This window comes from Pan troglodytes, chromosome 21 (assembly GCF_028858775.2).
Source record: "Pan troglodytes isolate AG18354 chromosome 21, NHGRI_mPanTro3-v2.0_pri, whole genome shotgun sequence".
Classification (NCBI taxonomy): Eukaryota; Metazoa; Chordata; class Mammalia; order Primates; family Hominidae; genus Pan; species Pan troglodytes.
Window position 1 is genome coordinate 31,928,948 of NC_072419.2, and position 209,277 is coordinate 32,138,224.

Below are 209,277 nucleotides of genomic sequence, written 5' to 3' on the forward strand. Positions count from 1 at the left end.
CTGCATTCGTGATAGTGATAAACAGTTTACTATTTGATCATATAGCCTCCAGTGGAATGCTGAGTTGATCATGATCCCTTTGGCCTTTTTGGCTCCCAACATCTCTCCCTTTGTGTTTATGTATTAATTGAAAGAATGTAAGGCCAGGCTGGGCATCTCTCATTCTCTGATTGGCAGTCCATCCGATTTTACAGACTATGAGCAGAAGACAGAGACAAAACAGCATGATTCCAAGAACTACATATAAATTGTTAATGTGGTGCTTTAGATAGGTCCAAGGGTTGAGGCTTGCCAGGCGTTGCTGGAATTTGGTCCAGTCTTCTAAAGCAGGCTGAAATTTTTGAGTTTGCTTATTTAAATCAAGAATTTTGTTTTGTAATTCACCAATATCAAAGGTGATGTTGGATGTGAACGCTCCCTGTAAATGGGCTTTCACAAGGTCCCATGGATAGTCACTTTGGTTATATTCTAAGTTGTTTACACAAATATGAGTGTGGTTAAAATGACAATGCAATTGATGCTGCAACTGCAAGCTCTGTACTTTTTCTCCTAACCAAAGGACCGTGGATTTTAACATTGCCACTTCAGTTTGTAACTCAGTGTTAATTTTATTCTGAAGTAGCCACGGTTGGTCAGCTGTGCGCGTCCAGTTCTCCAGGTACTGAGCTGTTTGAATAGAATTATGCAAAGCTACAGAGGACATCACAACAGAAGTTATTAGTGTGACTAAGGAAACAATAGCAAAAATTATGCCTAAGTCTCTACAGACACGATGCGTAAGCTGAGTTAGAAGAAGTTTCACAAAATGCAAAGCAGGTGTGGCAGCCCAAGGTTCGGACAGATTAACAGGAATCCATAGCCCAGGGATGTGACCCAGAATCATGAAGGTAGAAATACTATGTGTTTGCAATGTGCTGTGATTAATGCAGTGATAAAACTGGCAAGATTTACAGGTCAATTGGGTATTGTTTACCTGGAGCTGGTTCTTCTTAGCTGCCAAAAAGACATAAGAATTAAAAACAGAAACTGTAAATTGAGTGGTGATATTCTTTACAAATGCAACATTAAGATTGTGTTGCTTACTATTGCTATTATTGGATAGTATTCCAGTCCAGATGTTGCCATTCATAAATGGGAGTGCTGCCTTCCATATAGTCTCTTGAATTGGTCCTTTCCTCCCTAGATAATGCCACTGAGGAAGAGGTGGGCTAAAGCCTGCTCCATGCCAAGCAATCTGGGCGGCAGACTGGGATTGGATCCCAGTACTGTATAAAGAAGAAGCATTAAAAGCTTGCCACCAATGCCAGTGAAGTTTGTGCCATGATTTCTGATTTTCATCTTTTCGATCTAATTGACCTTTAGGTTCCCAATCCACAATGTCTCCCGTTAACATAGATTGTTTTCTAGCCAGTGGACCAAGACACTGGGTCCATGGAGGTGGGTAGGAACTACTGAATGGAATCCATTCCGTATATTCAGCACAACTAGGGCGATTGGGCCGGGAAAGGTTGGTTAGCACACCAGTTACATTAATAGAACCAAGACTTAATAAGTGCATAATTTTTCCATAATGATTCAACCATGTTTGAGCTTGAATTGTAAGACAGCTATGGCTGAGCGATGTCTTTGTGTTGATTCACAAAGGAAGTCCTTCCAGTGGAGCGGTATAATTAATGACATTATTCTGAGAGTCTAACTGTTCTATGTCAGGGGGAGTTAGGGGTCCTGGAGCCCAGTCTCCTTGATCATGATAAATCTCAGGAGGAGTGTCACTCCAAAGTATAGGTTGTACTGCTGGGAGATTGAGAACGTACGTGCAATGTTTTTGCCTCTGCACAGCGAAAACATACCGCACGGGACACTATGGCTAACATGGCCAAGAACATGGAATCAGGGGTTTTTGCCTGTCACTGATGCTCCAGTAGTTTCTCAGCTTCCCGCGTGGTTTTCTTGAGTTCTCCCCAGGTTGTGGGGGTTGATGTCATCATCACTCTGCTCGGCCTTCTCTCCATCTTTGGAGTCAGGCTCAGCTGGCTCATGGCTCTTATCGGAGGGGCCGGGCCCATGGTTGGCCACCCTGGGTTCCTCCAGTCTCCTATTCCATGGTCGCGTGCACCTTGAGGGCACCCACACAGTTTGTCCATCTCCTGTAAAAACACAAGTATACCCTCTTCTCCATGTCAGTAAATCCACCGGACCTTTCCATTTTCCTTCTTCCAGGGGTTTCCATAACACTTTCGGATAAACTTTCCTCTTTTCCTCTAACACTGGCCAATGTCTTTCTGCTGGAGTCTTACCATGCGTACCAGGAGTCAAAAAATTTAAATAAGGCTAAATGTAGTTTTGATTGAGGTGGTAGTTGGCCTCCTATACCCCCTTTTTGTATTTTCAACATGCATTGTAATGTTTGATGTGCCTGCTCTATAATGCCTTGTCCTCTAGGATTATAAGGAATTCCCATTTTATGGGTTACAGCCCAAAGCTGTAAGAAATTTTGAAAAGCATGACTAGTATAAGTGGGTTCACTGTCAGTTTTTAATTGCTTAGGTATCCCCATGTGAGCAAATGATGACAATGTCACTGTACATGACCAGCTGTCTCACATTTGGCATGTAGCATGCAGCATATGAGAATAAGTGTCTATAGTTACATGAACATAGCTAAGCTTACCAAAGGTTGCTATGTGTGTAATATCCATTGGCCAAATATCATTTGGAGCCAAACCTCGTGGGTTAGAGCCTTCTACAGGTGTGGCTCTAGGGACATGCTGGCAAGTAGGACGGGCTTGTATTATAGCCCTAGTTTGGCTGCGAGATAAAGGTAACATGCGAGTAAGGGCGGCAGTATTTTGGTGCAGAAGCATGTGAGACACTTGAGCTTGCTGAAACACAGAACCAATCAGCTTGTCTGCTTTCTCATTACCTAGAGATAGTGGCCCAGGAAGTTGTGTGTGAGAGCGAATATGAGAAATATGAAAAGGAGCTTCGGGAGAGCAAATAGCTTGTTGAAGTCTTACAAATAAGTTAAGCCGGCTGGGCGTGGTGGCTCACGCCTCTAATCTCAGCATTTTGGGAGGCCGAGGTGGGAGGATCACAAGGTCAGGAGTTGGAGACCAGCCTGGCCAATATGGTGAAACCCTTCTCTACTAAAAATACAAAAAAATTAGCCGGGCGTGGTGGTGGAGGCTGAGGCAGGAGAATTGCTTGAACCCGGAAGGCGGAGGTTGCAGTGAGCCAAGATCATGCCACTGCACTCCACCCTGGGCAACAGAGCAAGACTCTGTCTCAAAAATGAAAGAAAAGAAAAGTGAAAAGGGAAGGGAAAGGGGAAGGGGGAAGGGGGAGGGGAAGGGAGAGGGAAAGGGGGAGGGGAGGGGAGGGGAGGGGAAGGGAAGGGAAGGGAAGGGAAGAGAAGCGAAGCAGTTCTGGGTCTAGTGTACTTTTAATTGTAGCAGTTCCTATGCAACTGGCTACATTTACAACATAAGCTGAATCACAGACAATGTTGATAGGATCTGAGCTGTGAGCTGTAAAACCTGAATGACTGCAATTAGCTCTGAGTGTTGAGCTGAAACCCCAGAGGTCATTATTGAGTATGTTTTGGTCCATAGACAGCAGCACAACCTTTGGAAGAGCCATCAGTAAAATAAGTCTGTCCACCTGGAATAGGCTTGTGATGAGTAATCACAGGAAGAATGAAAGAATGGATTTTATAAAACTGTAAAATTTTGTCTGAGAGGTAGTGGTTATCTATAGCACCCATGAAGTCTGCAAAAGCAGTTTGCCAGGCAGTCAACATTTCCCAAGCTTCGGCTTGTTGCTGGGAGTCTAAAGGAACAATAATTTTGTCGGGGTCATATCCCGTAAGCAGTTTTGACCTATGCCTGCCCATAGTCACAATTTGTGTAATTAAAGAAAAATAAACTTGCAAGGTTTTGACTGTTTGATTAGGTAAAAAGAGCTATTCTATTATTGTTACAGACTTGTCTATGAACTGTCCCAAAAGTCCTGTTGGAGAGTGGGGGGTAGGAAGAATAAACAAAAGCAAGGGTTTTTGCAGTTGTAGCCTTGAGGCATGTCTCTGCTGTAACCTTTGCTCTACAAGCCATAATTCAGCTTCTGCCTCTTTAGTTAATTGCTGCAGGGAATTTAAAGAAGAATCTCCTTGCAGGGTTTGGTAAAGATGTGTAAGTTGATAGGTAACAATACCTAACATTGGCCATAGCAAATTAATATCTCCTAATAATTGCTGAACATCCTTTAAAGTTTGTAACCTGTCTTTATGGAGAACTACTTCCTGAGGCCGTACACTTCTCTCTAACAATAGTTCCTAAGTACTGGAATGGGGAAGTTGTTTGTACCATTTGTGGAGCTATTTGGAGATTCCATTTAGTCAAAGCCTGCTTTGTTTCTCTGAATAACTGATGTAGGATTTGATCTGTAGGAGCAGCCAAAAGAGTATCATCCATAAAATGAATGATGCAAGCAGTAGGAAACGTATTCGGAGGCTCTAATGCCTGCCCTATGAAAGGCTGACATAGCATAGGACTGTTAAGCATGCCTTGGGGTAAAACTCTCCATTGATAACGAGAAACAGATTCTCTTTGATTAATAGAAGGCACAGAGAAGGTAAACCGAGGCTCGTCCTTGCCGTGTAAGGGCATAGTAAAGAAACAATCCTTAAGATCTATTGCTGCAAGAGGCCTGTCTCTTGGAATAGCCACTGGAGATGGTAAACCTTTTTGTAAGGCACCCATCAGTTTTATATGTGCATTAATAGCTCTTAAATCATGTAGCAGTCGCCATCTTCTGGACTTTTTTGTAATAACAAACACTGGAGAATTCTAGGGGCTGACTCCTCTCTGAGTCCGGCATCCCATTGTTCTTTCACTAGCTGCTGAAGTTGTGTCAGCTTCTCCTGAGATAGGGACCATTGATCTACCCATATGGGTTTGTCACTGAGCCATTCTAATGGTAAGGCAGTGGGTGGAGGAGAAATATCAATGACCCCCATCAGAAATCCTGATGTCCTAGCCCTTTTCTGTTTTTCCAGTTACTGATATCGGGTTAGGATTTCCTTGAAATTTTCCTAAACCTTTTCCCCTCTGATATCCCGTGTTCTTCAACATTTTAAATCCTGGGTTATCGAAGTTTTCATTTGTAAGTCTCATATCCCATGCTGTAAGTAAGTCTCGACCCCATAAATTGATAGCTATATTTGCAACATAAGGCTGAAAAGTACATGACTGTCCATCTGGACCAAGACAAGACAAAATCTCAGGGCTCTGTTGAACACTTTGAGCTGTGCCTACTCCCACTAGGGACATAGAAGTTAATTGCAAGGGCCAGGATGGGGGCCAGTTGTCTTTAGAAATTAGTGATACATCAGCTCCTGTATCCATAAGCCCATAAAATTTCTTTCCTTTAATTTGTACTACACAGGCAGGTCTATTAGAGGCTATGGGTTGGGATACATAGATTTCCCATGTAGTTGTGCTCCCAAACCCTTTATTTCCTTGTTTCTCCTTTCGTGGAGAAGGGTGTAATTTGCAGGGAATAAGCAATAATTAGCAATATATTCTCCCGGTTCAAAAACCCAAAGATCTTGTGACATTAAAACTACTTGAATTTCTCCTTCATAATCAGAGTCAATCCCTCCTGGGACTATAGTGATGCCTTGCAAGTTAAGATGGCTTTTGCCTAAAATTAGTCCCATGTATCCTGTTGGTAAAGGTCCCCAAATACCAGTGGGAACTTTGATAGGTTTGTCTCCCCCTACTAACGTGATTCTTTCTCTGGCGGGTAGATCTAATCCTGCACTTTGTGGTGTTCCTTGGGTGAGGGAATCAATGTGCCTCTGGGAACTCATCCCTGAAATGGGGTTGAAGTCTGGGCTGGGAATGCCCTCATTGTTTGTGGGGTCCGGGTCCAGGCCCCGTCTCATTTCCTGGCATGGGGGTCCCATTCTGATGAAATTTTGAGCGACACTGATTAGCCCAGTGATTTCCTTTGTTACAGCAAGGACAAAGTCCTGGCATTTTTTCCGCTGGGTGGGGCACTGTATTGTAAGGTCCTTTCTGTCCTGAGATCTGGCTGCATTCCTTTTTAAAATGTCCAGTTTCTCGACAATCATAACATTTTCCCATTTTAGGGTTTGACCCTTGGCTCCTTTTAGATTTGTCAACTGCTAAATTAGCCATTGCTTGCGCTAACATTTCAGAGTGATGAAGCTCAGTTCCCACGTCCTGACAAGCTCTGAGAAAATTTCCCAAGTTTTTTGTACACCTCACCGGTGCCAGTGCATGTTTATAATCCATGTTTGCATTCTCAAAAGCTAGAGTTAAGATGAACATTTCTGCAGCTGTGGTATGAGGAATTTGACGCTTCACTGCTTCTTGCAGTCTTGCAAGAAAATGTGCATAGGGTGGCCAGGTGCAGTGGCTCACGCCTGTAATCCCAGCACTTTGGGAGGCCGAGACGGTCAGATCACAAGGTCAGGAGATAGAGACCATCCTGGCTAACACGGTGAAACCCCATCTCTACTAAAAATACAAAAAATTAGCCAAGTGTGGTGGCGGGTGCCTGTAGTCCCAGCTACTCCGGAGGCTGAGGCAGGAGAATGGCATGAACCCGGGAGGTGGAGCTTGCAGTGAGCCGAGATTGCACCACTGCACTCCAGCCTGGGCAACAGAGCAAGACTCTGTCTCAAAAAAAAAAAAAAAAGGAAAAAAGAAAATGTGCATAGGGCTCTTGCAACCCTTGCCTGATATGTAAAAAGGATTGTACTGGGACTCCGTCTTCAGGAATTGTGGCCCAGGCACCTTTAGCGGCCTGTGTTCACTGCTGATAAGCAGCGTCTGGGAGTGCCGTTTGATGTTCCAGGTCTGAATAAGGGCCATTACTTAATAGCGTATCCTCTGTAATGTCTCCATGTCCAGCAACATGATTCTGTCTAGCCTGGTCTGCACACATTTCTTGCTAATTTAAATTCCATGTCAGATATGTGCTAGCGGACAAGCAAGCTTGCACCAAGTGTTTTACATCAAAGCGTAAAAGACTCATAGCACCAAACACGGATTCTAGCAATCCTAAGGTAAATGGGCTCTGTAGGCCATTATTTACCACACTTGCTTTTAATTCCTTTAACAACTTAAACTCTAGTGGAGTGTGTTCATGAATAACCTGCTGTGGATTATTTGGATGAGACCTTACAAAAATAGGAAAAGCACAGGGTTCTAAGGGCTCTCCAGCTATGGCAGCAGAGTGTAAAAATCTTTGTATTGGGGTCTCTATTTCTGCTACTGAAGGAGGCAGTACAGATGTTTCTGCAACTGGAGGAGGCAGTATAGGCCAATTTTTATCCTCCTCCGTTTTTTATTTTCAATTGGAGCTGTGGGTGGGACAACAGATTCTTTCAGATTTTTAGATTCAGCCTGCTGCCCCACAGAATAATAAGGAGATAATGGCAGAAGTACAGTACAAATTAAACTCCAAGTGGAAAAAACAGAAGAATCAACTTTAGGACTTTTTTGATGAGTCTGTTTTAATCCTTCTCCTGCTTTAGCCCAATTTTCCACATCAAGAGTGCCTGCCTGGTGGCTGGGCGCAGTGGCTCATGCCTGTAATCCCAGCACTTTGGGAGGCCGAGGCAGGCGGATCATGAGGTCAGGAGATCGAGACCATCCTGGCCAACATGGTGAAACCCCGTCTCTACTAAAATACAAAAAATTAGCCAGGTGTGGTGGTGCACGCCTGTAGTCCCAGCTACTGGGAGGCCGAGGCAGTGGAATCGCTTGAACCCAGGCAGCAGAGATTGCAGTGAGCCGAGATCACGCCACTGCACTCCAGCCTGGCAACAAAGCAAGATTCTGTCTCAAAAAAAAAAAAAAAAAAAAAAAAAAAAAAAAAAAAAAAGAGTGCCTACCTGTAGAAACCATGGATTTTGTGTAATACCTTTTGTGGCTTCTGCAGGAGGTTAGTTAGTGCCTGTGAATTAACCTGAGCTCCAGATTGTCTCAACCGAACTTTAAGCAACTGCACATAATGTTTTTCTTTAATAGACAAATTCTGCCCCTGTTACCCTGAATTCAGAAAACTTCCCATTCCCAGTACTTCTTTAAAGCACTGCTCCCAGTACCTCTTTAGGGCACTGACCTTATATCCGCTACCGGCAGACTCATCCTGGGATCCCTGTTCACCTTGTCAATTTCAGTTCCTCTGCTCCAGCAGACCTTCTTCTTCATGTCCTTGAAGTCCCTGTTTGGGCGCCACTTTGTAGAGTACCTGATTCTGTCGCTGATCGGGGGTGCCACCTGTAACCTGCATGAACCTAGGGGGACTGAACAAAGTGGGGGGTGAATGCGAGAATAAAAGACAAGAGACAAAAGAGTATATTTGAAAGAAGGGGTCAAGGGGCACCTTGCCTCTAGTGGACAAGGGCCCTGAGCTTTACACAGCCCTCCATATTTATTAGGCAAAACAGATAGTGATAAATGGGGGGGGTGATTGTCGGGTAATTGTCAGTCGGCCGTTTGGTTCACAGCAGGCTTGCGAGACTGCATCCTTTGAACAATAGGCACTAGATTTCTCCGTAGATAACTTCAAGGAGCCCGGCACCAGGGAGTGAGGCCCTCAGCAAACCTTTTGGTGGCAGGCACAGTGTGAGTTTGCTCACATCCTGCATTCTTGATAAACAGTTTGCTGTTTGATAATATAGCCTCCAGTGGAATGCTGAGTTGGTCACAATCCCTTTGGCCTTTTCAGCTCCCAACATCTGACCTGACGCTGGCCTCTCCTATCATCAACCTGCTCCAGCATCACTGCCTCTTTGCTCATCCTCAGCCGACCTTCCTGGGGCCTTTGCAGCTTGATTCCTCTGCCTGGAATTCCCTGCCTTCCCTAAGGCCCATAACCACTTGGGTTATTTTCTCCCCGTTCAGGTCTGTGCCTTCTCTGAACACTTGAACTCAAAACCCTGACTCTTTCACCTTCACTCTATTCATCTTCTTTGGGTTATTCTTAGTGCTTTATCACCAATATATTTCTTATCAGTGTATCTGTGTATTGCCGTTTTCCCACACTGGAATGTAGACTCTGTAGAAAGGACTTTGTTTACTGCTTTATTTTCAGTATCTAGGTCAATGCCAGGCTAATACTAGTGTAAACCAAAAATAAAATCCCAAACCCTCCATCCCCTGCTGACTGGATGGACCCCTTCTGGGTCAAGGGGACCCCAGGGAAACCTGAAAAAAAACAAAAATGGAATTATCGGCTATGACAAGAAGCAAGATGGGACGCACCTTGTTGTACCCCCTCCCTTTTGGAGTATAGGTGCAACTGGCCAGCATTAACATTAAAATAAAGATCCTAAGACTCACAAACACACTCTTAGTGGCAATAAGGTCCAAACTCCAACCTGACTGATGTAGCATCACATGACAGATAGCAGACTCTGAAGGAAATCAAGGTGTTTTACCCCAAAATATATTTCTTTGAAATATTTTGAAATGGCCCTGGAAAGCCATCTTTTGTGTGGGGAATTTGCATCTATAAAGAATCTCCGTTAATGCAGCCAGGTCTTTCCTGAATCTAGGAGAGGTTAAACAAGAGTTTAACACACCTTTTAAGATCTGAAAAGAGACATTTACCATCAATTCTTTCAGAAGGCTGCTGCCTATGAGGCTTCACCCACATAACAAGAAACTTGGTCTCCACAACCTCCCCCTTAACTCAATAATTTCCTTCTATTGACAGTCTTTAGACAAAACTTGACTCAACCAATTGCTAATCAGAAAATCTGTAAGCTCCCTGCTTCAAGATATCCCACCTTTTTAGGCTGAACAAAAGTACACCTTCCATGTGTTGATTTATGATTTTACCTATAATTCCTGTCTCCCTAAAATACATAAAACCAACCCGTAACCTGTAACTGCACTGCCTCAGGCATGCTTTCTCAGGACCTCTTGAGGCTGTTCCTGGGCCATGGTCACTCATTGGCTCAGAATAAATCTCTTTAAATATTTTAGAGTTTGGTTTTAACTTCAACACTAGGCATTTCATAAATATTTGCAGAAGGTATGACTGAATCATCTTAACACCTTAGAGGTGGTTCCACTGTTCTCATTCTACTGTTAAGGAAGTGAGTCTTGGGGTCATTAATGAACTTTGCCTCTGTGCTGAAATTAAAAAGGCCTATGGCTGAGGAGGGTAGCACATGCTGGTCTTTGATTCAGTCCTGCAGCATAGTCCAATCTAGAGTTGTGTATTTGGGAAAAACACCTAGATAAACTATTCCTTGCTGTAGAGATGAAAATGTAATTGCCCAAGGGATTCTCCTTGTCCGCTGCCCAGACAGAGCTGATTTATCAAGACAGGGGAGTTGCAATAGAGAAAGAGTTTTTTGGTTTTGTTTGTTTGTTTGTTTGTTTTTTGAGACAGAGTCTTGCTCTGTCGCTCAGGCTGGAGCTCAATGGCACAATCTCAGCTCATTGCAACCTCCGCCTCCAGTGTTCAAGTGATTCTCCTGCCTCAGCCTCCCAAGTAGCTGGGATTACAGGCATATGCCACCAGGCGCAGCTAATTTTTTTTTTTTTTTTTTTTTTTTTGAGACAGAGTCTCACTCTGTCACCCAGGCTGGAGTGCAGTGGTGAGATCTCGGCCCACTGCAACCTCCACCTCCCAGGTTCAAGCAATTCTCCTTCCTCAGCCTCCCGAGTAGCTAGGATTACAGGCATGTGCCACCATGTTCAGCTAATTTTTTTGTATTTTTAGTAGAGACGGGGTTTTGCTGTGTTGGCCAGGCTGGTTTTGAACTTCTGACCTCAGGTGATCCATCCACCTTGGCCTCCCAAAGTGCTGGGATTACAGGTGTGAGCCACCATGCCCGGACAGGCTAATTTTTGTATTTTTAGTAGAGATGGGGTTTCACCATGTTGGCCAGGCTGGTCTCGAACTCCTGACCTCAGGTGATCCACCCGCCTCAGTCTCCCAGTGTGCTGGGATTACAGGCATGAGCCACTGGGCCTGGCTGAGAAAGAGTTTAATTCACGCAGACCCAGCTGTACAGGAGACTGGAGTTTTATTATCGCTCAAATCAGTCTCCTAGAAAACTCCAAGATAGGGATTTTAAAGGATAATTTAGTGGGTAGGGGGTCACAAAGTGAGGGGTGCTGATTGGTTGGATGAGAGATAAAATCATAGAGAGTCAAAGCTGTCCTCTTGGGCTGAGTCAGTTCTTGGGTGGGGACCACAAGACCAGATGAGCCAGTTTATCGATCTGGGTGGTGCCAGCTGATCCCATCAAGTGCAGGGTCTACAAAATATCTCAAGCACTGGTCTTAGGTTTTATAATAGTGCTGCTATCCCTAGGAGCACTTGGGGAGGTTTTAGAATCTTGTAGCCTCCCGCTGCGAGACTCGTAAATTTCTAGTCTTGTGGCTACTCTGTTACTCCTGCAAAGGCAATCTAGTCCCCAGACAAGAAGAGTTTCGCTTTGGTAAAGGGCTAAGTATTTGTTTCAAAATTAAACTATAAACTAAGTTTCTCCCCAAGTTAATTCGCCCTAAGCCCAGGAATGCACAAGGATGGCTTGGCGGTTAGAAGCAAGATGGAGCCAGTTAGGTCAGATCTCTTTCACTGTAATAATTTTCTCTATTATAATTTTTTCAAAGGCGGTTTCAAAAAGGCAATGTTTGCTGGGCGCGGTGGCTCACGCTGTAATTCCAGCACTTTGGGAGGCCCAGGCGGACGGATCCCTTGAGCTCAAGAGTTGTAGACCAGACTGGCCAACATGGTGAAACCTTGTCTCTACTTAAAATACAAAATAGCCAGGTGTGGTGGCCTGAGCCTGTAGTCCCAGCTACTCTGAGGGCTGAGGGGGGAAAATCACCTCAGCCCGGGAAGTGGAGGCTGCAGTGAGCTGAGATGGCGCCACTGCACTCCACCTGGGTAACGGGAGTTAAGACCCTGTCTCCAAAAAAAAAAAAAAAGGCAATGTCATTATTCAACATAAGCCTGAGTAGGCCATTCCCATGCCCATTCCTTAGATGACATATCTACTGTATATTTGCAAAAGATCAACATAGTTTCTAGGGTTAGCTAGAATTAATCCAAGATTGCGCCGGTTGCGGTGGCTCATGCCTGTAATCCCAGCACTTTGGGAGGCCGAGGGGGGCGGATCACGAGGTCAGGAGATCGAGACCGTCCTGGCTAACACGGTGAAACCCCGTCTCTACTTAAAAAATTCAAAAAATTAGCCGGGCGTGGTGGCGGGCACCTGTAGTCTCAGCTACTCGGGAGGCTGAGGCAGGAGAATGGCGTGAACCCGGGAGGCGGAGCTTGCAGTGAGCCGAGTTCGCGCCACTGCACTCCAGCCTGGGCGACAGAGCGAGACTCCGTCTCAAAAAAAAAAAATCCAAGATTGCTTGTTAGAAATTAACATTGCTTTTTGAAAAATTGCCTAATAAAACAATTCTTTAGCATTGATTCCCATCTTCTATATGCTTAAGAAATATTCCATAACCATCTAGCCAAGAAAAATTCCTAGTGAATTCGTATTAATCTAGGGCAGATATTACAAATATTTTTAAAAGACTATTTTAAAATCAAAGGGTGGTACTGTGGTGTTGGAAATGGAAAGCCTAAATAACAGTCTAATCACTCTGGAGCTGTGTGACCTTGGGCAAGTTACCTAACTTCTGTTTCCTTATTAATCCCAGGTCTTAAAACACTTCAGAGATAATTGTGGGAATGAAATACACACTGCAGTCCCTACCAGCACTAGGTACCCAATAAAAGATAGTTTCATTTTAATATCAAACAGAAAACCCGCACTGCAAAACTGAAACCCTTGCGTCCTACCAATGCACACCAAGTTTTTGGGCCTTTCCTCTTAACCTCAAAATGCTCCTTTCTTGAACCTAAACGAGAATGAATGAATCAAAAGGAAAATGAGAAGGAAGCTGCGGGGCGTGCATTTATTTCCAGCTCTGCTGCCCGTAGAGTCCCCCGGCCCACTGCCTGAGAACTCGAAAAGCCGTCTCTGCTCAGCCGAGGGGTTCTCCCATCTCCGGGGCGGGGACCTCACCTTGGAAAGACCCCTCCCACTCCGCCCCTCTTGGAATGCGGCTGAGCGGTGGATGTCCCTTTTCGGGCGCCGTAAGCGCGTTCCTATTGGCTAGCTTTGTTCGGCGCCAAAGCGCGGAGCGGAGGCCGAGGCGAGAGCCTGGCGCTGTAGGACTAGAACGAAAGGAGTGAGGCGCCGAGAGCGCAGATACCATTTTGGCGTGAGAGCTGGTGGTTGGCAAGGCCGCGGGAGTGGGAAGCGTCCGCCATGTTCTGCGAAAAAGCCATGGAACTGATCCGCGAGCTGCATCGCGCGCCCGAAGGGCAACTGCCTGCCTTCAACGTGAGGGGCGGGTAGACTTGGACGGGGCATGCCGGCGTTGGGCCCTGGGCTCTGGGGCGGGGCGGCTCCCCGTCAGGGTTTACTTTCGCACCTTGTTCCCTCCGAGCTCCGGAAAACTTGGGAAGCAGCAAAACAAAATTCAGGAGGAAAGAGAAAGCATTCATGCTTACGCTACCCAGCGATTTGGTGAATTTCCTCATCTGAGCACATTTTAGCAGTTTTCCTTGGACAGATTTGTTCCGGTCCCTTAAAACATTTACAGGTTGCCAGATAATTTAGCATTTCTTGCTCACTCAGGCATCTAATTGTGGTCAGTAAAAGTTAGGCCTCTGGAATCTGGCTGAGATTCTGGTTCTGTAGTGTGACTTTGGGGCAGTTACTCAAGCTTTCTGTGCTCTCAGTTTTCTCATACGCAAAAATGGGGATGGTGACAATAACAGTACCCAACGCGTGATGTAGTGGACGCAAAATGAGTGGCACGTGTAAGGGTCTCTGCATATGCCTCACATACAGTAAGGGCTGAGTCAGTGTTAGCTATTAATATTACTTTTCTCCTGCTGCTGCTGTTACTATTAATATTATGATTATTTGTATTTTTCTATCACTGCTACCCCAGGGAGAGTGCTAAGCACTTCATGTACATTATCTTTTGTCTTTCTAATAACCCTTTGAGGGCCCGGTGCCATGGCTCCTGCCTGTAATCCCGGCACTTTGGGAGGCTGAGGCGGGAGGATCGCTTGATCCTGCCACTGCATTCCAGCCTGAGTGACAGAGGGAGACCCTGTCCCAAACAAAACAAAAATAACTTTTTGATGTTTAAACTATTGTTTTCTACTTTTTTCAGCTATATATGCATAGGATTGGGGAGATTTAAGTATATTGCCTAAGGTGACACAGCAAGAAAGCTAGGATTTGAACCCTGGCACTCTGGCTCCAGAGCCTGCACTCTAAATTGTATATTTCACTTATGTCATAGAGCAGGCATTATGTGGATGACAGGACACATTCTGCTGGAAGAGGGGCACAAAAACAGATAATATAATTCACCACGCTAAGTGATACTAAGGAGGTATAGCAAGGAGCACGAAGGAGAAACACCAGTATGAGCTGGGGTAGAGGAGGTGACATATGAGCCTTTCCATCCTCAAGGATGAGGTTACTGATCTGAGAAGGAAGCGAGGCATCCCAGCCAAAGGATGCTGCAGCACACAGTCACGTGGTCACACTGGAGAGGGTGACCAATAGGGCCTGTGGGGAGGCTAGGAAGGTGGCTCACAGCCTACATGAATTTGTTGTTCACTCATAAGGCATGCTGGGAGCTGGTAGAGGGTTTTAGACAAGGAAGTGATAGGGTAATTTTTGTGTTTTGAAGATAACTGCAGCAGCAATATGGGGAATGGATTGAAGAGAGGAAAGAATGGGACAGGGAGATGGCTACTGGGTGGCTGATAGAGCAGGTGAGAGGTGTGTGGTCTGAACTGTGTCAGGTCAGTGGCACTGAGATCAGTGTTTGGGTTTTAGAGACATGAAGCAAACATGACTTGTAGCTATTAGAGCAGGGGCAGAGATGGGGTCCATAATGAATGAGAGGGAGGAATTGGGATCTTGGAGGATCCTTAGGAAACTGGGTAAACAACATCAGAGTTCAGGAGATAGAGTGTGTTGGGAAAGGTAATGAGTTTTGTTTTGAACACTAAAGAGCACCTAGCCAGACAATTAGATTGTCTTACAAATGAAGAAACTGAGCCAACACAAATTATGGGTCAAGTTAAGGAACTCGTCTGAATTTACAGCATATTGGAGGCAGAGCTTCAACTTGAATACAGGTTTTCCAGTTTCTAGTCAATTGTTTTTTCAACTTCAGAGCAGTTACCTCATTTAAAAAGTTAGGCAGCAGTCTGCAGCTTAGTAGAGATGCTGGAATGCAGAAGTGTGTAAATGCTAAAATGTGGCCTGAGAACTAGGAACTTTAGAGGTCATTGTACATATCAGGACACAGGCCTAGAGAACAGAGAGACTGTGCAAACAGGTGCGGCCAAGCTGGATTTTGGACCTGACTCTGACACTTAGTTTAGCTCTCTGTTTTACTCAAATTTTAAGTTAAGTGTTGGGTTATCACTTTGTGGGGCTAGGGGCTGGTCTTAGAAGTTGTAGAATCAGGCCAGGCGTGGTGGCTCACGCCTGTAATCCCCCCACTTTGGGAGGCCGAGGCGGGCGGATTACAGGGTCCTGAGATTGAGACCATCCTGGCTAACATGGTGAAACCCCGTATCTACTAAAAATACAAAAAATTAGCCAGGCGTGGTGGGATGTGCCTGTAGTCCCAGCTACTCGGAAGGCTGAGGCAGGAGAATGGCTTGAACCTGGGAGGCGGAGGTTGCAGTGAGCCAAGATCGGGTCACTGCACTCCAGCCTGGGCGACAGAGAGAGACTCCGCCTCAAAAAAAAAAAGAAGTTGTAGAATCACTCTCTTGTAGGTCTTAATTTGGTGGAGCACCTTTTGTCTCACTAGTGCCTTCCACTGACAAACCCACCTGATACTCAAGGTGATCCAGCAGCCTGGAACACTCAGTCAGCCTGCAGAGGCTGGCCTCCGACTCAGCGGCACAGAGGAAGGCTGACAGTGGATCTGAGAGGCCCAAGGACCACACAGGCTTTTCTTTTTTTTATTGTTTTGAGATGGAGTTTGGCTCCTGTGGCCCAGGCTGGAGTGCAATGGTGTGATCTCGGCTCACTGCAACCTCCGCCTTCTGGGTTAAGCAATTCTCCTGCCTCAGCTTCCCTAGTAGCTGGGATTACAGGCGCCCGCCACCAGCCCAGATAATTTTATGTATTTTTAGTAGAGATGGGGTTTCACTATTTTGGCCAGGCTGGTCTCGAACTCCTGACCTCAGGCGATCCACCCACCTCAGCCTCCCAAAGTGCTGGGATTATAGGCGTGAGCCACCATGCCCGGCTCAACACACAGGCTTTTCTTCTGGAATCACTCATGGTTAAGAGCTGTGTTCAGCAAACAGAAAAGTGATTACACCCTTTCTATATGCAGAATTGATGCTTTTTTAAAAAAGTACATTTTTAAGAAAATTAGGCCAAGCATGGTGGCTCATGCCTGTAATCCCAGCCACCACTTTGGGAGGTCAAGGTGGAAGGAACGCTTGAGCCCAGGAGTTCGAGACTAGCCTGGGCAATATAGTGAGACCCCATTTTTACAAAAAATAGAATTAGCCGGGTGTGGTGGCACACACCTGTAGTCCCAGCAACTTAGGAGGCTGAGGTGAGAGGATTGCATGGCTCCAGGAAGTTGAAACTGCAGTGAACTGTGGTCACGCTATTACACTCCAGCCTGGGTGACAGACTGAATCCCTGTCTCAAAAAGGAAAAGGTAAGAAAATTACCTTGGGCTCAGGTAGAAGTCATGCTTGCATTTTTCATCAGGAATTACATCTTTTGAGCAGAGTTGAGTAGTTGATTTTGGAATTGTGCCATTTGTATATGCCACAACATTTTTGACAACACATATATTTTGGCCCTAAAAATAGACTGTGAAAAAGAGATGGGATTGCTTCTCTTTCGATTGTTGGCAGATCTATTGGGCAACATTTAATCATTTCGGGCTGGACACGGTGGCTCCTGCCTGTACTCCCAGCACTTTGGGAGACCATGGCAGGCGGATCACTTGAGGTCAGGAGTTTGAGAGCAGTGTGGCCAACATGGCGAAACCCTGTCTCTACCAAAAAAAAAGATTACAAAAATTAGCCAGACTTGGTGGCTTACACCTGTAATCCTAGCACTTTGGGAGGCTGAGGTGGGTGGATTGCCTGAGGTCAGGAGTTCGAGACCAGCCTGGTGAACATGGTGAAACCCTGTCTCTACTAAAAATACAAAAATTAGCTGGATGTGGTGGGCACCTGTAATCCCAGCTACTTGAGAGGCTAAGGCAGGAGAATCATTGCTTGGACCCGGGAGACGGAGGTTGCAGTGAGCCAAGATTGCACTATTGTACTCCAGCCTGGGTGACAAGAACAAAACTCCGTCTCAAAAAAAAAAAAAAAAATTAGCCGGGCATTGGTGGTGCACACCTGTAGTCCCAGCTACTCGAGAGGCTGGGGCAGGAGAATCACTTAAACCTGGGAGGCAGAGGTTGCAGTGAGCTGAGATCGCACTACTGCACTCCAGCCTGGGCCACAGAGTGAGACTTCATCTCAACAACAACGAAAAAATTCAGAATTCTAATGTTTTATTTTTCCAAGGGAAAATTTGCCCCAAACTGGATACTAGAAAAACTCCTATGGCCGGTTTTTGCAGTGCAAACCAAAAACACTATTCCTTTTTCTTTCTTTTGGTATTAACCTTTTAAGATCACTTTTAAGCTGGGCCCGGTGGCTCATCCCTGTAATCCCAGCACTTTGGGAGGCTGAGGCGGGTGGATCACCTGAGGTCAGGAGTTCAAGACCAGCCTGGCCAATATAGTGAAACCTCGTCTCTACTAAAAATACAAAAAATTAGCCAGGCGTGGTGGTGGGCGCCTGTAATCCCAGCTACTCGGGAGGCTGAGACAGGAGAATTGCTTGAACCCAGGAGGCAGAGGTTGCAGTGAGCCGAGATCGCACCATTGCACTCCAGCCCAGGCGACACTGTGAGACTCCATCTAAAAGACCATTTTTTAGTAAATTATGAATTATTTACGTATTTTTCTTTATACCTCATGCTTCAGTAGGACGATTGATATCTTTGTTCGTCAATTTTATTGATGTATAATTTACATACAACGTGTATTTTAATAGATTTTTGAATTTTGACTAATATGTACATCTTTATAACCAGCACCCTGATCAAGATTTCTGTAATTATCAAAATATCTCATATACCCCATAAATATACATACCTACTGTGTACCCACAAAAATAAAAAAATTAAAAAAGATTTCTGTAACTTTGTCCCCCTTTTGTAGCTACCTCCCACCCGTAGCCTTAGGCAACCATGAATTTGCTTTCTCTGACTACAGATGATATTATTCTTTTTGGCAAACTTTTCCTGTGAAGGGCCAGAGGGAATCATTTCATGTAAACTCTTGTGTCAGGCATCTCTTGCTCAGTATAACGTATTTCAGATTATCCTCATTGTTGTGTATGTTGTCAGTAGTTCATTCTTTTTTTTTTTTTTTTGAGACGAAGTTTCGCTCTTGTTGCCCAGGCTGGAGTGCAATGGCATGATCTTGGCTCATTGCAACCCGGGTTCAAGCGATTTCCCCTGCCTCAGCCTCCCGAATAGCTGGGATTACAGCCTGCCACCACGCCTGGCTAATTTTTGTATATTTAGGAGAGACGGGGTTTCACCATGTTGACCAGGCTGGTTTTGAACTTCTGACCTCAGGTGATCCACCCGCCTCAGCCTTCCAAAGCGCTGGGATTACAGGCATGAGCCACCACCCTTGGCCCATTCTTTTTATTATATTAGATTTTTCAGATAAGTGGAAGGTTTATCCATCTATCATTTGATGGACGTTTGGGTGGTTTCTACATTTTTATTGTTATGAATAATGCTGCAAAAAACATGTGTTTTCTGTTTTCTTGAGTATATATATACACCTAGGAGTAAAATTACTGAGTCATATGGTAATTCTGTGTGTAGCTTTTGAGGAACTGTCAAGTTTTTGCCCACGGGGCTATACCGTTTTACATTCCCACCAGCAATGTACGAGGGTTCCAGTTTCTCCGCATCTCACCAACACTTGTTATAACCATGCTAGTGGGGTGTGAAAGGACTATTGCTTTTTGCTAAAGTATATAAATGAAAGATACAGTTCAGTATTGATAGCATATTGCCACAGAATTGGTGGGGAAATCAGTGGATTTCAATATCGGTTTATATGTTCTAGGAGGATGGACTCAGACAAGTTCTGGAGGAGATGAAAGCTTTGTATGAACAAAACCAGTCTGATGTGTAAGTTTCATAAGATGATATTCTAAAACAATTCAATAATTAAGATGTTGAAATTTGCCGGGCGCGGTGGCTCACGCCTGTAATCCCAGCACTTTGGGAGGCTGAGGCGGGCGGATTACGAGGTCAGGAGTTTGAGATCAGCTTGGCCAACATGGTGAAACCTTGTCTCTACTAAAAATACAAAAATTAACCGGGTGTGGTAGTGGGCGCCTGTAATCCCAGCTACTCAGGAGGCTGAGGCAGGAGAACTATTTGTACTCGGGAGGTGGAGGTTGCAGTGAGCTGAGATTGCACCACTTCACTCCAGCCTGGCGATATGGCAAGACTCTGTCTCCAAAAAAAAAAAAAAGATGTTGAAATCAGATAACCTTGCATTAGTTTTGGGATGCGATTTTTAAAAATTATCTGTAAAATTATCTGCTCTAGCTGTACAAATTAGCAAAAGTCTGAAGAAATTTGTGCTGATCACTGCTTAATAAATATCTGTTGTTTGGCTGATAAGAGTTGAAAGGAATTAGAGTGGACCTAAAATAAATGACATACCCTAAAATAAAAAGTAAAAATAGGCTGGACACGGTGGCTCATGGCTATAAATCCCCGTGCTTTGGGAGGCCAAGGCAAAAGGATCAGTTGAGGCCAGGAGCCTGGACATATAGCAGGACTCTGTCTCTATTAAAAAAAATAAAAATTAGCTGGGTGTGGTGGCACACACCTAGAGTCTTAGCTCCTCAGCAGGGTAAGGTGAGAGACTTGCTTGAGTGCAGGGGTTTGAGGCTGCAGTGAGCTATGATCACGTTACTGCACCCTAGCCTGGGCGACAGAAGGAGATCTCCATCTTTAAAAATAATAAATAAAAATAAAAACCTAACAAAGTGAAATACATGGTTCCCACTGTTTATATTTTTATCAACAGTTGCCTTAGTGAGTTTGTTAAAGGAAGAATAGGCAGTTTATTAAATGGATATAAATAGGAGCAGCAGTGATTTCTGATAGTTTGAGTGGAGTTCTCTGAGAACTAGCTATAAAAGGCTTCAGTGTAGTAGGTCCAGAGAGGTGACTAGATTTATTGACTCTTTAGAACTGAGCATGGTAGCTGGCACAGTGGAGAATTTGGGCTGTATGACAAACTTCGTATGTTCCTGTGCAACACCAAAGGGAGTCAAGTACTGGATCAAATTTGAAGTATTCAAGGTCTCAACTTAGAAGTCTGTCTGTGACATGAGGTTTCCTCTTTGGGCTTGTTCGCTACAGTGTTTTTATCAGTTACTTGAATATAGAAATCAGTGTTGTGGCTGGTAAGATTTGTGAGGCACATAAAATGATAGGAGCATTTCCAACTCCTGTGTATAAGGAGAGATACAGAAAAATCTTTACAGGTGGACTGAGGAAGTGAACCTCAACAGATTTGCAGTAAATATAAGGCAGATTTAAAGTCCTAAACTCAAGTCCCTAAGCCATTCATTGATTTACTCAAATATGTACTAAACAAATATGTATCAATAAGTGGCTGTGCTATTTCAGTGGTAAACAACAGTCAAGATGGCTTTCCCGGGCTGGGCACAGTGTGGCTCATGCCTGTAGTCCCAGCACTTTGGGAGGCCGAGGTGGGTGGATCATCTGAGGTCAGGAGCTCGAGACCAGCCTGACCAACATGGTGAAACCCTGTCTCTACGAAAAATACAAAATTAGCCATGCGTGGTGGCGCATGCCTGTAATCCCAGCTACTCGGGAGGTTGAGGCAGGAGAATCACTTGAACCTGGGAGGCGGAGGTTGTGGTGAGTCGAGATTGTGTCATTGCACTCCAGCTTGGGCAACAATAGCGAAACTCCATCTCAAAAAAAAAAAAAAAAAGATGCCTGTCCCTGGCGCTCACTGTCTAGTGCAGAAGACAGACATGAAATATAGATACGCCAAATTGGGATTCATGCTATGAAGGAAATCAGAAGAGTGCAAGGAGAAAGAAAAATGAATAGAAGGTCTAGCTTAAATTGAGGAATCAGGGAACTTCTCTCCAAGGAGGAGACATTTCAGCTGAGGCCTGCAGGAGATGCAAGTCTTAGGGAGGCAGTGACTGTGGGCATAGAACATTCTAGGTGGAGGGAACAGCATATGCAAAAGCCCCTGAATCATGGAAGAGAATGGGGCACTCAAGAAACTGACACTTAAAGAAGACCTGTGTGGCTGGAGTTTGGCAAGTGGCAAAGGGTGACACCAGATGAGGTGTAAGTGTGGACAGGTGGTGGTGTGTTTGTGTCTTAAAAGATAATGCTGGTTGCTGTGTGGAGGGGCTGAGAGGTGGGGGAAGCTGGTCACCAGGTTACTAGAGAGGTGACCCAGACTTGGTAGAAAGTGAGAAGGTTATAAATGTTTTGGAGGAGACCCTATAGGCCTTGGTTCAGTAAGGGAATGATTTTCTTGTATTCTCTGTGTTTATGCCATTCGCAAATTCATGATCCAAAATTCTTTATTCCACCTTCTAGTTTCATCAGACTTTCATAGGGTGGCAGAAGTATATAGAACAGCCCTAGAAGACATGACAGGATGGGACATGTATTTTGCCTGTATTATCAGGGCCTAGCACAGTGCCTGGCATAGAGGCAGGCACTACATGAATGAATTCTTTTTATATGCATATGGTTGCTTAAAAACTCCAAAGTAGATTCTTATTCATTCAGAAGTTACGTGTACTTTTTATAGGGTAAAACCAAAATTTTCAGTGTGAAAAATACTGAAGTATAGTACGTACACGTATTTGGAGATCAACAGATATTTGTAAGATGAGTAAAAGACCATTTTGACTCCATTTTACCTCACTTTATTATAATGAGGATTTGGAAGCTCCACTGGAAGGGAGGTACTATGTAGAATAACGACATGACGTAAGACCATAACCTCATGTCCATCATGTTAGCTTTGTCTCTTATCTCAGCGTGATAATGGAATCCTGAAAAGTGAATAAACACAGTGTCTTTTAGAAAGAATAGAGATTAATCAGTGTGCAAAAATGCAAAGTACCAAATGCCTAAACAAAATGTATCTGGTAGCATGATCTTAGGCAAGTTGTTTAGGTTTTGGCTTTTTAACATATTAATAAAAGCTCTGATGTACAAATAGTTATTATTTGCTTAGGTTAACTGACAATCACAAATGGATTAAAAACAAGCATGTAACTCAGTTGTTAGTTGGCTTTGAAAATTTTACTTATCCTGAAAAGTACATATTTTTTTTCTTTTTAAATGCTCCTATCAGGAATGAAGCAAAGTCAGGTGGACGAAGTGATTTGATACCAACTATCAAATTTCGACACTGTTCTCTGTTAAGAAATCGACGCTGCACTGTAGCATACCTGTAAGCTTCTCATTTTTTGCTTGGGGTGGCAGGATTTTCTGTGTGGCTTCCCAGTTGACCATCTCAAATGGGTAACATGAAATCTTAGATCTCTCTCTCTTTGTAAGCATTCTAAATTTTTCCTCTGTGTTTTCATTTTTTAAATTTTTTATTATGAAAAATCACAACACTTTTAAAAGTAGGGAGAATAATACTATAATGAACCCCAGTGGAGCTATCATATGGTTTTAACAATTTTTATTATTTTGCCATATTTTCTTCATCGTGTTTCACTTGTTGGTGCCACACTATTTAAGTGCATCATGGTCTTTCACTACTGAATATGGTAGTGTTCTTACTATTTTTTCTTTGTCTTAGAAATAAGGACCTTTGGCCAGGCACAGTGGCTCATGCCTATAATCCCAGCAATTTTGGAGGCCAAGGCGGGTGGATCACCTGGGATCAGGAGTTCGAGACCAGCCTGGCCAACATGGTGAAACCCCGTCTCTACTAAAAATACAAAAATTAGCTGGGAGTGGTAGCGGGTGCCTAATCTCAGCTACTTGGGAGGCTGAGGCAGGAGAATTGCTTGAATCCGGGAGCCAGAGGTTGTAGTGAGCGGAGATCGTGCCATTGCACTCCAGGCTGGGTGACAAGAGCAAAACTCTGTCTCAAACAAAAAAAGAGGGGGGAAAGAAAGAAATAAGGACCTTAGGGACCTTTTTCCCAGGACTACTGTGCTGCTGTCACACGTGGAGGAGTGGACAGTGCCTTCAGGTCAACCCTCAGACTGTGTTCATGTTCCTCTTGTTTTCCCTAAGATGTCTGTTTAGAGCTGGTGTGTTTGCATCAGGGGCCAAATGAAGTCCACACGTGATCCCCCGTTTATTCTTATGCCACCCAATACCTTCTTGATGTCCTAGGTATGACCGCTTGCTTCGGATCAGAGCACTCAGATGGGAATATGGTAGCGTCTTGCCAAATGCATTACGATTTCACATGGCTGCTGAAGAAGTGAGTTAGCATTGTTCAAGTTTATAAATTTTGAAAATGCTAAAGTTCTGGCATTGTTCTATAATAGTGTTTATTGGTATTCCTCTTTTTGTGTTTAATGTCTGTTTTTCCCCAATTTTTGGCTGGTATTTAGTATATAATGTGAGGGGAACTATGTGGTGAGGAGTAATTCTAAATGATATGTGGAAAATTCTATTATTACTTAACAAAATAGAGTCCCATGATGTTACTTATTAGTGATCCATCAGTGGGATTAAAAAACTGGCATTATTATTTGGTGATATTCCATAAAATGTTTACATGTGTATATATACTTTCCTAATCAAAATTCATATTTGCCTAGTCACTGAGGCAAAGAACTAGCCCATTATTTAAGGACATAGGATTGGAGTCAGGTGGGCTTAGGTTCAAATCCTGGCTCTCTGCTGTCTAATATTGAGCAAGTCACTTGACCTGTTTCCGTGCCTAAATTTGCTTGTTACAGGATGAAGATCATATTACCTATCTATTACAGGTTGCAATGACTTCTGACACTAACTACCTGCAGTTATTGTCAACTAAGGAAGCTCACACAAGCTTTGATGTCCAGAGTGTTTATTGGGGCTTCATTACATAGACATGACTGATTAAATTGCTGGCCCTGTGATTGAGCTCATTCTTCATCCCTCTTCCCCTCCCTGGAGGTCAGACTGACATCAGGAGGGCCAAAGGCCCAATACTTTAATCACATGGTTGGTCTTTCTGGGGTAGCCAGTCCCAACTCTGAGTCATCTTGTTAGCACAGACTATGTAGGGGTTCACCACGAGTCACCTGAGTAGCACATACTCTCAGGGCACATCATAAATAACAAGACACTCCTATTACTTGAGAAAGTACAAGAATTTAGAAGCTACCTCCCAGGAATGAGGGAGAGAGGCCCACCAAATTCTTTATTCTACAACAGTGTTATTACAAGGCCTATCACAGGGTTACTTCAGGTGGTCCATGTGGAGCACAGCATAGGATGGCACTCAATAAATGTTAACAGTTACTACATTACAGTTGCATAGCACAGAGCTTAAGAAAGAAAATATTCAGTGCAGCAAACCACCATGGCACATGTATACCTATGTAACAAACCTGCACGTTCAGCACATGTATCCCAGAACTTAAAGTAAAAAAAAAAACAAATATTCAATGTGTTTGCCATTAGATTCTGCACATTTTTGAAAGTGATCTATTTGTTGTCATAGCTTCATTTTCATTCTGTTCATTTTCTGCATAAATAAATGAGTAATCTCTACCTCAGATTTACCAGTAACTATGAAATTGGTAACATGTTAGTACCTCACTTTATGCTCTTTGTGTTCAAATCTACTTATATTAATTGAACTTTGGGGTACTTACTGTGTATTATGGTGAGATGAACAGAACACTATGTTTCTCTAATGACAGTAGCTTTAATGATTTTTCTCATACAATATTTTAGATTAATTTTTTTGTGTATTTTTTTGAGATGGAATCTCGCTCTGTTGCCCAGGCTGGAGTACAGTGGTGCATTCTCTGCTCACTGCAACTTCCGCCTCCTGGCTTCAAGCAATTCTCCTGCCTCAGCCTGCCAAGTAGCTGTTATTACAGGTGCGTGCCTCCATGCCTGGCTAATTTTTGTATTTTAGTAGAGACGGGGTTTCACTATGTTGGCCAGGCTGGTCTTGAACTCCTGACCTTGTGATCTGCCCCTCTTGGCCTCCCAAAGTGCTGGGATTACAGGTGTGAGCCACAGCGCCTGGCGATTAATATGTTTCTTACAATTTTGTAAATGATTACAAGCTGCATTTATTCAAGCACATCAATTAGATTTCATATTGGGCATTGTTTCTGTAAGGGTGGCACTTTTCTGTGATTACTGAGTTCCCAAAGTCAGTTTCTATTTTAATGAAATATAACAATGTTAACAGCAAATAAAGTTTTTTTTTTTTTTTTTGAGATGGAGTCTTGCTCTGTTGCCCCGGCTGGAGTGCAGTGGCACGATCTTGGCTCACTGAAACCTCTGCCTCCCGGATTCAAGCGATTCTCCTGCCTCAGCCTCCCGAGTAACTGGGATTACAGGTGCCCACCACTACACCCAGCTAATTTTTGTATTTTTAGTAGAGACGGGGTTTCACTGTATTGGCCAGGCTGGTCCTGAACTCCTGACCTCATGATCTGCCCACCTCAGCCTCCCAAAGTGCTGTGATTACAAGTGTGAGCCACGGTGCCCGGCCTTATATAAAATAATATTAATGGGTCTAGAGATTAAGTTGTTTGAGAATAGTGAAACCTGAGATAGTTTCTTGGAAGAGTTTGTGAATTACTGCAAAACTGGCAAATGACTTCCTTCTACCCCAGTGACCTCATCTATAAAAAGGAATATACCAGCCTGGCCAACATGGTGAAACCCTGTTTCTACTAAAAATACAAAAATTAGCTGGGTGTGGTGGTGTGCACCTGTAATCCCAGCTACTCAGGGAGGCTGAGGGCAGGACAATTGCTTGAGCCTGGGAGGTGGAGGTTGCGATGAGCTGAGATCGCACCACCGCACTCTGGTCTGGGAGAGAGAGTGAGACCCCGTCTCAAAAAAAAAAAAAAAAAAAAGGAAAAAAGAAAAAGAATAAAAGGAATATACATGGTCTCGTTCTCTTAGTAGTGATGTTTTGGAAACACTGAAGGATGAGAAGAGATTAATACAGATAAACTCTGTAGTAGACCACAGACATCTCTGCTTGAGCAATTGCATCGTGGCAACTGCATCAGCCATTTTGGACCAGTAACAAAGAATATTTCCAGGTATCCCTGACAGCTTATAGGAGCCTATGAGGTCTGAATGTCATCATAGGTGTCTGTATTACCCAAGGATAGTGCTTCAATGGGTGACTGAAGCACATGGGCTTGAGTCTGCCACCTAAATTCAGATCCCTGCCTTGTTAACTCTGAGCCCTTTGGTAAATTATCTAATCTCTCAAAGCTTCAGTCCTTCATGAATAAAAAGAAAATAATAATAGTAGTTACATCATGGGGCAATGACAGAGAAAATAATGCATATTAAAATTTTAGCAAATTCCTGGTATATAGTAAGCACTTTATTACTGGGAATGATGATTTCAATATTGTTGACTCAGGGTAGCAATAAAAGTAAAAGCAGAGCTAAAATAAGGTTACTAACATGAAACAGATGATCATGTGTTAATGTTTAGGGAAAACACCATTGAAAGAATATGAAAGCACACTGATGATAAGTAAAAATCTTACTATCTGATTTCAAAGTAGTAACATCTTTTGTTTTCAAAATAGCAACATCTTTTATGTTTTTAAAATAGTAACATCTTTTGTTTTCAAAGTAGTAACATCTTTTATGTTTTTAAAATAGTAACATCTTTTGTTTTTTGATTTCCTAAGTTTCTGTTTAGAATCTTTAAGCCACTAACATGAGAGATAGTGAAAAAAGGTATTTTTTTCTTTCCTATTAATATTTTTCCATAAGGAAAACTAAAAAATTTGTGACTATATCAGTATGTTCTTTTGTGGAAGTAACGTGCTTATTCTACATTGCCCTTTTATCTGTGAATGAGACTGAATGAGGGTAACACCCTCATTGTCAAAACAGCTTCTGATTTTTCTTCCACTTCATCTTCTCTTTGGGGTCTGTTACACTCTTCTCAGTGGAGACAAAGTAGAAAAGACCACAGTGGAAACACCCATGTTTGACTCATTTGGCAAGATCTCTCTCAGAGAACTTTTCTTCATACTTATCAATATAAAATGTCATTTTTTTAAATCCTTTATATTATAAAAAACAATGCAGTTTTTACCACCTTGGCATACATACCTTTTAAATCTTTTAAAATCACTTAATTTAACCATTTGCATTGTGAAATCTAACATAAAAACAGACACATGCAAACACATCTGAAAAGGTGCAGAAAACGAAGATGTACAGCCCAATGATGTGTCACTGAGGAATTCCCATGTATCCATCACCCTGTTCAAGAAAGAACATTGCTCTGGAACCTTTGTGTCCCTCCTCCCAGTGATCACTACCCTCCTGACTTTTGTGCAGACTAATCACTTCCTTATTTTTAAAAATCTTATTGCTCTGGATGCAGTGGCTCACACCCGCAATCCCAGCACTTTGAGAGGCCGCGGTGGATGGATTGCCTGAGCTCACGAGTTTGAGACCAGCCTGAGCAACAGGGTGAAACCCTATCTCTACCAAAAAAAGAAAAAAAAAAAACCAAAAACTTAGTTAAGTGTGGTGGCATGCGCCTGTGCTCCCAGCTACTCAGAAGGCTGAGGTGGGAGGATCACTTGAGCTTGGGAGGTAGAGGTTGTAGTAAGCTGAGATTGCGCCACTGCACTCCAGCCTGGGTGACAGAGTGAGACCCTGTCTTGAACAAAACAGCAACAAAAAAACTTGCCATTTACCACCTAAGCATGCATTTCTAAACACTATAATTTAGTGTTGCCCATTTTTTGAACTTTATATAGATTCATGCAGTATCCTTTAATGATTGATGACTTTCACTAAATGTAATATTTTTGAGATTCTAATCTGTTGATATATTAGCAAGAGCTCATTCCTTGTTTTTTATTTTTTTTAGACAGAGTTTTTTGCTCTTGTTGCCCAGGCTGGAGTGCAGTGGCGTGATCTTGGCTGACCGCAACTCCCGCCTCCCGGGTTCAAGCGATTCTCTTGCCTCAGCCTCCCAAGTATCTGGGATTACAGGCATGCACCACCACGCCTGGCTAATTTTTTGTATTTTTAGCAGAGACGGGTTTCTCCATGTTGGTCAGGCTGGTCTTGAACTCCCGACCTCAGGTGGTCCACCTGCCCTGGCCTCCCAAAGTGCTGGGATTACAGGTGTGAGCCACCATGCCTGGCCGAGCTTATTCCTTTTTAATGCTGAATAGTATTTCCGTTTTTTTTTTTGTTTTTTTTGAGAGACAGTTTGACTCTGTCGCCCAGGCTGGAGTGCAGTGGCACAGCTCGGCTCACTGCAACCTCCGCCTCCCTGGTTCAAGCGATCCTCCTGCTTCAGCCTCTGGAGTAGCTGGGACTACAGGTGTGTGCCACCATGCCCGGCTAATTTTTGTATTATTAGTGGAGGTGGGGTTTCACCATGTTCACCAGGCTGGTCTTGAACTCCTGGCCTCAAGAGATATGCCCACCTTGGTCTCCCAAAGCTGGGATTACAGGCGTGAGCCACCATGCCTGGCCTACCCAGAGGTTATTAAGATATTTTTCTTTTCTTTTTTTTTTTTTTTTTTTTTTGAGACGGCATCTCGCTCTGTCGCCCAGCCTGGAGTGCAGTGGCGCAATCTTGGCTCACTGCAAGCTCCACCTCCCGGGTTCAAGCCATTCTCCTGCCTCAGCCTCCCAAGATATTTTTCTTCTCTCTTTTTTTTTTTTTTTTTGAGACGGAGTCTCGCTCTGTTGCCCCCAGGCTGGAGTGCAGTGGCATGATCTCAGCTCACTGCAAGCTCTACCTCCCGGGTTCATGCCATTCTCCTTCCTCAGCCTCCCGAGTAGCTGGGACTACAGGCGCCCGCCACCACGCCTGGCTAATTTTTTTGTATTTTTAGTAGAGACGGGGTTTCGCCATGTTAGCCAGGATGGTCTCAATCTCCTGACCTCATGATCCACCCGCCTCGGCCTCTCAAAGTTCTGGGATTACAGGCGTGAGCCACCGCGCCCGGCCTTTTTTCTATGTAATCTTTTAGGAGCTATATTTTACCTTTTACAAAGAGATCTACAGTATTGGGATTAAGTTTTGTGTATACTACAGGAGGCATGCTTCATTTTGAATATAGATATTGAGATGACCCAGCACCATGTATTGAACAGATCTGCCTCTCCCATCACTGTGTGCATGGTGCCACCTTTGTCATACATTGAGTGTCAGTATTCCTGTGGATTTTGAATGGGAGGACTTTTTCTTCTGTTATGCTAGTCTATCTGTTCTTATACCAATTCCACTGTTGTAATTACTGTAACTATATAGTATAGTTGGAGCAAGTTCCCATCTTGTTCTTTTTTGAGAGCATTTCAACTATTAGCCCTTTGCACTTCCATGTAAATTTTAGACTCAGTTTGTCAGGTTCCATTTTAAAGAAAGTTAAGATTTTGATTGAGATTGAATTGAATCTATAGATTGTTGATGTTATTACAATATTGGATCATCCAATCTGTGAATGTGGTATTATTTAGGTCTTTCATTGTTTTCAACATTTTTTTAAAAATAGCAGATTTACTGAGATATGATTCATACACTGTGAAGTTTACCATCTTAAATTGTACAATGCAGTGGTTTTTAGTATATTCAGAGTTGTTGTGCATCCAATACCACATTCTTATTTGAGAATATTTTCATCACCCTACAAAGAAGCCCTGTCCCCTTTATAGTTACTCTATATTTTCTTCCCTCCTCCCAGCTCCTGGAAATCCCGAATCTACTTTCTGTCTCTATAGATTTACCTATTACAGGTTTTTCATATGAGTAGAATCATGCAATATGTGGCCTTTTGTCTTTCATGTGGTAATGGCAATACGTTTCAGAACTTCATTGTTACTTATGGTTAAATAATGTTCCATCATATGGGCACATATCCATTCATCAGTTGGTGGACATTTGGGTTTTCTTAACAATGTTTTATAGTTTTCAGAAATAGCATCAATGCAGAGTTTGAAGATATAATTCTGAAATGGCGTCTTTTTCATGGTTCTGTTTCTGGTCAAAGATTCCTAAGGTTTATTATTAAGTATGCTGAAATGTAAGCTCTCTGAGAACAGAGATTTTTGTTCACTTTATTGAATGATTCATCGTAAGTACCCAGACCAATGCCTATATCATAGGAGGCAATTAATATTTTAGCATAAATGAATGAATGGTCACAATAGTGATTTGTGTTGGGATGTGTACTGTTTTCGAATGGATGATATTCAGTGTGTGCAAGTTTTCTTAGAATTTTGTCAAATGATCATCTCTATGTTTGCAGATGGAGTGGTTTAATAATTATAAAAGATCTCTTGCTACTTATATGAGGTCACTGGGAGGAGATGAAGGTTTGGACATTACACAGGATATGAAACCACCAAAAAGCCTATATATTGAAGTATGTATATCTTTTTAAAATGCATTTTTCTTTAATGTGTAAATTGTGCTACCTTTGAAGAAGAGAGGAGTATATGAATATGTGTTAGCTTCTATTAAAATAGAAAAGAAGCATAGACCAAATCAAACAAGCTACCTGTAGGAGGATGACAGAATACGGTGGAACAGCTATAATTTTCTGAATATACCTGTTTTAATAGTTTTGAGTATGGAACCCTATAAATGTTTTAGCTATTACTAAAACAAAGTTAAATCAAAATGGAAAATCAGTCCCTAAATTTTGAAAGTAAAATGAAACAAATGTCAAAACAAAGTTAAATCACAATGGAAAATCAGTCCCTAAATTTTGGAAGTAAAATGAAACAAATGTCAAAACAAAGTTAAATCAAAATGGAAAATCAATCCTAAATTTTGAAAGTAAAAAAACAAATGTCTTTCAAGTTGGTGGATTAGTCAAAACAAGAGGTATTTTTGTTTCATTTTGTTTATTTTTTTCTATTTTTTAAATAATAAAATAAATATAAAATCTGCCATCTTAGCTATTTTTAAATGTACATTTAAGTGGTATTAAATATTGTTTAACATTCCATATTGTTTTGCAACTTTCATATTGTTTTGCAGCTGTCACCACCATTCCATATCCAGATTTTTTTCATCTTATAAAACTGAAACTCTACCCATTAAACAATAACTTCTCAATACCCCTGCCTCCCATCCCCCAGCAACCACCATTCTACTGTCTGTCTCTATGATTTTGACTACTGTAACTACCTCATGTGAGTGGAATCATATAGTATTTGTCTTTTTGTTTTCTTTTGTTCTCATTAGAGAATAATTTCTGAGAAGCTACAAATGACAAGTTATTTGTCTTTTTGTGACTGGCTTATTTCACTTAGCATAATATCTTCAGGGTGCATTTCTGTGGTATCTGTGGTAAGAATTTGTGTCAGAATTTCCGGCCAGGCACGGTGGCTCACGCTTGTAATCCTAGCGCTTTGGGAGGCCGAGGAGGGAGGATCACCTGAGGTCGGGAGTTCGAGACTAGCCTGACCAACATGGAGAAACCCCGTCTCTACTAAAAATACAAAATTAGCCAGGCACATGCCTGTAATACCAGCTACTTGGGAGGCTGAGGCAGGATAATCGCTAGAACCTGGGAGAAGGAGGTTGCGGTGAGCTGAGATCGCGCCATTGCACAATTTTTTTTTTCTTTTTTTTGAGATGGAGTTTCACTCTTGTTGCTGAGGCTGGAGTGCAGTGGTGCGATCTCGGCTCACTGCAACCTCCGCCTCCCGGGTTCAAGTGATTCTCCGGCCTCAGCTTCCCAAATAGCTGGGATTACAGGCATGTGCCACCACCCCTGGCTAATTTTGTATCTTTAGTAGAGACTGGGTTTCTCCATGTTGGTCAGGCTGGTCTCGAACTCCCGACCTCAGGTGATCCTCCCTCCTCGGCCTCCCAAAGTGCTGCGATTACAGGTGTGAGCCACTGCGCCTGGCTCAGAATTTCCTTCCTTTTTAAGGATGAGTAATATTCCTTTTTCTGGCTATACCACATTTTGCTTATCCATTTATCCATCAATGGACACTGGGTTGCTTCTTTATTTTAGCTATCATTTTATGATTAATGCTGCTATGAACGTGGATATATAAATCTCTTTGAGACCCTGCTTTTAATTTTGGGGGGCATATATCCAGAGTGGAATTACTAGATCATATGGTAATACTATGTTTGAGGAATTGTCATACTGCTTTCCACAGCAGCCATACCATTTTACATTCCAACATTACACAAGGGTTCCATTTTCTCAACATCCTCACCAACACTAAATATTTTGGGGTTATTTTGTTTTGTTTTTGAGACAGAGTTTCGCTCTTGTCACCCAGGCTGGATGCAGTGGCGCGATCTTGGCTCAACCTGCAACCTCCACCTCCCAGGTTCACCTCAACTGCAACCTCCATCTCCCAGGTTCAAGTGATTCTCCTGCCTCAGCCTCCCAAGTAGCTGGGATTACAGGTGCCCACCACCACACCTGGCTAATTTTTGTATTTTTAGTAGAGACAGGGTTTCACCATTTTGGCCAGGCTGGTCTTGAACTCCTGACCTCAGGTGATCCTCTCGCCTCAGCCTCCCAAAGGCATGAGTCACCATGCCTGGCCTTGTTCTGTTTTTTAATCATAGCCATCCTAAAGGATGTAAAACGTGGTTTTGACTTTTATTTCCCTAATGATTAGTGATGTTGAGCATCTTTTCATATGCTTATTAGCTATTCCCGTGCCTTCTTTGGAGAAATATTTATTCAAATAATTGGCCCCCTTTATGGGGCCCATTTTCAAATAGGATTTTGTTGTTGTGGAGATTTAGAAATCCTTTATGTATTCAGTATGTTAATTTGTTATCAGATATATGATTTGCAAATATTTTCTCCCATTCTCTGGGTTGCCTTTTTATGCTGTTGATAGTGTCTTTTTTTTTTCTTTTTTTTTTCTGTTTTCTTCCTTCAGTATCATGTTGATATTTTAAAATTTTCATGCAGCCCAGTTCGTCATTTTTTTTTTTTGAGATGGAATTTTGCTCTTGTTGCCCAGGCTAGAATGCAGTGGTGTGATCTCGGCTCACTGCAACCCCTGCTTCCTGGGTTCAAGCGATTCTCCTGCCTCAGCCTCCTGAGTAGCTGGGATTACAGGCATGCACCACCACACCCAGCTAATTTTTTGTATTGTTAGCAGAGATAGGGTTTCATCATGTTGGCCAGGCTGGTCTTGAAATCCTGACTTCAGATGATCCACCCACCTTGGCCTCCCAAAGTGCAGGGATTACAGGCGTGAGCCACCGCACCCGGCCAATTTTTTTTGTTTTGTTGGTTGTGCCTTAGGAGTCATATCCCAGAAATCATTGCTAAATACAATGTCATAAAACTTTTGACCTGTATTTTCTTCTAAGTGTTATGTTGTTTTACATTTGCATTTCGGTCTTTGATCCATTTCAAGTTAATTTTTGTATGGTGTCAGGTGATGGTCCAACTTTATTTTTTTGCATGTGGAAATCTAGCTTTCCAAGCATAATTTCTTTTTTTTTTTTTTTTTTTTTGAGACGGAGTCTCGGTCTGTCGCCCAGGCTGGAGTGCAGTGGCACAATCTCGGCTCACTGCAAGCTCCGCCTCCCAGGTTCACGCCATTCTCCTGCCTCAGCCTCCCGAGTAGCTGGGACCACAGGCGCCCACCACGACGCCCAGCTAATTTTTTGTATTTTTTAGTAGAGACGGGGTTTCACCGTGTTAGCCAGGATGGTCTCGATCTCCTGACCTTGTGATCCGCCCACCTCGGCCTCCCAAAGTGCTGGGATTACAGGTGTGAGCTACCGCGCCCGGCCTCCAAGCATAATTTCTTAATAAGACTGCCCTTTCCCCATTGTGAATGGTTTTGACACTCTTGTCAAAAATCATTTGACTATGTAGGCAAGGGTTTATTTTTTATCTCTTTATCCTATTCCATTGTTCTGTACATCTGTTGTAAAAAAAGTTTTTTTAATATATATATACATCTGTCTTTATGCCAGAACTGTAGTATTTTGATTATTGTAGCTCTGCAGTAAGTTTAAATTAGGGATTTTGGGTCCTCCACTTTCATTCCTCTTTTTTTTTTTTTTTTTTTTGAAACGAAGTCTTGCTCTGTTGCCCAGGCTGGAGTACAGTGGTGCGATCTTGGCTCACTGCAACCTCCACCTCTTGGGTTCAAATGATTCTCCTTTCTCAGCCTCCCAAGTAGCTGAGACTAAAGGCGCCTACCACCATGCCCGGCTAATTTTTTATAGTTTTAGTAGAGACGGGGTTTCACCATGTTGGCTAGGCTGGTCTCGAACTCCTGACCTCAGGTGATCCGCCCACCTCGGCCTCCCAGAGTGCTGGATTACAGGCATGAGCCACCACGCCCGGCCCCATTCCTCTTTTTAAAGGTTGTTTTCACTATTTGAGATTTTATATGGATTGTGGGATGGGTTTTTCTGTTTCTCCAAAAGACACTTTTGGGATTATAGTAGGGATTGTGTAGGTCACTTTGGGTGCATTGACATCTTAATATTAAATCTTCCAATCCATGAACATGGGATGTGTTTCCAATTGTTGATGTCATCTTTAATTTTCTTCAGCAGTGTTTTTTAGTTTTCATTGTTCAAATCTTTCACCTCTTTCGTTAATTTAATTTCTATATATTTTATTCTTTTCACACTGATAAACTGAATTATTTTCATAATTTTTATTTTCAGATTGTTCATTGTTAGTGTATAGAAATGCAACTGATTTTTGTGTGTTGACTTTGCATTCTGTTACTGTGCTGAATTCATTTATTAGTTCTAAAAGTTTTTTGTGGAATCATTAAAATTTTCTACATGTGAGATCATATCATCTGCAAACAGATAATTTTAGTTTTTCCTTTTTAATTTAGAATCCTATTTCTTTTTCTTGTCTAATTACTCTGACTGTAACATCCAGTTTTATGTTGAATAGAAGTGGCAAAAGCAGAAATCTTTGCCTTCTTAGTGAACTTAGAGGAAAAGCTTTCAGTCTTTCTTTTTCTTTTTGAGACAGAGTCTTGCTCTGTTGCCCAGGTTGGAGTGCAGTGGCACGATCTCAGCTCACTTCAATGTCCGTCTCCTAGGTTCAAGCGATTCTCCTGCCACAGCCTCCTAAGTAGCTAGGACTACAGGCACATGCCATCACGCCCAGGTAATTTTTGTATTTTTATTAGAGACAGGGTTTTACCATAGAGGCCAGGCTGGTTTTGAACTCCTGACCTCATCATCCACCCGCCTTGGCCTCCCAAAGTGCTGGGATTATAGGCGTAAGCCACCGTGCCTGGCCAGCTTTCAGTCTTTCACCATTGAATATGATGTTTGCTGTGGAGTTTCCATATATGGCTTTTATTATGTTGATGTATAGTTATCTTCTGTTCCTAGTTTGTTGAGTATTTTTATGAAAGGAAGTTGAATTTTGTCAAATGCTTTTTCTGTATCAATTGAAATGATCATGTTTTTTTCCCTTCATTCTGTTAATGACTTATATTGATTGATTTTCATATCTTGAACTGTCCTTGCATTCCAAAAATAAATCTCAATTGATTTATGATGAACTCTTTTACTATGCTGCTGAATTTGATCTGATACTATTGTGGTGATAATTTTTTTTATTTTTATTTTTCAAGATGGAGTTTCGGTCTGGTTGCCCAGGCTGGAGTGCAATGGCACGATCTTGACTCACCGCAACCTCTGCCTCCTGGGTTCAAGCGATTCTCCTGCCTCAGCCTCCCAAGTAGCTGGGATTACAGGCATGCGCCACCACACCCGGCTAATTTTGTATTTTTAGTAGAGATGGGGTTTCTCCATGTTGGTCAGGCTGGTCTCGAACTCCCGACCTCAGGTGATCCTCCCGCCTTGGCCTCCCAAAGTGCTGGGATTACAGGCATGAGCCACCATGCCTGGCCTGTGTTGAGAATTTTTGCATCAGTGTTCATAAGGGACATTGGTCTGTAGTTTTCTTGGAGTATCTTTTCTGGCTTTGGTATTAGGGTAATGCTGGCCTCATAAAATGAGTTAGGGAGGTGTTCCCTCCTTTTATATTTTTTAGAAAAGTTTGAGAAGGATTGGTGTTCTTGAAATGTTTGATAGAGTTACCCAGTGAAGCCATCAGGTCTAGGGTTTTCTTTATTGAGAGATTTTTGATTAGTGATTGAGTCCCCTTACTAGCTATAGGTCTATTCCAATTTACTAGTTCTTCATCATTCAGTCTTTGTAGGTTTGTGTTTCTGGGAATTTGTCCATTTCATCTAGGTTTTCCAATTTGTTGGTGTACAATTGTTCGTAGGACTCTTAGAACTCTTTTTATTTCTGTAGGATTGGTAGTAATGTCCTCACTTTCATTTTTGATTTTAGTAATTTGAGCCTTCTTTTATTCTTAGTCTGTCTAGCTAAAGGTTTGTAAATTTTGTTGACCTTTTAAAATAACCAAATTTTAGTTTTATTGGTTTTCTCTATTGTGTTTCTGTTCTTTATTTTATTAATGTCTGCTCTAATCATTATTTCCTCCTTCTAGCTTTAGGTTTAGCTTGCTTTTCTTTTTCTGGTTCCTTAAGGTGTAAAGTTAGGTGGTTGGTTTGAAATTTGTCTTCTTTCGTTTTTGTTTTTGTTTCTTTTTTCTTTTTCTTTTTCTTTTTTCTCTTTTCTTTTTTTTTTTTGAGACAGGATCTCACTCTGTTACCCAGGCTGTAGTGCAGTGTCACAATCTCAGCTCACTTCATCCTCCGCCTCCAGGGTTCAAGCAATTCCCATGCCTCAGCCTCCCGAGTAGCTGGGACTATAGGGGTGCGCCACCACGCCCGGCTAATTTTTGTATTTTTTGCTAGAGACAGGATTTTACTGTATTGTCCAGGCTGGTCTTGAACTCCTTACCTCAAGTGATACCCACCTTGGCCTCACAAAGTACTGGGATTACAGGTGTGAGCCACCATGTCTGGCCTTGTTTTTGTTTTTGAGACAGAGTCTTACTGTATTTTCCAGGCTGGAGTGCAGTGGTGCGATCTTGGCTTACTGCAACCTCCATTTCCTGGGTTCAAGCGATCCTTCCACCACAGCCTCCCAAGTAGAGTACCTGGGACTACAGGCATGTGCCTCCATGCCCAGCTAATTTTTGTATTTTTAGTAGAGACAGGGTTTCACCATGTTGGCCAGGCTGGTCTTGAACTCCTCACCTCAAATGATCTGCTGCCTCAGCCTCCCAAAGTGCCGGAATTGCAGGCGTGAGCCACCACGCCTGGCCATGAAATCTGTCTTATTTTTTAATGTAGGTGTTTATGTTTGTAACTATAAATTTCTCAGTACTGCTTTTGCTGCATTCCATACATTTTGATGTGTTATGTTTTTGTTTTTTCACCTTTAAGTATTTTCAAAATTTCCTTTCTTTTTTTTTTTTTTTTGAGACGGAGTCTCACTCTGTTGCCCAGGCAGTGGCACAATCTCGGCTCACTGCAACCTCCACCTCCCGAGTTCAAAGGATTCTCCTACCTTAGCCTCCCAAGTGGCTGGGATTATAGGAGTGCACCACCACACCCGGCTAATTTTTTTCTTTTCTTTTTTTTTTTTTTTTTTTTGAGACAGAGTCTCGCTCTGTTGTCCAGGATGGAGTGCAGTGGTGCGATCTTGGCTCACTACAACCTCCACCTCCCGAGTTCAAGCGATTCTCCTGCCTCAGCCTCCCGAGTAGCTGGGATTACAGGCACGTGCCACCATGCCTGGCTAATTTTTGTATTTTTAGTAGAGATGGGATTTCGCCATGTTGGCCAGGCTGGTCTGGAATTCCTGACCTCAGGTGATCTGCCCACCTCGGCCTCCCAAAGTGCTGGGATTACAGGCGTGAGCCACCACACCTGGCAGATGAATTGTTATTAGATGTGTCTATACTTGTTATATCTTCTTGTATGTATTATATATTTATCATATATTATGTTATATAGTATATGTTTATTATATATTAACTTATATAATAACATTATATATTAATATATATTCTATAATATATAATATTCTTTTTTGTCTCTGGTAAGCTTTTTAAATTTAAAGTCCATTATAGCTAATATTAGTACAGCCACCCTGGTTCTCTTTTGGCAGGTATTCCCATAGAATATCTTTCTACCCTTTCACTTTCAATCTATTAATGTTTGTGTCTTTGGGTCTATAGTGAGTCTCTTGTAGACAACATGTGATTGGATCCTTTTGTTTAATCCATTCTGCTAATCTCTGTCTTTTGCTTAAAGAGTTTAATCCGTCCCCTTTAACATAATTACTGATAAGGAAGGACTTCTGTCATTTTGCTGTTTTTCTATATGCCTTATAACTTTTTTTTCTTGCAATGGACTGGGGAATAATAACTTTTTTGTCTCTCATTTCCTTCATTATTGCCTTCTTCAGTATTTAGTTGATTTTTTGAAACATTTAGATTTCTTTCTCATTTCCTCATTACCCCCTACAGATACCAAGGTCCATGGATGCTCAAGTCCCTTATATAAAGTAGTATGGTATTTGAATAGTACCTAGGTACATGCTGTTATATACTTTAAATCATCTCTAGATTATTTACAATACCTTATACAATACAAATGCCATAGATATAGTTGTTATACCATATCATTTTTAGGGAATAACAATAAGGAAAAAAAGTCTGTACATGTTCAGTACAGACACAACCATCCATTTGTTTACAAAAATTTTTGATTTGCAGATACGGAACCTACAGACACAGAGGACCAACTATATTCTATAGCTGTTTTCCTTGTGGTTAGTGATAGCTAGTACATTTAATATCTTAAAATTATAACACTTTAATTTCAACTTATAGCAGCTTGACTTCAGTAACATACCAAAATTCTGATCCTTCAAATCAAAAGCTTCATCCTTATTTCTTTCTATTGTTGATGTCACAAAACTACATCTTTATATGTTGTGAGCCCCAAAACATAAATAAATCTTTTAAATGCATTAGTTTCTTAAATTGTGTAGAAAACAAAATGTAGGGTTGCAAAGTTACAATAATACTAGCTTTTAGACTAATCAATGTTTTTTTAAATGTGTTAGTCACTGAAATCATGTTAAAAACAAAAAATAGGGGCTGGGGGTGGTGGCTCTTATGCCTGTAATCCTAGCACTTTGGGAGTCCGAGGTGGGTGGATTGCCTGAGCTCAGAAATTTGAGACCAGCCTGGGCAACATGGCGAAACCCCATCTCTACTAAAAATAAAAAAAATTAGCCGGTGTGGTGGCACGAGCTTGTAGTTTCAGCTACTCAGGAGGCTGAGGCAGGAGAATCACTTGAACCAGGAGGTGGGGATTGCAGTGAACTGAGATCGCACCATTGCACTCCAGCCTGGGCAACAGAATGAGTCTCCACACCTCCCCGCCGCCCAGAAAAAAAAAACCCAACGAAAAATAGAGTTATAAAATGTTACAATATTGCTAGGTTTTAGAATTTTCCATGTATTCACTGTCTTAGTCCATTTGAGCAGCTAAAACAAAATACCTGAGACTAGGTAATTTCTAATGAACAGTAATTTTTTTTCTTTTCTTTTTTTTTTTAAAGAGATAAGGTCTTGCTCTGTTTGTCATCCAGGCTGGGGTGTGGTGGTACAATCATAGTTCACTACAGCCTTGAACGCCTGGCTCAATCAATCCTCCTGCCTCGGCCTGCTAAGTAGCTATGACTACAGGCGTGCACTACCGTGCCTGGCTAATGTTTACATTTTTTGTAGAGATGTGACATTGCTATGTTGCCAAGGGTAGTCTTGAACTCCTAGCCTCAAGCAGTGCTCCTGCCTCAGCCTCTCAGTGTTGGGATTATAGGCTTGAGCCACTGTGCCCAGCCAGCCTGTCTCAATTAATTCTGGAGGCCTGGAGGTCCAAGATCAAAGTGCCAGCAGATTCATTTGTCTTCTGTGGGCTACACTCTGCTTCCAATATGGCGCCTTGAATGCTGCATCCTCTGGAGGGATGAAATGCAGTGTCCTTGCATGGCAGAAGGTGGAAGGACAAAAAGGACCAAACTCCTTCCATCAAGTCATTTTATAATGGCATAAATCCATTTATGAAGGCAGAGCCCTTATGCCCTGACCACCTCACCAAAGTCCCCACCTCCCAACACTGTTGAATTGAGGATTCAGTTTCTACCACATTGATTTTTGGGGATGCATTCAGACATAGCATTTACCTATATTGAGATCTTTATTTCTTCACATGGGTTCAAGTTACTGTCTTGTGATAGTTACCATATATAGGATTCTTGGTTGGTGATGTTGTTCTTTTAGTACTTTGAATATATTGGCCCACTGCCTTCTAGCCTCCAAAGTTTGTAATAAGAAATTTGGTGAAAATCTTATTGAGGATCCCAGGTATGTGATGACTTACTTATCTTTTGCTGCTTTCTTTTTGAATTGTTTAGAGACAGGGTCTCACTGTGTCAAGCAGGATAAACTGCAGTGGCACAATCATAGCTCACTGTAATCTCAAACTCCTGGGCTGAAGCAATCCACCTCAGCCTCCCAAGTGGCTAGGACTAGTGGCGCATACTTCCAAGCCTGGCTAATTTTTAAAGTTTTTGGGGCCAGGTGTGGTGGCTCACGCCTGTAATCCCAGCACTTTTGGAGGCCGAGGCAGGCAGATCACAAGGTCAGGAGTTTGAGACCAGCCTGAGCAAAACGATGAAACCCCATCTCTACTAAAAATACAAAAATTAGCCGGGTGTGGTGGCGCACGCCTGTAATCCTAGCTACTCGGAAGGCTGAGGGAGGAGAATTGCTTGAACCCGGGAGGCAGAGGTTGCAGTGAGCTGAGATCACACCACTGCACTCCAGCATGGGCAACAGAGTGAGATTCCGTCTCAAAAAAAAAAAAAAAAAAAAAAACTTTTTGTAGAGTTAAACTTTTTTTTTTTTTTTTTTGAGACGGAGTCTCACACTGTCACCCAGGCTGGAGTGCAGTGGTGCAATCTCAGCTCACTGCATCCTCCACCTCCCGGGTTCACGCCACTCTCCTGCCTCAGCCTCTCAAGTAGCTGGGATTACAGGCACCTGCCACCATGCCCAGCTAATTTTTTTTTTTTTTTTTGTATTTTTAGTAGAGATGGGGTTTCACCATGTTAGCCAGGATGGTCTCGATCTCCTGACCTCGTGATCTCACCTTGGCCTCCCAAAGTCCTGGGATTACAGGCGTGAGCCACCGTGCCCGGCCGAATTAAACTTTTTGTAGATACGGGGTCTCCCTATGTTGCCTAGGCTGGTCTCAACCTCTTAGCTTCAAGTGATGCTCCCACCTTGGCCTCCCAAAATGCTGAGATTATAGGTGTGAGCCACCCTGCGCAGCCCTCTCTTGCTGCTTTCAAGATTCTTTGTCTTTTGAAAGTTTGATTATAATGTGTCTCATTGCGAGTCTCTTTGAGATCATCTCGTAGTTTGTTGAGCTTCTTTGATGTTTATATTTATGTCTTTTATCAAATTTAAGGAGTTTTCAGTTACTATTTCTTCAAAAATTCTCTCTGCCCCTTTGTCTTTCTCTTCTTGGTTTGCTTGATGGTGCCCTTCAGGTCTCTCAGGCTCTGTCCTTTTCTTCGGTCTTTTTTTATTTTTGTTCTTCAGACTTAGTCATTTCTGTTATCCTGTCTTTAGGTTTGCTTGTTCTTCTGCCTGCTCCAATCCATCTTTGAATCCCTCAAGTGAATTTTTCATTTTGGTTTTTATAGTTCTCAGCTCCGGAATATCTTTTTGGTCTTTTTAGGTTTTCTATTTCTCTGTTATTTCCATTTTGTTCATACATTGTTTCCATAACCTTCTCCCCATCTTCCTGTAGTTCTTAGAGCATCTTTAAAACTCTTGTTGTAAAGTCTTTGTGTAATAGATCTACCATCAAGTCTTTTTCAGGGACCATTTCTTATTTTTCTTTTTCCTTTGAATGGACCATACTTTTATGTTTCTTTGTATGCCTTGTGATTTGATTGTTTTTGCTGAAAACCAGACATTTCAATCTAATAATGTTATAACTCTATAAATCAGATTCTCCCCTTTCCCCCAGGGTTTGCTGGTTTTGTTACTGTTTTTGTTTTTTTGGTTGTTGTAAGCTGTCGCTGTGCTTAGAATCAACCTGAGGTATAACCTTAAGGTTTTCTCAAATCTTTATTGAACCTGTGCCTTTCCTTGGTCACTTTCTAATTTTTCCTGTATACACAGTTGCTTTTCACTGCTCTAGTCTTTAATGTCTGGCTCCTGAAAGGGGGAAAAAAGAAAAATGAATGGAGGTGGGAAAACGGTGCTAGCCCTTTAAATCCCCTGGAATTCACTTCAGTGGAATGTGGGAGGGGCTTGCAGCCTTTGAGAAGGTGTGACAAAAATGTCTGCCAGCCTCATCATTTGCACCTCTGTGATCAGAAACAGCAATCAGCAGTGAGGAGCAGGGTGCTTTTTGCACACTCTGCACCAGCAACCTGTGTACAAGCTACTCCAAGAACACATGCACTGTGGCCTGCCACAAAGCTAGGAACAGGGGATGGTTAGCTGCTGCTATGCTAAGAGGCAAAATGGACAGTAAATTGCAGTGAATGTTTGTCAAAGCTCCAACCTCAAGCCTTCAGTAGACTCCAGAGTTCCAAAATACTGACGTCAGACAGAGTCTGCCCGTGCAGTTGTTGTGGAGGTAGGCAGACAGATTCCTGATGTTTCCTACTCCACCATTTTACCTGAATCCAGGAGTTATTTACATTACTTTAAAACACATAAATTGTATATTCCTGGTACATATGTTCTGAGGACAAAAGAATTACAAAGAGTTCTTAACCTGTTTTTACTAATCATATTATTAGTAATAATTTTGTTACTGTTATTTTGAAACAGTTTTCATATTGAAGAATAGAGCAAAAGGGTAATTGACATTACCAACAGTTTTCAGAATAAGAGAAAAGGGGCCGGGCACAGTGGCTTACGCTTGTAATCCCAGCACTTTGGGAGGCCGAGGCAGGTGGATCACCTGAGGTCAGGAGTTTGAGACCAGCCTGGCCAACATGGTGAAACCCCATCTCTACTAAAAATACAAAATTTAGCCAGGCGTGGTGGCAGGCGCCCGTAATCCCAGCTACTCAGGAATTTGAGGCAAGAGAATCGCTTGAACCCAGGAGAAGGAGGTTGCAGTGAGCTGAGATTGTGGCATTGCACTCCAGCCTGGGCAACAAGAGTAAAACTCCGTCTCAAAAAAAAAAAAAAAGAGAGAGAGAGAAAAGAGATTCAAAGTTGAAAAATTTAAGGGAAAAGCCTATATTCCTAAATTTGAGTTTGAAGTATCAGCATGGACTCATGAATCGTCCCTTCTTTAAAAATCAAAAAGTAGGGGTCAGGTGTGGTGGCTCGCGCCTGTAATCCCAGCACTTTGGGAGGCCGAGGTGGGCAGATCACCTGAGGTCGGGAGTTCGAGACCAGCCTGACCAATATGGAAAAACCCCATCTGTACTAAAAATACAAAATTAGCCAGGCTTGGTGGTACATGCCTGTAATCCCAGCTACACAGGAGGCTGAGGCAGGAGAATTGCTTGAACCCAGGAGGTAGAGGTTGCGGTGAGCCAAGATCGTGCCATTGCACTCCAGCCTGGACAACAAGAGTGGAACTCCATCTCAAAAAAAAAAAAAAAAAGTATTGATTAGCTCTGCCTACTGAAAAGGCCTAGAAACAATGACCAAGCCAGTTAGCCATGAGTGTCCAGATTCTATACCTAAATGCCATTTCCCACTAAAGTAAACCAGGACTCCTTGCACAAAAATAGCTGATTCTAGGTTCTGAATTAAAAATGTACGAACTGAGCATGAAACATCTCGTCTTCCCAGAAAGGAAGGAAGGTGTCAAGGACTAAGTGGGGACTGCTGGAAGGATGTGGGGGCTAATTTGAAGGAGCTCTTGCTAACCAAAAAATTGACAATTTTAGCATCAACATGACTAATAACTGCGGTGAATTGGATCACATCAATTCCGTTAGAAGCATGAATGCATAATGACACCAAAGAACAACACATTTTTTTTTTTTTTTTTTTTTTTGAGGCAGTATCTGGGTCTGTTGTTCAGGCTGCAGTACAGTGGTACAATCTCGGCTCATTTGTTATTTAGGACCTGGAATCAGCTATTTTAGTGCAAGGAGTCCTGGTTTACTAAAACCTCCACCTCCCAGGCTCAAGCCATCCTCCCACCTCAGCTTCCACAGTAGCTGTGACTACAGGTGCTCACAACCACACCCAGCTAATTTTTGTATTTTTTGTACCGATGGTATTTCACCATGTTGCCCAGGCTCGTCTTGAACTCCTAAGCTCAAGCAATCCTCTTGCCTCTCCCTCCCAAAGTGCTGGGAATACAGGCATGAGCCACTGTGCCTGGCCAACAAAAATTTTAAAAAATAAAACATTTTTGAGGTTTCCTTGGAGAATGTGAGGGATCCAACTCATTTGAAAGGTGGCAAGTTAGAGAATGGAATCAAAGCATCCATTGTGTTTACTATACAAACTCTATCTGAAGGTAGCCCAATAGTTTACAAAGGAAATTTCTTTTTATAGAAGAATTCCAGCTAACAAATGTAGCAGGAATATAAGAATTAGATTAATGCTTGTAACCCTTTATTTACTAAAACCTTTCAGTAGATAATGGAGATCTTTATAATGCATGAGTATGGATGACACTTGGGCCCACTGATTAATCTCAATATCCAAAAAGAGACAGCCAGGCACTTTGTGTTTTATGGGGTCTTGTAACAGAAAGTACATAACACCATTTGCCACAAAATCACCTTATCTGATGTAGACCTAACTTCCATTTTATAGGAAACTCAGGGACAAAGGAACAATGTTAAATGACCCCAAAGAAATCCACAACAAAATCTTGATTGTGAAAAGTTGTACTGACCCTGTGCAGTGACTCACGTCTGTAATCCCAACACTTTGGGAGGCCAAGGCAGGAGTATTGCTTGAGACCAGGTGTTCAAGCCTGCAGTGACAAACTACTCACCCAATTTTTTCAACAAATAAAATACCAAGAGGAAGGAAAAAATAAAGAGGAAGTGAAACCTATAGATTAAAAGAGACTTACAAGACATTTAAAAAAAAAGTAATGTGTGGCTTTGTTGGATTCTGATTTCAACATGGAAACCTTAAAAAAAATTCATGAGACAAGTGGGAAATTTGGATACTAACTAGATAGTTCATGATACTAAAAATTATTAATTAAGGCTGGGCACAGTGGCTCATGCCTGTAATCCTAGCACTTTGGGAGGCTGCAGGTGGATCATTTGAGGTCAGGATTTGAGAGCAGCCTGGCCAACATGGTGAAACCCCGTCTCTACTAAAAATACAAAGAAATTAGTTGGGCGTGGTGGCTCCCTCCTGTAATCCCAGCTACTAGGGAGGCTGAGGCAGGAGAATTGCTTGAACCTGGGAAGCGGAGGTTCCAGTGAGCCAAGATCACACCACTGCACTCTAGCCTGGGTGACAGAGTGAGACTCTGTCTCAAAAAAAAAAAAAAAAAAATGCCAATACTATCTCATCTTAATAATTTTTATTTATTTATTTGAGATGGAGTCTCATTCTGTCACCCAGTCTGGAGTGCACTGGTGTGATCTCGCTCACTGCAGCCTCAGCCTCCTGAGTAGCTGGGATTACAGGCACGTACCACCACACCCAGCTAAATTTTGTATTTTTGGTAGAGGCGGGGTTTCACCATGTTGACCAGGCTGGTCTTAAATTCCTGACTTCAGGTGATCCACCTGCCTCAGCCTCCCAAAATGCTGGGATTATAGGCATGACCTGCCATGTACAGTCAGTATTGGGATTTTAAAAATTATCTGGTTTTATAGAAGTAGACAATAGAATATTTACAGATAAGGTGAAATGATGTCTAAGATTTGCTTCAGAATAACCCACAAATGGGTGAGGGGAACAAACTTGGCCATGTGTTGATGTCAGTTGATGGGGACATGGAGTAGTCTTTTTACTTTTGAATGTGTTTGAGATTTCCCAAAATGAAAGTTTATTTAGAGAAGCAAATGCGGCCAGGCGTGGTGGCTCATGCCTGTAATCCCAGCACTTTGGGAAGCGGGGACAGGCAGATCACTTGAGGTCAGGAGTTTGAAACCAGCCTGGCCAACATGGTGAAACCCCATCTCTACTAAAAATACAAAAATTAGTTGGGTATGGTGGTGAGCGCCTGTAATCCCAGCTACCCAGGAGGCTGAGGCAGGAGAACCGCTTGAGCCTGGGAGGCAGAGGTTGTAGTGGGTGGAGATCACACCACTGCACTCTGGCCTGGGCAACAGAGCAAGACTCCGTCTCAAAAAAAAAAAAAGAAAAAAGAAAAAACAGCAAATGCAAAGGACTCGGGGGATTTTTCTGGAGTGGTATTTCTTATATTTAATTAAAATACTTTGGGTGTCTTGGTAAGGTTCCGGAGGGATGGTAGGACATGATAAAATTATCTGGAAAAAGGGAAGACATAGTCGTTGCTGGCGTTGACTCTCCTGGCAACAATAGCAGTTCATCACTAGTACTCGTGAGAGTAAACTTCAGTCTGAATTATCCTAGAAGAGGAAAAGTGCCCCCTTACTTCCTGTGGCAGCACTTAGTGCTGTAGCAGGTCTATAACCTGTACCTGGGAACACCTTTGTAGTTGCAGAGGTAGATATCAGAATGCTACCACTCCTGAATCCTGTCACGTGAGGTGGCATCTGCTCCTCCATGGTGTACTTGTAAGTATTCCTGGGAAATTATCTGAATTTTGAATGGGATTGGAAGAATTGCTTCCAAAAACGAATACTGCAGACTTACCTGTGTCCCATTCTCAGATACTGATATTTTATGGGAGGGATCTATAAGAAGCAGGTTGGAGCAGATCTAAAACATTCCTTGTGGATAGATATTTCACCTGCTTAATTTTTCAGGATTTCAGAGGGGAAGGAGACAACATCGTTGTCTCGCTGCATCGCCTTGCTGTCAGCGCTGACATTTACTAGCAGAGATTTTGCGGTTCTTCTTCCTCCCTGTCAAAACTGGAAACCTGGAACTATTAGAATACCACAATAGTAGTACTAGGCCTAAGTACACAGAGAGGAAACAAACAAAGTCCTTATTGTCTGTGTATTTGTGTAATGCTGATTTATTTTTTGGTCACTGCATATTAAAAACTAATTTTGATAAAACATCTCTCATTTTTTCTTTCAGGTCCGATGTCTAAAAGACTATGGAGAATTTGAAGTTGATGATGGCACTTCAGTCCTATTAAAAAAAAATAGCCAGGTATTTCTTATCTTCAGATTCTTTACTTTAAATCTTATGAGTGTTGAATGGTGGAAAAGTTGGAATAGCAAAATAAATATCAACTTTTGATGATCGTTTATATATTAGGCATTATCTTTAGTATAATATACCCTGTTCTGTACTTTTTCTGAATATTAAGACTGGAAGCAAATGTTGCATATAATAAAAGATTAATTAATTTAGTAGGATATTGCTTATATTTAAAACTAGGTGTTTTCTAGGGGAATTACCATAATCAGCCTTATTCTGGGTAAGTGATAGATTATTATCTGGAGGCTATTGAACTGTTGGATTTAGCTCCTTTGTTCATATAATTTATTCTAAAAGTTCCTAAGCAGTTTTTTTAGCTTACACTTTGCCTTATAAATCCTAGTTCTTTAGCAAGCAAATAGTGATACAGATTTTTCTATTTTCAAAAAAAGAATTTTCAAGTATTTGGTATATAAACATAACAATTTAATAGAGGAAGATTAAAATTGTAAAGTTGTAACTTAAGCTAAATTTGTCCTTATAAGGAATCTTTATCTATCTATCTATCTATCTATCTATCTATCTTTAAAGAAAATAGAGATGGGGCCTTGCTATGTTGACCATGCTAGCCTCGAACTCTCCTGGGCTCAAGCAATCCACCTTCCTTAGTATCCTAAAGTGCGAGGATTACAGGTGTGAACCATGCCTTAAGTAATCTCAGTATATTAATTATTTCCCTAGAAATCTTCATATTCACATTAGATGAATTCACGTTAACTATATTATTATTATTATTTTTTTTTTTTTGAGACGGAGTCTTGCTCTGTTCCCCAGGCTGGAGTGCAGTGGCGGGATCTCCGCTCATTGCAACCTCTGCCTCCTGGGCTCAAGTGATCCCCCACCTCAGCCTCCCCAAGTAGCTGGACCACCGGCACACGCCACTACACCCAGTTAATTTTTGTAATTTTTATAGAGACGGAGTTTCACCAGTTGGCCAGGCTGGTCTTGAACTCCTGAGCTCAAGCAATCCACCCACCTCAGCCTCCCAAAGTGCTGGGATTACAGGCTTAAGCCACTGGGCCCGGCCACTAAATTTTTTATCCTATCCCAATTTTCTGAAGTCGTGAGGAGGAAAAATGACCTAATAAAAGCTGTTCTCTTTCTTTCCTTGCCTGCTGTCTTGGGGTCAGCCATTTAGGATCTGTTGACCCTAAGGATTTGGTGTTCACTTTGTTCATGCCAGGGAGCAAAAGAATGTTTCAGGTCATGTGGTTCTTGAGCTTATTTCCCTAACAGGGTGAGTTGATCTCTTATTTTACTAATACCCTTGGATCTTTAAAACTATTTTACTAATAGTTGACTAAAATTATTTTACTAATACCCTTGGAGCTTCTAAAACAAAGGTTGAATATTTTTAAAAAAGATTTTGAGGGTTCCCTAAAGTCTTCAGTTGTTAAGGCAACAATTTCTGTCCCAAGTATTCTCTTAGGACACTAATGAATTTAAAGCAGATAATGAATTAATGCTCTGATAAGCAGCTATATTTCTGGAGGGCCCAGGAGGAAGCTCTGGTTCACAAGAACAAGAAAAAAACCATCCTCATAAAGCAAGATATGCGAAATGTCCCTTCATCCCAAATGCTGTCCTGTGGTTGAATTTCTTTCTTTCTTTTTTTTTTTTTTGAGACAAAGTCTCGCTCTTGTCCCCCAGGCTGGAGTACAGTGGCACGATCTTGGCTCACTGCAACCTCTGCCTCCCATGTTCAAGCTTTTCTTCTGCCTCAGCCTCTCAAATAGCTGGGATTACAGGCGCCTGCCACCACGCCTGGCTAATTTTTGTATATTTTTTAGTAGAGGCGGCGTTTCACCATGTTGGCCAGGCTGGTTTCAAATTCCTGACCTTAGGTGATCCGCCCACCTCAGCCTCCCAAAGTGCTGGGATTACAGGTGTGAGCCACCGCACCTGGCCTGGTGGTTGAATTGTTTTAACTCTGTTTCTCAGCTGTGACCCTACCCTCAATTATAAAAATGGAGGCATTAAAAAGAAACAATATCAGCCACAGTTGATGGTTGGTATTAGGGGCTTCTAATGTTCAACCACATCTGAACTTTCTGTAGAATCTGTGGTGTAGATCATTCACATACTCTAAAATATTAGTAGGAAACATTATCTATATATATATATGGTTTTTTTCGAGATGGACTCTCGCTCTGTCAGCCAGGCTGGAGTGCAGTGGCGTGATCTTGGCTCACTGCAACCTCCGCCTCCTGGGTTCAAGCGATTCTCCTGCCTCAGCCTCCCGAGTAGCTGGGATTGCAGGCGCGTGTCACCATGCCTGGCTAATTTTTGTATTTTTCTTAGTAGAGGCGGGGTTTCACCATGTTGATCAGGCTGGTCTCAAACTCCTGACCTCATGATCCACCTGCCTTGGCCTCCCAAAGTGCTGGGATTACAGGCGTGAGCCACTGCGCCTGGCTGGGAAACATTTTCTAATATACATTCTTTTATATTTGTCACTATGGCAAGCACTGTTTCTTTTTATCCAGAAATCAATACTCTCCATCTGTTTAATACCAGCATTATTATGGACATTAAATGAACAACTCAGTTATTTTGTTTTTGTTGTGTTTTTTTACATTTTTCTTGGCTCATGTATCTTCAAGATTGGTTTAGAAGAATTTGGTCATGGGTCTCTTGCCAGGCCTTTGAGTTTGTGAGGCAGGACCTTCAGGTGCACATGGCTACTGAGGTTACATTTTGCTTCCTTGAGATCTTCCTTTGAGATTTCTTTGACCACCTATGAATTGGAAAGCCTTCCTGCCTTGCTTCCTTAACCTCCCTCCTCCAGGGCAGTCAGTGTTTTCTGTAAGTCCTGGTATTTGAGAGGGAAGGAGACATCTTTCCACCTGCCCCTGGTTCCCTCAGAGCAAGAGCGATGTCCTCTTAGGAAGACACAGGACAAGCAATACCTGGGTACCGGCATCTTTCCACGTACCATGTGAATAGCACCCACGCGGTGGGTCATGAATACTTTTCAACCTTGAGAAATACAGGAGGAAAGTTGTCACTTGTTATTAGAAGAATGTTCAGACTCTGAAATCCAAGAACAGGTTTTATGGAGAAATGAGCGTTTCATGGGTCTTCTTGATAGGCTGTTGAGCCAGTGATAATCCAAATCGCACCTATCTGGATTTCTCTGTGCATAAATTTAAAAAATATAAACACTAAGTACAATACCTACTAGAATTCAGAAGTCTTAGTTGAATTGAACTTAAGCAAACTGGATTCATTTGTAAAAGTCAGAATTCCATACAGCTCTAAATGGAATCAATTTCAATGGATTAAAACAGCAAATATAGTTTAACCTTTTTTTTTTGAGATGGAGTTTTGCTCTTGTTGCCCAGGCTGGAGTGCAATGGCACAATCTCTGCTGACCCCCAGGTTCAAGTGATTCTCCCGCCTCAGCCTCCTGTGTAGCTGGGATTACAGGCATGCGCCACCACGCCTGGCTAATTTTTTTTTTTTTTTTTTTGTGACAGAGTCTCGCTCTGTTGCCCAAGCTAGAGTGCAGTGGCACGGTCTCGGCTCACTGCAAGCTCTGCCTCCCGGGTTCACACCATTCTCCTGCCTCAGCCTCCTGAGTAGCTGGGACTACAGGCGCCCGCCACCACGCCTGGCTAATTTTTTTGCATTTTTAGTAGAGACGGGGTTTCACCGTGTTAGCCAGGATGGTCTTGATCTCCTGACCTCGTGATCCACCCGCCTCGGCCTCCCAAAGTGCTGGGATTATAGGCGTGATCCACCGCCCCTGGGCCAACTTTGTATTTTTTAGTAGAGACGCGGTTTCTCCATGTGGGTCAGGCTGGTCTTGAACCCCCGACCTCAGGTGATCCGCCTACCTTGGTGTCCCAAAGTGTTGGGATTACAGGCATGAGCCACCATACCCAGCCCCTTAAGTTTAACTTTCAGCTACTTACTTGTTGGAGTTTGAAAACTAATCAGTGCTACTTTTTAATGATACAAGAAATAATTTCAAATTCTTTCCCAATCATTTATTTTACTCTTTCTCCATCCCTTCTTGTCCCCTCAGCACTTTTTACCTCGATGGAAATGTGAGCAGCTGATCAGACAAGGAGTCCTGGAGCACATCCTGTCATGACCATGCACCGAGGCACTTCCAGGCTTCACTCAACTCATGGACTCCTCTGTACTCACTCTCTCCACCCTCCCTTCACCTCCCTCTTTGATTTTAGAAGCTATAGACATTGTTTAAGATAACTAAGAATACTTGGCTAAGAAGTATAATTTGCTAACTATTAAGGACTTTCTTTTTTTAATGTTTTACACTATTCTTCCTACTCCTTTTTGGTTTTGGTTTTGTTTTGTAGAGACAGTGTCTCACTATGTTGCCCAAGCTGGTCTCAAACTCCTGGCCTCAAGCAGTCCTCCCACCTTAGCTTCTCAAAGTGTTGAGATCACAGGCGTGAGCCACTGCACCCGGCCCCTACTCCTTTTTCTAATAAGCTGTATCTGTAATCACAGCATTCCTACAGTTGTTACAGTGTGTTGTTTAAATGAAAGTAAACATGGTTACATTTGAATCTCTTAAATAATCAGTCACTTGGCTGGACAGGAAGAAGGTAGATCCTGTGTGTCTTGTTTTCTGGTCATGTGTATTGTACAAGCTAGAGAGCTGAATTTCTGAGATACACATTTTCAAATCACATGCAAGTGAAGATGATGATCTGTAGAAATTTTCAGTGTATGTAATGTTTAATGACATACTAATTTATCACCTGGCTATTTGGGAAGGAAGGACACACATGGATTTTGCACATTTCCACCATGGTGGCTGGTGTGGCTTGTGGCTGTGGGGTGATCACCAGTATCACCACTTTGGAAGGGGACAGTGAAATTGGGGCTAGAGAAGGAACTTTGTACAGTTTTCCCTGAGATTCAGATTGACTGAAAAGTCACATGAAGAGTTGATTGTCTTTTAATGGTATGTTTTAAACAGCTGACATTTTAAATTTTGATGAAATCCAGTTTATTCGTTTGTTCTTTTATGCTTTGGGTGTTGCATCCGAGAAATCTTTTCCCATCCCAAGGTCACAATTTTTTTTCCTTTTTACTTCTAGAAATGTTATAATTTTAAGCTTTATACTTTGGTCTATGACCTGTTTTTTTGTTTTCTTTTTTCGTTTGTTTCTTTGTTTTGAGATGGAGTCTTGTTCTGTCACCCAGGCTGGGGTGCAGTGGCGTGATCTTGGCTCACTGCAATCTCTATCCCCTGGGTTCAAGTGATGCTCTTGTCTCAGCCTCCCAAGTAGCTGGGATTACAGGCGCAGGCCGCCACGCCCGGCTAATTTTTGTATTTTTAGTAGAGACAGGGTTTTACCATGTTGGCCAGGCTGGTTTCAAACTCCTGACCTCAAGTGACCCACCTTGGCCTCCCAAAGTTTTGGGATTACAAGTGTGGGCCACCGCGCCCAGCCTATGATCCATTTTGAATGAATTTTTTATATGGTGCAAGGTGTCAATCCACCTTCACTTTTTCTTGGGAATATAGATATCCAGCTGTTTCACTACCATTTCTTGAAAGGACTGCCCTTTGCTCTATCACCTTTGCATTTTTGTTAAAAAGTAGTTGTCAATGTATATGTGGGTTTATTTCAGGACTCTGTTTTGTTCCATTGACCTGTTTTTCTCTCCTGAATGCCAATACCATATTTGTATGTAGTGTATGTAATTTTCTAATAATTCTTGAAACAGATAGTATTAATGCATCATGTTTTTGCTGTTGTTTGTATTTTTTGTAGAGATGGGGTTTCACCATGTTGGTCAGGCTGTGTTGAACTCTGAGCTAAAGCAATCCACTCGCCTCGTCCTCCCCATGTGCTGGGATTACAGGCGTGAGCCTTGGTGCTGGCCCAGTGTACCACATTTCTTTTTGAGATTTGTTTTGGCTATGTTAAGTCCTTTGCTTTTGATGTGAAATTTGGGAACAGGCAGGGTGTGGTGGCTTATGCCTGTAATCCTAGAACTTTGGGAGGCCTAGATGGGTGGATCACTTGAGCTCAGGAGTTCCAGACCAGCCCGGGCCTATGGCAAAACTCCGTCTCTACAAAAAATACAAAAAATTAGCCAGGTGTGGTGGTGCATGCCTGTAGTCCCAGCTACATGGCAGGCTGAGGTGGGAGGATCACTTGAGCCCCGGAGGTCAAGGCTGCAGTGAGCTGAGATCACACCACTGTACTCCAGCCTGGGTGACAAAGTGAGACTCTATCTCAAAAAGAAATTAGGATCAACTTGTCAATTTCTACAACAACAACAACAACAACAAAAACCCCTGTTGGGCACCTTGATTGAGATTGCATTGAATTTATATAAAACTGTTGGGAGAATTGACATCTTAATAATATTGAGTCTTCTGGCCTATAAACAAGGTCTGTCTTCCTAGGTATTAATGTTTTGTCTTCTATTTCTCTTAATAATCTTTTGTAGTTTTCAGTGTACAGGTCTACCATGTCAGCATTTCATAGTTTTGATGCTAAATGGTATTTTAAAATTTCAAATTCTAACTGCTTGTTGCTAGTAAATAGAAGTACAATTGATGTTGAACTTGTATCCTTCAGCCTTGCTAAACGGAGTTCTCATGGTGTTTTTGTAGATTACATCAACAGTCATGTGTTCTATGAATAAAGAGTTTTACTCCTTCCTTTCTAATCTGAATGCCTTTTATTTCTTTTTCTTGCCTGATGGCATTGGTTAGAACTTCCAGTAGAGTACTAAATATATGTGGTCAGAGAAGACACCCCTATCTTGTTCCTGATCTAAGAAGGAAAACAGTCTTTCACTATTATGATGTTAGCTCTTAAGTTGTTTGTAGATGCCCTTTATTGGGGTAGGAAGTTCCCTCCTATTCCTAGTGATATGGTTTGGCTGTGTCCCTACCCAAATCTCAACTTGAATTGTAATAATTCCCATGTGTCAAGGGCAGGGCCAGGTGAAATAATTGAATCAAGGGGGTAGTTTTCCCCATACTTTTCTGGTGTTAGTCAATAAGTCTCACGAGATCTGATGGTTTTATAAATGGGAGTTCCCCTGGACATGCTCTTTTGCCTGCCACCATGTAAGACATGACTTTGGTCCCTATCCATTTGCCTTATGCTGTGATTGTGAGGCCTCCCCAGCCATGTGGAACTGTCAATTAAATCTCTTTGCTTTATAAATTACCCACTCTCCAGTATGTCTTTATTAGCAGCATAAGAAGACTAATACACCTAGTGTACTGAGAATTTTTTTAAAAGTCAGAAATGGATGCTGGATTTTGTCATATCTTTTTTCTGCATCTGTTGAGATGGTTTTGTCTTTTAGTTTGTTAGTCTGGTGAATTACAGTGGTTGATTGATCGATTGAGTTTTCAATGTTAAACCTACCTTGGATTCCTGGCATAAACCACACCTGGTCATGATATATTCTCCTTTTTGTAAGATTTTATTTGAAATTTTTTTGTAGAATTTTTGCATCAGTGTGCATGAGAAATATTGGTCTGTGGTGTTCTTGGGAAAATAATCCCTCCTATTCAGTTTTTTGGAAGAGTTTTCTAAATAGAAAAAAAAACTGTTCTGTCACTTAACAACAACACAGAAGACTGTGACCAAATGCATGGGGGTTTTCCCCACATACCAAGCTCTGCAGTGGACAGCAGGTGTGTCTACTTCTACTTCAGTTCCGACACTACCTGGAGATAGCGTCAGATCCCACAGGGTCAGGGCTCAGTCCAAGACTGCCCTCCCTTGAGACACCAGCCACAAGTGTGGGCCTCTGAGATTCTGACCAACTAGCTTCAAGTTGGAGTTCCCATGCCCCCCTCTTTGGATTCAATTAATTTGCTTGAGCAGCTCACAGAACTCAGAAACACTTAAGCTTACTGGTTTATTATAAAGGATATGGTAAAATACGCAGATGAAAGGACCCAAATGGAAGCGATGCATAGGGTAAGGTATGGGGAAAGGATATGGAGCTTCGATGCTCACCACCCTCCAGCAGCCTCCATATGTTCAGCAATCCGGAAGCTCTCCACACCCTGTCCTTTTGGGCCTTTTATAGAAATCTCATTAGTTAGGCATGATCGACAACCAAGCAGAGAGACGATTGGACTAAGAGGGTATGATCTAATGCTCATAGTCTGAGTGGCGCCATTCAGCCAGGCCCGTCTGCTCAGGTTCTTAGCCTCTGCTGCATTTCTTCTTTCAGAGTATGGGGCAGTGCCCCTTCTGATCACAGAGAATTTCTTTATGGCCAGCTCCAAGAAAGAAAGGCGGGAAAAGGAGCAGGTGAAAGGAGGGCAGAAGGGCAGAAAGAGATTGTCTTCTGAGGCCTAAAATGCCCAAGCATTACAACAGACTGCAACGAAGGCCATGGGAGTTACGGACAAGGAGCCATGGACGAAATCAATATATCTATCATACGTTTTATATACTTGGTATTATTTATTTCTTAAATGTTTATAGAGTTCATATTTAAGCCATCTAGGCCCGAAGTTTCTTTGTGGGAAGCTTAACCACAGTTTTGGCTTAATAAATACATGGCTATTTTGGTTATCCATTTTTTTTCTCGAATGAGCTTTGGCAATTTATGTATTCTCCATTTTATCTAAGTTACCAAATTTATTTATATAAAGTTGTTCATGGGCTGGGCACGGTGGCTCACGCCTGCAATCCCAGCACTTTGGGAGGCCAAGTCAGAAGGATCGCTTGAGCTCAGGAGTTTGAGACCAGCCCGGGCAACATAGTGAGACGTCAGGAAAAAAAAAAAAATTGCCAGGTGTGGTGCTGTGCACCTGTAGTCTCAGCTACTCAGGAGGCTGAGGCGGGAATTGGAGGCTGCAGTGAGCTATAATCATGCCACTGCACTCCAGCCTGGGCAACAGTGAGACCCTGTCTCAAAAAATAAAAATGTTCTTCATAATATTGCCCTATGATGCTTGTATATCTGTAGCCTATAGTGGTATCACCTGTAGTGATATCACTTCTCATTTTTGATATTAGTTTTTCTTTTCTTTTATTCTGACTGGACTAGAAGTTTATCAGTTTTACTAATCTTCTGAAAGAACATGTCTTTGGTTTACTTTCTCTATTCTTTGTTTTCTATTTCAAGGGTCAACAAATGTTTTCTGTGTATTAGGCTTTGTGGGCCACATGACCTGTTAACAGCCGCTCCGTGCTGCTGCTGGAGCACGAAGCAGGCGTAGGGAATCTGTGGACCTAGGGAATCTGTAACTGAGTGTGGCCGTGCCAACCAAACTTAACACAGCAGCTCTAGCCTGCAGCATGGCACGGCCAATCTTTTCCGTTCCTTGGTTTCTGCTGTGATCATCATCATTTTCTTTTCTTTTGACTTTGGGTTTAATTTGCTCTTCTTTGTCTAATTATTTAAGGTAGAAGCTCAAGTCGTTGATTTGAGACCTTTCTTCTAACCTGGGTGTTTGGTGCTGAGACTTTTCCCCTAAGTAATGCTTTCACTCTACCCCACAAATTTTGATATATTGTGTTTTCATTTCCATTCAATCCAGGATATTTCCCAATTTCCCCTCTTATCTCTTCTTTGCCTCATGCGTTATTCAGCAGTATGTTGTTCAGTTTCCAAATATTGGGGGATATATATATATATTTTTTCAGGGCACATGTAATTATTTATTTATTTCACTTTACCTCATTTTTTATTTTTATTTTTTTATTATACTTTAAGTTCTAGGGTACATGTGCACAATGTGCAGTTTTGTTACATATGCATCCATGTGCCACGTTGGTGTGCTGCACCCATTAACTCATCATTTACATTAGGTATAGCTCCTAATGCTATCCCCCCCCCCCCCACCCCAGGACAGGCCCCGGTGTGTGATGTTCCCCTTCCTGTGTCCAAGTGTTCTCATTTTTCAATTCCCACCTATGAGTGAGAACATGCGGTGTTTGGTTTTCTGTCCTTGTGACAGTTTGCTGAGAATGATGGTTTCCAGCTTCGTATTGGGGGATAGATTTCTAATTTAATTCCATTGTGGTCACAGTACATACATTGTATGGCTTGAATCTTCGTAATTTTTTGAGATTTGTTGGCCCAGGATATGGTCTGTCTTGGTAAGTGTTTGGCTGCATTTGCTTCTGCTGGTGTCGTGTGGTGGGTTCTAGATGTCAGTAGATTGATAATATTGTTCAGGTCTCCTGGTTACTCCAATCACGTTACTCCAGTCTCAGACAGAAGCCCAAAGTGAATGAAGAAGTGTACTCCTCAATGAGTTTTGACAAATGCATACACCCATGTAACATAAACTGTATTAGGACTTACATATTAATAACTGGTAGAACTAGTCCCCATACATTGCTCTTCTTTCTTCAGAGTTTTCCTAATTGTTTTGTTTGCTTATTTAGTTGTATTTAAAAACTTTAGAATGTCTTGTCCAATTCTGGGGTTGATTGGGGCATGTAACGTCTGTATTTCTATTGGGATTAATTACATTTATCAGTAAACTTTGAAGAACCAGTCAACTTCATGTTGCCGAATCTTCCAAAGAACCGACCTTTCCATCTGTTCCAGGCTTTGTTATCTTTCCACGGTGCTGTGACATTTTTCTCCTGCAGAAAGGAGAAGACATGCCAGCTTTGGGATGGCAGCTGCCCTGGGAAGAGGGAGGAGGCTGAGAACAGAACAGGCTCCCGCCCTCCACAGTGCTGTGGCAGGATATTATTCTTACTAGATATGTTGACGGGCACATGGGTGTTTCTTATATAACTATTTTCCTGTATGTTTGAAATATTTTATAGTTTAAAAAATTAAAAACAAACTTAGAAGTCAATTTTAATAGAAAAGAATTTATTGCAAATACAGTGACTTTTTATATTACAGTAGTACATTCCAATCAGCCATATGGCCATAATTTGCATACATTTCAAATATAAAACTATACTTTTTTTTTTTTACATATAGTACAATTTCCAGTGTGACGACATTTCAATGGGAAAAAGATTGTGCATTTGCAATAAACACCATCATCCCTGAGTCCACAGATAAGGTCCCCGGAGAAGGGGCTTCCCCTCCTTTCTCGCTGGGTTGACGTTCCCAGTGAGTGAAGCCTTTTCTGGAATGTGTGTACGCACCCTCCACCAAGAGTTCTAATAACCTAAGCTTAAAGCAGAACAGTGAAATGGCAAAACTGTACAGAGCCCTGACTTTACATTTCAATCCGGCAGCCAGGGTCGGAAGCACCACATGGAAAGTGCTGTCCGTAACTGCTCACTTACCTGCTCCTTGCTGACAGCTCCCAGGATCTGGCTCCAGCGAGTGGCAAAACTGGGAATTTTGCCAAGGGAAATTACTCAGGACCGCTAATGAAAACGCCGGCTTCTGCAACATGCATATTCCCCCAGCCCCCACCTCCATCTTGCCCAGGGCAGACCATTCATTAACTATCTGCGGGGTGAACAAAGAATCCCAGTCCTCAGATGTCCCAGGACTCATGGCTCATGACCCACGGAATCTAAGGCAGCACAGTGGCTTAATTTAAAAGATGTGCTTTCGAATGAATCCTAGAAAATAATCCGTCTTTACACAGAGAGGGCTGCGGGGGCAATCCTACTGACGAGTTTGTTGAGAGCGCGAACTTTTTCTTCCAAGAGGCGGCTTTGTTTCTCGGCGCCTCGCTGCTTCTCCTCGGTGGCCTGAAGTGCTCTCACCAGGTGGGCGTTCTCCACGTACAGCTCCTTCAGCAGCAGGTCGGACTTCGTGTTCTTTTCAAACTAGAGAGGGAAGGAAGCCATGCTTTGCATGAGGCCGGTGGAGAAACGCTACAGATCAGCCTGCTCTCTTTTATCCTCCCAGGTTTATGCAAACCACAGTTTTGGGCTCTTAGAAATCTGACCCAAGGCCGGGGGCAGTGGTTCACGCCTGTAATCCCAGCACTTTGGGAGGCTGAGGTGGGCAGATCCCAAGGTCAGGAGATCGAGACCATCCTGACGAACACGGTGAAACCCCATCTCTACTAAAAAATACAAAAAATTTAGCTGGGCGTGGTGGCGGGCGCCTGTAGTCCCAGCTACCCGGGAGGCTGAGGCAGGAGAATGGTGTGAACCCAGGAGATGGAGCTTGCAGTGAGCAGAGATCGCACCACTACACTCCATCCAGCCTGGGCGACAGAGCAAGACTCTGTCTCCAAAAAAAAAAGAAATCTGACACAAATACTGGATTATAATGACAAGTTTTGTTACCCTGGCATGAGAGGAAATTGAGAATCTGCTGGGCTATGTGATGGAGAAAACTTGAGGCAGCTTTGTGCTGTGAAACAAGGACTTCAGGCAAAAGTGGCCAGTCCTCAAAAGGCCCTGGGACGGTCAGAGTGTGGAACAGGTTCATCTGCGTATGCTCTACTGGCTGTGATGTCAGCAAGGCCATGAGCCAAGGGAAGCAGGGGAGGGAGCAGGCACAGGACAGGCAGTACTGAGGCCCCGGGCTGTGGCCTGTGCTCAGGGCCAGGGCAGGTGTGCAGGAGCCACAGGATTGAACCAGAAGTCAGGTGTTGCTGGCGAGAAGGGCAACTGAGGACTGTGGGTGTGTGCCAGGGAGAAAGGGTGAGAGGGACTGGGGGCACCAGTAGGGGAGGAAGCTGGGCAAGGACGGGTGGCCCCAGGGAGGGACTAGGAACCTTCCACAAATGCCTTGTCTAGCTTGGGCTGAGCTCAGGATCCCTCATGTAGACCAAACCATACTGGATCACGATGGAGCAAAAATACTTCTCCAGGTTTTCATATTTCTCTTAATCCTAACACTGAATGTGGTCCGTGGCGTCCACCCACACCCTGTGCCATCAGCCCTCGGGGCACAGCACTGCTGCACGTCAGTTCCCACCTGCTGAGTTGGACTTCGAACATCTACAGACCAGGTGAGTTATGGTGCCTCATTTTTGGTCTTTGCTCCTTATAGTAGCCCAAGTGACTTTTTCCCTAGTATGGTTTCTTTTAAAAGATAGATCCTGTCATGCTTTTACTTAAAATCTCCCTATGCCTTCTAACTGCCATTATGATAAAACCCAAACCCCTGACCTTGGCTTCTAGGATACACACGACAGGCACTGCCTACCTGAGCCCTACCAGTTCACACCAGCCATGGCGTCCTCCTCCATGGCTGTCCGCTGCCTGGAATGCACCCTCCTCGGAGTCCCCCAGACACGAGGAGATGTGTGCATCTCCCACCCAGTGAGCCTTCCAAATGCCACCTGGCCTCTGCTGGGGACACAGCTGGACGTTCCTGTGCTGGTCACTGGGCATCTGACCAAATGCTGGCTCTTCAAAGTGGCCTTGACCACCCCACCGGCTCCTTCCACCTCTATTCTCTCATTTTCAGAGCACTCATCATGGCCCGAGGTCATGTATGCTCTATGGAAGCATCTGCCTCTGTCTCCAGAGGGTTAGGTCTGGGATGCAGGCTCAGCCCTGCTCATCTCAGGTCTACCTGGGAAAGCTTAGACCAGAGGTGCTTGGGGATGCCTGAATGACTACATGAACAAATGAACGGATGAGTCCTTTCTGAGTGTATGTGAACACCCAAAGGACAGATCTTAAAACCATTCCCGGAGGAAAATAAATGAATGTGCACCTGCAGTGTAGGGTATACATTTAGTTCCCTGGAATTCTGTGACAAGACAGCCTTTTCCTGTATTAGCTACCTGCACACCCATAAAAGTGGAGAGTGTTCAGAAGAGGACGTGAACACGAAAGCAGCAGCGCCCATCACTCACCTGCTCCTTCAGCTTATCCACTTTCTCTTGGAGGAGCATTTCCATATTCTTCAGAATCATCTCCGCCTCTTCCACCCGCTCTTCTGTGGCTTTCAGCTGTTTCTCATGTTCTTCCTGCCATAAAAGAAGGTTGCAGGTGGCCGGGCGTGGTGGCTCACGCCTGTAATCCCAGCTACTTGGGAGGCTGAGGCAGGAGAATCACTTGAACCCAGGAGGTGGAGGTTGCAGTGGCACTCCAGCCTAGGTGACAGAGCGAGACTCAGTCTCAAAAAAAAAAAAAAAAAATTAGCTGGGCGTGGTAGTGTGCACCTGTAGTCCCAGCTACTCGGGAGGCTGAGGCAGGAGAATCACTTGAACCCAAGAGGCAGAGGTTGCTGTGAGCCGAAATAGCACCACTGCATTCCAGCCTGGTGAGAGAGTGAGACTCCATCTCAAAAAAAAAAAAAAAAAAAAAAAAAAAGCCAGGTGCAGTGGTTCACAACTGTAATCCTAGCACTTTGGGAGTCTGAGGCGGGCGGATTACCTGAGCTCAGGAGTTCGAGACCAGCCTGGGCAGCACGGTGAAACCCTATTTCTACTAAAATACAAAAAATCAGCCGGGCATGGTAGCGGGCGCCTGTAGTCCCAGCTACTCGGGAGGCTGAGGCAGAATAATTGCTTGAACCCAGGAGACGGAGGTTGCAGTGAGCCAAGATCGTGCCACTGCACTCCAGTCTGGGTGACAGAGCAAGACTCCGTCTCAAAAAAAACACAAAAAACAAAAACAAAAAGGTTACAGGCAATATTTTACATTTTAAAAAGAAATCAGCTCAAGGCTATTTATTTTAAAATGGAAATTAGTGGCCTAGCGAGGTGGTTTACACCTGTAATCCCAGCACTTTGGGAGGCCAAGGCGGATAGATCACCTGAGGTCAGGAGTTCAGGACCAGCCTGGCCAGCATGGTGAAATCCTGTCTCTACCAAAAATACAAAAAATTAACCAGGCATGGTGGCAGGCACCTGTAGTCCCAGCTACTCAGGAGGCTGAGGCAGGAGAATTGCTTGAACCCAGGAGGTGGAGGCTGCAGTGAGCCGAGATCGCACCATTGCACTCCAGCCTGGGTGACAGAGTAAGACTCTGTCTCAAAAATAAATAAATAAATAAAATGGAAATCAGCTCAAATGTACACATCTGACAGTGACTGTGGGTAACCTTTCATCTGTCCAGAGCAAGGGTTTAAAAATGTTCTGGCCCAGGGCCGGGCGCAGTGGCTCACGCCTATAATCCCAGCACTTTGGGAGACCGAGGTGGGCGGATCATGAGGTCAGGAGATCAAGACCATCCTGGCCAACACGGTGAAACCCCATCTCTACTAAAATACAAAAAATTAGCTGGGCATGGTGATGCGTGCCTGTAGTCCCAGCTACTCAGGAGGCTGAGGGAGGGGAATTGCTTGAACACAGGAGGCGAAGGTTGCAGTAAGCCAAGATTACGCCACTGCACTCCAGCCTGGCAACAGAGTCAGACTCTGTCTCAAAAAACAAAACAAAACAAAACAAAAATATGTTCTGGCCCAAACCACACAGCTTTCCTTTCTCTTTGCAGTTCAGGGAGAATCAGCAGACTCATTTGTCCTCAGAGAACTGGTCCTAAGATTTTAACCATAAATAACTCCAAAGTGAGCTTCCCTCGCTGTGTTAGTGTATTCTTCTAGGGGGATTCTCCTTAACTTTGTTTTGTCAATAATGTAGCATCACTTAACTTTAGCTTGACCCCTTTGTGTGATGTTACAAGGTTGTTCTTCGTTAGAACTTACACTTTACAAACATCAAATGTTACCCACTTTTCAAGTCGTGCGCCGATTCCTTTCTCATGAGGGTGTCCCCTGCCCTCTGGTTCCTGATCTCTCCTGAAGTCTGTCCCTGATGAACTATGAACTATGTTGGGAATTTCAGGAGTGAGTTATTCTCTCAGACTTTTGAATTAAACTCCTGCATAGGGCACAGCTGTGCTGGGGACCCTTCAAGTGCTTTAAAGTCGCCAACCCATTGATGCCTCCCAATAAGCCTTTTAGGTGGACACTACTGCTAGCAGGACTTTACAGATGAGGAAACTGAGGCACAGAGAGGTTCACTTGCCCAAGGTCACTCAGCTGGGAGGTAGTGGGCGGGATCCCACCCTCCACAGTCTGTGCTCCGAGCTACTGTCTCCCATCTCCCACCACCTGCACGGCCCACGGCACCTGCCGGGCCCAGTCTGTCACCCTCTGCTCTCTGCCCTCGGCCTCCGGTCCCTGTTCCCCTGGAACATGCCAAGTACCCCCTACCCCAGGGCCTCTGCTGCTCCCCTGCCACATGGCGCCACCGCTCCTTCACCCCATTCAGGTCTCACCATCTCAGGGGCCACCTGTGAGGCCTTGTCTGGCCACCCTGTTTAAAACCACACTGCCCCTCTCCCTACAGCCTTCCTTACCATCTGACATGCTACATACGTGACTCATGTATTCACACTTGTGCAGCTTCTGGGTAACTGAGGACCGGTGGGCCCGCCTCACCCTCCTCCTCATCTCGTCAGCCATCTCTCGCTGCATCCCCACTCACCCGCTGTGCATCCAGGCACCTCCTGGCCTGCTCTCCCTGAAGGCTGAGCAGGCGCTGCAGCTCGGCCACACGGTCCTGGGGCACCAGCCGGCCCATCTGCTCCTGCAGCTGCCGGACCTCCTGCAAGTGCTGGGCCTGGGCCTGCCTCAGCCTCAGGTGAGCTCCCTGCACCTGCATGGGGAAGGGGAGCCAGCTCTGGTGGGGCTGCTGAGACGCGGCACAGAGGAGCACCCTCTCCAACCAAGGACACCCCCACCTGCAAGGGCAAGGAAAGCATGTGCTCCCGAGTATGCAGCAGCACCTGAATATTTAGAAGGAGCCCATTTCTTTGGAATTCGGACAGCCAGGCTGCTGTCAGCCAGCGCTTCCATACAGTGCTAGAGTGCAGAAAACATGTCCATCACCCTCAAAATGGTGACGCTGACCTCCTGTCAGACCCAGATTCTGCTGCATCCAGTGTTAGCTTCCAGTGAACCTCGCTGGGGCCTGATTCTTTTCAAACAACGACCCACGCCAGTTCTCCTTTCAGCGGAGACCTCACTCTGCAACAGGGCTACACTGGCCACAGACTACCCAGACAACACGGACTGCTGAAGGGAAGGTGGGGCCAGGGCTGGAATTCCTGGCAGCGCCTGGTTTCCTGGATGGCACTGTCTGCTGGAGGTGGGCTGAGCTGTTACAGTAAACTGTGCACCACTATGCCAGCCCCTTTAACGAAGCAGCTCAAAGCAAGATCCAAATACAATTTACATCCAGTTGACTGGAGGCTTCACCAGGATTTCTTTGGCACCCTATAAGAACTGGCCACGCCACCCCTTACTCACCTGAGACCCCAAGACGGAGTAGGAATCACGCACGCTCCATCGGGGTCATGTTTGGGCCGGGCCTGACATCACCACATGGTGGAGGAAGAGGGAAGGCAACGCCCTGCGCCCGCACTGCCAGGCCCGGCTTCCCTTCAGTAGTCCCTGCACTGACTCAGCCGAGCTGGGGGCCTGTCTTGGGGGGGCCAGGTCATCACTGTAAAGCTCACCCTTCTTCAGGACGGGGGTCACCCCAGAGAGACACACCTGCACTCCACATTTTCCAGGCCCTGGAAGGCAGCTTATGGTTTGAGACAGAAAAGGAGGGAAGAACCAGTTCTAAATAGCATCTCCACCAAATGCAGCCTTCTCCCGAAGGCTCGTCTCAGATGGTCACTCTGGCTGCTGCCCCCCAGGCCTGCGGGACTCCCACGCGTCAAGCACATCTACCCACCCAGGAAGGCTCTGGCCCGGCACCCCAACTCCCTGGGCTCTGATGCTTGCAGGTCCTTGGACTGCACCACCCCTCACAGCCATCCTGGGACCGAACCCCCACTAATTAAGCCGCTCCACAGCATGGCCAGGGTCCAGCCCAAGGGGGATCTCTGCCCATGGTGGGCAGCCTGTAAACATCTACTGAATGGAGAGCCATCCAGTCCTCTTCATCTCCTTCCTTGGCAACGCGAGACGGGCCACATCTACAGACCTTGACAGTCACAGGGACAGGGAAAGACGTCCCCAGGGGAGCACTGGAAACAAGGACATTTGTGTTCTGGGTGCTGGAGTGAGGCAGAGCGGCAGACGCGGGGGCATCATCTCCCATCCTGAGTGCAGCCACCCTTCCTGTCCTTCCCGTGGAGAGGGCCCTGTGAGTCCCCATCCCTTTGCCCTCTGAGCTCCCCTGGGAGACCCTCCGCCCTCTGAGCTCCTCTACGAGGCCCCATCCCTCTTGTCTGCTCTGGCCTCTGGGGCCTTCCTCCTGAACCACACATGGGCATGACAGTGACTGCCCTAGCTTCCCTCCCACATGGAAACGGCAAACACATCAGCTTCAGGCCCAGCCTCTCGTGGCCACTCTTAGGGAGCCCCATCTGCCTTTTCCAGAGTGTCCTGAGCTACCCTGGAAGCCCCCAGCTTCCTGATGCTGACTGGAAGCCACGTGCTTTGGGGGAGCGTCTTCCTCTAAATCACGAGGAAGAAGGGGTGACCCACATGGCTGCAAGGACAGACTTGGTGAGGTGCTTCCCAACTGAGAGGCTGGTGGCAGGCGTGGCCCCAGGGGTGTGGAATGCTCTCCCTTGGCCCCAGCGATGCCTCCCAGCGCCAGGTGCTGAGGAAGTGCTGGCCTTTTCAGGTGGCCTTACTCCTCACCTCAAAGGACTCGAACTGGCCCAGGCAATTTTCCAGGGTTCCTTTTAGACTCAAAAGTAGAGAAGGGTGCCCCAAATAGGCAGAGCACCTCTGGAAAACTGACAGCCTGTAGCTGCAAGGCCAAGAGCCTATGGGAGCCCCAACAGCGCCTCAGAAAGCTCTGGGGTCCATGCCCAGCTGACCCCTCTGTGCCTCAGGACGTCTAGGGGGTGCCTCTGCACAGGGCGCCAGGGCCAGCGCCGGGGGGTACCAGGTGCAGAGGCTCAGCCGAGCCTCACAGGCAGGTGGGGAGAGACCCTTTCCCACAGCCCCCTTTCCTCTCTGTAGCCAAGCTTCCAAGTGTGCCCCGCACCTGTGTCCACATTGGGCACTCGCCCTCTGGGCACCTTTGGCCGTTACACACCTGCTCTTCTCCTCTCCCTTGAGCCACCCCCTCCACAAGCATCCCGAGCCGGCTCCCCTCCCTGAGGCCCCTGCTCGGCTGCCCCTGCACACACCTGTCTGTCCTGGACCACGAGCCCCTGCCACCATAGCCCAGCCTCCTGTGTCTGCACCTCCCGCGCCTCTCATCTGCGGGGCCAGCAGATGTGGCACCTGGAGGCGTGTGCAGAGGCCAGTGTCATGCATGCCCATGAGTGCCCATGTCACCCCACTCCCAGGGCTGGAGCCTGCTGCCTTGGTTCTGACGACACAGTCCCCAGGCTTGCCTCTGGCTCCTCCATTCTGTGGAGGGCTGACCCACAGGCATGGTGCCCGCACTCCTTCCCTCGGGAGTAAACAGTCACTACTCTTCACGGGGCTTGCTGACAGTCAAACCAACCCTGCACTGGGAGCAGCTTTGGTCCTGGCCCGGTAAGCACCTGGACAGCTGTGCCCAGCAGCGCAACTACTTCTCTGGGCTGGAGGAGGCCTGGCAACACCGTTGGCACTGCGGTGATGCTGCTCCCGGGTGGGACTGGACCCAGTGCCTCCAGCCATCGCTCACACCCACCTGGTCTTGACTTTCCTCAAGGGTCTGGGTCAGCTCTGACCATGGCAGCTGCAGGCTCTGATGTTCCTGATTCAGGCATTCAAGTTCAACTCTAAGTTTTTGGATTTGGTCACTCTGTTTTTAAAAAATCAATTGCACAAGTCAAGAAGTATCTGAAGAGTCTGGTATGTAATTCGTGCAGAAACCTCAGAAAATTACAGAAAAGAAAAAAAGTACAAAATTTAAATCCCTGTGAACCCACCAACCAAGGCCGGCCCTGTGTCCTGCAGTCACTCCCCGGCCCCTCCTCTACACACACGCATCTCCCTGGTGAGACAGTGTCAGGTGCGCCACGCACTGCAGGAAGTGCCTTCTCCTCACTGCAGCGGGAGCGTTTCCTGGGGCATTAGTTATGATTTGAAAACATGGTTTTCAGTGGCTGTGCTGTGATCCAGTAACTCCCTCAGCTTCTGTTGGTGACTTGGCCGATTTCAGTTCTGCTTTGCTATCATAAACAGCACAGCAAGGAAAATGCTGCAGCTGCATCCTTCCACAAGGCTCTCGGGAACATCCCCATCGGAATCGTGAAGTCAAGGCATGTGGACTTTCTTCAGCCTCTAAGTGTGTATTTTGCCAAACTGCCCTCGGGGAACTTTGTACCAATTCACTCCTCTGTCAGCAGCACATAAAGCTATTCTGCTATTTTCTTTAGATACTGGGATTTGCCAACACAGCACAGTCCACCTACTTCTCCAAGGCATGCTTGGGAAGTCCCTCACTTCCCTCCAGGCTCCTCAGCGCGTGTCCTGACCTATTTGCAGCCGCCTCCCCACCCTGCAGCTCCCAGCCTCCAGGGGAGCCCGGGTGGAGCTGCCTGCGGCTGAGGCCACCCACCTGCTGCTGCCCGCTGCACACCACCTCCTCCAGGCTCTGTGTTAACATCTGAATGGTCACACGATGCTCCTCGTTTTGGGCCTGGTGGGTAGAAGCCTCCTGTCCCAGTTGAAGAACCCTGACATTGAGCTGGGATAATTGATCCTTGTAGTTCTGATTCTGGGGGAAAAAGTTTTTAAATACATAAGAAAAAAATGTTTTTAATTTTCATTTTATATATACATTTGCCCATCATTGGCTATATTTTTATTAAGTAGTCATTTGTTTTGTTTTGTTTTGTTTTTCAAGACAGGCTCTCGCTCTGTTGCCCCGGCTGGAGTGCGGTGGCACATTCATGGTTCACTGCAGCCGTGACCTCCTAGGCTCAGGCGATCCTCCCACCTCAGCCTCCCAAGTAGCTGGGACCACAGGCACACGTCACCACTCCCACCTAGTTTTGTTTTTTGGTCGAGACAGGGTCTCTAGCTGTGTTGCCAAAGCTGGTCCTGAACTCCTAGCCTCAAGGGATCTTCCCATCTCAGCCTCCCAAAGTGCTGGGATTATAGGTGTGGGCCACTGAGCCCAGCCCCACCTTGCCCCCTAAAATACTTTTAAGCCAGCAGCTCAATTCATATCATTGTAATTGCTCTCAACCAGGTACAACTTTGCTCCTGAGGAAATGTCTGGCAATGTCTCCAGGTATTTTTGGTGATCACAGCTGGAGATGGAGGCATGGGGGCACTTGACACCCTACAACACAGATGATTTGGCCCCAAATGTCACCAGTGCCGAGGACAGAAAGCCCTGCTCCAGCCCCTAGGAAAAACACACACACATCTAGGCCACCAGAAGGGAGTATACGCCATGACCGTCCAAACCACTGTTTGGAAGACCTTTCACGTTTTTCTCATTTCCTCCATGATTATTTTAATATATTTAAAAATATATGGCAATTTTAACAAAAAAGCAACCTATTTAAACTTGAGGTACATGAATCTCTTAAGTCTCCTCTGATCTCCGTCATTGAACACACAAGCGTAGCTCTTGGCAGGGTACATAGGTTCATCAAATTGTATGTTTTGCTTTTTCTCAATAGCACCTCCCACAGACAATGGATTTCAGCAAACGTTCATGAGGGGAACCTGTGAGGGCGCAGTGCAGTGACAGCGGCAGGAAAGTGGCCCTGCGGTCTGGACCACGGAGGCTCTGCTGTCTGCAGCCACCTGTCAGGAACATCTTCATGCAACCATATTTCTGCTTACTTGCTTTTTCCTACCGCAGCTCTTGGGGGTTTGGAGTGATGTCCTCTGACCCGCTCTCAGCACAATCGACCACGTACACGTCACCTTCCCAGAGTGACGCCCACAACCACTGCCTTTGCTTCTACAGGTTTTACAGGCATGTAAGAAAACTGGGACGTTTTTCCATTTGGATTTACTCAAGATTAGGGAGTCCACGCATTTTTCTCATGCAATTCCTTGCAAATTAACCTCACCTCATCCCTTCCCTAGAACCTCAAGCCTCAGGTTAAGAGAAGCTTCCACCACGACATAAGCGTGTGGCAGTTGTGTATGGTATAGAGCTCATGTGTTTTATGACATTTTATTGTGAAAATTAGAATTGTTTTAATACTGACACACATTCACCTTGTCCTCTAAAGACAGCCTTGATTTCATGAGTAGAAATGGAATCTTCCTTCAGTTCTTGAGATAAACACAATAGTGGATTTTCTTCTATTCACCTTTAACATTTAAACTCTTCATTTGGTGGCTGGGCGTGGTGGCTCATGCCTGTAATACCAGCGCTTTGGGAGGCCGAGGTGGAAGGATCACCTGAGGTCAGGAGTTTGAGACCAGCCTGGCCAACATGGCAAAACCCCATCTCCACTAAAAATACAAAAATTAGCCGGGCTTAGTGGCACACACCTGTAGTCCCAGCTACTTGGGAGGCTGAGGCAGGAGAATCGATTGAACCCGGGAGGCAGAGGTTGCAGTGAGCTGATATTGCACCACTGCACTCCAGCCAGAGTGACAGAACAAGACTCCATCTCAAAACAAACAAACAAACACACAAAAAACTCTTCATTTGGAAATAATTTCAGACTTGAACAGTTTCAAGACTAGAACATCACCAGGGAAACCAACCTGCCTTCCATCCCAGCTTCTAGCCGACAACACCCCCCCAATCTGCTTTGCCCCCTACACACACAGGCGCACACATGATGTCTTCCCTTCTCCACAGCCGCCTGCCTCCCGGGGACAGCAGCTCTCACGCGGCTGCTGTGCAGCTACTGCTTCAGGACAGTGGCCTCGATGTCCCCACACTTCATTTTGTCAACGAGCCTGGCAGCATCCTTCCCAGCACAGGATCAGCTGGGCCCTGTCCAGCTGTTTCAGCCTCCTCAAATGTGGAATGTCTCCTCAGCCTCTGTCTCTCATGACTTTGACATTTTTTGACAAATACAGTTCCACCCCCTCCCATTTGGTGTTTGTCTGGTGCTTCCTTGTGACTCGGGTGACAAGTTCCTGGGCAGACACTGTGCAGGGAGCTGCATCAGGAGGCAGAGATGCTATCTGCTCCTGGTGGCGTTCACGCTGGCCACCTCTTAATTTTGAACTTGCATTCATCTGGCTTTCACTGCAGAAGCCAACATGAGATGTCAGCAGCTGTCTCCTGGGTGTGTGTTAAAACAAATGACATCTGTGTCAAATATGTTCACTCTGCATCTGCTCCAGCCTTTAGGCCTAATTTCCAGTTTACAAGGCAGACAAGTGACATACGACCAGAGTAGCCTACACTCTCAGAAAACAACTGGACAGATCCAGAATGTGGGATGGCCCACGGGACCACTACTGGGGCTCTTCCAAAAGCCAGTGTCATGGGGAAAAACAGGTCTTCCAGATCAAAACACCAAAGGGACCATGCAGGGGATGTGTTGTCCAAATAAGCCTCCAGAAGCCTCTTCCATCCCACATCCTCTTCTGAAATGTGACCTGAACACTTGCCCATCAGAGAAGCCTCCCCCGCGGCTCCAGGGACTCAGTGGGAATAACGTAGAGTGACTTCCAAGGAGGGCTTGGGAGCCGTGCGCCTCCCACCAGCTGCCCTGGAACACTAGCTCCCTGACACCCCCCACGACACTCCCTCCAGGTCCAGCCCCATGAGGAGAGGCCCCAGACAGACACAAGCAGAAGGGGTCCCCGACGACTCCAACCCTGGCCATTAGGTCACCCCAACTGTCCAGCCTTCCCAGCCGAGACCCCACATCACAGAGCAGGGACGGCCGTCAAGGCTGTGTTTGTCTGAATGCCTGACCCACAGGTGCCATGAATGCACTCAAGTGGCTGGTTTATGCCAGCAAGTTGATCTGATAGCTAAACATGGCTGAACAGAGTCATAGTTACACACAATGTGGCACCCCCAGCTGCATCCTACTGCCAGAAACCTTGTTGTGCAGGACACTTTTTAATAACTGAAAAAATGAGAATATGGTCTGAATACTGATATGAGATAACTACTGCTAAGTTTCTTAAGTGTGACAGCACTCCTTCAGTGTGGCGAGGTGGGAGATGCACTTCCTTTTAAGAGATGCCTGTTGAAATATTGAGAAGTGGAGTATCATGACATCTGGAACTTATTTTCTATTATTATTATTATTATTATTATTATTAGAGACAGGGTCTCACTCTGTCAGGCTGGAGTGCAGTGGTACGATCTCTACTCACTGTAGCCTCAACCTCCCAGGCTCAAGCCATCCTCCCACCTCAACCTCCTGAGTAGCTGGGACTATAGGCACATGGCGGCATACTCAGCTGATTTTTCTTTTTTTTGTAGAGATGGGGTTTTGTCATGTTGCCCAGGCTGGTCTTGAACTCCTGGGCTCAAGTGATCCGCCCACCTTGGCCTCCCAAAATGCAGGGATTATAGGTATGAGGCACCGCACCCGGCCTGTAACTTGTCTTCAAATGGTTCAGAACACACACATACACATGCACACGTGAAATATATAGATATGAACAGAACTAAAGTGCACGCAGCAATGCGGATAACAGTTGCATTAATGTTGTGGATGTATGTGGATGTAATGTAATGTATGTGGATGATCACTCTATATTGTTTCAACTTTCCTGTGTTTAAAGTTTTTCATGGTAAAATTTTTGGGGTAAGCCGGGTACAGTGGCTCACACCTGTAATCCCAGCAATTTGGGAGGCCAAGGCCAGCGGATAGCTTGAGGTCAGGAGTTCGAGACCAGCCTGGCCAACATGGTGAAACCCTGTCTCTACTAATAATATAAAAATTAGCCAGGCATGGTGGTACATGCCTGCAATCCCAGCTACCCTGGAGGCTGAGGTAGAAGAATTGCTTGAACCTGGGAGGTGGAGGTTGCAGTGAGCCAAGATCGCACCACTGCACTCCAGCCTGGGTGACAGAGTGATAATGTGTCTCAAAAAAACCCCCCAAAATTTGGGGAGTGTCCAGGCAGTGTTTGACACCTATAATCCCAGCATTTTGGGAGGCCAAAGCTGGAGGATTGCTTGAGGCCAGGAGTTTGAGAGCAGCCTTGGCAACATAGTGAGACCCCGTCTCTACTAAAAACACAAAAGATGGGCTGAGCATGCTGGCGTGCGGCTCCCCAGGCGGGTCATCTCCACAAGCAGCTGGGCCTCAGGCCAGTGCAGAGCCTCAGGCACTCACAACACAGACAGTGCCTGCCTGCCAGCGTCTGTGAGAAGCTGCTCACAGTTTCTAGATCAAAACACCAAAGGGACCCTGCAGGGGATGCCTGTGGTCCCAACTACTGCGTGCCACATGATTCTGAACATCCTTGGGACCACCGGCAGATCTGACTGGGGCAGGGGTCTTCACAGCCGTGTTTAGTGTCTGACTTTGATGGGGCCTGGGGGCCGGTCAGCAACTCACTCTCAAGTCTTTTAGAAGAATGTTCTCTACTTCCTTTTGTAAGTTTAAAATGATTTCAAAATAATGAAAAAAAGGAATGGTGGCATGAGCTCCATGCCAGGCGTCGATACGTCACCTGTCTGTTGAGCACCTCCATCTCAGAGCAGGCCTTTTCCTTGTCTTTCTTTAAAACCTCAATTTCCTTCCTGTTGAAGAAGCACAATTAACAGTGATACCACTTGTGACCAACCAGTGCCTTCTTTCCTGGTCAGCACCCAGGGTAAGAGCAGCATGGGGGTTTGTAGCCACAGCAGAGACGCCCACACCTGCCCCTGGCATTCTCCAGCCCCTCTCAGTCCCTGCTGTTGCCACTGCTAATGAAGACGACGATCCCGTCCTCCATGGTTTATCCCAAACCACGAAGACTTTAGGAATGTGAAACTGTCGGATTACTAGAGAGCCTCTAGTAATCTACACTGCCAGCACTGTAAGAACGCACACCCTGCATGACATTCCTCAATCAAATACATGAATATTTCTTTTGTAAAACACATAACACTTCACACTCAGCAGAGTGAATAGAGACCGAAACAGCCTGGCATCTCCGGAGGTATGCCATCAGCAGGGTCCTCACAGACTCAAGAAAACCAGAGAAAAAATGGTTTCTAAAGGAAAACTAGCTTTGAGATTTCGGAAGTGCTGTCATGGAAGGGCAATCCCTGGGTACCTGCTTGGGACTCGCTACTTTAATCACCATGGCAATTCCATCATTTCAGAATTACTGTCTATGAGAACTAAGCTCACCTTGAGATGCATACTTGGGGAAAAAAAAAGGCCAAACAATTGTCCTTGGATATGGCTACAGTAGTGACAGCAGAAAGCCACCCTCCCCAGAACACACATTCTCCTTTCCTCAGTCCCAGCCCTTCCCCACCTTGCACTGAGGGGACACTCCTGCTCTGTCCCCCGACTCTCACTGATGGATGCCCCCTGCTCTGTCCCCGCCAACTCTCACTGACAGGCACCCCCCTGCTCAGTCCCTTGACTCTCACTGATGGGTGGCCCCCCGTCTGGTCCCCCAACTCTCACTGGTGGCCTCCCTGTCCCCACTGACTCTCACTGGTGGCCTCCCTGCTCTGTCCCCCGACTCTCACTGGTGGGTGCCCCCTGTCCTGTCCCCTGACTCTCACTGGTGGGCACCCCTCTGCCCTGACCCCTGACTGTCACTGGGGGGCACCCCCCTGCCCTGTCCCCCGACTGTCACTGGTTGGCACTGCCCTGCCCTGTCCCCCGACTCTCACTGGTACGCACCCCCCTGCCCTGTCCCCTGTCACTGGTCTGTGCCCCTCTGCCCTGTCCCCTGACTCTCACTGGTGGGCGCCCCCCTGCCCTGTCTCCCAATTCTCACTGGTGGGCGCCCCTCTGCCCTGTCCCCTGACTGTCACTGGTGGGCGCCCCACTGCCCTGTCCCCCAATTCTCACTGGTGGGCGCCCCTCTGCCCTGTCCCCTGACTGTCACTGGTGGGCGCCCCCCTGCCCTGTCCCCCGACTCTCACTGGTGGGCACCCCCCTACCCTGTCCCGACTCTCACTGGTGGGCGCCCCACTGCCCTGTCCCCCGACTCTCACTGGTGGGTGCCCCACTGTCCTGTCCCTTGACTCTCACTGGTGGGTGCCCCACTGCCCTGTCCCCTGACTCTCACTGGTGAGTCCCCCCTTGCCCTGTCCCCCGACTCTCACTGGTGGGTGCCCCACTGCCCTGTCCCCCAACTCTCACTGGTGGGTGCCCCACTGCCCTGTCCCCCGACTCTCACTGGTGAGTGCCCCCTTGCCCTGTCCCCTGACTCTCACTGGTGGGCGCCCGCCTGCCCTGTCCCCCTGACTCTCATTGGTGGGCACCCCCTGCCCTGTCCCGACTCTCACTGGTGGGCGCCCCACTGCCCTGTCCCCCGACTCTCACTGGTGAGTACCCCCTTGCCCTGTCCCCCGACTCTCACTGGTGGCCGCCCTGCCCTGCCCCCCTGACTCTCACTGGTGGCCCCCTGCCCTGTCCTGACTCTCATTGGTGGGCGGCCCACTGCCCTGTCCCCTGACTCTCACTGGTGCCCCCACCCCCATCCTCTCTTGCCTCAGTGCTCAGGTTCCTGACCCTCCCCACGCCCATCCCCTCCCCCAGCTCTTGTTCACTGAAATTGATAAACCAGCAATGACCATCCGAGGAAGGCAGAGCTGAAGCTGTTATCAGGAGAGGATCCTAGGAGCACCTCTGACCCCTACAGACACTGTTGTGGCCTCCCCCAACCCCTAAGTGCGACGTGCATCATCTCTGTGGGGTGAACGGCGCCCGTGCTAGGGCTTTGCTCGCAGTCCCGACCATGCTGTGGGCGCTCTGCCTCACTTCCCACACCAAGGAGCTGGGGCGTTCAGGTGCCGCCCACACGAGGAAGGAGGCCAGAGCCTCCCACATCTGCCGAGTCGTTCAGAAGTTAACAAGGCTCATGGTTTAGGGTTTTATGGAATGCAGGGCTAATCTGAGAACGCTTCCCACTGTCTATATGGAGACTGCATAAGGTCACTCTATGGAGGGCAAAACACACCACCAGAAGGTCTGGGTAGAGGCGCGGCCCTTACCTCTGTGCATCGTGAGTACTTTCTGCAGCTTCAAGCTCTTGCCGAACCCTTCCCAGATCGTTTTTCAACAAAGTGTTTTCTTCAGAAAGTCTATGGAACTCCAGTCTGCGTAAAAATTGAGAAAAGACCGGTGAGCACTGCGCAGGCTGGCTCTGCAGCGGGGAGTCCTGAGAACTGTGCGTCCCCATCTCCCCGTCCCTGGAGGTGGCACCAGACACCGTTCCTTTCCCTCTTCCTGCACCAGGTGTTAACGTCTTACATCTCCCATGAGCCAAGCCACAGAAAACGGAACTTTCTTAGCTTCTAAACTGCCACGCCATCAAGTCACAAATGCACTCAGAACCTTGGGTTTTGCTTATGCTGAGTTTATAGCTGACCTGCTCCTGCATCTATGGCCTCTCACCAAACGTGTGTCCTGGTTGCCAGTGCTGGGCGTGAGTCCTCAGGTACTGCAGGGTACTCATGCCCTGGCAGTGAACCCAGTGTGGAGCTAAGAAACACAGGAATCAGAAGGCCAAGATATATGGGAAACCTTTGCTAGGTGAATCTCAAAGTGGGAAAAGGCAGGGATAGACAGCCACTATGTGAACCAAATCTGCCTGGGCCGTCTTTGTTCTCTGACAACTCAGGGAGTCCCTGCTTGGGTAATGCCATTGATTTGATAGATGAAGATGGCAATTTACCAATGAAGATCACTAATGGGAGCCAGGAGTGGCGGCATGCATCTGTAATCCCAGCTACTGGGGAGGCTGAGGCAGGAAGACTGCTTGAGCCCAGGAGTCTGAGACCCTCCTGGGCAACATAGTGAGACCTTGTCTGTGAAAAAACAAAAAAGATCACCAGTGAAGTAGCTTAAGACCCATACTTGCTACCCAGAGAATGCATTCTTAATACTGACTGGTAAGGCTAACGTGTATTCCCCAAATAGGTCTCTATATGGTACTAGCTTCTTATTTTTTCAGTCTGAAAATACTGAAAGCCACATGATCTCACCATGTTCACTTCATGTATTTTTTTGTTTTTTCTTTGAGATGGGGTCTCATTCTGTCACCCAGGCTGGAGTACAGTGGCATGATCATGGCTCACTGCAGCCTTGAACTCCCAGGCCCAGGAGCTGGGACTACAGTAGGCATGCGCCACCACGCCTGGATAATTTTTGTTGTGGTGGAGATGGGGTCTCGATATGTTGCCCAGGCTGGTCTCGAATTCCTGGTGATCCTCTCACCTAGGCCTCCCAAAGTGCTGGGATCACAGATGTGAGCCACCACGCCCAGCCCGCTTTATGTATTATACTTATAATAGTAAACATAAGTATCTTCCTCATATGCCTTCATTTTATCTCATGAGGAACTAAAGACAAAAATAAATAGTCACTGGAATTAAAGGCAGCAAAGGGTTTCAAGCAGGAGAGTTCTGTGTTTTTAAACTATCACTCTGGCTCTAGAAGGGAGAACAAGTTGATGCAAGGCCGAAAGCTGAGGGGTGCCCCACCCCATCCCCCACACGACAACCAAACAACTAGATCCTGCGCAAAGCTGACCGCAACCTCTGTGACTGTCCTCATGGAAAGAAAAGGAAACCTGCAAGAATCTCCAAACAAAACAAAATCCTGGAAGCTGAAACCAACGCGTGAGCATTATGCAACACAAAGCTGGGGGGACCTTGCAACCAATGCCTATGTGTCAGCACTGCTATTAGCAGAATGGAGAAGCTGCACTGTGGACACCTGCACCAGACAGGGCCCTGGAAGGAGGTTCAGACGGTCCCAGATTAGCACCTTCTCACTTCTCTGCAAAAGCAATAGCATCCCATATAAGGCTCTTTATATTCCCAGAGATTAACATCAAGCAAATATGAGCTCACAATCAAAGATCACCATAACATACATGGAGCAAAGCCACCCATAAATGACAGCAGAAGCCAGAAGCCAGAATTCAATCCTCTAGAAACTGCAGGTATTGGACTTATTAGACACAAACTAAAAATAAGTGTTATGAAATGTTTACATAAATAAAAGACAGAAACAAACAATGAACAAGCAACAAGAAACTATTGACAATGATCAGACAGGACCAAACAGAATTTTTAGAAATGAACAAAAAGTCAATGTCAAAATAAAAACTCATGGGATGGTTTAAATAGCAGATTACACAGAGCTGAAAGAAAGAGATACTGACCTGGAACACATAGGTATGTAAAAAATACCCCAAATGTGATACAGACAGAAGATGGAAAATATAAAAGAGAGGTTGAGACATAAAGTGAAATGCTCTAACAGTCACATATCTAACTGAAGAAAATAGTGGGAGGAGAGGCTATATATATACTTTTTTTTTGTTTTTGAGACGGAGTTTTGCTCTTGTTGCCCTGGCTGGAGTGCAATGGCGCGATCTTGGCTCACTGCAACCTCCGGAGAGCCAATATTTTAATAGTAATGGCTGAGAGATTTTCATGAGACACCAATGCAATCCATACATTCAACAGGGAAAATGTTTCTTTTTTTTTTTTTTCCCTTTTGCTCTGCCGCCCAGGCTGGAGTGCAGTGGTGCAATCTCAGCTCACTGCAGCCTCAACCTCCCAGGCTCAAGTGATCCTCCCATCTAGCCTCCCAAATAGCTGGGACCAAAGATGCGTGCCACCATGTGTGACTAATTTTTCTTAAGTTTTTGTAGAAAACAGTCTCCTTATGTTGCCCAGACTGATCTTGAACTCCTGGGCTCCCAGAGTCCTGGGATTATAGGTGTGAGCCACTGTGCCTGGCTGGGACAATGTTTTCTAAGTAGGATGAACAAAAAGAAAACTATGCCTATACCCACAACATAACAATCCCATTTCTAGGTACAGCCCAACATAATGCTCCAAAAGACAAATGCAAGAACGTTCAGTGCAGTTCCATTTGTGAGAGCCAAAAACTAGGAACTACCCAAATGCCCATCAACAAGAGAAAAGAATAAACTGTGGTATGTTCACACAACAGAATGCCACACAGCAATGCAAATGTATGAACTACAGCAACAACACAGATCAATCGCACAACCAGGTTGAGCCAAGAAAGTCAGACACAGAAGAGTACACACTGCATGATTCCTCTCCATAAAGTACAAAAACAAGCAAACTGAATCTATGCTGTTAAGAAGTGGTTACCCCGGGGACTCTGGTGAATTCCATCTCTTGTTCTGGGCACTGGTAACACAGACGTGTTCAATTTGTTGACAATTCTCCTAATTGTACAAATATATACATTTTCTTATGTGTATCACACTTTAATAAAAAGCTAAAAAGAGGCTGGGCATGGTGGCTCACACCTGTAATTTCAAGGAGGATCCACTTTGGGAGGCTGAGGCAGGAGGATCGCTTGAAGCCAGGAGTTTGAGACCAGCCTGGGCAAAATAGTGAGACTCTATCTCTACAATAAATAAATAAATAAATAAATAAAATAAAATAAAATAAAATAAAATAAAATAAAATAAATACAAAGTGGCCAGGCCTGGTGGCTCAGGCCTTATGTAATCCCCGCACTTTGTGACGATGAGGCAGGCAAATCACTTGAGGCCAGGAGTTCAAGACCAGCCTGGACAACATGGTGAAACCCCGTCTGTAGTAAAAATACACACATACACACACACAAATCAGCTGGGCATGGTGGTGGGCACATGTAATCCCAGCTACTTGGGAGGCTGATGCAGGACAATTGCTTGAACTTGGGAGGCAAAGGTTGCAGTGAGCTGAGGTTGTACCACAGCACTCCGGTCTGGGCAACAGAGTGAGACTCCGTCAAAAAAATAAATAAATAAATAAAATAAAAATAAATAAATAAAAAGTTAAAAAGAAAGAAATGCACACAGCAAATAAAAACCACTAAAGATACAGGTCTCAGAAGTAACCAGAGCACAAAAGTCAGATACCTACTGTGGATGGCACAATACTGGCCTCTAACAGAGACTATGTGACATTACACAGCAGGGGGAATGAAGGCTGCTCGTTCTCTGACTGTAGATTATTCTGGATTCTCCAGAGGAACCCAACATAATCACAAGTGTCCTTAGAGGTAGAAAGTGGAGGCAGAATAGTCAGTGTTGGAGTAAGGTGACATGAGGAGGACTCGGCCATCCAGGGCTGGCTTCCAGGATGGAAGGATGACTCAAGTCAAGGCCACTGGAGAAGGTGAGGCAGGGAGCTCCCCTCGGGGCCTCTGGATGGCCCCGCAGCCCTGCCAGCACCTCATTCCTACCCCAAGGAGACCCTTTCCTCTTCCAACCTCTAAAACTAAAACATCGCACTTTTGTGCCTTGTTAAGCCACCAAGTCCGTGGAAATGCACACGAAGGAAGAACAGACGGACCAAGGGCCAACCATGCAGTGTCAGCAACCGGGTCTCTGACACGGACAGCAGACATTCCAAGGGTGGAGAGGCGGCCATTTAATGGCTAGATGTGCGTTCCTAAGAATACTGTCTTACAAAAATGAAGGAACATTTAAGATACTTTTCAGATAAGCAAAAACAGGAAATTTACTCTAAACAGAGTTTCACTAAAGGAACTTTTTTTTTTTTTTTGAGATGGAATCTTGCTCTGTCACCCAGGCTGGAGTGCAGTGGTGTGATCTCGGCTCACTGAAACCTCTGCCTCTCAGGTTCAAGCGATTCTCCTGCCTCAGCCTCCCAAGTAGCTGGGACTACAAGCGCATGCCACCATGCCCGGCTAATTTTTGTATTTTTTTTTTGGAGACAGAGTTTCGCTCTTGTTGCCCAGGCTGAAGTGCAGTGACGCGATCTCAACTCATTGCAACCTCCACCTCCTGGGTTCAAGCGATTCTCCTGCCTCAGCCTCCCGAGTAGCTGGGATTACAGGCGCACGCCACCACACTAATTTTTGTATTTTTAGTAGAGATGGGGTTTCACCACGCTGGCCAGGCTGGTCTTGAACTCCTGATCTCAGGTGATCCACCCACCTCGGCCTCCCAAAGTGCTGAGATTACAGGCGTGAACCACCGTGCCCTGGCTGTTACGAGGTTTTAAATTCCTGATTCCTGGTGGTGCACGCCTGTAATCCCAGCTACTCAGGAGGCTGAGGCAGGAGAATTGCTTGAACCTGGGAGGCAGAGGTTGCAGTGAGCCCAGACAGCACCACTGCACTCCAGCCTGGGCCACACAGCGAGACTCTGTCTCAAAAAAAACAAAAAACAAAAAAACCTCCTAACAAAGCCCAGGAGCTGATGGCTTCACTGGTGAATTCTACCACTTAAAAAAGAACTTCCACCACCTCTTCTCAAACTCTTCCAAGAATTGAAGAGAAGGGAACACTTCCAAACTCATTCTATGAGGCATTACTTGATACCAAAGCCAGACAAGGACACTACAGACCAGAAAAGAAAACTGCAGACCAATCCCTTATGATGCAAAAATTGATGCTAAAATCCTCAACAAAATACTAGCAAAAGTTATTGTTTAATGGGTATACAGCCTCTTCTGGGAACAACAATGAAAAATCTTTTGGAAGCGAGGGCCGGGCGCAGTGGCTCACGCCTGTAATCCCAGCACTTTGTAAGGCCAAGGCGGGCAGATCACCTTTGAGGACAGCCTGGCTAACATGGTGAAACCCCGTCTCTACTAAAAATACAAAAATTAGTCAGGCGTGGTGGCAGGCGCCTGTAATCCCAGCTACTTGGGAGGCTGATGCACAAGAATATCTTGAACCCGGAAGGCGAGTTCAGGACCCCGAAAGGCAGTCCTGCCCTCCCTCTGCCCAGTGGTAGAGCACCAGATGACCGTGGGATTCCGGGACGGGGCTGGGCTCACAACCCCTACTCAGGCTGAAGGGCTACACAGCCCCCATCAGGGGCTGCGAGCTTGTCGGCAGGAAGGGCCACGCAGCACCATTAGCAACAGGGGTCAGTGGGTTAGTTCTGCATTTTTAGTTTTAAGTGTTTAGTTTTAAGAATGAGTAGAAGGCAAACCTGTCGTTCTCTCTCAAATCTACATGTTTCTCCAGAGCCCGGACGACGTCTTCCAGATGTAGAAGTTTGGTTTCCATGTCATCCTTCTCTCTCTCCAGCGCTATTTTGGTCTCCCCCTCTTTCGGGGCAGCAAGCTGCTCCTGCCAGGAACCCTGCGGGTCTGCAACCTGGAGGTGGGATGGCAAGGACCCTCTCCTGGCAACCTCCACGCTGTGCTTGTGACACCCAGGCTCCAGGGCGCCCTCGGCCCGGGCCTGCTGCTCCGAGGCCTGCTCCTGGGTGCCCCTGCTCCAGCTTCGTGCTCGCTCTTCCTGAATGGCCTGTGGCCTCTCAGCCCGTCCCCTGCACGAAGCGGCCGGCCTCAGGGGTGGCTCCCACATCCGTGGCTGGGTTTGCGAGGCGTCTCTCTCTGTTCCCAGCAGAGGCAGCTCCCGGGCTCCAGGCTGCTCCAGCCCCGCTGCGCTCGCGCCGAAAGGCTCTGGCTCCTTTGGGACAATATCCCCATCCACTCCACAGGGCTGCATGCGTGACCACCTCTCTGAGGGGCCGTGGGATGCCGGGGCAGGGGCGGGGGCCGGGCTCTGCGTAGCTTCTGTGTCCTGGGCTTGCCTGCCTCCGCGAGGCCCGGCTCCTGCCGCCTCCTCAGACTCTCTGCCATCACCTGGGGCCAGCCAGGCCAGTGGCCGCTCCCCACAGCCCGGACGCAGTGGTAGGAGGCCACGTGCGCCCTCCCGGCCACTTCCTGCCACCAGCCCATCTTTCGGCAGGGCCTGCAGCATCTCTGCTTCCCGGGAGGGCCCGTCCACTCGCTTCCCGCGGGCAAGCTCCAACTCCTCCTCCTCGAGGGCCAACAATACGCACATCTGGGCGCGCTTCTCGCTCACACAGGGCTGCAGCTTCAGTGCCCTCTCCAGCTCCAGCTGCTCCGACCTCTGGCTCCCGCGTGGCAGAGGTCCCTCCGGCGGCTCCTCCAGCTCCAAGGTCAGGTCTCTGCGAGCGGGCAGGGCTCCCAGCCCTGACGGCTCTCCACTCAGCTCCGCCTCAGCCTCTCTCCTGTGAAAGTAGAACCGTCACACACCACAGCCCTGCCGCCCACAGCCCCTCTCTCGGGTTTGAAGTCTGCCCAGCTGTTGCAATGGCTGCGACCTCCTCTCTGTGGTTGGCTTTCTTTATCCCTCCTCGCCTCCCTCACCCCTGGCTTCAACCTATACCCTGGGCCCTACTTCAGAGTCCAGACGAGGATCCGCCCCACGGAGCGAGGTTCTGCACATGGAAGCCCAAGCACGAACCCTTTCCATGTGGAGTGTTCACATGGAAGATGGCCGCCACCATGCAGGACCTGGTTGCAGCCCCTCAGCCGTGCAGGCCACGTTCCAAGCCCTCAAGGCTCCCAACTGGACAGGGCAGACATACGACGTGGCCCGCACTGCAGTGGGTTCTACACGATAGCGCTGGAGACCCAGAGCCAAAACTGTCCCCTAATTCCCTGAAGCTGCTGGGCCTTGGGACCTCTGGCGGCCCGCAGGAGAGTCCAGTGGAAGTGAAGTGAGAGCCGGCAAGACCACAGCACCAGAAGGGGTATGTGGTCCATGCCTGGCCAGGGCAAGGGGAGCAAGGAAGTGGTCGGAGGGCCTCCACCTCCAAGCGTTGGCAGATCGGGAGCCCTGCAGAGCGGGGACAGCAGCTCCCCAGGAGCAGGCTGCTAGAGACAGCTCCTGGTGGGGGCCAGGTGCACAAGGGCCTGGATGCTGAGAGGAGGGGGGCTGCTCGTGCCTGCCCCTCTGTTCCCACTGGGGTCTGCAGGGACTCTGACCCAATCTCTTACCACACGCTCTTGGCTTTAAGGGGAAATAGCTGAAAGCCTGGGGAGGCACAGGATGGACAGATGACTTTTTTCTTTTTTTTTTTGAGACGAGTCTCACTTTGTGGCTCAGGCTGGAGTGCAATGGCGAGATCTCGGCTCACTGCAACCTCCGCCTCCCGAATTCAAGTGATTCTCCTGCCTCAGCCTCCCGAGTAGCTGGGATTACAGGCGCCTGCTACCATGCTCAGCTAATTTTTTGTGTTTTTAGTAGAGACAGGGTTTCACCATGTTGGCCAGGCTGGTCTCGAACTCCTGAGCTCAAGTGATTTACCCGCCTTGGCCTCCCAAAGTGCTGATTACAGGTGTGAGCCACCGCATCCGGCCGGAAAGATGACTTTCTGTCAGGCTGGGGGTGGCCCGGCCAGTGTGGTGGGAGGGCCTGTCCTCTTCTAAGCCGGGGCCAATGCTCTCCACAGGACAGTGGGTGCCAGCTGAGCAGCAGCCTGTCTGCGATGACCAGGCACTTCCTCTCCTACCTCAGATGCCCCCAACAAGAACAGACGTGGTCACTTCACATGTACCTCACACCAGAACACATAAAACACCAGCACAGGCTTTCTCTCGCTTGCACACTTGAGCCTTTTTGGGAACCTCACTAACCCCAGCTGGCCATCTTTCCCATTGTTCAGGGCTTCAGGCCTTTCTCCATCTCCCCACATGCTACCCTACCTGGCCCTGGAGAAGCGGGTGGCTCTGAGCGATGGAGGCAATGTTGCTGCCGGGCACGGCTGAGGCAGAGGGTACAGAACACTGGGCTGTTTCTACACAGTGAACAGCTTCATGGCCCATGATCCAATGTATATTTTAAATTCAGAGCCAGAATCCTCATGCCAGGACCTGTTCTTTTGGCACTCACCCATCTGCCCAGAGGAAAACCACCCAGTCGGGAGGCACAGCAATTCTGAGTTGTTTCCTAAGTCTAATTTCAAATTTTGGTTCTTGGCAAGAAAGCCCAGACTTGAAATCTCGAAAGAAGCTGGCCGGACCTGATCTGCTGCAGGTGGCTCTGATGCCGCAGGGCCAGGCCACACAGTGCCTGGGTGCAGCAGGGTGCCAGGCCCATCTGCTCAGGCTCGGGGCCGCGGGCTGTGTCCTGCAGCTGCTCCTGCAGGCCCCAGATGACCTCCTGAGACTTCTCGTGGAGCTCCTCCAGGTCGGCCTTCTGACCCTCCAGCACGCTGACCTCGCGCCTGCGAGCCTGCTCCATGTCCTTCCTCTCCTTCTCAAAGTTCCTTTTCAGTGCCGCAATTTCCCTTTCGTAGTAATTTACCTAAAACGAGAAACATGAGCCCCGTGGACCAGGAGGCCCTAAGAATGATCTTGCTGCTGACGTAACACAGAAACACGAAGCTGCCTGGCACAACGTGCAAAGACCGGCATCCTGGCCTGCCGAGGTGCCAGGGTGTGCAGAAGGGGACAGTGACATGAATGTTGGTGGTGCTCCCCAGGGCCTAGTGAGGTGTGAGTCACCTATCCCCTCTGAGGCAGGGCGGCAGGCAGGGACAGGCAGGAAGCTCGGGGCTCACTGGAGCATTTGGCCGAGCATTGCAAGGGACGCAGAGGGTGGAATCTTTGCAGGACCTCGGGGTGGCTCTGAACAGCGTGGAGGCCCTCAGTGGAAGGAATACCATCCAACTATGGGTGGGCAGGGCTCGCCGGAGCTTCCAGTTAATCCTTCGGGGATCCCCAGGGCATGGCCACAGGCAGCTCCACCTAGCTGGTACCCTGACGGAGGAACTGGACACACAACAAGTCATGGACACTGTCCCTCAAAAGCCACCACAGTCTAGGAACAGAACAGGGCTAAGTTCATCCTGACAGTTTCATCCAGGGTGGCCCTGGCCTCAAAGCCACTGAGCTACCCAGGGGGCAAATGCCAGGTCGCTCAGGCTTGGAGCACAGCCAGTAACTGATTCCCACCCACAGACCAGCAAGGAGGGCTGGCCACGGCGCTGCGCTGCCTCAAGTATCCCCTTGTGACACTCCAGAGTATCACACCATTCCCTCCCCATCAGTCATCCTATGTCCTGTGTCCTTCCAAAGAGGGTTTGGGCAGCATGTCAGTTTTATTTGCATTTCCCTACAAACTTTCCTCCCCAAAGGGGCTCACAATGAGACAAAGGATTCCAGGGCAGACGCATGTGGAAATGTCAGCGTGCCCAAGTAAAGCTGCCCAACACACAGCAGCTACTCCCCCAGGGCCCCACAGCCCCATAATCCCCTCACCTTGGTCTCCAGCTGGGTCCTGAGGTCTTGGTAATGCTCCTTTACCTGCTCCATCATCAGCTCCGTTTCTATACTCACTGGAGCAGAATTACCCAGGAATGAAATGCCTGCAAACAAGAGGCCACTTCCGTTTGTCACACTGAGGATGCCACGGGGGCCCCTTCCAAACCTTCCAATCTGATATTTTGGCATTGGCATCTGTGAGGGGCAGGTGGTGCTGGCTGTGAGGATGACGCTGCGTCCTTAAAGTCAGCACTCGTCAGTACATAGCATTCCGTTATTTATCAGAACACTCAGAGATGAGACTAGGTGGCTCCCCACATGATTCACAGGAGCCCCTTTAGTCCCTAAAATATGCTGTGCTATGGTACATTTACTGCACCCTAAATCCTGTTCCCTGAAGATGCCAGGGTCCCGGAGGAAATGGAAGGACATAATGGCCTGTGGCACAGCAGATGCCCGGTGGTGCAGAGCTTTAGATGATGTGCAGATGACCACAGCTGTGTGCATGGAGGTTATCTATCTATTTAGATAACCTTTTCTTGGTGGCCCTACATTATTATTTCATCACATAAACGATGCCAGGTTCTGAGAGGCAAGTCTGGCACACTAACCCCTGCTGGAATTAGCGCTCTGAGACTGACGGGCAGGGAGGTATGACAGCCAGCGGCATCCAGGTGGGACGTCAATGGGGCTACGGACCCACAGGCACCACCCTGGGTGCAGGCAATCCTGGATACGTGTGTTTCTGGGATGGGTGGCCGGTGGGGTCTTGCACCTCCCTGCAGCTTCCTGAGAGTCTGCCAGCTGTTGGGGTGGCGCCTTAGGAGCCTGACTCCAATCCAGGAGCCAGCAGGGGAGGGGGTGCCTTAGGGGTCCCAGGAGGTCAGTCTCACATGCACAAAAGCCCGGACTAGGCTCCCCTATGAGGTTCCCATATTGGCCTATTTTTATTATTTCATTGAGTAAACAGTTTCAGGGCAACAGGAGAACGCTGAAGTTCTCCCGGGGTTACAGATGGCAGCAAAATCTTCTCTGAGGGGCTGAGGTTGCCATGACGGGGGAGCGAGGGGAGCAGGTGGGGCTGCTGGGTCCCCATGGGCCCCTGTCACAGCAGTGGACACGGAGCCATGTGCATTGTATGCTGCTATTGAGTGGGCAGAGGCCACCCCATCCTCCAAAGGGAGCACCACAGACCTCAAGGGCGGCTGCAGCACCTGGACCCCCATTCTCTCTGCAGAGGAGCCAGAGACACTTCGATGTGGGTTCCGGGGACCCTGGGTCCTTGGAGCTTGTCCCAATCCCATTGGCTGTGAGCACAGGGGCAGCTGGCCAGGTGGGGCCGCTCCCTTAGTGCCTGGTGCCTCCCTGCCTCGGTCAGACTTGGGGGGTGGTGCCAGCTACCACATCACCCAGAAGCAGCAAGGGGAAGCCCCGACAGCCTCTGTCTGAACAGGCCTGAGTACTGGGAGGCCCTGGTGCATTCTCCGGGATTTAGCTCTTCTCAGTCTCAGCAAGTACGGTGTCACTGAAACAGCTCTGAGATGTGGGAACAGCCTGGGCCAGCCCTGGGGCTGCCCACCCTCAGCGTCCCTTCCTCCTCCCTCTGCAGGTGACGTTCTGTGTTGCAAGGTCACCCTGTGGCATCCCTGGATCCTCCTTGGAAAGTCCCTGCAGAGCAGACCACCTCCCTTCAGGTCACAGCAACATCATCATCTTCATCATCTCCACTCTCTTTTCCTGGCTCTGGGCCTTGTTGTCAACAGCAGGCCTCGGGTCAGCCCCCTCCCAGGGACGGGCTCCTACCTGCTGGGCCGAGTCCAGAGAGCTGCCGTCTGCGCCCATCCGGGCTCCATGAGGGGCTGTGCCGGTTCTTGGGCAGCCGCGCCCACAGGCCTTCCAGCTCAGCTTGCAGCTCATCGTTGCGGTCCTGCAGGTCCTGTGGGGACAGAGCCAGCCACCTCCTCTAGCAGCTGCAGCCATTCAGCCCAGCGAGCTGGCCGAGCTGGCCTCCTGGGGGGTCCCTTGCAGGTGAGGTGCACTGTGAGGTGAGGGCCTGTTGCTTCCCAGCTTCCAGCAGGAAACCATCTGGATTTTAAGTCGCTAACGTCATGGTGAGATAAGCCAAAACAAAGGTCCTTTCTTGACTTTCTCACTTTTAAAAACTTTTATTTTTACTGTATTTTATTTATTTAGAGACAGAATCTTGCTCTCTTGCCCAGGCTGGAGTGCACTGGTGCAATCTCAGCTCACTTCAGCCTCCTTCTCCCAGGTTCAAGTGATTCTCCTGCCTCCGCCTCCCAAGTAGCTGGGATTACAGGTGTGCGCCACTATGCCTGGTTAATTAATTTATTTATTTTTCTATTTTTAGTAGAGATGGGGTTTCACCATGTTGGCCAGGCTGGTCTTGAACTCCTGGCCTCAAGTGATATGCCCACCTCAGCCTCCCAAAGTGCTGGGGTTACAGGCGTGAGCCACCATGCCTGGCCCTTACATCACTTTCTATCACTGTTATATGGGAGGGGCTCAAAGAAAAAAGTGAGGCAGCTCCTGGGGAGAAATGTAGAAAATGCAGAGTATGGCCGGGCGTGGTGGCTCACGCCTGTAATCCCAACATTCTGGGAGGCCCAGATGAGCAGATCACCTGAGGTCAGGAGTTTGAGACCAGCCTGGTCAACATAGTGAAACTCCATCTCTACTAAAAATACAAAAATTAGCCCGGCGTGGTGGCGTGTGCCTGTAATCTCAGCTACTTGGGAGGCTGAGGCAGAGATTGCAGTGAGCCAAGATCATGCCATTGCACTCCAGCCTGAGCAAAAAGAGCAAACTCCATCTCAAGAAAAAAATAAATAAAGAAAAGAGGCCAGGTGTGGTGGCTCATGCCTGTAATCCCAGCACTTTGGGAGGCTGAAGTGGGCAGATCACGAGGTCAAGAGATCGAGACCATCCTGGCCAACATGGCGAAACCCCGTTCTCTACTAAAAATACAAAAACTAGCCAGGCGTGGTGGTGGGCACCTGTAATCCCAGCTACTCAGGAGGCTGAGGCAGGAGAATCGCTTGAACCCGGGAGGCAGAGGTTGCAGTGAGCCGAGACTGTGCCACTCCACTCCAGCCTGGTGACAGAACAAGACTCTGTCTCAACAAAAAAAAAAAAAAAAAAAAAAAAAGAAAAGAAAAGAAAAGAAAATGCAGAATACTGTCACCATCAGAAACTACAGTCTCTGTTGGAACCACAGTGGTGCTGCAATGTGCATGTCAGGCAGTGCCCTGGGTAAGGATAGGATTCCTTCCTCAGAGGCCACTGAATTTGCAAAGGGTTCTGCAGCTTTAACTACCAAAGAGGAAACCATTTGCTTCAGATCATATGCTGCAAAGCAGAGAACATGTCAGAAAGAAAGGATGATGTTGGTAAGCAGACACTGGAGCAGGTGGAGGCCGTGTGGGCGGCGGGAAGGCTAGGACACCGTGGCAGGGTGGGTGGAAGCTTCAGGGGAGGCATCTGCATTTGTGGCCAGCTTAACTGTGCTCCCACTTTAATGAACTACGTCCTCACCAGTATGCTCAGTCACTTGCTCTTTAAAGGGACAGGAAGGGCAGAGTTTCTAGCCCACTTTCTTAGACACCTCCCAGGGTCCTGCAGACCTTCAGGAAGCAGACATAAACCAGGCTGTGCATGCTTCCCCATTCACACGTGGCTGGGGCCTCGGTCCCCAGCCCTGCAGCCTGAGTGGGACTTGTGACTGCTTCGACCTAGGAGACAGCAGAAGTGATGCCACGGGACTTCCAGGAACACGACATCCACCCGCTTCTGCTGGGACATTTGCTCTGGGGCAGCTGCCGCCACTATGCTGTGATGAAGCCCAAAGTAGCCCTGCAGAGGCCACTTGGAGAGGCCCAGATGGAGAAGGGAGGCCCCAGCCCACACGGCACATCATGCAATATACCCAGGTAACAAACCTGCACAGGTACCCCCAAATCTAAAATAAAAGTTGAAAGAAAAAAAGTTTTTAAAAACACCAATATCCTTGTTACAAAATACAAAGAAACCCGAAAAGTGAGTTTGCAGAGATCAGGTGACACACAGTGGGGAGGGCTCAGGGTGATCCTTCTGGAATCTGGAGACCGACCAGAAAGATGCCCTCAGTCAAGACACAGCGACCCCTAGGAGCGAGCAGCATGCCAGGCACCCAGATCCTGTCTCTAAAACCATTCCCTCAGGAAAGGAACCAAGACTCCTCGGAGAAATGGCAGATTGCGGGCAGGTGCTGGGGCATCTCATTATGCCAGCAAGTGTGGAAACATTTGACAAAACAAGGCAGCAGCCAACACTGCGGGGCATGCCGCGGCACAGCAAGCAGCCGAGGACTCTCACTTGCCAAATCTTGCACAATTTGGGCACGAAAATAATTAAAAACCATAGGGAGGAAATGGGAATTCATGAGTCCATACCAGTGATTGGTACATGTATGGCTAGATCTGGACAGACAGGATTTCTCTAGCTTGAGTAGAATGCCAATGGCATGGACAGATGTGGAGGGGCTGCTAAGCAGGAAAATCATTTTGCAACCATCATAGTAAAGACTGAATCAGGCAAGAATCACCAGTGATGCTAAATCCAGGGAAGATTCTGATGAAGGCAGTATATTTGCATGGTCCTAAAGTGTCTTTCCACTGACTGTGTATTATTAATAGTTGCAGGGGAGAAAAAATGGTGATTACTGAGCAGAGAAACCAGGCGACACCTCGGTTGGGAGATCAGAAGCAACACCAGCGAGCGGGGCACAACATCACCCATGTGCTGTGCCAGCTGAGGATGCACAGCCTCAGTGCTGTGAACAGGAAACATGAGAAACACACAAAACGGGAACGTTGCTATGAAAAAGCGAGGAGGACAACATTCCTCAAAAATATCAATGTCATAAAGACAAAGAAAGGAAATGAGTCAGAATAAAGGATATTAAAGAAACAACCTGGCCCTCGGTAGATGCACTGAGGGAAGCAGAACTCGAACAGCAGGTAACATGTTGCTTCGATGGCAGTTCATCAAGCATGCCTCAGTCATGAGAAAATATTCTCATTCAGTCAGGTGCTGGGAAACTTACTCTCCAGGAAATAAAAGCCCTCGCTTGTGGCTTTTACAAATTGCTGTGGTTTAAAGCCTGTATCAATTTGAAGCCTACCAAAGGCTTAATAAGCAATCTGCAAATCCTTGAACTCTGCATGATCACCTGCAGGAGCGGGAAGCTGCACAGCACTGCCAGCAGAACGGGAGGAAGTGTTTCTTAGGAAGTGCACACAAGCACTGGGCCGTGAAGGGTCAGGATGTGCATATCTGACCCTCGGATGCTAAATCATGATGTTTAGCATCTTTATGGGTACTTATACACCTTTTTCTTATTAGGTTATGTATTCATATTTGGAGAGAGTTTTTATATATTCTGGATCCAAGTCTTTTATCAGATAAATACATAATTCACAAACATTTACTCCCATTTGTGTCTTTTGATCAGTGGGTCTTAATTTTTATTAAATCAAATGTTATTATTGTAAAAAATCTATTATGAACTAGGCTTTAGAAGGTATAGTAAATAAAACTTGGATGTCATGAAGATCACAGCATTTTCTCCTTTTCTCAGTGGATTTTACAGTGTTCTGTCCAGGGCCAGGTGCTGCCTTCAGTTGTCCTGTTCCTTTAACATCCTTGACTCTGAAACATTCCCACAGCCTTTCTTTGTCTTTTATGACATTGATAATTTTGAAGAACACTGTCATTCCTGCCCATTTTTCATAGAAATGGTCTCATGTTGTGGTTTGCTGATGTTTCCTTTGGATTGAGGCTGTGGTTCAGAAATAACAATGTCTACATGTTCACATCCACACCAACACAGCCAGTGAGCAGGTATGCTAAGGCAGAGCCAACAGGGTGAAATGTGAACAGATGCATGTGGGTAAAGGGTACACAGACACGTGTTCTGTGCACTAGTTTTGTTTGTAACTATGAAAGTTTGAAATTGTTTTCATATAAAAAGTTTTTAAATATTCTAAATGTTAGTTTGAAACAGACAAAAAAATCCAAAAAAAGGAAAGGGGAAATATCTGAATAAATAGGTTAGCATTTAAATATAAAATATCTCTGCTGTTTCAAAAAATAAAATTGAAAGAACCCCAGATGAAAAGAATAGCATGTCTTTAAGTAACAGAATCATGTTAAAGAAAGAAGGGTTTTAAATTTGAAAAATCCAGGGCACTAAAGGAATCTATTAATGGAAGGTTATCTCTAGGTTCTGAGTCTGCTCCAGCAGCTACCAGAGGAGGAAGCCGGCAGCCCACATGCAGCTGCAGTCCTAGCAGCACACCATCTGGACCCCATCCGCATGGCAGGCCCCACCCACCCCACACACACTAGTCGAGGCAGAAGGAAGGCGACACCGCTCATCACACATAGGATTCTCAAAAGGAGAATGAGACGTGCAGGGAACAACGGCAGGGTGCCCAGATGGAGGCAAACCACAGACAGGAAGGGGTAATCACAGCCACTGAGAACGCAAGCTCGGGCTCACCTCAGTCCTCTGGGGTTGCAAAGCAACGTGCGGCAGGGACAAAGTCAGGGTCACTTTACATGGGAGGGAAATCATTCAGAGTGAATCGAGAATAGACCCTTAAAATCGAACAACAATGCTTTATCTGGTTCTCTGGCTATAGGGCAGCCCATGAATTACCAGCTTAACAGACACATATTTTCCCTATAATACTTGCTCAAATTTCAAATCATGTGAAATTACTTCACATCGATTGCTCACTTAACAATGACCATCACAGTATCCCCAGAAACAATCACAGATTTTCAGCACGGGGTGATGTGGCCTTAAGATTCACACACGGAAAGAATGAGCTGTAACTAAAACCAGTTGTGCTGTGGCATCACCACCCAAGGTAACTAAAGATTATCCACCAGGTAAAATTAAGTCAGTTTCAGATCATCACCTGTTCATATAGTTATAAACTATGGTTGCCCAACTTGAAAATTTTTATTAAAATTATTATTAAAGCTAACTTGCAGGAGAAATGAATGAGTGAACAGTAAGCAAGCTCTACTGATACCTTTAGGTTTTTTTCTCATTTTTGCTGGGTGGGGGGATTATACAGGGTCTTAAATGGCTGTTATTTGTGGATGCATGTGACTTATCTCTGTTCACCTGGCAATGCTGCCTGGAAAGAATTCCATGCCTAAAATCATCCGCTTCCATGTTATTTTCAAGCCTATACAGGGTTCTGTTAGAATAACAGTCATAACATGCCCAGCCGTTCCTGATGCTGAGAGCTTGGCTGGGTTCAGTGTCTATTGTTACAACTTGTTTGGACCTAACCCTCTGTATGCCAGGATGTAAGAGGGGCAGGTGGGTCAAGGACTGGGGTTTTTGATGGTGAAAAAAATGTTTCTGTACAAGTTTTACATAAATTAACTTTTGGTAAATTAAAACCTAACCAGGAGCTGCCTATGAAAGAACCATGTGGTGAACGACCTTAGAGATAAAGTAACTTTTCTGTATTGTTAATAATCAACCCAACTCAACTCTAGTTTGTTTTCTTCTACACAGAATTTTCTTCCGCACAGAATTTCTCCTGCGGGCCAGAGCAGGGTGGGGTGAGACCATGGGGAGCTGGCTGGGCCAGCCATCAGCTCGTCTGCAAGGCGGCCTTCAAGGCACTGGAACCGGGCTTTCCTCACAGAACCACTCTTGCAGATCTAGAGAAACACCCGAGCTTTAAAACGTTCCACGGTCTCTGCGTGCTCAGGTGAGCAGGGAGGGGAAGAAATGGAGGCTTTGCAATGCCCCAGAACCTGGCAGCTTGCATTTAAAATGTGCCAAGGAGGGTGGTGGTCCAACCGCAAGCTCTGAACCTGAACAATCAATCACTCTGTGTCATACAGCACCAGAAACACAGGCTGTGAGGGTGGGCATCCAGGCCTCCCAGCAGCCCACATGTGGCCCAGCGGGGCAGGTGAATGTGTGGCACGCCGAGGTGCGAAGTGACTTCCTTGCGCTCATTCTCTTTTTTTGGGGAGGGATGGAGTCTCGCTCTGTGGCCCAGGCTGGAGTACAGTGGTGTGATCTCGGCTCACTGCAACCTCCGCCTCTTGGGTTCAAGTGATTCTCCTGCCTCAGCCTCCTGAGTAGCTGGGACTACAGGCGCGCACCACCACACCCAGCTAATTTTTGTATTTTTAGTAGAGACGGGGTTTCACCATCTTGGCCAGGCTGGTCTTGAACTCCTGACCGCATGATCCACCCACCTCGGCCTCCCAAAGTGCTGGGATTACAGGTGTGAGCCACCGCGCCCGGCCTCCTTCACTCATTCTCTTTCGGGGCACGTGGCAGTTCCAGATGCTCTGTGTCATGTGATATCATGATGGACTGACGCAGCAGCAGGTTTGAGCATCCCGTCCTCTGTTTGGCCGGCCAGTGAGGAGGCTGGCGAGAATGCAACACCACGGCACATTCCTGGCTAGTTTTTGTTTCTTTTGGAAAACAGCTATGTTCCCCAAAATAGGCTATTTATGTTAACCTGTTATTAACATTATTATTCTTAAATAAATTAATAAATTTAAAAAATTTCCACTTTAATTTTTACCATGGTAAATATTAAATTTAATCCACATAACCTACATCAACAAAAGCTCTTTGGGGTCCTTGAGAACATTAAGCGTGTACGGGGGTCCTCCTGGGTTTAAGTTTCATTCACTGCGTCCACTGCGCCCTGTACTCCTGTGTCTCCAACTGACAGACGGACACGCATGGCAGGTTTGGCCCAGGAAAGCTAAACATGAACAACAGAAGACAACAATGCCCTGCATGGTCCCTGGACACACAGAGGCGGCCTTCAGGATAGGTGGCAACGAGAGCCAGGGAACCCTAAGTCTAGGAGTGTGGCAAGGCCATGGTCAAGCATGGCCGCAAGCAGAGGCTCTCCCTGGAGCAGACACTCCTGCGTTACTGTGGACCACCTGCGTGTGGAGACTCAGAGCCTGGACATGAGACTAAAAGGCAGACAGAGCAGGCACGTACCCGGCACTTGAGCTCGTATTCCTTCAGGACTGCTGCGAACCGCTCCTCCTGGGCCAGGAGCTCTGCACTCTGTGGCTCCAGCTGAAAGGCGGACACGAAGTCACAGATGGGCCTCGGGCCAGAGGGGGACCTGCTTCTCCAGCCCCTGGGCTCCAAGAACCTGCCCAGCTTCCGCCAACACCTGGCGCTGCATCTCCAGGTATAGCTGCCATCCCCCCTCCTTCTCCTTACTCCCCCGTCTAGAAGGTCACAAGACAGAAGGATTTTCCAGACTTATCTAAGGTGGCCACACTCATCCCTGGAGCCCAGACCCTGACCCTGGGCAGCCCCTCTCCCCATCCTCCTCCCTAGGTGACACCCAGGGAAGGCCCTGCCCTCCCTCCACGCCCCCCACCACTGAGGGCTGTCGCTAGTGAGCAGTTGTGCTGTGTGGGCAGACGGCCCCCCACATTGTCATGCAGAGGAAGCAGAGGGAAGGCCTCATGCTGACTTTCTCTTCATTCCAAATTTTAGGAGAATACCGCATTCTGTGACCTGCCGCATCTCTCCCCCGCCACCCCCGCCACCCCCACTCTGCCCAGCAGGCCCTCCCCTCTGGAGGCAGACTGTCAGCAAAGGGACTCGCCTTGTCCTTCAGCACAAACTCCAGGTCCTTCTGCAGCTTCAGGGCCAGCCTCTCCGAATCCGAAAGCTTTTCCACCACTTCCACAATCTCCTTCTGTAGGCGACTGTTTTCCTAGGAGACACAGGCCAGTGGCTCATCAGGCTCCTGCAGGACGGAGGGGATGTGTGCAGGATGGAGGTGAGAGGCTTGCTTCTCACAGGACTGGGCATCAGGAAAGAACCCCCACCCACCGCAGGCGAGGCACCTGGTGCTGTGCAGGCGGCTGTGCCGGGGATGTCCCTCACCCTCCCAGGACAGACGCCAGAGCCCACCCAGACTGTGGCTACCTCATCGTCTTCACTTCTCTTGTCCCCTCCCTTACCCCGTGCTCAGAAAGGCCATGAGTCATACAAGAAAGGGTGGAGAGCCGGGCACGGTGGCTCACGCCTGTAATCCCAGCACTTTGGGAGGCCGAGGCTGGCGGATCACAAGGTCAGGAGATCAAGACCATCCTGGCTAACATGGTGAAACCCCATCTCTACTAAAAATACAAAAAATTAGCCAGGCGTGGTGGCGGGAGCCTGTAGTTCCAGCTACTCAGGAGGCTGAGGCAGGAGAATGGTGGGAACCCGGGAGGCGGAGCTTGCAGTGAGTGGAGATCATGCCACTGCACTCTAGCCTGGGCGACAGAGCGAGACTCCATCTCAAGAAAAAAAAAAAAAGAAAAAAAAAAGAAAGGGTGGGGAATACAAAAGCATTGCAAAAGTATTATAGAAAAGGCATCCTTCCAGAGCCATTCCTGAACCAGGGATCAGATATCGTACCAGGACAGCTCAGACAGCCATCGCCAGGGGAGGAGGCAGCGTCTGTAGACGGTGGGGGACTGTGGTGAGAAGGGTGGAGAGCAAGGCTGTTGGGGGGCTCAGGCTGCCCAGCCTCTCCTCCCGGGAGGTGGGGCAGGTGTGGGGAGTTAGGAGAGGAGGACACAGGCAGGAGCAGAGCAGGGACCAGCACAGCAAGGGCCAGCACCTCTGTCCCGCTGCGATGCCTCACTGGAGTCAGTATCAGGGGACAGTTGTGAGACACTCACCAAAGCCCATCAAACCCCATCAGCTCCAGGCCACAAAGCCAGCCTCGGGCAGGCTGGGCTTTAGGTTCTGGTCTCTTTGCTGCCCCCATGGGTGTTCCTGGTTTCTGGGGTTGAAGCAGTGCTGGCTGCGGGTGCTGGCCCTCCCTGACCTCGGGTCCACCTGGCCCAGAGCAGAGAGTGGGAGTGGTGGGGGAGGAGGGGCAATGTCCTGCTGGCAAGCCAGGACCCCTTCTGCTCTGCAGCGAGTGGGACACCTCCTCACTGCGGCAGGTGCTCCCTCGGGCCCTGCCCTGAAACATAAGCTTGAGGGCACTGGCAGGTGTGGATCTGGATCCTCAACCAGGATGACGTGGGTGTGGGGGATGCTCAGGCCCCCCCCAGCTTCCTGGATGCCCTGGGGATGCCCCTACCTTCAGGGCCAGGGTCAGCTTCTCGCGGAGGCCAGCCTCCTCAGCCTGCAGGCGCCCCACGTCCCACTCCAGCGCGGCCCTCTGCCTGTGGGCCTGCTCCCAGAACAGCTCTCGCTCCGCCTCCACCTCAGACCGCAGGAGGCTCAGCCTTTCCCGGTACCCCTGCTCCAGATGCCTGTAACATGTCACACATCACACGTCAGACATGTCATGTCGGGGCTGCCCAGGCCCACGCCACCCCCTTCCTAGCCTCCTCCCTCTTAGAAACGCCCCTGTCCTCAGCACGTGCAGGGCCGCCCTGCCTTGGCTGAGCTGCCCATGCTGGGAGGCAAATCTGAGGGTGGGTGCTCCTCCCTCACAGGCTGCTGGAGGTGACCCCAGACAAGGGGATCTGGTGGGTCACATGGCAAATGCCACCAGCTGCCCCCTCACAGCGAGGAGCGCAGCTCCCTGGGGTGAGTCCCAAGGTGGCCCCTCCACCCGGTGTGCATGGCAGGCAACAGCCCTTTGATAAAGACTTTTGATACCAAATGCACATGAAAATCACCTCCCTCCCAAGGAGGGAGGCAGCATGAAACCCATGGACAGTGAATTCCCAAAGCAATCTGAGGAAGAGGTGGGGGATATTTTTTTCTCAGCTGCTACATTCATCTTTTACAATAACCGTTTCCATTAGCAGGAAAAACAGTGTTCAACGCTCAGTCTCATCTCTTTCTGAAACAGCAGCTTCACTGGAATTCTCAAACCACGTCTACCCAGACTGAAGACCAGTGAGGCTCCCACTTCTGCAGAAGCCTGGTGACGCCCATAACCAAGTCCGAGACACCTAAGCCCCAGAGCCCGGGCTTTTAATCTTGGCTTAGAACTTTAAAGAAACAACACTCAAAAGGGAAGAGTATGAAGGAAGTACAATAATCTGACTAATTTAATACTCCACAAATCTTTTGGGGTAGTGTTAAAGCTACATATTTCCTATCAGCCTACTCTTTAAAAACTTTTGAAATATACAAAAATAGGGAAATGGTTAAATAAATTATGGCAGATCCACACAAAGACCCAGGTGAGATGCTCTGTGGCCATCAGAAAAGCATATGCAACATGGTGTCATTTTTTTTTTTTTGGAGACAGAGTCTTGCTCTGTCGCCCAGGCTGGAGTGCAGTGGCGGGATCTCAGCTCACTGCAAACTCTGCCTCCCAGGTTCACACCATTCTCTTGCCTCAGCCTCCCGAGTAGCTGGGACTACAGGCACCCACCACCATGCCCGGCTAATTTTTTGTATTTTTTAGTAGAGACGGGATTTCACCATGTTAGCCAGGATGGTCTCAATCTCCTGACCTCGTGATCTGCCTCCCAAAGTGCTGGGATTACAGGCGTGAGCCACCACACCCGGCCACAACATGGTATCATTTTTTAAGAATTATGTGCATAGAAAAAAAAGGTGAAAGATATATAGACAATGTAAAGAGTGATACCCCTGGGAAAGTGAGATTTCTGGTTTTATTTTTCCTTTAATTGTACTTTCTAAAATGTGTGCAATAAACATGTATCACTCATTACATTTATAATAAGGAAAACCTAATGCAATAATAAAAGCTACTTACAGAAACCTACTCATAACTCCCACTGCTCATGGGACAAAACCCAAGCTCTCAGGGCCACGTGGGTTCTGAGGCTGCAGCTTAGCACCTCGAATGCATCCCTCCAACAGGTTCCAGGACAGAGTGTTTCCAATCCTCTAACCCTGGGAAAGACAATTCACACAAGTCTTTCCAAATGGCTGGGAGAGAATCAAGGTATACACGTGTGGACAGAAGCAAATCAGTTCTCAGTTACTCAAACTGAGTATGAGTCAACTTACTTCCAGCTTTGAACACAAGTGTCTCACAAGGAGCACTCTTGTCTAGGGGCCCTGCTAACCCCAAGGCTGGGATGAGGCTGTGCTCGGGAGAACGAAGTCGCTGGAGGTCAGAGCCCAGCCCCTCAGGTCCTGAGAGGCAGCACCAAGATCCCTGTGGCACCAACAGGGATAGGTGCATCCCGATACTCAGGATGAAAGTGAGAGGTGGACGAACCGAGCTTACAACAGAGCCGTCAGGAGAAAGGAGGGGGCGTCCAGGGAGAGGAAATGAGTTCCTGGAGCTCCCCGTGGGTCTCCCTGACATACTTTCAGCTCCTAAATGTTGGCAATTGTCTCCTCTGGAGATCCAAGCTGGCCTCATGTGCGCTCCGGAAGGCAGGGAGCTATGAGAACGTCTTAAGCAACAAAGTCAAGGTCACCTCCCCCAGGGGCCGGGGGGCATCTTTCGGTCCCTCCTCTAGGAATTCCCCAGCCAGGTGGGAATGATGACACTACAAGGCTGGCCCAGAATAGCTCAGCTGACGGAGACCACAGAGACCCTCCCTGCCCACAGGAGCAGGGACACCGCTTCCTAACAAAATGCCTTCCACACTCAGGGCAGGGAACTCGGGCCTTGAGGCCTGGCCCAGCTCCTCCACGTGGAGGGCAAGGGCCCCAGCCACTGCCTGCGCCTGTCCCTGTACCTGGCTTTTCGCCTCACCAGACACCTCCTCATGTTTGGTGAAAGGAGACTTGACTTTTAGCTTCCCTGAAAATGACCACAGTCCTACAGGGGCTTCCCACCACCACCACAGCCACAGGAGCCAGTGGCACCAAGAATGTACACTCCAGGGGGCCCACAGGCCCCATGCATGTACACAGCACCCCCCACTGCACCCCACGGGTCCCATGCACACAGTACCCCCACTACACTCCACAGGCCCCACACACACTCACAGCACCCACATAGGACCACACAGGCCCCACGCACACTCAGCACCCCCACTGCACCCCACAGGCCCCATACATGCACACAGCACTTTCCACTGCACCCCTCTAGTCCCGGAACACTCACAGCACCCCCACTGCACCCTACAGGCCCCAAGCATGCTCAAAGCACTGACATGGCACCACACGAGCCCCACATACACTCACAGCACCCACATGGCACCCCATGGGCCCCATGTACACGCACTGCACCACCACTGTACCCCGCATACCTGAGGTCCCATGAACGCTCACAGCACCCTCATTGCATCCCACATGCCCTTGCACTCCACAGGCCCCATGCACTCACACTAACTCCCCACACCATGTAGAGGCACATGTAGATCTGGACCTGCTGTGTACAGCCGTCCCCAGCCAGCCCTGGAAGGAAAGGGGACTTGGGAGGTGCAGGCGAACAGAGGCGGGGTGAGGCCCCGCCCTGTCCCAGCCACCCTCTATGGACTGAACCATGTGGAGGTGGCGGCTGTAGGAGGTGCAGCGGGGACCCCCTTCTGCCCAGCACAGATCCGTGGAAACCCTGAGGACATGGGTTATGGAGATGGGGGGCGCCCACTGGCCTTAGAGCTGGCCCCGGACTGTGCCTGGCTCTGGAAGGCCTGAAGGAGAGTGGCTGGGCTCTGCCCTCATGCTTCTCCCACCTGAGGCTCTTGCTCCCCAGAAAGCTGACCAGTGGCCTTCGGCTGACCCAGAAACAGTGTAAGGCCAGGAGAAGGGAGACCTGGGTGTCAGCTTCACACACGCACGCTCACTGCTGCGGGACTGGGCCAGTTACTGAGCTGCTCCAGGACTCAGTTTGTTTGGCTGAACAATGGGGATAAATGGCCTATTTGGTCCCAGTGGCCGTTAAGTGAGGCGACCCCTGGTGCACACAGGAGACACACCACAGCTGTCTCACCAACCAAACTCACTTCTCCAGAGGACACGGACCCATCAGTAGCCCCTCAACCCCTGGACCCCCAGGTGCACGACAAAGATGCTCAGGGCTTCTTTGGTAAAGGAGCAGCAGCTTCAGGCTTCAGCCCGCAGTGCAGCTGGCACAATTCCAACATGCGATGTGGCCAGCAGCCAGGCTCCCATCTGCAGGCTCACCCTGGGGACTCCGCAGCACCCCAAGCAAACCGCCCGCATCCCTGGAGGGTGCCACACCACGTGGCTCCATCGCGCATAGCTCTTCTTTGCTAGCCACGCTCAGCTGAGCCACCACCACCAGGACCATGGCAGCGAGTGCTGTGTCTGTGTTGTGCAATGCAGAGGGTGGGCCAACCTGCAGACCAAGAACCCAAGGGCGTGGGGACAACAGGGCCAGGACTGCAGCTTCGGGCAGACCTCCCGAGCCAGCAGAGGACCCACTGACAAGGGAGAATGGCAGGAAGGCCAGCCATGTCTTGCTGCCCCTGCCCAAGAGCTGTGACTCAGAGCCAGGAAAGCCTGTCCTGAGCTACCCCGGAGGACCCTCCAAGCATGTGCAAACTTCAGGTGAAAAACAGCAGCTCAGCCCAGGCAGACATGTGCCCCACCAATGACATAGAGAAGCCCCTCTCCCTGCCTGAGCCTGGGAAACCCTCTTGGGCGGGATTTCCTCAGATGTTCTGTTTGTGAACCAGTGCGGTGGTTGTATCCTTAAACAAAACAAATCGGAAATCTACGGCCAGGCGTGGTGGCTCACACCTGTATTCCCAGCACTTTGGGAGGCTGATGGGGGTGGATTACTTGAAGTCAGGAGTTGGTCATCCTGGCCAAAATGGTGAAACCCCATCTCTACTAAAAATGCAAAAATTAGCTGGGTGTGGTGGCAGGCGCCTGTTTAATCCCCGCTACTTGGGAGGCTGAGGCAAGAGAATTGCTTGAACCTGGGAGGCAGAGGTTGCAGTGAGCCAAGATGGCACCACTGCACTCCAGCCTGGGATACAGAGGGAGACTCCATCTCAAAAACAAAAACAAAAATAAAAACAAATCAGAAATCTTTTTCTCTGGTCTATCCAGCCACTGTTCCACACAACTGTCCCCACATCGGGGTCACTACAGCTGTGATACCTGGAGTTGGGTTCCTTCTCTGGGCTCCTTCTACCTGCTGGGCCAAAAGGAAACCATTGCCAGTCCTTGCAACATAGCCACCTGCCTCTTGCATCACAGGCACGCAGCTAGGGGCAGAAAGGCTTGGCTTATGTGAGAAGAGCCCAGCAAAGCGAGGGCAGGAGGCAGGACCTCCTCGGTCCATGGGGATGCAGCCAGGGCCAGGCACTGCACCAACCCCAGGAAGAGCAGGGCTCTGCTTTCTCAAGGCTGTGCCCCCTGGATTCCCCCTGGCTCAGGTGAAATAGGGGGGTCTCCACTGAGCCACACCCGCAGCTCTGGCCCCTGGCAGCCCTGTGTCCACTACCTGCCCTCAAAGGGGCTGGAGAGGCCCAGGTAAGAATCCACCACCTGGGCCCAGAACCAACTTGATTTTCTTCTCCGTGAGCTGCTCCAGGGTGGAGTGGCAGTCATCCATCTCTTTCACAAACTCCAGGTTCCTCTTCTCGGCCCTCTCCAGGTCCTGCCTCGCCTTGTCACGCTCCCTTGCCAGCTGCTCCACCTGCCCTCTGCCACAGGAAGGAGACAGGGTCAGATGGGACCCCACTGCTGGCCTGACCCGCCATGCCAGGTGGCTCTGGGCCCCATATCTGCATCAATGATAGAAACTAGCACACCAACTATACAGCGGGCACTGCTCCACCAGCCTGCTCCTAAGGCAGTTTCTACAACTGCTACGCTCATTTTATAGATGTGTACACTGAGAGAGAGGGGCCACGTGACTTGGCAAGGAAAGTTTCTAGGTGGTTTCTAACCCAGGAAGACTGAGCCTGGAGTCCCACAGCATGCCACATCACTTATGCAGCCCCAGGGCATGTGGGAGTTGGTTTGTGAGCCCTCTCATCGGCAGCTGGGCGTGGATCGCAAGTACCTAATTCAGTAATGGGCATGTGGCGGGGAGGAGGCTGGCCACCTGTTAGCCCTGCATGGGCATCCCAGCACACTAGTGAGCACACAGTGAGTCACCAGAGCACAACGCAGTGGTTGTATGTGGTCTCAGCTCTGCCTGGCCACCCTGACCCAGCTGAGGCACTGTGTAAATCATTGGTGGCACCTGCTATTCCAGTGACTGTTTCCCCACGAAAGGAGCTTTTCTCCCTCCCTGTCCCAAGACCAGGGGAGGGACCTGGGCAAGCCTTTCTCTGGTTCTATCTGCAGAGCTGCCTGAGGCCAGAGGCAGCTCCGCTGTCTGCACCTGGACAGATGCAGTCTTTAGGGCTGAGATTGTGGTTTCTGCCAATCTTTTCTGCAGCTTCAGAACATTGACAAAAACACCACGACAATCTTTTTGCAAATCTGCCTAGCAGACGGATGGCCTGAATGGTCAGCCAAACCAAACAGACACAATTAAAAGGGAATGGGTTCTCAGCCCAACGTCACGGGGCATTTTGTGACCACGTTTGAAAAGTGCCTTTCCTTCCTCCTGCTGACAGCCCAGCCTGGGAGCCCCCTGGCGCGAGAGGCAGCGGCAGGACCCCACCTGGCGCTGGCAAGCGCCTGCACCAGCATGAGGGGGGACCTCATGTCTGTCCCTTCGAAACCTCAATGCAAAGGGCTCAGTGGGGGCCCCCAACATACAGATCCCAAGCACCTCAATAAGTGGGAGGAAAGCCAGCGAGCCTTAAATTGTGTAGACTCAGACGGCACAGGTCCTCAGGCCCCACCCAGCCCAGAAACACGGATGAGCGGCTGCCATTCACCTGTCCATGCTCCGCGGCTAGATTCTGCTCCTGTCCCTCTGCGAGCGCCGGCTTGAGGGGCCAGAGAGCACGGGACAGACGGTGTGCAGAGCCCTGCCCCAGGACTGGCCATGTGGGGTGGATAAGAGCTGACTGGTGTCCTGTGTGCCCCAGACCCCCCTCCAGGCCCGCCTGGCCAGCCACACTGCCACGTTCCCCAGTCCCCTGTGGCCTCTTACTGCTGGTAGCTCAGCTCCTGGTGGTAGCAGGCCAGGGCTGCCTGCTGGACGGCACTGTCCACTGTCATGAGCTCGTTGTCAAGGGCCCAGGTCAGCTCCAGAAGGTTCACCTTCTCGTCCACGCTGAAGTCCAGGCTCTGGAAGCAGCAAGCCTGGTAAGCAGGAGAGGCTGAGGGACTTCCCCAAGCAGACACCTCTTTGCTCCCTCCCTGGTCCAGGGCCTAGCCCAGCATGGCTGTCCCAGGCAGCCCCTGCCCCTCCTGTCTGCCAAGGTCTCTGCGTCTTGAGGGGTGCTCCTCCTCCATCCCACGCAACTCTGGTGGGCTGTCAATGGCCTGGTCCTCCTGCCTTTGCCTCAGGGGTGCATAGGCCCAGGCTAGACAGAACCCCTCTTCCTGGACAAAGTGTCAGACACAGGCAGGGGCAAGTCCCCTGCAGGCCCTTCATGGGGACTGCTGTGGAGGCCAGGGCAGGACCCTTTTCCCTCTGAAATAATCTATTTTAAGGATGTAAGCCTTGGGATTCCCTGCGATGAGGCCTGACCTGTAGCTCATGCCACCAGGAAGAGCGTGGAGAGATGGAGGGGGTCCCCACAGCAGCCCTCAGGCTTAAAGCCAAAAAGCTTTCCAGAGCGGGGTGTTCCTCCTCACAGAAGTGTGAAGAATACACTAATAAACTTCAAAGCACAGAACAGCCAGCATTTTACTGAAACAACAAAAAATAGAGTCACACACACCCTAAGCCCCTCAGCTCAAGGGAGCAGCAGCTAACGTTCTGTCGTGTTTGCTTTTTCCGCCTTGGGTATTCCTGGCTCTGCTTTCCACTTGTGGCTACAAACGCCCTGCTCAGGCCAGCGGCAGGCACCATGGCAGGGCGGCTGAAGCAGGTGCCAGGACGTGCCTGGCCCAGAGTCTCCTGTGAAGTAGGGGCTGACTTTCCACACTGCCCACTTCCCAGCAGCTCCTGAGGAGCAATGGCATCTTGGGAGAGGCTGGGGAGCCGCCTGGAAAGCTGTCCCTACACAAGCACACGCTCCCCACCACGTCACTGGACGGCGTAGAGGGACAGAACCAACACAGCAGCCTGAGGTCAGAAATGCTGACTGAGTTGCAAGGCAGAATTTGGCAATAATCTATCATGAAGCGAGGGAGAAGCCACCCAGGGAGTCTTTGCAGAGCAGCACCAGCAGCTCTAGCGCAAATGGGAAAGAGAATAAGTTCTGAAAGGGCAGAGGCAAGATGCACTCATCAGAGCCAGGGCACAGCAGCAGCCAGGGCACCCCCAGGGCTCTGGAGTCAGGTGTCGGGCATCTTGGAACCGAGAGACTTGTGCTCTCTGCCCTTCCTGCAAGCGATTTTTGGTGATCCTGCCTCCGCCTCTGGCTCTCAGGACAATCGTGAGGCCAGCTGTCCAGGTCTGGCTTTGCCATCTTGGGGGACTTGGTAACAGATGAGGTTGGGCCAATGAGGGTCTTGGTCCGTGGAGTAGGGTGGACTGTTTCAAGGGCTGTCTGGGCTCCTTCCTGTATTGTCTATCTGTGCCAACAGGACATTTTCTGAGGGAATATGACAGAGCCTCCAAGAGTTACAGGGTGCAACTTCAGGAGTCCAGCCTCAGAGAAATGCTGGCACAGCAGCAAGAGGACATCGTTGCACTATAAATGCCCAGATTTATCATAGGAAAAGCGAAGGGTCTCACAAATTAGCAAGACAAACAGTATGACACCAATTTTGCAAAAAAAAAAAAAAAAAATTTTAGTCAGAATGTATATATACATCTCTCATGCGCCAGGGAAAAGCTCTGCAGGACGCCCACTACACCAACAGCTGTCGTCCCCTCCAGGGAATGGGGGGGGGTGGGGGCAGGTAGGCTTTCTTTCTTATTTAATAGGTTTTTGTTCAGTTGAGTTCACTGCACCTCGTGAGGCTGTCTTCTGTCATCCATGCTGGGCCCCTGCACACCTCTGCCCCTGCAGTTGTCACCAAATTGTGCCCAGGGCAGAGCTCCTTCCAAATCTCCAGGGCTGGCCTGCATCCCTCTGGGAAGCCTGAGCCTGTAAGGAGCTGTGTCCCATGCAAGGACCACATCTTCCCTCCCAGGCAGCCCCAGCAGAACACGGAGGGAAGGGTGCACCTCCTGACACCCGGCCCATGGTGGGAAGGGCCTGGGGTAAGTGGGCGCCATGGGGGAGAACAGCTCAACCAGCCAGGCAGGGGCTCCGGGAGAGTCCGGGCTCACTCTGAGATCATCAGTAACTGCTGTGACAGTGGTGCCCAACAGAAATCGTCATCATCACAACAGGCAATTTCTTTCCATTCATCCAACCTCCTTGGCCCAACATTCAGGGGAAATGTCTAAGTCACTAAAGGCTACCTTCAAATGGACTTTTTCACACTACCTTTGTATTTTATTTCTTATCTTTTTAAATTATAATGTCCTATATTTTACTAACAAAAATTAAAAGAGATAGGTTTCTACCTGGACTTCCTTGCATGGCATTCTCTGCACAGAGCACACACCCCTGCTGGGTCCCCTGGCTTGGGACGCTCCATCCATCCTCCTCTGCAGCAGACGGGCCCCCCAGGTCCCCTGTCCAGCTTAGGCATCACCCAGTTCCAAACCTGCAAGATCTCCCTGCCATTCTGAATCCCCTCCTGGGTCCACATGGCCAGGACCTGATCAGGAAAAGCGAAGCCAGAACCATCGTCAATGCTGGAGAAGAGGCGCAGGCTGGAGCACAGGGACACGAGGGATGAGGTTGTGGTGGTGTGGCAGCCGCTCTCCTCTGGGACCTGCATGTCAGGAAGACTTCCATAGCGCCCAGTGTCCAAAGCCTCACGCCTGTGTGCTGCTGATGTGCTCTCCACCCTCCCCAGCCTGTGCTCAGAGGGCCTCACAGGAACAGCTCATGAGACCATCCTCAGCTCTCAGAGGGGTCAGAGGTGCAGCCCCATCACATGACCTCTCCAAGGTCACATGGCTGTGCAGGTAAGAAAGCCGGGACATGCAACCAAGGCCCCCAACACCCAGGACTCTGAGGCCTTGCACCCACGTGGCCCAACCGGCCAGCCCCAGTCAGCACACTCATCATCACTTGGAGAGGGACGACAAAGGAGTTTTAACGTTCCACCCTTGAATTCACAAAGGTGGGAGCCTGGCCTCGCAGAGGCAGGGGCCCATAGAGTCCATGCCAGCACCAGGAAAGTCTCAGCTGTGAAAAGAAACCCAAGGCAGGCTGGAAGGGCAGAAGTGCGCTGGCCCAGGCAGAGGCGCACCCACCCCCAGACCCTCAGAATGCAGCATGAGTGGCTCATGGCCACTCATGGGGTTCGACAATGAAGGCAAGCCAGCTCAGGAGGCATCTCCTCAACCCACACTAAGCATGACCTGTGGGACCTCATGTTGATCATTCTGGCCTTACATGGCTGCCTGACCCCTTTCCTCAGTGCTGGCTTCTGAGTTTCTTCTTTGTCGTTCTCACTGATGTTAGCCTCACTGCAGCCTCCACCTCCTGGACTCAAGTGATCCTCCTGCTCAGCCTCCCAAGTAGCTGGGACCATAGGCATGTGCCACCGCACCTAGATAATTTTTAAATCTTTGAGATGGGGTCTCACAATGTTGTCTCATCTTCTCTCAAACTCCTGGGCTCAAGTGATCTGCTTGCCTTGGCCTCCCAGACTGCTGGGACTACAGGCATGAGCAACTGTGCCGGGTCCTCATTGATTTTTTTCACCAGGTTTCTAAATTATTTAGGTTTTTAAATTAAATTAAATTAATTTATTTGAGCCGGAGTCTCACTCTGTCACCCACACTGCAGTGCAGTGATGCGATCTCAGCTCACTGAAACTTCTGCCTCCTAGGTTCAAGTGATTCTCCTGCCTCAGCCTCCTGAGTAGCTGGGATTACACATGTGTACCACCACAAGTGGCTAATTTTTGTAGTTTTACTAGAGACAGGGTTTTACCATGTTAGCCAGGCTGGTCTCAAACTCCTCACCTCAAATGATCCGCCCGCCTTGGCCTCCCAAAGTGCTGGTATTACAGACGTGAGCCACCATGCCCGGCCCTCATTGACTTTAGAGTCAGAAACCTAGATTCTCAGGTGTACCTACCCCCAGTACAGAACAGCACTACTGGTCCTACAACACCACTCACCAAATTCAGGACCAATTGCAGCAGCAAGGAAGTATCCAGCCCCTGAGCAGCCATGCCCTGGTCTCCTCAAACTGCAGAGAGACCCGGTATTTGTGCAAGAGATAGAGCATAGGTTAAGGGATACTATCAGGACCAATCTTAGACAGACTCGATGGATCCTTTGGCAACTGATATGGCTTAGATCTGTGTTCCTGCTCAAATCTCATATTAAAATGTAATCCCCGAGGTTGGAGGTGGGGCCTGGTGGGAGGTGACTGGATCTTGGAGGCAGATTTCTCACAAATGGTTTAGCACCATCCCTCTTAGTACTGACCTCATGATAGTGAGTGAATTCTCATGAGACCTGGTTGTTTAAAAGTGTGTCACACCTCCTCCCTCGCTTTCTTGCTCCTGCTCTGGCCATGTGAACTGCCTGCACCCCTTCACCTTCTGCCATGATTGTAAGCTTCCTGAGGCCTCCCCAGAAGCAGCCGAGCAGACACTGGCACCATGCTTCCTGCACAGCCTGCAGAATCGTGAGTTAATTAAACCTCTTTTCTTTATAAATTGCCCAGTCTCAAGTATTCCTTTAGCAATGCGAGAACAGACTAACACAGAAACATTGCCCTCGCCACTCCACAATGGGGAGGACGGGACGGAGTTTTCTTGCTGGGGCATATCACAGCACAGGCTGAGGAGCTGCCACATTCCTCACCTGAGCACTACCTTCTGTAGCCCGGGGAAGTGGGCACCTGAGCAGCATGTTCCTCACCTGAGCACTGCCTCCCGTAACCCCAGCAGGTGGGCACCTGAGCAGCAAGTTCCTCACCTGAGCACTGCCTCCTGTAATCCCAGCAGGTGGGCACCTGAGCAGCACGTTCCTCACCTGAGCACTGCCTTCTGTAGCCCCGGGAAGTGGGCACCTGAGCAGCACGTTCCTCACATGAGCACTGCCTCCTGTAACCCCAGCAGGTGGGCACCTGAGCAGCCGTGTTCCTCACCTGAGCACTGCCTCCTGTAACCCCAGCAGGTGGGCACCTGAGCAGCACATTCCTCACCTGAGCACTGCCTCCTGTAACCCCAGCAGGTGGGCACCTGAGCAGCACGTTCCTCACCTGAGCACTGCCTTCTGTAGCCCTGGGAAGTGGGCACCTGAGCAGCACGTTCCTCACCTGAGCACTGCCTCCTGTAACCCCAGCAGGTGGGCACCTGAGCAGCCATGTTCCTCACCTGAGCACTGCCTCCTGTAATCCCAGCAGGTGGGCACCTGAGCAGCACGTTCCTCACCTGAGCACTGCCTTCTGTAGCCCCGGGAAGTGGGCACCTGAGCAGCACGTTCCTCACCTGAGCACTGCCTCCTGTAACCCCAGCAGGTGGGCACCTGAGCAGCACGTTCCTCACCTGAGCACTGCCTCCTGTAACCCCAGGAGGTGGGCACCTGAGCAGCACGTTCCTCACCTGAGCACTGCCTCCTGTAACCCCAGGAGGTGGGCACCTGAGCAGCACATTCCTCACCTGAGCACTGCCTCCTGTAACCCCAGGAGGTGGGCACCTGAGCAGCACATTCCTCACCTGAGCACTGCCTCCTGTAACCCCAGGAGGTGGGCACCTGAGCAGCACGTTCCTCACCTGAGCACTGCCTTCTGTTGCGTTGGGTGGGCACCTGAGCTGCCATGTTCCTCAGCTGAGCATTGTCTTCTGTAGTCCCAGGAGGTGTGCACCTGAACCACCCCCATCTTACATGTGAGCCTGAGGCTGGGAGAAGGTAACTCCCCTAGTGACACACAGCCAGGGAAGAGCAACACTGGACCCACCCCAAATCTATGTGGCTCCAGAATCTACGTCACGTGGCCTCCCACATACATGCGTGTGTGCATGGCCTGTCCAGTTCTTGGACAGCTTGTTGTGTGGTGACACAGGCAGGGAGGGAGTCAGCAGTTTTAGTCACCAGAGAGTGACAGCAGTGGTTGCTGGGTTCAGGATTTAACTGTTGCATTTTACCTGGTAATGAGACCAAGCCTTGCCCGGTTTAACCCGAGTGGAAGACTCCAGAAGTAGCGCGGGCTCATGACTGAAGAGGCCAAGCTGGAATTCCTCAAGACTCACTTTGCCGTCTCCGTCTTGATCCAGTTTGTTAAACAGGTCTTCGAGTTCCTAAACAAAAGCCGTCATACCTCAGGCTCACCCACAAGAGCTCCACCCAACCACCCTCACCAGGGCCTCCCTCCCTCCCTCCCTCTGGTTCCAAGTACCCAACAAGGGCCGTTTCCTAGTCTTATCCAGCCTTAAAACTGTGTAGACCATGCGGGCTGTATTTTCCCAAGCCGACCCCTCCCTCTATCTTGTAAAACCCACAGGCCTTGGTTTCCACTTCACTGTGAGTGGGTGCCACCTGAACTTCCCAGTTCTACAAATGCTTATTCAGTGTCTGCTGGGGCTGGAGCCTGCGGGATGCTGAGCAAGGCCAGGCCCTGCAGTGTGAGGCCCAGCAAGGACACAGGGCTGAGAAGAACTCCAGCAAGGCAGACTGGCCTCCCACCCAGGAGGAGAAGGAACATGGCCACTGGAGAGTGAGGACAGGCTTGGGGGCCTTGTCTTGGAGGCCTTGTCTTGGCTGCGCAGTGGAACCCGGCCACACAGAGAAGGGGGAAAGGCATCCAGGCAGAGGAAGGATGTCAGTGAAGGAACGGGAAGTGCCTGCTACACCTGAGCGTGGCAGGGAGTCGGTGATACTGGGCAACTCCATCAGAGACGGGCTTTCAAAGGTGTCTGGAGTTTTTAGCCTTTGGCAGAAATGCCAAGAGCCACCAAAGGATTTTAGATTAGAAAGTGATGCACCTACATGAGTGGCTGAAGGGTAGAGGGGTTTCCAGACCCAACACTAAACCGTGACCATGGCCAGGAATACGTGGCTGGGTCGCCTGCTGTGCCCCTCACCTCTTTCTCGAGTCCCTGGAGCCCGACGCTCTGGCAGACCACAGCCAGCTCCTGCTCGCTCAGGTGTCCGCTGCTGCCCACCCCCAGCTCTTCCCACATGCCCCGGATCTGGCTCTCTGGGGTGTCAAAGGAAGGGCTGCAGGACTTCTGGGGGCTCCCAAAGTCCTCAGAATCCCAGGTCTGCAGCTGTCCTGAAGCAAGGGAGGAGTCACAGTTAGACCCTGATACATACACAATGGAGCATGACTCAGCCTTAGAAAGAAGGATGTTCTGCCCTTTCCAACAGCGTGAATGAATGTGGAGGACATTACGCTAAGTGAAATTAGCAGACACAGAAAGACAAACACCGCGAGATCTCACTCACATGTGGGATCTAAGGAAAGGGGAACTCACAGGAGCAGGGTGTAGAAGGGTGGTTACAGAGCTGGGTGGTGGGGGAGATGCTGGTTGGGGGGGGGTCACTTTCAGTTACAAGATGAGTAAGTTCTGGAGCCCTAATGTACAGCACGGTGACTACAGTTAGTAAGACCCGATTGCTTCCTTGAAGTTTGCTAAGAGTCTATCTCAAGTGTTCTCAGCACACACACGTAACTAGGTGAGATGGACGTGTTAACTGGCTGGACTGTGGTCATCATTTCACAATGTACACATGTCTCAGATCATCACATTGTACACCTTAAATATATACAATTTTTATTTGTCAATCACACCTCAATAAGGCTGGGGAGAAAAACCAGCAACAGTTAAGTCCTGTGCTCCAGGCTGAAGCATTTCGGGGAAGCACAGCAATGCTGGTCAGTGACTCTGAAATCAGATGGATCGATGGATAGAGGGCTGGATGGATGGACAGATAGCGGGATGGATGGACGGACAGAGGGATGGATGGACGGACAAAGGGGAGCTGCAAAGCACCAAAGGTGGAATTAGGTGGTTGGTACATGGGTTTTCATGCCACAGTTGTTTACAAATTTTCAAAATAAATCTTGGGGGAAAATATCTGCCTGTAATGGGGAAAATTCTTTCTGAAGAGAACCTTCTATGGTCAGCCATGCAAGCACTTAAAAGAGGCAGAGGGGCTGGGCGCGGTGGCTCACGCCTGTAATCCCAGCACTTTGGGAGACCAAAGTGGGTAGATCACGAGGTCAGGAGTTCAAGACCAGCCTGGCCAAATTGGTGAAACCCCGTCTCTACTAAAAATACAAAAATTAGCCGGGTGTGATGGCAGCCGCCTGGAATCCCAGCTACTCGGGAGGCTGAGGCAGAGAATTGCATGGACCCAAGAGGCGGACATTGCAGTGAGCCGAGGTCACATCACTGCACTCCAGCCTGGGCTACAGAAGAAGACTCTGTCTCAGAAAAAAAAGAGGGTGAGGGCTCTATTATTTGTATTTACAATAAAAAGACCAGTCTTTCAATAGCTTAATTTTTGAAAACTTTTCTAACTTACACAGAGCAAAGAGTAAAGTGAAGCCCACAGCACCTGCTGCTCAGACTTCACTATGACAGCAGCCTGCCACAGGCTTCTTCTCTACCCGCTTTTCTTACGGCTGAAGTGTTTAGAAGTACAGATGCTCCCCGACTTATGATGGAGCTACAGCCCAGCAACCCCACAATAAGCTGAAAATGTCACGTCAAAGATGTGCTGAATATACCTAACCCACCAACATTGTAACTGGGCCTGGCCTACCTTACACATCTCAGAACACATTAACCAACAGTGGGGCAAAATCCTCTAACACAAAGCCTATTTTAGACTAATGTGTTCAATGTCTCATGTAATCTACTGAACACTGTACTGAAAGTGAAGATCACAACGGTCCCATGGACACTGAAGGACGGCTTCTACTGAATGCATATTGACCTCACACCATCACAAAGTTGAAAAATCGTTGAGTCAAAACATCATGAGTCTGGATCCATCTGGGGTATCTGAAATCGCAGATCTCATGTTACTTCTGCCCCACATATTTGATTCATATCTCTAGAAAAAATATATATATTCTTACATCACCGCAATGCCACTATCATACCTAACAAAATCAACAGGATTTTCCCAAGTGTCTCAAAAATATATTCTTACAGTTGATTTGTTTGAACCAGCATCCAAACTGTTCAGGATGCCCTTGGCTGTTATTCCTCTCACATCTTTCAGCCACAAACACCTCTTCCAAATCCCCATAGCCCATGCCTTTTTAAAGAAATCAGACCCACTGTTTTGTGGAATGTTCCACATCCGGATCTATGTGCTTGCTTCCCCAGGGTGTCATCTAATGAGCTCCTCCATCCTTAACATTTCCTGAAAACCTCAGTTAGCATCAAAGTCTAGTTTGGCTGCAGCCTCAATATTTTTTTTTTTTTTTTTTTGCAGGTGGTGCTGTGTCCTCCGCACACCTCACTCAGGAGGCACTGGTGTCTTTAGGACTCATCAGCGGGCTCAGGTGGTGGATGGCCACTTTTCCTAACCTTTGTCTTCAGCCGCTTGTCTTCTTGATGTGTTTGAAGCTGTGGAAACAGCTTGAGAATGAGGACAGACACTGGGTGTCCAGCAGAAAGTGTCCATGGTGAGTTGTCCAGCCAGACATGTTCCTATGGTGAGCTATGTGTCCAGCCAGACATGTTCCTCTATACCTCGTCCACACCGCCTAGCCCAGAGCAGGGACATGGCTGCTTCCACCCAACACAGACTTTAGTGTTGCAGTTCTGCTTCAGCAGTCTGGATCCTTCAGGTAGATGAGCCATGTGGGTGTGAATTACTGATAACCCTGCTGGTAACAGGAAAGCCACCATCCCCCAAAGGAAGCCAGACTGTGTGCTCACAAATGACACTGTGGGTTGGGTTGAGGAAAACAAGAGGAAAGGGATGGGTAAGAAAAGGCCACCTTCGAGGTCCCTTCCAGCCTAAGATGCCTGAAATCTCCAAGGAAAAATGTGAAAGCAATCCTGATACTGGGTTATTTCTTAGGCTGGCAGAAGAGGTCGGGCAAGTCCTCTGAGCTTGACACGAGTGTGTGCGCACTACCGTCTGTCAGCTCTGATCCTGTACAAAGGTTTCTGTAAACTGCTGGAAGGAACCCCAACCTGGTCTCCAGGCAGAGAACACTGAAATTGCTGGGTGAAAAACAGCCTCCTCCTGTGAGCCCTTCCCTTCGCTGCTCTAGATCTAGACATTAAGTTCAAGGATGTAAGACACGGCAGCTTGGCTGACTTTTCTCAGCACACAGTAATCTGCCTGCTTTGTCCAGCACCACAGCTGGAAGCTCACGTCAGTTTCCCTGACATTTACTGAGATAAAAGTTTAACAAAAAATGGCCCTAGCATTCAAGGATCATGGTCCAAGGGGTGCTGTTTACTTTGGCAGAAATCCCAGGGCAATGCCCTCTATCCAAGCTATGTTTCTGCACAGTCAGCCCATGTGACCGCCTGTGTGGGGAGGCCTCATTAGGGCATCCACTGACTCACACAGAAAAGCCTGGAAAGACAGTAAAACTGCTCACAGGACTAAGGAACACAGACCAGTGCTACTCCCTGCCCTGCATGGTCAGCAGCCTGCCTGGCCTGCAGCCCAGCCCAGGGCAAAGGGAATGGCGGGGCACCCTGTCTGGAGTTGGGGGTTCCCGGGGTACAGGGCACTGACTGGGAGCCACTGACCCTGCCCACGCCTCACCAGTGGGATCCAGTGCAGTCTGATGACTTCCTGGGATGGCTTCATGCCTCCTACAAGGGGACACACGCAATGCTGCCACCCTGGTCCTTCTACAACAGGGGGAGCTGGGGGGCACTGGCAGCCTGAAGAGGGCTCTCGGCATTCAGCCGGGCTCCAGCCTCTCCTCCCCAGTCACCTGCATCCCTGCACCCTGAAACACTAGCTCCTTTCATCACTGCCTCCTCAAAGGCCATGGCAGCCTCCTGCACTCCCTACACCTGCACCTTACATGCCTGGCTGCTAAGGATCCCGCAGTTTGCTCCCTACACGTCCATCAATGCCTCCGGCCTTCCTCTTTCCTGAAGCACATGACACCCCCCTGTTCTAACTTCGCCCCTCTTTGCCTTCCCTCTTCCTTTCAGCCTGCCCATGTGAGGCAGTTTGGAAATGTGGCTTCAAATTTCTTTGACACTCTTCCCTTCAGGTCTGTGTCCCTTCTCCTTGAATCTGGTAGCCTTGTGACAGCTCTGATCAATAGAATGTGGTGGAAGGGATGCTTTGTGACTTTGAGGCTGGCCTGAACTCAGTGAGGAAATCCCAGCCCTGTTTTTGGGACCACATGTCCTTAGTGCCCTAAGCCACCAGGTGAGACAGTTGACTATCTTGAGCTGCCATGCTGTAAGGAAGCCCAGCCACGCTGAGGCCTGCTGCAACCCCTCCGAGACTGTCCTCAGCTGAGCTCCTCCAGCCCAGACGCATCAGTGACGCTTCATATGATTTCAGACCCAGCCTTCAAGTGTCCCAACAGAGGCCCCAGATGCAATGCAGTCCATCCTAAGTCTCTCACCTTCTCCAATCCTTCCTTGAGCACTGCAGCCCTGCTCCTTGGAGAAGCTCTGCAGCAGCGGTGTAAAGGCTTGTGCTGTGATTGTAAGGGCCTGGTGTGAACCTCAGCTCTTGTTCCCAAGCTCGGCAAGACCTCACTCCTGAGCCCCAAGCTGCTCTGAGAGGAGGGATGCTCAGATTATGCCAAGCCTGCTGCAAGGGTTAGCCAGGCTGCCAGCTTCACACCTGGGTAGTTCCTCAGAGCTCAGCGTCCGGCCACCACACTGATCCTCTCACACCCATTCTTTCTGTGGGGCCCCTTTCTTCACTCTTGCAGGCATCATGTAAGTCAGCAGTAACTTCCACAGAGTTTTCTGTTTTCACATTGTCTGCATAGGTGTTGGTCTTTTCTATCCAAAATACTCTAGGATTCATAATTAATATTTTTGTTTGCTTTTTAATGTCAAGGAAGTATTACAGGCAAACACAAGATAATTAAAATTAAAAAGAAGTCCTCCCTTCCCAGAGCGTTTGTTCCTCTCCCCAGGGGGATCCACTGGGAAGTTTTTTTGCCTAGCTTTCTGTCCCCATGACATATGTAATGCATGTCCCTCCAGAAACGTGGTGAGGGAGCTGAAGTCTCAATCATGCTCCTGCATGTAGCTTATCTTCCCAAAATGCCAGATCTTGCAGAGGGCACCACGGCAGCATGGATGGTCAGCTTCCCCTTGCACGCTGCACAGCGCTGTGAGGCTGCACACTGTGATTTGCTTATGTGTACCAGCTGCTGGCCTTCTGGCTGCTATGTAAGGCTCTGAGCTCCAGGACCAGGTATTACACTCCATTTGTGAGACAGGTGAAACCCTGGTGGGTGCTGAGACTGCCCCTGCACAGCAAGGGAGAGGCTGTATCTAGCCCAGCGTGCCAGGAAGGAGGTGCAGGGGCAGTCTGAGGTGACAGGGCCAAGCAAGGCCCTCCTGCCTGAAACCACAGGGCCACACCTGCCAGCTGGGGTCACATCAGTACTTGCAGACCATAAAGTGTGACGAACCATGATGCTCCCTCGGCCACGGGCCTCTGCCCCGGGGTCTGACCTTGGGAGGATGAGGACCGAGTGACGGCCTCACTGCTGTGATGATGACATTCTGACTACTCCTGCAGAAGGAAGAATCCAGCGGGACACAACCCACCCCATGCATTTCCCAGGAAATTAAACTTGTGGTTGCACACTGCCCAATGACCCGGCTCTTCAGCTTTCAAAGCTCTGGGCAAAGGCAGAGAGCACTGAATGTGAGGCTGAGGCTTTACCTTGTGCTTCAAATAACTCATTCTGAGCTTCTTTAGTGCTCTCGGCCTCTTCATCTGACTTGAGACTCTGTAGAAAGATGCAGAGAGAAGGCTGTGAGTTCCAGGGGATGCTGCTGGGGACGGAGCACCGGGAACAAATAGAGCAGGATGTTTGGGGAAGTGGGGGATGGCTGAGTATGGAGTCAATCCCTCAGAGGAAAAGCCCACCCCCACCTTGGGGCTGCCCTGCATGCCAGCTAGCAGACCCAGGTGAGCCCCGCCTAGCAGCAGCAAGGGGCTGGGCTGGGGAGACAGGGGACATGCCTTGTTCTGCACGCTCGGGGCTCCTCAATATAAACCCAGTCATCAACAGTTGACACTGAAAATACAATCAAACACTCGTGTCATAGCAGCACAGAAGCTGTCCCCCTCTGCATGGTGATGGCTTCAGACCCAGCACTTGAAAGAAGCCAGCCCTGCAGCCACAGCCAATCATTCAGTCTCAGGACACGCTTGCCATACAAGGCTTGCAACACGCCTCTCTGCACCTTTCCCTCATCAACCATATCAGTTCAGCAAACAGTCGCAAGGTGAGAGCAGGTTTCTGTATCCCTCCAAGGGCTCCGGGATAGCACAGCGCCTGGTAACCACCTCACACCCCAGCAGCCTTTGCAAATCTGTACCCAAGACAAGAGCCCGGGCCATCAAGAAACATGCGACTTAAGTAAAAACCTCGTGCTGCAGTGACTGCGCCAGCCAACTGGAATCAAAGTCTGCTTTTGTCCAGGTGTTGTGTGTCCCCACAACTGACTGTGGAATGGATGCCTGGTGACCAAGACTCTGTATGCTTCAAAGCTGGCACTGGCTCTGATCGGGGAGAATCTGTGAGTTGGTGATAAATACGCAACCCCATTTTTTTAATGAGTTCAACTCCACTGACAACCCTAAAGGCGGCTTTCCCCGTGTTCAGGTTTTAAGAATCCAAGATGATTTAAGAAGCAGAATGGCACCAATGAAGATCCACCACAAGGAGGAGATTCACTATCTCTTCATCCCTGAGGTCCAAATTTTTAAAAAAGAACAAAAAAGGAATGTTCTGGATTTACTGGCATCGCCTAGATGTCACATGCCCCTGAGAAAAAAGACTCTAAGATTTAAATATATTTTGGTTGTTTTCCCTCTTTGCCTCCACAAATGTTGAAAACAAATGGTAAACAAGTCCACCTGGGGGCCCGACCTGTCTAAGAAGGATGTGCTCCTGATCGAGACCCACCTGGCAGAAGCTGAGAGCACAGAGAGCAGGAACCAGGAAACTTTTGGAATCCTTGAAAATGGTTCGACCCAATCCATGATTAACTTACAAGCTGTGGACCTGCCCCATGGACATATTTCTTAACGTGAAGCCCCACGAGACTCTGGCAGCCATCTCCTGGGCCCATCCCCCTCTCCTTGGGTGATCCCTGCATCCCAGGCACCTGCAGCAAATGACCCAGGGAGCCTGGGGGACAGGGAAGCAACTTCCAAGGCCCCAGGACGCATTGGCTCATACAGGCCAGTTGTAAGTGCTGGGCCTCAGTATAACTAAGTGTTCAAGATAAGTAGGGCTGGGAGTTGACACACTCACACTCCTAACCTCGAGGCTGTTTCAAAAAGGCATCTTCCCTTTTCTACTCTTAGCACATTGACACTTCACTCCCATGAAGCCATAAACATTGCCTCCTAGAGTTGGTGGTGGTATCGGGAAAGAGAGATATTGTATACAAAGGATTCATGATAGTGAGTTCTCATGAGATCTGGTTGTTTAAAAGTGTGTAGCACCTCCCCCTGCTCTCTATTCCTCCTTCTCCAGTCATGTAAGACATGCCTGCTTCCCCTTTGCCTTCCGCCATGATTGTGAGTTTCCTGAGGCATCCCCAGCCATGCCTCCTGCACAGTCTGAGGAAATTCTCTACTGCACTAATTCAGGAGAGAACCCTGTGTCCAGGACTGTCCTGAAGACAACCAGACCCAATTTAAATGAAATGGCACTCCCCAAAGTGACCGAGCTTCTGGCGACTCAGGGTGCCTGAGAGGGTGGCTGCCCTCCCCATATCTTGTGATTATGTGCTACAAAAAGGGATGAAGGGAAGCATTTGTTATTCCCAACACTGGGCAGCTGGGGTGGGAGAGGGGCCTGACCCACCTCCACGCTCTCCAGAGATGCTGAGCGCCAGAGGTGACTTTTCAGGCTGGCCTGGGTTTGCTGCTCGGGCACGTGTCTGGCTTCTGTGGCAGCGTCACATAGCTCAGGCCGGCTCCGACGGCCATACCACTTAGAACCATTCACATACTTTGGAGGGATGGCACTGGAGGCAGCTGGAAAGAAAACAGGAAATTTGGTGGGGGTCCTTTATAGCAGTTCTGGGCCCATGCAGGCCAGCAGGTACCCTCTCAGAAGGTGCACACTCAGCACCGTGTGCCCCTCAAACACGTACTGCTCTGCACACAGAAGCATCTGGAAAGACACGAGAAACAGTGAACAATGGCAATTCTATGACCTTGGGTGGGAGACTGAGAAAGCAAGGGTGGGGAGAGGAGGACTTTCCCCTAAACTCTGTATGCTATTTACACTTTTTCAAGCATATTTTGCTTTTATGTAACGAAAAACTAATACGAAACCTAGCTATCTATGCAAAGGAGCAATAAAACCTCCAATAATCCAAGAACATATAGCCGATGATCACCTGACTCTCAGTATCCTGAGTGAACACGCTAAATGCCAAGTGACATTCCAGGCAGCTGACAATAACACAGGGTGACCAGAATATCTCTCACCCCACTGGGACAGAGTCATCATGAGCCTTATTAACAATCATCCCAAGACAGCAGGCACCATCAAGGACTGGCCTAGCACACTCTCACCAGAAGGGTCTGAGCGTATGGGAAGTTAATATAGTTTGACTTTGTGTCCCCACCCAAATCTCATGTCAAATTGTAATCCTCAGTGTTGGAGGAGGGGCCTGGTGGGAGGTGATTGGATCATGCAGGTGGATTTCCCAATTGCTGTTCTCATCATACTGAGTTCTCATGAGATCTGGTTGTTTAAAAGTGTGTAGCACCTCCCTCTGCTCTCTCTTCCTCCTTCTGCAGTCATGTAAGACATGCCTGCTTCCCCTTTGCCTTCCGCCATGATTCTGAGTTTCCTGAGGCATCTCCAGCCATGCCTCCTGTACAGTCTGAGGAACTGTGAGTCAATTAAAACTCTTCTTTAAAAATAAATTACCCAGTCTCAGGTAGTTCCTTATAGCAATGTGAAAACAGACTAATACAGAAAATTGGCACCAGGAGTGGAGCATTGCTACAAAGATACATGAAAATGCGGAAGCAGCTTTGGAATTGGATAACAGGCAGAAGTTGGGACAGTTTGGAGGGCTCAGAAGAAGATAGAAAGATGTGGGAAAGTTTGTAACCTTCTAGAGACTTGTTAAACTGATGTGACCACAATGCTAATAGTGATATGGACAATGAAGTCCAGACTGCAGTGGTCTCAAATGGAGATAAGGAGCATATTGGGAACTGAAAAAAGGTCACACTTGCTACTCTTTAGCAAAGAGCCTGGTGGCATTTTGCCTCTACCCTAGAGATCTGTGCAACTTTGAACTTGAGAGAAATGATTTGGAGTATCTGATGGAAGAAATTTTTAAGCAGCAAGGCATTCAAGATGTGCCCTGGCTGCTTCTAACAGCATAAGCTTATATTCATGAGCAAAGAGATGATCTGAAACTAAAACATATTTAAAAGGGAAGCAAAGTGTGAAAGTTTGGAAAATTTGCAGCCTGGCCATGTGGTAGAGAAGAAAAATTCATTTTCAGGGGAGGAAGGAACTCAACTCAACTGCAGAAATTTGTAATAGTAAAGAGGAGCTGGATGTTAATATCTAAGACAATGGAGGAAATGCCTGGAAGGCATTTCAGAGAGCTTCATGGCAGCCCCTCCCATCACCAGCTCACAGGCCAAGGAGGAAAGAATGGTTTCATGGGCTGGAGATAGAGCACCGCTGCCCTGTGCAACCTTGGGACACTGCTCCCTACGTCCCAGCTGCTCCAGCTCCAGCCATGGCTAAAAGGGGCCAAAAATATCTCCAGCTGCTGTTCCAGAGGGTGCAAGCCATAAGCCTTGGTGGCTACCATGTTGTGTTGAGCCTGCAGGTGGATGGAGGGCAAGAGTTGAGGCTTGGGAGCTTCCACTTAGATTTCAGAGGATATATGAAGACATCTGATGTCCAGGCAGAAGTCCGCTGCAGGGACGGAGCCCTCATGGAGAACCTCTATTAGGGCTGTGTAGAGGGGAAATATGGGGTTGGGGCCCACCCAGAGTCCCCACTGGGCACTGCCTAGTGGAGCTGTGAGAAAAGGGTCACTGTCCTCCAGACCCTAGAATGGTAGATCCACTGATAGCTTGCACTATGCACCTGGAAAAACCACAGGCACTCAATATCAGCCCATGAAAGCAACCACAGGGCTTGTATCCTGCAGAGACACAGGATGGGAGCCCACCCCTTGCATTGGTGTGGCCTGGATGTAAGACATGGAGTCAAAGGAGATTATTTTAGAGCTTTAATATTTAATGACTGCCCTGCTGGGTTTCAGACTTGCATGGGGCCTGTAGCCCCTTTGTTTTGGCCAATTTCTCCCTTTTGGAACAGGAACATTTACCCAATGCCTGTATCCCCACTGTATCTTGGAAGTACCTATCTAGTTTTTTATTCTACAGGCTCATAGGCGGAAGGGACTTGCCTTGTCTCAGATGAGACTTTGGACTTGGGTTTTTGAGTTAATGCTGGAATGAGTTAAGACTCTGGGAGACTTGTTAGAAGGCATGATTGTGTTTTGAAATGTGAGAAGGACATGCATGAGATTTTGGGGGGGGTGTGCAGGGTGAAATGATATGGTTTGGCTGTGTGTCCCCACCCAAATCTCATGTTGAATTTAATTCCCAATGTTGGAGGAAGGGCCTGGTGGGAGGTGATTGAATCATGGAGGCAGAACTTCCCCCTTGCTGTTTTTGTGACAGTGAGTGAGTTCTCATGAGATCTGGTTATTTTTTTATTGTTGTTTGTTTGTTTTTGTTTTGTTTTGTTTTGAGACAGAGTCTCTCTCTGTCACCCAGGCTGAAATGCAGTGGTGCAATCTCAGCTCACTGCAAGCTCCACCTCCCAGGTTCACACCATTCTCCTGCCTCGGCCTCCCAAGTGGCTGGGACAACAGGCAACTGCCACCATGCCCGGCTAATTTTTTTGTATTTTTTTTTTAGTAGAGATGGGGTTTCACCATGTTACCAGGATGGTCTCGATCTCCTGTCCTCGTGATCTGCCTGCCTCAGCCTCCCAAAGTGCTGGGATTACAGGCGTAAGCCACCACACCCAGCCCAAGATCTAGTTGTTTAAAAGTGTGTAGCACCTCCCGCTTCACTCTATTCCTCCTCCTCTGCCATGTGAAGACGTGCCTGCTTCCCCTTTGCCTTCCACCATGATTGTTCCTGAGGCCTCCCCAGCCATGGTTTCTGTACAGCCTGCAGAACTGTGAGTCAATTAAACCTCTTTTCTTCATGAATTACCCAGTCTCAGGTAGTTTCTTACAGCAATATGAGAACAAACTAATACAGAAGTGTTGATAAGGAATAGGACCATTTAGTTGAGGAACACTTTAAAATTCTAATTGGAAAAGAAAGAAAAAGAAAAAGAAAGAAAAAATAGAATTGAAACAGGTGAGAAAAAGCACAAGTTCTGAACAGTTTGTTGTTTCTTTGGAAGCACTGACAACATGTCCCACAGGTTGAGACAGTTTTAAGCTTAGATGCGCCCACCATGCACCAAGGAGAAGGACCTTCTGTGTTCTCCAGCACAGATGGGAAAATACAACATCAGAGGACCAGGCTGTCACCTCCTCGAGGTGCTTTGATATCTTTGATCACCCTCCAAGCTCCTGTGCCTTAGGGAGAGTAGGGAGCCCTTTCACATCTTGAAGGAAAGTGTGAATTGGAGCAACTTGCACCTCACCCAGGTCATGCATATGGCTAGTGGGGGGCTGACTCTGAACCCAAGGCTTCTCCTCCCATCCCAGGGCTCCTTACCAGCACCTCTGCAACCAGCAAGAGGAAGTGGGAAGGGGCAACCACCAGTACACAGCAGAAGGAGCGGGGTCTGGCAACAGTGCACACGCAAGGACCCAGGACTTCAAGCTGGAGAACCGGGACCCAAATCCTGGCCATCGCTTACTAACTGTGGAATGGTGAATGAATCTCTTCTCACCTGGGGCCTCAGTTTCCTCGTCTGAATAATGGGTATGGTAAGTAATACCACAGGATTTCTATGAGGGTTAAATGGACTCTTTGTAAACGTACACAAAGCTCAATGCCATATGCTCACACAGAAAACCTCTGTGTGAGCTGGTCCCTTCCACTTTCCCGTCCTCTGCCCCAAACCCTGTGATGGCCTTGTCTACTGCCACACACCCCTCCTGACCAGGACATCCTGCTGTGAGACACGAGGGAAGTGCTCCCTATGTGACACACTAAATAATACCACAAACACAACACCCCTGCAAAAGGGAAAGAGCCACCCCCATTTCACACCCTCCTGACACGGGGCCAGCTGCAACCAAGAAGCAGGCCACCACTACCTCACCACTCCAGGCCTGGGCAGCCCTCCCTCTGACCTTTCCCACAGCCTGTTACCATCCCAGCACCTCGAGGCTGAAACCAAGGCCAGGTGGCTTTCTCCAAGGATGCCACTTCCACTTAGGGACATAGCCTGTGTCCCAGCAGCCCTGTCCCTGTAACAGGATTCCGATCAGTCACATTAGCACAGTGCAGTGTCATCATCCACGGCGGGCACAGTGCACGTTATTATATGACACCATTTCACAAATAAACCAAGGAAGAAAAAACACCAAGTGTTTTTTCCAAGTCCATATACCTTGGGGGTGACAGAAAGTAAGGTAGAATTCAGTTTTCAGAACTGCTGGATTCTTTCATTAGAATATTACACTCCAAAAGTTAACAAACAAATAATGAAAAGAAAATACAGAGGAAATCCTCTTACCTGATTCCAAAGAACTACTGTCTTCATCTGAGGGGCGAACACCAGCATTTGAAGACAACACAGCCACAAAACCTTCCTTAAATTCCTCAAAGTTAACCTGGGTGAATTGAAGGTGAGAGAGGACAATGTCACTTTCAACAGATCACACATTTCAAAAGCGACTCTTTTGGATTTTCTCTCAGATAGAAATATATTATTACTGCCTTTTAGAATGAGAACATTCATGTTTTCAAATATTTACTTAAGATTTTTAAAAACAGAAGAGCATGATAAGGAAAGTAGAAGTGGACCATAATCCTACCACCAAATAAACACTATCAACAATTTTGTAAATCAAACAACATAATTAGGAAAGAGGGATCTGATGACCACGAAACGTTACACATAAGGTGAACGCCCATGGCATCCCCAACGCCGCCAGCACTGCAGAAGGCGTCTCCGCCACGACCCTTCCCCCTACATCTCCTGAACCCTACCCTGACTTTTATGGTGACAGCTTCCTCGCTTTTCTAGACCTCATTTGCATGCATGCCTAAAGCTTGGTTTCATTTGGCTTCTCTGTGTCCTCAGAAGCCTTGCTATAGTACCCACCTGAGGAGGGCATTGCTGGGCCATAGAATGTGCCCTATTGGCACATTCCCTTGGTGAACTGAACCTTTTATTATAACAAAATGCTCACACTCTTTAATACAGTAAAGCTTTTCACCTTAAGGTCCATTTTCTCTTTTAACAAGAAACTACCCCAGCTTTCTTTTGGAAAGTATTTACATGATATTATCTTTTTATTGAATTTTTCATTCCAATTTTTAATATCCTTATGTTTTAGCTATGTCTCTTATGAACAGTAACAGTTGGATTTTGTCCAATCTGAGAAACTTTATCCTTTAACTTAAATATGTAATCTAATTACATTTAATGTGATTACTGATTTACTGGATTTAAACTGACTATTTCGCTTTCTGCTTTCAATTTGACTTGCTTGTTTTTTCTCTCCCCTCCCCTGCTCTGCCTTTGGATTTACTATTTTAGGATTTCACTTTTCTCTTATTAATTTAGACGTTATGGCCAGGCATGGTTGCTCATGCCTGTAATCCCAGCACTTTGGGAGGCCGAGGCAGGTGGATCACTTGAGGTCAGGAGTTCAAGACCAGCCTGGCCAATATGGTGAAACCCCATCTCTGCTAAAAATACAAAAATTAGCCGGACATGCTGGCGTGTGCCTGTAATCCCACTACTCGGGAGGCTGAGGCAGAAGAATCACCTGAACCCAGGAGGCAGAGGTTGCAGTGAGCCGAGATAGCGCCACTGCACTCCAGCCTAGGCAACAGAGCGAGACTCTGTCTCAAAAAAAAAAAAAAAAAAAAGGAAGTTATATAGTCTATTTCCACTTTTGTACTGATTACCCTAAAATTACAACATCCATTCTTAGTTTACCAAAGTTGAGTATTAATAATACTTTTACTGTCTTCTATGACAATACAAAGCCAGTGAAATATATTAGCTCCAGTTACCACACTCCTGACTTCAGTGCCTTTGTTATCATGTATTTTATATGTTTTAAACCCTCACAAAATACTATTTTTGGTTTTGTATAATGTTCATTTTAGAATTATCCCATAGTTATTCTGTTTTTCATTTCTTCTTACAATTCTGACTTTCCATCTGGAATAATTTTCCAACTATTTAAAATACATCTTTAGAACTTTGTTTTTCTTGAATATGCCAGTGCCAAATATTTTGTCTAACATGTTTTTATTTTACATTAATTCTTTTTTTACAAAGAAATAATTTATAACTTATAAATTATCCTTTTAGAATAGTGGAAATGACTCTGCTGTCCATTTAAACAGAATGGATAAACAAATTGATACAGGCATAGTCATACAATGAAATACCTGACAATGAAAAAGAACAAACCACTAATAGACACAGTAACACGAATGTATCTCAGAGACATACTATGGAGTAAAGAAGCCAGAGAATGGCCGGGTGTGGTGGCTCATGCCTGTAATCCCAGCACTTCGGGAGGCAGAGGCAGGGTGACTGCTTGAGCTCAGGAGTTGGAAACCAGCCTGGGCAACATGGTGAAAAAAAGTACAGTAATTAGCCGGGCATGGCGGCACGTGCCTGTAGACCCAGCTACCTGGGGGGGGCTGAGGCAGGAGGATTGCTTGAGCCCAGGAGGTCGAGGCTACAGTGAGCCAAGATCATGCCTGGGTGACGAAGTGAGACCCCGTCTCAAAAAAAAAAAAAAAAAAAAAAAAGGCCAGAGAGTATGTACTGTGTATTAAAATGCAGAATTTATATAAAATTCAGAAACAGGAAAAAAAAAATCTCTGATGTTGGTGTCCAGACAGTGGTTGACCTTTGGTAGTAGAGGAACCAAAAAGAGACATGATGAGGGATAAGGATGTGATGGTTACACAGGTGCGCTCAGTTTGGAATATTCACTGACCTGTACACTTGGACACATGGCTCTTTTCTCTAGGTATGCTTCAGTGAAAGTCACACAGAAAGAAATCAACAGAAGGGCTATAAGGTTGGTCAAAATATCACCACTAAGTGTTGGAGAAGAAGGTTTGGGGCCATAGGTCCAAGCATGCTTCCAAAATCTGACCAAGAATTTGCATGAGCACACCTCTGTTGCTGCCATTGAATGCAAAATGTGGCTGTTTCTTTGCAGACACCTCTGCCTGGGACACACATGTATTACTATCTGACATTAAATTATACATGCATTTGCTTATTTTCTGCCCCCCAGTTAAAATGTGAGCTCACTTTTGGCATATAGTAGGGACTCAACAAATATTTATTGGGTGTCTTTGCCTCTGTATCCTTTCACTGCTAAGCAGAACTCTCCTTCTCACAGAGGCATTCTTTCACCTTTATTCTTAAAGGATATTTTTACTTGGTATGAAATTCAGGTTGGCAGTTATTTTCTTCTAGCATATTGAAGATATCTTTGCACTGTCTTCTGACTTCTACTGTTGCATTACAGAAAGCAACGGTCAATCTAACTATGGCTCACTTTTAGGATATGTCTTTTCTCTAGCTTCCCTTTTAAAATTATTAAACTTTTCATCTTGAGATCATTATAGATCCATATGCAGTTGTAAGAAAAATACAAAGAGATCCTGTGTACCCACTTCTGGCTGTTTTTAAGATATTCTCTCTGGCTTTGTTTTCCTTCAGTTTCACATAATACGCCAGGTATAGATGTCTCTTTATCCTGCTTGGAATTCCATGGGCTTTTGGAATCCCAAGAAGTATGTTTCTGTCCTGAAAATGTTTTAGCTATTACTTCTTCACATAATGCCCCTCCAGCATTCACTTCTTTCCTTCCAGGACTCCAGTTAAAGGGATGCTGGACTTTCTCACTCCATCTGTACCACCTCTTTTTATATCTTCATGCTGCATTCTGGATGACTCCAGTTAATGAATGGTCTCTTCAGCTGTGTCTAATCTGCTGTTAAATGCTTCTATTTAGTTTTAAATTTTGGTGATCATACTTTTCAGTTCTAGACATTTTATTTGGTTCATTGTTCAGATTTGTTACTTCACTTTTCAGACTTCTTTTAGATATTTTTTAAGCTCTAAAAAAATCTCTAATATAGTAACCATAGTTGTTTTATATTTTGTGTCTAACAATTCTAATATCTCACATATTTGCAGGTGTGCTTCCATTGTCAGTTGTTTCTGCTAGTTCTTGCTCATCTGTCTTGTTTGTTTGCCCAGCTTTCCTTTATCATATGCTGGTCATTGTATTTGGCTATTATTTAGGAATAATTTCAGATTTGGGATGGTGGCACTTTTATTGTTTGCTTTGGCTAGGTGCCTATCCATGCAGTGCCAGTAATCTAAGTGCAGGATTTGAGATTATCTAGTGTACTGAGGGATATAAGACCAGACCACAAAGCAGTATAATGACTGACTGCAATTCATCTTTACCCTACAGGTCTTACCCTTCAGGATTCTTCCTTAAATTTGGGGTTGGTTTGTCAACCCTGGGTTTCTACCTCGAATGACTCCGGGTTTTGACATATGTTTCTGGGGCTCTTTGAGGCCCCCAAGGTCACAGATCAATTTCTCAGTTGCTTACTTAAAATCACAAAATATTCTCAGGGAAAATGGGCTTTTGTGTGCTAAGCTTACCTCTCTGGGTACTTAATTTACTACACTTTTTTTTTGTTTGTTTCTGAGACAAGATCTCACTCAGGCTCAATCACAGCTCACTGCAGCCTCAATCTCCCAAGCTCAAGTGATCCTCCACCTTGGCCTCCCGAGTAGGTGGGTCTACATGTGTGTACCACCACCCCCAGCTAATTGTTTTTTATTTTTAGTAGAGACAAGGTCTGGCTATGTTGCCCAGACTGGTCTTGAACTCCTGAGCTCAAGCGATTCTCCTGCCTTGGCCTACCAAAGTACTGGGATTACAGACCCGAGCCACCATGCCCAGCCTATCACAGATTTTTTGACTGGCAATTTCTCACTGATTTATTTGCTCTTTACTGTTTTCAAAATATTTGTTTTTATTATTTTGTTCAGTTTTTCTAGTAGTCCCCCTTGAAAGCTTGGCCTGAGTTAGCTCACTTGCCACTATCAGAACATCTGAACTGCTTCTTCCTTTTTTTAGGGCTGCAAAAAGATTTCAACAAATGGAGCTACCGGATTATTTAACCAATCCCATACTGAAAAAGCTGTTTCCACATTTTTCCTGTCTGAATCAATGCTAGAATGCATACCTTGAATGCATGCCCTTTCACATGAAGATAGAAACTGTGAGTCTTTCCTCCTTGCATCCCTAGCATCTGGTGTTGCCTAGCACATAATAAGTCCCCCCAAAATAGTTGTCAAATACTAAACGAATGATGAAATTGCAATTTTGCTCATTCTAATCACAGATTCTTTTGTGTTGTTGGTAATAATTGCCAGCTGACTTTCTTCCATCCATCAAAGAGCAGTGGGATCAGATGGCCCAGTCTGGTGCCATTTCAGTCTGATACCATCTTGACCACACTTGTCTGTTTTCTTGTGTCCTTCTTTACAGTTCACAAAAGGCGAGCGGCAACCCCATATATTCAGGTATTTTACCAATAAGATACACCATCCCATCTCTGCATGATCTTAGACTCATTCATCACAAAGTAAAGAGGCTGCAATGTGTGATCTAGAGGTACTTTCAACTTCAAATTACAATTGTCTCTCAGTATCCCTGGGGGATTGGTTCCGGGACCCTTGGCAGATACCAAACTCCACAGATGCTCAAGTCCTTCGTATAAAATGTAGTATTTGCATATAACCTATGCGCATCCTCCTGTATGTTTTAAATTAGCTCTAGATTACTTATAATAGCCAATACAATGTAAATACTATGTAAATAGTTTTAGGCTGCATTGTTTAGGAAATAGTGAGAAGAAAAAGGTCCATACCTGTTCAATACAGATGTGACCATCCTTTTTTTTTCTGAATATATATATATGAGAGAATATATATCATATATATATGAGAGAATATATATCATATATATATATATGATATATATATATATATCATATATATATATATGACAAGGTTTCATGCTGTTGCCCAGGCTGGAGTGCAGTGACACAATCACACCTCACTACAGCCTCAAACTCCTGGGCTCAAGCAATCCTCCCAGCTCCCAGCTCAGCCTCACAAGTAGCTGGAATTACAGGTGCATGCCACCACATCCAGCTACCTTTAAGATTCTTCTGTAGAGACGAGGTCTCACTCTGTTGCCCAGGCTAATCTTGAACTCCTAGACTTAAGCAATCCTCTCATATTGGCCTCCCAAAGTGCTGGGATTACACGTGTGAGCCACCGCACCTGGCCTGTTTCATTTTTATGAGATTTCTGTATCAGTAACGTTTATATAATATCATATATGATAGTTACTACAAGGACTGGATATGTAGTATTTGTTTGTTTGTTTGTTTTTTTGAGATGGAGTCTTGCTCTGTCGCCCAGGCTGGAGTGCAATGGCGCGATCTTGGCTCACCGCAACCTCCACCTCCCGGGTTCAAGTGATTCTCCTGCCTCAGCCTCCTGAGTAGCTGGGATTACAGGTGCGTGCCACCATGCCCGGCTAATTTTGTATTTTTATTAGAGACGGGGTTTCACCACATTGGTCAGGCTGGTCTCCACCTCCCGAACTCGTGATCCACCTGCCTTGGCCTCCCAAAGTGCTGGGACTACAGGTGTGAGCCACTGCACCTGACCTGGATATGTAGTATTTGAACTGAAAAGCCAATCCATTCTCCTGGATAAAGGGTTTATCTTGGTTTTGAGACTCCCTGAAATCTCTACCATTGGGTTTCTTGTAGAAAAACTGGGACACCTATACGGATATTTCTGACTTGATACCGCTTCCCTTAAATCTCTGTATGACGTTCCACCTATAGGGGCTGTGGGAGCTCTGCCCTGTCTGTGGTATGAAGCAGAGAAGCAAGCAGAGCCTGAAAAGAAAAATGGTCCACCATGACCAACCATCTCCGAGGAGACAGGATGAAGGGACAGGCAGGGAGAGGTGAACGCTAGGCATCTGCAGCGCCAGCAGGGTGCTCTCGAAATGTTACAGAGAGAAGAGAAAGGATAACGTCAGAGCAGAGTCGAGAGCACTAGTGCAAACAAAGTGACTTCTTAGTTTATCTAACATCTGACTTGCTTTCTGGGAAGCATGGCTGTAGGAGGGGATGGAGCTGGGACAGACGGAAGGACGATGGCTGGACACGCATGGCTATCCCAGGGGGAGCTGAGTCAGAAAGGGCCCGGCTCCTGCCACTGCTTGTGGTACCCAACTTTCTTCTCATCCCCTCCCCACACACATATGAGAAGCCTCAGGCCTCCTGAAAGGAAATTCCGTCTCAGACGAGCTGCTTTTCAGGGTGCGTGTGACAGGGTTCCAGTCAGAAATCTCACGTAACCCAAGCGAATTTCTCTCCTTGCTGATGCTCTAATACCAATCATGGTTATTCTATCAGAATTGGATGTTTCTGTCTTGTATCATTCCTGTAAACATAAAGTGAAGAAATCCTTGGGAATGACATGGCTTATTCAATCAGCAGAGCCTGCAATCTGAACGTGGATCCAAAGTTACTCTTTTGGTTTTGAATTTTCCAAAGTTTGATTTCTAAATTCTTGATTTTTCAAAAATATCAATTCAGCAAGAGACAGACTCAAATTTAAAAAAATATATATATATATAAATAAACGGGACCATCTGTCTGTATTGCTTAAATAACCAGAGAGTTGATTTTTCATAAATGTGCCTTTTGCTCATCTATGTCCCAAACACACTTCCAGGTGATATCAAGAGAAGCTAGATCATTATCTATCAATAACACATTTGCCTTCTTAAGCGCATTGAAAAATGCAGGAATAGAAACCAAAGTCAGAGAAAGGGCATGAGTTTGCCTGAGGAGAGTTCCTTATGAGGGAGTCACAGTGCCCTGCTGACAGGGCAGGTGAGGCTTCTTTGAGGAACTAACAAGAGGTCGGATTCAACCAGACTCTCTACTAGGCCAGCAGTGAGTGGTTCTTTTCTTCATTTGTTTTGGCCCAAGGGCCATTTCAGGAAAATGTACTGGCTGGGTTTCTTTTCCCCAATTCAAAATAAAAATACTGGCTGGGTGCAGTGGCTCATACTTGTAATCATAGCACTTTGGGAGGCCAAGGCAGGTGGATCGCTAGAGCTCAGGCATTCGAGACCAGCCTGGGTAACATGGCAAAACCCCATCTCTACAAAAAAAATACAAAAATTAGCCCGGTGTGGTGGTGCAGGCCTGTAGTCCCAGCTACTTGGGGGACTGAGGCGGGAGGATCGCTTGAGTCTGGGAGGTGAAGGTTGCAGTGAGCCGAGATGGCTCCACTACACTCCAGCCTGGATGACAAAGTGAGACTGTCTCAAAAAAACAAACGAAAAGAAAATACTGAGTCTTGTGGAAAAAATATTATTCCTTCAAAGTTAAGATGACCAACAAGATAAGGCACTGCTGTTAGCAGTAACATCCAGGCATGTTTAAGAAGTAGGAACGGGGAGGTGCTTTTTAGTGTTTTGATCATGAAAGCAGGTTGCAGTCTAGGACCAAGATCCCCATTCTAGATGATCTTGACCTTCTGATAGAAAAGAACCCTCCAATTTCACATTTTCTATCTGGCCTAGATGAAATTATGGGATACTTTTGGACATGGGTATCCTTCGTTCTTTCAACAGTAGCTTGCAATTGTTTTGTCCAACTCCTAGATGGACTTCAAACTGTGAAATTGTGTAAGACAATCTGCCTTCAAGGGACTGTGACGCTGTCTCTGATTACCAGTGTGAGCTGCTCACAGGTCCAACCCATGTGGTCTTTGTGAATCACACACCACTGGCCTATACCAAACTCCTTCCCCATTCTGCCCCTGTGACAAACCACTAAAATATCTCTCTGGAAAAACGAAACCAAACCTCTGGAAGTTACCACATTAAAAACAAGTAATCTTAAGAAACCACTTTCTACAATGTAGAATTTCCATAGAGGGAAAAACTAGGACACTGTTCCATTTGCTAATAACTTTCCTTTGACACTTGAATCCTTATTCGGCTGATATTTATCAAATGCCCATAAGAGCCAACTATAGACCCCGTGCTTTCCTTTATGACAATGAAGTCCAACACTCACCCTGGCGAAATGGTCGTTTCCGAGAAGCGTCTGCAGGAGGACGGGCAGCTGCTGCTCCAGGTGAAGCTTAAGGCAGAGCTGGGTCAGCTCCTGGCGGTCCAGAAAGCCAGTCCCCGTGGTGTCGCAGCTGCTGTAGACTTCCCTGAGCTGCGAGACATAGTGGTTCTCTTCTTCATCCATCCCATAGCAGGCTGGCAGTGTGCAAGGGAAGAAGAAAACATCAGGACACTTTCCCACCTCCCCTCCCATTCCCACACTGCCGGAGAGCACCGAGCTACATGGTCCAAGCAGACGCAGGAGCTGGCATGTGGGGAAGGCACCAGGGACCCTTGCAGGCCCAAGCACACAGTGGGAGGACTCAGCTCCACCCTTGCAGGAGAGGCCAGAGCAGGTTAACAGGGAGTGAGGATAAATAGTCCTTCAGTCGTCAGTCACAAGAACCAGAATTTCTTTGTTGTATGAAAAATATCCATTAGGACAGGTATGGGTGACTCACGCTTGTAATCCCAACACTTTGGGAGACAAAGGCGGGAGGACTGCTTGAACCCAGGAGTTCAAGGCTGCAGGGGCCTTGACAGTGCCACTGTTCTTCAGCCTGGGCAGCAGAGTGAAACCCTATCTCAAAAAGGAAACTATTCTAGAATAATTAGAAAATAGAGATATGTAGTATAAAGAAAACTAAAACCAACAAAAATTCCACTACCATATAAAAACACTACTATTAATATTTTGACCAGCATACAATCTGATTTTTTTTTTTTTTTGGGAGACAGGGTCTTGCTCTATTGCCCAGGCTGGTGTGCAGTGGCGTAATCTCAGCTCACTGCAACCTCTGCCTCCTGGGTTCAAGTGATTTTCCTGCCACAGCCTCACAAGTAGCTGGGACTACAGGTGCACGCCACCACTCCCAGCTAATTTTTCTATTTTTACTAGAGACGAGGTTTCACCATGTTGGACAGGCTGGTCTTGAACTCTTGACCTCAAGTGATCGCCTGCCTTGGCCTCTCAAAGTGCTGGGATTACAGGTGTGAACCACCGCACGCAGCCCAGATTAATTTTTCTGTACACACGTACAAATGTAGTTTTTTTCCTTACAAGGTTTTATGTTTTTTTTTCAAATAATAGGTAGTAAAAATGTTACTGAATTGTACTAAATAAAAGTGCTTACAATAAGGAAAAAAAGGAACGCCAATAAAAATACACAGAGGATGTTAATAAATCACAAAAGATATATATATATAATTAATAACCATCTAAAAATGCTCAAATTAAAACCAAGATATGCTATTTGTAACTGTCAAATTATCAAGACTAAAAATCCTGGATGCCTCTTGTAAGCAGGGGATCTCGTCCACTGCTGGAGGAAGGAATTGGCAAACATTTCTGGGGGGTACTTTGTCTGTATATCAAGAATACTTAAAATATTAACTGGCCTAGTATCTACTTACATGAAATTCCTTATATTTAAGAAAATAGTTACAGACAAAGATATGAGTTCATCAGAATATTATTTATATAAGGACAGGAAAGAAAATAACCTAAAATATCCAACAGAAGAATAGTTTGTCAAATTATTGTGTATTTATATGATAGAATATTAAATAGTCTTGAAATTCACATTTATTTATTTTTGATTGTTTAGAGACAGGTTCTCACTCTGTTACCCAGACTGGAGCGCAGTGGCACAATCATAGCTCACTGTAACCTTGAACTCTTGGGCTCAAGAGATCCTCTTGCCTCAGCCTCTCAAGTAGCTGGGACTATGGATGCATACCACCGTACCCAGCTAATTTATTTAAAATTTTTTTACCAAGATAAGAGTCTCACTATGTTACCCAGGCTGGTCTCAAACTTCTGGACTCAAGTGATCTCCTGCTGCGGCCTCCCAAAGTGCTGGGATTACAAGGTGTAAGCCACTGCACCCAGCCAAAATCACATTTCTGAAAAATATTTAATAGCATGGGCAGTGTAGAAGAATAAAAACTTTATAATAATAGTAATAACTAATCTACTTACTGGTCATTTTACATATAATAATTCATTTATGCCTTATAACAATTCTACCAGGAAGCTTCTGCAACTTTCTGGAGGAAAATATATTTAAAAAAAGGGAAAAAAGAACAAATACATCAAAATGGTAAGAAATGCTTTCATGGTATTACACATTTATATTTCCTATTTTATATATTTTTATATCTCTCAAAAATTTTAGAACAAGTAGAACACTTTTGTAACTAGAAAATGTTACTAAAACACAAAAAACATTAAAGCCCTAAAGATATTCAGATAAACCACATAAAACCACCAATATTAGGCCATCATTCTGACCCACAAAAACGGCAATTTCATATGGTTCAGCCTATAAGGTAGGCACAAGAACTAAGGAACAATTCTAAAAAAGAGAAAATATAAGGAAACAACAACATGAAAAGTCAATCAAGCTCGTTCATAATCAAGTAATTCGTAAACATGAAACAATGAAGCAACATCTCTTTCCAGCAAGGCACAGCACAGTAAATGCCAGTTCTATACAGATGTCGCTTTAATGTGGCGGGAGGGGTTTACTTGCCATCATCCACACAGGGTAGGGAAGTCGGAGTCAGAAAAAGAATGTATGAGGAGTTGAAAATCTGTTCAGATCAACTCCCCAATGGAAAATGTGCATGCTCCTCATCTTACTCAGGAAAACAATATAATCAGTGATATAAAAATTAATGTTGGCCAGGTATGGTGGTGTGAGCCTGTAGTCTCAGCTTCTCAGGAGGCTGAGGCAGGAGGATAGCTTGAGCCCAGGATTCAAGGCTACAGTGAGCCATGATCACACCACTGCACTCTAGCCTGGGTGACAGAGCAAGATCTTGTCTCTTAAAAAAAAAAAAATTAAGTAGAATCTTCATGGTGACATTAAACTGATTGTAGAAGGTGAACACATCTGACCTTTTAATTAAACACCTGTTGATAAGCTGTTAAAAACAGCCAGTATCTACACTGAGAATGAACAAACCTGTTCATAGTCTCAGATGTGCAGGTGAAAATGATAATCTGCTCAGCATCTGCAAGGGCCTGTCCTATTTGCTAATCAAATTACTCAACCCTTCTCAGACAGGAGTAGACAGAGGTTCAGACAGGGCAAAGACGAGTGAACTGTGAACATCTGCCTCCTCTTTCAGATTGTTTTGAGATGGTAACAATGAAAATGGACAGAAAACCATAAACAATAAATCGGAAAGCAAACTAAGCCTGGGCAACATGGTGAGACCCCGTCTCTACAAAAAATAGAAAGAACTAGCTGGGGGTGGTGGTGCATGCCTGTAGTCCCAGCTACTTGGGAGACTTAGGTAGGAGGATCACCTAGAGGCCAGGAAGTCGAGGCTGCAGTGAGCTGTGATAGCGCCACTGCACTCCAGCCTCAGCAACAGAGCCAGACTCAAAATAAATAAATAAATAAATAAATAAATAAATAAATAAATAAATAAATACAAATGAAAAAGAAAGACAAGTGGTAAAATTCAGAATGCAAAAGGCAAGGAATGGGGACAGAGGGCAGAGTGGCTGGTGGAAGGACCCCAGGCGAAGGTGAGCAGGATGCCTCCAGGGCTCACCCAGCCCACCAGGGCCCAATTTCCAGCCCTTTCCCGTGTCTCCAAGAATCATGAAAAAATCTGTTTTGAAAATTCCTCCACTTTTTTTCTCTTTTATGTTTAGTTGTAACCAATTCAACCATTTAAAGCATATAAAATAAAGAAAATATAATAAGCCTGTCCCTTTACCCTCCCTGCTTCCCAGAAGAATCACTGCTTGGAACACAGGCTTTGAGATCATTTCTAAGTCTCTAGAACAGATGGGCGGTGAGGCACACGCACGTACATAACACATAGACACACATGTATTTTCACATAAGTATAATAAGTATAACACTGAACACATTATTTTCCAACTTGTTTTTAAACTTGCACTGAGAGATTGTTCCCTGCCTCCCTCATTTTAAAAAATACAACGCGCTCTTGTGTGCAGGGCTGTAACATCATGTATCTAAGTATTCTCAGAGAGAGACGTTGGGCAAATCCAGGGTTTTCTCTTACATCACCTCCTGCTTGTATGGGCATATGTAATCTGAGGGGCAGGGGAGTATCGGGGGAAATTCAGCCAGATATCGGGCAAAATTCACCCCCGATATTTCACATAGGTTCTTTTCTATTTTCCCTAATCGTCGGCCAGTTTGAGAAATAAAGGGACAGAGTACAAAAGAGATAAATTTTAAAGCTGGGTGTCTGGGGAGGCATCACATGACGGTAGGTTCCGTGATGCCCCCCAAGCTGCAAAACCAGCAAGTTTTTATTAGTGATTTTCAAAAGGGGAGGGAGTGAGCGAATAGGTGTGGGTCACAGAGATCATGTGCTTCACAAGGTAATAGAATATCACAAGGCAAATGGAGGCAGGGCAAGATCACAGGACCACAGGACCAGGACGAAATTAAAATTGCTAACGAAGTTTCAGGCACACATTGTCATTGATAACATCTTATCAGGAGACAGGGTTTGAGAGCAGACAACTGGTCTGACGAAAATTTTATTAGGTGGGCATTTCCTCATCCTAATAAGCCTGGGAGCGCTACCGGAGACTGGAGCTTATTTCATCCCTACAGCTCAGCCACAAAAGACGGCTGCACTCAAGGGGGCCATTTTAGAGGCCCACCCTCAGGGACGCATTCTCTTTCTCAGGGATGTTCCTTGCTGAGAAAAAGAATTCAGCGATATTTCTCCCATTTGCTTTTGAAAGAAGAGAAATATTGCTCTGTTCTGCCCAGCTCACAGGTGGTCAGAGTTTAAGGTTATCTCTCTTGTTCCCTGAACATTGCTGTTATCCTGTTCTTTTTTCACTGTGCCCAGATTTCATATTGTTCAAACACACATGCTCTACAAACAATTTGTGCAGTTAATGCAATCATCACAGGGTCCTGAGGCGACATACATCCTCCTCAGCTTACGAAAATGATGATGGGATTAAGAGATTAGAGTAAAGACAGGCATAGGAAATCACAAGGGTATTGACTGGGGAAGTGATAAGTGTCCATGAAATCTTCACAATTTATGTTCAGAGATTACAGTAAAGACAGGTGTAAGAAATTATAAAAGTATTAATTTGGGGATCTAATAAATGTCCATGAAATCTTCACAATTTATGTTCTTCCACCATGACTTCAGCCAGTCCCTCCGTTTGGGGTCCCTGACTTCCCGCAACAGGGGAGAAGACAAAACCTCCTGCATCGAACATCCCTGCTCCTTCCTCTTCGTGAGCTCTGAAAGGTATGAAGCAACCACTGTTTCCTCCTGACCGTGCCCCAAAAGCTGTGCCTTTGGGAAGGTCCAGGAGTGCTTCCCAGACAGCGAGGCTTGGAGGAAACGCGGCTGGGCTGTTTTCCCAATGTCAGAGGGTAAAAAAGGGATCTCTTCATCTCCCGGCTGTGGGCAAGTCCTGCACCTAAGCCAGCTGGGGGTGCCTGGCCTTGGCTCTCAGCTCTCCCTACACCACAGCTATTTTTACTACACAGGGGAAGGCACAAAATGGGGACTCAAAGTTCTTTCTCACGGGCATCTTTCCCTTTCTAAACAAGATGGGGAAAGTCTCAAACTGGGGCCTGCAGAGCCCTGGCTGCCCTTAGAAGGACAGCTCTGTGTGTGGCCAGGCCTGGCCCACGACACTGCAAACCCTCTGTGGAACTAAGAGAGGCACAAAAAAGGAAAGACCCTGCCATGGCTGGGACTGCAGGGGCAGCAAGGCTGGAGAATGAGCTCCTTCCCTGCCACTCACAGCAGCTGGGCCTACCAGTCCCTTCCATGCGTGGGGCTCTCAGGAGGCCCCAGCCACACCGCTTCCCTTCCTCCCAGTGCCCCAGATTCACGTTTTCAAGGCTGGGCTAGGATTTTCAGAAGAGGGAAGGAGCTTCAATTCCCGTATGACTACGAATAAAGCATCCACAGGAGGGCTGGCCAGCAGGGCTGGCGTCTGGCAAAGAGCGGTCCCCTCTGGCCCTGTCTTTGCAGGCTCATGGCATAGGCAGTAGGGGGAGCCCACCCATCTGACCAGCCAGCCCCCAAGGGGACCTGCAGCTCTGCTCCACTGTCCCCATGTGAGCAGGGAAATACAGGCAGCCCCCACCACTTCTCAAGGCTGCACTAAGCCTTCTCAAAGCCCATGGCTGAGTTACTGAGCATTCAGAGCCGCTCCTCTCCTCTCCTCTCCCTAACTCCTGCGTCTCAGACTCTGCCCAGAGAGCAGCTGCTTCACCTACTGGTGAGTCAGGTGCGGGCAAGCAGGTGAGTCAGACACAGCAGGTCTACAAGCCAGTCAAAGACCTTTCTGTGACAATTTGCCAGCATATGGCCTAACCCCTATCCAAGACAATATCCAGCCACATTTTCAAAATAAAGGAAACGAGGAGGTACTGTCTCCTCCCATACACCCGATAGAACCTGTCCTCCCCTCACCCCAGGAAAAGGGGCAAAGCGTCTTTCCGTAACCTCTCAAATACCCCATGACCAACCTTAGCAAATGAGGCAGTTGGAAACCCTGGCCAGGAAGGCTTAGAAAAACTCCAAGGCTCCACAGAAGACTGCATTCACCTGGAAAGCGGCCCGGCTCAGCCACATAGGAACCCCACTGCAGAGAGGCTGGCCGCTTCAAGTGGCTGCCCTGGGATCCAAGAGCCCCAGAACACAGCCCAGGCAACACGACAGCAGACAAACCATGAACCCCGCAGAACTGTGGAGGGTCTCAGAAGCAGTGGAGCAGCCTGAAGGTGGGGCTTAGAATTCCAATGTTCATACACACTCCACTCCCTGGAGTCTGGAGCCGATGATGCCAGGTGGATGTGGGAGAGGAGAATAATGAAGGGGCTGAGCCCAAAACACACACACGCGCACACAGAAAAATTGCACTACCCAGAGAAGGAAAGAGGAAAGCCACTTCAGCCAGGAAACAAAACAGACTGCTGGGCAAAAAGAACGATCCGAGACCAAGGGAAGTTTCCTGGACACTGACATGTTACAGTGGCAAAACAAACGTCAACAGCAGAATCGGAAGACAAGGAAAGCTCCTATAAAGTGTATCTAAACAATAAAGATAAAAAATGAGAGAGAAAAAAAGGGAAATTAAAAATCAATTCCATACAGTAGTCAAATCAGTGTGGTCTCAGCACAGGCAGACATAGACCCATGGAACAGAATACAGACCCCAGAAATCAACCCCCATGCATACAGTCAAATGATCTTCAACAAGGGTGTCAAGACCACAAAACGGGAAAAAGACTGTCTCTCCAATAAATGCTGCAGGGAAAACTACAGATATCCACAAGCAAAAGAACTCAGTTTAACCCTTGCTTTCTACAATATACAAAAATTAACTTTTGTAAAATTTACCAAAAATGGATCAAAGACCTTAAATGTAAGACCTAAAACTATAAAGCTTTTTATAATTTTAACTAAAATAGTGTAATAGTTTTATAAACAGAGAGAAAGCTTCATGATGTTGGATTTGGCAGTGATTTCTTAGATATGTCACTAAAAGCACAGGCAACAAAAGCAAAGATACACAAAGGGGACTACATCAAACTTGAAAACTTGAAGGCACTGCGGGGCCAGGCTGGTGGGAGCAGGGGAAGCCAAAAGAAAAGTAGGTAAACTCTAAGTCTGTCCTTCTTCCTGGCCCAGGATACACAGTCCTCCTGTGCCCAACTTCTCACCAGACACCTGCACGTTAGCTCACTGCAACCTTGGCCTTATCAGTACTGCACAAAGCCCTCTTCAGCATGCAGCATAAACACTATTCTATAAAATCCCCAACAAAGCTTTGTCTCTTTGCAGTCAGCTCCTCTCTTCCTGCTGTGCCTGTTGCTCCCTTGCAATGTATTTTTCTCCTTTCTCTCTGCCTTTCTTGGTAAATTCTTCTTACCCCTGCGCTGCCAGCCCCAGACAGTTGCCGCTCACCTGAAAACAGCATCTCAAAGAGATACAGTCATGTATCACTTAACAACGGTGATAAGTTCTGAAAATGTGTTGTTAGGTGATTTTGTTGTTATGCAAACATCACAGAGTGTACTTACACAAACCAAGATAGCATGGCCTACCACAAACCTAGGCCACAAGCAGGTTCGTGTACTGAACACTGGAGGCAATTGTAACACAATGGTAATCCAAACATATCTAAACATAGAAAAGGTACAGAACTACAGTATTATAATCTTATGAGACCACCACTGTATATGCAGTCCATTGCTGACTGAAATATTGTTATGTGGTGTGTGACTATATGTACTGTCATCCCTCAATATCTATAGGGGGTGGTTCCAGGACCTCTCATGGATACCAAAATCATAGATGCTCAAGTCCCTCTATAAAATGATGTAGTATTTGCCTATAACCTATGCATATCCTCCCGTATACTTTAAATCACCTCTAGATTACGTATAATACCTAAGACGAGGTAAATGCTGTGTAAGTAGTTGTTATACCATATTGTTTAGGGAATAATGACAAGAAAACAAAAAGCCTCTACATGTTCAGTATAGAGGCAACCATCACATGCCTAACTACATTTTTGATTCGTGGTTAGTTAAATCCACAGATGTAGAACCCACAGACACAAAAGACTCACTGTACTTCTGTGTATAATGAAATATTATTACACCTCAAAAAGGAGGAAAATCTTTTCATTTGCAACAACATGGATACGCCTAGAGGACATTAACGCTAAGTGAAATAAGGCCGGCACAGAGAGACAAACGCCACAGACCTTACTCAGATGTGGATTCTAGAGCAGCTGGCCGCAGAGAAGCTAAGAGTGAACAGGAGTGGCCAGGGGCTGGCGTCGGGGGTTGTGGAGTTGTTGGGTAGGGGTGCAAAGGTTTGGGTAAGACATGAATAAGTTCTGGTGATCTACTGTACAACGTGGTGACTATAGTTAATAATAACATATCGTATACTCAAAAATTGCTATGAGAGTAGATCTTAAATGTCACCACAAAAAGTATTAAGTATGTGAGGGGACAGATATGTTAATTAGCTAGATTTAACAATTTTATAATGTATACATGTATCAAAACATAATTTTGTACACCATAAATATATGCATTTTTGTCAATTATACCTTCATAAACTGGGGTGGGGGAGAAGTTCTAGAGATCTGTTACAAAACTAAGCGAATCTAGTTAACATTACAGAACTGTACACTTAACAACGGTTAAGAGGGTAAATTTCATGTTGTGTTTTTTACCACCATCAAATTTAAGTAAAACATATTTTTTTAAAATAAAGAAAGAAAAGTGTTCAAAATATGGTGACCTGCTTTCTGAAACTGCCCAACTCTGTTCTCCTACAGCACTTTTATCTGGATTTTCTCCTTGCCTCCCTCTCCCACAAAATAATCAATCCCAAATCTCTCGACATCCTTGAAAAGCCCAGAAAAGGGAGCCAAGGGAAGGGAAAGGGGAAATGATTAGAATAATACAAGACTTTTCCAAGCACACAGATGGAAAAGTCATTCCGCTTGGGACAACAAATGAAAAACACCCGCGCCAAGCACACCCTTGTGAACTTCAGAGCAAACTAACGAGTGAGCCCTACAGATGTCCAGAGAGAAAGAGCAGCCCCACATCACAGCAACAGGGATCAGAATGGCACCATGCCCGCAGCAGCAAGGCTGAAAGTTCAGAGCCAACCCAGGGCCTTCCATGTGCTCAGGGTAAATGACTTTCCACCTACCCAAGAGACTATATAACCCACGCTGAATACCCACTTCAGCAAAATAAGGGGTGAACCAAGAAAGTCAAAGACACAGGCTCACGATCTGGGCTCCATCCAAGACAAGAGGCTTTGGTGTAGGAGCTCAGCCAGGCCAGGGATGGGAGGTGACCAACCCCAACAGACTGCTGTGTACTGCCCACTGAGCATTTGAGAAAAATAGGGATAGGCTTTTGACAAGGCTGATGGAGCATCTGGAAAAAATAAGAATAAGTTCATTAAAAAGTAAGCCAGGGCTGGGTGCAGTGGCTCACGCCTATAATCCCAGTACTTTGGGAGGCTCAGGCAGGTGGATCACTTGAGGTCAGGAGTTCAAGACCAGCCTGGCCAACATGGTGAAATCCTGTCTCTACAAAAATACAAAAAATACAAACATTAGCTGGGCATGGTGGCAGGCGCCTAAAATCCCAGCTACTCAGGAGGCTGAGGCAAGAGAATCGCTTGAGCCTGGGGGGCAGAGTTTGCAGTAAGCTGAGATCATGCCACTGCACTCCAGCCTGGGCGATAGAGTAAGACTGTCTCCAAAAAAAAAAAAAAAAAAAAAAAAAGGTAAGCCAGTAAAAGCCCAGACAACATCAGCCTCCATAAAGCCAAACCTGGCAAAAGAGTAGAAGTGTAATCATGAGCAACCTGTTGGTTCTGCAGTGGACAATGTTATGCAATGACAACAGCAAAAATGCACAGTGGCCACTCGGGAGCCTAGAGAGTATAAGAAATAACAGCAGAATGAGGTTTAATTACCTTGCTCATACTCTGTATGCTATAAAACAGTACAATTAGGATGTGGACATGAGTATCAGGAGAAATATCTAAGACTGAAATGTGGTTGCCTCTAAGGAGAGAGATGGGGAGATGAAGGCAACAGAGCGGGGTAGTTGATGTCAACATACACTTTTTTTAAACTTTCTGACTTCCTTTGTTTTTGAAACAGGGTCTCCCTCTTGTTGGCTGGGGTGCAGTGGAGTTGATCACGGCTCACTGCATCCTCAACCTCCTGGGCTCAAGTGATCCTCCCACCTCAGCCCCCAAGCAGCTGGGACTACAGGTGTGCACCACCCTGCCTGGCTACTTTTAAACTTTTTTGTACAGATGCAGCTTCCCTATGTTACCCAGGCTGGTCTCAAACTCCTGGGCTCAAGTGATCCTTCTACCGGGGCCTCCCAGAGGGCTGGGATTACAGGTGTGAGCCACCACATCGGCCTGAATGTTTTCATTTTTAAGCCATGTGAGTATGTTATTTGACGAAACAAAAACTGATGTAAATCCAATGGGTCAACGAGCAGCGCACCTGCTGGCTCTGCACATACAACCCAGCAGTGCTCCTGGGGAGGTGTGAAGTTCATTATGGAGCCAGTCATCCCCACACACAAAATTAAAACAGAGTACAGAATACCATAGTAAACACTGAACTTCACGGATGCAGCACCCCACATGCACAGCAGTGTGGCTGTCAGGTAGCACCACCCTCTGTGGGTGATGGGGATGCGTCATGGGGAGGCCCTCTGGAGGGACAGCCCTGGGCTGCTGCAGGTGGAGGGTGGTTGTGGGGAGGAGGAACCTGGAAACGAGTTTCGTGTCTTCACCGTCCCATTGTGGGGGGCGCAGCTGCCTCAGGACACTGTCTCCTTCAGGCCCACGGTGGCACCACAGGCCACCATTAACAGGGCTCCTGACAAGAGTTGAAATGCACGTCACGTTAACTGCACACCTACACTTGCAGCCGCACATCTACACTCGCACTCTTGCTGCTCGGTCTCTCTCCCTCCCCCTTTCTCAGGGACCCAGCCTCTACCCACCCCAGCGGTATCCACGGGACCAATATGGTGCCCTGCCCAGGCTGGGGACTCTCCTGGGGTTGGAGCTTGGCTTATCTGGGTGAAAGACACCAGGGCGTGAGATGCTGGTGGCCGCCCCTGGCCCATCCCAACCCCGCAACGCCACTGGAAGATGAACATGTGTCACCGAGTGAAGGGCAGGGAGGCATGGGCGTGGCCTGTGCACCTCAGGCACTGTCCTGAGAGGGGACTCCTGTGGTCGCCAGGCGAGGGGAGCTCTGTTTCTGTCCAGCTTCTTCCTCTGAAAGCAGGGGCTGAGAGGGGTGGGCTGCCCCACCTCTGCTGTGGCCTGTGGTCCTATGAAAAGGCCTTGCTCCTGGGCAGTGGACCACCATGGAAGGGAGGAGTCTGCCAGGTCCTGTAAAAATACTACATGGTATATTTTTTTTCTTCCACCACAACATAAATTACACCCACATTTGCTTTCCAGAGTTCTCTCAGCTCACCCCAGCCTCCTCTGGGTAAGGAATCCTTTGATGCCCTGGACCTGGTGTAGATGGTGGGCAGCTCTCAGGGGCACAGCCAGGGCAGACATGGTCCTAGGCTGCCATGTGTGGCTGGCCAACCATGGCATGGCCTCTGCTCCCAGGCATGGACATGGCCTGGCTCCAGGGTCACAGTGATGGGTAGGACTGGGGAGCAAAGGGCTGGGGAGCACAGAACTGGGGAGAAAGCCGCCCCAACTCTCCCCAGAGCTGGGGAGCACAGAACTAGGGAACACAGGGGTGGGTAGCACAGAACTGAGGAGAGCACAGAACTGGGGAGCACAGGGGTGGAGAAGCACAGAACTGGGGAGCACAAGGCCGGGGAGCACAGGGCTGGGGAACACAGGGTCAGGGAGCACAGAGCTGGGCTTCAGGCCCTGACCAAGGGTGGCAGCAGAAGACACTTGCCAGCCAGGGCACCTTGGCTGTCAGCTGCTGCTGGAGAGGCCCTGCCCACTGACCTGCAGTGTTTGATCAAATGACATGAGTGCTGCCCTTTAGTGACTGGTGGGCACTTGATAAATGTTACCAAAACGTACACTAACATGGGCAGGGCTGGGGTCAGCTCACTGGCAAGAGTGCTGATGCCCAGAATCCAGTGTCCAATTTCCCTGCAGCACAGTTGTGTGCACACTCACAGCATCAGCTGGGACAGCAAAGATAAGGAGTCAGCGAACAGCCATGCTCCTGCTGCCAGGGTCAACAGAGAGAGGCCAAGGTCACATGCCAGGGTTCACAGCAGCGGGATCTTCCTGACCCATGCAAAGACAACCCTGGATAAACAGAGGCTGGCAATGCTGACTCCACAGCCATGGAGAACCAGCAACCTGGCCCATACCTCGCTGTGAGGCCGCAGGGCCCCTGAGCGGCCAAGGCAGGCAGCTCAGCTCTGGGCAAGTCCCAGCTCCTGCCACTTGTGGCCTCGCGGTCTACGGGGTGAACTAAACACCTGCTACTAAGGGGGCGATGATTGAAAAGGCCAGGCGCTCCATACGGAGACTGCTGCTTACTCACTACACGCTGTAATACTGCCACCAAGGACACCAGAACTACCGTCCCATGTATGTACAGGTGCCCAGAATCCCAGTTTCATGCTGCTCAAACCCTATTTCCAGAGGCGCCTAGCTGCAAATCGGCCTTCCCCTCCCTCCCTACTTGGAGATACAACCAATGCAAATGACAGAACACTGAGGGGAGAAAGCCGCCCTAACTCTCCCCAGGGAGCCCACAGCGTGTGAGCCGCCCACCCACAGCCCTCTGTTTAGACTCCCCAAAGCCTCTGTGTGAGGGCAGAGGCAAGGACACCCCTTCTCTATCATCCTTCCACAGACCCATGGGGCAGAGGAAAGAAACGGAGCTTTCCCTGAACTCTCAGGACCAAGACATTCATCCAGCACTGCCACTGCACACCCCTGCGGGTTCCCGGGGGCTCCCAGGCCTGCGCAGGCGCCTCAGTGCAGCCTCACAACAAGCAGCTCACTGTAATAATACACACTGTTTACCTGCGCAGTTCAGAGGCCTCTTCAGTTTCTTCTTCATGCAAACTGAATTATTAATACTCCTTGGTATTCCACATGTGCATAAAATGTTTGCATGTCAAAATCACCAGAAAATCTGGCCAGTATTCAGCAGCTGACTACAAAATTGAGGGCAATATTCCAGATAAAAAGCAACACAGTTTCTCTTAGTTTCATTTTTGGAAATTGGAATGAGTAGGCTCTCAATAATCCTAATGCTATAAAGCTTAATTTAAGATACAAACATAAACTTTGCCACCAAGTGAAAGAAAATCCTGTTTTCATCCAGAGGGGAAAAGCCTGTCCCCAAACAAACTGGACACTGCCCCAGAGACATATGACGTTGTCATCGCTCTGCAGGACAGTGCAGCCCTCTGGAGGCCGGAGGAGCAAGGTGTTGGTTTGCATTTAATTTAGTTAATTTATGCACAGTGACGAGGGAATTTAAGCTATGCCCCCCAGAATCCACTGGGCATTAAGGGCAGAGAAGAGATTCATGACCACTCGGAGGCAGCCTAGGTGTGCCAATCACCTAGGGACCCAGAGTGTCCGTAACGGGAAGCCATTCCCAACAAGGATCTCTGTAAATCCCGCTCACCCAGAAAGAACAGGGCTGAGGCAGCCCTTTGAGGGTGTTCCTTTTTAATCTGGAAAGATGTTATAACCCCAATAAAACACTGAAGCCAGTGCCTACCTTCCAGCTGAACAGACCTCAGTGCTACTTCCAATGGCCTTGCCAGCAGGAATCAACCTTCACACTCCGGCAGTTCTGAGCTCTGCTTTAAGTGTTTTCATGGTTTTCGCTTATTTTTCAAAATTTTTGCTATTTATTTATTTTGCAGGCACAGACCCAAAATATCTCAACAATCAAGTTTGAAAAGCTATCCCTTTTTTTTATCAAATAAGGTTTAAGAAGCTTTTTTATTGTTTCAGTCCCAAAAATATAAAAATAAGCTTATACCTCATTTAAGTGTTAATACTTACTTTCCCTACAAAGTAGATTTTTAGACTAAAAACTACAAAGATACCAAACGTTAAAACTGTCCTAGAACACCTTTCTGTGGTCTCCTAAAAAAAGACACCTCGGTACCTATCAACGCCAGACTCTGCTTACAAAGTCTCCGGTTTTAATGTGGGTTCTGCCACTTTCTAGCTCTGTGGTCTTGGACACATTACTTCACCTCCCTGAACCTCAGTTTCGTGATCTGAACAACCTGATTAGGACATTCTGAGCATTAAAAGAGCTAATGCTAAGCATGCTAACATGTTAGGTACTGAGACCCGTGCCTGATGGCAAGTACTGAATAAATGTTACCATGCCCCATTATACGGGCAAATGTGTCTGGGACTGTACACATGTCTCTAACCATCTACAAGCTGGGTGGGCATTTATAGCTTCCAAGATAAATAATCATATACAGCTAATCCTGTAAGTTCCTATTGTATGTCAATGTATGTAAAGACTTTTATATCCACACATACTTATATTCATGCTAGGACTATAGCTATAGATGCAAAATTTATATGTGTATCCATATAATTACAAAATATCCATACAATTAGTTATAGACATGAGATTATCCACATACACTTCTATGTATATAAAATGAGCTCTTTCTATATATATCATTACAAAAATAGGAAACTTTATTCTCAGCATCAGTATCAACTTCTAACATAAATCTACTGTAAAGAAAGCAATAGTTCCTCTTTTTTACTGGAAATAGCCAATAACAGAAATAGAAGAAATGAGAGAACTAGAAGAGCACATTTGCAGCTACCACTGTAATAGCTGTAATAAGACAAGAATCATCCGTGTATGATCAAAAACAATGGGAGGAGTGACACTGTGCACACCAGCAGGGCAGGAAGCTCTAGGGGGTCAGACGTTCCCACAGAAACTACTGAGCAACTGCAATCAACTATTTCAAAACTCTGCAATCATTTCAGATCCTTATGGGCCTGCTACCATCCCTGTTCCTCAGCCCTTGTTCCTGCTGCCCTAGAGCTGGATGACAGCAGCCTGCACTCCTGGGGTGTCTGGCTGGTGCCAGAGTGGGCAGTGGGGACCCTGTCCTCCAAAGCATGGGTTCAGGGTTTTGGTTGGTCTAGTGGTTCCTTTAGGGAATGAAGCAGACTTTGCCTTGCATTCAGCCTTCCTGGGCTACAGAAGCTTCCCTCAAAAGCGTCTATCAGAATATATAAAGGGATGGGAATACCTTTTGGGAAGGAAGAAACTTTGTCAGGTCACTGGCTGACTGTGAAGAACAGAAACTTCAGTCACTGCACACAGGAAAGATTACACAATTTGAAGAATGAAGAAAAAGAATGAAGAAAAATGAACAGAGTCTGAAGGTCAAGTGTACAATCATACACATCAGAGGAGACCAAGAAGAAGAATGGGGCAGAAAAAACATTCACAGAAAAAATGGCCAAAAACTTCTCAAATCTGATGAAAGACATGCATATTTGGATCCAAAAGGTAAGAAACCCAAAAAGAATATTCTTAAAGAGATCCACACTGAGACTCATTATAGCCATATGGTCAAACCTTAAAGGCAAATAGAGAATTCTGAAAGCAGCCAACCAGCAGCCCTCGAAGATGCTCTATGGAGTAGCCATTCTTTTGTTTCTTCACTTCTCTAATAAACTTGCTTTCACTAAAAAAAAAAATAAAAAAAAAAAAAAAAAAAAAAAAGCCTGGGCATGGTGGCTCATGCCTATAATCCCAGCACTTTGGGAGGCTGAGGCGGGCGGATCATTTGAGGTCATGAGTTCGAGACCAACCTGGTCAACATGGTGAAACCCCCCCCTCTCTACTAAAAACACAAAAATTAGCCAGGGGTAGTGGAAGGCACTACTCGCCTGTAATCCCAGCTACTTGGGAGGCCAAGGCACGAGAACTGCTTGAACCTGGGAGGTGGAGGCTGCAGTGAGCCAAGATCGCACCACTGCACTCCAGCCTGGGCAACAGAGCAAGACTCCGTCTTCAAAAAAAAAAAAAAAAGAAAAGAAAAGAAAAAGAAATATGGCTTATGGTTTATTAATATGAAAGAAAAAAGTAAAATTATCTGTTTGTAGATGATACAATCTGTGTAGAAAATCCTAAAGATTACACAGACACACACACCTCCCTCCCAAATACCCACCCACCTGTTAGAAACAATAAGTGAATTCAGCAAAATTGCAGGATACAAAATCAGCACTTAAAAATCAGTTGCAGCCGGGTGTGGTGACTCATGCCTGTAATCCCAGCACTTTGGGAGGCTAAGGCACACAGACAGCTTGAGCTCTGGAGGTCCAGACTAGCCTGGGCAACATGGCAAAACCCCATTTCCACAAAATATACAAAACGTAGCCGGGCTTGGTGCTTTGTGCCTGTAGTCCCAGCTACTCAGGAGACTGAGGTAGGAGTGAGGCAGGAGAATAGGCTCTGGAGGAGGGAACCTATGGCTGTTTCATGCCCAACTAAATTGAAAGGAAAATCCTAACTTTCGACGCCTAAGTAACAAAAGGACCAGAGGCTACTCAGGCTACTCCCTTTGCAAACTCCCAACCTTTTCTGCGTGGTAGATGGGAAATTGGCTGTCCGCAACCAATCAGACTGATTGTGGGTGGAGTCCTCCTTTGCAACTTTGTAACTTTACCTTAGCCTCTGATTGGCTGCAAAATGCAACCAATCAGATGTTGCACAAGAGCGTAACATTTGTAACTCCACTTCAGCCTCTGGTTGATGTTGAAAGCAACCAACTGCAGGCCACCACATGAGGTGAGCATGAAGTGGCCAATGGCAAACCTCTAGCCGGAGGTTTCTGGACAGGAGAAGATTCTACATGCAGGCCCTTGAGGCGCTGCTCAGCCCGCTCCCACCACTGTGGAGTGTAGTTTCGTTTTCAATAAATCCTTGCTTTGGCTCTTTCGTGGCTTCATTCTTTCTTTGCTTTGCTGGGTGTTTGGTCCAATTCTTTGTTCAAAATGCCAAGAACCTGGATAACTTGGAGTCAAGACCCTCTACCAGTAACAGATGGATCACCTGAGCCCAGGAGGCAGAGACTGCAGTGAGCAAAGATTATGCCACTGCACTCCAGCCAGGGCAACTGAGTGAGGCTGTGTCTCAAACAAAAACAAACAAACAAACAAACAAAAAATCAGGTGCAATTCTATATACCAGCAATGAACAATCTGAAAAGGAAATTACGAAAACAACTCCATTTATAATAGCATCAAAAGGAATAAAATACTTCGAAACAAATTCAATGCAATCCCCAACAAAATCTCAAAGTCACATTTTGGAGAAATGAAAAAGCCCATCCTCAAATTTATATAAAATCTTCAGTGACCCCTAATAGCCAAAACAATCTTGAAAAAGAAGAACCAAGTTGGAGCACTCAAAATTCTAGTTTTGAAGCTCACTACAAGGCCACAGAGTAATCAAAACACTGTGGTAATGGAAAGAATGAAGATGGACTCTTACCTTACATTATATATAAAAATTAGGCCAGGCGCGGTGGCTCACGCCTGTAATCCCAGCACTTTGGGAGGCCAAGGTGGGCGGATCACCTGAGGTCAGGAATTCAAGACCAGCCTGCCCAACATGGCAAAACCCTGTCTCTACTAAACATACAAAAAATTAGCAGGGCCTGGTGGCAGGCACCTGTAATCCCAGCTACTCGGGAGGCTGAGGCAGGAGAATCACTTGAACCCAGAAGGCGGAGCTTGCAGTGAACCGAGATCGCACCACTGCACTCTAGCCTGGGTGACAAGAGCAAATCTAAAAAAAAAAAAAAAATTAACTAAAAATGGGTTAAACAAAAAGGTAAAGGCTAGAACTATAAAACTCTCAAAAGAAAACATAGGAGAAAAGATTCAGGACATTGGATTTGGCAAGGGTTTCTGGATGGCACCAAAAGCACAGGTAACAACAGGAAAAATAAAATCAGATAAATTAGACTTCATGAAAATTAAAAATTTTGTGCATCAAAAGATACTATCAAGAGAATAGATACTCCAAATACCTTGATTTGATTATTATACATCATATGGCTGCATCAAAACATCACATGTACCTCATAAATATGCATAACTATTATGTATCCATAATAATTAAAAATACTTTTCTTTTTTTGAGACAGAATCTTGCTCTATGGCCCAGACTGGAGTGTAGTGGCACAATCATGTTTCACTGTAACCTCAACCTCCAGGGCTCAAGCGATCCTCCCACCTCAGGCTCCTGAGTAGCTGGGAGTACAGGTGTACACCATCACTCCTGGCTATTTTTTTTAAAAAATTTTTTGTTGACATGGGTGTCTCATTATATTGCCTAGGCTGGTCTCGAACTCCTGGGCTCAAGCAATCCTTTTGCCTTGGCCTCCCAAAGTGCTGGGATAACAGGCATGAGCCACCGTGCACAGCCAAAAAAAATTTTTTTTTTGAGATGGAGTTTTGTTCTTGTTGCCCAGGCTGGAGTGCAACTGCGCAATCTCAGCTTACTGCAACCTCCACCTCCCAAGTTCAAGCGATTCTCCTGCCTCAGCCTCCCAAGTAGCTGGGATTACAGGCGTGTGCCACCACACCTAGCTAATTTTGTATGTTTTTAGTAGAGATGGGGTTTCACCATGTTAGTGAGGCTTGTCTGAGACTCCTGACCTCAAATGATCCACCTGCCTTGGGCTCCCAAAGTGCTGGGATTACAGTCGTGAGCCACCGCGCCTGGCCAAAAAACACTTTTTAAAGTCACTATTAAGAGAGAGAAACACAGACGGACACAGTGGTGCATGCCTGTAGTACCAGCTACTTGGGAGGCTGAGGCAGTAGAATTGCTTGAGCCCAGGTGTTTCAAGTCCAGCCCAGGCAAAATAGCAAGACATTGTCTCTTAAGAAGAGAGAATCTATGCAATAGAAAATACCTGATGAAGAATTAATATCCAGAATAAAAAACTCTACAACTCAACAACAAAAACCCAATTCAAAAATGAGCAAAGGGGTGTGGCAGCTCACACGTGTGGTCCCAGCACTTTGGGAGGCCAAGGAGGGCGGACCACTTGAGGTCAGGAGTTCGAGACCAGCCTGGCCAACATGGTGAAACCCCATCTCTACTAAAATTACAAAAATTAGCCAGGCAGGGTGGCGGCCACTTGTAATCTCAGCTACTCGGGAGGCTGACGCAGAAGAATCACTTGAACCCGGGAGGTGGAAGTTGTAGTGAGCAAGACTGTGCCACTGCGGTCCAGTCTGGGTGACAGAGCCCTGTCTCAAAAAAAAAAAAAAAAAAAAGGCTGATATAAAAAACTCAATTGTAGGACGGGCGTGGTGGCTCATGCCTATAATCCCAACACTTTGGGAGGCTGAGGGGTGTGGATTACTTGAGGCCATGAGTTCAAGACCAGCCTGGCCAACATGGTGAAATCCCATCTCTACTAACACAAAAAAATTAGTGAGCCGTGATGGTGCACGCCTGTAATCCCAGCTACTCAGGAGGCTGAGGCACGAGAATCACTTGAACCCATGAGGTGGAGGTTGCAGTGAGTCAAGATCATGCCACTGCACTCCAGCCTGGGCCACAGAGAGATCCTCTGTCTCAAATAAATAAATAAATAAATAAAATTCAATTGTATTTCTATATACATGCAATGAACAATCCTACTAGAGTATCAAAAAGAATAAAATACTTAGGTACTTAGGTATAAATTTAATTTAAAAATGGAAAACCTATACTCTGGAAACAAACATAGTTGAAAGAAACTTAAGCCAGATGCGGTGGCTCACATCTGTAATCCTAGCACTTTGGGAAGCCAAGGTAGGCCGACTGCTTTAGCCCAGGATTTCGAGACCAGCCTGGGTAAAATAGTGAGACCTCATCTCTACAAAAAAATGGAAAAAATCAGCAGGGCATAGTAGCATGCACCTGTAGTCCCAGCTACTTGGGAGGCTGAAGTTGGAGGATCTCTTGAGCTTGAGAGGTTGAGGCTGCAGTGAGCCAAGATTGCACCACTACACTCCAGCCTGGACCCTGGGCAACAGGGTAAAGCTATGTCTCCAAAAAAAAAAAAAAAAAAGTTTAAAAGTAACTAAATAAATGGAGACACATCTGTGGTAGTTCCTCAAAGATATATTCACTTCTTAATGTCTGGAACCTGTGAATATTATCTTCTATATTAATAGCAAAGAAAGTTCAGTAGATTAAAGATCTTGGGAGGAGGCGTTTATCCAAGATTATCCAGGTGGGACCTGATGCAATTACATATAGCCTCATGAAAGGCAGAAAGAATTTTGAGAGAGAAGAGGAGAGGGCAATGTGACCAGAGGCAGAGGCTGGAGTGATGAAGCCGTAAGCCAAGGAACACCTGTAGCCCCCAGAAGCTGAACAAGCCAAGGCACAAATTCTTCCCTGCAATCTAGAGAGAGCAAGCAGCCCTGCCAACACCCTGTGTTTAGACTTCTGGCCTCCGTGACTGTCACAGGATAGATTTCTGTTGTTTAACCCTAACTCAATTTGTTGTAATTTGGTACAGCAGCCCTAGGAACTAATACAACATCCCAAGTCTCAGCGTTGTTAAGATGGCTGTAATTCCCTCACCCATCACAGAGTCTAAGCAATCTCTACCAAAATCTCAGCTGGCTTCTTTAGAGAAATTAACAAGTTGACCTTAAAATTCACATGGAAATTCAAGGGAACAAGAATCACCAAAAACAATCTCGGTAAAGAAGAGCTAGATATTCCCACTCAGTTGAAAAACTTACTACAAAGGTACAGTGCAGTATGGTACTGGCATAAAGACAGATACATAGACAAATGGAATAACATTGAGAGTCCAGAAATAAACCCTTGGATTTAGAGTCCATTGATTTTCATTTTTTTTTTTTCTCTTCTGAGACAGAGTCTTGCTCTCTTGCCCAGGCTAGAGTGCAGCGGCTCCATCTCGACTCACTGCAACCTCCGCCTCCCAGATTAAAGTGATTCTCCAGCCTCACCCTCCCGAGTAGCTGGGATTATAGGCATGCACCACCATGGCCAGCTAATCTTTGTATTTTTAGTAGAGACAGGGTTTCACCATGTTGGCCAGGCTGGTCTCAAACTCTGGACCTCACGTGATCCACCTGCCTCAGCCTCCCACAGTGCTGGGATTACAGGTGTGAGCACCTGGCCCAAAGAACTCTTAAAACTCAACAAGGCTGGGCATGGTGGCTCACACATATAATGCCAGTACTTTGGGAGGCCAAGGTGGGTGGATCACCTGAGGTGAGGAGTTTGAGACCAGCCTGGCCAACATGGTGAAACTTCATCTCTACTAAAAATACAAAATTAGCCGGGCGTGGTGGCACACGGCTGTAATCCCAGCTATTCGGGAGGCTGAGGCAGGAGAATCACTTGAACCCAGGAGGCGGAGGTTGCAGTGAGCCAAGATCGCGCCACTGCACTCCAGCCTGGGCAACAAGAGCAAGACTCTGTCTCAAAAAAAAGAAAACAGAACAAACAAACAAACAAAAAAACTCAACAATAAGAAAAAAAACTCAACTGAACAATGGGCAGAAGATGTGAACATCTAACCTAAGAACATACACAAATGGCAAATATGCATATGAAGATGCTCAACATTATATGCCCCCAGGGAACCACAAACAAAACAAAGAGACACCATGACACACCCATTAGCATAGCCAAAATACAAAATACTAATACCACCAAATACTGACAAGAATCAGGAGCAACTGAAACTCATATTCACTGCTGCTGGGAATGTAAATGGGACAGCCTCTCTGGAAGACAGTTTGGCAGTTCCTTACAAAACCAAACATATTCTTACAATGCAATCCAACAATTGTACTCCTTGGTATTTCCTTAAATAAGTTGAAAACTTATGTCCACACAAAAACTGTACCTGGATATTTATTGCAGCTTCATTCAGAACTGCCAAAACTTGGGTGCAACTAAGATGTCTTTCAGTAGTTGAATAGATAAACTGTGGTACATCAGATAATGGACTACTACTCAGCACTAAGAAGAAATGAGTGATCCTCTTGTAGTTCATAAGTGTGATAGCTGGGTGTTCACATGCACGTGTGAGATGTGCTACCCTGAAACCCTGTTATGATGTTGGCACATTACTCATCTGAAATGAAAAAAAGAATAAGAAAAAAGAAATGAGCTATGAAGGCATGAAAATACATGAAGGAATCTTAGATGCATATTGCTAAGTGACAGAAGGCCATGTGAAAGGCTACATACTATACAATTCCAACTATATGACTTTGTAAAAGTGAAAAGTGTGAAGATGGTAAAAAGATCAGTGGTTGCCAGGGGTGGAGGGAAGAGAGGGATGAACAGGGGAAGTACAGAGGAATTTTAGGTTAGTAGAACTATTCCGTAATATACTATAATAGTGGATGCATGTCATTTTACATTTGTTAAAACCCACAGAATGTACACCACCAAGAATAAACCCTAATACAAACCTTAGTCTCTGGAGGGGGATGATGTGTCGATGTGGGTTCAACAAGTGCAATGAAAGGACCAGGCTGGGGTAGGACACTGACGGTGAAGGAGGCTGTGCATGGCAGAAGCGGAGGGCATGTGGCATCTCTCTTCTACCCTGCTCAATATTGCCGTGAACCAAAACTGGCTCTAAAAAATAAAGTCATTTTTTTTCTTTTCTTTTTTTTTTTTTTTGAGACAGAGTCTCGCTCTGTCTCAAAAAACAGGCTGGACTGCAGTGGCACGATCTTCGCTCACTGCAAGATCCACCTCCCAGGTTCACGCCATTCTCCTGCCTCAGCCTCCCAAGTAGCTGGGACTACAGGTGCCCGCCACCACGACTGGCTAATTTTTTGTATTTTTTTTTAGTAGAGACGGGGTTTCATCATGTTGGCCAGGATGGTCTCAATTTCCTGACCTTGTGATCCGCCCGCCTAGGCCTCCCAAAGTGCTGGGATTACAGGCGTGAGCCACCATGCCCAGCCAATAAAGTCATTTTTTTAAGTGAAGGGGAAATTAAGACGTTTTCAAATAAACAAAAACTGGGAGAGTTCTTCAGTAGCAGATCTAACCAATGAGAAATACTAAAGAGTGTCCTTCAGGCTAAAACAAAAGGATGCTACACTAAAATCAACATGAAGAAATAAAAAGTACCAATAATGGTAACCGTATCAGTAAATATAAAACTTAATATTAATCAATTTTTTGTATTTAACTTCATTCCCCTTCATTTGGTATAAAAGACCAATAATACACAATTTGCACAATACAATAATTATATATCTATCTTGATGAGTACAAAATGTTTAAGGATGTAATTTGTGATAACAACAGCATAAAAAGGGGGAGGAACAGAGCTATCTAGAAGGAAAGTTTTTGCGTACTATTGTGATATTATGAGATATACATATATATTCATTTCAACCACAGCTCCTGGCTCATAACTCCTATAGTCCTTGTTAGTCTTTTGTTATAATGTTGGGGAACCTGAGGCCTCAGATGCAGACATCAGAAAACAGAATCTCAGCTGGGCACAGTAGTTCACACCTACAGTCTCAAAGTTTTGGGAGGCCGAGCGGGGAGGATCACTTGAGGCCAGGAGTTTGAGACCAACCTGTCCAACAAAGCAAGGCCTCTAAAAAAATTAATAAATAAATAGAATTAGCTAGGCATGGTGGCGTGCCTTTGTATTCCCAGCCACTTGGGAGGCTAAGGCAGGAGGCACAATCGTAGCTCACTGTAGCCTCAAATTCCTGGCCTCAGGTGATCCTTCTGCCTCAGCTTCCCAAGTAGCTGGGACCACAGGCATGTACCACCACACCCGGCTACGTTTTTATATTTTGTAGGGACAGGGTCTCACTTTGTTGTCCCAAGCTGCTCTTGAACTCCTAGCCTCAAGTGATCCTCCTGCCTTGGCCTCCAAAATCTCTGGGATTATAGGCGTGAGCTACCATGATTGGCTCAGAAAAACTATTTTTTACTGACCACCTGTTCTGTGCCTCAGACATAAAATACATCATATCAATAATGCTATACAAGTGTTACCATGTGCAGATAAGGAAGCTGAGTGACAGAGAAGTTGGGTCATAGGCTTAAAGTCACAAAGGGCATACTGGAGCTGACATGAAGCCCAAGTCAGCCTGACTGGGAAGGCTGTCATCTTCCCCATGGCTGGGTTGCCCTGCCAGGCTCTGTTGAAACAACAAGTCCATCGACACCCATGTGGGGTCTGGAATCAGTCTAGTGACCGTTCTCCTGCTCTCAGGGTTTAGCCATCTAGTCCCTTTGCCACAACATCTGTGAGATCCCAGCCTAGATCAGCCCTGATCCTGCCACATCACCCACCATGGACACACATATGACTCCAGCTATGAGCGTGTGATAGCTTAACCAGCCTCCTATCAATAGACACTTAGGTTGTTTCCAATCTGCTATGGTTTGGAGGTTCGTCCCCTCCAAATCTCATGTTGAAATGTGATTCCATGTTGGAGGTAAGGCCTGATGGGAGGTGTTTAGGTCCTAGGGGCAGACCTGGCATGAATGGCTTGATGCTGTCCTCACGATAATGACTGAGCTGTTGCTCTGAGTTTATGAGAGATCTGGTAGTTTAAAAATGTGTGGTATCTCCCTGCCTCCCTCGCTCCTGCTCTCAGTACCTGCTCCCCCTTCACCTTCCACCATGATTGGAAGCTTCCTGAGGCCTCATCAGAAGCAAGGCAGACGACTGTGCCATGCTTGTGCAGCCTGCAGAAATGTGAGCCAATTAAACCTCTTTCCTTTATAAATTACCCAGTCTCAGATATTTCTTTATAGCAATGCAAGAGCAGCCTAACACACAGTCTTTTGCTAATATAAACAATGCTGTAATAAATAACCTCTGAGGGATAAATTCCTAGAAGTGGAGCCCTTGGGTCACGAGTGTGCATCTTTTCCATATGGAGAGATATCGCTAAAATGTCTTCCACAGAAGAAGTTACACCAATGCACAGTCCCACTAGCAACAGATGAGGCCGCCTGTCTATCCCTTGGCAACGCAGCACATTATCAAACTTTCAGATATTTTTTACAATCTGATAGGTTAAAAAAAAAAATCACATCTTCCCATAGGTTTCATTGACAAACAGCTTTTTGAAGGAATAAGCAATTATTCAATGTCTGCTCTATGTAAATCTTAGATAATCTGATGGAATACAAAAGATATAAAAGAAATGTCCTCAGCTCGCAAGCCTGAAGTCAGGTGTGACTGACGGAATACGCACACAACACCAGTTAGGAACATGAAGCAGCATGTCTGGTCTAAAGGGAGACGGGACACAGTAGCAAGCACCTCAGGCTGTCTCCATCAATACCTGCTGGGCCTCAGTTTCCTCTTATGTAAAATCCGGGCATGAAATCAGATGAATCCCAAGATCCCTTCCATTTTTGAAATTCTATATTGAATAGAAAATAGTTAAACTCATTTTAAATCTGGGTTCTTCACAAATAACCCATGTTGGCCAGCAGGGTGTGACAACGGCACTGTGTCCCCACCCTTCTGACACTGGGCGCGGGGCTGCATTCAGTGCTGGAGCTTCACGACGCTGCTGCCCTTGCCCCAGCCTAGAACCATAATTTGGTTCCAGACAGCCACAACAGGAAAGTGTTAGAATGGAAGGTGTAAGAGAAACCTTGTCCAGCAGTGGTGACAAACCCACACTCACCTAGCCTCACTCACACATATTCTCACTTCTGTTCACTGCCCACAATCTGATGCGTGGAATCTGGATGGGAAAACAGTGACGATGAGTGGCCCCAGGCAACTCCTGGCTCTGGCCTCACCAGCATCCACATAACAGGATAAAAGAGGCGCACAGGACTGATGGGCCCACAGAACCATCTATCTTTAGACCAAAGACAATGAAGGAAGGGATCTTTCATTAGTTCTACTCTGCATCTCCTATTTCTCAACTTGTAGTAAAAGTAATGAATTACTTTCAAGGAATGAGCAGGATGCAGACAGATTAAAGAACAGATTTGCACATGACCTGACTGTGACCTGACTATGCTGAAAGGCCGCTATGGCATAAAATATTTGAGGTGCTTAGGAGAACAGGAAGTGGAATCTTTGGAAACTTCAGAGGCCATGTTCAGTCCCAGGGGCCAAGTCTTTGTTTCAGATGCACGGGTCCTTGTGAGAAGTCTGGCTGTTCTGAGCCCCACAACACTGGAGTCTGTATTTTTCACATTACGATTCCTAAACTCAACTCCCTCCTTTTCTACCCAAAAGCTAACAGCATTGGCATGAAAAAAGCAGCCACAAAAAGGTTTTTCCTCTGGCAGGAACCAAGCTGGGTGCAGGGAAAAGACATTTGCTAAAACAGACTTCTGGTTTCTGAGCACCCCAAACAACTTTTACTTGGTCTAATCATTGCTGGCCAATCTCCCTTGACAGGATGAATGTTTAAATAAACAAATCTGTCTTCAAGCTGCATTTGTTAAAACAGCAGATGGAGATTTAACTGAGCTGAGGAGGAACAGAGCTCTTTATCTCCGTAAGTATGACAAGTGAGATGAGGGACTGAGGCAGAAGTCTCAACCCTCAGGGCCTATTAAGCAGCTTTAGGGAGCATCCAGGAAAACCTGGGATAGCTCCATCTGTGGCTGTTTTCCTGAAGAGGTTTTCTGGAGGTTTAGTATTTACACATTCCTTTAAAGTGCAGAAGGCATGTAGGAAGAGGGTCAGGTAGGCAGTAAGGGAATGGTTCTATTCCCATGGGCCTTGAGCTGGTGCCCAGTAAATCTACATTTTACGTAAGATAAGGTGAACGTTTGAAGAGGAGCAGGGACTAAAGGAGGAGTCAGTTCCACAGACATCTCCGGGTAGGTGGAGAAGGGAGTTTGTCTTTCCTCTGCATTTGGGAAAATAAGCTTGTAATCAACATTATCAGTGTGGCGTTTCAGGAGCCAGACTTAGACTGTAGACCTAAAGTCTCCCCTTTTCATACATTGGCATGTCCTCATGTATGGGAGGTGTAAACCAAAAATAAAATTCTGAGCCCCCCCCCCCCCTTTATCTGAATGGTGCCCTCCTCTCAGCCAAGGGCATTCCAAAGTTATCCTGAAGAACTAGTTCAGGCATGACAGGATGGGGGGTTGGACTGCCCCATTATGCCCTCCTCCCTTTAGAAGAATTCAGGCACAACTGACCAGCATTAACATTAAAACAGATCTCAAGACTGACAAGGCAGACTCCTGTAGCAATAAGATACCAGCTTGACTCTAGCACAGCATCATAAGACAGATAGCAAGCCCTGGAAGTACTTTACTACAAACTATATTTCTTTGCCATATCTTGAAGTACTCCTGCAAAGTTGTCTCTTGTGGGGAAAATCTACATTCTGAAGAGAATCTCCTTCCTTTTCCAGGCCTTCTTCCTGATCCAGGAGAGAATCAGCTCTGATAAGACACATTTACAATGGATTCTCTCTGAAGCCTGCTATCTGGAGGCTCCCTAAGTATAATGAGAACCCTGGTCTCCACAACCCCTTTTCTTTCTTTGTTGTTTTTTGTTTTTGTTTTTGTTTTTTTTTTGAGACAGAGTCTCGCTCTGTTGCCCAGGCTGGAGTGCAGTGTACTAATGTATGACTTTGCCTGTGACTTCTGCTTCCCTAAAATGCGTAAGACAGAGTCGTGCCCTAACTGCCTCAGGACCACTTATCAAGGCTTCCTGGGTTTGTGTTTTCCCCAGGCCACGGTCAATCATACTGGCTCAGCATAAACCTCCTTAAGATATTTTACAGTTTGGGTTTTCCATTAACACCTTCACAGCATACACTTGAGTTTTTAAAGTTGAGCAGGTCCAGCAGGTTTCCCCCAGGTGGATTCTGACTGAACAGTTTATGAGTGATTTCTCCATACCTGTTATTCAATCCAAGCTTTCGTGGGTAAGTGCTTTCTTACCTGCCTGTGCCCCTCAATCAGAGCATAATGTTATAGAACATCAGAGTCAGAAGGTACTCAGAACCAAGAAAAATTTAACCCAAAAAAGATCTAGAATAAAATGCAGCTTTTGCTTCACCCTTAAAAGAGTGGGAAATTTGACTATATAAAAGTCACAATTTCTAAATAGGAAAGAATAAAATCAGAAGATAAATGACAAACAAGAAGGTAATTTTAATGTACATCACAGGCCAAAGGTTAATTCCCTTAATAAAGAGCTCCTAAAATCAGTACTGAAACAACCTACCCTGCCCCCACCCTCCAAAAGCAAAGGATCTAGATTACAAAGATGGAAATACAAATGGCTCTTGAACATGTGGAGAGATGCTCCACTGTGCTCATCGGGAGAGATACAAACCCCACCGAGAGAGAGGACTTTTCGCTTGTCAGACTGTGCCTCAGGTCGGCTGGGCTGCTGTGACAAGGCACCGTGGCCAGACAGCTGAAACAGAATGTATTTCCTTCTGTTCCAGAGCCATCAAGAGGCGTCTCATCAAGAAGTTGGCGTGGCTTCTTCTTTGGCCTCTCCTCGGCTTGCAGATGTCTCCCCTGCATGTGCCTGTGTCCTCATCTGTTCTCATAAGGACACCAGTCATATAGAACCAGAGCCACCCTTATGGCCTCATGTGATACTGTGGTGTAGCAAAAAGTGTATGTTTAGTCTTGGTCCTAGGTTCCTGACATACAGCTCCCAAAACCCTCAGAATTTCCTGAGTAATAGGGAATTCTGTTATTCATAATAAGCCCCTTTCAACTACACCAGCGTTTATATTACTGAGGTGACTCTGGAGGAAAGCGGCTGGTTACCAGATGGACCAACCCTGGGATTAGGATAATCCCACCCCCAGCCTCCAGGGTGGGCGGGGCTGCAGCTAAACCCCATCCACCTCTTCATCTGCTGTTCATCCACATTCTTGGTCACAGCTTCATAATAAACCGGTAAACATTTGTAAATGTTTCCTTGAGCTTTGCAAGCCACACTATCAGATGATCAACCCCCAGAGATGGTCTTGGGGACTCCTGATTTAAAGTCAGTCGTTCAGATGCACAGGTCACAACGTGGGACTCGTGACTGCCTTCTGAACTGGGGGAAGCCAAATGGAACTGAGCCCTTAACCTATGGGGTCTGCACTAACTCCAGGTAGTGAGGAACTGGGTTAAATTCTAGGACATCCAGGGGCCTCTGAAGAGAATTGGAGAATTACGTGGTGTGGAAAGACCACGTTTGGTGTTAGAAGTGTTCTGCTGAGTAGAGAAACCATGTTTTCCATTTTACTTTTCACTTGATTACCTCTTTAAAGAACCTGTCTCCAAATACAATCACATTCTGAGGTACTGGAGGTTAGGGCTTCAACATCCGAATTCTGGGGAACACAACTTGGCCCACAGCAGACTGGCACTCTGTTGATGAAGCCATAGGAAAGCAGGCTTCATACACGCTGATGGGAAATAAACCGGGGCAACCTCTACGAACAGCAACTTGTCAGCATCAAAATTTTAACGTGTATTTCACAAAAGAAGATTCATTAATGGGCAAAAAGTGCACAGAAAGATGCTCAACAGTATAAGTAATTAGGGAAATGCAAATCAAACGAATGAGGTAACACTGCACACTGCCTGGGACAGCTATACTCCTGGGATCCACTGGGCAGATGCACTGCAATGCTGGTCTTCCCCAAGGTTCCTGCCCTGTCCCTCCTTGCCATGGGGGCACATTTAAGGATGGCCACCTCCACACAAGCCAGTCCAGTGCAGCTTGGTCTGGGGAGTTCTGCTGCACTCCTGGGCAGCTGTGTGGCCGAGTCAAGCTGCTTATGCTCTCTGGGCCTGAGCTGAGATATCAAATGAGGAAGCCAAACCTGATCCCAGGCACCTTTGTGCTCCAAAATTCTCATTCTCTTGGGCCCAGCACAATGCCTTCTGGGCTCCCCTCACCACTGAGCTCCACAAGAGTCCTGAGGGGGAAATCAGAGGACACCAAGCAGCCTGGTCTTGGACAGGGTGTTCTGCAGATGGCCATTACCTGAGCGTGCTGGCCTATGGGCTGGCCCTGAGCACCCACAGCCACAGCTCCCACACCCAACCTTACACAGAGCTGACCTCGGCACCCATGGCCACAGCTCCCACACCCAGCCTCACCCACGGCTGACCCCGGCACCCGTGGCCACAGCTCCCACACCGAGACTCACCCAAGGCTGGCCCCAGCACCCATGGCCACACCTCCCACATCCAGCTTCATCCAGGGCTGACCCCAGCACCCACGGCCACAGGTCCCACACCCAGCCTCACCCAAGGCTGACCCCAGCACCCACGGCCACACCTCCCACACCCAGCCTCACCCAGGCCTGACCCCAGCACCCACGGCCAAACCTCCCACGCCCAGCCTCACCCAGGGCTGACCCTGGTACCCATGGCCACAGCTCCCACACCCAGCCTCACCCAGGCCTGACCTCAGCACCCACGGTCAAACCTCCCACACCCAGCCTCACCCAGGGCTGACCCCGGCACCCACAGCCACACCTCCCACACCCAGCCTCACCCAGGGCTGACCCCGGCACCCACAGCCACACCTCCCACAGCCAGCCTCACCCAGGGCTGACCCCGGCACCCACGGCCACAGCTCCCACACCCAGCCTCATCCAGAATCCAAGCTCGTCCCAGACACTGTCTCTCTGGCCGTTGCTCAGCATGGACCTGGCTCTTAATGGACCCTCCATTGGTGTCTGCTGAGTCTCACTTCCCCTCTCCCTCTCCTGCTCTGTGCTAGGAAAAAGGCAATTTGAGTTTTTATGTTACATCCAAACAAAAGCTGGCAGCTCATCATGCACGAGTGGAACTAAATCAACGTCGTGGCCTGAGGTCGTGCAGCACAATGCACTCAGCTGAGCAATGTCAGCACGGAAAGCCCACTCGGACCTTGGATCTCCAGACATGCCCATTCAGCCCGGTTTGGGCCACTCTTTCCAACCAACTCCACAATGTCCCTAACATGTTTTTTAAAAAATGTTTCCACACAGGAAAAGTCAAAAGTCAGGAAAATTTCAGAACTCCAGCTATAATATTTACAAGGTTCTAGCTAAGCTTGCCATACACACGTCTGCAAACATCCTTCTAAAAGGGGAAAACTTTTAGAGCCAAAAGAATGAAATAAAGTGGATCAGAAGTAAATTCAACACTGATAGGACAGTGAAAAGAACACATGAAACACTTGGCATCTGTGTATCAAAAGGAATTTGTCTCTCTTTCCAAACACTTTGGCTCACATTACGTTTACTTAAAGAAAAAAGGGGGTGGATACAGTGGCTCATGCCTGTAATCCCAGGACTTTGGGAAGCTGCTGTAGGAAGATCACTTGAGGCCAGGAGTTCGGGAACAGCCTGAGCAACATAGCGAGACTGTCTAGAAAACAGAAAAATTAGCCGGGCGTGGTGGCACGTGCCTGTATTCCCACCTACTTGGGAGGCTGAGGTGGGAGGACCACTTGAGCCGAGGTTAAGGCTGTGGTGACCCGTGACTGTGCCCCTGCATGATGAAGGGGGCCTGCCCCTCCACACCTGTGGGTATTTCTCACAAGGTGGAGACAAGAGACTGAGAAAAGAAATAAGAAACAAAGTATAGACGAGGAAAAGTGGGCCCAGGGGACCGGCGCTCCGCAAGCAAGGACCTGCACCGGCACTGGTCTCTGAGTTCCCTCAGTATTTATTGATCACTATCTATACTATCTCGGTGAGGGGGATGTGGCAGGACTATAGGGTAATGGCAGGGAGAGGGTCAGCAGGAAAACATGTGAGCAAAGGACTGTGTGTCATAAATAAGTTTAAGGAAAGGTGCTGTGCCTGGATGTGCACATAGGCCAGATTTATGTTTGACTTTACAAAACATCTCAGTGCAGTAAAGAGCAGTATTGCTGCCAGCATGTCTCATCTCCAGCCATTAGGCAGTTTTTTCCTATCTCAGTAAATAGAATGTACGATCAGATTTTACACTGAGACATTCCATTCCCAGGGACCAGCAGGAGACAGATGCCTTCCTCTTATCTCAACTGCAGAGAGGCCTTCCTGTTTCACTAATCCTCCTCAGCACAGACCCTTTACAGGTGTCGGGCTGGGGGACGGTAAGGTCTTTCCTTTCCCACGAGGCCATATCTCAGGCTGTCTCAGTGGGGGGAAACCTTGGACAATACCCAGGCTTTCTTGGACAGAGGTCCCTGCGGCCTTCCGCAGTGCATTGTGTCCCTGGGTACTTGAGAATGGAGAATGGCAATGACTTTTACCAAGCATACTGCCTGCAAACACATTTTTAACAAAGCACATCCTGCACAGCCCTAAATCCATTAAACCTTGAGTCAATACAGCACATGTTTTCTGCAAGCACAGGGTTGAGGCTAGGGTTACAGATTAACAGCATCTCAAGGCAGAAGAATTTTTCTTAGTACAGAACAAAATGGAGTTTCTTGTGTCTTCCATTTTCTACATAGACACAGTAACAGTCTGATCTCTCTTTCTTTCCCCCACACATTCCAGCCTGGGCAACAAGGGCGAGACTCCGTCTCAAATAAATTAAAAAAAAAAAAAGAAAAGAAAAGATAGAAAAGAAAATATGAACCTGCCCCTAACAGATGTAGAAAAAAGAAGGGTGTTCAACAAAAATGGTCACTGAGGCAAGTGTCTCGATCAGCAGAGGTTTATTGAGCCAAGTCTGAGGACGCACCCAGGGAAAACACAAGCCACTGAAGCATCTGTGACCTCTGCTTTTCCAAAGAGGATGTGGGAACTTACTGTGTGTGTGAGGTGGGGGCAGGCAGGAGGGAAACAAGGGTGGGGGCAGGGAGGCAAACGGTTATTCTTATGAGGCTCTAATAACTGCTCAGCACCCGTATGTTTTATATCAGATAAGGTAAATCTTTGAAAAGAGGGAATGGAGGAGAGTCAAGCAGGAAGAGTGATTGATCCTGTCTTGAGTGTGTTCTGCACTTGGGAAGGTAAGCTTGTCATCAACATTGTCAGTGTGAGATTTAACAGGATTCAGGATTGAGGAGTTAAACTTGGCTTGCAGACCCAAGGTTACAATTGGCATGTACTGGTTTTACAGCAGACATGTATCCTGAAAGGTTTAGGGGCTAGCAAGGGATGTCCCTGTGAGCAATTTGTGAGGGAGGCCATCGGGAGGTATACAGCCTTTTACCATCCTGGGACCTGGCTTATGTCTAACCCTATGACACATTGTTGTGAAGTTACAGCTCTGTTTGGGGAAAAAGAACAGCAGTTGCATGACTCCATTCCCAGGCTTAACTCTCCCTTTGGCATAACCAGTTGGCGGGGTGGGGATGGGGAGGTACCAAAATTTCATTTTCTTTTACAGAAGCTATTTCCCTCAAGCCTTTTATCATTTTTTTTTTCTTCCAACTCAAGTTAAAAATCTACTAAAAGAGCTGGGCATGGTGGTGTGTGCCTGTAATCCCAGCTACATGGGAGGCAAAGGTGGGAGGACCACTTGAGCCCAGGAGTTCAAGACTAGCCTGAGCAGCATAGCCAGACCCTCCCCACCTCAAAAAGAATGCTGACAAACTAACCATATACATAGGTTAAACCACTTTTCTAAAAGAGCTGTGAAAGAAAAAAATAAATCTACTAAAAAAAATAAAAGGTAACATAATCCTCTGGATTTGTAAGGCCAATTGCATGTTTATCCTATTAATCAAACAGTGATGCCAGAGCTTTTGTTCCAAGCCATGCTGGCACTATACAGACAGAGGCATGCTTGCTCGCCCTTCTGTCTAAATCACGGAGGGGCTACAAGCCTCCAGCATTTGGTCAAGCCCTCAAGTTTGAAGTCAACTCAGTCAGGTCTAGACACACCCCCCTGCAAGGCTGAGAGGTCCTGGAAAGAACCACATCCCAGGCTATGTCCAGGAGAGAAAAATATAGGTGCTGAGCAGGGATGGGAAAAGAAAGGAGACACAGAAAGTAATTCAGAGTAGCTCCAGGTGGCTCTTACAGCTTGGAGGACAAGTTTGGGAAGAGCCGAGCCTATCTGCGAAGGTCAGTAAACACACCGGGTTACTCAGGCCTTCCTGGAGAATCAGGGTCTGGCTAGAATCAAAGAAAGGCTGAGCTGAGACACCCAGGGAAAGTGCTGGTGCAGGTGAGGCACTCATGGAGCAGGGGTCTCAGCTCACCTTTTGCTTCCCCACGCAAGGGCACTGGTGCAGCGGCCTTGCTCACTGTGGCCCTCCACTTCAGACCCCACTATGCCTGGAAGTTACTTCTCACCCTTGTTGGGTTTTTTTTTTTTTTTTTTTTTTTTTTTTGGAGATGGGGTCTTGCTATGTGGCCCAGGCTGTTATTCACAGGTGTGATCACAGCTCAATGCAGCCTCACACTCCTGGGCTCGTGATCCTCCCACCTCAGCTGCCCAAGTGGGTGGGACTACAGGTACCTGCCACCACGTGCAGCTTATTGGAATCGTAATTGGCTTCAGACATACTGTTACAAAAAAACCGAAAACAAAAACAAAAATCCAAAGGTTGGGGAAATGGCATTTTAAACAGAGCCACTCACTGGTCCCCACCAGTACTGAGGATGCACACAGTACCGGCCCCAGTGTCTCCACTTCTGTAACCAACGGCTTGTGGGCCACATTGGGAAAGGTACTTTCTGATTTTCTTTAACATTAAAAACAATTTTAAGAAAAATAATTATCATTCCCATGGCAAAGATATTTTCCTCCAATGTGTAACACAGATGCATATTAGGCTGAAATAAATACAGCTAGGTTAGCATGAACACGTGTCACAAGTAAAGCCCATATAAAATCTCATTCCTTTAAACAAAAATGCACAGACTTGCACGCCATTATGTGAACCTGGGTCAAAAAAGAGTGTCCTTCACTTATCTTTCTCCCCAGGGAAGCTAAAGAGGAAGGAAAGAGCATCTCAGTTCAACAGGCACGATGGGAAGAGGTTCTGAAACAGTGGCCCATGGAGGTGACTCCGTTTCCTGCTCCCTGCTCACTCTGCCCCACTTGGGCAGCAGGAGGATATTCTGCACTTGCTGCCTCCAGGAGGGAGACAGAGCAGAACAACACAAACTGGGAGGCTCTTCTTGTTGTCTGAGGTTCAGATGCTCAGTCCCTGGACAGCAGCCAACAGCTGCAAATAATAAACATGCAAGCCTTCCAGGCAGCTATGGCTGGACCTGGCAGGCAGGGCACGGGTCAGGGCAGAAGGACCAGGCCTTCTAACCTAACCTGCAGGTAGGTGTGGGGGAAGTGAGAGTGAATTCACTCTTTCAGGCAACGTTCAGGAAGGGGCAGGAGCCCAGGCAAGGAAGGGCAGCGAGGTGTGTCGAGGCAACAAGGAGCAGAAGCTAAACAAGGAGCCACACAGCGGGAGGGCTGCACTCTGCGGAGCACGGGGTCAGGAGAAAGGTCTGTGTGCAGGGGACCCATGGGAACCAAGGCCCAAAGACAGACAGAAGGACAGCCCCCTGAGTGCCAGAGTGGACAGAACATGAAACCCCTGCCAGGTAGAGACATAGCCCTGGGTGACCTCTGGATGGATAAAAATGAACTTTCTGCCACCTGGAAGGGTATGGGCTCATGGAAGAGAACACAGTGCATCTCAGACAACAGAATGGCAATCTGCACACTGGAGTTTAAGGATCACAATTTATACAAAACCTATGGCTCTAGCCAGGTGCAGTGGTTCATGCCTGTAATCCCAGCACTTTGGGAGGCCGGGGTGGGTGGATCGCTTGAGACCAGGAGTTCAAGACCAGCCTGAGCAACATAGTAAGAACCCTGTTCTTTACCAAAAAAAAAAAAAAATTAGCTAGGTGTGGTGATGGGGGTCTGTAGTCCTAGCTATTCAGGAGGCTGAGGCAGGAGGATCACTTGGGCCTAGGAGGTCAAGGCTGAAGTAAGCTGTGACTGCACCTTCGCACTCCAGCTTGAGTGACAGAGCAAAACCATCTTAAAAACAAACAAACAAACAAAAAACCTGTGTCTGGTAACTGCAGAATCAGGGACCCTGGGGAGCCCGCTTTGGCAGTATGTGCCACTCAGGTCTTTCATTCAGATTATCATAGCTCCACGGGCCTGAATATCTTGATTGTGTGCCAATATATTTAAAACTAGAAAAAATATGTGCCCTGGGATGATTTTTTTTTCCTCTACAGAGAAATAGCCATCAGCACCCCGGTAACAACCTGAGTCGAGATCACAGGCTGAGATGAATACAAACAGCGTTTGGTTTCTGAGAAGGCCAGTTTCCTTCCAGTTCACTCCCGTTCCTAGGGAATAATCTTCCTCATGGTCCTGACCCAAAATGTAGGCAGTCTATCAGGCGTCTACCTTGGTGGAGCCTGGACATCAACTTGTGTCCACCTAACCCTGTGACACTGTCAGACGTGGCTCTCAGGCACCTCTTCCATAACGTACAGACAGGCCCCACAACAAAGCAGCCCATGCCACACACACCTGCCGAGGCTCCTACATCTTCCTACTGACAATTTTGATGGATATAGCCAAATTGCTCTCCATAGAGGCTATATCTATTTACACAATATACCATGGATAATGTTCCAGGTAGATAAATGAGAATTTTAACACATTTACTCTAAGTAAAATTTGTACTGAAAAATAAATATTCAAAGGTAAATGTATACAAATCATGAGCATATGGCTCAAGGAATATTTACAAAGATAACACACTCATGTAACTACCATTCAGAACACGAAAGACACATCAGGCCAGACGTGGTGGCTTCTGCCTGTAATCCCAGCACTTTGGGAGGCCAAGGTAGGAGGATCGCTTGAGTCCAGGAGTTTGAGACTAGCCTGGGCAACACAGTGAGGCCTCCGTCTCTATTTTCCCTATTGCCCAGGCTGGTGTGCAATGGCGCAATCTGGGCTCACTGCAACTTCCACCTCCCGGGTTCAAGCGATTCTCGTGCCTCAGCCTCCCAAGTACGTAGGATTACAGGCATGCACCACCACGCTTGGGTAATTTTTGTATTTTTAGTAGAGACAGGGTTTCACCACATTGGCCAGGCTGGTCTCGAACTCCTGACCTCAGGTGATCAGCCCGCCTCGGCCTCCCAAAGTGCTGGGATTATAAGCGTGAGCCACCATGCCCAGCCTATTTTCAATTAAAAAAAAAAAAAAAAACAGGCCGGATACGGTGCCTCATGCCTATAATCCCAACACTTTGGGAGGCCGAGGCAGGAGGATTGCTTGAGCCCAGAAGTTCAAGACCACCCTGGGCAAACATAGTGAGACTTCATTTCTACCAAAAAGCAAAAAATTAGCCAAGGGAGGTGGCAGATGCTTATAGTTCCAGATATTCAGCAGACTGAGGTGGGAGAGGACTGCTTGAGCTTAGCAGGTCAAGGCTACAGTAAGCCATGATTATGCCACTGCACTCCAGCCTGGGTGACAGAGCAAGACCCTGTCTCAAACAAACAAACAAAAATTTCATGTAACACAAAAAACTTTTATCTATTTAAAATCAAGGATGGGTACAGTGGCTCATGCCTGTAATCCCAGCACTTTGTGAAGTCAAAGTGGGAGGATCGCTTGAGCCTAGGAGTTTGAGACTAGCCTGGGTAACATAATGAAACCCTGTCTCTAAAGAAAAATACAAAAATTAGCTGGGCATGGTCATGTGCAACTGTATTCCCAGCTACTTGGGAGACTGAGGTGGGAGGATCACTTGAGTCTGGGAGGTCAAGGTTGCAGTGAGCCATGATCATGCCACTGTACTCCAACCTAGGCAACAGGGTGAGATTCTGTGTCTAAATAAATTAATTAGTAATTAAATAAACAAAAGTAGCCAGGCATGGTGGTATACGCCTATGATCCCAACTACGCGGGAGGCTGAGGTGGGAGGATCACTTGGGCCCAGGAGATCGAGGCTGCAGGGAGCTGAGATAGCACTTCAGCCTGGGTGATGGCGAGACTCTGTCTCATGCATGGATACATATATAAGGGCCAATAATCCTACCAAACTGATCTTTCCCCAAATAAAAATGATAAACTTTGGATAGAATACAGAACACAACTACTAAGGGCAGATACCTGAGAGCAACCAAAAACAGGAGGATTCTGGAAGGGAGCTATGGGCACCAGGGGAGTTTCCCACCTCCACAGCTCCCACTCCCAGCTGGAAGGAAATAAGGAGTGATTGCTAACAGGTACAGGGTTTCTTTTGGGTGTGATGAAACTGCATTGCACAACTCTGTGCATGTATTTTATTTTATACTGAACTGCACACTTTAAACAGGTGAATTATATGATATTTGAATTATATCTCACTTAAAGCCATTATTTTTGAAAAGTAAGTGGCTGTAACCTCTACCATGCATACTGTAAACAAGAATGCTGGAGAGACCATATTAATAGACTTCAAGAGGTACAGTATTGGTCAGGTGTGGTGGCTCACGCCTGTAATCCTAGCACTTTGGAAGGCCAAGGAGGGTGAATCACTTGAGGTCAAGAGTTCCAGACCAGCCTGGCCAACATGACAAAACCCTGTCTCTACTAAAAATGCCCGAATTAGATAGGTGTGATGGTGCATGCCTGTAATTCCAGCTACTCGGGAAGCCAAGGGAGGTGAATTTCTTGAACCCAGGAGGCGGAGGCTTCAGTGAGCCGAGATCACATCACTGCACTCCACCCTGGGCAACAGAGCGAAACTCCATCTCAAGAAAAAGAAAAGAAAAAAAAAAAAGTACAGTATTAATTACCAAAGATAGAAGGACTTTTTATAGTGATAATTCAACACAAAGATATATCATAAATGTATAAGCATCTAACACTAGAGCCTCAAAATAAAGCGAAACTCAACAGAATAAAAGAGAGAAATGGACAATTCCACAAGCATATTTGGATATTTAAACTCTAACTTCTTGACAATTGATAGAACTAGATATATAAAAAGAATTATCTAGACGTATAAAAAGTAAAGAGGTAGATGATCTTAACAACATTATCCACCTTGTTCAAAGATAAATATACTGGGCTGAGCGCAGTGGCTCACGCTTGTAATCCCAGCACTTTGGAAGGCCGAGGTGGGCAGATCACTTGAGGCCAAGAGTTTCAGACCAACCTGGCCGACATGGTGAAACCCCGTCTCTACTAAAAATACAAAAAAAAAAAAAAAAAATGAGCCAGGTATGGTGGCATGCGCCTGTAATCACAGCTACTCGGGAGGCTGAAGCAGAAGAATCGCTTGAAGACAAGAGGTGGAGGCTGCAGTGAGCCGAGATCATGCCATTACACTATAGCCTGGGTGAAAGAGCAAGACTCCATCTCAAAAACAAACGAAAAACAAAGATAAACATGCTGAGTAGAATAGGCAGTAATTAAGTCTTCATTTATTTATTTATTTATTTATTTTGAGATGGAGTCTTGCTCTGTCGCCTAGGCTAGAGTGCAGTGGTGTGATCTCAGCTCACTGCAACCTCCGTCGCCTGGATTCAAGCGATTCTCCTGCCTCAGCCTCCCAAGTAGCTGGGAGGACACACACCCACCACCACACTGGCTAATTTTTCGTATTTTTAGTAGAGATGGGGTTTCGCCATGTTGGCCAGGCCAGTCTCAAACCCCTGACCTTAGGTGATTCGCCCACCTCAGCCTCCCAAAGTGCAGGCATGAGCCATCGCGCCCTGCCCAACCCTTCATTTAATAATAATTTATTTTACCCCCTTGGAACTTATAATGATTTTTCAAATGGTCATGTCTTCCCAAGGAAGCTGACTAAGGTAATTTGCAATGATGCCTTTTTCCTTCTTGACCAACTTTTCTGAGTATGAAGACTCATTCAAATACATTCCATTGTCCTCAACATGCAGTCAGGTTGTTCTTTGCTCTTACATTTTAAAATACTTACTTCCCACACCAAGGGACAAGAGGTCCTTGTTCTCTTCAGACTGTGTTTAGGCCAAGAGCAAGTAGGCAGGCAGAGGCACAGAGTACCTGATAATAGGTGTATTCTGAGAACTGCAAATGCAGAGCAGTAAAAAGCGGAGACGGCCTGTCCCATTCCATACTCACAGCAACAGACACTTGCAGATTCAACGTTCATTTCCCAATATCAAGCCGCAGAAGCGAGACACACGCTTGCACCTTCTGCTTTTCCCAGCCAGGTTGCTTTGCTTCCAAGATCTTATGATATTCTCCAGCGTTTCACATGTTCTGTAACACTTTTAGTTTTCAGCAATTACCTGTGAGCTTCAGTCTCAAGAGACTTGCACAACTTTGCTCAACCTAAGTGACTATCACGTGATGACCTGCACAGAGCCTAAAAATAGGGCCACGTAAGGCAAGGTATCTGCTCACCCAGAAAGTCTCCTTCCTGTAAATGAAGCCAAGTCATTGGCTTGGGATGAGGCAGTGTGCTCAGCTCGGGGAGCAGAGGAAGGCCTTTTTCTTTTATCTTTGAGATGGAGTCTCGCTCTGTCGCCAGGCTGGAGTGCAGTGGCGCGATCTCGGCTCACTGCAACCTCCACCTCCCGGGTTCAAGTGATTCTCCTGCCTCAGCCTCCCAAATAGTTGGGACTACAGGTGCGTGCCGCCACACCCAACTAATTTTTGTATTTTTATTAGAGACGGGGTTTCACCATGTTGGCCAGGATGGTCTGGATCTCTTGACCTCGTAATCTGCCTGCCCCAGCCTCCCAAAATGCTGGGATTACAGGCGTCAGCCACCTCACCCAGCTAGGAAGGCCTTTTTCATTTTCCGTCTGCTTGGTCGCCACCAATCCATTCTCTATCTTGCCAGGTGTTTTGTTTTGGTTTTGAGACAGAATCTTAGTCTGTCATCCAGGCTGGAGTGCAATGGCCCCATCATAGCTAATTGCAGCCTTGAACTCCTGGGCTCAAGTGATCCTCCTGATGCAGCCTCCGAAGTAGCTGCGACAACAGGCACACACCACCACACCCGACTATTTTTTTTTTTCTCATTTTTTGTAAAGATGGGATCTCACTGTGTTGCCCATGCTGGTCTCAAACTCCTGGCCTCACACAATCTTCCCCCTTCAGCCTCCCAAATTGTTGGGATTACAGGCGTGAGCCAGCATGCCCCGCCTTGCATGGTGCTTTGATGCCTATGGTTTACATTGATTGTTGATTGATTGATTGAGACAGGGTCTTGCTCTATCAGCCAGGCTGGAGTGTAGTGGTGTGAACATGACTCACCTCAGCCTTAACCTCCTGGGTTCAAGCGATCTTCCTCAAGCGATCTTCCACCCCAGACTCCCAAGTAGCTGGGACTACAGCCATGTGTCACAATACTCAGCTAATTTTTAAAATTTTTATAGACAGGGTCTCGCCTTGTTGCCCAGGCTGGTCTCCAACTCTTGGCCTTGGCCTCAGGCAATTCTCACCTTAGCCTCCCAAAGTGCTGGGATTACAGATATGAGCCACCGTACCTGGCCTATTAAATACTGTTTAATGCCTATATGTGTAATTGACAGAAGTTGGTCTGAGACTCCCTTTCATCATAACCAGAGAGCAAGGTTATAATGAGGGGGAGTAACTACCTTTCATTCATTTCCAACTTCCTACGTGGCCAATCTCCTCTAGCAAAAGGAACCTAAAATTTGTAAATGACCAAACTGGCTAAGGTCAGTAGGCACTCATTATCCTAGAAGTCAGGTGGCCCTAATATATCTGTGCCGCGATGGGCACAGGCATCCTGACTGAGCCAAGGCCTGGAGCCCAGCAGCCCTGAGTGCTGCAACAGCCGGTAATCTGCTCACTCGGGTTTCTGTCACTTCCCCAGGATCTTCAAGGAGTGGGCTGAAGATCTCTTTTTCTCCAGGAATCTATAGCCCCCTGTACCTTTGCTGGTTTGGGGGGATCTCTCTCATGGAGTTTAATGTCTCCTTGCAAGGTATTCACTGTCTCCTCTTTCTAACCACGACCCCTCAAAGGAACCTAAGAGCCCTACAACGAAAGACAAGGAAGGAGGCAGGATCTGAGGGCTCTGAGAAGTAAATGACAGCCACAACAACAACAACAAAGATAGTAAAAATATCTTTCACGAATTAAGGTGAAAGAAAGACATTCTCAGATGAAAAAAAACAAGAAAATTTGCCACCAACAGACCTGCTCTAAAAGAAATGCTAAACAAAGTTCTTCAGACAGAAGGGAAGTAATACCAGAGGGAAAACTGGAGTTTCAGGAATAAAGGAAGAGCAACAGAAATGACAAAGCGCAGGCTGGGCATGGTGGCTCACACCTGTAATCCCAGCACTTTGGGAGGCTAAGGCGGGCAGATCACGAGGTCAGGAGATGAGACCATCCTGGCTAACACGGTGAAATCCCATCTCTACTAAAAATACAAAAAATTAGCTGGGCGTGGTGGCGGGCGCCTGTAGTCCCAGCTACTTAGGAGGCTGAGGCATGAGAATGGCGTGAACCTGGGAGGTGGAGCTTGGAGTGAGCCAAGATGGCGCCACTGCACTCCAGCCTGGGCGACAGAGCAAGACTCCATCTCAAAATGACAAAGAGCTACATAAATAGACTATTTTCCTCTTCTTATGCTAGCTGAAGGCAAAATTTGTAACACTGTCTGAAGCAATTCTCAACATACCTAGATCTACAGCATAATGTGGTGGGTAAAGGACCTTGCATGGCAATATGGTTTCTACATTCCACTTCAAGTGGCACAATATTATTTCTAAGTAAACAAAGTTAAATATGAATACCATAATCCCTGCAGTAACCACTAAAATACCTATACAAAGATATATAGTCTAAACCTCAATAAATTGATTAAATGGAATACTGAGAAACATTCAAGAAATCCCAGAAAGAGAAATAAAACCTAATGAACAAAAAGAAAATAACAAAATGATACATCTATATCCAAACATATTAATAGTTACATTAAGTATAAATGGTCTAAACACACCAATTAAAGAGAAGGACTATCAGACTGAATGTTCTTTAAAACAGACCCAAACATATGCTACCTACAAGAAATCTTCTTCGAATATAAGTAGAAGGATGGAGAAAATACACCATGCAAATAATATTTTTTAATGTGAGATAGCCATATTAATATGAAAAGAGAGAGACTATGGAGTTAAGAAAATTACCAGAAATAAAGCAGGACATTAAATAATGATTTTTACAAGTCCATTTGCCAAGAAGACACAGAAATCCTAAATGTATACTTGTCCTTAGTGTCAAGAGATGAAAAAGAGAAGAAGAAGAAGAAACAAATCATTAGACCAACAAAATACATAAAGCAAAAATGGATAGAACTGGCTGGGCGTGGTGGGTTACACCTGTAATTCCAGCTCTTTGGGAGACCACGGCAAGAGGATTGCTTTAGCCCAGGAGACCAACCCGAGCAACAAAGCAAGACCTCATCTCTACAAAAAAATCAAAATATTAGCCCGGCACGGTAGCTGGGTGTGGTGGCACATACCTGTGGTCTCAGCTACTTGGGAGGCTGAGGTGGCTTTTTTTCTTTTCTTTCTTTTTTTTTTTTTTTGAGATGGAGTCTTGCTCTGTCACCCAGGCTGGAGTGCAGTGGTGCAATATCAGCTCACTGCAATCTCTGCCTCCCAGGTTCAAGCAATTCTTCTGCCTCAGCCTCCCAAGTAGCTGAGATTACAGGCCTACTCTACCACACCCAGCTAATTAACTTTTTGTTTTTTTGAGACAGAGTTTTGCTCTTTTTGCCCAGGCTGGAATGCAATGGCACAATCTCAGCTCACTGCAACCTCCACCTCCTGGGTTCAACCCATTCTCCTGCCTCAGCCTCCTGTGTAGCTAAGATTACAGGTGCATGCCACCAGGCCCAACTAATTTTAGTAGAGACAGAGTTTCACCATGTTGGTCAGGCTGGTCTTGAACTCCTGACCTCAGGTGATCTGTCTGCCTTGGCCTCCCAAAGTGTAGGGATTACAAGCGTGAGCCACCGCGCCCGGCCAATTTTTGTATTTTTCGTAGACACGGGGTTTCACCATGTTGGCCAGGCTGGTCTTGAACTCCTGACCTCAAGTGATCCGCCTGCCTCAGCCTCCCAAAGTGCTGGGATTACAGGTGTGAGCCATTGCCCCATTTCTGTTCTAACATGTAAAGAGCCTGAAAGGTGCCATTTAAGTCCTCCCCACAATTAAAAAAAAAAAAAAAAGCTGAATAAAATAAAACTTCTTATATCCATCAGAGAACGAGGTCACAAGACAAACTCCTACCTAAAAACTGAAGAGACAGCGGGCAAATACAGAGATCACAGTTTTACTGAAGCAAAAGCCGAGTAAGCCAATAACTGGTAAAAACACATGGCAACTGATGATTGCTGGAAGCTGATTATAGACAAGTATAAGAGAAAATCCTGAGGCCCAATCTTTCAGGGTAGGGGCAGGAAGTGACATACTTTCATAAGTTTTGTTACATCTCCAAAAGCCTCACCAGATTCTCATGATGAAGACTGGAGAAAAAAATAAATCCCCCACTCTTCGGCAGGTGGAGAGAGAGAAAAAAATAACCATTTTGAAATTCACTCAAAGAAAAGTAACCATTTTGAAAAATGCCCAGAACATTCTGTTTTCCATAACAAAGGCCTTCCATCAAGGAAAGCTACTTTATCAGAACCTTATCTGGCCAAGGGAAAAGGAAAACTTGAAAAATGAAGCCTCCAGTAACTTTCTGGATAACTTAATGGGGTGGGTGGGTCAGGGGAGGAAGAGAGAAAGAAAGGAGGGAAGAGGAGGAGGAGGGCTCGGAAGAGAGGCAGGGAGGGAGGGAGGAAGACAGGCAGGCAGGCAAAGAAACTTCTGAAGTTCACAGTCCAGGAACTCAGACTTACTAAAAAACTGAGACTCACAGGATTACAGGACATTTTCCTTCCCTAATACCTTACCACCACATCAACAGGGCTGTAGTATAATCACAGTGAATTACAATGGAGGGGCAAGATAAAAACTCCACTTGTTATGGTTAATTTTTGGTGTCATCTTGACTGAATAAAGAAATATGTAGAAACCCGCTAGAGCATTATGTTTGGGTGAGTCTGTGATGGTGTTTCCAGGGCAGATTAGCATGGGAGTCTGAGTGGACTAGGTGGGGAAGATTTACCCTCAACGTGGGCAGGTACCATCTAATCTGCTGGGGGCCTGGAGAGAACAAAAACAGAGAAAAGGCAAATCTATCTGCTGAGCTGCCATGCACTCTTCCTCTCCTGTCCTGGAACAACAACTCCAGACTCCCAGCATTTGGACTCCAGGACTTACACTGGCGACCCCCGCAGGCTCTCTGAGCTTTGGCTTCAAATTGAGAGTTACATCATTGGTTTCCCTGGCTCTGAGGCCTTCACACCTGGCCTCAGCCATGCTATTAGCATCCTAGGGCCTCCAGTTGGCAGCCAGCCGGGCACTGGACTTTTTGGCCTCCACAGTCACATGAGTCAGTTCTCCTAACACATCCCCTCTCACATACCTATCATCCATAGATACACAGACAGATACCCTGTTGGTCTCTCTGGAGAACCCTCATACACCACTTAAGGAGTATCTAGAAAAACCCAAAAATAGTTGGGAAACAAAAATGGACACGGGAGGAATATGAAGCCTCTGCCATCTACAGCTACAATAAACATTAAACCCAGCCTAACTGCCAGGCAGAGAAACACAAAACCTCACACTAAAGATCCATTTACTTAAGTTCCTATAGCCCAATCAATACATCATGTCCAGCTTTCAACAAACGATTATAAGATAAATTAAAGTCAAGAAAAAAAAAAGTCTGAATACACAAAGCAAGCATCAGAACCCACCTCAGATCTGACAAAGATTTTGCAATGATCAGACTGAGACTTTCAGATAACTATGATTAACATGTGAGGGGCTGTAATGGGAAAAAGTGGACAACATACAAAAAGATGAGTAAGGTTCATAAAAATATGCAAACTCTAAGAAAGAATCAGAAGAAAATGCTAGAGATCAAAAACATTGTAACAGACCCGGCATGGTAACTCATGCCTGTAATCCCAGTGCTTTGGGAGGCCAAGGCAGGAGGCTTGCTGGAGCCCAGGAGTTTGAGGCTGCAGTGAGCTATTATTACACCACTGCACTCCAACCTAGGTGACACAGCAAGACCCATCTCTGAAACAAACAAACAACAACAACAACAACAACAAAAAACAAAAACAAAGCAACACCATTGTAACAGAAATGAAGAATGCTGGCTGGGTGCAGTGGCTCACACCTGTAATCCTACCACTTCGGGAGGTTGAGGCAAGAGGGTCACTAGAGGCCAGGAGTTTGAGACCAGCCTGGGCAACACAGTGAGATAAAAAAAATCTAAAAATTAGCCAGGCATGGTGGTGCATACCTATAGTCCCAGGAGTTTGAGGCTGCAGTGAACTATGATCTCACCACTACACTCCAACCTGGGCAGCAGAGTGAGACCCTGTCTCAAAAAAAAAAATTTCTTTTAAAAGAATACCTTTGATGGGCTTATCAGTAGACTGCTCATGGTAGAGGAAAGAATCAACGAGCTTGAAAATATTTCAATAGAAACTTCACAAACTGAAAAGCAAAGAGAACAAAGAATAGGGGTGGTAGAGTGGAGGAAGAACAGAATCTTCAACAGCTATGAGACAATTATCAAAGGTGTAACATGTGCATAATGGGAACATTAGAAGTAGGAAGAGAGGAAGAAATGTTTGAAGTAATAATGGCTGAGAATTTCCCCATACCACAGACTCAGGAAGCTCAGAGAGCACCACACAGGATAATACCAAAAAATCGAGGCCGAGGCCTATCATATTCAAATTGGAGAAAACCAAAAGAAAGACCTAGACCTATCATATTCAAACTGCAGGAACCCAAAACAAAGAGAAACCTGAAAGAAGCCAGAAGAAAAAAAACCCTTAGGAGCAAAGTTAAGTATACATCAGACTTCTCATATACCATGAAGCCAAGAAAAAGATATTCTATATTTTGGGCCATAAAACATATATCAATACATTTAAAAGACTAGAAATAATACAAAATATGCTATCAGACCATAATAAAATTAAATTAGAATTCAGTAATAGAAAGATGCAACCGAAAATCTCCATGCACTTGAAAATTAAACAACACATTTCGCAATAATCCATTGGTCAAAGAGGACATTGCAAGAAAAAAATTAAATATATTAAACTGAATGAAATGAAATGCAACATACAAAAATCTTTGGGTACAGCTAAAGCAGTTCTCAGAGGAAAATTTATTATTAAATGCTTATATTAGAAAAGAAGGGCTTGAATCAATAATCTCAGCTTCCAGCTTAAGTAACTAGAAAAAAAGAGCAAAATAAACTGAAGCAAGCAGAAGAATGAAAATAACAAAGAGGGGAAATCAATAAAACTGAACGCAGAAAAGTAATAGAAAAAAAATCAATAAAACCCAAAGCTGATTTTTGAAGTTCAATAAAATTGATAAACCTCTAGCAAAACTAACGAAGGGAAAAAAAGAGAAAGAATTTACAAATTTTCATTTGTCAGATCTCAAAAAAAAAAGACAAACTGCCATTATTGGCAATAAAAGAGAATTGTATCTTTACAGATTCTGCAGGCATAATAGGATAATAAACTCCTATTATTTAGGAGTACTAAATAATAGGATACTATAAACTCCACACACATAAATTCAACAGTTTAGATTAAAAGGACCAATTTCTTTCTTACTTTTTTTTTTAAAGACAGACTCTCACTCTGTCACCTAGTCGGGAAGAGTAGTGGCCTGATCATGGCTCATAGCAGCCTCAACCTCCTCCGCTCAAGCAATCCTCCTACCTCAGCCTCCTGAGTAGCTGTGACTACAGGCACGTGCCACCATGCCTGGCTTATTTTTTAAATTTTTTGTAGAGACAGTGTCTCGCTATGTTTCCCAGACTGGTCTCAAACTCCTGTGCTCGAGTGATCCTGCCACCAATTTCTTAAAAACCACAATCAGAACTTTTCCAAGATGAAAGAGATGATCTGAATAGCAGCCCTGAAATTGAAGAAAGAAATTGAATTTGGAATTGAGTGTGGTGGCTCATCCCTATAATCCCAGTGCTTTGGGAGGCTGAGGCAGGAGGATCACTTGAGGCCAGGAGTTTGAGACCAGCCTGGGCAACACATTGAGAACCCTCCTTGTCTCTACAAAATAATTTTTTTTTTCTGCTGGGTGTGGTGGCTCACACCTGTAATCCCAGCACTTTGGAAGGCCCAGGTGGGTAGATCACTTGAGGTCAGGAGTTTGAGACCAGCCTGGCCAACATGGTAAAACCCCGTTTCTACCAAAAAAATATTAGCCGGGCATGGTGATGCATGCCTGTAATCCCAGTTACTAGCAGGACTGAGACAGGAGAATCACTTGAACCCAGGAGGTGGAGGTTGCAGTGAGCCGGGATAGTGCCACTACACTCCAGCCTGGGTGACAGAGCGAGACTCTGTCTCAAAAAAAAAAATAATAATAATAATTAAACTAGAAATAAATTAAATTAGCAATAGAAAGATACAACAGGAAAATCTACATACACTTGAAAACCAAACAACAAGTTTGAATAACTTATCCTGCTGCAGGTGCATACATGCCAAGGAGTTTATACGTGTTTTTATTAAACAAGATAATTTACATTTACCTGGGAGTGTCTGTGATAATGCTTCCCAAGGGAGCTCCACAGTGCCGGGTTGGAGCAGCAGTAGGGTGGGATGCTGGTGCAGAAGCCACTGCATGCCTGCAGCTCTTCCACAGCAGCCAGCGGCCCATGTCTCAGAGCCTGGAGGGCAAGACAGCGATGAATGGAAGTGGGCAGGTCACCTCCTCTTGGGAGGCCCTGCAGGAGGCAGGAGAGATGTGGGTGCAGATATGTTCTGAGCGACACCTGAGAGGCCGACGACTGGTAACCCAGATTCCCTCAGAGGCAGAAGGCATGGCCTGGTGTGGAGCAAGCATGGAGGTGGGGGAAGCAGCCACAGGAAGAGCAGTCCTTCCTGAATGCAGCAGGGCCACAACTGAGCCCCACTACCCTTGTCACTATGGAAATGTCACGACTGTCAAGGAACCACCCAGAGCTTTCTCAGGAGCCTCGCTGGCACATCTGATTCTCTGTCAAAGCTAGGTACTGCAGCCGGGCGTGGTGGCTCACACTTGTAATCCCAGCACTTTGGGAGGCCAAGGTAGGAGGATCACTCAGAAGATGGAGGCCAGCCTGGCCAACATGGCAAAACCCTGTCTCCACTAAAAAAAAAAAAAAAAAAATTTTAGCTGGGCATGGTGGGCACCTGTAGTCCCAGCTACTTGGGAGGCTGAGGCAGGAGAATCGTTTTAACGCAGGAGGCAGAGGTTGCAGTGAGCTGAGATTGGGCCATTGCACTCCAGCCTGGGCGACAGAGCAAAACTCTGTCTCAAAACAAAACAAATTTCTCTGCTAGAAATTGCAGAGAAGAATTCATATAGACACCAATATGGTTTGGATCTGTGTCCTTGCCCAAACCTCATGTTCAACTATAATACTCAATGCCGGAGGTGGGGCCTGGTGGGAGGCAACTGGATTGTGGGGGCGGTTTCTCATGGGTAAGCATCATCCCCCTGGTGCTGTTGTCAGGATAGTGAGTTCTCATGAGATTTGGTTGTTTAAAGGTGTGTGGCACCTCCTCGCTTGCTCTCTCATGCTCCTGCTCCCACTGTGTGAGCCACCTCGCTCCCCACTCGCCTTCCGCCATGATTGGAAGCTCCGAGGCCTCCCCAGCAGCAGAAGCCGCTATGCTTCCTATACAGTTTGCAGAACCCTGAGCCAATTAAACCTCTTTTCTTTATAAATTACCCAGTCTAAGGTATTTCTTTATAGCAGTGCGAGAACGAACTAATACAGATACTTTTTTTTTTTTTTTTACCTTTTCCAAAATGTCAGAGATCCTGGGCAAGTAGATTTTTTTTTTTTTTTTTTTTTTGAGAAGGAGTTGCTCACTCTGTCACACAGGCTGGAGTGCAGTGGCGCAATCTCAGCTCACTGCAACCTCCACCTCCCAGGCTCATGATTCTCCTGCCTCAGCCTCCCGAGTAGCTGGGACTGCAGGCACACGCCACCATGCCTGGCTAATTTTTGTATTTTTTGTAAAGACGGGGTTTCACCATGTTGGCCAGGCTGGTCTCAAACTCCTGGCCTCAAGTGATCCATCCATCTCAGCCTTCCAAAGTGCTGGGCGTGAACCACCGCGCCCAGCCAAATCCTGGGCAAGTAGATGTTAATATTCTGAAAAAAACTGATGACTGCTCTGTAAGTAGGTGTTGTCACCATGAAAGCTCCCCGTTCTCACTCATTAATGAGTAAGCCCCGATGGCTGGCTGGGTGAGGATGCCACAGCTTGCTACGACTATGATGTCTTTACTCCTGTAAGAACCACATCAAAATATCCAGAAAAAGGAAGGCTGATCACGTAAGGGGATAATCTTGCCTTTCATTATAATAAGCAGGTTTCATAGGCACAGTACTGCTCATCATTAAGGAAACACAAATTAAAACAACTTAAGAAAGGGTTTCCCTCCCTGTCTCACCAGGGGCAAGGTGAGATGACTCCACGTGTCTGGCACATCAGGGTCAAGGAGTGGGCCTGTGTGAGCCTGGCCAGCCCAGACCCTCCAGCACTCCTCGAAGGAGCCTGCTGGGAGGTTGTGATAAGAGAACTCAGTGCACACCTGCCCCAGCAGCAGCCTGAGTACACAGTGACAGGGCTGCAGGGAGGAAGGAAGGTGGAGACATTTTAGTCCAGAGAGAAGGAAAACAGGAAGACTTGGAAACTCTTCATGGAATGCTATTTAAAAGTTGCTTTAGGCTGGACACAGTGGCTCACACCTGGAATCCCAGCACTTTGGGAGGCTGAGGCAGGTGGATCACTTGAAGTCAGGAATTTCAGACCAGTGTGGCCAGCATGGTGAAACTCTGTCTCTACTAAAAATACAAAATTAGCTGGGCATAGTGGCACACGCCTGTAATCCCAGTTACTCAGGAGGCTGAGGCAGGAGAATTGCTTGAATCCTGGGAGGCAAAGGTTGCAGTGAACCAAGATCACACCACTGCACTCCAGCCTGGTCAAGAGAGTGAGACTCTGTCTGAAAAAAAAAAAAAAAGGTTGCTTTAGCTCAGCAAAAAATCAAAATCCTAACAAAAGGGAAACACATCACGGTATACATTTTCAACAGCACAGAAGCTAACAGGCCATGTACTGTGTCAACATGCAGACACCTGTCTATAAAAACACTAACGAAGAGAACTCAGCAGAAGCCTAGCACACACAGCTTTCAACTCTGCAGAACGCATGTGCAGACACAGGAGGACATGAGGACAGACCCTGCAGGGTCACCACAGTATCTTAGTAATACAGTCTGTTCCTTTAAGTTGCCTAAGTTTATACTTTTTTGAAGTGTTTGCACATTTTGCCATTCTGAGTAGTTTTTTTTTTTTTAATGAGACAATTGTTGCAATTTATTTTTGTTTCAGTCAAGTGACCTTAAAGGTTGAAGGGAAAAAAAAATGGCCCCAGGAGATTTTCTTAACACTCCCTCCCTGGGAGTGCAGTGCTGGGGCCCACTCTCTGAGCTGTCAGAGCCACTGGAGAGGTGTCTCTACCATTGACCCCTCACTACGGTGCTTGCTTTTGTAATTATGTTTTGGTGATATAAAACTTGTATTTCTTGAGTGCTCATCATGTACTGGACACATTCCTAGGCACTTTGGAATTTATCCTTCTGAAGAAGGCACTATTATTACCCATTTTACAGGTGAGGAAATTGAGCCACAGAAGAGGCTAAGCAATTTGCCCAAGGTCACAGATCTGCTAAATGAACTCACAGTGAGTGATTAACTCCAGAGTTGGAACACAAACCTTTACATACTGCCCCATACCTACTAACAGCACACAAGCATATAAGGTAGTTTTGATAGTTTTCTAAAAGTTTTTCCATGAAATAAGTACAGGAATTTGATATCCAAAATACACGGAAAATGTCTCTTCCAGCTCTAAATCAACCTGAAAAGCCCTAGTGTCATGTAAGAATCTATATTAGTAAACTGAATTATAAGGAAAGAATATTAACTTGCTTCCTCCCCAGAACAAAAAAGCAATACTTCAACCAAACATTCCACGTCCCGGTCCATTCTATCCATCTGTTATAAAACTGAGACACTTTCTCTTCCCCAGAACCTGGGTGTAACCTTTCTAGTTTCATGTTGACTATAAAGAAATAAAAGAATAGGCCAGGCGTGGTGGCTCACACCTGTAATCTCAGCACTTTGGGAGGCCGAGGCGGGCGGATCACCTGAGGTCTGAAGTTCCAGACCAGCCTGGCCAACATGGTGAAACCCTGTCTCTACTAAAAATACAAAAATTAGCTGGGCATGGTGGCACATGCCTGTAGTGCCAGCTACTTGGGAGGCTGAGGCAGAAGAATTGCTTGAACCCGGGAGGCGGAGGTTGCAGTGAGCCGAGATCACACCACTGCACTCCAGCCTGGGCGCCAAGAGCAAAACTCCATCTCAAAAAAAAAAATTAAAGAATAAAATAACATAGCCTATAAAATCTATGCTGAAAAATCCTAAGAACAGTCTACCCCTTTTCTCATGATTATTCCAACTTTCATATCTGAAATTCCAGCCATGTGATTAGGAGCCTAGAGGCATAACACACAACACTGATGCTCTTCTACGCTCTCTACACGTATCCTAAAGTGCACAGACTCTGACAGAGGCCTGAATATTTGGGGTTTCTATTTCTAAAGAATGAGCCTGCTGTGAAGGTCAGTGTCAACACCAACAATTCAAAGGCCCTAAAAGAGGATTCAGAATTGCCCGTCAACCTAAATGTAGATAAAACACAGCAATCTGAGGAGCCCATTGATGGGAAAATTACCATATTTTGCTATTGCAACTACTTGAAGTCCATGCCAAACAAAATAAACTAAAATAAAATGTTACAATCCTGGGCTGATGCAGTTTCCCCTGAGTCAACTAAAAAGACTTTGCATGGAACCATTTCTAAGTCTGACACACATGGAGTTCAAGGTCTGAGGAGACCTGAAAAGTTTCCAACATGGCGGTGACTAGGGACCCTGGAGCAGACAAGAGCCTGGAGCATCAGGCCATAGCCTGTTCCATACAGCACACCCGTTCCTGGTGGTCAGGAATGAATTCCCTGCAAGCATCCAGTGTAAAAATCACCCAGAAACAGGAACCAGTAAGGGAAAGAAACCTGGGAAGGAGTGTGGGGAGTCAGGAAGCAGAGAAACCAGCCACACCCCTGCCCTTCACTGACGTCTGCGCTCAGAGCTGTTTGCCTAAAGCGTATCTGTTATTTGAATGATTCTAGTATAAATGACTGTTTCAAAAGTCCCCTATTTTAAATCATAGAATTTTAGAGCTTTATGGCACCTTAAATTCCCTTGTCCATTATCTTAACTGACTCGGGAAAACTATTCTCACTTGACAATGGTGAAAATGAAGCACAGACATCTGGATCCCAAAGTCATTTCAAGAAACAAAGCTAGTGTCTGTGCCATGGCATGGCTGGGCAAGGGCCTTGTGCCCACCACCGTCTTTTTTTTTTTCTAGGAGAATGCTTTATTAGGCATAAAAATGCCATTGAAATGCTTTAAAATGCAACAGGAGGAGATGTGAAGACCCAAAGAACAAGTACACAGTGACACATGGCTATCAGAACACACGAAGTAAAGAATCCACACCGCTTCCACCCTTTACCCAGAAAGGGAAGGATCCAGGCCACCTCCTCCTCATGCATGCCCCACTTTACAGGAAGTGTCCACATCTCCCCTCCTAGACAGGTCCTGGAGCTCCTCCTGTTGGACCTTCTGGGGCCATCGGTGGCTAAAAATCAGGTTTCTGTTCCTTGAGGGAGGAAACAGAGGAAGCACAGATTGGCATGGTAGATAGAGGTGCAGACAGAAATCCAGTCTGGAATATGTTGAGTTTAATGTAGCTACACAGCATGGGGATGGAATCCTTGAGTGTAGATGTGGGCATGAGGGGCTGAAAAAATGTCACATGCAAAGCTCCTAGGAGTCTTCTTTTTTCCCACCTCCTCACATAACAGAGCCAGAGAAAAATACAGTATTTCATCAGATTTGAGATGCCACTAATTCTAAGACAAATGATGACGAAAAACTGCTGTCAAAATGTGACCCAGTGCTAAGATAGCATCAGTTTTTAAATGTACTCCCAAGTCAAAAATACTATCATGCAAAGAAAAAAAAAGGTTTATCTTAGAATAGATGAAATATAGTAAACTTTTTATTGGTTGGAGGTCTTTAGATGGCAGTGAATATAGGACTGACTTTTTAAGTTGTTATTCTGAAAAACTTTCAAATGTATAGAAAATTTAAAAGAATAGGCCAGGCGCGGTGGCTCACACCTGTAATCCCAGCACTTTGGAAGGCCGAGGCGGGCGGATCATGAGGTCAGGAGATCGAGACCATCCTGGCTAACATGGTGAAACCCTGTCTCTACTAAAAATACAAAAATTAGCTGGGCGTGGTGGCAGGCGCCTGTAGTCCCAGCTACTCCAGAGGTTGAGGCAGGAGAATGGCATGAACCCAGAAGGCGGAGCTTGCAGTGAGGCGAGATTGCGCCACTACACTCCAGCCTGGGTGACAGAGCGAGACTCCGTCTCAAAAAAAAAAAAAAAGAATAGGCCAGGTGTGGTGGCTCGCGCCTGTAATCCCAGCACTTTGGGAGGGCAAGGTGGATGGATCATGAGGTCAGGAATTCGAGACCAGCTCGGCCAACATGGTGAAACCCCGTCTCTACTAAAAAGTAAAAAATTAGCCAGGCATGGTGGCGTGGGCCTGTAATCCCAATTACTCAGGAGGCTGAGGCAGGAGAATTGTTGGAACCCAGGAGGCAAAGGTTGCAGTGAGCTGAGATCGCGTCATCCAGCCTGGGCGACAGAGCAAGACTCAGTCTCAAAAAAAACACAAAACAACAACAAAAAAAACTTGTAAGAATAGTACAAAAAATTCTCCAATACTCCCTCACTCGGCTGGCTTCACCACCTGTTTCCACTTTTCCCCTTTACCATGACCATTTTGTCATTTGCTCTCCCTCACTTCCTCCCTCCCTCCATATCATCTATCTACCCCTGCTCCTCTCCTTCTCCACTTGAAATCGGGTATCAGACTTTGTGCCCCTGTATCCCTAAATAGTTCAAAATGTATTCACTAAGCTCAAGGAGACAGTCACAGTACAACAAACTAGGGAAATTTGACATTTATACAATCCACCATTCAGATCAAATTCTGTCCATGGTGCCAACAATGTCCTTTACAGCTATCTTTTTCACCCCAGTCCAGGTTCCAATTCAGAGACAAGCACTGTACATGGTTTTCCTGTCCCTTTAAACCAGACCATTTTCTCAGTCTCTGTTTCTGAACTTTGAAGTCTTTGGAGTAGACACAGGCAGGGCGTTTTGTAGAATGTCCCAGAGTCTGTCTGGTGTCTGCACAATTAGATTCAGGGGTGGCAGGAACACCTGGGTCAGGTGTGTCCTTGGCACATCTCATGGGGGGCACAGATGTCTCATAACTGGTGACAGTAACTGCAGTCGCTTGGTTAGCATGGTGACTGCAGCAGGGTAGTCACCTTTATGTGAGTTTGAATTATGAGAAGTTTATTCGTTTTTATTTTATTTTACTTTTTTGAGACAAGATCTTGCTCTGTTACCCAGGCTGGAGTGCGGTGGTGCATCCCCACTCACTGTAGCCTCCACTTCCCGTGCTCAAGTGATCCTCCTACCTCAGCTTCTCAAGTAGCTTGGACCACAGGCACATGCCACTGCGCCTAGCTAATTTTTCAATTTTTTTTTTTGGTAGAGATGGGGTTTCAGTACATTGCCCAGGTTGGTCTCGAACTCCTGAACTCAAGAGATCCTCTCACCTCAGCCTCCCAAAGTTCTGGGATTACATGCATGAGCCACCGTGCCAGCCTGAGAATTTTAAGTGGTGAAAGTCTACAATGATAAGAGTCTTACTTTACGTGCACAGTTAGAAATAATAAAAATTCAGTAAGAATTTAAAATGTATCAAGAATTGCTTCGCTTTAAAGCTGTGCAACAGTGTACACTATCAACTACAGTTTAAAACTTTTGCCACAGAGCAAGGCCTGGCTGGTCTTGAACTATGCAGGCTGTGGACTGTGTCCACTTCAGACCTGCCCCTGCAAACGTCCTGCTTGACACAGTTTCCTGAGGAACCGTACCAGAAATCAGTAGAGGCCATTAATGTAGATTGCGGGGTTCCGAAATTGGGCATCCACGTTTCTGTCCCTACCCAGAGTTGGGGAAAATCTCAGCCTGTCACTTACCTTTATCTGGGGCCTTGGAGAGCAGTGACACCGTCGCCTGAAGCAGGGAGCTAACTGGCCGGGCTGCAGCCCGCCCTCTGGAGTCCCTGCTGGTCATCCCAGGACCGTGGGTACTCAGTTTTACTCACTGGTCCACATGGAGACACGCGTCCCCAAGTCTGTTCAAGGCCCTGCCACCTCTCCTGTGTTGGAGACCTGGCACGCTACCCACTTCTGCCTGCCTGGTTTTGTCCTCCTCCCGAGCATGGCTGGAAGTCCCAAGGCCACGTGGCCGGACAGTCCAGCACATCCCTCCTCAGGTCACTTGAGTACAGGACAGGCAGAGGCCTTCCAGATACAAGGAGCTCTCCCTGAGGTTGGGACAACCTACTTAAAATCTGCACCGAGCAGACTCTCCCTGTTGATTTTTAAATAATTAATAGCTGTTTACTACATTCCTATGCCCTTGAAACGAAAACTCCAAGTTAGTGAATATTTCACTATATTGACTGATGCTGGTTCTCATGTTTAGGGTCTGACACCACCCATGACTCTAAGGGGAACCTGGAGGTCCTCTTTGTGAATGGAGCTCCTGTGAGGTCCATCCTGGCAGGGGACCCCACCACCCCTCTTTGTGTGGGGCCAGCAGAAGCTCGGGGCTTACTACTGTCCCAGTCCCAGGAACAGACTCATTTTTCTGAAATATTTTCTTTTCTTTTCTTTTTTTTGAGACGGAGTTTCACTCTCGTTGCCCAGGCTGGAATGCAATGGCGCGATCTCGGCTCACTGCAATCTCCACCTCCCAGGTTCAAGAGATTCTCCTGCCTCTGCCTACCGAGTAGCTGGGATTACAGGCATGTACCACCACACCTGGCTAATTTTGTATTTTTAGTAGAGATGGGGTTTTTCCATGTTGGTCAGGCTGGTCTTGAACTCTCAACCTCAGGTGATCTGCCTGCCTCGGCCTCCCAAAGTGCTGGGATTACAGGCGTGATTTTTTTTTTTTTTTTAGACGGAATCTCACTCTGGCGCCCATGGAGTGCAGTAGCGCAATCTTGGCTCACTGCAACCTCTGCCTCCCAGGATCAAGCGATTCTTCCATGTCAGCCTCTGGCGTAGCTGGGATTACAGGTGTGCCCCACCACACCTGGCTAATTTTTCTATTTTTGGTAGAGACGGGGATTCACCATGTTGGTTAGGCTGGTCTCAAATTCCTGACCTCAAGTGATCTGCCCGCCTCAATCTCCCAAAGTGCTGCGATTACAGGTATAAGCCACCTCGCCCAGCCCTGAAATGTTATTTCCATGGGCGCACACACGCACACAAAGCCCACAAAAAGCAAAGCACAATTCATTAAGTCCTTAATACTCTTGCTTAAAAATGGAATTTGATTAGCTGGGCGCAGTGGCTCATACCTGTAATCCCAGCACTTTGGGAGGCTGAGGCAGGTGGATCATGAGGTCAGGAGACCGAGACCATCCTGGCTAACACGGTGAAACCCCGTCTCTACTAAAAATACAAAAAATTAGCCGGGCATGGTGGCGGGCGCATGTAGTTCCAGCTACTCAGGAGGCTGAGGCAGGAGAATGGCGTGAACCTGGGAGGTAGAGCTTGCAGTGAGCGGAGATCGCCCACTACCACTCCAGCCTGGGTGACAGAGCGAGACTCCATCTCCAAAAAAAAAAAAAAAAAAAAGGAATTTGATCAAGCAGTAAAGCTCAAGCAAAATTAAATTAAATTAAATTAAATGGAGTCATGCACATGCCTGTAGTCCCAGCTACTTGGGAGGCTGAGGTGGGAGAATGCTTGAACCCAGGAGTTCAAGTCAAGCCAGGCAACACAGTGAAACCCTGTCTCTAAAACATAAATAAATAAAATAAAAATGGGACTTTGAGCTAACAGTCCTCATACTGCTTCTCAACCAGCATGTGTAGACAGGATCACATAAGTCACAGCTTTTCTCTAGCACTGAAAATACCTCATTTTCTTGTTAAGGTAAAGAAATGATATAGTCCCTCGGAGGCAGTAAGGGATGTTGGAAACCCCATTGTGTTGGGAGGCACAGCAGGGAACATGGAATTTGCAGAGCCTCTCCAGACCGGAGCACCCCTGACCTCCATGTGACCCTGAGTATGTTATTATCCTCTCTGACCCTCGCACTCCCTGTGTGTGAGATGGGGGCAACAGTACACCCCGGCTCAGCCTCCTGCTATGAGTACTCCGTGAAAGAATTTAACAGAAACACTGAGAACAGTGCCTGGCACCTACTGAATGCTCATTCAAAATTTAAAAACAAAACACCAGGAGACCTGAGCTCCATTTCTGGCAGCCACAACCAGTGCACAAGTCATGCACGGGGACTGGGCACAGGTGACACACTACCTTATGGTGAGGCTCACACAGCCCCCACGGACCAGGCACCCAAAAGCCTGTCTTTCCTGTCCCCATACCCCCACGCCACCCTGCCTCTGGAGACAGCCGGGGGAGGCCTCCTGGTGACTGGTTCAAATGGCCCAGGACTCCACTACCCTGGCTGGGGGCACCAGCTGTCACTCCTCATTCTTCAGAGAGGCACAGAAGCCACAGAAGCCAAGCTCCCTCTCTCCATGGATGTGAGAGGCTGTGTGCAGAAGAGGAGCCACCTGGGTCCCTCAGGGCCACTTCAACCATGGAGCAGCCCATCCTGAGGTCTTCTGTGAACTCCGTTTATTTAAGCCAGACTGAGTTGGGTTTTCCAACACTAGTGGCTAAAATATCCTAACTGATATACTCTACAAATGTAAAATTCTTTACCAGAGGCTTAAAAACTGAGAGATTTTGAAGAGTGATTGCCCCTCAGGTCTCTGACCACTCTTAGAAACTCCAACAAACCAAAATCGTTACTTTACTCAACAAAGCAGATCCAAAAATAAGGTTATAAGAGGATGTGTGGGCTGGGCACGGTGGCTCAAGCCTGTAATCCCAGCACTTTGGGAGACCGAGGCAGGTGGATCACCTGAGGTCAGGAGTTCGAGACCAGCGTAGACAACATGGTGAAACCCCGTCTCTACTAAAAAATACAAAAATTAGTTGGGCGTGGAGGTGGACACCTATAATCCCAGCTACTCAGGAGGCTAAGACAGGAGAATTGCTTGAACCCAGCAGGCAGAGGTTGCCGTGAGCCAAGATTGCGCCATGGCACTCCAGCCTGGGCGACAGAGTGAGACTCCACCTCAAAAAAAAAAAAAAAAAAAAATTGTAACGATTGCCCCTTATGAGATACAAAGTAACAATCAATGCACAAAAATTGGTATATCCTAGAGGTTCTCAAACTTGATTGCTTCAGAGGTACCTAGAGAGCTCTGCTGTTTCAGAAACTAACAAATGACTTTGACTCCAGGGAGACTATACAGCAGTCTTGGGGGAAACAGGTCACCTCGCTTGGAGGATGATGGAACGCTCCATTATCTTTCTGAAGTCCGAGGAAAGACAATCGGGTTCAGAAAGGGGAGTACAACCAGGCAGTGCCAGATGCATGCTCGAACCTAGGTCAAAAAAGGATGAAAATACAAGCCACGCTCTAAAAGACTCCTCTGTCCCAGAAAATTGTCCATTCACAAACAACAATAATCAGAATCCAGGAGGCTCAAAGTTGCCCCAAGGTGGGAGAAGGAAAGCCTGCCTCCAAATAGCTCCAGGTAGAGTATGACCCAAACTTTTGGCCTCAGCTTGTGAGTAATCAAATGTCTTGGCCTTGGGCCTGAATTCCTAATCTGCACTTGAAGCCAAGGACTAAGCTAAACTCAAACCTAGATTCCAGTTACAGCCACCGCCGCTTAACTACTTACACAATAACCAAGGAATGGAACAGCAAAGTGGCCACAGCGCTGGAAATGCCTTCCAGGGCAGAGGACGCTATTACCTGCAGCTAGGAAGCCATGCCAGTTCAGGTGTGAGGCCAAGACACTGCTCCTGTTTTTGCTTCCTGCTTCCAAATCTGTCTTGTGCCAGGAAAGAGGAAAGCTATCTAGTAGCTACCTGCTCATGGCAAGATCCAAAAGTAGGCTGGGTGCAGTGGCTCACGCCCGCAATCCCATCATCGCTTTGGGAAGCCAAGGCAGGTGGATCATTTGAGGTCAGGAGTTTGAGACCAGCCTGGCCAACATGGCGAAACTCTGTCTCTACTAAAAATACAAAAATTAGCTGAGCGTGGTCAGGCACCTATAATCCCAGCTACTCAGGAGGCTGAGACAAGAGAATCGCTTGAACCCGGGAGGCAGAGATTGCAGTGAGCCAAGATTGTGCCACTGCACTCCAACCTGGGTGACAGAGCGAGACTCCATCTCAGTTAAAAAAAAAAAAAAAAAATCCAAAGGTAAATGTCCACCATAGAAAGAATGTGCTCACAGAGCCCCGCTCACATGCCCTAAGTCTCAAATGCCACATGTGCCATCTTCTAAAAAACTTAAAAAGAGCCATTAGTGGTTTAAATGATGACAGATTGAATTGATCTGTATTGGCAAATAAAAGTGGGATATGTGTGTTTATGTAAAGTTCAGGTGCAATAAAAATTAGAGAATAACTCTTTTTTGTAGAATGAGAAAATAGCAAGCCTTCTCCAAGGAACTTGAACTCACTGTAAAAGGGGAAGCTACAGACACAGTTGGAACTTTGCCATTCTTGTTATTCTATTTTCCATCACCAAATGTTCAAAGGATACCCTAACATTAAAAGACTTACAACATGCTCTTAGCAAATGACCATATCAATTCACCCACCTTAGAGCAGTCCTATAAATCACAACATATGGGGTAAGTATGAGTTAGCGAAAAAGTTTCCATCGAAGTTAATATAAACTGCTCAATTAAATTTTGCTCAAGTCCGGCCGGGCGTGGTGGCTCATGCCTATAATCCCAGCACCTTGGGAGGCCGAGGCGGGTGGATCACGAGGTCAGGAGATGGAGACCATCCTGGCCAACATGGTGAAACCCCGTCTCTACTAAAATAAAAAAATTAGCTGGGCATGGTGGTGCACTCCTATAATCCCAGCTACTCAGGAGGCTGAGGCAGGGGAATCGCTTGAACCTGGGAGGTGGAGATAGCAGTAAGCCGAGATCGCGCCACTGCACTCCAGCCTGGCGACAGAGCGAGACTCCGTATCAAAAACAAACAAACAAACAAACAAAACAAAACAAAAAAAACTTTTTGCTTAAGTCCTAACTATTCCTCTATAAAGTGCTTTCTTTCTAATTTGATGGAGTTAAATGTTATCTGAGGTCAGGTGTGGTGGCTCATACCTGTAATCCCAGCATTTTGGGAGGCTGAGGCAGGTGGATCACTTCAGCCCAGGAGTTGGAGACCACCCTGGGCAAGACTCCCGGCTCTACATTAAAAAGAAAAAATCTGAAGTCCAAGTTCCTTGGAGAAGGCTTGCTATTTTCTCATTCTACAAAAAAGAGTTATCCTCTAATTTTTATTGCACCTGAACTTTACATAAACACACATCCCACTTTTATTTGCCAATACAGATCAATTCAATCTGTCATCATTTAAACCACTAATGGATGATGTATAAGTCAAACAAAAGGGACAAGCATGAAAGTAGACTGCTTCTCTAACACCTGAGCATTTTCCTTTTAATATACAAGCATTCTTGCACACAGTTCATAAAACTGCTAGGCTGCTGATTCAGTGTTCTGTTTAACAGATGAGTTTTAACTACTTAAAAAAAAAAAACAAACTCTGCTTTCTACAACTATCTGATCTTCGACAAACCTGACAAAAACAAGCAATGGGGAAAGGATTTCCTATTTAATAAATTGTGCTGGGAAAACTGGCTAGCCATATGCAGTAAACAGAAACTGGACTCCTTCCTTACACCTTATGCAAAAATTAACTCAAGATGGATTAAAGACTTAAATGTAAAACCCAAAACCATAAAAAACCTAAAAGAAAACCTAGGCAATACTATTCAGGACATAGGCATGGGCAAAGTCTTCATGACTAAAACACCAAAAGCAATGGCAACAAAAGCCAAAACTGACAAATGGGATCTAACCTAAGAGCTTCTCCACAGCAAAAGAAACTCTCCAGAGTGAACAGGCAACCTACAGAACGGGGTAAAATTTTTGCAATCTACCCTTCTGACAAAGGTCTAATATCCAGAATATACAAGGAATTTAAACAAATCTACAAGAAAAAAACAACCCCATCAAAAAGTGGCCAAAGGATATGAACAGACACTTCTCAAAAGAAGACATTTATGCAGCCAACAAACATATATTTAAAAAAAAGCTCATCATCACTGGTCATTAGAGAAATGCAAATCAAAACCACAATGAGATACCATCTCACACCAGTTAGAATGGTAATTATTAAAAAGCGAGGAAACAACAGATGCTGGAGAGGCTGTGGAGGAATAGGAACGCTTTTACACTGTTGGTGGGAGTGTAAATTAGTTCAACCATTGTGGAAGACAGTGTGGCGATTCCTCAAGGATCTAGAACCAGAAATAACATTTGACCCGGTGATCCCATTACTGGGTATATACCCAAAGGACTATAAATCATTCTACTGTAAAGACACATAAACGTGTATGTTCATTGCAGCACTATTTACAATAGCAAAGACTTGGAACCAACCCAAATGCCCATCACGGATAGACTGAATAAAGAAAATGTGGTACAGATACACCATGGAATACTATGTAGCCATAAAAAAGAATGAGTTCATGTCCTTTGCAGGGACATGCATAAAGTGGGAAGCCATCATTCTCAGCAAACTAACACAAGAACAGAAAACCAAACACCGCATGTTCTCACTCATAAGTGGGAGTTGACAATGAGAACACATGGACACAGGGAGGGGAACATCACACACCTCACACACCGGGACCTGTCGGGGCGGGTGGGGGGCAAGAGGAGGGAGAGCATTAGGACAAATACCTAATGTATGTGGGGCTTAAAATCTAGATGACGGGTTGATAGGTGCAGCAAACCATCATGGCACATGTATACCCATGTAACAAACTGGAACGTTCTGCACATGTATCCCAGAACTTAAATTAAAATAAAATTAAAAAACAAAAACAAAACAAAACAAAAACTTGGCCGGGCGCAGTGGCTCACGCCTGTAATCCCAGAACTTTGGGAGGCCGAGGCAGCTGGATCACCTGAAGGTCAGAAGTTCGAGACCAGCCTGGCCAACATGGTGAAACCCCCATCTCCACTAAAAACACAAAAAATTAGCTGGGCGTGTAATCCCAGCTACTCGGGAGGCTGAGGCAGGAGAATCGCTTGACTCGGGGAGGCAGAGGTTGCAGTAAGCCGAGATGGCGCCATTGCACTGCAGCCTGGGCAACAGGAGTGAAACTTCGTGTCAAAAACAGCAGCAACAAGAACAACAACAACAAGAACAAAAACTCTGCTTTTAAAAGTATTTTAAGTCCAGTGTGAAAAACCTGGAAGTCATAGCAAAGGCCTCTAAGAAGAAACTTACCATTACTCATGACCCCTCTTACTACTGACCTTGAAAATCACTTGCCCTTCTCCAAGGCCCCGCCAGCTTCATGGGTCTCTTCCTGAACCTCCTCCCTAGTTCCAGGGCTTGGCCTAAGTCTCACAGAGCAGAAAGAAACGTGGCCACCCTTCCTCACGTGAGTCCTGTGCAAACATACAGCCCTACACAGAGCTCCTAACAATGGGGCATCAGTACCCAGGCACGATCGATGATTATGAACCCAACGCGATCAGAGACTCCCACATGGTGTGTGTGACTGCGCGCACAGGCGGGAGGAAAGGGGCGAATCTGCAAAACGAGTACAACAGATAAAATTCGCAACAGACTTCTACACCCTTTCAATCAACCGTCCCAAGCGCCACGAACGCGGGTCCCGCTCCGTGGGGGGCCGCAGCCACACTGGCAGGAGGGAATCCTGGGCCTCGACCAGACGCCGGCGGCGTCAGGAGAAACGGCCCGCGCTGGGCAGGCGGCGGGCACCGCGTAGCTCATTACCACGGGGGGCCCCGGCCAAGGCCGCCCGCCTCAGGCCGAGCCTTGGGGCTGTGCTGGACCCGGGCCCTCGTTCGCACGGCGCCCGCGCCGCCGCCGTCGGGAAACCGGGTTTTCAAGCGTTCGGCCCAGCGGGCGCGGTATTTTAGGGCGTGACCCCGCCCCGCCCTCGAGGGCGACCGGAAGAGCAGGCACCATGGCAGATGCGCCGAGTCTGCGCCCCGCACCGCGAGGAGCACCCGAGGCCGCGCTCCCGGAGCCGGGTCTGGTGACTAAGGCGCGGGTCGCGACGCAGGGGCGGCCCCGGACTCTCGACCCCACCAGCCGCCTGAATGGCCCGCCGGACGCCCGGGCCGGCTCACCTGAGAGGCGCCTCCGCCGTCCGCCCGCGCGGGGCCAGGAGCGCGGCACCACCCCCGTCCCCCCGGCCGCTCTTTGTGTCTGAAGGCCGCGACGCAACACTCCTCCCGGCCTCGAGGCGCCGCCCCCTCGGTGTCCCGGCGCAGTGGGCGAACAGGGGGCGGGGCGAGCGAACGGGAGAGGGGGCGGGTCGGGTCCGGGATTGCGGGGCGGGGTGGGGGCAAGGCGGCCTCCGCAAATCTCAGGGCGGCTCTGGCCAGTTTGGAGCCTGGGGTGACCCTTGGAGCTGACCTCGCTGGTCCCTGTCGGAGCCCTGCGCGCTGCGGAGCTTGGCGGTTCGCAGCTCTCGGGGTAGCATCTTCTGGAAACAAGCCCGGAGGCCGGCCAGGCAGGGGTAATACCCCAAACCCACCACTGAGGAAACCGCGACTTAAAACCTAGGTCGTCACGTTTCCACCGCATATTAAATCAATAGGGGTTGAGCATCCCTAATCCAAACATCTGAAATCCGAAATGCTTCAAAATCTTGAAAGTTTTTGAGCGCTGACCTGATGCTCAAAGGAAATGCACATTGGAGCACTTCTTTTTTCTTCTTTTAACTTTCTTTTCTTTTGAGAAAGGCTGTCACTTCTGCTGCCCAGGCTGGGATGCAGTGGCGCGGTCATGGCTCACTACAGCCTCGACTTTCCCGGCTATGGCGATCCTCCCGCCTCAGCGTCCCAACCCCCAGTAGCTGGGACTGCAGGCATCTGCCACCATGTCCGCTAATTTTTGTATTTTTAGCACAGAGTCTCACTGTGTTGCCCAGGCTGGTCTCGAACTCCTAGGCTCAAGGGATGGATCCACCGCCTCGGCCTCCCAAAGTGCTGAGATTGCAGGCATGAAAAACCAGGCCCAGCCTCTGGCTAATTTTTGTATTTTTTGTAGGAGAGGAGGCTTCACCATGTTGCCCAGGCCGGTCTGGAATTTCTGGCCTCAAGTGATCCTCCCACCTTGGCCTCCCATAGTGCTGGGACTACTGGCATGAGCCACCGCACCTGGCCTCATTGGAGCATTTCTAATTTTGGATTTTCAGATTAGGGGTGTTCAATTGGTATAATGCAAATATTCCAAAATCTGAAATCCTAAATGCTTCTGGTGCCAAGCATCTCGGTTAAGGGATATTCAATCTGTATATATTTATCGAACACCTACTAGGGCCAGGCATTGTCCTAGGGGCTGCCAACAGCGGTGCAAAAAATCCCTGCCCCTTATAGAGTTTACACAGAAAACAATTTAAAAACGTAAATACCCGGCCGGGCATAGTGGCTCATGCCTGTCATCCCAGCACTTTGGGGGGCTGAGGCAGGCGGATCACCTGAGGTCGGGAGTTCAAGACCAGCCTGACCAATATGGAGAAACCCCGTCTCTACTAAAAATACAAAATTAGCTGGGCGTGATGGCATATGCCTGTAATCCCAGCTACTCAGGAGGCTGAGACAGGAGAATCGCTTGAATCTGGGAGGCGGAGGTTGTGGTTATCAAGCCACTGCACTCCAGCTTGGGCGACAGAGTGAGACTCCATTTCAAAAAAAAAAGTAAATGCAGCCAGGCACGGTGACTCATGCCTGTAATCCCAGGAGTTTGGGAGGCCACTGTGGGCAGATTGCCTGAGGACAGGAGTTCGAGACCAGCGTGGCCAACATGGTGAAACCCAGTGTCTACTGAAACACAAAAAAATTAGCCAGTTGTGGTTAACGCGTGCCTGTAGTCCCAGCTACTCGTGAGGCTGAGGCACAAGAATTGCATCAACCCAGGAGTCGGAGGTTGCAGTGAGCTGAGATCTTGCCACTAGACTCCAGCTTGGGCGACAGAGCAAGACTCTGTCTCCAAAAAATAAAAATAAAAACATAAATATACAAAAATGTCAGAGAGTTATATCAGAATTACAAAATGAGCTACAGTACACTGTAGCATGAGAAAGGTGCATATACTTTGTAGGAACTCCACTTTAGAGGATGTGAGGATCAGAGGCAAAATGGGGTGAGAAGGAAGCAGGATGAAAGACAGGCTATGGGGGAACGGAATTTCCAAGGGCGAGTGAAATTTCCAAGTGCCTGCAAGTGCTAAACCCCATGCAGAGCAAAAGGCAAACACAGGGAGTGGTTCAGAGACGCTCATAGTGTGTTCTAGGCTGGGAGGTTTCTCTGACCTGCTGAATGTGCCCAGATACCTTTTGCTATGCCCATGACCTGTCCCAACCAGTGTGGGGCACAATGGCAGGACACACCGTGCAAAGGTGGTCCCTGTGGGATGCGCAGCCAAGACCCCGATGACTCCAGTTTATAACCCTGGATTCCCAGGGGTGCTCAGAGCCATGGGGGCTGCCATTGTGAAGAATGTCTTCTCTTCAGTGCTCCTGATGCTCTGCACGGGCTCCCACTCACTGGCTGGAGAATGAATTTGGTGTCAGAAGATGTGAATCATGCCACTTACTAGCTGTTTGACTGTGGATCACCCAGTCATGTAACATCTGTGATCTCAGTTTCATTTGCAAAATAGAAATGTAAAAATTACCCATTGCACAGGAGTGTACTGAATTTATTTGTTATTTTATTTCTTGAGACAGGATCTCAGTCTGTTACCCAGGCTGGAGTGTGGTGGTGTGATCACAGCTCACTGCAGCCTTGATCTCCTGGGCTCAAGTGATCCTCCCACCTCAGCCTCCCAAATAGCTGCATTACAGATGCACCCCCACACCTGGCTAACTTACTAATTTTTTGTAGAGATGGGGTCTATGTTGCCCAGGCTGGTCTTGAACTCCTGGGCTCAAATGATCCTCCCACTTAGGCCCCCCAAAGTACTGAGATTGCAGGCATGAGGCACCGTGCCCAGTTGAGCATACCGAATTTAAATGAGTTAATGTAGTGGTCTTCATCAGAGAGAAGTGGGGAGACTAGGAGTTCTCCACTTTGACTACTTAAAAATTAAAAACACCAGTGCCTGCATCCTACCTCCAGACATTCCAATTTTATTGTCGTGTAGAGAAAACTCTCCACTCTCACACCGCAACAACAGTCAACACAGAAGACCTATGACTAAATGTGTGTGGGGTTTTCTCCACACACCGAGCAGCAGACAGCAGCTGGGCGTCCTCTAATTCAGTTCTGTCACTACCTGGAGAGAGTGTCAGATCCCACAAGTTGAGGACTCAGTCCCCAAGACTCCTCACATACATCAGTTGCAAGGCCGGGCCTCTGCAGAACTTCTGACAGATCAGCTTCAAGTTGGGGTTCCCATGACCCCCTGACCCCCTGTTTGGTTTCGATTAATTTGCTACCTGTGAGTGGCTCACAGAACTCAGAGAAACGCTTATGTTCACTGGTTTATTTTTATTTATTTATTTTTGAGACGGAGTGTTGCTCTGTCGCCCAGGCTAGAGTGCAGTGGTGTGATCCCAGCTCACTGCAACCTCCGCCTACCAGGTTCAAGTGATTGTCGTGCCTCAGCCTCCCAAGAAGCTGGTGCTACAGGCATGCGCCACCACACCTGGCTAGATTTTTATATTTTTAGTAGAGACAGGGTTTCGTCCTGTTGGCCAAGCTGGTCTCGAACTCCTGACTGCAGGTGATCTGCCTGCTTCGGCCTCCCAAAGTGCTGGGATTACAGGCGTGAGCCACCGTGCCTGGCCCAGTGGTTTATTATAATGGATATTGTAAAGGACACAGGTGAAGAGACACATAGGGCAAGGTTTGGAGGAAGGGGCAGAGCTTCCATACCTCCCTGGGCGCCACCCTCCAGGAACCTCCACTGTTCAGCTACCCAGAAGTTCACTGAACCCTGTCCTCTTGGGGTTTTATGGAAGCTTCATGATATCAGCATTCCTTCTCCCAGGGAATAGGGTGAGACCCTCTCATGGGAGAGTCTTAAGACCTGCAATCGACGGCAGGGCGCGGTGGCTCACTCCTGTAATCCCAGCACTTTGGGAGGCCGAGGTGGGCGGATCACAAGGTCAGGAGATTGAGACCATCCTGGCCAACATGATGAAACACCATATTTACTAAAAATACAAAAATTAGCTGGGCATGGTGGCACACACTTATAGTCCCAGCTACTTGGGAGGCTGAGGCAGGAGAACCGCTTGAACCCGGGATGCGGAGAAGTTACAGTGAGCCAAGGTCGCACCACTGCACTCCTGCCTGGGCAACAGAATGAGACTCCATCTAAAAAAAAAAAAAAAAAAAAAAAAAGACCCACAATCAGAAAGCCAGGAGGAGGTCAGGGGCCTGCCCATGAGGCCCAACACAACAATATAACAAAGGACTGTAGCAAGGGCTATGGGAGTCATGTGCCAGTAACTGTGGATGAAAACCAATGGATATCCTGACACCACAATTGTTCAGGAAAGAACCTTTGAGTCAATCTTGACTCTCTCTCATACCCTACAGCGACGTCATCACATCCTGATCGCTCTTCTTTTTAAAAACATTTTCTTGGCCAGGCGCAGGAGAGGCCGAGGCGGGTGGGTCACCTGAGGTCAGGAGTTCATGACCAGCCTGACTAACTTGGTGAAACCCCGTCTGTACTAAATACAAAAGAAAAACAGCCGGGCATGGTGGCGCATGCCTGTAATCCGAGCTACTTGGGAGGCTGAGACAGGAGAATTGCTTGTACCTGGGAGGTGGAGGTTGCAGTGAGCAGAGATCGCGCCATTGCACTCCAGCCTGGGCAACAAGAGCGAAAATCTGTCTCACAAAAAAAGAAACAACAACAAAAAAAACTTTTTCTTTTGAATTAATGTTATCTTTACAGAAAACTTGGAAACGTAGAAAAGAGAGGTTCCATATTCTTCTCACTCAGGTCCTGTAAATATCAGCATCTTACATAGCCCTGTTTTTTTTTTTTAAAGTTTAAAAAACTTTATTAAGTATAATGTAGACAAGAAAAGTATACATATCATAAGTGTACAGTTTGATAAATTTTCACACACTGATGTAACTAGCATAGGAACATTACCAGTGCCCCTGAAACCCTTCTTCCCTCCCATTCCAATATTACTGCCCCAAAGGGATTATCTTTTCATTTTAATGGAATATTTAGATATATTTCTTTCAATGCCTAGAGCTAATCATTATCAATATTAATCTTCAAAACTGGACAAAGGGCAGAATGTTTTTAATTCTCTATCTCTTCTTCATCTCCCATAAAATATTATCTGAGAATTCAATTCTCTATTGTTATTACTTATAAAACATTAAGAACAGCTTATTTAGATTAACCACTTTCCTGGCTCACCTGCTTCCTATATCTCCTGTCTTTTTGTAGGGGTCTATAGTCATGTTTGATATTCTTTTCAGTTGTCTCCTTTCTCATCCCCCTTTCTATAGTTTGGAAATTTTCTACCTCATAATCTAAACCTTGCTTGCCATGAGAGAATTTGGAAGTAACAGAGATTTGCTTTCCCTGGCTGCCTTGCAGCATGGGCCAGGTCTGCCGGTCAGATACACTCTCCCTAAGGAAGCCACAATCTGTCTTGATTATGGGAGGTGCCAGAGCTGGCAGCTGCTTCTGGTCTCCAGAGGCAACAGGGGTGGTTGTTCTAGTGGGAGTAGCCACTCAATATGTTTCTGAGATATTTCCATGGTTATGTGTTCAGAACTTGCATCCATAGTCCATTTTACTGCTGTAGAAAATTTCCATTGTATAAATGTTACCGGGGGTCCTTGCTCACAGAGCTCCCAAGATGGCGGTGGGCCACTTCCAAGATGGTGGCAAGCCTCGTGTTCTCTGACCTGTGGTTCTTGGCCTCACGGATTCCAAGGAATGGAATCTTGGGCCATGGGTGAGTGTTATAGCTCTATTAGAAGCCGTGGGTCACGGAAGAGAATCGTGGAACCCAGCGACTAGTGTTCAGCTCGATTAGGATGAACCCGGGCACTTAGCTGTGCAGGAACAATGGCAAGCCTTTAGCCCAATCAGGAGTGGCAATGGGTGCCTCGCTGGATCAGGAGCACAGTGAACACCCTGCCGGATCCGGAGGGATGGAAGTCAGCGGCGGGTCTCCGATGGCGGCAAACAGCAGTGGTGGACGGCGAGCGAAAGCTCAGCTCAAACCGTAACAAACACAGACCAGAAGAGTGCAGTTGCAAGATTTAATAGAGTGAAAACAGAGCTCCCATACAAAGGGAGGGGACCCAAAGGGGGTTGCCCAGCCATGTTTTTTGTAATGGTATAATGGTGTAGTTATCAAAACCAGGAATTTAACATCAGTACATTACTATTAACTAAAGACTTTATTCAGATTTTACCAGTTTCCCACTAATGTCCCTCCCCTTTTCTTGTCAGTGCCGGATCCTTCTAGCATCCAATCACGGCCATTCCAACCCACTCACCCCCACCTTTAGTCTGTGTAATAGTCTCCTGGCCCTCCTCTTGCTTCTACTTTTGCCTCTCTACTTTCCATTTAAGCATTGCTGTTTTTAATTACTGACTCCTCTTGTAATAATCTAGCTTTGGTCTTCAGTTTCTTTCCTCAGGTCCACAGCTTTCCTTTCATCCCATGCTGTTGTTTTGTCTGTCCTGGAGCTCCTGTTCACAAACTAATATTATATTCTTAAGATATTGTAGGCCGGGTACAGTGGCTCATGCCTATAATCCCAGCACTTTAGGAGGCTGAGGATGGAGGATCGCTTGAGCCCAAGAGTCTGAGGCTACAGTGAGCTATGATCGTGCCACTACCCTCCAGCCTGGGCGATACCCTGTCTCAAAAAACAATACCCTGTCTCAAAAAAAAGAAAAAAAAAGAATACCCTGTCTTTGTTGATTGTGGTATCTGATCTTAACTAGATAGGCTGAAGGCACATGGTTCCCTCCAAAAACCACTATTGGTACCACTGCCAAAACAAGCCAGCAAAATGACAGTATAGAGAGGTTGGCTTGCTTCCCTCTCTTCCTAACTGCATGTTGAAAAATAAGCCTTTATTGATCTTAAACATCTGTCAGATGAGTCATACATTGGGTTATTTTTTATATACATGTATACACAAAATATTTCAAATTGAAAGCAACATCTTAATGGATTCAAAACTATTACAAGCTGTTGTCTGAAACATGAGAAAGTTTATAACTGTAAAAGCAAATGCACATATTGATATTTAAAATGCGTAATTAAGGAAAAAAAGAATACTCTGTCTCTTATTTTATTTTAAGCCTCACAGTAATAAACGCCTTTTCCTCAGGTGGTTTAAAGTAGGTTGCCAAGGAGGCCGATCTTGCTCCTTGCCTGCTGCTGTCCTGGGGGAACTGCACAGTTCTAACTGCCTGCAAAACTGAGCCTCCTCCCTGAATGTGAGAACCAGCACTGTTCACTTTTCAGATGTGGGGCATTGTTCTAAACGCTTCAGAAGGTCTTAGAGGCCAGAGAGAAGTGGGAGCTGTGTGGCTGGGGCCAGACACATCAAATAATGAAGACAGAGAAGGCAATGGCAGGTTAAGATGCCTGCAGGAAACTCAGCTGGAAAAACAGGCAGGAAGGGACCAGAGCTAGTGGGAAAAGTGGCCCACGGAGCAGATACAGCTGGCATGTAAAAGGAAGTAGTAGAATTTAGCTACAAACTAAATGGTGAAGTAAGAGGCAAAGAGAAATGAACATCAGAAATGCCTCCCGCCGGATGCAGTGTCTCACGTCTGTAATCCCAGCACTTTGGGAGGCCGAGGTGCGTGGATCACCTGAGATCGGGAGTTTGAGACCAGCCTGACCAATATGGAGAAACCTCGTCTCTACTAAAAATACAAAACTAGCCAGGCATGGTGGTGTATGCCTGTAATCCCAGCTACTTGGGAGGCTGAGGCAGGAGAATCGCTTAAACCTGGGACCGGAGTTTGCAGTGAGCCGGGATCGTGCTACTATACTCTAGCCTGGGCAACAAGAGTAAAACGCCATCGCAAAAAAAAAAAAAAAATGCCTCCCAAGGGCTGGGCACAGTGGCACATGCCTATAATTCCAGCGCTTTGGGAGGACGAGGTGGGCAAATCACTTGAAGCCAGGAGTTTGAGTCCAGCCTGTGTAATGTGGCAAAACCCCGTTTCTATGAAAAATACAAAAATTAGCTGGGCATGGTGACGACCACCTGCAGTCCCAACTACTTGGGAGGCTGAGGAGGGAGGATCACATGAGCATGGGAAATCCAGGCTTCAGTGAGCCGAGATTGCACTACTGCACTCCCAGCCTGGGCAACAGGAGTGCTGTGCCTTACCAGGGTAGAGCCTTGCTGCCTACCAAATGTTTCTCCTCTAGTCTCTCTATCTGTTGTGATAAAATGAGCTTCATCTTCCTAAAAACCTGCTTTGATCACTCCTCCTTTCCCCAGGGCCTTTGGTGACTCCACACTAACTAGACGGAGAAATCCAGATTCACAAACCTTCACCCAGCCTCCTTCACAGAAATCCCAGACCCTGTTTCCAGCTTCTCCCATCACATCCCATGAGCCCTGCCTCCAGCAAAACCAGGTACTTGCTGACTCTGGGGATTGCCCCTGGCACTCTTGCCTTGGTGTTTTAAACACACCATGCCTCCTTTCCATCAATTCGAATCTGTCCATTCATCAGGGCTGTGCTCAAATCTGTCTTTTTCTGAGAAGACCTCCAGAGCAACTGCAGTCCTCCACCCCATCCGTTGAATAAGGAGTCCTGCTCTGCCTTGGACCATTCATTCTGGTGTCCTGGTCTGTTAAGTACTATGACACTAAGGTTCCACCGGTAGGTCCTACTTGTTTGAGTCCCAACAAGATTGTAAACTGCCACAGTCAAGAATGATGAGATTTTTATCTTTACATCCCCGACAACACCTAGTATTATTGAAAGCCCGATAAACAGTAAGGGTTCCTGATTTTATTGAATTCTAGTGTTGATTTTATGTTTCTGGCAATGGTTTCAATTAATGGGGATATAGCTTTTTTTTTTTTTTTTGAAATGAAGTTTCACTCTTGTTGCCCAGGCTAGAGTGCAGTGGCACTATCCCGGCTCACCGCAACCTCCACCTCCAGGGTTCAAGTGGTTCTCCTGCCTCAGCCTCCCAAGTAGCTGGGATTACAGGCATACACCACCATGCCTGGCTAGTTTTGTATTTTTAATAGAGACAGGGTTTCTCCATGGTGGTCAGGCTGGTCTCGAACTCCTGACCTCAGGTGATCCACCCACCTCGGCCTCCTAAAATGCTGGGATTACAGGCGTGAGCCACCGTGCCCAGCCCATATAGCTTTTCCTCTGTGATATAGACATCTTAATTTTTCTTAAATAACCCATCATGAAATTGCCATCTGTGAATTCCAATGTGATGCTGGAAGTTGAGAAATGCCAGCAGCCCTCAGATGGCTGTGTTTTGATGAGTGGCCACAAGATCCTGCATTTGTTTTACAGTGTTGTTAGTTCACATTCATCTCCCACAATTTAATCAGAATAACCCACAATCAGGTGACTTAACAGAGAACATCAGCCTTTAGAGGAAAGATGTGCCACATTCAAGTTCTTATAACTTCCTTAGGAGTCATTGCTAAGTGCTCATTTCAGAACATTTGGAAAATATATTCATCTGTGGATATTGTTGCTTCATTAGCCTTTAAAAAGCTTTGATAACTCAGATATACCCAGTTTAACTCAGTCTGAGTATATCTGATTCTTCTTTTTTTGAGACAGCATCTCACTCTGTTGCCCAGGCTGGAGTGCAGTGGCGCGATCTCAGGAGAATCAAGCGATTCTCCTGCCTCAGCCTCCTAAGTAGCTGGGACTACAGACAGGTGTCACCATGCCTGGCTAATTTTTGTATTTTCAGAAGCGATGGGGTTTCGTCATGTTGGCCAGGCTGGTCTCAAACTCTTGACCTCAAGTGATCCGCCCACCTCGGCCTCCCAAAGTGCTGGGATTACAGGCATGAGCCACCATGCCCAGCTGGGCATATCTGATTCTTTCAGTAAATTCCATGTTCTTTTCCTCATAATAAGTTTTACTTGAACATTTTTAGATGCATAGAGTAGGTGCCAAGATAGTACAGAAAGCTCCATGTACCCCTCCTTGCCCACTCTCCCTTAATGCTAAAATCCTACATAACAACGGTACGATGACCAGAACCAGGGAATTAACCACTAATGACACAACCTATCAGCTAAGCTCCAGACTTCCGCTGGATTTCACTGGTGTTCCCGGATCCCATGTGGCATTTACTCAGTGTATCTCCTTAGTTTCCTCTGGTCTGTGACAGTTTCGACTTTTCCTGTTTTTCATGACCTTAACAGTTGTGAGGAGCATTGGTCAGGCATTTCATAGGATGTCCCTTACTTTGGGTTTGTCTGATGTTTTCTCATGAGTAGACTGGTGTTAGGGGCTTTTGGGAAGAACACACAGAAGTGAAGTGCCCTTGTCATCCCATCGCATAAGGGGTACCTGACATCCACATGGCATGTTAATCCTGATCACTTGGTTCAGGTGTTGTCTGCCAGGTTTCCTCACTGCAGTTTCAAATTTTCATCTTCATATTCTGTTTTGTTTGTTTGTTTGTTTTAGACAGCGTCTCCTCTGTCACCCAGGCTGGAGTGCAGTGGCGCAATCTTGGCTCACTGAAGCCTCAACTTCCCGGGCTCAGGTGATCCTTCCACCTTAGCCTCCCAAGTAGCTGAGACTACAGGGGGTCGGCACCATGCCCAGATAACATTTGTATTTTTTGTAGAAACGGGGTTTTGCCATGTTACCCAGGCTGGACTCAAACTCCTGGCCTCAAGTGATCTGCCTGCCTCAGCCTCCCAAAGTGCTGGGATTACAGGTGTGAGCCACTGCGCCCTGCCCATAGTCTGTTCTTTAGGAGTAAGTTACTAAGTCCATTCCAGCCCACAGTCAAGAAAAGGAGGATTAAATTCCACCTCCTGGAGGGGGAGAATCTACATACATTATTTAGAATTCTTTATCAGGAGGATCTGTCTCTTATCTCCTATTTATTGATTCAATCAAATCATTTATTTATATTAATATGGACTCCTGTATTTTTATTTCCTACTCTAGGTTATAATCTAATGCTATATTATTTCATTGCTCCCATTGTTCCAGCCTTGGCCATTGGTGGCTCTTTCTGCTCGGGTCCTGCTCTCCTCACTGCACCTGTGTATTTTGCTTTTGGAGCACTTCCGTAGTTGTGAACACCATATGATGTTCCAGGCTCATCACATATTTTTCCAGCCCCAGCCCTAGTATCAAGCCAGGTATCCAAGATACCTGCTTCTTTTGGTTGGTGAATTGTATTTAGAAACCAAGATCTGAGTGAGGGCGTGTTCATTGCTATTGGAGGTGTCATTGCTTCTCGGCTCTCTCAGTGGACAGGCTCAGGAAATATACATGTATATTGACTCATATTTATAAATGTCTACTCTCACCTCTTTATCTGTCTATTCTCTATCATCTATCTATCTGCCATCTACCATCTGTCTACCAACCTACCTATCTACCAATTAAACTAAACCTGAGTTCATGCTGATGTCTCCAAAAGAAATCCAATACCCTAGGCTTCATGCTAGCATTCCCCCCTTACTTCTTTATAATGCTTTCAGAATTTTTTTTTCTTTTTTTGAGGCAGAGCCTCACTCTATCACCCAGGCTGGAGTGCAGTTGCACAATCTTAGCTCACTGCAGCTTCAACCTCCCCAGGCTCAAGTGATCCTCCCACCTTAGCCTCCCAAGTAGCTGGGACTACATGCTTATGCCACCACACCCAGCTTATTTTTATATTTTCTGTAGAGATGGGATGCCACATGTTGCCCAAGCTGGCCTCAAACTCCTG

The 209,277-nt window shown here is 46.7% G+C and overlaps 2 protein-coding genes and 1 non-coding gene across 18 annotated transcripts; 2 read left to right on the top strand and 1 right to left on the bottom strand.

Annotated features, from left to right (window-relative positions):
* Positions 1-12,953: 12,953 nt before the first annotated feature.
* On the top strand, positions 12,954-54,374 carry GINS1 (GINS complex subunit 1). Of its 3 annotated transcripts, XR_001712165.4 has the most exons (8): positions 12,954-13,404; positions 19,283-19,347; positions 22,598-22,696; positions 23,599-23,689; positions 30,702-30,818; positions 47,583-47,657; positions 48,839-48,945; positions 51,739-54,374. XR_001712165.4 is itself a non-coding variant. In XM_009436962.4 (7 exons), the coding sequence occupies exons 1-7, from the start codon at positions 13,330-13,332 to the stop codon at positions 51,805-51,807; spliced, it is 591 nt and encodes a 196-aa protein (XP_009435237.1). In that variant the 5' UTR covers positions 12,954-13,329; the 3' UTR covers positions 51,808-54,374. The 3 variants fall into 3 exon arrangements, 2 of the variants coding, with proteins under 2 accessions (XP_009435237.1, XP_016793075.1); XM_009436962.4 differs by lacking the exon at positions 48,839-48,945; XM_016937586.4 differs by lacking the exons at positions 12,954-13,404; positions 48,839-48,945 and adding an exon at positions 14,105-16,786.
* Positions 54,375-58,499: 4,125 nt separating this feature from the next.
* Positions 58,500-197,609, bottom strand: NINL (ninein like). 14 transcript variants are annotated; one of them, XR_010154092.1, is made up of 27 exons: positions 196,634-197,324; positions 132,207-132,397; positions 123,526-123,622; positions 118,627-118,799; positions 116,466-116,532; positions 110,690-110,880; positions 109,754-109,906; positions 106,241-106,411; positions 103,620-103,756; positions 102,070-102,210; positions 96,783-96,957; positions 95,304-95,414; positions 94,679-94,759; positions 87,415-87,547; positions 85,609-85,715; positions 84,369-84,652; positions 83,654-83,854; positions 81,519-82,571; positions 76,248-76,380; positions 75,565-75,669; positions 73,071-73,140; positions 68,056-68,214; positions 67,183-67,296; positions 64,842-65,110; positions 64,018-64,188; positions 61,438-61,551; positions 58,500-59,443 (listed from the first exon to the last, which is right to left on the bottom strand). XR_010154092.1 is itself a non-coding variant. In XM_054674923.2 (25 exons), the coding sequence occupies exons 2-25, from the start codon at positions 132,384-132,386 to the stop codon at positions 59,252-59,254; spliced, it is 4,380 nt and encodes a 1,459-aa protein (XP_054530898.1). In that variant the 5' UTR covers positions 132,387-132,397; positions 197,480-197,609; the 3' UTR covers positions 58,500-59,251. The 14 variants fall into 14 exon arrangements, 11 of the variants coding, with proteins under 11 accessions (XP_054530898.1, XP_024207955.1, XP_054530890.1 ...); XR_010154091.1 differs by lacking the exon at positions 76,248-76,380 and having other exon boundaries at positions 196,634-197,317; XR_010154090.1 differs by lacking the exon at positions 76,248-76,380 and having other exon boundaries at positions 64,842-65,121; positions 196,634-197,317.
* On the top strand, positions 154,853-154,956 carry LOC112206592 (small nucleolar RNA U13). The gene has a single exon (XR_002941010.1). It is a non-coding gene; the product is annotated as a small nucleolar RNA U13 (small nucleolar RNA).
* Positions 197,610-209,277: the final 11,668 nt, after the last annotated feature.

Excerpts from the sequence above, each read along its gene's own strand:
- GINS1 (XM_009436962.4), top strand. The coding sequence starts at position 13,330 with ATGTTCTGCGAAAAAGCCATGGAACTGATCCGCGAGCTGCATCGCGCG. Across the intron at positions 13,405-19,282 it reads GGCAACTGCCTGCCTTCAAC|GAGGATGGACTCAGACAAGT; the intron begins GTGAGGGGCGGG and ends TATATGTTCTAG. Across the intron at positions 22,697-23,598 it reads CGCTGCACTGTAGCATACCT|GTATGACCGCTTGCTTCGGA; the intron begins GTAAGCTTCTCA and ends TTGATGTCCTAG.
- NINL (XM_024352187.3), bottom strand. The coding sequence starts at position 196,676 with ATGAAGCTGGCGGGGCCTTGGAGAAGGGCAAGTGATTTTCAAG. Across the intron at positions 110,881-116,465 it reads TGAGTTATTTGAAGCACAAG|GACAGCTGCAGACCTGGGAT; the intron begins GTAAAGCCTCAG and ends CCCTTGCTTCAG. Across the intron at positions 61,552-64,017 it reads GGTGCCTGGATGCACAGCGG|GAAGAACATGAGAAACAGCT; the intron begins GTGAGTGGGGAT and ends CTTTTATGGCAG.